The sequence below is a fragment of the Diplotaxodon limnothrissa genome, linkage group LG13, assembly GCF_057381915.1.
Source record: "Diplotaxodon limnothrissa isolate DT_005_m linkage group LG13, D_limnothrissa_male_GT1.1, whole genome shotgun sequence".
Taxonomy (NCBI): domain Eukaryota; kingdom Metazoa; phylum Chordata; class Actinopteri; order Cichliformes; family Cichlidae; genus Diplotaxodon; species Diplotaxodon limnothrissa.
The window spans coordinates 13,177,912-13,466,269 of NC_140608.1; the positions used below are offsets into that span (position 1 = coordinate 13,177,912).

At 41.1% G+C, this 288,358-nt stretch overlaps 11 protein-coding genes and 1 long non-coding RNA gene across 23 annotated transcripts; 4 read left to right on the top strand and 8 right to left on the bottom strand.

Moving 5' to 3' along the window:
- Positions 1 to 4,542: 4,542 nt before the first annotated feature.
- On the bottom strand, positions 4,543 to 45,179 carry tet1 (tet methylcytosine dioxygenase 1). 2 transcript variants are annotated; one of them, XM_085369875.1, is made up of 12 exons: positions 44,940 to 45,179; positions 42,029 to 44,373; positions 11,096 to 13,292; positions 10,073 to 10,163; positions 8,249 to 8,342; positions 7,371 to 7,579; positions 7,138 to 7,288; positions 6,843 to 6,932; positions 6,494 to 6,631; positions 6,168 to 6,344; positions 5,935 to 6,079; positions 4,543 to 5,841 (listed from the first exon to the last, which is right to left on the bottom strand). In XM_085369875.1, the coding sequence occupies exons 2-12, from the start codon at positions 44,204 to 44,206 to the stop codon at positions 4,823 to 4,825; spliced, it is 6,489 nt and encodes a 2,162-aa protein (XP_085226001.1). In that variant the 5' UTR covers positions 44,207 to 44,373; positions 44,940 to 45,179; the 3' UTR covers positions 4,543 to 4,822. The 2 variants fall into 2 exon arrangements, with proteins under 2 accessions (XP_085226001.1, XP_085225999.1); XM_085369873.1 differs by having other exon boundaries at positions 44,858 to 45,179.
- Positions 43,951 to 50,865, top strand: slc25a16 (solute carrier family 25 member 16). 2 transcript variants are annotated; one of them, XM_085369877.1, is made up of 10 exons: positions 43,951 to 44,255; positions 46,089 to 46,236; positions 47,134 to 47,226; positions 47,316 to 47,449; positions 47,646 to 47,709; positions 47,831 to 47,952; positions 48,087 to 48,153; positions 48,264 to 48,426; positions 48,526 to 48,594; positions 50,294 to 50,865. In XM_085369877.1, the coding sequence occupies exons 2-10, from the start codon at positions 46,143 to 46,145 to the stop codon at positions 50,448 to 50,450; spliced, it is 963 nt and encodes a 320-aa protein (XP_085226003.1). In that variant the 5' UTR covers positions 43,951 to 44,255; positions 46,089 to 46,142; the 3' UTR covers positions 50,451 to 50,865. The 2 variants fall into 2 exon arrangements, with proteins under 2 accessions (XP_085226003.1, XP_085226002.1); XM_085369876.1 differs by lacking the exon at positions 43,951 to 44,255 and adding an exon at positions 45,636 to 45,860.
- A 4,089-nt stretch (positions 50,866 to 54,954) lies between these two features.
- On the top strand, positions 54,955 to 64,750 carry alox5a (arachidonate 5-lipoxygenase a). The gene is made up of 14 exons (XM_085369256.1): positions 54,955 to 55,104; positions 56,016 to 56,214; positions 56,325 to 56,406; positions 56,496 to 56,618; positions 57,217 to 57,323; positions 57,420 to 57,592; positions 58,575 to 58,721; positions 58,850 to 59,053; positions 59,129 to 59,215; positions 61,159 to 61,337; positions 61,526 to 61,647; positions 62,057 to 62,157; positions 64,191 to 64,361; positions 64,571 to 64,750. Exons 1-14 carry the CDS (start codon positions 54,955 to 54,957, stop codon positions 64,748 to 64,750), a joined length of 2,025 nt encoding a protein of 674 aa, XP_085225382.1.
- A 1,663-nt stretch (positions 64,751 to 66,413) lies between these two features.
- marchf8 (membrane-associated ring finger (C3HC4) 8) lies at positions 66,414 to 160,580 on the bottom strand. 3 transcript variants are annotated; one of them, XM_085369893.1, is made up of 8 exons: positions 160,512 to 160,580; positions 131,262 to 131,462; positions 93,749 to 93,799; positions 83,714 to 83,793; positions 82,393 to 83,322; positions 75,833 to 76,013; positions 73,677 to 73,812; positions 66,414 to 69,673 (listed from the first exon to the last, which is right to left on the bottom strand). In XM_085369893.1, the coding sequence occupies exons 2-8, from the start codon at positions 131,355 to 131,357 to the stop codon at positions 69,369 to 69,371; spliced, it is 1,779 nt and encodes a 592-aa protein (XP_085226019.1). In that variant the 5' UTR covers positions 131,358 to 131,462; positions 160,512 to 160,580; the 3' UTR covers positions 66,414 to 69,368. The 3 variants fall into 3 exon arrangements, with proteins under 3 accessions (XP_085226019.1, XP_085226017.1, XP_085226018.1); XM_085369891.1 differs by lacking the exon at positions 82,393 to 83,322; XM_085369892.1 differs by lacking the exons at positions 82,393 to 83,322; positions 160,512 to 160,580 and adding an exon at positions 160,196 to 160,244.
- A 4,703-nt stretch (positions 160,581 to 165,283) lies between these two features.
- On the bottom strand, positions 165,284 to 181,504 carry zfand4 (zinc finger, AN1-type domain 4). Of its 3 annotated transcripts, none has more exons than XM_085369894.1 (10): positions 181,188 to 181,504; positions 177,173 to 177,478; positions 175,603 to 175,678; positions 174,842 to 174,909; positions 174,526 to 174,712; positions 174,008 to 174,149; positions 172,218 to 173,453; positions 171,916 to 171,970; positions 166,977 to 167,094; positions 165,284 to 166,321 (listed from the first exon to the last, which is right to left on the bottom strand). In XM_085369894.1, exons 2-10 carry the CDS (start codon positions 177,354 to 177,356, stop codon positions 166,186 to 166,188), a joined length of 2,202 nt encoding a protein of 733 aa, XP_085226020.1. In that variant the 5' UTR covers positions 177,357 to 177,478; positions 181,188 to 181,504; the 3' UTR covers positions 165,284 to 166,185. The 3 variants fall into 3 exon arrangements, with proteins under 3 accessions (XP_085226020.1, XP_085226021.1, XP_085226022.1); XM_085369895.1 differs by lacking the exon at positions 181,188 to 181,504 and adding an exon at positions 177,992 to 178,242; XM_085369896.1 differs by lacking the exons at positions 175,603 to 175,678; positions 177,173 to 177,478; positions 181,188 to 181,504 and having other exon boundaries at positions 174,526 to 174,739; positions 174,842 to 174,880.
- Positions 181,505 to 182,164: 660 nt separating this feature from the next.
- On the bottom strand, positions 182,165 to 192,900 carry washc2c (WASH complex subunit 2C). 4 transcript variants are annotated; one of them, XM_085369899.1, is made up of 31 exons: positions 192,773 to 192,900; positions 191,005 to 191,148; positions 190,705 to 190,869; positions 190,456 to 190,524; positions 190,201 to 190,374; positions 189,983 to 190,076; positions 189,837 to 189,895; positions 189,688 to 189,741; positions 189,479 to 189,574; positions 189,288 to 189,372; positions 189,054 to 189,113; positions 188,790 to 188,935; positions 188,600 to 188,690; positions 188,459 to 188,512; positions 188,167 to 188,373; positions 187,914 to 188,062; positions 187,714 to 187,824; positions 187,101 to 187,196; positions 186,914 to 187,015; positions 186,717 to 186,824; positions 186,462 to 186,631; positions 186,202 to 186,322; positions 185,568 to 185,960; positions 185,347 to 185,475; positions 185,142 to 185,243; positions 184,942 to 185,016; positions 184,685 to 184,744; positions 183,987 to 184,208; positions 183,120 to 183,854; positions 182,854 to 183,025; positions 182,165 to 182,736 (listed from the first exon to the last, which is right to left on the bottom strand). In XM_085369899.1, exons 2-31 carry the CDS (start codon positions 191,146 to 191,148, stop codon positions 182,588 to 182,590), a joined length of 4,392 nt encoding a protein of 1,463 aa, XP_085226025.1. In that variant the 5' UTR covers positions 192,773 to 192,900; the 3' UTR covers positions 182,165 to 182,587. The 4 variants fall into 4 exon arrangements, with proteins under 4 accessions (XP_085226025.1, XP_085226024.1, XP_085226023.1 ...); XM_085369898.1 differs by having other exon boundaries at positions 185,574 to 185,999; XM_085369897.1 differs by having other exon boundaries at positions 185,568 to 185,999.
- Positions 192,901 to 195,355: 2,455 nt separating this feature from the next.
- slf2 (SMC5/6 complex localization factor 2) lies at positions 195,356 to 212,680 on the bottom strand. The gene is made up of 21 exons (XM_085369261.1): positions 212,543 to 212,680; positions 211,828 to 211,862; positions 210,817 to 211,346; positions 210,447 to 210,695; positions 207,791 to 207,836; positions 203,854 to 205,277; positions 203,649 to 203,731; positions 203,454 to 203,567; positions 203,183 to 203,350; positions 199,969 to 200,074; positions 199,801 to 199,888; positions 199,574 to 199,715; positions 199,353 to 199,440; positions 199,082 to 199,258; positions 198,631 to 198,725; positions 198,108 to 198,195; positions 197,789 to 197,911; positions 197,582 to 197,659; positions 197,399 to 197,485; positions 196,410 to 196,478; positions 195,356 to 196,295 (listed from the first exon to the last, which is right to left on the bottom strand). The coding sequence occupies exons 3-21, from the start codon at positions 211,282 to 211,284 to the stop codon at positions 195,726 to 195,728; spliced, it is 4,263 nt and encodes a 1,420-aa protein (XP_085225387.1). The 5' UTR covers positions 211,285 to 211,346; positions 211,828 to 211,862; positions 212,543 to 212,680; the 3' UTR covers positions 195,356 to 195,725.
- Positions 212,681 to 221,745: 9,065 nt separating this feature from the next.
- Positions 221,746 to 226,785, bottom strand: LOC146619970 (phosphoglycerate mutase 1-like). Its single transcript, XM_085369902.1, has 4 exons — positions 226,504 to 226,785; positions 225,565 to 225,839; positions 224,310 to 224,490; positions 221,746 to 222,933 (listed from the first exon to the last, which is right to left on the bottom strand). The coding sequence occupies exons 1-4, from the start codon at positions 226,640 to 226,642 to the stop codon at positions 222,764 to 222,766; spliced, it is 765 nt and encodes a 254-aa protein (XP_085226028.1). The 5' UTR covers positions 226,643 to 226,785; the 3' UTR covers positions 221,746 to 222,763.
- A 5,739-nt stretch (positions 226,786 to 232,524) lies between these two features.
- Positions 232,525 to 234,709, bottom strand: marveld1 (MARVEL domain containing 1). The gene has a single exon (XM_085369903.1). The coding sequence runs from the start codon at positions 234,022 to 234,024 to the stop codon at positions 233,539 to 233,541; it is 486 nt and encodes a 161-aa protein (XP_085226029.1). The 5' UTR covers positions 234,025 to 234,709; the 3' UTR covers positions 232,525 to 233,538.
- Positions 234,710 to 234,927: 218 nt separating this feature from the next.
- LOC146619972 (uncharacterized) lies at positions 234,928 to 238,256 on the top strand. Of its 3 annotated transcripts, none has more exons than XM_085369904.1 (3): positions 234,928 to 236,112; positions 236,247 to 236,610; positions 236,694 to 238,256. In XM_085369904.1, the coding sequence occupies exons 2-3, from the start codon at positions 236,261 to 236,263 to the stop codon at positions 236,944 to 236,946; spliced, it is 603 nt and encodes a 200-aa protein (XP_085226030.1). In that variant the 5' UTR covers positions 234,928 to 236,112; positions 236,247 to 236,260; the 3' UTR covers positions 236,947 to 238,256. The 3 variants fall into 3 exon arrangements, with proteins under 3 accessions (XP_085226030.1, XP_085226031.1, XP_085226032.1); XM_085369905.1 differs by having other exon boundaries at positions 234,928 to 235,150; positions 235,596 to 236,610; positions 236,694 to 238,255; XM_085369906.1 differs by having other exon boundaries at positions 234,928 to 235,150; positions 236,694 to 238,255.
- A 20,782-nt stretch (positions 238,257 to 259,038) lies between these two features.
- LOC146619973 (uncharacterized) lies at positions 259,039 to 261,198 on the top strand. Its single transcript, XR_014906672.1, has 3 exons — positions 259,039 to 259,242; positions 260,361 to 260,579; positions 260,654 to 261,198. It is a non-coding gene; the product is annotated as an uncharacterized LOC146619973 (long non-coding RNA).
- Positions 261,199 to 261,516: 318 nt separating this feature from the next.
- LOC146619974 (G2/M phase-specific E3 ubiquitin-protein ligase-like) lies at positions 261,517 to 266,246 on the bottom strand. The gene is made up of 10 exons (XM_085369263.1): positions 266,145 to 266,246; positions 265,757 to 266,063; positions 265,599 to 265,678; positions 265,340 to 265,373; positions 265,032 to 265,038; positions 262,975 to 263,288; positions 262,564 to 262,742; positions 262,236 to 262,408; positions 261,852 to 262,066; positions 261,517 to 261,753 (listed from the first exon to the last, which is right to left on the bottom strand). The coding sequence occupies exons 1-10, from the start codon at positions 266,232 to 266,234 to the stop codon at positions 261,518 to 261,520; spliced, it is 1,635 nt and encodes a 544-aa protein (XP_085225389.1). The 5' UTR covers positions 266,235 to 266,246; the 3' UTR covers position 261,517.
- Between the last annotated feature and the right edge of the window lie 22,112 nt (positions 266,247 to 288,358).

Consider the following 288,358-nt stretch of genomic DNA (forward strand, 5'->3'; position numbering starts at 1 on the left):
ATAGAATAAGACAACATTAAAGCAAATAGGTTTCAGGGATTAAAGATTTGTAAAATTTATCTCGTTCTGTCTTGTGTAATTAAATTACACACATGTTAAGGACACATTTGTGTGTCTGTATTTTTTCTTTGGCAAACTACCCTCAGCCTCCCCCCTCCCACGCCTCTACTGAAACTATTATTCATGAGCCCAAAGAGAGGTTAATTTAATTACAGTTAACTGTTCATGCTGACCGGGGGAGTTTTCCCCACTTTCCCAGCTTCCATAGAGGCGAGAATGCAGTGAGAAAAAGACAACGCTCCAGGGGTGTGTACTGATTCACCTTTACTAAAGTTGTGAATTTACAGTTTGAAACTTCAGTTAACTTACTTGTGACTGAAGCGATTTGAAACGATTGTTAACAATTAAACTTGCACTCAATTTTAGTAAGGAAATGTGTGTTCTTTGTTGTAATGATGCGTCTTGGCAATAAATCTTTTATCATTGGACAGCTAGTTTATGTCCACTTAAATGGTGCCATTTATAAAGAAAATGCATTTGTGGGTTGAGCAGAAGAGTTGAGTATGTAGCTGAAGAATCACATTTTCTTTTATATAACATGGATGGCCGGGTGCATGTTCAACACTTACCCGGGGAACACCTCCACCAGGATGCACTTATGGACCGAGTTTATGGAGGCAGTGTGATGGTTTGGGCAATGTACTGCTGAAAAACTTTGGGTCCTGCCATTCATGCGGGTGTTACTTTGACACGTACCACCTACCTAAGCATTGTTGCAGACCATATACACCCTTTCATGGAAAATGCTTTATCCCTGATGGCTGTGGGCATCAACAACAAGTTTGAGGTGTTGACATGGCCTCCAAATTTCCCAGATCTCAATCTAATCAAGCATCTGTGCGATGTGCAGGACAAACGAGTCCGATCCATGGCGACGCCCCTCACAACTTACGGGACTTAAAGGATCTGTTGCAAACATGTTGGTGCTAGATACCACAGCACAACTTCAGGGGTCTAATGGAGTTCATGTTTCGAAGGGTCATGGCTGTTTTGGCAGCAAAAGGGAGATCAAGTGCATGTGTCTGATCGCTGTATATATATGTATATTATATTAATGAAACATGTTACGGTGAAGGGTTTGTTCCTATTACTTCTATATCAATCAAAGTGTGACATGTACTGGAGAGACAGATGTACTCCAGTTGACTTTGGAGTCCTGGAAAAACCATATTTTCTGTATGAATCTATCAGATACAGAAAACATGGAGGACATGACAGCAGTTTGCAGGCATGCATTTATGCACAGCTCTTAAGGTCCCACCACAGCATTTCAGGTAGGTTGAGGTCTGCACTTTGACTGGGCCACTAGAGCATCTGGATTTTTATCTTTTCAGCCAATCTCTTGATCAACCTACAGAAGACACTAAATCATACAAATGTACTGTAAAATGAATAAGAGGGACGTGTTGGATGAAATGCCTGAGCTCACACTAATGTTAAATCATGCACTCATAGTTCCCGACTCCTGACCATGCAGCTGTGGTCACATGTGGTCAGCTGAGTGAACGCATTCACACAATAATGACAACTTACAAAACTTACGGGGATTTAACACTGTGGCCTTTATAAATCATGCTGTTTTTCACACTTGATATGTGACTTTTTAGTTTATGGATTGTCTTTTTGCTTTTTTCCCCTTCTTTGCTACTCCAACTGAGCAGTCAAAATAATTTAAAATAATTAATTTTTCCACACATTTAGTCCTTTCTGGAATCACACACAGGCTCACACTCTGATGGTAGGATCAGAATCATTCGTCCAATCATAGTTGAGGTTGTGATGAGGCTGCAGCCTATCCTAGCTTTCATAGGACAAAAGGTAGAGCACACCCTCGACAAGTTACCAGTCTGTTGTAGGGCTAACACAGAGAGGCAACCATTCACATTCACACCTGCAATTAAGTTAGGATCATCAATTAAAAGCTGGTAACTCCATACATGCTTTTGAAATGTGGGAGAAAGCTGGAGTTACACAGAGAGTTCTTGCTGTGAGTAAACGGTGCCAACCACCACATTGAAAAGACTGTCCTTATATTTAAAATTATGTTAGTTTCTCCTGTTACTTTTGAGCCTAAACAGTTAATCCAACTTAATTCTTAAACCCCTTAATTAAAGCTAAACAAGTTTGTGCTTTCATCAAATCGTAATGTTTTGATCTAAAATGCACTGTGGCATTATACAGAGACAAAACTCCCCAAATTGTGTCTTTGTCCGAGAGATTAGGGATCTAACTGTCGGTTGTGCTCTGAAGGTTCACTGTTGTGCTGAAATCACATTACACTTAATTTATTCAGGAGAAAATCACTGTCATACATCTACAAGCTAGCTAGAAAATAACGTCATGTTTTTACTTCAGGAGGCAAAGTGTACAAAAACAAGTAATGTTTCATCTTTAGGGGACAAAGTCTGAGTGACTTCATTGGAATACCAGATCAGTGAGTCATACAGCCAGTATAGGAAAATCAGATGGAGAAAAAAAAAAGAGGAGATCATAATCGGGTCCAAAATATAAATATGACTTTATTTCACAATCCCGAAAGAGATCAGCCATCCATAAAAGGAATGCGAAATTTATTCTCTTCTCAAGTCTAAACTGGATATACTTTAAGCGACGTACAGTAATTCAGTTTCAAAGTAAGCAAGATCACCCATTGTCTAAACACCGGTAACAATACAGTAAAAACAATATGGTTCACATACATATTTACACATTTTCTACTAAGAATTTTCCCCATTTTTTTTAATGCTGGTGCTCGTTGTTAGTTCTTTGTTGATTAAAGAAATGGACTAAAACCGTCCCCCACAGTAAGTCGAGAGAAACATTTAGAACTGTAATTTCATCACGTGATGTTCAAAAAATATTCTTTCTAAATTGAACTCATTTAAAAAACAGTTTTACATTCATCTTTATTTGTGTGACTTTTGATAACTGCTGCAGAGTTGGGTTTAACTGTGGAAGACATTTGAACTCTATGTGGACATCTGCCCATAGTGCGCTGTTTTACTTGTACTTGACAAATTAAGGTATGTCATGATGTTGCCAGCCGGTAACGACCAGAAGAAATGAACTGAACTGAATCAAATACAGGATCAGTGAGTGCTGAGTTTCAAAAAGCACCGTGCCATCACTGTTATACAGTACATAAGCAGGTTGCGTCAATGCATGTACCTTGACATCTTGTCCTATTAGCACCAAAAGGAAGTCAAAGTGTTTAAAAGACCCAAATGCGTCTACAGGAAATGTTATGCCATCAGTTTTAGTGTGAATATTATGTCTCCATCTCTTGAGTCATTCTTAAAATTAAGAGCTTTGCTTGTATGGGTAACAGAAAAATAACAAGGAAGAAATCCTGATTAATCAGGAGTTGACACCAACCCCCCTTTTTTTAGACCCTGTAAAAAAGCGTTCTGTAAACAAAGTTTTCGTAAAGGTCAAGCACCCGAAATCGTCTTAGGCAGCTGGCTAAGTGGGATCTGGTGTTTGAGTGGTTTCACAACAAAAGACAAGGGAAAAGAAACAGATTGATTATTCAGCAGTGGCTAATGCAGCTTTATGCTCAAACTTAAGAGTATGGACATAAAAGCCGAGCATGATCTGTTGACATATCTGACACTTTGTGGTTTCTGGAAAGAAAAAAAAAAAGGTCTTCTTAGCACCAATATCATGTACAGTAGGTGTTTTAATTCCTATAATCACTCTTGTTCCCTATAAAAAACTGAATTCCTTTTCCAGAAGCTGAACGTAAGTAAAGTGCAAATGATGATAAGCACTTTACTGATGTAGCATTTCACTATTCCTCGCTAGGTGTTTAGTTTCATTAGATATGTATGTCATCTTCAATCAAATGAGTGAAACGCAATTAAGTGCAGAAATACTGTAAAAAAAGAAAGAAAAAAGGATTAATGCTAAAAATGTCATATATTTCTCTGTCTGTACATACATATTCAGGCCTATGGACTGGGACCCTTTTCAAGTTAGGTTTTTAAAAAAAAAAAAGTGCTTTTTAATATGCCATACATATCTGTGAATAAAAGACAAACTATCCAGATGTGGATATAACGAATAAACAAACAACAGACCGAGGAAGTACATTTCTTTCATCAACCGCTGACAGAAGTCAGAGGCAGCAGAAAGAAATGTGTAATGCTACATGTGACAATCTGTAGTAAAAATATGCAGAATATTAGTCTTGTTTTCTACATAATGTGATGTAATGAGTTTGCTTAATAAAGATTACAGTGAGAATGGCACCAATGTAAAAAAAAAAAAAAAAAGCCAATGAGATTCATCTTCTGAAAAGAGAATTACTGGCTGAAATAAAAAGTAAATTTCTACTGTACAACATAAAATCTGAACACATAATGCAGGTCATCGTAGAAATCTTGCAGTAAACAGGCTTACACCAGAAATTAAATATAAATCGTTATGATCAGAATAAATAATCACATCTTTTTTTTCTGTTTGTTCTGTATATAAAACCAGTTTAAAAATGTATTTTAAATGCTTCAAAGCACCATCTCTTTACAATAAAAACCGACACCGAAACTCACAGTTAAAAGCCGACAACCTTTGGTCTTCTTCATCGCTCTGAAGGAAGAGACGAAGAAGGGCAAAGTGAACAGGTATAAGAAAAGCTCGATGAAAAAAAAAAAGAATAAAAATGAGAGTAGCAGTTTAAAATTGTCTGAGGTAAGGCAGAAGCACAGGGTGTAGGAGTTTTCTGTGTGTGTGTGTGTGAATGTCAAGGTTTAAAACACGTTGACTAAGACCAGCGATTGTATGGACCCGTCACTTGGGTAAGAGCATACGGGGACGCGGTGATGACCCCGTCCCTTGGGAGAGTCCATGCCTTACGTGTGGGGACATTCATAATCCTCGCCTCCTCTGTCTCCTCACCCTTTTCCTCCTCTCCCTCCACCCCTCCAGCAACTTTACTAAGGCTGCCCTCCAGCCTCAATCTCTCAGCCTCCTCCTCTCTGTCCCGTTCCCGCTTGGCCATTTTGGCATCCCACATAGCCATCCCGTGGCCCGGCTCATTTAGAGACTTATGCTGGTAGAAGACTAGAGAGATGCGGGTGGGGTGGCTGCGATTTGGCTTGAGGACTGGAGTAGTGGCGTGGAGCTCCCGCCGCGCGCACTCGATTAGGATGGAGCCGTGCGACGGGGCCACGGCGACTCCGCCTATTTCGCTGTCGAGGAAGTTGTGTTCGCTGTCTGACCACACCTCTTCCTGCTTCACTTCATCTGGTTCAAATGGTGGAGTTTGTACAGGGAAGGAGAGAGGAGACATCGGTGGGAGGCCATGACCCCTAGCCTCTGCTATGACATCTCCCACAGACCCATGGAGCCCATTGAGCCGGCTGAAGAGGCCCTCAGACGTTGGACTGGGGGAGAACGGAGAGGGAGGAGGAGCGCTCCCACTGGGAAGAGGTTTGTGCTGAGGAGAAGAGTGCACCTCTCTGGGCTCAGTTTTAAAAGCACCATCATAGTCAGCAGGTGTGTTACGTGGAGGTATACACTCTGTCGGAGCACACTGGTCACCAGATGCTGGAGAATAACCATTCACTGTATCACTCATTGTCTTGTAACTGAGAACTGAGCCATTCTGTCCAAACTGGAGGCCAGGCAGGCCATGGGTGTTGGGTGAGATGACCTCCCTCTGCGGGTTGACTCCTGGACCCACAGTGGGGTAGCTGCTGATCTGGTTATAAGTGCAGGGTTGATTCTTCTCTGGTAGGTACCTTTCCACACTAGCAGGTCTGTAAGAGCTGTTGTATCCAGCTTTTGTTTTGTTGGAAGAAAATTCATATATTTTAATGTGGTTCTATTAAAACAGCTATAAATCTTAAATGACCAGTGGCGTGAATGTACTACCTTTGTTGGGGCTTTCAACTTTCACTTTTCCAGGAGTGAGAGGAGTCACCCCGAGCTTCTTCTCCAGTCGCTCTGCTTGAGCCTTAAGGCGAGCCTCTTGTCTGATCTTACGGGCTGATTTTACCGGCTCTGCCAGCAGACGAACCTGACATGTACCAAAATTGAATTATTTAAAGCATGTTAACACTGCACACTGACCCACAACAAAACAAGATCCTTTTTGGTTCACTCACCTCTCGAGGAAACGAAGACAGAACTTGAAGAGCACCACTTTGGATCTTTGCCATCTGGCCCTCAGCGTGACCAAACTCATCTGTGTCAGAAATCTTGTAAAGTGGCAGCACGTGGAGCTGCTCATCCTCTGGCATGTTACGAACTGCACGGTTGTCTTCCTTGGTTAAAGTGCAAACCTAAAAAACACCAACCCAAAGCCAAAAAGCTAAATTTTCAGCCAAACAGGATCGGTTTAATACTTCCAAACAAAAAACTGTTGACCTTCAAATTTAGATGCACCATGTAGGAGTAAATTACATGGTATCGCATTCTTAAGCTTGCTTACCACGGTGCTGCCATTATTCATGTTGCTAGTGTCTTTGTGAGCGTGTGCACAGAAATCCACACAAGCTGTAACCCCAGAAAAAGGACGTCCCTCCTTCTTGCCCAGCCGGCATTCACCCCCCGCCGCCTCATATTCCACCTGTGAGACCCGAAAAAACAGGACACTAAGGAAAGATTTCTTAAAACTCTTAAGAGTCCGTAGAATAAACAGGTCCCAGAAGTAGCCTGGAGTGAGACTGTATGGAAATTTAAGGAAAAAGATTAACTGAAAATCACTTCCGCTGAATTAAGTCAAGCCCAGGAGAGCAAAGGATTACCAGAGACGAATGTGGTTGTTTCCCGTTTCATACCTGGTTTTGGAAAGCCTGAGGAGCCAGTTTCTTGTAGAGGGGAGCGACCTCGGTGGCAAGACTCTGAAGGTTGTTTTCTACCTTCAACTCCTGAAAATAAAAGCTAACACTGTTCAAAGGAACCTACTTCTAACTCTTATTGTAATATCCAACATGGTTCATCAGCAGGCAAACCTTCAAAAAACTACTAGCTTGACCTAAATAATAAGAGACGATTTTTCTCTCAGATTTTGCTGTAAGCTGTACTGCTCACTCATTGTTTGCTGCTGTAAATTAAAAAAGCACACTCTCTCACCTCCTCTTGGTAGTCACCTTGCAGGCGAAACTTCCGAGGAACTTTGCTGCGTGCAAATTTGCATCCATTGAAGTACATGCTCCAGGAGCAACCAAAGGAAAATGAAGCTCCGCAGGTGTCCGGATCTAAACCCTGGCACGCACATGTGCGACTGTAAAGAAACGGGAAATAACAAATGAAAAATAAAGAGGGAAAAAGAAGTGTTATGGAGAAATAAAAGAAGGGGTACTCACTCTTCGTTGAGCGCACAACGACGGCTGGTGGGGGAGCCGTACTTAAAGAGGGTCTCTGTCAGCTCCTGGTATAGGTGATCTGCCACCGGCCGAGGAATTCCCTCCCAGGCCAGGATGAGGATCACCAACACTGCCGAGTCGCAGTGGTGCCCTGGCCTGTGGCGGACCAAACACAGCAGCTTCTCCTCTTCACTGCCACGCCGGATCACCTGTCAGAGGACATTTAATTTATAAATACACAAGCGTCAGTCACATTTGAAACTTGAATTGCAACACAGACGAATACACTAAGCTCACTACATAGATCACTATAAGTGACCTGCCATACCACCAGACTAGGCAGAAAATGTTGTGAATAAATTTGCAATTTAATGCCTCTGACACGGAGATGGTTTTTGTTTGTCTGTTTGTTTGTGTTGTTAGAAGAAATTATCAAGAAGTTATGGATGGATTCATGTGAAAATTGTACCGGAGGTGGCTAACTTTTTGACTTGATCCACATTAAGGTCTGGTACTGGGTCCAGGAATACCTGGACGAACATTCTGTGTCATATCTAAACAAATACCAATAAAACTGAAACATGAAAAATTGCTGTTCAAGACAAAGAAAACACAAACTAATCCACATATCCTTCTTGATCTAAAGACTCTAAAGTTCATGCCATGGTTTATGCAGCCATAGCGGAAGTACGCTGTCTCAGACTGCTCGCTATGTTTAAACTTTAGTTACACAGTTGGCGGCAGCTAAGGTTTTGCCATGGTGGTGATAAAAGCATAAATCAGAGGCTGCCTTTCATTTCTTACACTAAATATACTGGCTCACAACAATGTTTACATTTACAGCAGACACATTCAGGACACAGACACCAGCCACATACCCATTTAGCTATTGGACACCCCTGGGAGCTCCTGCCTTCTTTCCCAGTGTAAACAACAACTTCCACCCTTATTGCATTTCCTTTGGCACCATACCTAAAACACACACACACACACACACACACACACACACACACGCACACACACACACACACACAATAAATGATGAGTCTGTGCTCTTCACAAAAGAGCATATAAAAGTCATCGGCATAATTTCTGAAAGTTAGAATAATATTTAAAAAATGTAACAGTTCATACAACTATTTTTTGTTTAAAATATACACCACTCATCACAAAATAAGACAACATCAGTTAAACTTCAGGGTCATTCTGTTCAGTTAGGAAGTATAAACCACTATGAATGCATTTAGTTTGGTGCAAATCGCACTGGTGTTGTTTGACGTTGCCGTCATCACAGCATTTGTTACGGTGTCTTCAGACTCTTTCTCTTCTGTCACATGCACTCTATGTGAAATTCATGTCCCTGCTCTCATCAGCCAAGAGAACAAGATGCCACTGACAGACCTGCCAGTTCTGGTGTTCATGGGTGAACGCCAGTTAAGCTGCACTATGCTGATCTGTGAACGTGGGTCCGGCTAAAGGACGTTGAGCCCTGACGACACCCTTGTGGAGCCTGCTTGTGACAGTTTCCTCAGAAACATGCAAATGATTAGCCCCAGGAGGTGATTTTTGTCGGACTCTGGAAGTGCTCCTCCTGGTTTTCTTGGCAGAAAGGTGCAGACAGCGATCCTGTTGTTGGGTTGATGCCCTTCTACAGCCTTGTCCAGCTGTCTCACTCTTGAGACACAGCAAACCTTCCTGTGACAGCACATTTGGATGCGGCATTCTGAAGAAACTTAGCTGCCTGCAGGTACCATTTCATGGTAGCAGCAATAACAAGGACACAAGCAAAAAGAAAAACAACAGTGTGGAGGGATAAGGAGAGGGTAACGGTAACGGTGCATCTCGAGACCTCCCGTTCATGATCATTTACACTGAAGTAGGTGAAATGGGTTCACAATGGTTCATGCTTCCTAACTGAACCAAACTGTCATCCCTAAAGTTTAACTGACTTGTTGTTAAACTGCAGAGAACAAGTACTCCCTTAATGTTTTTGGGATGCTGTATCTTCCCTCATTTCTAACAAAAATCTGGTAGGATGTAATGCGTTATTACTGCCAGAAGGTGGAGGTAATAAAACTAAAAGCTGTTTACCGACTTACAAGAAAAATAGTAAAATGCGCAACCAACTACCAAGCATTGGATTGAAAAAAGGCGAGATGTGGTTAGAGTATTTGGATGTTGGGCAATAGTATTTCTGCTCAAAAAGCCCATATCTAGCATGTATGGATGGCAATATGCTATATATTACACATGAGGAAGCTTAACCCTTCCTGAGAGCAACTGACAACACAAAAACCTCACAGCATTTCAAAATAAACCCTTTGTGTCTTTTAGTGAATGACAAAGGTTCGTATAATGTAACAGTGAGCAGTGGTATGTGTCCAAAAGAGCTAATTAGACCAGAGACTAAACTATTTCATTTTTACCAGCCAAGCTGAAAATATACGTTAAGTGTAGCTGTCAAATGGACAAGTTGTATTTAAACAAGCTGTCATCCTGCTTTACGGGCCCCTCGTCTGAGCTAGAGGGGTTTCCTGTTTCAGCATGCTGTGTGTGTGTTGAGCTATCTCAGCAGTGCTTCCTTTTAATGACATAGCATGGTTGTGATCCCGCCCCATTCCACCAAGCCTGTGGTTTACTAGTAAGCTGTGGTAGTAAACACACCCCACAGCGTGTAAACAACGCCGCTGTAGTCACTCTACCTGTTCTCCATAAGTTCCCTCACTGCAGCGACGCTGGGTCCTGCCCCAAGATGAGTATAGTAAGGGCCCTCTTCCTTTTCAATGATCTGGTCTGTGAAAGACAACAATGAATATTGGAGCAACTTCTTCAAATAGCATTCCACTGATGCGTTGCTGGCACGTTTAAAGAGAAACACAGACAACCTGTTTGATATTTTTAATAAAAACATCAGGTTAATGTTGAAATACAAACTAAATGTAGCTGGATTTCAGTTTCAGTTTAGGGTTCATCACCTTGGAGGTCTTTTGAAATGCATCATAATAAGTCAACAACCCTCCACAAAACATTCAAAATCCTGCTCCAAATATGGCAGAGAAATGCAGCCTTTTATGCTCGATTTGGCTGTTGAATTAGGACACAGTGTATGTGTGTGTGAGTGTATGTTTGAGTCAGAGTGAGAGAAAAAAGTCAGTTTGAGGTCAAACACCAGCAGTCTCACTAAAAAGAAAACTCTAAAGGGACGGCTCACCCTAAAATCAAATACACATGTTTCCCTCTGGCCTGCAGTGATACTAAGCTTTGGTGTAAGCTGCTCAGTTTAGAAGATATCACCTCTTTCATTCTGATGTCTCACTTTACTTGAATATAATTGAACTAGATGGCTCTCATCTTTTAATGCTCTGTTAGAAAGGAATTTGTCACACAACTTGTTGTCTAGTTGATTAAAAAAATGTTCTAAATTGAGTGACTCACAATAAAGACTTTACTGCTGAGTTTTAAAATGGACTTTTTTAATGCTTTGACCATAGTGTGACTGCAATCTAATTTCATTAGACGTAGAGAAGGCAGTCATTTGTATATTTTCTATCTGTTATCGCCCAATCTGGGCAAATCTCACCAGCAACAGCTACTCAGCTTTATAAACAACTCTGCAGGCCAGAGGAAAACATGTACATTAGTCTGTTTAATTTCAAAGTGGTTCAAATTTAATGTGATGGAAACACATGCACTAAAAAGTTGAAGTGAAGACAGAAGCAACTCACCCACACACTGACAGGATGGAAGATCAGCCAGTTTTTTGGAAGGTGTGTTGAGCAAGTTCTTGGTAGGGGTATCTAGAAAACTTGAGGGAGACTCCAGAAAACTGTTGATGCCGTTCTTGGATGGAGTTGAGTCCGCAGAGTGTCCCTGACTCCCATCAGTGGTTGTAGACAGGACAGTGACAGGTCCTGAACTCTCCAGCTTGTAGTAGCTTTGTTGACTTAGAGGAGGGGACTGGTGAGCCCCTGAGAAGCCATTAGCCAGACCATGATGCCCAGACGTAGGGCTGAGAAAAGCTGATTTGGCTGGGCTGGTGTTAGGATCAGCACCGTGCTGCAGCCCACCACAGGGCTGCGCTACCTGAGATAACAAATGCTTTTCGTACTCTTCTGGTCCTGCAGCGTAACCATTGCATGGATTATGTTGGTGAAGTGGACCTTTGGAAAGGGACCACGGCTGGTTTTCTTGACCAGAAATGTGGTTGAACGTTGTGAGAGTGCTATAGTTCTGAGTCTCATGCCCTAAATGAGATATATTTTGAGTGTTAATCTGATGGATAAATTGCTTCCTCTCCTCCTGTGCCTCAGCCAAGTATCTCTTCAGATCAATTTGAGCCTGAGGCAGAAATAGGTTTTTCTTGTGGTGAAGTCCTGATTTACCCTGCAAGGGATTCTTCTGGTTTCTGCTCCTGTACAGCGTCTCTCTATTTGGCGTGCGCTGATTTAATCCATCAGTTTTCTTCTTTCTGGGCTTGGAAGGCGCAGCTTTTGTTTTCTTCCTGACAGGTGTTTTCTGACTGGGGGGCTGCTGGGATTTGTAGTTGTATTTGATAGCTGAAACAGGCGCTCCTTTCAAAGGATTGTTCTCTGACTGCTGGTTGTGCTGGGACTGGATGATGAAGGCTAAATTTGCCAGCTGAGCTGCCACTTCCTCTTCATCTCTGTTTCTACTCACTTTAGCAACAACCCCACCCTCCATAGACAGACGCTCATGATCCTTACTAAACTTCACATCAGTGGGGGTTTTATAACTGAATTCAGACTTAATGACAAAAGCACCACAATCCTGTTCTGACCTCCTGGAGATTGTTTTATCACTGTGTGAACTCGCCTCCAAGAGACTCTGCAGCTTGTTTATGCTCAACCCGTTGGAGCGCTGGATGACATTCCCTTGTCTGGCCACAGGAGGTCGTATAACTGACATCTGGTGTAGTGGTGAGCTGATGACAGAGACTTTGTTGTAGCCAAAAGCTACTGCGGGTTTGGCTTCTTGCAGGACTGTATTTGTACTCGAGGCTGATGATGGCACAGCAGTAGAAATGGGATGTTCACACTTACTTTCAGTTTTAATGGACCCTGGTGTGCTTTGAGGTATAGCTGCCAGCTGAGTCAAGGCCTCAATAGCGATAGCCTGATCAACACTAAGGTTTCTCCTCTCTGCCAAAGATTGCACGCTTGGTAACAAGACACTTGGAAGAGGCTCACTTTTAATGGGTGGGGGAGTGCTTTGCAGATTAACAGGAGTGCTTTTCAGATACAAGTCCTCTTTTCTCACAAAGTGCAAATCTGGTGCCTCTGTTTTGATGGAGTGAAGTATGGAAGCACGAGAGCTGAAGAGTTTCTCCTCCAGGCCCTTCCTCTCAGTGACAGAAAGACACACAACGGCTGCCAGCGTAGCCAGTGGGTCCTCACATACCTCATCTTCATCACTCAGCTGCGTGGTGGTCTGTTCAGTGATCCACACCCATGGCTCCTCCTGTTTTATCTTCTTTAGTGGAACTGCCAAGTCATCTGGAGGAGTCATGGGTCCATTCTCAGAGTCTTTAGGAACTGCAGCTATGATATTCCTTTGAGGCTCCAATGCCATTGTAGTCCGTTTCAAAGCAGACACAGTGGTCATATTAGCACCAGGTTTAGGTTTTATCAGGTTTGCAGCAGAACCATTCTGAAAAGTCACAGAAGAGCATACTTGTTGGTGAAGTGGTGCAGTGCTGGTCAGCTCCAGCCCGGGCTCTCCTTTAATAAGTATTGGCCGTACACCTTGGTCCAAGACCTGGTCGTGGGTGAGTGAGTGGGTAATGGGGGGAGTCTGTGTATGAGGTATGTGGCCTTCCTCCCCCTCATCCTCCTCTGCTGCCATGTGGGTGTCATCCATCTGTGCTTTGCCTGTGCCATTTACCAACCCACTTTCTGGAACCACCTGAAACACGGAGAGAAACAAGAAGAGAGAGGTGACTCAAGCTCTCACAGTACACAGGGAATCAGCTTGTTCTAAACAGTCACGGCACAGCGCACAGCAGATTGCCTCTCAGCGTGGCACGAGCATCTGCTGCAGCCACTATCAAGGCTGTGGAAAATATTATGGCATTGGGAAAACAAATAATCTCCTTTTTCACAAATCTTGCCAAATCTGACCTCTAAACACAGCTAATAAAAAGTTAAACTAAGATAATTCGCAGTTGAGGCTTCGATAACGACTAAATTAATATCAGAGCTCAGGAGTGTTGAGAGCAATGGACCCAGTAGCTAAGAGCCAACAAGTAAACATTTGGAGTCATCCAGCTGCGCTACTTCCAGTGGGTCACTGAGGGTATGTGTGCAACATGTATGTACGTGTTGTGTTTGTCCTGGGCTTGAATGTGTGCTCCTGGGTATGCATGTGTGTGCATGCACACGTGATTATCCACACAGCTGGCCTGACATTACAGTATAGCCCCTGTGCATTGTTAAGAGGGATTAACCCACTGTGGGTCTTACACACAGTAGCTACGGCACCGCCTGACCTTCATGAACTGTGATCATACAAAGGTCAACCGTGGCGTATGGATTACCCACAAAAACATTATTAAACATGTTCTACTACAACCTGTTTAGTACACAGATAATTATTTCCACAACCTATACTATCTGGAGACGTTTTAAGGCTTTGAGTAAAGTGTGTTTGCTACTGTAGTATTCATGCTGCTTGGAAGCACTTTCTACGAGAACATGCAAAGAGTACTCTGAAATAGGGCTGCCACGATTAGTCAACTAGTCACGATTACGTCGATTATCAAAATCGTCGACGACTGATTTAATAGTCGACGCATCGTTTGAAGCTTTGTAAGATCACAAAAGATGCAGGAATAAGTAGTAGGTTTTACGAGTGTAATAACGGACTGAAACACTGCATGTACAAGGATGCCAGCTGCCGTTAAACCCCGAAGAAGAAGAAGCTGTGTCCCAGAATTCATAGTGCAGCCCAGCTCTTGTGGGCAGCTCTGTTTCCAACAATGGCGGCAGCTAGTTAGTTTTAATATTACTCTTATTATTCTTTCTGGGTCACAAAATAAACGTTTAACATATTTTCAGGGGAGAATGTAGCTGTGTAAACCTCAAATATCTGCTCAGTTTATCAAGACACCACATATTTTCAAAAGCGCTCCGACGTTTTCGCAGACGTCTGTTACCCACTAGCTCGATAGCTAGCCGGGGGCTAGGCTCACTAGAGCCCGTGAGAACACCGGACTCCTGGCAAATCGTTTTCAAACCCACCGCCGTCTCTCGCTACTCAGGTTAAACATATATAAGTCACTTAGATAACTTAAAAATGTTATTGTTTAGTTTTTTTTATAATTTTATTTGTTCCTGAGTAAATCAGTTTGGCTGAGATTAAAGTTATAGTTTTTACACAGCTGAATAAACGTCAAGCAGACAGCTGATTATCAGAAGTGTGAGATGCTCGAGAATATACTCCGGTGTCCTGTTATATTTAGATAGCAAGGAGTTTATTCAACTTCACCGAAACAATCTGCAAATTTCATTGAAATTGAATAAACTATCATCTTGTCTTTATTTTTAGTTAGCACATAACTTAAACACTTAAAGCTGTAAGCTAATGATAGTTATATAAGAGCAGATGCATGCTGGTGCAATAAGCTGTAAATTTTACGTCCAATGGATGCATGATCTGATTAGTCGACTATCAAAATAATTGTTTGTGGCTGCCCTACTCTGAAAAAGTCAGTCATTTTTTTATATTTTGCTTCCACAGAGCCAGACTTTATTGTAACTTTTTAAAGGCATCTTGAGCAGTAGTACTCATGTCTTTCTGAAGGTCTTTCACAGTTTTCTTAGGACAAGGGCGTCTTTTTCATTCTTTCCTAGCCCAGTCCTTGTACCCTGATCACTTTCAGTTCATGTTTTTTGTTTAGTGAACCACTCCCCTGTGAATAATTCAAGCATAAAAAGGCACCTATCTCAAGGGACCAATCGGTGCTGTGTCTACACATACCAGACAACTTTGGAAAAAAAAAAAAAAAAAAAACGCACACAAAAAACCCAAAGCAATTTTATTGTATTTTCAGACATTTTGTTAGTGGGGGCCTGTTGGACAAACATGTCATTTGTTCCCATTTCCTTAGTTTCCTTATATTATCTGAAAAATGGGCATATCTTGGCATGCTCAAGAGTCAGTCCAGCAGACAAGAAGTATCTTAAAGTCATATCCTTATGATAGTGGAAATAAATTTAGCAAAGATCTGACACAGGACCTGAGAGATGCATCAGCTGATCTGTTTACTGCTAATTGAGGCATCATCAGAAATAATCTAACTGGAAGCTGTCAAGAAGCCAATGTTAAGAAAGCAGACTTTACAGAAAATGCTGAGGTATGCCAAATTACACAAGAACTGGCAACTTAACGAGTAATTAATCCAAATATTTGGTTTGGTTAAAACACGGTGGAGGTAATTTCATGGCTCAAACTGATAGGATTTTGTACTGTCAGATTTGATCCAACAATCTTGAAAGCATCTGATTGGCAATGGTTTCATTTTTCCTCATGACAATGATCTCAAACACACTGTCAATGTAGTGAAAGCATACTGGGATGGAAAAAAAACATCAGTCATGGATTGGCCTCCTCCTGACCAAGACCTCAACATTATTGTAGCAGTAGGATCATCTTGGCAGACAATGGCAAAAAGACAGCCAATATCCAAAGAAGAGCTTTGAATATCCTTCAAGAAGCCTGGAGAACTATTCCTGTAGACTACTTAAAAAAGTTAGAAGAAAGCTTGAGAGTTCAGGTTGTGTTGAAGAATAAAGGTGGTCAGAGCAAGTATTGACTTTCAAGGTTATTAGAACTGTAGGAACTTTTACACAGCACTGTACAGCTGGCAACTGAAAATATGAAAGCCATCCTTAGTTTTTAACATCTTGAATAAACATATGATCCACTGAAGACAAGCTGTTCTTTGTTTTAGCTGCATATCAAATCAGAACTAAAGCCTTTAGCTGTGGAAGAAAAATGTTTCAATGTGACAAAGATATATAAAAAAAAAAATCAGTATCATGTGCCAAATCTCAGCTGACAAAAGGATGTTAAACTCACTTGAGTGTGCTGTACATACTACAGTGCAGCTGGATGTATGTTCTTTATGACTGTTTACCTGGCATAAACATCCATTACAGTAAATCACATCAACTGGTTTTAATGTGTTTTACAGCAGGTGATGTGCACTGACAGATCAAGAGTAAGCAGCAGCAGCAGTTTTTTTATTTTTATTTAACCTTTATTTAACCAGGAATGTCCCGTTGAGATCAAAGACCTCTTTTTCAAGGGAGTCCTGGCCAAGAGGCAGCACATTTCAAGACAAATACATACGAACAAACAAAGTTAAAATTACACAAAACAATTACACATTATTGAGGCAGCCTGTAGGCCTTTGAGTTTAGTTTTAAAAACATTTAAAGACAACAATTCAGTTAGTTTCCAGTCTTTCTGTAACATGTTCCATGAAAAAGGCGCAGAGTGGACAAAGGCTTTCTTACCCAGCTCTGTGCGGACAAGGGGAACAGACAACAGCAGCTGATCATTTGAGCACAAGGAGTAAGAACCACTATTTGTCCTTGTGACCCAAGTACAAATATAAGGAGGCAGCAATCAAAGCATAGCTTTGTAAATAAAAGTGTACCAATGCCCCTGTCTTCTAATGGCCAAAGAAGGCCATTTTACTCTTAAGTACAAATCACAGTGATGGGTCAGGTATTTACAATTGGTAATAAACCTCAAGGAAGCATGATACATCGTGTCCAACATTAGAAGACATGAAGAAGAAGCGTTCATATACAGAATGTCACCATAATCTAACACAGATAAAAAGGTTGCAGTGACAAGACGTTTTTTTACTGCAAAAGAAAAGCACTGTTTATTACGGAAGAAAAAACGAAGTTTAAGTCTCAGTTTCTTTACTAGTCTCTCTATATGTGGTTTAAAGGTGAAGGAGTCATCAATCCAGACACCAAGGTATTTATATTCATGAACTATCTCTATGACATTTCCATCAAGGGTGGACACCACTGGAATAGGCTCCGGGACCTTCTTTGACTTGGAAAACAACATTAGCTTAGTCTTGTCAGCATTGAGAACTAATTTTAGCTGAATAAGTGAATGCTGGAAAGCAACAAAGGCTTTCTGTAAAGTTTCAATGGCCTGAGCAAGAGATGATCCATAACAGTAAATAACTGTGTCGTCAGCATAAAAATGCAAATTTGTGTCTGAGACATTTTGACCCAAGTCATTGATATATAAAAGGAACAGAAGGGGACCCAAAACTGAGCCCTGTGGCACCCCCTTGTGGACAGCAACAAATTTAGAACAAAGACCTTCAAGTTTAATGCACTGGGTTCTATTTTTCAGATAATTTGAGAACCACGCTAATGCATGTTCTGACAATCCAAGGCTGAGCAGTCTGTTTTTTAGGACTGCATGATCAACAGTGTCAAAAGCTTTTGAGAGGTCAATAAAGAGTGACGCACAGTACAATTTCTTATCAAGTGCCACAATAATATCATTTATCACTTTCATAGTGGCAGTGTTAGTACTGTGTTTTTTCCTGAAGCCTGACTGAAATTTGGAGACAATATCATTAGAGTACAAAAACTCTTTCAACTGGTCACAAACTAGAGATTCCAGGATTTTGGATAAAACACACAAATTTGATATTGGCCTATAATTAGTCAACACCGATGGATCACCTCCTTTCAATAAAGGCAAAACGAAAGCTGATTTCCAAACCGCTGGAATTTCTTTGGTTTTAATTGAAAAATTAAATAGAATTGAGAGTGGTTCTGCAATAAAATCAGCTGCCAACTTCAAAAAATAAGGTTCCATCAAGTCTGGACCAGGAGATTTTCTGTGATCCAAAGCCTTTAAAGCTTTATGCACTTCATAAACACTAAAAGGTACAAAGTTAAAACGGTCTCCAGAAAACATAGAGAGTTCTGGGCAAGTATTTGTTAAAAAAGTTTCTGCAGAAGCAAACAAGGAACCCACTGATAGAAAGTGTTCATTAAAACAATTCAAAATTTCAGTTTTATCATTAATTGAGACTGAATCTTTTACAACAGATTTAGGAAAGGTTTGAGTCATTTTATTGGCGGAAAAAGACTTGATTACTTTCCAAAATTTCTGTGGATCATTGAGGTTCTCAGTGGTGACAGACAAAAAGTATTCAGATTTGGCCTTTTTAATAAGAGAAGTACATTTATTTCTAAGCTGTTTGAAAACAGACCAATCAGTGGAAGTATCTGTTTGTCTCGCCTTGTCCCATGCTCTATTACGCTTGTGTATGCTATCTGCGAGTGTCTGCGAAAACCAAGGATTTTCTCGACCTTTAATTCTAACTTTCCGTAAGGGGGCATGTTTATTAACAATTCCCATAAAACTTTCCTTAAAATATGTCCAAGCTAGCTCTACATCTGGTAATAGTCCGATTTTTTCCCAATTAACTAATGACAAATCATGATGAAAAGCCTGTTCATTAAATTGTTTAAGATTCCTTTTGCACACTATGCGTGGCTTACATTTTGGAATTTTAGCATTTCTGCAAACAGCAACAACACAGTGATCACTTAGGTCATTACAGAAAACACCAAGTGAAGAGAATTTATGAGGTACATTTGTTAAAACCAAATCAATTAATGTAGACTTTTCAGGGCATTTAAGATTTGGCCTGGTAGGAAGATAGACTAGCTGGGTAAGATTAATTGAATCGCAGAATTCAATTAAGCAGTACATCAATATAAACCAGATCTCCTGTGAACCCACAGACCAAACAAAAAACACTTGTGTTTATCACCTACATGTGCTCTTTGTTCCCTCCGTTTCCACTGGACGTGCACCAGATTTAGATTGGCACACTATTAGTGCACTATTTTTACTGCACTTGACAAACAGAACGATGTATGGGAGAAGGGAGTTTTATAGACTGCACAGGAATACCTGTGGAAAATGAACCATAAACCTTATGTTTATTTTACAAAAAAACCTGCTCGACTAATGGAGCGGTAACACAATACTGACATTTTTTTTAACCGCTTTTCATAAAACACAACAATCCTTCAAGTCTTAAAATGTGCTCAGAATCAGCCTAAATCTGGAGCTGGTACCAGTTCACTTAAAAGATTCTCAGAAATCCCGAACAAAAAGGGAACATTGTTTTCAACCATCAAAAGCATACAGTGACACCTTACATGCAATAAAGTGGCATCTGTAAAGAAGAAGACACTGAAAAATAGGAGATTAGGCATTGTTCCAAAGCTATAGCTGGAAGAATAAAAGGCACACAGAGGTCAGAGAGAATACAGATGCTGAGCTATCTTCTGCAACAGCAGTGTGAAGACAAGAGTTTTAGGTGTGTGAAGTTCTTTCTTACAATCTTACATTTCTGATTTGCATACAAGCACACATCTTCCAACTGGGCCTTATAAATGACCTAAAGGTCTCCTGACTGCATCTTGCCTGTTTGTCCAATTATTTTTTCCATTCTCAGTACTAAAAATACACAGAACAGCTTTTGTCTTTGGCTCAGTTTCTAACTTTGCTGAAGCTGGAGTTTCTCCTTTAAGCACAGGTTAAATGTTATTTGACAACTCAAGAGTAAATTGCAGTGACCACGGAGCTGTTTGTGATTAACATGGGAAAGCTAAATGATCACCAGGTCTTTTCAGTGATGTGGTACTCCTGATCACTCTCTGGTTTGCTGCAGTTACTCCTCAGTCCACTGAACTCCCCATGGCTGTCAGGATTGTGTCTGACTACTAGAAACACGCCGCTGATGCAACAGATAGTTCAAGCTCAGGCTGAGGCAACACCAAAGCTGCCAATGCAAGAATATGAGATAACCGCTCTGCACTGAATGCACAAATGGGCCAATGAAAGAAAAGAGGAGTGAAGAAGATGGGGCACAGTGCAAGAATAAGCAGCATGTCACAATAAACTGCTTTCAATGACAAAGCAGTACTGGCTGCCTTCCAGCACTGCACCAGACACACACGTCGGCATGCATGTGTGTGCGCGTGTGCATCCGTTTGTGCATCCAACTGTTTATGATCCGAAGCAGACATCAAAGTGCAGCCTCTGCTTTTAATTATTTTACATTTATCCTTGTAAAAGCAAAAAGCTTAAAAGCAGGATGCGAATGCAAAGTCATGTGTTCTCATTTAGCCACTGGGTCTCTGGAGGGAGCTCGGACTGTGATGTGCTGGTGCTGCGTCTTTGTGCTTGTTGGGTATATCGCCGGGTTAGTCACTTGCAAACACACTCTTCTTCTTTTGTGTTAGACAAACCGTGACTAACTACGGAGCTTGTCAGAGCTTTCGGAATGAATAAAACATATCCAAGAGTGGCTAAGGGTGAGTTCTTAACACACAAACACCCGTTCAGAGACCTGCGGCAACAGAGTGTCACTACTACATGAATCGTAGCAACCCTGTGTCTCTGTCTCTCCAAAGAGAGCAAATTGGGTCTCCAAGGAGGTTTGAAGTAGTGTGCATCTATTTGTAACGCAAGACCACAGACAAAAACACGCACACATGCACAGAAAACACATTATACATAGACATCGTATGAACTGCTACAACAAAAAAGTGAATACTCCGATTTTCTTTTGCCACATTGTGGGTATGCAGAAATCATACCGTTAAGCCTGCCACCTCACAGCACCCTGACATTAACACACTGAAAAAACACATGCTTCCTTCCTGAGTCAGAGCGTAAGTAGTGGTTTATATGTGTTTCTCTGAACATGTGAGAATTTCCTTCATTCATTGAGTACTTCCTGTCTGCGCTGAGCTCAATATAATGTCGTCTACACACAAAACATACTACCTAAAGAGAAAAGCGGTGAAAAAGAGCACGAGCTTAATCAACTATAAAATTATAGAGATTAAGACGGCGTCATTAACAGCGAGACCCTTTCCTACAAAAACCGCACAGTAATAATACTGTTACTGTAGCCAAACAAGTAAAACCTGCCAAGTTACGACCCAAGGCTTACAAGCACTCCACTTTTCTGCTAAGCAGTCAGAAAACAGCAGGTGCAGAAATATGGCTGTTCAAAACACTGCAAGAAAGAAAAGGGGAAGCAAACGGACTCTTCATACAGCACAGTGGCTTAAATAAAGGCATGCAATAAAAGGAAAGACGAGGGCTTTCTTGTATCCATTTGCTGCTAACTTTGTTGTCCCAGCCCTTAAACCCACCTGGAAAAGACAAGACAAGTGCTCACACACAAAAGGCCAGGTCCTCAGTGAAAGGGACAATAACAAAACAGGCGTCCAAATAAAGCACTCCTGGTCAGCTAAATCCAGGGTGGCGAGGAGAGAGAGACACAACGGCGTATACCTCTAGATGAGCTCCACTGTAGCTGACCTATCTTGCAGTAAGACAAAAGAACTCAGGGTGAAGACTATGGTTGTCTTTACCTTATCTGTCCTCGGAGGAAGCCCCTCCGGTTTAGGCAGCATATCCCTAAAAGGTATTGGTGGCCATCTTGCTTTGCCTGCCTCCAGCCTGCAGAAAACATTGGCTACAGTAGCCGTACGCAGGGCAAGCTCCTGGGTGTCATGACTAGCCGCCGTAGCAAAGCACTGCTACAGCAGGCGCGCACACACTCACCGCACATACACAGACATACAGACACACACACAGATGGGATGCCTTTTGCAGACGCAGACAGAGCCTCATCAGCCAATGGCGTGAGGACCTTAGCGGCTTGTAAATTATCTTCCATGCCTAGACTCTCCTAAACAAAGGATCCCCTATGTGGGCTACTCCAGCCCTACGCACAGGGATTGGAGCAAATTGTGGAATGGATAGTGCTGGATCTGGATCAGTTGGACAGAGCTCACCAACACAGGACTACCTCAGAGTTGATTGTGCAACTACTAAAATGATTAATCCATTATTCAATTAGTCAACTTAACAACAAAATTAAGAACAACATTTGCTGCTCCTGGATTATCAAGCTTCTTATTTCTGCGTTTTCAACTGATCTTGCCAAATAACCAGATCTGAAATTAAGCTTTGGGGATTTTTAATGGTTATTCTCAGAATTTTACAGACAAAGCAGTTCATCAGCTAATCAAAAATATAATTAACAGTAAATAAAGATTACTCACAACTGTCAAACTAATCACAGGTTTAAGTTAGTTGGCACCTTTAACTTACATGGGGCTGAAATACTGCTAAAAGCAAAAATGCTTATAATGATAAGCAAAAACCACCATCACATGACAGTTACACTGGACAGCGAGTGCTTTTGTGCCCCTTGAGGTTTAAGACGTGATTTATCATTGTAAGGAAGTTTTGCATTCTGTCATCATCAGACACAGGATGAAGCAAGACACAGTCTTTGCAAAAGTCTGGAGTGACTCCTCATTCCTTTATATTTTTGCACACAAGAAGTCAGAGTTTCTTGTAATTGTCGTCTTAAGCAATCTCAATAGATCTCCAGGACAAGTTTTTCTTTGGAAACTGACTACTTTTTCACTCATTTTCACTCCAGCCCTTGCACCTGGCCATTTTTAGAAGAATATTTTGTTTTATTTGCTTGTTTTATCATTCACCTAGCATTAAAAAAGCACCTAACTCAAGGGATGAACCAGTTTTTTGGAGTAGCAAACTATATCTTTAGGCACTTTGTTGATAGCAGCCTGGCATAAAAAGCTTCTGTTTTTCCCCCATTTCTTTAGTTGAATGATGAATGCCAAAAATAACAGTTTAATGGGCATCGTATTTTGGCTCCAGCAGGGTGATTCTCAAAGAGCTAAACTTGGCATATCTTAGAAATGTTTTAGGAAAGTGGACAAGTTGAAGATTTAGAAAAGTCATGTCCTAAAGAAACTGGAAAGAAGTCCAGCAAAGATCTGATGGACCTGATGCATCTGGACTTTCAGTTGATCCATCTCTTGTTTGCTGAGGCTTCATCACAAACGGCCTCAGTGGAAGGGAAACACGTAGAAAAGGCTGAGATATGCCAAATTACACAAGAACTGTGCCAGTGCCAACAGATTTTATGGAGTGATTAATTCAAATTGCAAATTTTTGGTTCAAATTGTCATCAGGAGGTCCGGAGAGAGATACAACGGTAAGCGTCTACAGCCATCTCTAAAAAAATACAGTGAGATTTTGATCCACCATGCAATACCATCTGGAAAGCATTTGATTGGCTTTATTTTTCAGCATGACAATGATCCCAAACACACTGCTACTGCAACAAAACTATACCTGGATATAAAACACCCAGTGTAGCATTATCAGTCATGGACTGGCCTCCCCAGAGCCTGGACCTCACCATTACTGAAGCACACTTTGGATGTTAGAGGCAGCTAACATCCAAAGAAGAGCTTTGAATGTCCTTCAAGAAGCCTGCAGAAATATTCCTAGTATTTAAAAAATGTCAAGAAAGCTTTCCTGACAGAGTTAAGGCTGTGTTAAAGAATAAGGGTAGTCATATTAAATATTGACTTTCAAGTTCTTTAGAACTTGAAAGTCAATATTGCAAGATAGGTGAGCTACATACTTTACATTCTGTATTTTTCTAGATGTTTCAATAAATTGCTGCACAGATATTACATTTTCCTAGCAAAATATGAAGAAATGAGTGATGGTTCAAGACTTTTGCACAGTACTGCAAGCATAGGCGAATAATTTGCTGCACCATCTATAATTTCTAAATGACTGTCTTGTTCATCCACCCCTAAATCCTTTCCTAAACAACCCCACTCAGGAAAAGCGTGGTTAGTAACTTTGCCTCTTTTAAAGGTAACCATGTGGCCAAGAAGCTGAGTTCAACCCAGGACAAGGAAACATGAAGGTAGCCAGAGCCAGTGCCTGCTGTTAACAATCTAGCAACCAACCTCAGCCATGGGCTTGATTGTGGGAGCAGATATAGTTCAGCGCAGCCCAGTCAAAACAATAAAAACTATATCAGTGTAGCATCCAGCCTGCAGTAAACATGTTCAACCAAAAAGATAAGACAGCTGCGCAAACATAACCTGTGGCGGAAGATCCGATCATATTGATGGATTTAGCACTAAGTCGTGTCATAATTTCAAACATTACTGAGTAGGATGTTACACCAATGGTTTGTCTTTGAGCCTAAAAGACAAACCATATGGGAAATGACTTGATTATATAAGAGACTTGGGAATTTTTACACTTTTGATGCACTTTTTTGAAACGTGTACTCAAGAATTGCAATCTTAGTCATGGCTCCGAAGGGCTGTTTTTTATCTCACTGCAAAGTTCAACAGTCACTGAGTTTGTCAGTTACACTTATCACAGTCAAACTGCTGCATGGTGTGGCTTCATATATATTAGCCCCTTTCTGCAGCTTGATAAGTTCATCATTTTTGCATTTATCCTCAACATTTCAACACAACATTTACTGAACACTTGCTGTGGTGTACCACTGCAGCCATGAAATACTGCCATGTGCATTTATGCTGCTTGAGTATTTGCATCTAGAAAATGCAAAGAACATCTTACATTTAAATTATGATGAATATCATTTTATGTATTCTCACCTCATATCCCCTCAGGAAAGTTTTCTGATTTAGTCTCAGATTGGGAGTCGTAGCAAACGCTGGAATAATACCAAGGAGTAAATATCTTAAATGTCTTTGAGCAGATAAGTGTGTAAGTGTTATATCTTTAGCTGAAGTAGCTGAAAATTCAGTGTTAATATCTATGAACACGTGACAAAAAAACACGTAAGATTCTAATAAGTTGTCTTCCCCAAACGCTTCCTTACACACTGTAAAACAAGCACAGACGAAGACTACACACTTGAAATATGCACGAGGAGTGAGTGCGGTGTGCTGAAGCAAATTTCGTCCCCACAAAGTAATATCTCCACACTGGCAGTAACTGTGAAAACCCTGTCAACACTACAACAACTTGCATATTGCCAGCTATTTAATCACAATGTGGATTAGTGCTTGCAGCTGCACAATTCATGCTGACAACCAGCGCGGACATGCGGCAGTCTTTCAATCTTTAACATAAGACTGAAAGGACACAGTAAAGTGAGTGCACTGCTCTTGAAAGCTTTGTTTTTAATCAGTTATTCACTGACCCACCTTAAACCTGAACATATGCATGTTAGTGTTTTACTATAAAAGAACCAAAGCATAACATCTGAACCGTGTCTTCATTTAGGGTTGATTAAAGATGTGCAAAAGAAAAAACCAATAGCAAAGTGCATAAAGAGTTATGACTGAGGGAAGTCTTACCTGGGTGATTATCATTGAGAAAAATTCACGTCCCAAATAAAAAAATCTTTAGAATAAATGTTAATAGCTCCTTGGTGTTATTCATTGAGATGGTTGTGGTTGAGCTCTCCTCTGAATGTGACCAGTAGTCTAACAGGTTTAACGCTGCAACAACATCAACAAGCCACACTGCTAAACAGGTTACACCAAACACAACTACGTCTCCTACGCTTGTTTGTGTACAAGACATAGCTGCCAACCGTTATCATGTTACTATCACTTGGCATGTGTTGCTAAGGCCCCTTTAGCAGGTAAAAGCAATGTAACACAGCTGTCCTACATTCCCCAGTGTTCCCTCTGGGTGTAGCAGACATAAAAATGCTCTTATCTGATTATGCAAGCCTTCTGGTTTCAATTCACAAGACAATGTGATGCAATTTAGAAAAAAATTTGCAGATTCCTATAAAAAAATACAGGTCAAAAAATGCAACCAGAAAGTTCATCTCCTTTAAGCGTCTCAGGCTTTTAGACCGCTCCTCCTCCTCCAGCTGCCACTCCACTCGACAAAAAGCTCGACAACTTCTAACGATATTCCACCACGCCCTTAATTTTCAGCTCTTTAAGTGTCCCGTGTGTTTTTTTTTCCTCTTTAACGAGCTGCCCAGCTCTCATTAGGAAAAAGAAGCCTGGACATTAATCACCCCAAGCTACAGTACACATGCACAGCAAGCGACGTAAAGAAAGTCATTCGGCACCGCAGTCGTAAACTGTCTCTGATACATGTGGAGGCTGACCCACTGGAGTCCAGCCCAGTGATGGAGCAGTGCCAAGCATTGCTGCCAACACTTGTCATTACTACCATTACAGCAGACGATAATGTAAACTTGTCTCTCAATTGCATGGAAAAGTTACAGACCATTGATGAAGGGCAAAAGTATGAGGGAGTTTCTTCTCTTTTTGGCTTCTTTACTAAAGTTTTGACTTTCTACTGATCATCTTCATTGTGTCAGGGACAAAAAAAGAGAAAAAAACAACAAAAAAAGACAGCTTTACCATCCCAGAGGTGGTGTTGGATATGCTGAAGTGAGAGGTAACAATTATGGGAAATGGGAAAACATGACTCTACGCTTCAACTTGCCCCTTTGCTTCACATCCAGCCCACATATACACAACCTGTCAAACAATCAGTTAAACACCTCTTTGTGTAGGTCAAAGCCTAAAAGACTAACACATGTCAAACATTAGGATACTCAGAATGAACAGCAGTAACCTTTATGCAAACACCCACTTTAGCATTTGGATCCAAGGCCATATGGAATATTTTCCTTGGAGAAAACCCTGAAACTATAAAGTCTGCATTACCTGAGAGGAGGCGCAGTATGGCTCATAATCAGAAGACCCCTGAGGCTACTCACATATCACTCTGATCCCTTTTCCAAAAGCACATCTGCAAGCTAAACACTGTAACTAAATGCCTGCACAGCGACTTTCCGCGCTCTCTTCTGCGTGCTCTCTCCTTCAAACGCACACAAACAGAAATGCATGTTTACAGCTGTCACGCTTCCTTTGTGGACAGTTAAGAGCCCATGGGTGAGGCTATTTTAAGGACACAATGAATTCTCATTCAAAGTTCATTTCACACACATGCCGAGTTATGTAACATCTACAATCTCAATCCTGGAAGGAAATGTGCACTATTCGACACCACACCCATAAACCCACATGGACTCAATTTACAAGCTAGCAGTGGTTGGTCAGCATGAGGGGACACGGGGTCATTCCCTCTTTCACCCCTTTCGCTCATCCAAGGAAGGAGGGCAAATCTTCAAATCTCTATTCAGCAACTAAAGTGTCCCCTGCAGCCTTGCAGCTTCTTTCATGGATTTAACCTGTTCCTGGACCTTCTGAGTTTGGTCAGTAGATATAGGACAAAGATTTGCACAAACACACAATCATATATTAAGTCCTACACGTCTGTTTTTCAGGTTTTAGAAGCTGGTATGTATAAATCTGTAAATAATTTTCGCCCTGGGAAGGGTTAGAAGGGAAAGGCAAGCAGGTCCTTTGTTTTATGTACACAGTGATACAAATGCAAACACAAACACTAGGCAGGCACAGCAGCATGAGGGCCTCAGATCCTCTAACAATGACACAGGAAAAGCCTTACTTAAGTTGTTGCTAGTGCGACATGCTGAGTAGGCATGGTTGCCATATGATTGTGTGTACACACAATGGTGCACACACACACACACTTACACATGCATACGTGTTTATAGAGAGGTACACACAAATTCCATTGGTGCATTAAAAGAATTACATTATTGCGTGGCAACAGAGAGAGATGAGAGGATAATGAATGAACAAAGGGAAAACAGCCAAAAGAACAGACAAAGCCATGAATTCATTATAATGATTACCCTTGGTAGATGCCATTTGGAAGAGGTCCTTCAGAACCAATGACAGGAGGGAGCAAGCAGATGAGTTTTTATCCTCTTCAGGTGTATTAGTGATATTCTAAATTAGGCAGGTTAAATTAATGCATGAATGAGCTCTGGTTTCTCCAGGAGGCCATTGTGTGCCCTTGGTAGGATTTGATTGGCATTGCTTTCAACAGGGGGGGGGGCAAAGTCAGCATTTCTTTTCACCCAGAGAAACCAAGTGGCACGACTTCAAAGCTTGTCCAGGGACTTAGGTTCTCACAACAGTCAGGACACGCCACAAACTCACAGATTCAAAGGACCTAAGAGGGCTAAGCAGTGAAGCATTACTGGCATCAAATTATGCATATTGTACAAAACAAATCAAACTGCAATGTGTTTTAACTGCAAACAACAGCTGAATGTGCACTGAAGTATCAGCATCCCCTGTCAATAATTCACCATCTCCTGTTATATGTAACCGCTGGAGATTTCTGTGGTTCTGGGGCACAGTCGCCTCACAGCAAGAAGGTTCCTGGCTCAAATCCCAGCTGGGCTTTGCATGTTCTCCCTGCTCCTGCCAGGATTTCCAATGAGTTCCTTCCTCACACAGATTAAAAACATGCACATTAGGTTAATTGGTGATTCTAAATTTATGTACCTCATGGGTGTCTATGAGGTGCCTAAAGTGCTTGTAGTGTATAGATAAAGCACTGTATAAATGTGTGGTTACATGTGGCTGTTATTATAAAGTACTTTGAGTGATCAGTAAGAGTGGTGTAGACATGGCAGTTAATTTCTGCCTAATTATGTAAATCAGGCATTAGTAAATGGTTTGAGTTCTGGGGCTATTGGTTCTAGGGCTGCCACGATTAGTCGACTAGTCACGATTACGTCGACTATCAAAAACGTCGACAACTGATTTAATAGTCGATGCGTCGTTTGAAGCTTTGTAAGATCCCAAAAGACGCAGGAATAAGTAGTAGGATTTAAGAGTGTAATAACGGACTGAAACAGAAGATGGCAGCACTGCACGTACAAGGATACCAGCTGCCGTTAAACCCCTGAAGAAGAAGCTGTGTCCGGTATCGTATCTGTGTCCAAATTCAAGAACCGCATCCTCCTGTGCCCACATTTCTAGGCAGATTACGTTACAGCGACACGACGAATGCTGTCCAAATTCGAAGACTCCGACAAATGCGTCCGACAAACGCACCCTTCATTTCCCCAGATTTGAAGGATGGGTCGGGTGTATACTTCGTGGCCCAACCTATCCCAGAATTCATAGTGTGGCTGCTAGTTAGTTTTAATATTACTCTTATTATTCTTTCTGGGTCACAAAATAAACGTTTAACATATTTTCAGGCGAGAATGTAACTGTGTAACTTTATCAAGACACCACATATTTTCAAAAGCGCTCCGACGTTTTCGGAGACGTCTGTTACCCACCAGCTCGATAGCTAGCCGGGGTTCAAGGCTCACTAAATGGCCTGTATTTATATAGCGCTTTTTACTAGTCCCTAAGGACCCCAAAGCGCTTTACATATCCAGTCATCCACCCAGTCACACACTGGTGATGGCAAGCTACATTGTAGCCACAGCCACCCTGGGGCGCACTGACAGAGGCGAGGCTGCCGGACACTGGCGCCACCGGGCCCTCTGACCACCACCAGTAGGCAACGGGTGAAGTGTCTTGCCCAAGGACACAACGACCGAGACTGTCCGAGCCAGGGCTCGAACCGGCAACCTTCTGATTACAAGGCGAACTCCCAACTCTTGAGCCACGATCGCCACTAGAGCCCGTGAGAACACCGGACTCCCGGCAAATCGCTTTCAAACCCACCGCCGTCTCTCGCTACTCAGGTTAAACATATATAAGTCACTTAGATAACTTAAAACTGTTATTGTTTGGCTTTTTTCAGTATTTTATTAGTTCCTGCGTATATCGGTTTGGCTGAGATTAAAGTTATAGTTTTTACAAAGCTGAATAAACGTCAAGCAAACAACTGATTATCAGAAGTGTGAGATGCTCGAGAACATACTCCGGTGTCCCGTTATATTTTAGATAGCAAGGAGCAGACAGCTGAGTTTATTAATATTAAACTTCCCCGAAACAATCTGCAAATTTCATTTAAAATTGAATAAACTATCATCTTGTCTTTATTTTTAGTTAGCACAGACCTTAAACACTTAAAGCTGTAAGCTAATGATAGTTATATAAGAGCAGATGCATGCTGATGCAATAAGCTGTACGTTTTACGTCCAATGGATGCACGATCTGATTAATCGCAAAAATAATTGGTGACTAGTCGACTATCAAAATAATCGTTTGTAGCAGCCCTAATTGGTTCCCATTAAGTGTGTCTCACGCAAAACACATAATGCTCAGTCTCTCATCGAGAATCCACTGCTTTGCATTGCATGTGAGCACTCAGTGTGAAAAAACTAAATGATACAGTGTATTAGTCCTGAGTGGCTAATATGGACCGTTGATATTTAACCTTGTTTCCATTTTTAAAAAAAAATATTTTCATGTTGCAAGGTATGAACTGATCATCTAACCACATAATGCCAAATGTATCATATCTGATACGTGAGTTGCAGCACAACTAAGGGGTGGTTCAGGCTCCCCTGATCCAGCCCCACCTTTATCAAAAAGTAAAGTTTTGAATCCAATCTTAAAGCTGGAGAGGGTGTCTCTCTCCTGAATCCAAACTGGGAGCTGGTTCCAGAGGACAGGGGGCTGAAAGCTGAAGGATCTGCCTCCCATTCTACTTTTAAATACCCTAAGAACCACAAGTAAGCCAGCAGTCTGAGAGCACTTTGCTCTCTCACTGCAGGAAATACAAAACCGTAGTAAGACTTCCTAATGATTTGTAATGATTTGTAACATATTGCAACAACTAGCAAGGAGACTATACTTGGGGTATAGCAAGTGGTTATACAAAGTAGCAAACATTTGTTTCAAATGATGTTTGATCCTAAGAGTTTTTATGTGATGTTCTTGGGAATGTCTTTTATCCTTTCAAAATTCCACATTTGCGGCATGTGTAATTACTCTAAACTATCAAATAAGCACAGTTACAGACTGATTGACTGAGTGTCGTTACTGTGGACCTTTGTTTTTCCCCATACCATACAATCAAACACGACTTGGTGTCTGATGACTCAAGTCGAGTACTTTAGGAGCAGCCATACTGTATAACCCCAAAGCTGGCACCATCTGGTCCTTGCATCAGCCCAGATGCATAGGAGACTCTGGCCAAATGATCAAACCACAAATAAAATAAAACAGACATTTCTCCTGGTTCGCTGAGTCTATTTTGGGTCGCTACCAAAGCTCTGCAGCTATTAATGATAACTACCTCACAAGGTAGTTATAAATTTAATTGACTTGGACCAGTTTAACAGAAAATACACAGCAGCTTTGATCACAGGGGAGCTCATGTAATAAAATCCATGTCTCTGCCAGGGAAGAGAAGTCAGAGTGGAGAGAGTACGCTAAAGCGCAATTCACCCTGCTCTGTCATAATGAGTTGGCTGTATTTAATCACTGACAGTGTTTCTGACATTTCACGAATCTTCCTCCCTACCTCAGCCCCCTTCTGTCCCACACGTTTACGTAATGAAGGGGAAAAAGAAAGCTGTCCTTCAGCTCACTGCCAGAGTGCCCACGTGTGCCCACGTGTGCATGTGGAGGAACCTGTATTCATTTATTTTACAAAAAGTGTTTATTTCTCTCTCATTGACAACCAAAATACAGAGTCACATGGAAAAAAACTGTTGTGGTTTTGAAAAGCAGTTCACATTAATTTTGAGTCATTTGACTTTTTCTGTTGTTGTTTTTTTTTGTTAATATCAACAATCAGGGATAAGCACAAGTGACTTCCTGTCAACTTCAACTACTGGCCAAGCATTATAGCCAGCAGGGGGCGACTCCTTCAAACTGTGCAAAAAAAACCCAACAACTTACTGATGCCACATTTTACGTACAGTTTCTCACAACGCTAAGACTTACTTCTTTAAACCTTACATCTTTTTCTAAAACAGTTTTCCAGCTGAAGTCCCAATATGTCACATCAGACTTTTAAGAAAACAACACATCTTAAAATATTAACACTACTGAGCAATCATTACACGCTCCAATAAAGGTACTGGAAAAACAGCTTTAAGGATATTTAACTCTCATCTTTCTAATCTGAAAAAAGTAAAACCAAAGTTGACTATGTCATGGTCCCCGTGCCTGACCGGCTGGTCTTCCATCTGTTTTCTTTTCCTCTCTCATTTCCCTCTCGCGTTCTACGCACTACCTGGGCGGAGTTCATTGCAGGCTCCCGCCTCTGGTCCTCGCACCTGCAAACAATCATCTGCGATTCATCCCTCACTCAAGTTCGCTACTTAAGGCAGCAGCTGAGGATACCTCGTCGCTGGATTATTGTGTAACCCTCGTCAGTGTTACTTCAGTTCTACAGCCTTTTTTGAGTTCCCTTCGAGTTTTTTCCTGACATGGATTCTCCTGTCCGTATGCTAGATTCTGCATGCCCCACCTGAGGATCTGTTGCCATGACCCTTTTGTGAGTGTGGTGAGTCAGTGCGGCGTAAACGTGGAGAGGATTCCCTGAGAGGAGAAAGCTAACTGTGTGAAGAAGTCTACCTGTGTTTTCCTGATCCCTTCATGAACCTTGGTGACCTCGGACCCCCCTTCCCTCACTTGTATATATCGCACGTGGAGAGTAAAATAAACAAACTAATCTTTGTGATTTCAGTCTGCGTCTGAGTCCCTCCTGTGACTCTCCTCACCTTCCCTTATATTTAGAAAAGTCACACACAGAAACATCAGTGGATTTAAGCAATGATTCAAGCTCATGATGGCAATAGAAGCTCTGCTTAGATGGAGATTCACTTTGACTTCCTCCAATCATGTGCAGCACAAACATCCAAGGACAAGGTGTGCCAGTCAGAAATACTGCATTAAACCCAAGTGCTACATCTCAGACTCTACATGCCTTAGTTAGCATGTTAAACATTGAAGTTCATGACAGCACAATTTAAAAACAAACAAACAAACAAACAAAAAACAACTGAAGAAGTATGGCTTGTTTGGTTTTGCAAACATAGAAGCAAATTCACAACAGAATGGCTGGAAAAAAAAAAATCAAGGTGCTGCAATGGTCCAGTCAAAGTTTAGACCGCAATGTGACTGAAATGCTGTGGCAGAACATTAAGAGAACTGTGCATAAACAAATGCCTAAATCAATGAAATGAAGCAACCTTTCACAGAAGACTGGGTGAGAATTCCTCCACAACAATGTGAGAGACTTATAAAGTCACACAGAAAACAAATACTTGAAGAATTAAGAATCATAGGGTGTAGTTAGTTGTCACAAGTCTACCTCGAGTCCTATGACAATCTTTCTTTGTCACATCATTGCATGTATTGCATATCTGGCGACACTTGCGCCTTATGCTATACTATACATGAGAAAGTGCCCAGTTTCCCTTCCTCGTCGGCTTTCCCATTCATGTCCCGGCTTACTATGAACCCGGAACTGGCTTTTGCTGGTATAAGCAATTTTGAGACGCTGAGATGTCTGCCTCCTGTGGTTATTGTTAGTCATCACAAGTGCACATCACTGTGCAAGAAGTGTCTGAGGGAGTGAGAATGTGTTTAGAGTTTTGCAACAAGGTTAAAATGAGATCTGCCAACTGTGTCTAACTAGGCGAAAACTGTTACAGTCTCTGATACTATAAATTGGTGGAGACAATAGGCGTTATTGTTTTAGTAATTCAGAAATGTGTTATTATGATCTCACTGAGCATAAAACAGATGATAAAGCAGGATTGCTAGACTGTGCACCGTGGTCAAATCAAATTTGGGGAAAAAAAGAAAAGGAAAAACAAGATGGCAATGGCAAAAATGCCAACTTAAGACTTCAATACGAGACTTCACAATGCAGGGCGGGATCCTACTATGACACGGTTGCTATGTCCATCTTTTATTCTAGCTGTGACTCCAAAAAGTTTAGATACAATTTTCTTTCCCCTTTCTGCTTTTCACCCAGGCTGGTTTGCAAATACTAATAAAGCTGGATTAGAAAGTGGGGGAATTTGACATAAATTTGTATGCATAGTTTGAAACTCTTAAAATAAAAAGCTCTGAAACGCAAGTCTAGATGTAGATCTAACTTACTAACCTGTGTAGTTTAACCTAATCACCTGAATGTAGGTTACTGAACTAAAAGTCTGACACTCAGTGGTGCTTGTGGTTATCTCCACTAATCCTCATCGTGACCCTTAGAATGCCATCACACAATCGTGGCAGGTTAAAGGTCAGCAGACAGACAAAGAGGTCACCATGGCAACCATAAGTGCTGAGCATCTCCACTGTTGTCTGTGAAAAGAGGGGGATGCTGGCTTCAGACATAATGGGAGAATCGCTCTTACTTTGTGTCGTGCTAGTTAAATTTGGGAACAGTGAGGGCGTTGCTGCACACAGCTTTGAATATCTGCAGCCATCGCTGCTGGACGCTGCTGCCTGGACTGCCAAGTCTTTAATGACACGTGTTACTCTTCTGACAAAGTGTGCACAAAGGAGGAGTAGGAAAGGTGCAGGAGATAAATGAGTTTGCATTTGAAGCTGGGCCAAGCTGGATGTAAGCAAGCAAGCTAGTTACTATTTGCACAATGTAGTGCCCAGCTGCAGCTCTATTGTCCTGAACTGAAAGCTGCCATTATAGGTTACCCCAGACTTACCTAAAGTGTGCCTCACCAGGTGCATGGACTTGATAAACACAGTTACAGACAAAGACACCAATAGTCACACGTGATAACTTACAGTATGTATGAACAAAATAAAGCTGTGCTTTCTGTTTTTTGTTATTTAAATTGAACTCATTTGATCTCATATATTTTATGAGACAACTTGGGGCAATGTAAAAGTACAAATAGGTTGCAGTGTAATTATGTGAACAGTGGTCAAATGAGAGCAAGATACATGCTGATATTAAACAGTTAAAGCAGATGAAAATTCTTGAAAATTCTTAATCTTTTGATTTTGGCGGATATTGAAGGTTTTTCCTGTCAAATTAAGAGAGAGCACAACTACCTGTGAGGGATATCTTTAAAATGGTGGAAAAGGCTGTGAGTCGCAGTGTTTTTAATTTCATTTAATGGTACTGACATATAAACGTTAATAACTTTATCCCTGACAGCTAGCTTCTCCAGTGGATAAACACTGAGTCAGCATAGCTGGCTTGAAACATGTTAGGACTGTTTCAGTCAAATATATGCTCTACAAATAAAGAAGGTCTGTTCTCATTAACTCCACTATTTTATTTCTGGCAACTACGTGCTGACATGTGGATTTGTGTTTAGGACCAGGTGTCCTCACAACCCAGTACGAGACAAAGCCACGAGGGGACCCTCAAACCTGAGCCAAAGCAGACAAATTCAACTGGAAAGCTTCGCTCTTACTGACCACTTCTCCTTCTTGCACGAACCATGGAAGCTCACAGATGTACTTTTTTCAAACATTATTTATTTTTCTTCTACTTTTCACTATGTGTTCTCAAAATGTTTTGTTTTGGGGGGGGGGTTTTAAGCAGTTTTGGCATATTTTTCTGTTTTGTGGCAGAGCAGAGTTTTTCCTGGCTCACAATGGGCCTTTGGGGGTAACAGGACAGTAAACACAACTGAGCAGTGAAGGCAATGAGTCTGTTTTACCTTATTTGACCTATTTTTTTGTCACTTTTGACCATTTGATAAACAAGAATGTGAATTATGCAAATGAAGACTCAATTTAAAAAAACATTCAGAAAACAATTTTAAGACAATCCTGATTATTTTTATTTGGTTTTTGCCCCACCCTCTAAAATTTCTTAGAGGGTGGGGCAAAATTTGCAAGGAAAAAACACCCTGAAGAGTAAAACTCAACCAAACCCTAGACAGGCAGCTCCATGTAATACAACCACGCACAGAATCCGCATGCCCCTACATGAACTCCTCTTTGGCCTCTGCACCTTCTTTTCCACACACTCAGAGTTAGAAACGTTTGCTGGAAGGGTGTGTGAGCTTGATTAGCAAGACTGGCCAGTGAGTGTGTCAATGTATTACTCATACTAAAGCACATATAAAGCACACAAATAGCAGTTATAACAGAAGACAAGCGATAAACTTGCTCAACCAGTTCAGCATTTAGAATAAGGCATAGGATGAAGTTCAGGACTTCACCTACATTTCACCAGGATGACAGCATTCACCCAACGCTTCGCTTGCAACGCTTGGTGCAGGCTCCATGACAGTAGTCATTTTCAATTTAAAAACCTGTTTTCAAGCCACAAACACAAGCACTGCTGTATGGGAGGCAGCAGGCCAATGTGATGTCAGTTAAGAGCAAAACAACTGGGCTCTGTTGTTTGAATAAGGGTGGGTCAGCAGTTCTACGTCACTCTGTACACTGTCATCCAGCAATGACATTGTACATGCAAGCCCTCATAAAAACATGCACAACATCAAGAGTCACCACCAGATATGCTGTAAGTGTGTCACTGAGTCGCTCAGCAACTCAGCACACCCTCCACCCACACACACACACACACACACACACACACACACACACACACACACACACACACACACACACACTCTGACCTACAATTCAGGGTAATCCCAATAGCATGGCTGCAAATCTCTCCCTGGCCTGATCTGTCCTTCCTCACCCACTCTCATACTGGAAATAGAAGTCTCTACTACTAAGAATGCAGGTGTTATATAATCAGCCCTAATCTGTTTCTGTCAATGCTACCGCTCTAAGGGTTCTGCTAGGACATGCATGCACGCTTGCACACACATGGACCCTCACACACAGTTGTTCACTCACTCCTCACTACAACAGTTTGACTAGAAAAGTGGTTGAGAAAGGTAAAACTTCACAACAGAGTATACTGTATATGTGAGAAACTGAAATAATAAAGTGGGCGGAGGTCTTGGTGAATCTGCAAAGTAACGATGGCCAAAAAATATGCACCATGGTACTAGTTAACTTTCTGTTGTCTCACTGTATCTCACTGTACTATTACTGTTATCTAGAGCTGGGCGATAGAACGATAACGATATGTATCGCGATATAACTTTTACTCGATAGAGAAATTAAGCTATCGCGATAGACTTCGCCGCTCTTGTCCTCTTAAAATAAAAAATAAAAATAAAAAAAGGTCAGCCAATCCAAACTAAGTAGCGCAGAGCCGAACCAATCACAGCCGCAGCGTCACGTCGCGTGACTTGTTACATACAGCACAAGTGCCAAGCCGCACGTGTGTTTGTTTGGGAAGCAGGCAGTGGGTAATAATAATAATAATAATAATAATAATAATAATGGATTGGATTTATATAGCGCTTTTCAAGGCACCCAAAGCGCTTTACAATGCCACTATTCATTCACACTCACATTCATACACTGGTGGAGGCAAGCTACGGTTGTAGCCACAGCTGCCCTGGGTAATGGAGCCAGCGCGTAATGGAGGAAATGAGTGTGCCGACTAGAAAAATCTACCGAGCGTGACCGAAGAGAAAACAGATGACGGTTCCAATGCCGGAGAGATTGTCGAACGGAAGAGCCATAGAAGTTCCGTAGTGTGAAGGTATTTCGGCTATTTCAAGTCTGACAAAAAACAGAGTAGCGTGCACTGTAAATTGTGCCGAAAGCAAGTCTGGAAATACAATAAACTGGTGCATGCGTCACACTGTGCGCCACGTTATTGTTTCGGTTAAATGAATTTCTACAATACTGTTAATTCTACTCTGCAGTGTTTAAATGCTTACATATACACACAGTTACTGTCCGTCCACACATACGACTCGGGTCTGCTTCTATGCCCCAGCTTTGTTTACTTTTTCCCACCGAGGCTTCTAGACTTCTGATTGGCCAACATTTCTGCACGGTTAGGAATCTAGCGCCACCTGCTGCTTTGGCATGTTCATAGCAGCGTTTTCCTTCATTTCTGCCTTTATGTGTGAACGGGATTATTTTTTAAAACGAAAACGGAAAATCTCCATTTTCAAAAATACCCGTGTACGTAGCCTCAGTCTCTGACTGGAAGCGCTAATTCGTCATTCGGCTTTTGTCAGACTAAAGTAACTGTTAAAACTGTTTGAAAAGCTAAGCTATACAACAAGGAGAGATTGAGAATTTCCTTTTAGTTCTCAGTTTATTTGATACTGACAAAAGTTAGTTTTGTCTGTTCTTCTGTAAAACAAACTAAGATTTATTTTTAGAATTAATATTTTGTTTCTAAGTGGAATTGACAATTTAGTCTGTTTTTGTTTGTTCTGTTTTGAAACTTAAACGCTTTAGCGGCTGCCTTTTGTGTAGTTTGCAATATTTGCCTTTATTTATCTGAAAAAGTCTCATGTTCCTTAAGTACATCTACCCTGTTGAACTTATTATGGGAAATAAATATTTAAATAAAAACAAGCTGCTGATTATTTCACATTTTACTTGTGAGCAACGGCACATTTAAATCTTACAAATATAGTTATTTGGCTTATATCGTGATAGATATCGTTATCGCCTGAAATGAAAAAAACATATCGTGATATGAAAAAATCTCATATCGCCCAGCTCTACTGTTATCAATAATATTTCTGAATAACTAACCCTTGGCTCATAACTCCTTCTTCAGTCAGAAGCAAATACATCATTTTAATGTTATTATTACAAAGAAATATGATCCACAGTGCTCCTTGGGCCAGGGAAAATGAATCATTAAGTCAGCGAACTGTCACAGAACTTCAGCTCATTGCTTAGTGACACTGGAGTAAAAATAGGACAGCTGGTGTTTGCACGATAATAGTTGAATCATTTGGCATTCAGTGACCACTGTAACTAGTTGCAGCAATTAACTGGTAACAAAAAAGGTTGAGTGCGCAACATGCTATGGGCGACAGCTTGGGTTGCAAGGCAATTGCACAAGTTCTAAGGTGGATGGCACCCTGTCCTTTTTGTGGTTGGATTTAAACTGATTGCAATCAGTCTCAGGCAGATTAGCGAAGCTCTGCAAACAACTATTCTAATTCATAAATGCAGACAGACTGACGACACATTGCAATCAATCAGTCTGCATCAATGTGTCCCCTTTGGGGTTATGTCAGGAAGGCCATGGGGCGAAAAACTGCCAAATCAAACATGCGGCGCTACCCGCTAGGGCTGGGCGATATGACCCAAAATTCATATCTCGATATTTTTTAGCTGGATGGCGATATAAGATATATATCTCGATTTTTTTTTTTTAAGCCATAAAGTAAGAACAAAAAGAGAGTTCTTAGTCAAAGCTGTGTCCCAGATGTCACACAGGCACTTTTATTAACATACAGCACAGATGTACATGAAAAATTACTCAAAATTAAATTATGAGCATTCATTAAATAATCATGCTCCATAAATAAAAGAAAACAAGGTTGTTTTTGTGCTAAACAAAGAGCTCACAATTGTGCAGTCAAAATATAAACTAAAAGACGCTGAGCGTAATAACAAAGACAGATTTCACAGCTGCTCTGTTCCCAAGTTTTGCTGTGTGACTGACAGCCTGGAGTTTGAAATCCGCTTCATAACCACGTCTCTTACAGGTGCCATTTATGGTCCTTATACACACACAGTACGGTAATATTACGTTGATGCACAGTACGTATCACTCCGCGAAGCTCCTCGGTAGCCGTAATGCGCCGACAATCTATCAAGCGGTGCAGCTCCGTAGCTGACCAAAGTCGTACTCAAACATTTTGACAGATTGCTGAGCGCCGTGTACCACATAAAATCGGTTCGCGGCCATCAAGCACAACCAGAATTCATACATAAGGCGCGCTATCAACTTTTGAGAGAATGAAAGGATTTTAGGGTTAGCGCTGTTAGCTCGTTAGCGCGGTTAGCTCGTTAGCATGTTTAGCTCGTTAGCACGTTGACGCCGTCCAGCCCCACGCATGGGGCGATGCGCAGTAACTCGTTAACGGAGATTTGCCGTGTCCGTCTTGTCGCTGCCTGCACGTGAAGCGATGGGGGAGGAGGGAGAGTTGTCTTCAGTGAAGGCGAGGCGGAGTAACGTTGCGTAGAGACAAAAGTGGACGAAAGAGAGGCAAACTTGCGGCTCCACAACTATAATTATAACGTAACATAGACTATATCGATATAAAGGATATTGTCACATCTTATATCTCGTATAAAAATATATCGATATGTTTTAAAAACTCGATATATCGCCCAGCTCTACTACCCGCTGTGGTGAACCCTCGTGACAAGGCCAGTGAGTGTAACTTGTGTGGACTGAACTGGTTGTCAACTGGTTGTCGACTGGTTGTATTCTGGTTATTTTCCTATATAAAAGCAAGGTTGTCATTTTGCAATTAAATCAATGTCCTGAGCAATTATTTGTGCAGGTATTTCAGAATTTCTGTTTCAAATCTATGAGGTTCTAGTTCGACCCTGAATGCAGTGAATTTGAATTTCTGTTTAGTGTCCTTTTCTGTGTATGCAGACAGGAACAGATTTAAAATTTTTACCAATTTATTACAGTTAATCTCTGTATTACCACAAACAGATTGCATTTAAATGCCAACTTGACCCCATTCACATACAAACTGAAAGCAGTCTTGCGTTCTATCATCCTCTTAACACGGCAAAGTTGGTTTGAAGACAGCAACTGATTGCGAGTGGTTTACACAGGGGCTTCCATTTCTAAATCAACCATTTCAAATGCAACAAGATGACAAGTTCATTGCACACAGTTGCAGTCGTGTATTCTCTCGATTGACTTTGGTACATGTTAGAACTAATTTTAGGTTTTAATGGTCACGTTCAAAGCAGGTATAGATCAGGTATGGAGCCAGTTTGCAACCTTACATGCTCCTGTCCTCAAGTCTGAGTTTTTGCCATCAGATGTGACCTCCTCCACTTATTAAAGCACATTTTGTATTTGCTTTCATGTGATTCCATTACTCTGTTTATTACCCACATTGCCTGTTTTTAGTCTTTTCATTGATATATAATTAAGTATCTGGCTTTCATCTTTCTGTCAAAAGCAATTCATAAACCCTGTTTTTGCTCTTTATTAAAGTTTATTATTATAATATTATTATTATATATATAAATACATTACATAATTTCAAGGCATCCTTATTCGATTCACTGTTTTATCATAAAATATGTCCTTTGGTAACTTGGAGAAAAAAAACATGAAATCTCTGTAACTACTTACCCCTTCAGAAACACTTGTAGGCATCACATGCAATCCATAAAATAGTTATAGTCTGGATTGCGCCATAGATTGCATACACACACAAATACAAACACACATGCATTCGCACACAAAAGACCAATCCTCCAACCACGTGCTGAACGGCTGCCAGTCATGTGACAGCTTCTTCCCCTCTCTCAACACAGGGTATTTTCTCTGTTCTCAAAAAGTGGCCTTAACAACTATTCGCCAACCCCTAACCCTGACCTAACCGTAAAACATGCCTTCAGCACGCTGGACTTTTTTGTGGCCCCCATAATGGGGACATGCGCCCAAAATGTGACATGCTAAACAGATTTTGGTCCCCATGGCGTGAGTAATACCTGGGCCACACACAAATATGCTCACTTCCCCTTTCACCCTGTGCATTTCCCTACAAATAACAGGAAGACGGTGTGAAGTTCAGCAAGTGGCATCTGTTGAGACCCACAGAGAGAATTCACAATAGGAAAGTGAAACTTTTTGTTTCAACTGTCTGGTTTAAGTCAACTCACGATCACTACTATTTGCTAGCTGGCGGCTGGGAAACCTCAGAGATCAAAAGCAATGCACTCAGACAACAGCAACCACAGTTTTCTCAGCTGATTCAAATCAGCTGTATATTCAAACTCAAATCATTCTCTAAATTTACCTTACATGCTGAGCAATGTCTGAGTTGCTATCAAATGTAGTAAAAAAGAGGCAGTAGGCCTCACCTGTGCAGCAGAGTGAGTGTGTGGAGATGAAGGTCTTCTCCTCTTCAGTTCCACGCATTTCCTCAGTTTACAGATTTGGTGACCGGTCCTGCGGTTGAGGCAGCAGCTGCACTGGCCGCAGTTGATCTTCCTGAGGCACGGTTCGCATTCCCCACACCTGCGCCGCTTTTTCCCCTCCTTCCTCAGCAGTTTTGAAGCGGCCCAGGCGAGCGAGCAGGCCCCCTCTTGCGCCCAGGATCCGGGTTGAACAGATAAGCTGGGGTCTCCGTAGCCGGCCTCTGATTCAGTCTCAAAAGAAAAAGAGGATCGAGTGCTCTCTGAGCTGCAGGAGAAGGTGGAGCTGCTGTCCAGAGAGGGAGTCGAGATCTTTGGCACCAAATCCTGCTCTGGCACTGCTACCTGAACCTTGCTGAGGTTTAGTTCTAACTCGGTTGAAGGGGCAGCCAGCTGGGAAAGTAGTGCTGAGGACCCCAAAGGTACAGCCTTCTGGCTCTTGTGCTCCAGTGGCTCTTGAATGAATTCACTATCTTTGGTTTGTGACTCTGCTGGTGTGCAAGCTAGACTTTCTCCTTGATTAGGAAGCACCTCTTGGCTCTGTGGCTGGTGTGGTCCCCCGTGGCAGGAATCCCTCATATTGCTAGGTTTGAGGGAATCTGTACGGATAATAACTGGCATATTTCTTTTCACTACAACCGCCTGCACCATCAGGGCTGCTTCAGTCACAACTGAGCACCCTGGAATTTGAGGTTTAGCACCATGAGTGGCAGGTTGAATATCTATCTTACTCAGAACTTTGCCAAGTGACTCTGAGGTGGAAGGGGCTTTGGTGGGATTTGAGGTAGCTGTGTTGGAGACCGGTAGCACACAAGCAGGTAATTCTGACTGTGCTGTCAGTCCCTTGTTAGAATGAGGTGGATCTGGGGTTTGACAGGCTGGAGTGCCAGTTTGGGGGTGCGCAGGAATGATGGAAACATCATTCTCCTTCTGTTTCCTTCCTCCATCTTTATTCTCACAATTACCCAACCTCCAAGTGATGTCCTCAATCTCTTCCACTGTCTCTTTTTGCCTCTGAACTGGCTTTGTTGCTTCTATTCTCTCTTTCCTCTCATGATTTATCTCCTCTCTTCTCTCATCATCAGGTGTGACTCTTTCACCTGTTGTTTTATCTTGCAATATCAGGATGTTGTTTTGCTCTTGCTGTGCAGTACACACATTATCTTCCTTACCATCGCTGGCAGGATGATCAAACTTTTTTCCAAGGATAGCTGAAGTGTCATTTCCCTCACAGTTGCCCTGCACCTCCAGTGAGCCTGTAGTGGTTGACTCTGAGGACTCAGGAGGTGCTTCTTTACTCCTTTCACTGCAGAGTTTTATTTGTCCATCAGCATCATCAACCTCTGGGGCTCCAGAGACACTCTTCAGATCACCTTTACTGTTATGGCTGTCAGTAATTTTCTCTTGCTGGGTTATAGGACCATCACAGCTGTTCTGCACACAGTCTTCCAGTGTGTTATTACACAGTGGTGAATCAGCTTTAAAAACGCTGTCCTCTTTAGCACCTTTGACTCCGAGACCCTGGTCTTTGACATTTTCAGGAGTCTCAACCTCCGTTTTTGGACCAACTTCCTCGTCATCACAATTTTCCAGTTTCTCTGCTTCTTCATCAGGAGTTGAATCGTTGATTCTGGTACTCGGTCGCTGGTTTCTTTTGTTTCCGTGCTGGGGTGCTGATCTTCTCCTAGTGCTCCCCCTGCTGTACTTCCCTCTACTGCAAGGTTTAGGAGGCTGGCAGGAAGTAACAGACACTTGTGTACCCCGCTGGGACTTCCTTCGCCCCAGGGGGTCTTGTAACTTGCCACAGTGGTCAGGCGGATTGCTCGCCCGTCTAAGCCTTGCAGATCCTGTTACATTTAGCGAATGGTTCACTCTGCTGGGGGACCTCCTGGGACCTTGAGCAGCAGGTCTGCTAAACTCTCTTCCATGGGGACTTTGGCTTGACTGTGCTTGGGCCCTGGTTTTTGAACTTCTGGGTTCTCTGGATGTTTTCTGGGTCCTCTGTGCAGCTCTTCCTCTGGTTTTATTTGAACTGCAAGTTTGCCTCTTGGTGCGGATCGCTTTCTGGGTGTTCTTCCTCTGAGTAGATGTCTGTATCCTGGTGGGTCTGGTAGTAGCAGGCATGGCTGAGGGTATGAAAGGGAGGATTTCTGGCAGCCAGCATGGGAGCCAGGTGAATGTTTATCTTTTGCTTAGCACACAATTTTTCTTTCTTAAAAAAAAATCCTCCTCTTCTGTATTTTGAATGCAAACTACGATGCTACCCTGATTTTGCTATTGCAGTGCATGACCTAAAAAAGGGAAAACAAATGTCACAATTGTGCGTTTTCAGTGTAATAATGACAAACTGTTCATGCACTCAAACACCACATGACTATAACAGTGTAATAACTACAGGAAACGACAGCTTTTCCAAGCATTGTGTACAAAGACGAGTCAGATAGGTTGACGTTAATATAATAAAATATTTTGAGTATCATAAAAACAAACCAGCTTTAAATAAAAACTATAGCTTCCACAGTGCCTTAACAGTTTAAAGGGCAGACACGTTGAAGAGCACAGGGCTCTGGCCGGAGGTCGGATCCTGTTTTCGTCTTTCTGACTGACGGAAGAGGGGGTTATTACCGTGGAAGAAAAAAAAGCGCCTTCAGCGTCGCTTTCAATTACTGTTTTGCACTTGACCGCTGTCAGTAAAATCACAGAGGTGATAAGAAAACCTGTTCTGTCCCCGGTGTTGTTGTATTTACACGTTTACAGCTGAAATGCTCTACATACCACAGAAAGAGAGAGAGAGCGAGAGAGACAGTTGCACTGTCTGAACTGCTAATAATACCCCGCTCCAGCGAGACAGCGAGACCTTGTATTGGTTTCCCTCCTCGGCAAATATAGAGCGCTGGTAAGTTCAATCCTCTTCACACGATGACACATGGACATGATACGGGAAGGAGCACCGACGGCGTGAATACGCAGCGACGGGGAATGGCTGGTTTTCGGCGTGCTTCGTGTAGCCTTTGGGAGCACGACACCCGTTAAAATGTAAATCCCTCTTATGTCTATCCATTCAGGGCAGCCCCGCTCACACTCCCTCCACCAGACGCAAGCAGGCTACAGTCACTCCGCTGGCTAAAAAACTCTCGTCTGGTTGAAGGGAGCGGGGGGAAAACCTGGAGTGGAACACACTCCGTTTCGCTTCAACCAGCCGCCTGTATTTCAGTATTACAGTCACGGTGTTAGCATGCGGCGTGGTCGCTAATGGGTACTTAGCTAAATATTAATTAGTTAATTAATTAAGCGAGTTTTCTTCTTTTTCCTTCGTTAATAATTAAAGAAAGACGCTGGGTAATATTTTAGAATATTTCTAATAATTTTAAGGAAAATTTCGTCTCACCGGTGACGTTTTACTTTGCGATATAAATTTCACGTCGATATCAAAGATATTCATAAAGCTATATTAAAAAAACACAACCATCCTCTTACGTCATAGTTGCGACGTCGTTCGCCGTCATTATCGCGCGACTTTTTTTCTGCTGAAGCCGTCAGTCTGTGGGCGAAGGGCATGAGCGTGCTCACCCTTGTCAAAGCCTCATATCGATCTGCATTTGCGGCATTTAAACGTGACTTTCAGCCTTTCGGCTGACTGACGAAGTGTGGGCTCCGTAAAAACCAGGAGTATCTAGAGGAATGAGAGAAACGAGAGAAGGAGGCGACTCAGCGAAGGAACAAAATATTTGTTGACTTTAATTCCTTGTTCGGACTTATTAATAGTTCTGATTATACTGTGAGTATGGTTTTTAAGACGTCCATGGGTGCTGTCGTCTCTTAGCTCCCTGCTACATGTGACTACTAACCTTCACAGTGGTGCAATTTCTCAGTGACTAACCTTACACAACCTCCATTTGGCCATTCAAAAAGGACAGCTGGCTTTGCTTATGGGCCCAATTTTGTATATTTTAAGCAATACCTTAAAACGACACCCACATGCTCACAATCTCATTTTCCTTTGCAGTGTTTTTACCGAACCCGTAAAGTCATGGATTTGGCAGATCACTGAGCAGGGACGATGACATCGGAGGCTGCGGTCTCCACACGCCCCACCATGAGCAGCACCCCTTCCAAGGGGGACTACCACTGGGTCCGCTCCTTTGTGGCTGGAGGTAGGGTCTGACACATCGGCTTACAAGCAGTGATGTCTCCAGTCACACAGTTTCTTTGCCTTAATTTATTTTTTATGAATGAAGCCAGATTCATTCATCGTTATTACTGATAATAGTGGTGGTGGTTATCACTGTTATCTCACAGCAAGGTCTTGGGTTTGAATCCCATTTGCATGAAGCTTGCATGGGTCTCCACTTCCTCCCACAGTCCAAAAACATGCATGGTTTTAGGTTAAGTGGCAATTCTAATAAGATGACGATCAATGTGAGTGCCTCTGCCTGTTTGTTTTTGCTAGCACCAAAGTACAAAGCGTTGCATGTGACCAACAAAATAAAATGAACTTTGTAGACCAATAAACTAATAAAGCTACATAAATTGTAAGGGGGGGAAAGTTAAACATTCTCATCTGACCTGCTCTTCAGCTAAAATGAGGGTGTGTCTCTGGCAGGTGTATTAGTCAACAAGAAAATACTCTATATTTCTCCTTTAACTAAAAGTTAGATTTTCACTTCACAGTTCAAAATTTACACCTGATATATGAATAATAAGAAAAACATTAACATCACATAGTATAACAGCTTTGTAAAAGTACCAATTAAAGTGCACTCCAGCACTGTTTGATTAAAGAACACGAGCACTTTCCTGCTAAATTAATCATTATTTGCACATTTCATCTCTGTAGCTTTAGTGCAACTCACAAGTAACACCGATGTTGGCTCAGATTGGCCGATCTTGTTTGGACAGGTTACCTGTGTGTCTGACTTGCCACAAAATGTTAAATGTTTGACATTGTTGTGCAAGAAAAGGGCAATTACTTTTGCTTGTTAGTTGTAGATAAATAAAAAGAAAATACCAATCATTCATCTGTTTCTGAATGGCATTTTCTTTGTTTTTAGGTGTAGCAGGATGCTGTGCCAAGACTACCATCGCTCCTCTGGACAGGGTCAAGATTCTTCTTCAAGCCCAGAACCCCCATTATAAACATCTGGGTAAAATAATAATAGTAATAATATTGAGCTAACAAGTGTTTGCTTCCACACGTCTGTATAGGAGTGAAACTTTAGGACTTTCTTCGCAGGAGTAATTTCCACTCTCAGAGCTGTGCCAAAAAAAGAAGGCATCCTTGGCTTGTACAAGGGTAATGGGGCTATGATGGTCAGGATATTTCCTTACGGAGCCATCCAGTTCATGGCCTTTGACAAATATAAAAAGGTACAGTATGCATTTTATTGTGGAGTGCTGCTGTCAAAGGTCAAAGCTATAAAAATGATTAAACCTCATGCTGTGTGCTTTAATGTCCGTGTATTTTGTGCTGTATTGGCATCACAGCATTCGTTTCATCTTTGCATTGTTTTATTGGTTCGTTGATTTTCTACCCAAGCTGATGTTGCCAATATTCCCTTTACAGCTGCTAAGTAAACAGATAGGCATCTCTGGACACATCCACCGCCTCATGGCAGGATCTATGGCAGGTACTGATAATACCTGGTCTGTGACAGTTGGGTGTCATGCACTCCTCTGACGTAGATAATGTGCCTTCCTCTAAGCTAACCATCATTGCTATTTGTTCCTCTTTAATTACTAACTTTTCAGGGATGACTGCAGTGATATGCACTTACCCTCTGGATGTAATCCGAGCCAGGCTGGCCTTCCAGGTGAAGGGAGATCATCGCTACACTGGAATTGCTAATGCTTTCCACACCATCTACCTTAAGGTGATCTGCTAGTGATCAAATAAGCGTCTAATAAACTAAATGCTCTTCACACAAGATTGTAGCCTTTGATTTAAGATCAGCTCAATTTGCCTGCAATACCCGTTTTTACATTTGCTTCTTCTTTTTTTGTGAAGGAGGGAGGCGTCTTGGGCTTCTACAGGGGACTTACTCCAACACTTATTGGAATGGCGCCTTATGCAGGTGATTTTTGGAAATATTTTTGATGCTAGTATGTGAAGGACAACATAAAATGCATTTTTCCCTCCCACATATATAACCAGTGTGGGTTCTGTTGCATTGTATGCTCCTAGGTCTGTCTTTCTTCACCTTCGGGACCCTGAAAAGCCTGGGTTTGAAACATTTCCCAGAGCTGCTTGGACGGCCTTCCTCAGACAACCCCAATGTGCTCATTTTGAAAACCCATGTCAATCTTCTCTGTGGAGGGGTTGCGGGGGCTATTGCTCAGACGGCATCGTAAGTGACTGGTTAATTTGCGATGCCCAGCAGGGCTTTGCTGTTGATTAGACTGATTGACTGATGGTTCATGTGTCACGCTGTATGCTGTCTCACTAGGTACCCTTTGGATGTGGCTAGAAGAAGAATGCAGTTAGGCGCTGTGCTTCCTGACTCAGAGAAATGTGTGTAAGTATCACTGTTGTTCGCTACATTCGCCTCATTTATATGTTACAAATAGTTAAATATTTATTTTCCTAGTATAAAGACATAAAGACAAGATGTTTTAATTTTAAAGTGGAAAGAAAACAAACAAAGAAAAAAAATAGGTGTTTTTTTTTTTTTTTATGTGGTCTGACATGATTTTACATTCACTGGTCACTTTATTGCTTGCCCTGGGTTTGAGGCCTTCAGAGCTGCCCTAATTATTCATGGCATAGATTCACCAAGTTGCTGGAAACACTCTGCAAAGAATGCCATGTTTAATGATGGCATCACACAGCTACTGCAGATTCATCACCTGCACACTGATGATGCAAACAACCTCTTCCACTGCATCCCAGTTGGATTGAGATCAAGTGCCTATAGAAGCCGTTTCATTCATGTCATGTTCAAGAAAGCAGTTTGAGCGGATCTGAGCTTTAGAAAACTATCATTCACTGGATAATTTTCCCTTTTTTGGGAGCATTCACTGTAAACCTTAGAGATGGTTGTGTGAGGAAAGTCCCAGTAGATCAGAAAGATTCAGACCAACCCGTCTGGCACCAACAACGATGCCACTTTCAAAATCACTTAAAACATGTTTTTTCTGATGCTCAGATTGAACTTTGGCAGGTTGTCTCGGCCATGTCTGCATACCTAAATGTATTAATTTGCTGCCATCTGATTGGCTTACTAGAGATTTGCGTTAAACAGTTAAACAGTTAAGCTTGACAAAGTGGCCAGTGAGTGTATGCAACACATTCAGAGAGAAATGAAGGGGTAATTGGTTCTTAGGTGTAATGTCGTACTGAGGGGAATAATAGAAAAACACCTCACACAACACAGCGCTGATGAAGTTAACCTTTTTTTTTCATAAGTCGCTCATCAAGCTGAATAAATATTTGATTCTTGTATCTTTGCTTTTAAAAGCACATCTGATTATAATAGTCTCAGTTTTTATGCATTCTGTAACAAGAGCTCCATAATAAATAACATTTGTCTCCCATTTACGTCTTTCACTTCCTTGGTAGTGTTTGTACATTGACTGCTTAAAAAGGTTGATTTCACATTTGGTTTTGTGTGGTTAACTTAATGATTAAAAAGGAGAAAATTCCTGAGGTTTTGTGCTTGTTTAGTCTAGATATGGTACTATTGATTAAAAAGGGAAAAAAAGGGCCAACATTTTTAGTACTGTAGTAGTAACTGAGTTATAAAGCTACAGCTACATACCATTCATAGCTGTAAAGTTCACAGATGCCAGTATAAACACTTCTCACCCTTCTTGTGTTCTGCTTACAATGTTATGTAAAAAAAAATTTGGATGTTTTCACAAGTACAGTTCATCGGTCACTACCAAAGACAAGTTTTTGTGTGATTACAGCTGATTTATGCAACCTCAAAGGTCACGAATAAAAATGGCAAATTTTTCGTTTCAAAAAACAAACATTATTTAAGGTAGTTTGGAGATTAAATCATTTAAATCTGTTCCCCATAAAGACAACCTCAGTATATATCAATAAAAACGTGGTTTGATGACTGTTAGAATAGTTCAAGGATACCCTGAGCACCTGAAATATGAAGGAAACCGCTCAGTTTGTTTTCAAGGGATAAAGAGTTAAAAAATACTGTTTTTCTTTTCTCTTCTAAAAGGTGTATTTATTTATGTATTCTGTCTTTACCTAAACAGATCACTGATCAAGACACTAAAGTACGTGTATAATACGTTTGGGGTGAAGAAAGGATTGTACCGAGGCCTTTCTCTCAACTACATCCGCTGTGTCCCCTCCCAGGCCGTGGCCTTTACCACCTATGAGTTCATGAAGCAGGTCCTCCACCTGAACTAGTGGCTGTTTTTTGTACCTCCCAGGCTGCACCCAGGCCTTTGTGCTCCTAGACTTAATGCCAGCCGACTTCAACGCTTCCTTCATCTGAAGGTTGCTCACTATGTCTTAAACTCCTGAGTGCAGGAACTGCCTTTTCCTCACCGAAAAAGGGATTTGAATATGAAATGAAAAAGCAACTCCATGTCTGTCCTGTTTCATTCCTTCTTACTTTTTGCTTTTGTAATTCAACAACTCATAATTTTAATTTCTTCCTTCATGCTCATAAATGGGTGTAACCTGCCCCACAGTAACCCTAACATTATTTCTTTTTAAAGCTGCATCATTCACAGCGCGCAGTGATCTGAGAAATGCATTTTTATAGTGGTGTTTTCTATGTTCTGACCTGGTGAAGAGATTTTAAGATGCATAAAATGATCCAACTAAGCTCTCTAAAGAAATATATATATATATATATATATATATATATATATATATATATATATATATATACATATACACATACATACATACATACATACATACATACATACATATTAGGGGTGCAACGATACACAAAATTCACGGTTCGGTTCAATATTTTTTTCGATACAAAAAAAGTTCATGCTTTTTTAATTTGTCATTTATTAAAATTATAAATATATATTTTAACTCAAACATACGGTTTTTAAATTTAATGTTGCTGAAACAACAAGGGGATAAAATAATAATTCTATCTGATCGAGAAATCACTCAACTTTGGAAAATCGAGTTTTTTACAGAGAAATGGCTCTTTCCAAAATAAAAGCTATACTATACGCTTCTTCTGGGCTATATTCTCAGCAGCATATTAAACATATCAGGTCCCCATGAGGAGAATCCTGTGCTAACGGCTGTCTAAATGACTCGGGTAAAGTTTGTAGCATGGGTGCTTGTTGTTTTTGTCTGCTTCCACTTGTCTTTGCACTAGGGTGATGTCGTAAATGTGCAGTCATATTCATTTTGTTCCCACTAGTGCTGTCAGCATTAATCTGAAATGACGTTAACGCCACAACACAGCAAATCTCCATTAACGAGCTACCGCAGATCGCCCTGTGTGTGGGGCTGGACAACGTTAACACCTTAACGAGCTAACTGCGCTAATGCACTAGTTCCCACCCATGTAATTGAGCATTGCGTGGCACATCCGACATACTGTTTTACTTTTGTCCATGACGCGCTTACCTTCAGGGTCATACGTCATATGAAAACCAAGATAGTTCCAAAGGCCAGATCTGAATGAGGGTGGGGGAGGTTCAATTTGCCATGTTGCAACGAGCTTAGCTTCTGTCTTGCTAGCTTGCGCTGCGCTCAGTGGATCTGCGCTTGACAGTGCAGCCTAGGCGGAGTAGTCGAACGCAGATCCACTGAGCGCTCAACACAGACAGCATCGTCAGAAGAAAAGTTGATAAAATAAATAAAAATTTTGTATTGTTCGATACATATGCGTACCAAACCGAAAGCATTGTATCGAACGGTTCAATATCGATACGAGTATCGTTGCACCCCTTATATATAATTTTTTTTTTTTGTACAGAGAATAGGAATGTGTTGACGTCTTTATTATATGTCATATCTTTATTTTATTTCAATGTGGTAAAACGTAGCTTTGGCTGAAATTTGAGAGTAATTGTAAAATAAGTTAAAGTATTTTGCAGATTTAAAGCTTAGTGTTTAATTATAAACTGCACAACTTAAGGAAATTGCATATTTTTTAGAGATGCTGTGACATGTGTGGTACATGACTTTTATTTTGAAACAATCCCTTATTTTACTGCCAGAATACTTAATTAGAGCAGTTACTGTGTACATGTTCAAATGCTGAAAGACCCTTGCTCTTCTGTTTAACGTGCTCTTAGATGTCTGAATGATATAGTCTGTGTCTTTGATTAGACTGAATCGTGTCCACCGTCGATCACTGGTGTTCACACAGATCTTTTGAGATGCTGAGATTTTGATATAATGTGGATTCTGGGCTGATATCGTGGAGGGACACGATTGCCAGATGGGACTCAGGAGTAATTTGCACTTAATGACTCTAGCTGTATTTATTGATTTAGCGACCTGTTGCCACTGGGTGGCAGCACTGATATGTTTTGTTTACTGTTGGCAACATTCATATGAAATCAACAACTTCTTGACAGATTAAGGAACTTGGGTTTGCTTTTAACCACAAGAAGTCATTCAGATAGTAATAATCATACATGCTGTGTTTCACTGGAGTTTCACTGTGACTGTTTACATTTATTGTCCAAGAGGAGAGAAAAAAAGCGAATTAATTACTGAAGAAAAAATTATGTTTGGATCTTTTTCATCACATGCCTTCAAGTCACCAATAATAAGGATCCTTAATTGTTGATCAGGCATCCTAGTTTTATTTAGCCTCTTGCCTTTCTCTGCATTCAATATCTCACTTCTTCAGAGTGATTAGTATGTTTTATTAAACATTTGTCTGCGTGAGTCAGCTGATGCCTCAGCTTTAACATGTGTACGTGCATGTGTGTAGGTATATATGAATGGGGCGGGGAAGTGCAAAAGGCAGATTCTTAAAACGGTGCTTTCCACCATTATGGGTTTGTGAGTCTTTCAAATGAAGCCGTGTCTACATACTCTTTATCACAGTTTGCTCATGCCCATCACAGAGGGATTTTCCCCTAATATACACCTCTGTCTCATTTGAATATCTCCTAGAGAGGTGCGCTGTTTTACGTCGACAGCTCAGCTGCAAATTTGTACAGAAGATAGCTTTTTTTTTTTTTTTCTTCTGATCTGCTGTCCGTTCATAGAGTAATTTATTGCTTAATCCACTGAAGTCCCAGAAGATCCAGTTTAAAGTGTGGACAGGTTCAAACTGGTCTTTAATCATTCTGTTGGAAAGCACACTTGAGGGGTCAGAAAGCACTGTTGTAGCATATTGAAATGTGCTGACATTTTGGGCAGCTTACACGCTCTAAAGACTCGGTGTTAGACACAGACTTGTGACTAAAGGTGTTGGAAAAAAGTCAAAAAATGTAGGAAAGCAGACTTCTTCCATATCAAAAGTTTCAAATGTAAAAGTGCAGGTGACGAAGTCTGTGTGTGACTTCAATAAACAAATACAGTACACCTACATTGTTGGACTTACTGACATACTAATACCAAGTTGCAGCTACTTTCAGGAAACAGACCTTTCAGCAGTCATTCGTCCAGAGTGCACAAATGCTTTCATCATTGTTTTTCATACCGTTCCTCTTATTTCCATATTGGGTTTTTTAAAAACAGCTTTCCCCTCACTCGATGCTCCTACTGCCCACTGCCACTGGTAATGGATTGTTATTGTTCGGGTGTTTATGTGGAGAAGCACTGCCGGGCTAGATGGGGCTGAAAGAATATCTTTTTTTGTTTTAGAAATGAACAATGAAAATGCCTTGTTTTCTTTGTTTGTGAGCTTTATTTTCTGACTTTGTACTTGTTCAGTTTTAGTTGCCATGCTTTTTAAAAGCAGTGTCTGAATGATATAATTACATGCCATCTTCTTAAAACAGTACGAGGTCTGGTATCTTTATTTTTGTCTTTGATTTCACGTTTCTTCTGAAGATGCTGTCCCTTACTACTCCAAGTATGAGGAGCAGGAGTTTCTTTCTCCTTGCTTTTATCATTTACGAGAGGAAAAACACTTTTGAATCCAGTCAGTGACGAAGCAACAACTTCATTCCTTTTCCCACTCTGAGTTTGGCACGTATAGCTCCTTTTTCATGTTGACGTTATATTTTCCCCCCCTTTAAAACCACACAGGGGGACTCGCTGATGCATTTGCATTTATTTTACTAAAACTACCATCCACTGTTGTCCCATGGCACCTAGTGATTTGATTTGTAAATGAGACACAGATGCAAAAGATACACCTAATAGAGACTCATATGTTTTTTGATACAGTTTCACATCAAATTAGTTAAAGTCTGTTAGTGTTTTAATGTAGGTTGTCGTGCTCGTCTCTGTTTTCCTAAAGGAATTCCAAAATCAGGGATGCTGTCCCTTATATACATATTAAAAAAAACTCCTTTGTCTGCAGACAAAGGAAGGTTTAAAAGAAAGAAAGTTTAATTTGATACCTGTTTCTGGAATAAGACACCTTTTCTTGTGTCCACATTTATGTCTGTAGGCCTTAAAACACCTACAATAACAGAGGAAGGACGGCTATATTATATTTTGACCTCATTTCAAGTCAAAGCGTGGCAGTCAGTCACATCACAGGGAGGTCAGTTAGTTCTCGTCATGCACCTCCCCCTGTCACATGATTATACAATATCTTGATGCTTGAGTTGTAGCAACAAGTGCGAAGTTTACATCACCGAAGAAAAGCTTTTAGGCAAGAAGGGGAACCAACGGCTGCTAAACATCTCAGATTCAACCTCTCGTAGGTGATAATAGAAGAGATTTACTGCAGATTTCTTCACCTTCAGACGTTGTTGGGACATTGCTGGAGTTCTTTACGTCCTGTGTGGTCGTCATGCCTTCTTATACAGTTACAATTGCCACAGGGAACCAGTGGTTTGCGGGGACTGATGATTACATCTATATTACACTTGTGGGCACGGAGGGGTGCAGCGAGAGAACGCTCCTGGACAAACCTCTTTACAATGACTTTGAGAGAGGAGCGGTAAGTGATGAAAAACTGCTGCGAAGATGACTGTTTTATTTTTATTTTATATTCATGGATGATGATCACAAACAGCTGATAACTGTATGGTTGATTTTCTAACACTGGAAAATAACTCAAAATGTTAGAAATATTCCAGTGTTAGAAAATCAGCACTGCTCAGTGTTAGTCATTGTTAATCTTCAAAACTAACTGGGTTGCTTTTAAACATATAACACTGTCAAAAGTGTTCATTTAACACCCAACAGTGTTGTATTTAACACTCAGAGTGGACCCATATAGACACTCTCTAGTGTTAATTTAACACTGGAGATTTTGCTGTGTGCAGTGACGGAAACGGAGCCACTTTTATAACCCGATGAGATGATCAGTAGGTTATTAAAGTAGCACCTTTCAAAATTAGAATTACTTTCAGTACAAAACAAAAGGCCCCACAGGACTGAGGTCACCTTCTGCCAACACCTCTGTGCCAAACAGCCATTTTAAGAGCTCAGAGGCCCTGTGCGCTTTGATTAATCTGACCTGTTTTGGCAGCAGTAGGGGGGCATTATGCACTATCAGGGGGGTGGTTTTAATGTTACAGTTGATTGTGGTAAATCTATGGGTATAAATTAAACAATGGGAAATTACAGAAAGTGAATTTTATATTATAAATGTTAAATTTACTCATTTCTAATTTCTTAGATTGCTTAGATTTAATTTTCAGTTCAAATAATATATTAAAAAGGTTTTTCTATTTTGTTTACAGATTATAGATTCAACCCACTTACAAACATGCATATGCTTCTATTTTGTTTTTTACTTAAAAATGTCCCATATTATATGCTTAGAAATTTCTTTTTCCCCCATTTAATAATAAACTGGCAGTTTTCAGCATTCACTTTTGACGGTAGATGTTGACCACGTTTCAGGTGGACTCCTATGAGGTGAGAGTTGGGGAGAACCTGGGTGATATCGTCTTGGTGAAGATTGAGAAGAAGAAGTACTGGGTGCAAGACGACTGGTACTGCAGGTACATCACTGTCAAGACCCCATCTGGAGACTACTTGGAGTTCCCCTGCTTTTGTTGGCTGGTGAATGACAAGGAAGTGGTGCTCCGAGATGGACGAGGTAGTCATCTCTTGTTTTGTTTGTTTGCCACACAAATCACATGTTTTGTCTTGTTCATCTGTCAACCTGCAGTGGAAAAACGAGTTCCACACTTTTTCTTTCTCTTGTAGCACATCTGCCTCAGGATGATAAGACCAGTCTGGTCAAGCAGCACAGACAGAAAGAGCTGGACGGGAGGAGAAAAACCTACAGGCAAGTTTGCGCTGCATCTCCAGCTTGTTATTGTGAGGTACAGGCAGGCTGATGAGGATGTTTTCTAACAACACTGCTGCATTTTACAGATGGAGAGAGTGGCAGCCAGGCTTTCCTATGAGTATAGATGCTAACAGACACAAGGATTTGCCCCGGGACATCCAGTTTGACAGTGAGAAAGGAGTGGACTTCATACTGAACTACAGCAAGGCGTAAGTGACCCCACTTACAACTGCCTGCAAAGGTGAACGAGTCCCTCAGTATACAGCACAGAGGGAGTCAGTGGAGTTTTAACCCCTGTTTAATGCAAAGCATTCAGAATCAAACGATGGGCTGATGCCTGATGATATGCTCTTTATTTTCTGTACTCAGGGCTAACCAGGAAAAAACCCCAAAACATAAACAGTGGTGTCATTGTCTGTTTATCACCGGAGACATTTGCATTGTGCTTGTAGGCAGACGTGTGAGCTTGCGAGTAGATGCAAACACAAAACAGATCCAAAACACAACTGTTTGCGTCACGAGCAGGGTGAACAAAAATACTCATGCTAATATTATAATCGAATGGCTAAACCAGTTATCCATTTTGAGCTCCAGTTGTTTCTTCAGAAATGCTGCAGCTTTGTGGACAGAAGTAACGTCAAAAAGTGAGCATTGCTGCATCATCAGACGTCGTTTTCTTTTCCTGAAATTATTTTAACAGCAGTGTTTCTTTGATTCTTTGCTCCAAAATACATCCAATTTCAGATTCTTTGGTTTTCTTGAATGTTGTGCATAACGGTGATTGTGATTACGATGATGATTTTCCAGAATAGAGAACCTGTTTGTGAACCAGTTCATGCACATGTTCCAGTCCTCCTGGAGTGACTTCTCTGACTTTGAGAAAATCTTTGTGAGAATCAAAAACACCATTTCAGGTCAGCTTCATCTACACTACATTATACAAACATACTTATATCACATTAAATATTTTAGATATTTCCTCTGAGATTCTGACATGATATAATATTCAGAGTATGTGATGCAACACTGGAAAGAGGATTTCATGTTTGGATACCAGTTTCTGAATGGTTGCAACCCTGTACTGATCCGGAAGTGCAAGAAGCTCCCTGACAAGTTTCCCGTCACTCATGAGATGGTTGCTGTCAGCCTGGAGAGGGAGCTCACCCTGGAGGAGGAAATAGAGGTACACATGGCTATGTTTGTTTCTCTGAATGTAGTGGATTTATCAGTGTGAAAAATTTGTCAGGTTTATGTTGACAGCAGCTACAGCTCTCTTTAAATCTCCCGCTAATGCAGTGGTTCCCAAACTTTTTTTTTGCCAGCCCCCCCTTTATTTTACAAGAAATAATAAAATAAACCACTACCCCCTTTTGAATAACAGAAAAACGAACCGTCTTTATTGTGTTATTATTTTATGTCTATTTTTTTTGACTGTGTAAGAATATTCAACGCTGATGTCAATACATTTTTCAAAAAATGTCTCTCTGTGCAAAATGGGTTTAAAAACATAAACAACTATGTTTTAGTTTTGTGAAAAAGTGAAAAGTGAGTGTCGTTACATTACCATTCAGTTTGAGGGCTACAACAGAAAATTATATGTTTATTCACGTGGTATCGGATGGGATTGTTTTAACAAACGAAGGACATTTTTCCTGATAATTATTTTTATCCTCCTGTAACTTTACTGTATAAAGAGCTAAAACCTCCAAAGTTTCAGGAATAGTTAGTCGTTATAAGAAGCGTTCGTGAACTAAAAATCAAGAATGTGGGATACTGTTTGTCCCTGATTTGGAGAGCCCAACGTGTGTTCCTGACGCAGGGGAAACTAATTCTGTCGGGGATACCTACCTTGGCACGACAGCTGCTGTTCTAGTCTTGGGTTTGGAAGCATATCTGGCGATGCTTCAGCCTCTGGTTTGCGTTTGTGTGGGAGCCCCATCAAAAAACCTGTCCATTATGCTAGCAGTGTCCAAGGAGGCGCGCCCCACACTTTGGGAACTAATGCATAATATAAACTGGTGTTCTCCAAAAGCTGATTCTGTTCATCTGGACGTTTTTAGTGGGAGAAACATTTCGTCACTCATCCAAGTGACTTCTTTAGTCTCAGCTGACTGCAGGTTTGCCCAATCTTATAACCAAAAAATAAACTGGTGTTCTCACTCCAGGCAGGTAACATCTACATAGTAGACTACGAGGTGCTAGACGGCATCACTCCAAACTCCACAGACCCCTGCACACTGCAGTACCTGGCAGCTCCGATCTGTTTGCTATACAAGAATGCTCAGAACAAGATCATGCCCATAGCCATACAGGTAAAAAGATGCTCAACAGCAGCAGTTGTGTGTTACGTTGTTTTTAACAGGCGACCATTTCTTCATGCAGCTGAAATTTCAGTTTGACTGAAACTCTTGCTTTTTCATTCCACGCTGGTCTTTTTCAGCTTGGCCAGGTTCCGGGTGAAGACAACCCCATCTTCCTGCCAACTGACGGTCAGTACGACTGGCTGCTGGCTAAGATCTGGGTCCGCTCCAGTGACTTCCACCACCACCAGACAATCACACACCTGCTCCGGACACATCTGATGACAGAGGTGTTTGGTATTGCCATGTTCAGGCAGCTTCCTGCTGTTCACCCTGCATTTAAGGTAAAACTCCAGCTTATTATTAAATGTTATGACTTATTGATTCCTTGGTTTACTGGTTGTCCATCCTTCTCCCAGCTACTCATCCCACACATTCGTTTTACCATCGCAATCAATACCAAGGCTCGAGAGCAGCTCATCTGTGAGTGCGGCATCTTCGACAAGGCGAGTTTGTGGATAATCATTCCTTTAACCTTAATGAATAATGAATTCATTCATTTCTTCACAAATTAAATTTTAACCATTAGAGGAAAAAAATACTCATAACCTTCTCTCAGACACATCATTACGTACAGCTGCTTAACATATTATTGATATTTATTTAGACTCATTCTCTCTGATTGATCTTTCTGAGTTAACTTCAATAATTACCTTCTCCAAACCATCGGCGTGTCTATTAGATCCAATTCATACAAGAATGCTCAAAGAAGCCCTACCATCATTTAATGCTTCAATCTCAAATATGATCAATTGATCTTTATTAATGGGCTGTGTACTACAGCCCTTTAAGGTTGTAGTAATTAAGCCATTACTTACAAAGCTGTGATTTGTCACTTGATCCAGCTGTCTTGGATAATTATGGGCCAGCAGCTAACTGGGCTATTACAACTAACTAATCGTCTGCAGAGTAATTTTTGTGCTCATCACAGCACAGAAATGGCTTTAGTGAAGATTAAAGCCGATCTTTTTATGGTCTCTGACAGTGGACTCCTCTCTGTGCTTGTACAGCTAGACTTCAGTGCAGCGTTTGATACTGCTGACCATAATATTGTATTCCCTTATGCAGTATCATTCAAAGGCATAGCATGCATAGCACGCAACTCTATTCGTGAAGCCAGATAACACACTAATTAGGTAAACTGGAGGAATGTCTTTCTCACGGCGATATTCGCCGGTGTATTAATGGAATGGACCCAAATGCAGAACACAGGAGGAGACAGTACTGAGGAGGGAAAATAAACAGACGACCTGACAAAGACAGAATGACAATAGACAGACTAAATACACACAGGAGGTGATCAGGGGAAGTGGAAATACATGAGGATACACCTGACACAGATGAACATCGTGACACCACAGGGGAAGTAAAACAAAATACATGGAACATGGACACAAGACTTTCAAAATAAACAGTAAACATGACAAGACGTAGACCTGACAACTAACACAGAAGACAAGAACAGACTCACAGAAGGGGGCATAGAAACCTAAACTAGAATAAAACTCAGCTAAATCCTAACTAATAATGACAACACAAGAACTAAGCATATATTCAATACAATATAAGAATATAAATCACACAGGTGACTCAAAATGCTGGGTCACAGCCCCAGCCCCTGACAGTCTTAAAGATTTAAAGACCTGGATGACCTCTAAATTACTGCCTCTATATTCAGATAAAACAGGGGTCATTGTAATTGGCCCTAATACCCTTTACTTAATCTGGATGACATTATTTTGGCCTCCAGTGAGGAATCTTGGTGTCATTTCTGTCCACCAGTGCACATATTATACAAATATTTAGGACTGCTTTCTTGTGCACAACATCTCTAAAATAAAAAAACATCCTGTTTTGGAGTGATGCTGAAAAACTAGTTCATGCATTTATTACTTCCAGCCTGCACTATTGTAACTGATTCCTATCATGATGTCCTAAAAACTCCCAGAAAAGCCAACAAAGGCTAGAAAGAGATAGCATATTTCCCACATATTGGCTTCTCTTCATTGGCTCCCTGGTAAATCCAGAACTCAATTTAATGTCCTTGCCTTCACATAAAAGGTCTTGAATAATCAGGCGTCATCTTATCTCAGAGATCTCGTAGTACTGTATAGACCACTTTGCTCTCAGACTGCTGGTCTATTTGTGGTTCCTATGGTATTTAAAGGCTTTCAAGCCCCTCTGAAAGCAAACCCAGTCTCTCAACAAACAAACTTAACTGGATCTTCCTTTATTCGCAAAACACTGAGGCTTAGCTTAGCAAACAAAAATCTAACTAACATAGTGAAATAATGAAGTAGGGAATTTAGCAAAAGTGCATTCCTATTGAAGACTGAAAGTTAAATTTGCTTCAGTTTAAATAAGGATGATGTTCTGCATCCTCATAAAGGCGAATGCAACAGGCGGAGGTGGTCACGTCCAGATGGTTCAGAGGGCTGTGAAGACTTTGACCTTCAGGTCTCTGTGCTTCCCTGATTTGATCAAGTCCCGTGGTGTGGACAGTAAGGAGGAACTGCCCACCTACTTCTACAGGGATGATGGCTACAAGGTGTGGGAGGCTACCAAGAGGTGAGGAATGACTTTTTAAAGTTTTAGCACAGAGCACTGAGAAAGGAGTGAGGGCAGTTGTAAGAAAGAACAAACAGCGAGAGGTGTAGGAAGATTTCTACCCTTGTGTGTGTGTGTGCTTCAAATAAGAGAAGTTACAGCATTTTTTCCCTCTGTACGTGACATGACATCCGTTTTCTTCCCCACAGGTTTGTGTCTGATGTTGTGAATATTTATTACACAAGCGATGAGAGCGTGCAGGGAGATGAAGAAATCCAGGCCTTTGTTAAAGATGTGTGCAGCTTCGGTATGCAGGACCTGGATTACTGCGGTAGGTAGAGGAGTTGTTTTGCGTGAGGTTTCTTTTGCTAATGCAGCATCGAGCAAAATACACCACCCAACCATCCATTCAGACTTTTTCTCAAGGAGAAAAGATGCTTGCTCTCCTACTCTGGTGTTTTCTGGAAGACAGGTATGACAGGAAACAGACAGCATTATAAATTCAAATCTGCTCTCTTATGGATGAATAGTTTAAGGGTGAAGGAGGGAAGCCACAGCAGTCTGATTGTGTCACTCCCTGAGTCCTGATGTTGTAATGCTTCTGCATTTCACCACGCTTGTCTATTCTGAGTGCAATGTGCAGAGATAGACTTGCAAAAGAAAAAAGCGGTGGAAAAAAAAAGAAAGAAAAAAGCTTGGAGCTCATTTTGTCGATTCTATGTTCCCACTTTCGTGCATAGAGTTTCCCAAGTCCGTGAAGACACGCGAGGAACTGATAGAGTACCTGACCGTTATTATCTTCACTGCCTCAGCCCAGCATGCAGCTGTCAACTTCGGACAGGTAAATGGAGGCGTGTCTAGAAGTGGAAATTCATTGATTTTTAAGTCAAAAAGTACCTACTTAAAGTAAAAAATGTCAGAAATATTAGAAAAAAACACTTGCTACTGCAGAAGTTTCATTAATACAGAAAAACGTTTTTGTACACTGTTCCTACTGAAGCATCAGTGTGTGCATTTAAAACCCGCAGCAAAGTTTTCCTGCTGCAGCCGATTGAGGTGAAACTAGTGGTGACTACGTTTCCTACAGCAGTGGTTGTTACTCTTTTTGGTAAAAAATAACGCCCAATAAACACAACAACATTAACAAGCACACACATTTCGAGCACACACATTCTGTAGACATAGATATAGACATGAAAACTTGATGATTTTTTTTTTGAAGTTTTGTTTTTTATTTCTCTTGTTATTTCAGTTATATTTGCATGTTCGAAATAATTCTATCTATCAATAATATTTAAGCTTAAGCTATCCTAAGAGAGTGGCAGCCAAGAGAACTAAAGGTCACATAAGGTCGGCAGTTCGATCCCTGGCTTCTGCTAATCATTTGGCATGATACTGCATCCACTGTGTGTGTGTGTGTGTGTGTGTGTGTATTTAGTATTTTAGTATTTATTTATTTATTGTCATTGTCAAGAACAATGAAATTGCGTTTGGGGCTTCCATACAACCCAAAAAAAAGAAGAAAATAATAAATACCCCTTAAAACCCAAGTGTACATATTTAACCCAGTGTGACTCCAATGCAATAAGACAATCCTTAGCAATAATGTTCGTAGAAATTCAGACAAAGACCTGAGAAACATGACAAAATACAACAATGCAACCCATTCAATATTATTGTACTGTGAGATATGATATCAGATATGATAGTTATCTATTTAAGAAAGAGGGGGGGCAGGAGGGGGAAGAGAATAAAGATATGATGCACCAATGCAGACCAGTTCATTGCTATTAAGAAGTTGGATATGGTTATTGTCCGTGAGAGGGGGGCAGAGAGTTCAGGAGCCTCACAGCCTGTGGATACAGGCTGTTGGCCAGTCTGGATGTTCTGGCCTGTATAGACCTGTACCTTCTCCCTGAGGGCAGCAGATGGAAAAGGTGGCGCGCAGGGTGATGTTGGTCCCGCAGGATACTGTGCACCCTCCTCAGACAGCGAGTGGGGAAGATATTACTGATCTCTGGCAGACTTGTTCCAATAATTCTGCCAGCTTCTTTCACCACCCGCTGGAGTGCTTGCTGATCGGCCTTGGTGCAGCTGGGGAACCACACTAGAAATCCATACGTCAGAACGCTGCTGATGGCACAGTTGTAGAAGTTCAACATCAGAGATCTGGGAATGTGTGCGCTCCGCAGTCTCCTCAGGTAGTAGAGGCGCTGTTGGGCCTTCCGTACAACTGAGGTGATATGGTTGCCCCAGGACAGGTCCTCGGTCACAGTTACCCCAGTCACAGTGTGTGTGTGTGTGTGTGTGTGTGTGTGTGTGTGTGTGTGTGTGTGTGTGTGTGATAGATACAGTAAAGCTATGAATCTGTGAGTGAATGTGGCTTTTGTCAGGGGACATGTGGCAGTAACTTCACCCTGAGAGAATTATGTTTTACATGGTAATTGAACCTATAACTCCCTTTATTCTCTGGTCATCCATGTGTTTTCAGTATTTTATATATGTATATTTATATTTGTATGGGGTCTGCCTACAAAAAGTCTGTTTAATATAAAATCTTAAACCTTTTATGCAGCTATTAATTCCACATGTAATATGCGGTGCAGTATTTTCTTATGAAATCTAAAAGTAAAATTAGAAAGCAGAAGAAGATGAAAGATTTTGCTCGGTATTAAATCTGGTTCTTTATATTCTTCAAAGCTGGCCCTGCTTTATACAGGCCTTTATTATTAAAGTACATAAAACAATATAATCAGAAAATAAGTACTAAGAATATATATTTATTCTTTAATATTTATTCTTTAACATCAGACTTGTACTGTTGTACAGCACTTGGGTAAATGCACACACTGTATCTTTGTGTACATTGTGTAGTATGACTGGTGTTCCTGGATCCCCAATGCTCCATCTACCATGCGGAAACCCCCACCCAACAAGAAAGGTCTGGCCAATGTGAATTTGATCGTTGAGAGCCTTCCTGATCGCGGGCGCTCCAGCTGGCACCTGGGGGCCGTCTGGGCCCTCAGCCAATACCAAGAGAATGAAGTAGGAAAAGCACACAGACAACCGTTCGAACACTTTCAAATCTCAGCACAGACACACCTCCAAAACAATCAAAAGTTTGATACATTTGGTACATTTCTCATTTCCCAAGATGCTCTCCTCTGCTTCAGAATGTACTTCTTTTTTCCTTCCTTTTTCCTTGTGGCCTTCCTCCAGGCTAAAAAACCTATCACGTCTCACTCTTTCTGCAGTTGTACCTGGGAATGTATCCTGATGAGCACTTCACAGAGAAACCGGTGAAGGATGCCATGGCAAAGTTCAGGAAGGAGCTGGCAGAGATAACCAGCTCCATCAAGAAGAGGAATGAGGGAAAGAAGCTACCATACTACAACATGTCTCCTGACAAAATCCCAAACAGTGTTGCAGTTTGAGAATTCAAACAAGACTAATTTAGTGGAGAGGCTCATACTTATACATACAGATTGAAGATTGATGATGTTACCGAGCTGTCCAGATATGCTCTATGTTACCTATGATTGGGATATTTCTGTGGAAGCGGTTTCTTTTTAATCTTGTGCATCTTGAAAAATCGGAATATTTTGAAGGTTTTTATTGTAATAATTCAAGAAGATAAACTTTCATATAATCTACATTCATTATACGTAAAGTGAACATTAAAAAAACGCTTTAATTATGCTGGTTATGGTCAAAAATCCAGGGTCCCAAATTATTTGAATATTTCCTGAAATGAATCAAAATTGCTGAGGTGTTTTTGACAGCAGCTTTTAGCTTGTGTTCCTTTTTGAGTCCGGTGTTTCTCATCTAACTGTGACTATATACCCCACACATTCTCTCTGTAGTCCAGGTCAGGTGAGCTGGTTGGCCAATCAAACACAATAATAATAATAATATGGTCAGAAAAAACATCTGGTAATTATTTTGGCACTGTGGGCAGATGCTAAGCTTCATGCCGGAAAATGAAATCAGTATCTCCATAAAGCCTCTCAGCAAAAGGAAACGTGAAGCTCTAAAATATCCTGGTAGATGCCTGTGTTGACTTTGGACTTGATGAATCTCAGTGGACCAACCACCAGTAACAACCAGCACCTCGCATCATCACAGATTCCAGAAAGTTCACACTAGAATTCAAACACCTGTGCCTCTCCAGTCTCGTACTTTGATAGAAAATGTACTTCATCTGAAATAAGCAGCAGTTCACTTCCTTCTCTCCTTAGCTCATGTAAGATGCTTCTGACAGGAATGACCTGATGTTACGGATGTGGGTCCTTTCCTAAGGATGTCTCTCCTGCAGTCCTTGTGAAGTTCTCCCAAATTCTTGAATCGACTTCTCCTGATAATCCTCTCAAGGCTGCTGCTTGTGCACCTTTTCCCTGTCCAGTCAACTTCCTGCTGTTATGCTTTGATACAGCGTCTGTGAGCAGCCAGCCTTTTCAGCAGTGTGGCTCTCCTTTAGGAGGGTGTTGGCAATCTTCATCTGGACAACTGACCAATCAGCAGTAGAACTACACCGCCGAAGATATGTTGTTTAATCATTATGTTTGAATAGTAATTTATGCAAGCAATATTCTAATTTGTGAGAATTAGTGTGTGATTAATATAGAATATGTGAAAGTTTACCTTTTTCAATCACAAAAAAAAAAAGTTTTTGAGAGTTATTTTTTAAAGATCCACGGGTACATATTGTGTTGCCTTCATTCACTCAAACGATGGTGTCTTTCCTCATCTTGCCCTTGCATAACAATTACTTAAGAGGTTGAGAGAAGGTGACAAACCGTGTTTTCTGCTATATGCTGAATGTGAAGTTTGTATTTCTGTCATAGAAAAGTTTTAGGGCAAGATCACTGAGCGGCGAGCTGAACGTTTCTGTCGCTGGCATTACAGCTTCTGGCTAAAGAGCTGATTTCAAAATGATTTGCAGCTTATTTGGGTGAAAATAAATTAAAGTGCTACAGCGCAACGCCCTTTGAAATGTTTTTAATTATCCATTAAGACTGTATTTGTCCCTGCTTGTTTTTTTTTTAAAAGTCACAAAGTTTTAAAAGTCACTTAATTTTTTATTTGGTTGTTCTTTTAATTACTACATATTTTGTTCAAACGTGGGAAATTAACTGAAAGCACATCAACATTTTTCATAAAAACAAAAAAGTACATTTTACCAAATTCTTTACAGTTACTATTTCAAAGCAAATTCACAGACAGACTTGCGGAATGGTATAAGACAGGGGAACAGTCATATATGTTCAAGTCCAGTCAGTAGTAAACAAATGTAGCTTTTATGCAAGTTACACTAGTCCCAGACATGATCAAATTTTAGTCACCAGGTAATCAACAGACAGCCTAAAATAGTGAGGCTGAGAAGAGTCTCAGTTGATGTTCTGCTCCGTGGGATTATGGACGTAAAGGGTGAGTGACGCAAAGACGGTAAAGAGGATAAGATGTTCAGAGAGGAAACAATCCAAAGCCATCACACTAGAACAAAACTCCTCTCATATTTCATTGAAGGAGCCAGCTCCTATGGGTAGAAAGTAAAAAGACACCACAATCAATTTAAAAACTAAAAAAGGACTGAAGCTTTGAGCAACTCTATTATCTGAATGACTACATGCAAAACAAGGGCTGAAAATAATTTTCTTCTATTAGTGTCTGGGAAGAAAAATTAAGTGTAAGTTGCATAAAATTCACTAATGAAAGGGTCTTTTTTGTGTGTAAATGAACAAAAATGTGCTGTTTTCAGTTAAAAATAAATACAACACAATATAAAGAAAGTAATTTTCTATCCAGAGGACATCCTGGACTTTAAACACCGGTACATAATTGCAGAACAGAACATCAACAAAAGGGTAATTGCACTTTTTAAAAAATAAAATCTGTCTAATTGCACTGAGCCTCCCGGGTACTGAAGAATCTGAGATGGTTCTCATTACTAGGTCTTAATCCAACTTGACACACAACAAGTCCCTCGGCTCATTTATGTATTAAAATTATATTAAACTCCAGATCTCAAATCTCCGTGGGGCATATACATAAATACAGTATGCAAATAACACAAAACAAAAAAACCCCCAAAGCGCTTTATTGCTGCTGCTGAGCAGTAATTGTCAGGTACGTTGTTGGACCATCATTGTTCACAGACAGTATACTGGTATCAAATACAGTTTTTGAAAAATGTGTGTGTTGCTGGAATGGCTGTAAGGCTCAACATGAGCCTGGGCATTGCTGTGCTCTCACATAGACAAACGCACTTACAATGACTGTGAGCCCCCCCCAGAAAAAACACCCACTTCGACCTGAGAAATCAACCGCTGCCCATCTCAGGCTGCACCTTCACTTTAACACCAGCAGATGGCGGTACAGTCAGCTCCTCAAAAAGCAATGATGCACATCGACTCTGTCACAGCCATAAATAAGCAGCTGTATTGCATTGATTTTATTAAAAGAAACTGAGTTTTTCTGAACGTAATGAGCAGCAGTGAAATGTTACACTGACTTCAAAGTCATTCTTAATGCTTAACTGTGGAGTAAACGTGGCAAAAAAAGGTGTTTTTTAAGCCAGAAATCAGTTGGCTGTCTTGTGATCGAATACTAAAGTAGACCAACATGTAAGAGAGCGAAAACAAATAAAATACACTTACACCGAGTACTCATCTGAAATGCTCACTAAGAATCCTTTCACACTTCCACCTTAATCTTGCTTAATTAAGTGAAAAGATTAAGTGTGGCTGGATTGTAACCATGCAAAAAAACAGGGTAGGAGCTAAAGCATGTTTCTTTTTTGTAGTTAAAACCTTTGGTTAAAGTTCAGTGGACAAACTGAAAGTAGGCAGCTGTGGATTCCTCGAGGCTTGTCCCATGGCTAAGCAAGCGAGTTAACATGTTAAAAACTGTAAATACCTATTAAAAAAAAACAAACAAAGAAAACAAAACACAAGCGCGACGTTGTTTATGCCCGAAGGGCCTCATTATGATCGAGACAAAGCGCAATTTCCCAGTAAAAAAATGATTTTTTTTTTCATTTTATAAATTTTTTGAAATCATTTTTAAAAAGATTACATTCTCAAAGCCTTCAGAAAGTTCACCATGGGGTACAGAAGTCAAGTGGCTAGATTTTCCATCATCTGAATCAAAGTTATGCAACTGACGTCGTTCAAATGACTCATTTTTTTTAACCCCAAATCCTTTTAGTCATCCACAGAAGGATTAATCTTTAAGCATATGTTGCACTTGAAGAAAAGTTTGTTTGCTCTCCCCCATTTACAACGTACAAGATACAAGAAAAAAAAAAAAAGAGGGGGCAATGAGAAGAAGGGGTGGGATGTGCTTTGGGGACTAAAAAATAAAAAGTGCTTTGATGCATCTTCGGATCCAGGTCTCGCTGGATCCAGACCGCGTGGAGCTGACAGACCGCAGAGATGGCAGTATCTGGAATGTTCCAGAGATCTTGATGCATGGCGCTACATACTGATCCATGGCAGGTTAGCCCGACACTCACAGGAGGTAAAAAAAAGAACAGATTGATCAAAACCCACAAACAAACCACACATCGGGGACCTGTAGACCTCCAGAGCCTTTTGCAAGTCCATTCTTTTCAGTCCAGCTCTCCCAGAGGTGTACATTAAAGAGTCTCTGTGTGTGTGTGTGTGTGTGTGTGTGTGTGTGTGTGTGTGTGTGTGTGTGTGTGTGTGTGTGTGTGTGTGTGTGTGTGTGTATACAGAGTGGTTTGCACCAGGCCTCTTCCAACATTTACAGAAGTCAGTGTAAAGAGTCTGTTCCTGGGAAAGGAAAAGATGCAGGTGGAGGGAGGAATACAGTGTGATAGGAGGAATGTAGGCAGAGGGAAGCTCATGGCCTCTCTGTCTTTGTGGATGGAGTTTAGGGAGTATAAGGTGATAGTGGAGGACGTGGGTCATTCTGGCTTCAGGGAAAAGGGTACGGTTGTTCCTCAGTGACCGATCACGACTGTTCCTCTCCTCTGCGGGCCTGTTTGGGTGTGGAGTATGTGCACGACAACCAATGGCACAGACTCTGTTGTCAGACATGAAGCACCTCCATACTGTAGTCCTCTGTTTCCGTGTACTGGGAGGAGTTTGTGTCTGACAGATTGGGGGCCAGAGCCTCTTTGTTCTCCAGACTCGGCTCCATTAGGGGGGGCTTCTCCAGTGGATACTTTTTATATGTCTCTGGACGGTTCTGCACATATATGACCCGGTTATACGCCTTGAGTCTCCTCCATAGATGGATGTAGACTTTGCACTGGACGTACATGAAAACCAGTCCACCTGTAAATCCGATGGCCACCACCACAAGCTTGGTCCAGAAAGGCCATTCCAGGATTCCTGAGGAACAGAGAACAGACAAAAAATAAATAAATACATAAATATCAACAAGTGGACAAGTCAAACACAGAGAAGACTGTTTATAAGCTGCTGCAAATTCATCACATTTCAGTGAATTGTTCAACAGATCATCCTTTAACTAGAATATGCATTAGCAGTGAGGATATCCGCTGCAGGAAACTGTGTCTCCCATTCCTCTATACTGCAAATAGACACTATTATTACAAATTGCCCAGTGTGCTCTACTTTTTCAAACAAGATCTTAACAATTTACTGATAGAGATTTGCCTTTTTTTAAAAGTCAAATTTGTACAGGATTAAAGTCAAAGTCCTGAGCATGGAGAGACGCATGAGATAGCGAGCATCCTGTCATATTTCTATGGTAATGCAATGTGGGTGGGGCCAGTCAATGGGATAAAAGTCAATTATTAAGTTATCTTTTCAGATATGCTATATTGTTTGCATTGTGGCAGCTGACACTAACATTTAGTTTATTGTGTGCATTAATTTACACACTGCTCAAAAATGTGAAGGAAATTAAGGAAGCAGAAACCACTGTGATTTCACCTATTCTGGCATAAATGAAACTAACAGGTGCAATGGAGAGGCAACAACAAACAAGTCAACCCCCCAAAAAAGGGGAAGCATGAGTAGCCACAATAGTTGTTGCTCCTCAGAAAAAGGTGCAGGTACCAGGTGTGCTCCTGGGTTGAAGCCCTTATACGGCCCTCTCCAGCTCTCCGTGTGCAATGGCTCATCTCCTCCACACTGTTGAGACTTCAGATATTTAAGTAACTAAATGATCTGAAATTCTTATCTGGTTCTACAACCTATACACATCTCTCAGCTGACTGCTTTTTAGAAACTCTCTTATATTATTATATCCATATTACCCATCCATACTGCAGTGCAGACTTTTCACAATTTACAGACATGGTGTTCAAAATTGAATTGCCCAATTAGACGAACAGAAACAAAGAAACAGGGGGATAAATGGTGGCACCCTGCTGCAACATTTCTACTTCATGATAGGCTGGGAGCCTTTGGTACAAAAAAATGAACAAACAAATGACTCTTTTAAAAGTGGAAACACTGCCAAAAAAGGTGCATCTGTCTATGCAAAACGCTTAGCATTAATGTGATATGCAGTTAATTAGGCAAAGTACATTTCTGTAACTCCAGGGGTAATTATAACACCCTTGCAAAAAGCAGAAATCAAAGAAGAGGATATAAATTAGCAATTTCTGGGACATATAAATATTTGTAATAAGCCTCAGTGCTCTCTAAAACAAATAATAAGAGGCAGCGAAAGTACTCAAAAATGCCCGAAACCCATCCGTTTCTTCATATTGGCTACCATAACAGCTAGTTTAAGATATAAAAGTGCCTCATATGAGGAATGCCAATTCAAAGAAGGCAAACATAATATAACCAGTGTGGTATTAACTATGCTGGACAGAGATGTCAGGGGCTTTCTATCTAGCATTATGAGAAGCGATTAATGTGTCATTTGTTGTGTGAGAATATGTCAGCGAGGTTCATTTTAATCAAAGCCTTCAGCCACAAAGTATAACACAGAAAATAAATCACAGCATGTTCCTCAGCTGTGTTCATTAGGCGGAAACATTCAGGGAGGTGGTGTGAATATAACCAGCCTTAAAGGATGAAGTACGATTATTTCTACTCGGATATCAAAGAAGAAAAGGGAATGAAAAGGACGTAAAGAGTGGCTGAAAAAAGGACTTGGTACAGAAGGGAGGGAGAAGACACAATGTGAAAGTCAAAAGGTCAAAGTTGAAATGTTTACCTGGGACTCTTCCGGCTGCATGGGTAAAGAGTGTAAGTATCATGTATTACAAAAGACGTACAAACAGATTGAAAGAAAAGGCAGAAATTAAAAACGATGTCAGATATTACATTTACACAATTTCATCATGCAATCAACATCAGCTCTGTTCCACAATCATACATGGAGAAGAAACGTCAAGATGTTTACATCCATCTTTCCTTTTATTTTGAGAGCGAATCTAGAAGAAAAATAAATGGCTGTGGTTCTGTGAGGCAGCAGACAAGCAGGACTATTTGGCATCACCATGGTGACTGGACCTGACAGCCCTCAGGGACTGTAGCAAGTCTGAATCATCAGGTTGGGCTTAACAGGCACAGCCTGCTCTTCCATCTGTACACAGTTTTGAAAGTGCCAAATATGCCAGGGAGGGATGAGTAGCAGCAGAGGTAGTGCTGATGCTACAACAAGTCACCATTACAGGAGCATTCTCCATTTTTATCCCTGATGATGGGAGCCCAAAGTGGATGCCCACTTTTTATGGCTGTAAGAAGCAGCTCAGGGAGCCCAGTGTTATTTTCCTCTTATTCTGAGATTTGAATGAAAAACCATAAAGCCCTGCTTGTTGGACATTTTTACTATAGCCAGCAGCAGGTACCAGTTTGGCACACGCATAAAACTGGAAAAAGCTAGAGGCAAAATCTGAAATATTGCGATGGAAGAAAGCAGTCACCCTTTTCAATAAATATAAAAATGTAAACATAAATGCTGTGCTCAGAAAACTGCACACCTTGAAGGAATTGTATTTCAGATCAATACCACTCATGTTTGTAAGCTACATAAAGCATGAGTGGCCAGTTAGCTTTCCTCAAAAGTAACAAAATCACGCTATAAGCACCACAAAATCACTTATTTGTCATTTTGATGTGTTCAGATCAACGGTCCCTTTTTAGCCTTCCTGAGAGTCCCCAAAATATGCTGTGCCCTTTCATGAACAGTCCAGCACTCATTACATATTTTCTACACTTTGATGTGCTCGTCAAACACAAGAGTAAAAACCAGGAACATTTTGTTTACATTTGGATATAGCTGTGCTAGCCGTTTCCAGTCTAAAATATCAGAATAATAAGTTATCTAAGTCCATAGACTGTATATAAAAGAAGGCTGTAGCTACCAGGTCTGAAGCGGAAGCCCTTTGAATATGTAAATAACCTGCAATAAAGACTGAATTCAGCAAATATAGACAGACAGATGTGCTTCATAATGATAAATAAGCAGGCCTCCAAATCCTCCTACACACAGCCTAAAGGTTTTTATCTATTTCAAATATTATGATGTCATCATGTTGTCAGGCACCTCCTAGCAACAGGCTAAAGTCACTTGTTTATGTACCTATGACACCTCAAGAAAATATCTTGTCGTTTTCATTTTACATCAATTGAAAAATTATACTCCTAAAAGTCGACTTATATATGGCAAATTACAACGTCATCATGTTGCCAAGCAACCACCCACCAATGGGATAAAATCAGCCATTTAAAGTGTCACGTTATTCTAATTTTACCAACAACAATATGGACAGGCCAAACAATAGTGTAGCGTGGGTCTATACTAGTATTTAAAGAAAAATTTGTATGAGCTATGAAAAATAAGGGCAACGCACAAGTACCGTCTTTCTAGTGGCCGACAGTGGTCGACTCCTGTGCTTGCAAAAAGAAGTTCATAAGAAAAATCACCCTACGGTAAATCATTTCCATATCCTTGTCACTTCAGTGACGTAAAGCATTGCGTGTGATGTGTAGTCAGCTGTTGCATCCAATTTTTTGCCACAAACACGCATGTGCCAAACTCATACTAGCTGCTGCTGTCACACAGCTGTCATACCACTCACATCACACATATATGCTAAAAAAATTCCAGACTTTGCACACTATTCCTGTCTGGTTATTTTGCTGAGTACAGTTTTTCTTTTACAGTCAGATTAACCACAAACTAACCTTCGACACACAAAAACAGCATCACTTAAAAAAAAATTGCCTCACTTAAACTAAAACAATCTCTAAAAGTGTCAAAGAATGAGATGAATATTTTTGAGTGCTAGTCACAACTTGGAGACAATTGTGGATGAATAGATAACATCCAAAACAAACATGTACCACAGACGATGTTGTATTAATGTTTTAGTGTTTGTTTGTGTGCGTGAGAGTCAGTGCTGACCTGATTTGATTTCCTCTGCTGTTCTGTCGATGAGAACGTAGAGGGACCACACCACACAGGTGATGGCGATGATGTGGAAGGTGACTGAACACATGATCTTTCTTCTCTCGCTCGCCGTCATCTGTAGTTTCTCCCACTGCCAAAGATGGAAGACTTTTGAGCATATTCACACACATTTAAAAAAAAATAAAAATAAAAAAAGAAACATGCTTTCAAACTAAGCAGAGCCTCTATGGCTGAAAACTAAAGCCAAAGATCAAATTCCTCTAATGGCCAGTCGAAACTGGCTCCAAAGTGAGCCAATCCCCTAAAACTCCTACACTGAAATGCCAATTTTCAGTCATAAAAACATGTTTCCATTCTGCTACAAAAACTGTTTTCATCTCTACAGACAGTCTGTCTGAAATGTTCATGTTCCAGCTTTGGTTAGTGAAATTCTATTTCCTTTGATTAGTCTGTTAGTTAGCACCAATTAGCAGATATATACGTCTCTGTATTGCACCTCCACAACTGATGAATGCAGCCTGCTAAAAAGGCTTGCTAGCATAAGATGACAGCACTCTACCCTTTGATCTAAATATGGCTACTTATGCAAGGCCATTCAAAACAAAACAAAACAAATAAACAACCACAAAAAACAGGACGGCAGCCTTGATGGCAAAGTTAAGGGAGGTGAAGGTGGCATCATCCATCTTTTATATACAGTTTTTGTTTGAAACACTAAAATCAGGGTGGTAGCCTCCTTGTGGTTAGAAACAAGTGGTTGCCCAGAGGTTTATCAAGTAACACCTTTAACTTCTGGGCGAAGAACTGTTGACAAGGCAACTCGTCTCCCAACAATCATGATCTGACTCAGGCTGACTGCAATCACAGGCTGGTGAAGGTTTGCAAATCACTGCTGTATTATTTATAATCTGAGTCGGTCTGCATGGATGAGCGCAACTCGCCTGAATCTGATCACTTAGCAGCGGACTCGACTGGTTGCATTCTGGCTATACTCCTGTATAACATCGAGACGCTGTTTGTGGAGGAATTTCTGTTTCAGATCTAAGCAATTTCGTGTTTGAATTTCTGTGTATGTAGACAGCAGCAGATTTGGTTAATTGCCGTATTAATACATATAGATTGCATGCAATAGGCAGCTTGATCCCATGCTTATTGGAGTTTTATCACTTCGAAGATGGCAACTGATTGCAACTGGTTGCGGACCTGGTCCCCGTCTTCAGAGCAGCCATTTCGACAGCCACAAGATTGCAAGTTCATTGCACACAATCGCAATAAATTTTGGTTGTGCTGCAGTCTTCACCTACTGTTTTTCCCAGATGTGAAAGTACCATAAAGGCCTTTTTTATTCAGCTCTTGTCAGCAAAATCCAGTGTTACACAATGCTTCCTGGCAGGGTTAATGAGATAGAGAAGAGCATGGCATGCAGCATCCAGGTGATATACCCTGCTACCTGCCAGGAAGCTCAGATAACTGTGGAGCACCTGGTCAATCATTGGCTGCACTAAAATAAATGCCAGAAATCTGCCCAGCACTAAAAAGAAATCACATGATATCTGTACTGTCAGATAGCTTTGTGTAGCTTTCCCAAACATCCAAATCCATAATAATGAATTCAGTGATGAATAATTGCAGGGTCACTTTAATAAGACGCGGGTGTTGCCGAACAACATGACATCAAGCACTCTTTAATAAAAACTTTCATACTGACAACAACATCCGCCTCTCATCTCAAATTTCCTTGTGCACTCACACATGAACAACTTCAATATTCACCCATGGGATTCGGAAGCTATTAACAGCAGAGCATTTGTTTAAGGCCTTTTGTGCAGCTAATGAAGGGTGGAGGAATTTTAATTAGAGTGTCCTGCTATCTTCAGGCCACAGTGATTGATAAGAGCCTTTCAGGAACGTGGACTGCCTCTAAACCACTGAAAGGGATCACAACCACCCGGACAAGTGGTTTGCTTATGAAAATGGCTTATTGTGCTCTTGTGTCTGCACGACAAGACTGGAGATAGTTTTTTGGTATTTTTCGCTTCACAACAAAGGAGTGATGTGAGCTAAGTTAGGACGCAGAGACAAGACTGTGACTTTAATAACTGAGGCTGAACTGCTTAACAGCCAAATATGCACACACCTAACCAGCTTACCTTGCGCAGTGGTTTGAGTTTAGTCTCCATGATGAACTCGTATTTACACAGCTCACAGCAACGAGTGTCAGAGCTCTTGATCCACTGCTGTAGACAGGACTGGTGGACAAAGCGCAAGCTCCCTGTGCAGTGGCATGGTGTGATCAGAGGGCTCTCGTCATCCCCTTCGCAGTGACAAATCCTGCGGGAGGCAGAGAATACAGTCAACACTAAGCTACAGGCTAGACAGCTAGTAACAGGAGCAAGATGGGAGAGAGGGGAAAGATCAAAACGGGAAAAGTTGGCAGGCGAAGGCGACACACTGAGAAAACTTGGGAGTTGTGTAATATAAGACTGCACGTCAGCAAAGCTGGAGTAGCATCGCCAAGAGCACAATATGCAACTGATTTTTCCACACCTACAACAGCTTTAGGTAAACAGGTGAGAATATGATTTCACAAACAGAGAAAACAAAATTAACACCCTTGTCACAGCAGAGAATTCATGTCCCACATGAGTAAACCCAGTAAAGACAAACTAAATAGATTCATTTGCAAGTCCAAACAACATTTTGAGAAACTCATCTCCTGCGTTTTTTGTGTTTCCGTGCAAAACTGAACACTTTTAATGTCATTTCGCTCTGTAGCTGTACAGCACTGAGTTTCATTGTCAGACAAGAGGTAATAAATGTTATAAATATGTGAGTTTTTTAATTACTGTAATACAGTCCATGACAAATACGTCTGTTTGTGTATCGCTGCAATGCTGCAATGCACTGCTACGAACGCTGATGAAGGCTGACGTGCCTTGGAGTTGTTGCACTTTTAACACCTAACAAATGTTGGCCAAAAAATAACCACATGAACACGATATTCGTTAAAAATACTACAGGAAGCAGCTATATTCTCTTTAACAGGTGTTTGTGATGCTGTGTCCAGTCCCCGTAGATGCCTGGAAAGCCTCGAGTACAGACACCGACAGCTGGAACATTCGATTAGGCGTCTGTTGCCTCTAATGACTGCTGGACAGTCTGTTGTCAGTGAGAGGAACCAATCACTTTTCCAATAGACTGACTTGAAGGAGTCCACCACTCCAACATCACACACATCAGATGCTGTCTGATAGGATGGAGGATGTATGGAGGAGTATGTTTGTCCGAATCTTTCCACTCAGTGAAAGGCAGATTGATGGGCAGTCTGAGCAAATCCAGACTATGTGGACACTTTCACCTGCACGATAGTCAGGATCTGTCAGTTTTAGTGGTGAGAGGAGGTTACATCACACGCCATGCCTTACTTGAGAAAGTAGAAAATTATTATGATCTTAGACTTCAATGTCAGGACATCGACTTTGTTGTGGTTTTTCAGATTACAGTCCTCAGTGAATAACCAATAAGCACCAAAATCAGGCTGCTTGTTAGACCACAACATGACATTGATTAAAAGCCGGACTGATGTCTTTCTCTAGACTACCAGGGTGCCTGATAAAGGGGTTAAAGGTGTTGTAGCTTAAAAAGCAAATAATACCTTAAATGGGTACAGAATACACAAAGCAGGGCACATGTTCTATTAATCTATTTTTCAAATACATTTTGTTCCCTACAGATTTCACAGGCAGTAAGATCAATAATCCAGGAACGTCTTCTGTGATGCTTTCTTCTCCTGAGTGGGTAGCGAGGAGCAATGGCATGTCTTTATGGGCTGGAAGATGCAAGCAAGCAAAGCGTGGCGAAGACGAGGTGGAGGAGGAGGAGGCGGAGAGAGCCGGGTGTTCAGATGGGATTGTCTTTATCCTGGTTCATGGAAGGATAACAACATGAAGGAACACATGCACGCCCACGTATGCGTTCACACATGTTAGAAAAGGGAGCACACGAGATGACGTCTATGTCAAGACTTTGCTGAACTGGCCAGTGTTACAAGATTAAAAGACAAAGTGAACAAAGGTGGATAAAAATAGGTCATATCCAAAGGTTCTTAAGCAGAGGAGGTGGAAGAAGTGGAATAAGGCCTGGGGGATTAAAGGAAAGGCGAGACACAATCGACATCACTAGAATAAGTTTTTTGTTGTTGTTGTTTTTGATTATGGATAGACTGCTTTGTTTGTGTTCATTTGCATGCATAACGAGATGATGAACTGCAGATTCTCATCCCACACATACTGTATTTCTATTTCAATTTAAAAAAAGAAAAGCCAGAGGAAGTAGATCATTTGGTGCTTATATCAACGATTTCTGCCTGCTGAAATAAACAGATCTGACAAATTATTCTTCTTATGTGGGAGGAGATAACCACAGAAAAATCCCAACACCTCCGCATGGAGTTGCGGTGGAAATGCAGCGATCGGTAAACAACACGAGCGGATGAGGGCGGAGGAATCTTTCACTGAGACATTCAGGGAACGTTCACCTGATTCCACAACAGGCTGAACCGCCTCGGCGGGACGCAAGAAATCTCACAAATAAAGCACGCAACATTCACCTTCGTCATTTAACACGAGGCGCATCCATATATTCCAACAGATTAACATAATAACCCAGGCGTGGAAATTCACAGGTAAATTAACTTTTTGTCAGCAGCGGCACATTCCGTGCACTCTTAGGACGTTAAAATTAAATTTGCATCACTTGCGTCCACAACACACCCTGTTTGACGGTAGTTTTAAGATGGCAGAGGCGCCGTACGAGTATGACAACATTAAAATGTGAGAAGCAAACAGAGTCAGGAAATCACAAGCCCCAGAAGCTGAGAAGGAAACAAGCTCAAATGCCTGCCGAAGCGTTCGCTTTCTTCCTGTTCCTCTTTTTTTTTTTTGCTTCCTTATAATTTTCTCTGGTGGCATGAAGCCAGTCTTTTGCACTCCACACTCCCTCGATGTGTTGCTTAAACACTGCCCTCCCTCCATTTATTCCTCATTCTGCCCTCATCCAAGTATGTGTATGAGAAGACACCACTAATCTGTCTTCTCTTGCTTTTCTGCTGAATAGATTTTCCTGTGGAAGATATGTGCGGCATCTGAAGTATTTGCCTCTCAGACTCTTTTCAGTCTGCGCAGTTTAAGCGCTGCCAGAGACATGCTGATCAATTCAGTGGCTTTAGTAGCTAAGCAATCTCTCTCTGTCTCCTTTTATTTTTCTTTCTCCTTTCTTGTCTCTGATCATTTAAGCGGGTACTCGTTTGTCTTTGCATGAGCACGCTTGCCTTCAAAGAGAATATTAAATTTGCTGAGGAGACATTTAACTGTTGGAGGAAGGTTAAGGAATTACACAGACCCTAGCTGTTTTATGCTGTCAGATTTAAAAGCTTAAAAGCTACCCTGTAATGCTGTTTTTTTTAACATTAGAGCCACTGCGGCTCAATGTTATTTGAATTTCCTGCAAATTAAAAACTGAGTCATTAAATCCTACATTTAGTTGATTATGGAATAACTAAAACTTTTGATAATTTTTTTTTAAAATCGATGCCAACTATTTGAAAATCATTGCATGTTCTTGCCTAATCCACAAATATGCATTCAGTAATGCATATGTATCAAAGTAAAGAAACAAAAACTGGAGAAAATATAAACTTGAGTACAATTGCTGTGATTTAGTTAGGAGGTTGTTCATGGTTAAGGAAAAAAAAAAAGGGGGGGGGGGGGGGTTCAGGCCCATCTGAAAAGGTCACTGTGCTCCCTCGGCTGAATTCTGCCAACACACTTTCAAAGCTGTAAGTGAAATTAAATCCTACAATTTGGTAATGAAAAGGTTGTACACCCACATCACAGATATCGCAGTAACAACCAAGCGCTGGGAGCTTAGTGCACCTGCAGCAAACGCCGCAGCGACCGAGAAGGACTGAATTTGGAGTACACACCCCTCATTTAAAGCCTGATCAAAAACTGCACACAAACAGAAACGTGTTGACAAGATTTTGTGCTCACACTCTGTGACTCCCTACTGTTCTGATGTGTGTGTCTTTATGTCTCTTATTTTGTAAACTATGCTACCAAAAACAGATATTTTTGCACTTCTGTATCTGAATGAGAATCAGATTTATTGACCAAGTACTCGTACACATACAAGGAATTGGGCTCCAGCTGTTTCTTTGCTCTCAGTGCACGCAACAACAGACAACACTGAAAACAACATAGCATAGAAAATAACAACACATGAAGCTTATTTATGGTGCAGAGTGTGAGTATACTGGAAAAAAGTTTGGATTAAATAAGGGACGGATAACTAGTTACTACATGTATGACCTCTTTACCTGCAATACATTTAAAACTCATCTCAAACGATGGCTAAAAGGGGATCAGATTAGTGATCGTTAATTTTACAAATAACATCAATCATCTTTAATGTTGTAAGTTTTTATATTTACTTGTTCTGTTTTTTTGCTATGAGATGTTATGCTGTAATTTGATGTATTTGTTGTCTGGACTACATTGTTTGACATTGTCTGACGGTCTGCTTAATTCCTTGTTTACTGTTTTTTGTCTGACCTGCCAGCGACTACAGATGAAAAGCAGCCTTTTGGATAAATCTGGCATATTTACACTGATATGCTCATTAATATGCACGGCCCCTTTCAAATAAACAAATTCAAATGAAAAAAATATGCATATGATTGCACACGGGTTCACAATGTGGTTCAAAGTAGTTTGTTAATGCTTTTATGAATTTGTGTACCTGTAAAGGTGAACCATGCGGTTACGACTATACAGGATAGCCTCCTGTTGTGCTTGCATGCTTAAGCAAGTTATTATTAATTTGAAAAACCACACATCTTTCTTTGATTAGAATTTTGTGAACACATGTGACAACATCTGGCCAGAACCTTTCGAAGTGGAGTTTGCGTGTTGTCCGCGTGTCTGTGTGGATTTTCTCTGGGAACTTCCGACTTCCTCCCACAGTCCAAAGACACGTGCTTACCTGGTTAAAGTGTAATTCTAAATTGCCCATAGATATGTCTTTCTCTTGTACTAGCGCTGAGACAGATGCAACCTGTCCATCCAACTCTTGCCCTACAGGACAGGCTCCAGACCACAAGATGTATTTATTTATTTATTTATTTATTTATTTATATATATCTGGAATAAAAATAGTTTTCAAGTGAGAAAGGTGAATTTTCAAGTCAAATGCTTCCTTGTCAAGCTTGGTTCCCTGAGCCAGCAAACATACAAATGCAATCAATAGGAATGTTTGAATTCTTTGAAGGAATAAGCTTTTTATGACAAAGCAAATCCGGCCATTTTGTAATGCGTCTAGATGAGAAACACTTATCTGCTTGGTGACATTTCTAATGAGGAAGTGAAGCAACTCCCTTCACACAGCTGACTTTCAGCCACTACTCTCTGAACTGCTGACAATAAAGGAGTTTGATAATAATTAACCAACTAGTCACCTGTGAAACAAACAACCTCCCACACATACTTTTCATAGGTGAGGTCAGCATTAGAGCTGCGCTCACGTTTTAAGCCACCTGACAGAGAACTGGAATAACGTGTTTGTGTGTGCGCGTGTGTGCGTGTGTGTGTGTGTGTGTGCAGTCAGACTATCCAGGCTATTTGAAGCCAATAATCTGCCTTTTGATCTCTGGCCTTCACTTTGCCACTTCTAAGCTGGTGTTTCTCCATCGGCCCACAGCTGACATGTAAATCTGGAAAGCAGTAGATGCACACACCAGAGCCAAAGTGACAACAAACAGAGTCATATATAATTCAAAATCCTTTAGATCTCATTAATCCAGTGAAGTGCTGCCACGCTTCGTATCGACAGCAGGAGTTAAGGCTCAAAATTCCCGTTCTTGGCAACCAGCAAGATCTACTCATCTGCAGAGACCTCGCAGCCATGACCTGGTCTGTAAGAAAGTTACGCACAATGTGTCTTTATAATAAGAACTGGCTCTGGCAGTAAGACAGCATCCAATTGGTCATGTGACAAAGACTGATGGTGGACCCAGACACGGGCTATTTATTGTTCTCTGTTCCACTAGTTCTCAGACATATACTCTGTTCCTCTGTGCTATTAAATTTTCTATGCTAACCTCTGCCCTTCTATCAATTCCATAATAGTCCTATTGCCCTCTATTCCTACTGCAAAGCCTCAGGCTTATGAGCCAAAATCAATCAGATTTTTTTTTTTTTGCAGCCTATATACGACACTTTACTGCCTCATCGATCTAACAAATGAAAAAATATTTTAAAAACACAGCTTGGCAGCACAATGAAAAACACAGCAGAACATTGAGATAACAGTGAAGTGAAATTAGATGGTATGAAATTACTTTACGGCACATTTGTGTCACACACAAAAGGGTTGAATTGGAACAGCTGAGGAGGAGGTGGACAGTGTTGTGGTGTGTGGAAATTAAAGCATCTACGTGTCAGGTTCTTCTGAGTAACTGCTCGACTCTGAGCAGGGATTTAGACTACAAATACCACAACGAGATATTTTCTGGGTATACAGGCTATGGGATGAGAAGCTCTCCACTACTCCACAGGGCTCTGGGATTCACTGCCATGTCACGGTACAGGGGTGGTCTGGGCTTTACGTCACAGGAAGGGTGGGTGTGGATTACGCCGTCCAGACAGTCACCCACCTGCAGCAGTCCCCGGATAGAGAATAAGGTGACAGTGGCCCCGTTTTCTCTGACAAAGGGGATGGACAGCAGTCCAGATCGCTGTCTCCTTCCATATAGCACACTGGAGCTAGAAGTCCAACTGACGCAGCCACTCTCACCAATTTTGGAGATGCTGGTTGACCCGTTTCTTTTGAAGTAGGACTGGGCTGGTCTTCCTCAAACACATCGTCATCTCCCACTAAATCCTCAGAGGGCAAGCCTGACTCGCTATCTTCCAGCAGGGCACTGGAGGACTTGATGTGGAGGTGGGAGGCGTAGCTGCCCAGGTCTGAGCATTGCAGGCTGGCTGATGTAGAGGATCGAGAGAAGGGAAGGAGGAGACGAAGAAAATTGGAGCTTGGGGAGTTATGGGGGTGGTGGTGGGTGTTGGAATGAGGAGCGGTGAGGACACCGTGATCAGTTGGGAGACAACTGGCGGGCGCTATGCCCAACATGTACTTGTAGTTGTTGGTGAAGGAGGGAACGAGGTGGGGCTGGGCGCACGTTGAGAAGCCAGGATTTGGGATCTGTTGTGTGGGCGTTGCAGCCAGCTTGCAGTTGAGTTTGTGAGCCCTTCGATCCAAGTCAGGAGGCTGAGCGGGCTCGAGCTTCAGCTCCAACTCTCCCTCAGAGCACGTGCGATCTATAAACTGCAGACCTCGGCAAAGACTGTCCACACGCTGGCCGACGTCATTCAGAGACACCGAAAACCTGAGCGAGTTGTTGGAACGGATGCTGACGGAGGACGGACGCAGCAGAGAGAGCCAGTCTCGCTGTTTGGCGTGTTTGGAAGCAGGTAGGACGTCTGTGCAGAGGGTGGTCACTGAAACATCTCCTGAACCCTGACAAGTTTTACCCTTAGAACTCAAAAGAACCACTGCTGTCTGCTTCTGAGTGTCCTGATCCTGACTGATGATGTGATTGTGCGTGTTTGTGTGTGAAAAAGGAGCACGCAACAGACAACAGCGGTAGAGGACAACAGGAAAAGGTAGGGGGAAAGACAAAAAAGAGAAATGGAAGAGACATCATGCATTTAAAAATAAAGGAGTTTGAAAAATAGGATATATAAACACCAGATGATTAATGTTACTGTTAACTCCATTTAGCAGCAGCTTGCAACTAAGGCTGCTCCCAGCAGTGACATTGTGCCACTCAGGGGTAAAAGTTAAGCCAACATCACCCACTGATAAGCAACTTCATCACTGATAGACTGATAAATAAAGTTCATTTACTGCACGCAGGTGTTCATATCAACCTGGACAAATATAATTTCTTGGCATGAATTCAGACTGAAAGGTACCTGCAGATGTCCTGGCTAGACGGGGAAACTGACGTCCTCGAGAAACTGCACGGAGCGTTGACTGAAGTCGGGCTTCCAGCCTGAGAAACAAAGCACACGCAGAACAAAAGGCAGTTTAGGACAGAGAGTACAGGCACGTGAACATGAAACCCTACAGTTAAATAAATACTGCATCAATCAACAGGCGATTGTATTTTCCGTGGTGGCGGCCGTGGCTCCGCGTGGTGAGGAATTATCAGCGCCAGCGCCCATCAGCACATTTGTGTGATCTTTACACAAAGAGAGAAAGCATGTTGTGTACTGATGCACAAGATGATAGAGAGGGGAAAAACAATGCTGCCAGTTAATCTGTCTAGTTTAAGGTGAAATCTGCAAAAAAAGAAAAATAATATCAACAGGCGGCTGCGAAGAGAGAAGTGCTGATGAGACCGATCGAGAGTTAAGAAGAACGAGGCGGCGAGCGAGGCACGGCTGGGGGACGTGAGGCTGCAGATTAATGCTCAGCTTCTACAGAGAATAATTTTTAAACACGTGCACTGCAGGTGCAAGGCTGTTAGAATGAAAACACCTTCAGCATCATCAAGGCTTTCACCAATATTTATTTTACAAACATATGAAGATTACTTTTTCCTCAGATTTTTTTTTATGACAACTTGGGTTTTACTTGCAAAATATTCTCTTATGTCTCACAGGATAATAAATCTAATTGATCAGATGATCATCCTGGTAGATCATTCAACTATTTTAGTGCACTTAACCAATTCAGGTGTATGAGACGGGTTGAAGCCTTTCCCAGGAGTCATAGGGGGACACCAAGGACAGGTCGCCGGCTTGGCTAATTCACAAATCACTCATAATTCACACCCAGGGTCAATTTAGAATCACAAATTATTTACTACATCATATTTTATTATTATGTAGCGTCACTTGGGTGTTCCAAAAACGTTCACTTAGATGAGTTCATCTGTGAGACGAGACACAAACTGTGTGGCTCCTTTTAAATAAGTAGAACTGCTCTCAATCATTTCGTTGTATCAGACCACACTGAAGCCTTTGAAACCCTCTTTTTCACCTCTGTTGTTTTTAAGCTTCACATTCAACATAAATGTGATCTTTTCATCCCACTTTCAACCAGAACAGGATTGAGTATATTCCCTCAAATACAGATAATATTCCCTAAAGTCTCCCATATTGACAGGTTCAGACCGGATACATAACAAATGAGATCAGACAGTGTTTGGGTTGCTAACATAAAAACATGGGGGGGAGGGCCTGGTAATTTCAGCAAGAAACTAATTACCTATTGATTTAATTTCTAACTAAAGGAAAGTTTATAGCTCACGGCCGGACACCAATCAATAGAAAATTCAATTTCCAGCCATGCCCTTTCATCCTGTTTATCTGTCTGTGCATGAGCAGCACCGCTTCTTTTTCCCCACTTGCACACAAAAGCACTTAAACACGCTGTCCTCCTGTTTCACGTCACTGTTCTTCCACTGCTTACTCAGGGATGTAATTTACTTAAATCTTTTATTTCTTCTGTTTCTTGTTTAATTTGACTCTTATTTTAAACAGCTCATGTTCAAGGTCACCGTTTGGTGCTCTGGCAGCAGTCTGGCCAATAAATGTAAAATGAATAGACAGAAGTGGATGAGAGACAACAATTAAAGCGTTATTATTTAGCAGACAGTACCACAATAAACTACAAAAACCGAAAGCTACTCAAATGAAACTCAAGAAACGCCGAGTTTACCTGAAGCATCGTGGGAAATACGAATATGGGCTGACCAATGAAGCAGATAGGGATCTTTATTAGTTACGTTCTGTGCAACTCGGCAAATAGATAACTCACTGCGTCTTTGAGCGTTCAGACAATAACGTAGTTGAGGTAATAATGATTAACTTCCCGTTAAAACCCTGCATGACTCCATAGTCCTATTAAACAGCTGCTCTTTCTTAACAGCTCTCTCTTGTGAGGACCTGCTTTGATGAGTAAATAACTGCCTCCGTTTAACATATAACAAAAAACGCTGGAGGCAATGATACTTCAATAACTGCTGAAAACTGGTTTTTGGCACCACCGACAGTTGTCGCACTTTGAAACCTCTAAACTGTGAAAGGAAGCAGATTCGCGCTTAAACGTATCCATTCAGTTATGGTTCTCTGACTCTGATGTGCTAATTAGATATAATCCAGCCTCACTTCACATTCACCCTAATGAACACCTGTTTATTTTATTGTGAGTGCTGAAAAAAACTCATATTATTATAATAACCACTACTTTAACCTCTCTCCTCAAGCACCACCGCCCTCCACGCACTCTCACGCCACGCATAAATTATTCACTTTTGTATTTGTTGCACTCTCTCTTATCCCTGAAACACCTTATTACTCGCATGTCATTACCTCTGCCTCCTTCCTTCTTCGATAGCCTTAACCTGCACAGACGTAGCCATTGGGGCCTTTTCAAGTAGAACCTTTAAAATCTAACAGGAGCAATGAATCACTGGCTCCCATTGAGAAACTCCTAACGAAGCTGGCAAGAATCAAAAGTTCACTGTTGACCTTTAAAACTGTACAAACCTAACCCGAGTCTAATCTAATCTGAAGCTTAACAATTATTAACATATCAATTTGATCATGAGTGAGGTTTTTTTTATTGTGACGCACAATATGCAGTTCAGACCAGTTAAACTTGAAATGTTTTGTCAAACTTTGATTTCCCAGGACAAAAATGAACTTTACCGAAAGTGTTTGACATTTTGGAAAATAAGTTTATTATCTTTTTTGCCCGTGGTTCAGATGAGAAGATCGATACAATTATAAAAGGTCTGCGCGTTATACGTGAAGCTGCAGCCAGCAGGTGATTAACTCGGCCTCGGCTTTTGTTTATAACCTTCGTGGAGGTTAATCATAAAACTGATGAATATTACAGCTGAGATACGTTCTCATGCAGCCCTGCGCAAACATTTGATAAAATCTATTTTTAATCAAGAGCTTCTTTAATCCATCTACAACGACCGCAGTTTATACTTCTATAGTTTTCTCTGGCTCACTCACTCGCTTCTTCGTGGCTGTTGCAAGGTCATGCTGCTAATATAAAGTGGGGCCTCCAGCTGTGCAATTTATATCCCAGCAATATACAATACACTTATGTGTCATTACATGCAGTGCGCTGATACCCACAAAGCTGAATACGCTGATGGGTTTGTGCTGTGCCGCAAATGCTTGCGTATCCAACCACCACCATCAGATATAAGAAACCTCAAACACGAGATGAGTAGCCTAGTTACATTAATCATACACACGCATACTAAATAATCACCAAAGTATGACGCCAAAGCAATCCTCCCTAAAATCTAATGCTGTCAGATTTGGTGTTATTTTTATTTTTTTGAGAAGCTACAAACTCATTAGAGCTTTAATAAGGGTGATTTGGTAGCAGCAGGTTATGCAGGAGGCAGCAGGAAAGCTGATGGACTTGATTGGCCAATCATTTTTCTGGCACTCGAGACTATCTTAAATCTTGCCTATCCATCTGTTTCAATGGACCCTCATGTGAGCTTGCAAAAAAATGGCAATCAGTGCAGTTTATTCAAGTCTTGGACAGGCTTCAAAGTGGCAGCACCAAGCTCTGAAAACGAGAGAATACACTCCGTTTTAAATTGAATATCACCATCCCTGCCTTTGTTTACTATAAATGACTTGTGATGAAGGAGAAACTACCCACTCACTCACACCACAGTTATCATCTCGTGCCGTATTAATGCTGTACCAGTTGAAAGTAGATTTACTGCAGTGAGCAACAGAAGCATCCTCAGTGATCTAACCTGGGATGATGAGGCGTTTACTGTCAACATCAGACACCATCTCCCCGGCAACCCAGTCCCGGTTGATCAGACCCCAGTAGCAATTATCCAGGGATCTGCCTTCTTAATCCAAAGCCACCTTGTTTCTTTCTCTGAGGCTTCAGTAGCTCATCTAATTGACTTCCTCTAATCCTGTCCGACGATGCTCAGCAATGCAAAAGCTTTGCAGAGCAAATCCTACCTCCTTCAGCAGCTTTGCCTTTAGGATGGCTCACTTCTGGTACTCGGCACACGGCCTCTCTGCCAGTTCCAGCCTGCTCAATACCACATGCCAGTCACTGGCAGTGCTGAAGAGGCCAAATAAAACTTCAAACTGTAGATGAGGTTTCTCTCCAGCCCTTTGGTCTTTGGCTAATGGTGGCCCATGAGGGCTATGGGTACACTATTAGTGGTCATGATGAACAATAGTGTCCATCTCCAAAGGCAAGGTGTCCAGGAAGGAGTTCTTTCCAAAGCAAAGGGGACTGGAAGGTGTCTCACTCCTGCTGCAGACATGGAGGTTTGCTGGACTGACTAGGACATCATACACAGCTTGAACCAAGAACCTCAACCAGTCGCACTCTTGTTTCCACGTTAGACCATCAGGCAGACCTCACATCGATGCTAGTTTAATTTATGACACTAAGAAGTCAAATACTTCTGTTTCAAGCCATAATTGTGACCTAAATGTCAAAATAATTATGCTAACTAATACTGATAAATTCTGCTAACGCAGCTGTCTAATGACTTTTGAGACCAATTTTCCCTAAATAATGTTTTTGACTAATAAACCTGCACTTTGGGCTCCTTAGTGTGTACTTCTTTAGTGTGGCTGTGTGAAAGTACCTGCCAAAACGTTTTCACAACCGTGCCATGTCTAGATGACAACGTAAACATGTTTTTTAAACAAAACTGCTCAACATTTTTTTGTTCCAGCTTCTGAAGCACAAGGAACTCTAAGAGCGCCGGGTTTTCCATGCAGACTAAAGCTTCCTGACGTGGTTTGTGGCAGTGAAGCACATGTAACGTGACATCTACACAGTGTGTGGAAATATGTAGATCAACTAGTAATGCAGCTTCATGTTTGTGCATCGGCTTTCTGTCAGACGAAAACTTCTGTTGTTTTTTTCCTTCTCATCTGTGCGTTTTTTTTTTTTAAATCTTGATGGATGTTTTTTTAAGCATATCCCATCTCGCTGATAAATTCTCTTTGAGCATTCGACCTACGCATGCCTCCATCACTGCCGTTCGACACGCTGTTGGTTTTTTGGACTGTATGCAAGTGCATTTCCATAGCTTCTGTTTTGGTTGAGTTCCTATAATCCTTCTCTGTACGTAGCCTGAGAGCTAACAGATATAAATTATCATCATCAAACAGTCTTTGCATTAATTTATATTTATTTTTCAGGCCAAAAACACCCAAACCAAAAACAAGCAAGATTCAGTTAACTAGAAAGAAAAAAAGCTGAAGACTAAACCATCATAGAAATTATGATAGCAGATCTAAACAGCAGACAACATGAGCCACTTCTGTGACAGCCTCTCAGATAAAGTTCATTTCCATTGCTGTTTATATTATTTGTGCCCACCCTCCACAGGTGTCATTTTACAGCATTCAGTCATTTTTCAGGGACCAGGCCCTGCTTCAGCAGAAACGCTCAGAAATAAGTAATGTGCCAGATTGAACACAAAAACTATGTGCTCATTTTTATCAAAATAGTAGCTTGGCTCAGTGCCTTGTTTTGACTTTGTGGTCTGCCAAGCTGAACAGACCAACAGAGAGGCTCTTCTAGTGATCAGAGGTGCAGATTCAGGTTGGATGTTGCAGCTGCAGAGCCTAAAACTCAAAAACTGCAGCAGCTTGAATTCTAGAGCACCACCAGATGTTTGGCCGACTATAAGCGGCAGCCCACTGAGCTGTGAGTCGCTGCTTTGTGTCTTTATGAGGACTGTAATACTATAATTCCTTCCCAAACAGTGTAGGAGGCATCACACAGCACCCTGGCACTGTGCTAAAGAGAGAAAGGGCTACAGCTAAGCCTCCTGACCTCACTGAGTGGAAAAATCAACTCACGCCAAATCAGGAGGCAATCCTCAGCCTACATCAGAAAACCCCGTGTTTTTTCAGACAAGTTTATCACCGATAATGGTTAAATTTAACAAAGAAATGTTGATTATCTCCCCTCAACACTGCCTTTCTTTCACGATTCTCAGGCTCGGCTTGATGGAAGAAAGGACTCAATGAACAAACAAGCACCGGGGACAAGTGAGATGATGAGTTTATGGTCGTGGATACGCGTATACCTTCATATCCACGACCACACAGCTCAGCGCCCCTCAATGACAAGTTCACTGATGGAGGCAATATCACCTTTATGAAACAAATGAGCCCCCGGCCATATTTGGCTGCTTGTTTTCCTGTCATCGTATAAATCTCTCTCTCCCGGTGTGTGTATTCCTTGTGACAGGTATTCCAGGGGGAGCAACAGGATAGCTAGAAATAAGATTTATTTCTGAGTCATCTTCAGAAAAGCTGTTCGATTAAAGAAAACAGCAATAAATAAATAAATAAATAAATAAATAAATACTGGGAAAGCCAAAAAGGCCAAACGCATCCCTGCCAGGTTATCCGTGTAAAACGAGAGCAGGTGCTTTAAAAAAATGAACGAATGCTTTAGATGTTGTAGCATTCGGATTATTCTGGCTGTATGACTGTGTCGAGCTGGGGATGTTATGAAATATTCCTCTCAGGCCGATGCTGCGGTTATTTATACAGAGAGAAATCTTTTAAGTAGGTCAACAATCGAATACGAGCGCATTCATTTTTGATTTGGTCTGACTGGAGCTGATGCGATTCGGCTTGAATCCATGCCACGCGAAGCCGTTCAACATTTGTTTTGGCGTCCTTATTCTGAATGTGGCCGGAGCTCATGTGCAAATGAATGAAAACAATCAAGTGTCAGTGAAGACCCCCCCCAAAAACCCCCAAAACAAAACAAAGACCCCTTCAGCAGTAAATAAGGTGACTCTTATCAGATGTACATTTCACCAAGATTCAGCTTTACAAACATAAATTAACTTGACCTACATTTGATATTTTTTCTGCAAAGAGGAACATTCGAGTCACTGCTGCAAATATGAACATCTTTCATCTCATGCTGTCATAACTGCAAAGCGTGGAAACTTGTAAATACACTGCATATATGCATAAAATCATCGTCTTCAAGCAGCTTCTAGGGAAAGTGGTCTCAGGGAGATGCCGTCTTAGTGAAAACACATTACCCACCTACAATAATCCACTGCTAAATCTTCTCACTTGGAGTCTCTGTCAAAAGATTATTGCACCATTTCTTTGTCTGCGATTCTCAAAACGATCCACCGACTCAACCGGGCAACCTTTACAGTCATAATCTGACTCGCTCTCCAACTCTGAAGACTCCCAGCAGGCTTTTCCATCCAGAGAACAATTTATACCAACTTAATACCTGCCAGTCAAATGCATTTCCCTTTAGGAGCGAGTAGGAAACACCAGCTGCCAGACAGACCGGTGATTATTAATTAAATCTGTCAAAGTTAAGAGCTTTATTCAGACTTTATGTCTATCATTTCATTACAAACACATTTGTCAGAGGAATGGGGATCTATATAGGACATTCAATGACAATGGACTGCGTCTGCAACCTGATGAAATCCACCCCTCCATTTATGAATGAGATTTGTGTAGAACGCGAGTGACACTGCTCTCTCTTCACCCTGTACACCTCTGACTTCTGCTACAACTCTGAATTATGCCATATTCAGAAGTTTGCAGATGACACGGCCATCATGGGGTGTATCTGGGATGATCAGGAAGAGGAGTACAGAAGTCTGGTGAGGAACTTTGTCGCATGGAGTCACACAAACCACCTGCAACTCAACACCTCAAAGACTAAGGAACTGGTTGTGGACTTCGGGAGGTCCAGAGAAGGTCCACTGCCGGTTCAGATAGAGGGGGAGGAGGTGGAGGTGGTCAACAAGTACAAGTACCTCGGGCTGTGGGTGGACAATAAACTGGACTGGTCATGCAACACAGAGCACCTGTATAAAAAAGCCCAAAGCCGACTGTACTTCCTCAGGAGGCTGAGGTCTTTTAACATCTGCAGGAAGCTCCTGAGGATGTTTTACCAGTCGGTGGTTGCTGGAGTACTTTTCTATGCTGTGGTGTGCTGGGGGAGCAGCACAGCAAAGAAGGACTCATCCAGGCTGGAGAAACTGATCAGGAGGGCTAGCTCTGTGGTCGGCATGAAGCTGGACACTCTGGTGACAGTGGCAGAGAAAAGGACATTAAAGAAACTGATGGACATTATGAACAATGCTGGGCATCCTCTGCACACGGCCATAAACAATCAGAAGAGTCTGTTCAGTGACAGGTTGCTTCTCCCCAAGACAAGAACTAACAGACTTAAAAACTCCTTTGTCCCACACGCCATCAGACTGTTTAACTCCTCTCTGGAGGGGAGAGGGAGGGGAAACAGGAAACAGGAGGACAAAGGAGGGGGGAACAACTAAGCTGTAGTGCCTCTTCACCTCACTGTACAATACCTTGTGCAATACTTTTTGTAAATAGTCAACGGTGCAATAGACTCAATACTTGAAATGTGCAATTCACTTGTATTTTTATTTTTTATTCCTATTTATTCTATTTATCCCCTTTGTATATTTTATTTATATTTGTCTCTGTATTTATATATATGTGTGTGTGTGTGTGTGTGTGTGTGTGTGTGTGTGTGTGTGTGTATATATATATATATATATATATAACAATTCTGTAACTGTAACTTCGGTCGTTGCTGTGCTTTTTGGAAGTCGAATTTCCCAGAGGAACCCACCCGAGGGATTAATAAAGTTCTATCTTATCTTATCTTATCTCTTATCTCTCTCCACAGACACTGAATAAAATAATTACACTCCATTGAAGAAATAACCTGTTTCTCAAGTGTAAGATGAGATGAACACCACTCAGGTTGTTTCCTAACAGCTGGCTGGAGCGACATATTTAAAGAGCAGACAGGAGAGTGGTGTAACCCTGTCCTCCTAGAGTAATTAAGTGCATTTCCCATTTACTGCTTGTTTCTAGGCAAAGTGGTGCCAGTCTTAGTATCGTAACTTAGAAGCTATGAAAAGTCATGGGAAGATTAAAAACTTATCACACATGAAAACACCCAGATCAAAATTATTATATGATTATATAACTTTATAGTTTTTGCTTTGAGGATTGCAAAAAGTTTTGTTTGCACGTACTCTAGGTACAACGTTCACAGACTTTGTACTCACTGCCGCTGCACTGATATAACAATCAACTGTAGCGCGCTATAAAGTCTGGACCTCCCGGATTTAACTAGAGAGCAAGAAGTCATTGTAACTAAGGCTAGGGTGCAAATTGGCTTCTTGGTGTAAAAATACATTTCCCTTTACACGGATTATCAATGGTCTGTTGTACTGCTAAAAAACGTGGCATTAATATATATTTTATATCAAGTTACACATGATATGTTGAATGTCTACAAGGTATGGCACATATAACAGATTTATTTGCCATCAAATGGGCATATTTTTGTAAATGTCAGCCAGTTGTTCCCCTGCAGACATGGAGTGGCACACTGCCTTAGAAAAACTGTATTTTTGTTACTATAATCGTTATCCTGCAAACGATCAGTGCATTTGTCTCTCGGGTGCAATACCTCTCATCTTGCTCATGTTTAAAGAGCGAGCAGCTCATGGATCAAATGTTATTGCTGGAGCCTTCCCATGGTGACAGAATGACCCAGACATCTATTAGCACAAGTAAAGGTTTTATCCTCTAAGAGGCTCATGAGGGGACAAAAAGACATTTTCAATGCAGGCTGTAGCTTTACCTATGGGAGCCATGAAGCATAAAAGGAAAGAGAGAAAACGTAGAAAGACAGAAGTCTCAGAGGTTGATCAGAAAGGTGGCTCTGATTATGGCGATGTGATGAGAACGAGGCCGGTCATCTATCAGCTGCTTACACTCCTGTGCATGTCTACCTACTCTGTCAATCTCCACCTTCAAATACAGCTCACCTCACTGTCATCTTCTTGTCTACAAGTGTGCTCCCTTTTCTCTGTGATGGACCCAGGCTGTACATCTTCTATTCAAATTTTTCTCATTTGTATGTGCTTTGCTCACCTTTGATATATTGCTGGACCGGCTTGCTGAAGGTCCCAGAGGCTTTTCATTCTGTAAAAGATAGAACGACAGCTCCAGTAAGTGAAAAACATTCAGAAACACAAAAATGCCATCCAGTCCATGCATGCACTCTGCATACTAAAATCAGACAACAAAGTGAAAAGCTGCCTGACAGAAATATGTGAAATGATAGCATTATCATGGTAATGTTAGCATTAGCAATATTTACACTGCTCACTGGGTTAGCTTAGTATGCTAACCTTTGACAATTTGTACTAAGCACGTCGTTCAGCATAAAACCTGAAGGTATCCGAATATTGTTAACTAAAAAGTTTTCAAAGGATACATAGGGCTGAAATGCTAAGTCCATCATTACTGCTTCCATAGGAATTAAGAGGGTATGTAGCAGCTAGGTGCTGCTAACTAACTGCATGTGATAATCAGTTCTGAATTCCTCCAAAAGTGCAGAAGTTCAGAAGTTTCCTAGTGAACATTCCAGCAAATTCTCCCAATTGTCAGACTACACAGCATTAAGAGAAATCGCAAAAATCCCAAAGAGCAAAATGTTAAATGTTATGTTCATGACAGTACAATAAGAAAAAAAATCAAAGTATAACTTGTTTGGAAGGTTTTGCATGTTTAAAGCCTCTTCTCTCTAAAAAGAACATAGCAGCATGGTGTAGGTTTGCAAAACTGCACCTGAACAAACCACAAGATTTCTGGAACAATGTCCTTTGGACAAAAACCAAAACCAAAGTAGAAATATTTAGGCGTAATGCACAGCACCATGACCAAAGACATCATAGCAACATGTTGAATGTGACCTGGGGACTGGAAGGCCCCCGGGTCACCATGAACTTCTCTATAAACCAAACTATTCTAGAGTCAAATGTGAGGCCATCTGTCCGGCAGCTAAACTTGGCCAAAATTGGGTCAAACAGGAAAGCAGCAGCAAATCTACTACAGCACGACTGAAAAATAAAAGAAGCAGTGCTGCACAGATCCAGTAAGTCCAGATCAAAGTCAAAGTCAACTTTATTTGTCGATTCTTCCACATGTACAGGACATACGGAGAATAGAAATTGCGTTACTCTTCAATCCCTAGATAAATAGCAAATGAACATTTAAATATATTTAAATATAAAAGTGATTTAAAAAAATGCAAGTAAAATAATTAAAAAGTAACCTCATTAAAATATTGTGGTGGGACCTTAAGAGAGCTCTAAAGAGAGAGAGCTGTACCTGCAAATCTTAAGGAGCTGAACCAACATGGAACAGAACAGTGAGCCAGAAGCCAGAAGATTATTGTTATTATTATTATTGGTAAAGGTGGTTGCACAGGCCACTGAATCATGGGGTGTACTTGTTTTTTCAGATGACTACATAAAGAAAATTTTCAAAAAGCTCTGTAACATGACTGTTGCTCAATCTGGGTGAACGCAGCAGACCAACAGAACAACACTACCGTTTCTACAGGCATGCTGCTGCTAGGGCGTCTTGAAAATAACCCCCCCCCAAATGTATGATAAAATAAATGAAAAAACTCAAATACGGAAGGCTCAACTAGGCCCGATTCTTGGTCCTTCTCAGTGTAATGCACTACATTTCTTAGTATCTCAAGGGCCTGCAAGCATGTGCTGTTTGGCATTTTAAGTTGGTAAATCTAGTTTCTCTGGCACAAGACAAAAGGAGGACAAGCCGATTGTATAACGCACCCATCCAAACTCCAAATCAAATTCAGTCACAATATTTGTATCATTACCCAGCGAGCAAAAACAGGCAAATATTTCCAGCGTTCAGCATAGTCAAGTTTTATAATGATCCTCGAGTCGCACTAAGTGTTCTCGGCTTGCATCAGAGACCGAGACAAACAGCCGCTGGGGCGCTGTGCTGCATTCAGTGCTGTTATTAAGGCTGGGCATGGTTCCTTAATGAGTAATCAATCATAGTTACATAACATCCAAGTTCACACCAGGTCTGACAGGGCTGTGTATGAGTTGGACACAAACAAATCTTTGCAAAGAGAAACCAGCTCTGTGGGGAGAGTTTTTCAAATTTATGAAGACATGAAAGTACGGCCCGATTAAACTGTTGAGGCGTAAAAATTGGCTATATTAGCCCCCGCTGAATTCTGCCTCCTCTTCCTGCACGCTGTAGACCACACATTGGAGGTGAGCTTCCCTCCCTCCAAGACATCTACAGGAAGCGGTGCCTGAGGAAAGCGGGGAGGATCATCAAGGACTCCAGTCACCCCAGCCATAAACTGTTCAGACTGCTTCCATCAGGAAGGAGGTTCTGCAGCATCCGGTCCCGTACCAGCAGACTGAGAGACAGCTTTTTCCATCAGGCCATCAGACTGCTGAACACGTCATAGACACCTCAGCTTCACTACTGGAACTTCAACATTATGCACTCCACACTGTATATATATGCCACTTGTTTTGCACATATTCAACTCTGTATATTTTATATATTTTATTATTATTATTTTATTTTTTTACTATTTAATTTGTAAAAATGTGTATACACACACACACACACACACACACACACACACACACACACACACACACACACACACACGTAGGAAAATATTTAGTATACACATCCAGAAATGCATACACTATTATATATTGTACATATATTTATTAGTTTCAGGTTGGCCATTCTTGTATTTTGCTCGTTTGTGTTGTTGTGTTTGCACATCTCTGTTGCTTGTGGGGCTCGCACACAAGAATTTCACTCGCATGTGCTGTGCCAGTGTGCCTGCACATGTGATGTGACAATAAAAAGTGATTTGATTTGATTTGAGCGCTCAGAGACCCTTAAACAAGCCGATCCCCAGTGCAACGTGACCAAAATGTAATGTGTCAATGAGTTAATTAGATAAACTGTTAACTCTTAACTCTCCTGCACTTATAGAACACATTTTAAAATGTGTTGCTTTACAGATGACTTCAGAGAGCTTTTCTCATTAATCTATTTATAGGATTCGGATTCGCTCAAAGACACTTCGGCATGTGGAGACAACATGAATCAAACCACCATATCTGCGGTTAGCTGACAATCCACTCACTCTCCTGTGAGTACCAATCATCCCTGACATTTAATACTGCTTTATTCACCTTCTTACCAAGTATGTTTTGTGCTTATGTTTGCTTAAGTGAAAAAATTTCTACTTGTTTCAAGTCGATTTTCTTCTCAGTAGCACTCTTGTTCAATTCTTTAAGAGTTTGTTTTAAGAACAAAAGTTAAGTTTGGAGGATTTTCTTTGAGAGAGAGGGAGATCCAAAGAAAAAAAAAAGCCAGAAAGTAATCACATCAAATAATTTACAACAACCACTTTCTTGCTGTTTAAGGCATTAAACAGCAAGGTAGCATCAGTCAGGGGACCCTTAAAATTAGAGTGACAAGAGAAAAGCGCTACACCTAAAATTTAATTTTTACTATTCATTTGGTGGATTTTTCTCCCACTAATTTAACCTCATAGGACCTGGCGTCCACATATGTGGACATCACATTTTGGGTTATTTAGACTAAAATACTCAATTTTGCTCTACATGGGCCTGATATCCACTTACGAGGACATTATACTGCTACTGTTCTATCAACATTTTAAACGAATGTCTTCATATGTAGCTCTCATTTTTCTTAAAAACAAAAATAAGGTAAAAAATTATTTGTTTTTACATTCATCGGGCCCCAATCAGCCCAAATATCAAAGAGAAATTAAAAATGCATGCTGTGGAAGAGTTCGGGTCTTAGGAGGTTAAAGAACATGGTGTATTTTTGAGTGTATTTAGGCCCCAGGGCCTTTTGGGAGTGCCTTCCCATTTTCCTACACACAGAAAAGCAGTATTTGTTTTTGGAGATATAAACACTGGGAACTTTTATTTTGCTAATAAGTATCAGCAGCCGAAGTGTTATCTCCACCATTTTTTGCCAAAACAAGCCTACACCCACACCGCACCACTAACAGACTCTACAATATGTTACAGTTTCTAATTACTTAAGTGCTTGACGTGTCCTAGCTGTGACTAGTTGCCATAGTGACTGAGGACCGTTGTATGTCCCGAGTCTCAATCACTTGCTGCATCTCCCCGCCTCCTTATATTTCCGTTCATGTAAACATAAGATAAAACACGAAGGATACTTGCAACACACCCACCACCTAACGCAGACCTTCCTTTCCTTCTCCCGTATTTTCCATGTTTATGTGGCAACTTGGATATCGTTTCTTAGCTAAAACTATGTGATTAAAATCTCTTAACTAGTAGAGTTTGGACAATGCACTCATATGCAGGTGTAAAAATTCCTGACCTTTAAAGTATTGTCCTACTGTCTTGTGGTCTTTTGTGGAGCAAAGTGCTGCAGCAGCAGTGAACGCAACTGAAGAGGAGGCAGCGTTGACATCTCATGTCATTGTTTGTTGACTCAAGCGTCAAAGTTGCGGTGATTATCTCCAATCTCAAAATGCTTTTATCTCAAGTTTAAATGGGAACTCCTCCAGTATGATGCACTTCCTGATTTATATTGCCACATAACTTGAAGCACTTGACACACAACAAAAAGTGCAGCGATTACATGAAAACATGGTGAAAAATGAAAAAACATCTAATTACAAAAATGTACTTTTGCAGATCTAAATGCATGAAGAACCAAGATGGTCTCTTGCTGTGCTAGTGGATTAAGGTGAAGCAGTTCCTCCCCATTTCCATGTCATTACTTCTTCAGTGCATTCAACACAATGGCACAAAATGGCAAATACAGCTCTCAATGGGCGCAATTTGTTCAGCAAATCAATTGTCAAATAGTCGAGGAGCATAAAAATTCATTTTTTCCTTCCAGGAGATGACAGCGAGGGATAAAGGGAACAGCAGACTAAAAGAACAAATTGATGATCCTTGCCCTTAATCCTTCCTTCTTGGTTAAAAAGAAGCAGGAGAAAGCGATAACAAGAGCACATCCCCAGACTGAGGGGTTCTGGAAATAACAAGGCCACAAATGGACTCATGGCTTTTATAGACAGCAGTGATTAGAGCAGACAAGCTGAATACAGATGACAAAAGAAGAGACGGGAAATACATCTTCATTTGTCGTCTCGTTTAAGCACAGGTTACAGTTAAAACCCCGCACTGCCTAACTGTCTTTCCTACAGTACAAGGTCTGCGAGTCACCTTCACTGCCACGTCTGTAGACTATAAAGGGTCTGCTTCTCTAAGCTCATGCATAATTCTGATAAAGGAGAGCTCAGGTTTCACAGTCCACTGTGCCTGTCCTTCTCCACCTCCTCTGTGGGTCTGTTAGCAGCTCCAGTCTTTGATAACACAACTTTCATACTGGACTCTGAAGACTCTGGCTTGTAATAGAAGAAGCTTAAGAGAGTACAGAGGAGGAGAGGTCATATTCGGGGGGATCACTGTGTTTTTCAAGGGTCTGTTCTTAGCCCACAGAGAGAAGGGCTCAGCTCACTTTTATGGAAGAATCTCAAGATGATAAGACTTGTGAATTTAACCCAGACTCTCTCTAAGTTCCTTTCATCACCAGAAGCCATTTGAACTTGTCAAAGATTGTTTCTTTGTTCAGTTTTCCACCAATAAAAAAAAAAAAAAAAAAAAAATCACTCATCAACAATTTGTTTAGATCATCATTATATACCTCTATTTTTTAGTAGGGCAAACAAACGTAATATGAAACATTTAGCCTCGTTAATCACATTACAGGTTTTGAAACTGAAATTGCGATCTATACTTAAAACCTAGAAATGAACCAAATTGTCGATTAGAAACATCAGCAACAACTTGCAGCCAGTTTTTACAAAAGTCAGTTTTTGAGAGCCTGCAGCTAACTCATTTTCAAGCATCTATCCCAGTTTTTCCAAATTCAAGATGATGCCTTTTAATGTCTTGTTTAACCCAAACTTTCATTACTGATGCACAACCAGAGAATAATTAAATGTGGATGGAATAAATGTAAAAAGCTTTGAATCGTGTGCTGTTGGAGGACGGATAGTGGTAAGAGCAAAACTGTCCAAACTGCCCTCCAGTAAATGTCTGATTTTCTACTGAAATGCTGTTTTAGAGAAGTTAATCTTGCTAACAGCTGCTTCCGTCCGCTTTCCGCATCATTTCTCGCCATTGTCGCACCAGAATAAAGATAGGTCTTGTGTTTGAGGTCAACAGCTTCTCAGAATACTAACCTGAGACTTACAGTCAGCAGGACTGTTTAAAGCACCATCTGCTCTTTGCCTGAACCAGCAGCTGCATCGCATCAGTCTCAGTATCGACATGAAGCAGGGTTTAACACACGAGGTCACCAGTGAGAGCTGCTTGTCAAGTTTGCCATCCCACACTTTTGCACATTTTAAAATACTTCGAAAATAAATAAATAAAATAAGGTACTTTTTTAAGTGCTGAAAAAATGCTGCTTCTTTTATTTAGGATGATTTTTAACACTTTTTCACTGCAAATCAATGTGAAAGTACAATTCACTCTTCTCAGTCTGTGTGTATTATTTGTTGTTGCCCTCTCAAACGTTTGACTTCACCCACTTAAGATTCTTTCAACGGTTCACAGAGGACATGCCTGGACATGCTGCATCTCTGATCCATGGAAAGCACGATAGTAATGACGGCTCACGTTTGGCAAAGGCACTAGAATTTATTTTACGTCTTTCTTCAGAAAAAGGAAACACTGGTGTTGCTTACTCACAGTAAGTCATTCAACTTCTATTATCAGAGCAAAATAAACCGTTCATCATCATTACCAGCAACATCTCCTGCCTGGAATAGTTTAATCATTTCCAGCTTTCAACGCTTTCAACTTCCTTAGAGACAAAAACAGAACAACAAAGACGACTATAATGACAAATGATCAGGTTCAACAACAGAATCACAATGGGGGGTTTTCAGGGAGGGGGGAATAAACACCTTCATTAGGGTGTCAGTTGAAGGATAATTGGGAAGAGTAAAAATGGATGTGGGGCATTTTAATAGTCACCTTGAGAAATGGGCCCAGTCAAAAAAACCCACCTTTGTTCAAAAATGACTTGTAAATACAAAACATCTCAAACAAAGAAGGGTTAGCTCTCTCTGCCCTGTGCAAATAAAGCAGCTTTCTTTTTGCCAACGTAACAATAAAGAGTTGTAGTACCTCTTTATCATCTCCTGCTACAAATTGCTGACATTGTAACAAGATGAGGGGGGAGGAGGAGGAAAAGACATAAAAAGTAAGAAGCAGAGGAGGCAAATGAATGATTGCTATCAGACAGTGGTAATAAGGTGACTGTCGAAGGAATTAAATCAGCAAAATTAATGGACAGATGTACGTGTGTGTGTGCATGTGTGGCGTTTTTTTTCTTCCTCTCTCGTTCATTCTCTGTAAATTCATTACAACTCTACACGACCTCTGCAGGCTGCTGAACTCTTCGATTCAATAGAAGATGTATCATTCGCTAATCACCACAGCTGAATGACCCACAACTCAGCTACGCCTCTGAAAGCTTAAACAACCACAGCGCTGCAAGCCATAGCTTTGACTTTTCCCTGTGCATGCTGTGTGTTCCCCCCTCTGCAGCAAACAAACAATACCTACAACCAACTGGAAACCTATTGATTTGCCCCAAACTGCAGTTACTTTAAAGCCCATTTGAGTCTGTCTCCAAAAGCTAAATCCCAATTTGTCTTTTTGTTAGTACCATTGTCTCCATGCTACATCATAACAGGTCTCACTGGTAATAGGACTACTGCTAATCTTGTAGACCTTCCCTCTCACCCTTGCTGGGATGCTTCTGTCACAAATAACCCCTGACACTCATTTCGACCCACTCCACCCTGACTGCACTTTCTTCTTCACCTGTCCGCTGCTTTGGATGGCTGACCCCAGGTATTTAAACTCATCTGCTTTCACTACCTCTACTCACTGTTACACCTGTCTCCCTCTCATTCATGCACCTGTTTTCTGTCTTGCTTCTACCGACTTTCGTTCCTCTTCTCTCCAGACTCTCTTCCACCTGCTCCCTACTCTCACTATAGATCACAACGTCATCTGCAAACATCATAATCCACAGAGAGTCCTGGCTGACCTCATCTGTCAACTTGTCCACCATCACTCCAAACAGGAAGCGGCTCTGATGTAATCCCACCCCTCCCTCAGACCCTTCCACCTGTCACTTCTCCTGCACAGCCCTCACACACATCCACTCCAGACTTCCTCATAAAGTGACACGGTTCCTCTCTTGGCTCTCCTATCAAACGCTTTCGTTAATTCCACAAAGACACAGTGACCTTTTTTATACTTCTCCATCAGCACTCTACAGCCTTCAGAGAGTTCCATTAGTACAAAAAGGTGCATGAATATAAATTCCTTTAAAGTAATTCAACACATGGCAGAACATACTCCATTCAGAATCCAATCCATTACAATGTTGCCTTCCTACAACCACATTATTTGACCAGTTCAATACTGTAAATAATCCTTAAAGTCTTTAATCTCAAGGGTCAAAATCTGAAATGGTGTATTTGTTTGTGTTTTAGCAGATAAACCCTGGTGGGTGTTATGGATTTAAGAAGGCAAAAAAAGAATTAGCATAAACAGACGAAATTAAATAAAAGCTGTGTGCATGCACACTTACATTACCCACACAATTCACACAAAATGTGTTACTATTCAATTTTCACATTTAAGTCTTCTGTACGTTGCATACTTGCAGAGAAGGCTGAAAACATGACCAGGCTGTTAAAGCTCCTGCAGCGTACACCCACACATGTACTCTGATCACCCAGAACAACTGAAAACAGCACTTTATATTTCATCTGCAGAAAAAACCCTAATTTTACACATTTACTGCACTAGAATTCCGAATCTTAAATTTTTATCATGGAAAGTTGTGCTTCCATGACACTTTCATGGACTTTCAGGTTTGTTTGCTGTTCTTGTTACAGTTTTCACTTTGCCTTTAACAATGTGATATCCCATTGCTGATTATAATTATCTTTTAAAATACAATTATTGACATAATGATAATATTACATATTAGCACGACAGCACTTTGGGATACAGCCGCTCTACCTCCTTTCATTCCTACTTTGAGTGTGCATTTGAGTGTGCACACACACAAACAAAACCCCAACACAATAAAGTTAAACATCAACATGAGTGACAGTAATATTATATGTTATTTTTATATATTTTTTGTACTACTTGTAGCATTTTTTGTGTTCTGGTTTTAAGCAAAACAGGATTCAATCACATGAACATCTGCATCGTAGGTTCCTCCTTCAATGAAGACTAAGGTTTAAAAAATAGGTTATGAAAGTGACTTCTGAGGAAGTAAAGTTTTGCAGACTAAAGGCACAAATGCACACACGCGCACACGCATGTACACACATGAGCACACACACAGTTTTTAGTTGAATCATGGTGGTGCTTTCTTCTTTTGTTTTTGAACGCACAAGCTGCAGACAAAAAGGCACAAGATCTTCTTTCCGAACGCAAATAATAAAACGAGATCACATAAAAATCACATAAATCAAATGCCATCAATGTCAAAGATTCCATTATCAAGACACTCGTAGCCTGGAAGTACAGCTGGGGCGCACAAGTGTGCGCACAGGACAGACTGGAGATAAAGGGATATCCGAGTAAACACCGCTCTCATTCGCTCCTCTGTTGTTGAGATTGTAGTCACACGTCATCACAATATCAAGTATCCACAAGAAAGAGTGCCATCGAGGGAGGAAGCTGGCTTTCATATGGTTTCCTGTCCTGTCAGAGTCCAGTGGCCACTTAAAAGGGAAATACAGGCTGACTCTGAGGGGGCAGCTGTGCAGGAGAGCAGAACCAGATGAGCGAACACAACTATGCGCAGTACCAACCATTAATGGAGAGCTCGGCTGACCACAGAAGTTCCAGCAAACCTACAATAACTGTGTCCAGGAGGGGGAAAGAGGCATGATATACAAAGGAGGTCATGCACTTTAGAAAAATAGGTGGCAAATTGAACAAATTACAGATTTTTAGGTGCAGCTTTCTCCAAGATCTATCCTTAAATTGGATGCTGCAGTCTTTTCTGTAGAGAGGAGGAAATGATTAATCAAATGGCAGCCCTAAAGTGTCGTTGCTCAGCATCAGTGTGTGTCTCTATGCACTCGTGTAGGCGTTTAAAAAAAACAAAACACTGTGGAGACGTCATGAGAAGGAGACAAACCCCCCACTCCACAGACTGTATCTGTGCATTAATCGACAGCTTTCACGCCTCTGTGTGCGTTATGTCTGAGCTCTCATCAGACGTACGTGAGCTTGTGGTTTTCCCTTCTTCCGCCTCTTTTGTTCTGTCTGTCCCCCACCTTCTTTCATCTTAAGCATAATTATATCAATATGTCCAAGCATGAGAGACAGTGACCATCACATGCAATGCAGTACTGCATGGACGGTGGCCTATTCTATAGTCAATATAAAATTCACCAACAATGAAGCACCACAAGTTGGTTCTATAGTAGCTGCATGACAAAGTGAAAGCGATGTATGACCCGGGCCCGACTGCTCTGAGAAAGCATCAAAAGGTCCAAAGATACGGTGAAATATTTTTGTCACTCTACATGAAAGCCACATTTCCTCATTAGCTGCACTTGGGCGTGCACTCTCCTACATGACACAAGTCATTATTTATAACTTGCGTGAAAAAGTCAAGCTACAGATAATTAGTTCAGCGGAGTGCCTCCTAACTAGCTGCATTATTAGTGTTTGAACCCTTGGTCCCCTTGTGATAAAATCATTACACTGGCAGGCTCACAGAGACAAGCAGGAGAGGAAGGAGAGAAATGCTGACCGTGAGTCATCACATCAGTGAACTTTCAGTTTCAAAAGGGAACTCGCAGACTCTATTACTGGCACTCAGTTTAAAAAAAAACAACAAACAACAACCAAAAACCGGAAAGAGAGGCTAACATGAAGTTCAAACACGTCTTTTCTTTATAGCTGGCAGCATTTAGCAGCTGCTCAGAGAAGCTTTAGCACCCCCTTTTTTTTGGGAAAATCTTTTAGTATGTAGCGTGAAGAGTAACAATGGCATAAACGCGCAGCTCTCAGTTCTGCCGAATATTAAAACCGCACTTGTGGGTTTTCAAAAAGGAGACTTTTTTAAGGGGAAACAAGAAGCAGAAGTGGAAAAGAAAGCAGCAAACACAGGTCCTGGTGCAAAATACTTCGCAAAATAAATTGTCAAAAGAGCACTGGGAAGGTACCCTGAAACTCCTGCAGCCTGTGCATCACTATCCTCTCCTTTCTCGGCCTCATCACCTTCTTGGCTCCTCTTCCTGATTTCTCCCTTCATCTCCCCTCTAGAGCAGGTTTTAAGCCCTGCCATGACATGTGACTGCACTAATCTCCCCATCACCCCCGTTACCAGCTGGCGATTTGACACAAAGCTTTGCGATTTGGTGCATCAGTCGATGATGTGATATGCCAAGCCACTGACTAACAGGGAAAATACATATTTAGATGTCAGACTTCTCTGCCGCTGAGACCTTGTGCGTTTATCTGGAGCAACTGTGTTTAACTATTAGCAAACACTCACAACAGCACAGGCTATTTTTTGCACTTACAGTTAAATGACAGAGCACATGACCAAAGACAGGGCTTAGTTTACAGTGTCCTGTACTTTGGCCGCCTGTTATCAAACACGATGACAGCACTCAAACTGAAAACAGTTTGAGGGAAGTTATATACAGTATGTCTGCGCACCCCTACTCATCCTGAACAAAAGGTCACCGGTACAAGAGAATGTGGGTCAACCGTTCACGCAGAGGAGATGGCGGAGGCTCCCCTATAAAGACAAAAAAAACCCAAAACAAAAAGATGCATGTGGGTACATGCACCGAATACAAACGTGCAAACAGGATCCCTCAGCGAGAGAGAACAAAGTAAACAAAAGACACAAAAGGAGGGCAAAACAAATGTAATGTACTCTCTCACACACACACAGCCATAACAACCACCATCACAGTGATAGATGGCTGTCTCTGTTCATTTTAGTCTTCATTCCTTTCTCTGACACAGACGCATGCACGTAAAGAGACACATTCCTGGCAACTCTTTCATCACTCGGCGACTGCAGTGGAAAGAAGGCCTCAGCATAGCAAGCAGTGATATGGAGACCACAGTGAGCCTCACTTCCTGTTTATTATCACGATCTTTTCTCTGAATGAAGCCTCATACAGGATCATTTACTGTATAGACGTACACACGATGAAAGCAACGTTTCTGACAGGATCTATCTGCATTCGTCCCCGAGCGGGAGCAGCAGCAGTGTAAATAAACAAGAACAACAATGACATCAGTACAACTCACAAACAAAAGCAACACAAATACACACGGCAGCAACATCACCAAGAGGAAGAATCTGTACCTGAATCTTCATCTTCCAACAGGAATTCATGTCTGGATCCTGGAGTCACCTCACCCTTAGTCACACACACATAAGCTCATCCACCCACACACACACACGCGCGCGCACACACTCACCCTCTCACACTGACAATGGCCGTTCAGGGAGGTTGCATGCCCCCTCTATAAATCCCTGAGGTGAGCTGAGACCGAGAGAGAGAGACACCGAGAAGGAGAGACAGCCGAGCCAATGCGGAAGTAACAATGTCAGCCGTCGCCGTGGCGACTGGAGCTACCTCAGCAGAGTGCAGAAACAAAGACAGACACAGGAAAAGATAGAGAGAGAGACGTCAGAGGGAGGGAGAATAAGTGGCTGCCCTACATTTCTTTAAACAGACACACACACAAGCACACACATGCATATACAAACACAGAGGCTGAGCTGCTACCGACGCTGCTGCTGCTGCTGCTGGCTTGTCCAGGCTTGCTCGCCCTCTCCCACACACACAAACACACACACAGAGTCAATCTGATACTGTAATCCCATTGGCTGAGCCACTTCCTCCAGCTGATCTTGATGAGCAACGGGGGGAGGGGCAAATGTTGTTCAATCATTCAAGAGAGGGAGGGTGGTGCCCTTTAAATAGACTCCCTCTGCTCGGTACACTGAGCTTAACCTAAAAGCACCTCCCTCTAACCCTACTTAAGCTTGTCCTACACCAACAAACACACACACACACACACATACAGAGCCTCCTCCTTCTCAGTCCATTACTGTTTTAAGACAAAGAGTTAGCCACCAAACCTGTTTTAAGCCACTGTCACTGTCCACCAATCCGAGAGGGCCTTACTGCCGTCTCTCCACCAATCCCCGGCTGGCAGCAAGGGATGCAAGGTGGAGCAGAAATGACAGAGGGTAATTTATTACACACATCCTCACAGCTACATTCAAGGACAAAGCTACAGTATAGCAGAATCACCCAAATAAATACTAGGACAAAGGGGATGAAACATAATAATAAACACACCTATTAAACCTTAAATACAGCCACGACTGACAACAGAACTGGTGGTTGTGGTGGTGTTGGGGGGTGCAAGCAATTGAAGCATGCAAACATCCCGTGTCTGCCACCAGCAGATCACATCCTGCATGTACAGCAAAAAGTCCCACAGGGCCCATAAAATTTGACTGTGGGTCCCTCTGGAGTATAAATCCCTGCTTCATATAACATTAACTTAACCTGCCTTAACAGTCTCACCTTCCCTCAGGGGATCAATATTGATTAAAGTGTTGCTAAATCGACCTTTTCTGGACTTGTACCTTGCAGGCTCAACAACCTCAGAGCCCACTTAATGAGAATGAATGATTTTAAAGCTGCGTTATAAGTTATCTGCTGTGTACAGAGACATGTAGATAATGTATTATTTGACTTGTCTTATAGCTTTTGTTGAGCTCTATCGTTCAACTCATTTAATATTCTAAAACTGTGTTGTAACAAAGTACAAATACTTCATTACTGTACTTAGAATTTTCAGGTATATGTAACGTTTTAACACAAATGTCTGTACTTTCCATTCCTCACATTTTCAAAACAGGCTCGTTACTTTAGGTTTAATGCATTTGAGTGTAGTTCTGGTTTTCCAGCACTACACGCTTCGAACATCAAACCAATTATAGTCTAAATGGAGGAAAGAATAACATTCAAAAAATGATCTTACGGGTGTATTCATCACTGGTGCTTGAAAGTTTCCAGTTTTCTGTTTTCTGGAAACTTGAAACTTAAATGTCGTCTTTAAAGCCTTTTGGTTTCACTTCTGTTCTTTAAACATTGATGAGCCACTTCAACCAGTCTTAGGGTTCCGCCACCTGCTGAATCCCACTTTAATAATTAAACAGTTTTTTAAATAAAAATAAAAAAATGAAAATTTTGCCCATGTAATAGTTTTTAATACATTAATATAAGGTTCAGTTAGCGCTGCACAAAGCTATAAGAAAGGTCCTTTTCTCAGTCACCACGGATGACGCACTAGACTTATTGTACTATGTAAAGAAAGGCCAGGTCCTTTGGATTGCATAACAAGCTAAGCGGCACTTTACCTTATTTGAGTAACACTGCTTAAACAGCTTTGGCGTCGCAATAGTCTTAGAGCAGAGTTGCTGGTCCCACTCATGAACTTTGCCCAGTCAACGCAACAGAGATTTTAACAACTGAACAACAACAGCCACATCGCAGCCATGCATCACACTTTGAGTGGAAAATAAATTTACTCAAGAATAGATCAGTTTACCTGAACTTTAATAATTTGCTTCTACCGTCATTAATATTAATTTTAGATATTAGACATTAGAATAATTACACTTCTTAATCCTCTACAGGGATTAGCAGGTTAAGACGTTTTTGAACACTCTGAGATTTGAATATTAAACAAGAAATAAAATACAATTAGTAATAAAATATAATTTTCTATGTATTCCTTAGTTATTTGTTTACTTGTTTATGCCCTCTGTGGCATTCAAAAAACAAAAAACTAGCGTTACCAACAGCACCCTCTGGTGGACAAAATATGCAACAACATTGATAACATAGGTAAAGGGTGTTTCTTCTATCTCTTCTTTACTGTTTAAATTTTCATTTATCTTTCATTATAAATGCCAATACATATACATATAATATAATTTATCTAATAACAGCCCACCGATAAATTAGTCAGGCTCTAGTCAATATTAAAAGACTAAATAAGCAGTACATAAATTACTATGTAGTATTGCTAGATATTCTGAAAGGTAAACTTTCTGAGAAGTGATTTTCAGTATATTATTAACATCTATTATTCTTCTGAAAGTAGGACTTTTACTTAAATCTGTAAGCAGTACTTACTAAGTTTAACTTCCTCTATAACTGCTGATGTTTTCTTGAGGTCTGCTGACACAGATTTCCGAGACAAAAAGACAAATACTCCGTATCCCTCAGGTTTACAATAAATAATGATTCCACATCATGTGGCACCTATTAGATCATTTTCTTGTGAAATACCACGAGGCCAAAAATTGTACAAAATAATGCAACTATAGTCAAAATAATGAGGAAAACTATGATGTGGTTTAAACGCGTATATCAAATGAGCATTCCCACTTTACCAAATCTTTTAAGTTTTCCACTGAAAGTGAGATTTGATCATGCCACATTCTCTCGAGTACATCAAAGCAGAATAAAAAGTACAAACCAGCAAAACAGGAGCAAGCACAAACCACCGCAGTCTCTAAACGAACACTACGAAATTGGATTTCCCCAAGTGAGGAGGTTTGTATAATGAACTCCTGAATCCATTCAGCGGGGCACAGTTTCTAAAGGTAAAGACGATGCATCGAATTTACAGCACATTATCACAATGTCGCCAGCAACGGTAATCTTTGCAAGTTTCACGACAAGCTCATATTATTTAATCTTGGAGGGGAAAAAAAAGCAAGACAAAGATGAAAAGATCAGAAAGCCAATACAAGAACCATCAGCTGTCAGATGATGCAAGTGCAGCTTTTTCTGGTCAGTCAGCCAGCAGCTCTACGCATTAACATAACATGATGAGGTGAAGATCTCTCAGCACAGGTGTCAATAAATATCGATCGCAAATTGCTGATAATTACACTTTAATAGCAGTTCAGGGCATTCGACCCCACTGTTGCGCTCCACAACGTCATTTACCTCTATATCACCAAAGCCTCTTCAAATGTGATTGGTCAATAGAATTTATGGTAGAAACAACTGCATCATAAACCCTTTCACAGAGGCTACAGGTTGGATGGAGAGGGCATACAAAAGTGAGAGACACAAGGCAAATATTCGAGAGTTGGATGAGGGGGTGAGGTTTAAGGGAAAATGTGAAGGGACGGAGAGAGACGGAAAGCGGAAAGAGAACTTTTGACAGGCTGATTTCTACAGAGGGAGAAACATGTCAGATATCCCGCTGGGTGTGAAATTGAGCTGTAATAGCCTTTTCACTTCATATTCAAATACAGTCATGCACACTGATAACTACAACTCTACAGCTTGTATGTCTGCAGCATCAATCAAATCTACCTCAAATTAAGAGAACGGGACGAGGGGAAGAGAGGGGGGAAGAAAACGAGAGGTCCGTAAGGAAAGTCTCTTTAGAACTTCAGTTTTTCGGGGTTTTTTGGGTTTTTTTTAATATTCTGTAAAACGTTGAATAACCGCAGTGGGATCCCTTGCTACTTATCTGGTGTAACCATATGCAATTCTTTGATCTGGGGCTTTGCTTTTCATTTACATATCTCGGTATAATGCAGCAGAGGGTTGTTTCTGCGCATGGTGTATTCATGGGACAATCTCCAGATTCGAATACACAAGCCCAAACATTAAGTGGGCCGTCACCAGCGGCAGCACAGCCAGAGCACAAAGCCATCAATTCACCATCCCAAAAATAACAAGAGGCTGACAGTAGCAGTTTCATTGATTTGCAGCTCTCCCCACTACCCACTGTCCTCTTGCCCCCCTATCTTGTCATCTTTTCAATTTTGTCACCCAATGGCGCACATCTATCCCGACGTGTGAACGCCGATGGAGAGCGGCTGAAAGGGACGGCTGCTGCGAGGGCACGTGACTGTCAGCGGGGCCGATGGAACAAAACTTCAAAATGACCTCCTTCTGCGAGCCACACTTTCAAAAGCTATTTCTGTCCAGGCTGTGTGGCAGAGATCGGACTGTGGAGTGTTGCCAGTATGTGCCCGATTACAGTGTTAAACAATGACAAAACAGCACGCAACACTCATGCTGGTGCCGGTGTGACACACACGCGAACGGTATTTAAAGTCAGCGGAGAAGCCCACATGGAAAGTTTACCTCAATTAAACTGCACTAATTCAAAGGCAGTTCATCAACTTAAATTTGAGAAAGACTTCAGTACGATTTCAGAAAGAAAGGCACTGATATGCTCTGAGCCTGTAAGCTTGAGGACAGTAAGCAAACAAAACAACATAAACTTTTGAAATATATTCAAAGCTACATTGAAATACAGTATATACAGAGAACACAGAGGTTTCTACAATTCTAACCAGCTGAAAGTCAATATTTGGCAATGACCACCTTTATTCTTCAACACATCCTGAACTCTGTTAGGAAGCTTTCTTGTAATTTATTTAAGTAGTCTTCAGGAACAGTCCTCCAGCCTACTTGAAGCACATTCAAAGCTCTCCTTTGGATGTTGGCTGTCCTTTTGTTGTGTTCTCTGTCAAAATGATCCTACACTGCTTCAGGCCAGGCTCTCCATTTCTCTTCCTTATGAATGGCTTCTTGACAGCCATCCTTGGCTGTTATCATTGTTATCATTTGTGATGAGGCTTCTGCAAACAGTAGATGGATCACTTGAAGAGTCAGATGCATCTCTCAGGTCCCATGTCAGGTCTTTGCTGGATTTGTTCCCCTCTGTTTCTCAAGGACCTGACTTTCACCTACTGTTCATCTGTTATACTTTTTTGTCCTTTTTCTTTTTTAGGCCTGACATGTCTTCTTTTGACTCCCCTTGTCCATTTTCTTCAAACTGTTTGAGAGCACGCTGCACACCATGCCAAGATATGCCAAGCTTTCAGCTACAAGCTCTTTGGGAGTCAATTTTTATCTTTGGCATTTTTCATTTAAAGAAATATGAACAAATGATGTGTTTTTGTGAGAGGCTGACAGTAACAAAGTGCCTAAAGATACAATTTAAAGTTGGTTGTCTCTCTAACTTGTCTGTTATGTGCAGACATAGCAGTGGTTCAACAGTTGAATGATCAGCTGAGGTCAGTGAAGAAAACAACACACACACGCACACAGAGGTATAAGGACTGGACTGAAAATGAGTGAAGAAGCTCTCACTGTTAGAAGTAAAAACAGTGAAAACCTGCTTGAGACCACTTTTCAAAACTACAATTACGTCTGGCTCCTTGGAAGAAAAACAAAGAAAGAGGTGGCTCGAGGCTTCTCAAGATTCAAACGTTGTCATCATGTTTAAAAGCAGGAACATCTCGTTAGCAGTTTTAGCCTTTTGTACATTCAGTCAAAATAATGGACATGTGTAAAGATAATGAGTAACTTATGTATGTGCTGATGTACATATAATATTTATTCCAAGCCTTGTCTGTCTTTGAAGAGTTGGAACTAACTGATCTAGGTAGCGGTGTTCCAGACACACAGGGGGCCTGAGCTGGGAAAAATGATTTATGAATTTATAAACTCATGCACTTTCTGTGATTCAAAAGCCAATTTTGCCACCGTGTCTTGTCTTCAAGTCTTTTATTATTCATCTTTTTTATTTACATGGCACTACATGATGCACAATCCTATTAAAGCTGCACAGTTTTTAATCAATTTACCTCAGTTTCACACAAATTGTTTTTCTTCACAGCAGCGTAGGAATTGGAGGAGCTGGAAGTGACAGACACGTTTGAAGATTCTCAAAATTCAGCCAACTGGTTTTCTCCTGGGCTCTGAGCTGCTACGTTTACGACAGACACGTTAAATTTTGTTCAGCCTGTTTCTCAACTAATCTGTCCCCAGTGGAGAAATCTGAACACATTGTTCTCCTCTGTGAGCAGCATCCAGAAACGTCAGTCGTGATGCCAATCCTTTTTGTCTCCTAGCATCCCCCTGCTGCGGACATCAGTACAGATCAGAAAAAGCTAAATATCACTAATGAGTGAGTCACTATCGTGGTGAGGAGCAGAACAGGCTGTACTTATTATTATGGCGACAGAGGAGTAGCTGCAGTACTGTTGACAATAAGCAGAGACTTCATTTAAGTGAACTGTACTATGCATGTTGATGAAAACTGAAGACAATCACAAACTACCTGATTTAAGTCCACAGTGCTGGTAAATGTGTGCTTTTGCTAAAGTGTTTTCATTTACCAAATGCTTCATGTAGGGAAAAAAACCCAACTAATTTTCTGCAAAAGACCATCTCAATTCAGGGCGGTATCGTTCTTATCCAGCTTTGGATGACAGTTTTAAATTCTTCCCATTGCAACGCTCAAAGAAACAGCTGTGCTCTTTTCTTCATCAGCGATTGGAAAGTTCCCCAGATGTGCTTTGGCTAAAGTAACCAGTTGTTCGTCATGCTTTAAATCCTTTCCTCCGATTTGTGTTTGAAAATACTTCCAGCTAACTATAAACTACACCTCCGCGCCTCTCGCACATTTTAGCTTTCAAGCCAGCGTCTCCTTTAACCCCTCTGTAGGTCGACGCCTGGCGAATCCACTTAAAAAAAGACGGATTTTCTTTTGTTTGAAGTCGTTCTGTTCGAGATTTGCTTTGATGTTTAGCGTCATTATCCAACCACATCATCCAGCTTGTACCGGAGCTTCAGCTGCCGGATATCAGACCTGATATCCCGCTGTAAGATGTGTCGATAAAATTAGGAATTTCCCCTCAATAATGGTGGAGCTGTCCGTGCCCTGAGGCAGGAAAGCAGCCTTAAATGATGATGCTCACACTGATGCACTTCAGTATTGGTGAAGTGCATCAGTGTGCTGCGTTCTTTGTAGGGCCTGCTGAATGTTCTCGGTAGCATGAAGTTGCTTGTTAGCAATCAAGATATTTTTTTATTGAAACCATCCCAACACAACGCTGCATTTTACCTAGGTCCTACGCTAACACCGAGCTCTGGGGTTCTTTCATCTCACTGATGATTCCTTAATGCACCTCGATGTAAAATAGCTGCATTAATAAATTATATCCACATAGTTTCTTGAACTTTGGAATGACAAAATTAATGGGATATACTGATTAAAAGTCTTCTGATGTCTTTGCAAGGCACAGATCATCAAGCTAAAACACTTGGTGTAGTAACCATCGCACACTTTCATCATGATTCATTGATTGCACAGCAGGTTTGATAACTCCTGGAGAGATACTCATCTTGTGTGTTAAACAACACTCTCCATCAGCATCGTTAAAACTCCAAATGAAGGAATATTCTTTAGAAAAGCTGAGTTGAACCTTTGAGACAAGATGCATTAAAGCTGGTTTCAATTTTTTTTTAAGCGCGCAGGTGCTCAAAAGCTTAACAAGACATTTTATCATGACTTTTGCCTTTAATTTGCCATTCATCTTCATTAGCATTAGCCAAGGCAATTACATACTTCTATGAAGATAATTTGAAAGGACTTATTGTTTCTCACCTCTCCACTGAAGACACGCAGGCCTCTTTTCTAAAGTCTGCCAGTGTCTGTGTTTATCAGTGTTTGGGAATAAAAAGACAAAAAGCACCTCTGCAGACGCAAACATCAGCTCTATCTGTATCCACATCAGAACCTGGGGCTTGTGATAACCTTCTAAATGAGACAAGTATTTCAGCAGTGCATTGCGGTCTATAAAGAGCGGAGGACAAAAGGCCGGAGTTGGCAACGGTCGTAAATCCTGCTCAAATGTGGATCAATCATTTCAAAATGCCTCTCAAGTTGCAGCAAAGTGATTCCAAGCTTGACCAAAATTGCACTCAGTTAAACTCCCACTGCGTGCATGCGCGAGTGCATGCCTGATGAAACTAGTCATTAAAAGCTATTGGAATGCGGACAGCGGCTCAGACCTACGATGGCGGAGTTCTCTGTGATTTTTAACTCTTGACCCGGCTGACCTGATATCGCTAGCAACAGACAATTAGCGTGCTCAGGAGTCGGGGGGGGATGCACAGAGATGCAACTAAACAGTGTACAATGGTGGTTATTCTGTTTTAACAGACTCTCTGGGAGAGACATAACTATGCTAGCTGTATATATTCTTTGAAGTAAAATCAATAGGCAGGCCGACTCTGACTTACAAAGATGGCAGACTGAGAAGAAAAACTAAGGATGCTATCATATCTTTTTTCTTGAATGAGAAAGTAGAGTTTGAAGACTTTTATTAGGCCCAGCTTTTCATTTTTATTTACCCAGCCATTTCCAGGCTTTGCAGGGAGAAGGGAGGGTTTTTATTTTTTAAAGGCTCTGTGAACACAATTGATGCACTCCATCCAGCTCCTTTAAATCCATCATCTGTGCTGGACTATACATGCATCAGTGCAGCAATGACCTCAGTATACAAACATATCCCACCTCAGTGCCCACTTCACTCCCTTTTGGGCTTTCTCCACCACCATCTATGACATCATTAATCTTCACCTGCTGTTAAACAGATGGCGCCCTATTTCTGACCCTGGACAGACGGAGAAGTCTGCTTTGCAAATATACGAGTACAGATTTTTTAATATATTTTTTTTAAGTAGGTTCCTTTTCAACCCAGTTGTGATTTTATTTTTCCAGCCTTCACAGATCTGATCAGAATTTCTGGGCTATAAGCAGCTTTCCCCTTCAGGACGTGAACCCTCAGCAGGTGATTCCTGCCATGCAAACACACCTGACGTTACAAAAATGCTTCTCCTACACCTGAACCTTTCATTTCTCTTTTCACCTGCGGGCGACGGGTTAAAACGAAACGCGTTAGCCAATAGACTGTGTTTAATATCGTTACACAGAAGCAACAGTGATATAATGCTAAAATGGCACAAAGCAGCACTGCTTCACTTGTGATCTTAACAGAAAGCTGCATGCATTTCTTCACACAAAAGCAAACAGCACGCAGAGGAAGTATAAATAATTCCTCTTAAGTCTTCCCATCACAGCACAGCGTCTTCAGAGATCTGTTATTTTGCCAATGAACAAAAGACTACAGCAAACAGAAACTCCTCAGACAGTTTCAAATCTCTCCAACTCTGCTCGTTTGTAGCGTTAGATTCTTTGATGTATTTTACACCAGTGAGATGCATCTCAATTTATTTTTTTACACCACATCTACCTAAGGCGTGCAACCTTGGATCTACACATCTTCTTGCTCTCCCACTTCTGTGCGCTGATGATGGACAAAGGAGAGATCTGTCCTCTGCCCACCTACAACAATCCCCATTTTAAGGTCCAACCTCATTTGGCTCCCGGACAAATACAGTCCACAGCAGTGGAAGGCGATTTGCATTTAAAGGCTGTTCATCTTACACGCCTCCTTCCTGCAGTTCACTGAAATGAACATTTGCATTTTGAATGCCTTAAAAATGTTCAAACTTGAAAGCTGGAAATCTAAACCACAAGGCAAAACTAGGAAATTAAGCTATTTTAAAAATTAGAAGCTATAACAGCCTGTAATGACAAAGAAAAAGACCAGAATTGTTCGTGGTTAGAGTCAAGCTCAGTGCTAAAGAGGAAAATGAAGTCATTAGGTCCAAAACTCCACAAAGTGTGAACGATGAGTAGAAGAAGCGAATCAAACATCTCCTAGTTTTACGTAAAAACTGCTACAGGCGTTGCATCAGGAAGCATTTTCAGGTTCAAATGGCCTGGTCTTTCAAGGGCAGGAGGATAATACACTGTTTGCTCTACTGCCCCCTGCTGACCATACCTTTACAGCACTTCTCTTGGGGTCTGATTGGTAACACCAGTCATGGTAAAAATGACACTTTCTTGGAAAGATCCGTGTTAATTGGCACAAATTATTGGGGTTCGAAAGACATTGGAGACAAACATCAGTCGGTTTAGTTTAAAGTAGACTGAAATTTCTTTGGCAGAACTGCTCAATTAAAACACGACAACAACAATCACCAACATCCATCCAAACATAGCCTCGCTAAATTATTTCTCTTTTTAAAGCTCACAGTTCTGGAAATATTTAAATTCAGTTACATATTATTACTTCAGCCATGATTAAAGGGGTTACTGAATTTGACTACAACATTTTTGGGCCTAACCATTCACTGTGGCTCAGGAGGATGAGCAGGTCATCTACTAATTGGAAGGTTGGTGGTTCAGTCCCTAACTGCTCCAGTCTGCAGTGTGAACCCCGACTAGCTCACAGGGCGTTCATCTGTGTGTGAATTTTTGATAGAAAGCACTTAGATTCTTAGATGAATGAGAAAAAGAGCTGGGAAGACTCAAGTAGAGCAAAAAAGCACTGTATAAGAACCAGTCCATTTACCATGTACAATGGCAGTTTATTGGAAACACCAATGACTTTGATCTCAGTGCCAGTACACAGACTTTTCGGCCTCTTCACTAAGCTTTACTGACAACCAGCCAGGTGCTTTTTGCATTATCTTGTCATGGAAGACAAATTATTGTAATGGCCAGCAAGTGTGCTTTGTACTAGAGTGAATATTATTATTATTCAAGTGAATCTTTCATTTTAATTTGACCTGTTGTGTGGCTACTTCAAAAGCAGCACATTATATCGCCGTGTTTGTTTGGATTCAATTAATTGAAAGTGTAGCAACCAAACATTGTTACTAATTTCCCTACAATTGTTGGCAAATTAAGTCATTTGTGGAGCAAAACTAACAGGAAAATTACACATAACCTCACCATAATAGGACCAGTATGCGCAGTGCAAAGCAAAGCCAATCAGATATTTCAACATAATTACAGAACTGGTGCCAACTTCCCTACAAGACATATGAGATGTGACAGTCCAATTTTCACACTGACTGCTGCTACAATGTAAGAAGGCCAAACTTATTATGCTCCTCTGTTGAAATCTAAAACATCCCCAACCCAACCCTGGCTGACGCCTCAGCTGTCTCGACTGAGGCTAAACACAGCCTTCACATCTGTCTACCTCATCGTCGTGTCCGACGCATCTGTCACGGTCCTTGATTGACAGCGAAGCGCTGGCTTCGCATTCCAACTAGCCCGCTGCTCATCTACGCATTGCTCGGTTTCGGCTCCATATGGGCCAATCTCCTTACGGTATCGCTCAGGATTGTTCACGTTCTCGTGACACATCTGTAAGGATGTCACGACGGGTTTCAGATCATTTTTATGACAGTACGAGACAGCACAAGGATGACAAAAACGGCTGAGAGGAGTATCATTGCACGAAAGAAAGCGCAGCCGTATTTTAAAAACAACAGTGTTGTGTTTACATAGCACAGATCTGAGCGGCTCAACCTCCCCCCCCCCCCCCCCTCCCCTCCTTTCACCCCCCGGGGGGCTGCTTGAACTGTTAAAGTAACAATGTCACACTCCAAAAATGTTGCACTCCGTGACCGCTGCTGCTCACATTAAGTAGGAGAGTGTAGAGCCGAGGCTTACACGAGCCACTGAATGAGCAGCCTCCCCAGGACAGAGGTTGTCTCAGAGAATGAAAACTGCACAGCAAATCAAACCATAACTATTAGGCCAGAAATGATCCACTTCACCTCGGGTTAGGAGGAGAGAGACACAGAGAAAGATGGAGCGAGGCTTGCAGAGGAGCAGACTGCCTTTTACAGGCTGTCTTTTGAAGTGATAAGCATGAAGTCAAAATCCCATCGCTCCCAGCCGGCCCACACTCCAACCTTCGCTTTTTCTGCATTTCCATCTCCCACGGCTGGCATCTGAAACACATTTCGCCGTTCCCCATCCTCTTCTATGTTTTTTTTCTTTCTGCATTTTTCCAGCAGCTCTCCGTTTACTCAAACCTCCTTTCAATCACTTCTCCCGTCCCACTCCGCCCTATCAATATTTGTCTGGTCAGCTCTCTGCCTGTGCAAAGACAAGTGCAAGCAAATATTTTGTGGGAAAAAGCAGCATTTCCACCTGAAATGATTACACGCTTTCTTCCTGATGACATGCTTTGGCTTTTAAAGCATCTCTCCTTGGCTTGTTCCATCATAAGCTTGCCTTTAATTGCAGACCTGACCTCAGGAGTGTTACACAGTGACATCACAAAATGACTTTTAGTGTGGTTTGCAGTCAATCGGTGAGCAATAATCCTTACTTTATGCTTAAATGCACTTGTTTTCCAGATTTCAGGTATGTAAAATTTTATAATGGATTTATGTGAAACTCCAGGGAGAAGCAGTGATAAATTTTTTATAAAAACACCATTTATATTCTTTGCATTCAGCATTCCTGCTGTTTGTTCACCAGTTATTTACCTCTCCCGGGTGATTGGCAGCTGGCTTTACCTTTTTTTTGGAACTCAGTGTATTTTGAGTGGTCAACAGGAGCAATCCAGCAGATCCCCATCCATCAGCTAATAACACACCATTGTCCTTGCTGTACTGAGATCTCTTTGTACATGACGGCGCATGGGCTTCAAATTTCACTTTTGTAGTTGGGCTTTGTGCAAGTCACATAGCACAGATGACCAAAGATAATATTTCCAGGACGAGCTCAACAGGTTTTTTGCCAATCCAAGAGGAAAAAACATTTAGCCGTGCCCAGATCAGCTCACTTCCTGGATACACCGTGCACAGCCTGAAATGCAGCAGAATCTGTTCGATGGTTTCTGACAAATCCAACAACAACAACAAAACCCCCGTTAAAAACAAGCAAACAAAAATGAAAAGTCGCACACTCAAGACTTTTGCCGTCTCGTAATTTAGTCATATTGCAAGACATTGCTGCATAACAAAACTGCAGATTTTCTCTTTACTTCTGGGTGTCTGTGGTTGCGCGAGAAGCATATAAATGACTGAATAATATAAATAAACAACAAGCTGTGGCTTCAGTGGGTACTGCCTGTTAGTTTGGGCTCTGCACAGACACCTCACCTTACAAATATCACTGATGTCCTGTAGATGCGGCAGAGCCTTTTATTCTTTGGCTGTACACATCCCATATGAGTTTCCCCCATTACATTACTTACCATTGCCCCTCCTCATCAAAGCTGACTGTCAGTTTGCTTGTTGAACATCACTCACTCACATAAGGATCCCTGTACTGCTGCTGCCAGGGACTAGCAGTCAACAAAGAAGTAAGCAGTGATTGCCTAAAGTACACAAGTCTTTACAAAAACTTTCCCGCACATTACTGTTCCAGTGCATGTGCAGCAGCAGAGCTTTTATGTGTCATTTAAGAGCGCCAACTATAAATTGGATAAAAGCAGCTTAGAGAAAGTTCAACGCGATGCAAGATAAAAAGACAAAACCAAAGAGTTTCAGGTAGCAGCTCGCCAATGTCCTTGCCAGGTTGTTTCTATGGTGATGACATATTCTCTTCCCCCATGTTTGTCTTGTCTCTGTACCCTGAGATTTTCGTGTTTCACATACAGCACCATTGTAATCTATTAGCGAGCCTGAGGGAGGCCACGGCCCTGAAAGAGATAGGATGGAAGGAGAGGAAAGAAATGCGTTCGTTCATGCAAGGATTGAAAAGACGCCACCTGATTGCTGTCAGCCCTGGCAGCGTGACCCCAGGCGAGGGAGCAGCCACCTGGCCTGTGCGGAAGGTGCCGTGAGTTGAAATAAACGCATCAACCACAGTGACAGAGGACTGACAGCAACTATCCACAGCTCCTGCTCTTACAAATAGGCTTCACCTCGATTTCACGGGAAAGACATTCTTTCTGGTTTTGGCTGCTCTTCAGATCGGCAACAGGGGACACTAGTATAGAGGGTGGATGTATCGGGTGCGCTGCCTGAATACTCATTGAAGTAAGTGGGAAAGCACGGCGCTCTCCTAGCACACACGGCTTTTGACAGCTCCGACAGAAGCAGAGCTGAGGCATGTCTGTGGCAAACGGCAAACTATTTCTCCACGTTCTGCCCGTGCTGCTTCACTCCTGCTGATACTACTCTTATTCAGTCTTTGCTCCGTTTCTACGGCAACGACAGGCTCTCGCTTCCTTCACGCTGTTTACAACAGACCAAAATTGTGCTCTTTTTCACCTTATCTCTTTATACTCTCACCTGGCCCCTCTCACCGTGATTGCGCGGCGCACTCTACCTTTACTAATTTCTCCTCTCGGTAGATGGAGGTGAATGTTAATGTGAGGCCGCAGTCCTCTGCACTCTGCAGTACTCACTGAAAACCTCATCTGGACACCGGGTGCTAGTGCATTCATGCAGCAGCACCATCCAAAGGCTAAGGAGAGAGAAGAGGAGCACTGTGCACACAATTTCATGGGATCAAGAGTAGCATACGACCCGTGCTACATGTCATTACGTCTCGCACTGCCCGTTATCTTCATCGGTTACTCTCTTGTCTTGAAGTAGTCTAGCGGCGCACAAGCATATTCGCTTCACAGGGTCAAAGAATAACATTCGTCTCAAACTATACATAATTTACATAAAATCGTCTACAAGTAAAACACTTGTAGACAGAGTTCCTCTCTCGAAACAAGCCGTGTGACATGTTGAGATATTTTGTGCTTGGCTGCTGAAAATGAAAGAAAATGTGCTGTTGAGACTTCTAAGCAACAAACATCTGGTTTCCACTCCACCTAAGGGAAGTGTTTGCGGATGTTTTCTCCCTCGCTTTTTTGTAGCATAATAGCACAGCCCCCTGCAGTAAAACATAATAGGGAAACTCAGCAGATGATTTAAATGCCCATGGTGAAAAAGCCTGACAAACTTCCACTCATCTGTTCATCATGAGACTCAAAGATATGGTTTTCTTTGGAAATTATATGGCAACGTAACATAAATGACTTCACAGATTTATAAAATGTAACAAACAGGTTCTATTGAGTTGTTTTTCTATCCTACTCGTGTTATGTGAAACTAGAATGAGAGCACCTTAGTTGCCCAGCCCTAAACTCAATATGTTAAAATGCGCTATATGTTTGTGCTGTTGTGGGTTTTAAAAATATTTCATCAGCCTAAAAAGAGACTGTACCAGCTTCCTCTAAAACGACTTTCTTACCTCACAGCTGGTCCAACATATGGTAAAGCTTAAAGCTACTTGATGTTCAGTATGGCTAAGCTTTCAGTCCAAACTACTATAGATACAAATGATTGCTGTCACATGTTGTGCTAGATAATATTCTAGAGAAACCAGGCTTGCAAGGCTCCTTGCTGCCGTTAGCGTCCTGGATAGTGAGTCCGACTTCACCCACCCACCACAACACCCCTGAACATCAATAAATTTACACATTACACAACTGTACTGTGTCCACTTGCAGGAGCCTGTGCAGGATTTAGTGGCAACTTGCGTGAGGCTGCTGCTACCACCAGCTGAAGTCATCCAGCAGCACCCCTCCCATTCTTATGTTGTTGAAGAATATGCAGTTTTCTGTCACGCCACTATAAAAAACCTCGCATTTTAAAAACCTGGTGGAGCGGGCCAGCTTCTATGATGGGGACAGAATCCTTATGGAGATATAAAGGGTTCATTCAAAGCCAATAAGAACACAATGATTTTAGTTATAGGTGATTGTTTCACTAATACACAGTGAGTCGTTAAAAGGGGGAGAAATCTGCTTCCAATGTAACTTAAAAAAAATTAAATAAACTACAAACTTCTTTCATATAAACGCGCTGAGCAAAAGCACAGAACCTGGATAGACTTGTTACTCTCCGAGCTCCGTCGGGCATGTCAGAAAAAGGAAACAAACCTGTGATTTTGCTTCAGTAATCGGTACAGACTTAATATAGTCTTTGTTTTCTTCCTCCGCGCCTTTTCAATTCACTTTTAATGAAAACAGCTGTGAACCACCACCCTGCATGTTGCAGTACAAAAGTAGCTGTTGTTCTATTAAGTTACAGCCTGCACAGATTTCAGATGCACTGTTTGCCGACATGCTGCAATGTGCTTATTTTCTGAAATGACTCCCAGTCAACTGTGGATGATATCATTAAATTAAAAGGTGTCTAAATCCGGCTCTCGAACTGACTCCAAACATACCAATTAGAGTCTCCAGTCTTTGGATGGCTCTCGTGTCTAAAGTATAAACAACCATATTTAAGCGGTCTTATTTTGTTCCATCCTCAAACTTGTCATCAAAGTGACCATTGAATGTGCCATTTAAGGCTCTCAGTAAAGTGGAGACAAACAAAGTCCTGTCAGTCTGCAGGCACAGTGTACCAGTATTAAACATGTTAAAGGGCGTAACTCTGGTTTCTGCAACTTTGGAGACACTTTAATGGTTATGAGCATCAGTCCTATTAATAAAATGACATTATATTAAATTTAAGTGTAACAAAATGGAGACAAAATAAATCACTCAGGGGAAACGACTGTCTGCTTCAGCTCAGCTATGAGGGATTATTACATATACACTAGATTCAGATGGCGATGCCCAATGAGAGGACAAGTTACTCCATTCATACTAAAGTGCACATAAATGTCTGTATCATATTTAATGTCAATCCACCCAATGGTCAGCAATTTCACTCAAAAACAAAGGCAATGACCTCATGGTTGGGGTAAAAAAAACAGTTCTTTCTCCAATAACAGATGCTTTTCATGACATACACAGACAAAAAAAACAAATACACTGGCAGGTGGCTGACGGAGGTGGTGAACCTGTGGGTCAGGCTCCCCTGGAGTGCTGCTACCGCAAGCGTGGAGCGGTGTGGATGAGAAAAATAAAGAGCTTTCGATGGGGAAAAATAGATCAGTGATGCCCTTTAGCTGAGCTTTAATTCAAATAAAAATTAAATAAAATTATATTGCACTGGAAGTGAACTGCATTATGTGTACACTATGGCTAAATATAGTTCATAACTGTGGCTCCCTAGACAACAACAGGAAAGAGTTCACAGTGTGGTCATGGATAAAACCTTGAGATGATTGAAAAAGAGATGGAAGGAGACAGGACGCAGAGGGGAAGTGTTGAGAAGTACAGATGAAGGCATTTAGGGACTCGGGTACTGAAAGAAAATGAAGCCTTGGTAGTACGAGTCTATTGTGCATTCGTGCCTACGGGAGTTCATGAAATAAACCTCCCCTCTGACGGACCGACCACTGGGAATCCGATTACCATCTTACCAAGAAAAGAAAGTATTTCTGCCCACTATATCTTTCTTTCTGCTCACAAGAGACTTATTATACACCTGTGTGTCCACCACATTGTGACAGAACTGAGAGTCCTGTGAGACTTTCATTACACACCTGGGGTACGACGCCCCACATGAATAGCATACATCAGGAAGCGATTGCGTGCCAGACGTCACGCTGCAGCGATAGAAACATCTGCAGTGTCTCCCAAAGAAGATGAATTTGTTTACTGTGGGAGAGCTCAGAGAGCTTCCACCATTGATCTGGCTGGCGGTGTTGGCTGAGTGTTTGGGGGCTGTTCGAGTCAGGAGAGTCAAGTCAGCATGTCACAGACAATTAACGGCGTCCTCAGACAACCCCACGGAGAGGCTTTCCAGGGAACACAGGAGCAACAGAAGGGCCCGGATGGGAAACAGAGCACAGGCCGAGGAGGCAGCAGCATCTCAAAGGGGGAAGGGGGACCAGCGGATTGAGCCTTTCATGTGGTGATTTCATGACTCCCTCCTGGAAATAATTTTATCTGTGTTTTGTTTTTTTATTCATCTTTGTCTGTCTCTGCTTATCTGCTGGCTCTTCAGTTGTGCTGCTCTGCACTGCAAACCACAGTCATTTCTTCAACAGAGATATTGAAAAATCTAAGGGGGGGGGGGGGGGAAGCACCTTTGTATCAAGGTGCAAAAATTAAATTGGTTCCCTAAAATTTATTCCAGCAAAGTGTCTAATTTGCAGCTGAGAGTTTTTTCCCCTCCCCTTCGGACTAGGTGGATTTTCTGTCCCTGCGGTGAGTGACGGGCTGAACAAATTTCCACAGGTGACTAGGTTAATAGCTATACATCTGTCCACTTAGGATAGAGAACATCCCACAGAATATGCAAATTACGATATCATGAAATTATGTTGTTCCTAAGAGGACTCCCAGTGTAAGTGCAGCTTAATGTATACATACATTTACTGACTGATTGCCCCTTTTTTGTAGCAAAGTGTTAATTTCGAGCTTTGAAACCGTGCCTATATGGGGTGTGTGAGAGACTACGGGTGGTGGAAGGCAATGAGGCATGGGATAATTAGAAGAGATTGTGTCCCCTTAACCACTTTTTCCTCTAATAGCTGCCCTTCTGAAACGCTCACCCTAACACCGGAGACAAAGAAAAATCTCTTCTGTTTTAGTGGTGCATATTATGCCATGTCTACTAGCACACACAGCAGCTCGGGGGACTGTAATTATTTCCTGCCATTTCTCTTGAAGTCTATTTTCTTCTGCTACGGGTCGGCTGTATAAAACTTAATATAGCACAGACTGTTGAGGCTACCAAAAGAGAGCAAAATCACCCAGGAGCCATCATAGGGGCTAATGAAATTAAATCTTTAACAAGGTGAAGCAAAGTCCTTTCTCACAGCAGTCAAGGCCCTCAAAGGCGCTGCCGTCATGTCGACTCTTCCACATTTAATTACGTTTTTTAACACTTCGGCCTCAAGTGGCTCCGTGCAGCCGGGGGCCTTTGGGAGACCCCTGCAAGACCTGCACAGACTGGAGAGAACAACAACACCAGCTGCCGCCGCGTGTACCTGCATCCGGAGCGCACGTCCTCAAAAGCGCTTCTAGTAAGACCGAATCAAATATAGAGAGAAGAGCTTTACAGAAAACTGCAAATACAGCGTGGATAGGAAATCCTCCAAGTTTGTCCTGAAAAGTCTTTATTTTTTAATATAAAAGTGCTAAATGACAAAGTTAATTACAGCCTTATGGGTGTAACACTTCCTAGTCTTACTCACACCTTTCAGTTTCCATCAGTCACATTTTGTATGAGGCTAAAGGTAGGATGCAGAGTTTCTTGAATTCCTCCAGCGTTATATGTAAAGTAGGTTAGTTTGCTGACACATAACATTCATACCTTTATGAAAACTGCTGCCAGAATAGAGAGAATGCCATTTGCCTGTGTGTTATCTTCTCTCCCCAGATCCTGCTTTATGCACAGGCAAGGGCACCAGTTTGGCCTCAGAACATCTACACCAGGATGATGTGCGCAAGTAAGATAGGCAAGCAGAGAAATGATGTGCACACGTTTGTATTTGTGTTACATATGCAGAGTGTAGGTGCACATGGTTGGTTAGAGATACATCAAAGATAAAACACAATTACGGTAAATTACATTAATTTTAAAAATGTGCCTTTGCCCTTGAAATGCTCATTTAAGCAGTCACACTCTCCTACTTGACCAAAGCTGTGTCCAACTAGATGTGACCGCATCGGCTTTACTCCTAACAGTCGAGTCACACAACATGTAAACATTTCCTTTTCCTGATAATGCAGCATTTCACGCCGAGTTTTCCCAGCCCAAAGGCTTTACGGGCAAATATCATGGTATTTCCATTTGTAAGCCCCGGGGCACGGCAATCTGGAGGGGACTGATTTGGACAGTCGGATCTACCAAATGTTTGGAATATGTTTCTCTGCCTCTGGGTTGAAAAACACATTTTCACCGCAAATGGAGGAAGCACCACAAACCAAAAGTAGGGTTATAATGAAAAGCAGACAGTGTCTGTATTGGACACTTTGTTTCACTTCAGCTCTTTGTAGGTTTGCTTTTCGCGGTGGCTGACTGATGGACTAACAATAGTGCAAGAAGAGTAGCCACAGACTCGTATACGGGTTCTGCACAAGACCAGCATACATGCATTAAAAAGCCATTATGTGTTCATCAGCAGATGGACAGATGTCTGTCTATTTGCTCTGCTCTTTTTGAAAATGTAAGCATTACATTTGACCCGCATCTATCTGACTGTTGATATAAGCATCTTGACACTAACATTTTCGCTCTAGAGGCAAGCCCCAAACAAACTGGCAGATGGCAGAAATCTACACCACTTGTAGATAATTTTCCTTAGAGTGAAATGATTTAAATCCCCTGCCAGACTGAAACACACCCTCAACCTTTTTTTCCCTTGAAGCCTTTAAAGAAGCCTTTAAAGAAGCCTTTAGATCGTGCCACGATAGCAGCCCCCCCCCCCACACACACACACACACACACACTTCATTAGCAAAGAGATATACAGAAACTCAGTTTTAGATATTTAAATAAGACAAGTTGCTCCTATCATTCTCTGTGGCATCAAATCTGCACATGAAAGTGTGATAAATGTAGGGATGTGCTTCATTTTTGTCATGCTAGTGATCTTTTTTCTTTATTTAAAATACTGTGGAACACATCCAAAATAATGTATGAACCAGCGGACAAATGGCATTAAACCTGAGGAACAAAACCAATTTCTGCTACAGCAACAACAACAACAACTGCTTCATTATGACAGCAAAGACAGACACATTAAATGGTCCCAGTCTATCCCGGAGGCTTTGTTCAAATTCAAATTCAAATTTTATTTGTCACACACACACACAACCATACACAGTATGACATGGGGGTGAAATGCTTGTAGCTGTACAATGCCCGACCATTAAATGACAGAAGAAAAGTTTTACAATATTTACAATTTACTACAAAAATTTACAAATTAACTTAGGAATTTACAGTAAAGAATGTGCAAATAGCAGAAGAGATTATAAAGATAAGGATTATAAATTATAGGAATTATAGGATTATAGGAAATGTGTGGTGGTGCGTGTGGTGACGTGTGTGAGAATCCAGTCTTATAGCGACGTGTTTGGGAGAGTCCAGTCCTACACCTGGTTCAGGGCCCGAATAGCCTGGGGGAAGAAGCTCCTCCTCATTCTCTCTGTTTTGGCCTTAAGGGAGCGGAAGCGCTTCCCAGACCTCAACAGTGAGAAGAGTCCATTGTTGGGATGGGAGAGGTCCATCATAATCTTCCTAGCTTTGGACTTGCACCGCTTGGTGTAGATGGACAGCAGGTCAGGGAGCTCTGATTGAATGATGCGTTCTGCCGAGCGCACCACCCTTTGCAGATCTCGTCTGTCCTGCTTGGTGCTGTTCCCAAACCAGGTGCAGATGTTTGACGTCTGAGTGTTAAGTTTTTGCCGCGGTGGTCAGTGTTTGATCTTGGTCTACAAAGCCCGACAAGGCTCCATCAGTGCCCAGGAGCGCCACGGCGGCAGCTGTTATCAAACCGCCAAACATCAGAGGAGAAACAGTCCCCTCTGTCCTTGACTCCGGCACACACTTATTGAAGGAAAAAGCCTCCAGCGCTCTCTGTGCTTTCATAAAAAATAAATGCGGCATCAAAAAGGGCAGGTATCGGGTATCACAGTGTTCGGTGTATGCACAGTCACAGAAGCCACTGAATATAATACTAGTGTTATTGAGATCCCATATGTCTGCATTATTATCAAGTATGACAATTAGAGACACAGCTGCACCTCCTGAGGCTTTCCTTCTCTGTTCATGCGGCATGATGTTGTGATTTACTATACAATATAAACAGGCAGCAAGTCACCCTGCAGATGGAGCCACGATAATTAGCAAGCAAACACAGATAGCTAAGTATACATTCCCCACATCACAAATAGCCGAGTCGGTTTGCTTTTCTCCATCCTTACCTGGCAACATATTCCAGAGCTTTACTTTATTGTCATCTCATGAATAATCCATTTGCTGCGGAGCTTATCAAAAACCCCAGACTCAAACAAATCTGACCGTTTTTTTTGCAAAGGCTGAGAACTTTCTTTCACCCACCCCTCCAAGTAATAAAACTTCCGTAAGTCGTTTGATGCTCTTATTAAAATATTTTTAAACCTCAAATTATCTTCCCAAACATGAATTCTCAAGTGAAGGACTCGAGCGCGTAGACAAAGCGCCCGCGAGCACACCGCCAAAGAGAATTTCGAAGAAGACGAGCTTGAGCGGAGCTGGAGGAACGAGGCCGAAGAGGGGCCAGCAACAGTTACTAGATGTGTTGCTCTCCGAAGGAGCAGCTGACTAACTCTGAATCCTAAGCAGAGGAAAGTTGTGCGTTTTCTTTTTCCTCGAGGCACTAAAAGACCAGTTGTGTTGTCTGAGAGGGCCAGATGGGTCTGCGCTCTGTGACTAAAGTCTGGGCACACGCACACACCTCCAGGACCCTCAAGCTCATCAGCATTCACAGTAAACGCTTGCTGTTTCCCCCCTTTTCTCTTGTCCTACACTCATTTTCTCCTTTTTCCTCTCTGCTGATGGCTCCATGGGGAGGACTGGAATCGTTACTGTTTATCCAGTTATTCCTCAAGGAGGTAAAAAAAGGAAAAAAAAAGAAAAGAAAGAAAGACAAGGAAGCTCAGCCAGCAGGACACAGACACTCAGAGACTGATAGAGAGAAACAGAGTGAGAGGCTAAGCAGACAAAGCTTGGACCTTTACACTGTTAGCAAACATTGCGGTAGGGAAACCAAACACCGCCACCCAGACAGCATAAAGCTTAAGGTTTCACTTTTATTCCCAACAGACTGAAGCAACCTTCCTACAACTGCTCTCAGATTTAAACCCTTCAATCCTGTTTCACATGGATCCTGCAAAAAAGGTTTCCAAGCTCCAAAACACGTTTCCTGCCTAAACAACAGGATGATGTCAAATAGTCTCAGTTAATTTCAGTTCACTTTCACTTCTGCAATGACTCTTAAGTTTCATAACCAATACAGACCGGACGCATCACTGGATCAGTCAGTAATATGTGTGTGCATGCAGGGAAAAAAATACAGGAAACCTGTTGGGAACACCTGCGCTGCTGCAGTTGGTGAAGCTCTAAAAGAGGGTGAGGAGAAAGAGAGGGTCACCCACATATCGTCGTAGCGCCTCGCTTTGTTCTCGTGCTGAGAGCACTTCAGTGTGCTGTTTGATAAATGCTGAAGTACGCGGAGAGAAAGTAGCAGAAGAAAGATAAAGTCCGTGCAAGACTGAATGTGGCCACAGCTGTACTGCTGGTTTTCTTTTTTATTACTGATAAACACGATGAAAAGCCTAATTTAAAAAGAACCCCGATGCTTCAAAAAGCACAAAGACTAATATTTAGTCAGAACCTTAAAATCAGGCAGACACTAATCGTCGTCTCTGAAGCTCATATTTTCACAAATCTTTGCGTTTTCAGATTAGAAATCTGTGGTTAAAATCTCCTTGACTATTAAAAATTCAGATTAAAAGCAGCAAAATATAAAAAGATAAAAGTGTTCAGAGTTGGTGATTCGACTCAATTATTTTGCAAAAAAACCAAACGGCGAACAATTCGCAAACACAAAGAATAAAGAATAAATCCTGCATGTGCTGCAGCACCTTAAACTGCAAAACCGGATGGCCTAAAGGTGGTTTCAGGCACAAATGGAAAAAAGCAGCCCGCGCTTTGACATCAGATGACAAATCTCAGTTCAACCCACAGGCAGCAGAAATAATTTGTTTGTGAGGGAAATGTAATGAAGAATTTACGTTTCTGTGCTTAGATTGCCGCCCCGCCATTAAAAAAAAAATTAACTTTCTGATTGTTCTCTGACAGGACACCTGGGATAACGTTCTCTACTTCCCACCTTCGCACATTTTATCTTCCGCTCTCGTCACACAGAATTAAAACCGTTTTGCTTTTGTCTGGGCTCAAGCTGACATTTCTACCAATCTTCCTCCGAGGCATTTCACTAAGTTGTTTTACAACATTTCCACCCTGTCGAGCCCAGTTTGAAGCAATGACGCAGTAAAAATGGGGGGGAAAAGGAAAAGAGGTTAGAATAATTACGTTTTAAGCCATCTGGAGAATTTTCTTCCTGTGGGTGTTTGAGTGACAGTAAATACAGTATAACTTAAAGTGGCATTAAACAGAAACACTCGACTCAGGCTTTGGGAACGACTACAAAACAAAAGCTGCAACAATATAACCGAGGCTTTGTTTGCTCTGGGAAAATGTGAGGGAACTATTTTTTTCCCCCACAGTGTAAAAAAATAAAAAGCAGACTTTTTGAAGAGATGTGTGGCTCTCAGAGGCTGAGGAGTAATGAACCTACGAAACAGCACTGCACATTAAGACGTTTATGACGACAGTGCCGATGCTGAGGTTTGGTGATATTTAACAAAGTTTTGAGAAAATGGTTTGAGTCATAAAAATTTAAGGGCTAGGCTTGGGTTTGTAACAAGGGGGGGAGATGTGACTGTCAACGGGAAACTGAAAACAAACAGCACCGTTACTTCCTCTATCACTCCAGACTGACTCATAACTCCTAACAGCCACTTTAGAGTTTTGTCTCCTGATCATAAAAAAGGAAAGTTTGGCTTTCTGGTGAAACAAGTCATTCCCCCCCCCACCCACTTACAGGCCTTGTTAGGGACTTGTCCAGATTTTGGGCAGCAAATATCAAAGGTGTGTTGAATTAGATCTTTCTGCATTCGTCCAGGGAACAAAAACTACAGATAACAACCGTCCCATATCTGTCAGCTGTGTCCCTGCCCCTCATATTTATGACCCGGTTTATCCCATAAACTCTTCACATACCTGCTTGTCCTTGTCTTTAGCTTTCCCGCTGCCCGACACCCGCGACGAGGTGACATCACGGGGGATGACAGACATTTGGTGCAGTGGCATGTTCATCCCAGCAGAGCCAACCGGGGGGGACGCTCACACACACACTTCCTGTCCCGCTGCCAGAGCAAAGGGCATGTTGGTTTGAACTACGAGACCTTGCCAGCACCGCCCCTGCGGAGGACACACATTACATCAAAATTAAACATGAGCATCGTTTTCTGTCGGAGCAGCTGGAGAGATGAAATGCAAATGTGGAGTAAGAAGCAAGAAATGACAGCCCTGAAGTGGTACAGCTGCATTTTAAACACTCAAGTGTGTTTTCACCTGGTTTGCTCATTACTCGATTGACTTCTTTAGGGATTCTTCAGGGTTTTTTTTAAGTCTAAGTTGATTAAATTCAAATGCTGACGAGTGTGAGTCTTCGCATTAGAGAGCCAACCTCTAGAGTCTGGCTATTCATGTGTAAATATACCTAGCTCTTTTTATTTATGGTAATGTGGCTTCAGTTACATATGATGTAAGGGAAGAAGGAAGGAAAAAAAGGATACAACAGATATCTGCATATGAATGTGCAGCATTTGCTGGCAGATATTTGACACGGGAGGCTCTCTGTTGGTTTAGTTTAGTTAAAGTAGTCGTTTATGATAGTTTTGTATTTTCTAATTAGCTTTTTTCCCATTTTACTTTGACTTTTGCATGTTTCAGTTTAGTTTAGTCAACTGTAAGAATCTTGGTTGTAGGCACCAATCACATTTGAGCACTGCTGAGTTGCAAGCAGATAAAAGGCCCGTGTGGAGACCCTATTGTTAGCTGAGACCTGAGAAAACCTAAAATACTAAGTGCTGATGATGTGTTGATCATAAAATTTAGACTTGGGTTTTGTTTTGTAGATTTATGCTGCATTTATGTGCAAAACTGAGTATGCATAAGTGTATTCTTAGTGATTATTATGAGGCATCTGTGTATTTTAAAGACATCTATGTTGCTGTATTTGGTGTTTTATTATCAAACTTATTTTACTAGTTTACGATTTTAAATCAGAACAAAACGAAAGCATTCCCCATAATCACCTCTGCCCTTCTGACCCGGAGTACAGTGTTAAAGGACCTTCAGACTTTCCTCAAATCCCAAAAGCACAGTCAGCTACGACTTTCCAAAAGAGAGCCGTCTCTGAACAGCACGAGCGCCGAGTGAGATATATTACCACAGGGGTGATTTCCAAAGTGTAAACCATATCACTGCGGGGGCGTGCATGAATTCACTTTTGTTTTTCCAGAAACCTGGATTCAGACTTTCTGCAGCAGTGACTGGTGGCGAGTCGGTTTCTCTTTCAATCTGATTGAGTCAGAGTCATGAAAGCAGCAGCGGCAGCAGCGTGGGACTGTCCTGTGGAGTTACACAAGAGGTTTTACACATGGGTCGTATTAACTTCAGTTAATGCAGCCATCTGTACTCCCACTGACAGCAATTAAGCTGTAGCTCCTTCTCACCACTAGGCTGTATATGTGACTGTGTGTGTGTTTGCACGCAGCCCAGCCTGCCAAACAAACCCTCAAGCTCCACAGTATGAAAATGACTGGATTAAGACACCAAAAAGCAAGCGGGACAGATGGGAGGTCAGTAAAATGGCAGTAATCAGAAACCAGTGCAGGAGGGGGAAAAGCGGGGAGGTTGGTGGCGGCACTCATTCAGGGCTTCGGACTGAGAATGCCACACAGTCTCACTGAGGAGACGATCAGACCATCGCAGCCAGAGCTGTCACTTCAGCTCATCACCGCACCGTATCTGATAAGTACTCAACAAGATGGAGAGGTGATTACGCACCATCAGCAGACGCATCAGCTTCTTGTGCAACACAGCTGGCAGTCTCAGCTTGATGTCAGTACACAGTGTGGGGGAGGGCGGTGTAATAAAGAGGCAGCAGAAAGCACCTCGGCACCCAAAAACAAACAAAAAAAACAAAAACCTACTCTTAAGTGAACGAACAAACAAACTGCAGGCTTGTCTCAGACCCAGTGGGAGAATCAGGGATGCAGTAGAGAGTGCAGAAGTATCACAAACCAGGATGAACACCCTAATGCACAATCGGTCCAGAGTGTAGCCACTCTTTGCCTTTAGACTGTTATAACATCATAGATGAATATCACACAGCACTGATATGGCAATAAAGTGTGCATCATGTCTGCTTTCCTCTTGCTATAACACAGCATTTTGATTTAAACATGCAGGCAGTAATGGTTAATACACCAAATTACCAGAAAATAGCAATGCACACTAATTCAACATGCAGAGAATACATGCATATTCATTGCTTCTTCTCCCCTCTTATGTAGGCGGTTTATATCGAAGATGATCATCTTGCACCATATTTAGAATCTCAGAATCACTGATGCCGTCATTACTGTGGGAAACGTGCTGCGACAGTATTATGAGATACTCCTTCTTTCTCCACACGTAATCACTTGTGTAATTGTTTATCCTTGCAGATGCTCTAGAAAAAATACATAAATACATTGATTTTTATAAGCAGAGGCACTGAAAACAATAACTGTATCAGTGGAAACCTCCTTTCGTTTAAAACATCCAAGGCTGTTCCTAATGATCAGTGCAACTGTTTGCAAATTATGCACATTACTAAACGCTTAAATAATACAGCCTTAAATTTGTTTACAGCTTCATAATGGTGCATAATAAACTGTTTATTTTTAACATTTCTGTTGGGTTAAATATACATTTTGGCCCGTCTGTTTTTGAAATCAGTGAAGTAACAACAAATGCAGATATTTCACCAATGGCACAAAGAGGCCCTGAGCGATTAGGCGATTACACTCTCATGATTATTAGGACCTGAACCCAGCTGAATACTTAGCTAACTCTTTGAGGTCCACACCAAGAAAAAAGCAATGGAAACATTTTTTGTTTGCATTTCTTATTGACTTGGGTGAGTAATAACCACAATCACTTTTGTTTTTCAATAGACCCTGTAGTTTTTAAAATATTGATCTCTACCAAATGGTTGAGCTGTCACTTCATGGTAAAAGTATGAAATGCAAATACAAGTACAGTAGATAATACAGTCGAAAAAAAATCAAATAAAGGGCCAAATTATAATCAAATTAATGACAAAAACTATTCAGGGCATTGGATACAGTTTATTTCTAGTAGCATACCAGTGATCATTGCTGGTTTTCATTCCATCACAGGAAACTATTATATCAAACAACAAAATACATATTTTTTTAATCTGCAAATGAGAAAAATATTCATATTCAGGCCACGTCTGATTGAATGCTACTGTGCAAAATCATTTTTCGTTTAAAAAAATAAAATAAAATAAAAACAGTGGAAATCAAGCACATCTGGTTGTGGTTTTGGTCGTGGGGGTCTTAGGGTGTAGCATTTATTCTGTGGTCTTGGAGAGCTGAATCATGGTTGTCCAACTCTAGATGCTGGCTTGTTAACTTGGTTCAGACACAACCAGGTGGAATCCTTTTGAGAGCCATCGGTTTCTGGTCCAGTAGGGCACAGTCCCTCTTGTAGACCAGGTATTCAAGTCAAGGATGTATCCGAACAGTGGAATATGCCATCTCCTTAACTTGTAACTTATAACTTGTCTTATACAGGTGTAATATAATATCAGAAAGCTTAATTCCTCCCATATGCTAATTATATACAGGATGAGTGATTGGCATGGAATGGTGATCTTTGCATTGGACTCTTTGCTCCACCGTTTGACCGATGAAAGAGGCATGAACCCACAGGCATTGTTTAGGTTGACACATTTGGTGTCAAACGATTTTATTGCAATCAGAGCTTCATCAGACCTGTAATCAAAGGCTCCATGGCCCTTCTTCATCAGGTCTTTGTCTGCCATCAGGGAAGCTCCACCAGTGCAGTTTGGTCATACAGTACCAATGCCCCTGACACCCAAGGAGGTGTGCAAGTTCTGGCCCAAGCTGAAACTTGTGAAGAGCTGAGGTTCTTTTATGGGTTTGCATACTGTTTTTTACAACTTTGGCCCCTTAGCGGTAGCTTCTGTTCCTTTTCACTGAGGGGAGCATTGAAGAATGTAGATCCCCCTTGATACAGCAGCAAGTCGTGGATGATGCCAGATGAACTTGGCCGAACAATTTAAAACCCCACTCATCTGGTGGAGAGTGCCAGCCCTGTTGGCTTCATATGAAACCATGACCTCAAACACACTGTGGTTGAAGGTGGATGGTATCATGCCACAGGACCATGTGATTTTTAGCCATATAATTGTTTAGCATCCATATAGTACTTGTTAAACATGAAATTATAATTTTAACAACTTAGTAATATTCATTTACCAGTAATTTGATTAAAAGGTAATCAATTGTGATATTTGTGATTTCCACGTGTTATTCTTGATTTTTACAATATTTACTAATATTAACTCAGAAAGTTACAAAAATTACTTACTGAGGAAATTGTTTCAGCATATTCTTAACACTTAATGTGATTTATCAACAGCAATGGATAAACAAAATGGGTCTAGTGGTCTGATTTTATGGCAAATAATCAATTTTAAAAACATTTAGGTTATGCTAGCATTAGCACCAAAGTGACAAATCAACAGTTTGGTTGACCACTTTAAATTATTAAACATTTAATTCACTTTTTTAATGTTGTCACGTGACATAAATCTGTTTAGTAAGTCCTCTAACACTATCATATATCAAAAAATTATATCTTCCTACCTTAGTTTAATCAAAAACACTCAAAATATGTTGGATGGTTTTTTGTTTCTGACTTCCTGTTTGGGAGAGGGATAAGAAGAGCTAATAGTTTACATTCACAGTGCCTTCTGGTGGATTTTTTTGGGCATTACGGATGTAAACCAATTGGTAGAAAAGACTCAATAAGGTAGGTCTAGTTCAGTGAAAGCCTCAGTTAGATATAGGGCCTGAAAATGTGCTCTACCAATTGGTTGAGCAGAACGCTAAAGGGCTAGTCTGGGTTTGCTTTAGACAGCAGCCCGCCCACTCTCACCATCATCAATACACAACAGCAGAGTTTCAAAAACTTTGAGAAACTATGCCAAGGAACGCTGAAGCTCTTCTGTAAGTTTGTCCCAGTTTTTCCTTTTATGTAACATCCATCTCTACACAACCCTGCAGAGGTTGCTCATTGTGGTGCGTTTATACAGTAGCAAGGTCAACTCAATACCACAACGGGGGAGGGGAGGGGAGTGGGGTGCAGAGAAGAAACGGTGCCATACAAAGATGTTCATCTTTGTCGCGAACTGCTGATTCACATACCACTGAAAATAAAAGAGTCTGTTTTGTTGTGAAACACAAAAGCGCAGCCGAGTCTCCCAGAAGAAGAAGAAAACAAAACAAAGCGCATTTATATTCGACAATTCAGTGCACCATTTACCAAGCTATTGCAGAAAGCCGTGTGTCCTTAACCATATTTAGATGTCAGGGTGGTTTTTCGGCCGCCGAGTCTACGTGGACGTAATTTGTTCAACTGATGGCATTTTTTTACAGAGCTGCTACGCTACCGCAGTTGTTAAATGTTAAAGGTTTTATTAACCAAACTTCAGCTCTTGAGTCCTTTCCCTTCCCTCACCATCAATCTTGATTACATTAAAGACAACGGACTCGGATGCAAAAACAGTAAATAATTTATTCCCTAGTGTGAGCGAAGAATCAAAGGTCACTTTGATGGGCACAAAGCCCTTAGAGTCATATTGCACCTGTGTGCATGAGGCTAATGAGTTGCAGTAAATGAGTGTGGGTCAGGGACCGAGTAAAGCCCATAGAGAATTATCACAGGGAAGAATCATTAAAGCTCACGCTGTAGCTCATCCACGAAGGTTTGCCTTAATTTAAAAAAAGCCATTTTGTGAACTATGATGTGAAGTAAACAAGAAGGAGGAATGAGATAAATCAGGATGGTCCGTGTCACTCGCTCAAATGTTTCCGAGGCGCAGTCCGATGACCCAACACCAATGTTCGCCGCTGTCTCCACAACACATAGTGCTGCTGCACCAGCGAGCTCATTACTATACATCCCAAAAATAACAACTGCAGTAAGCCCAACAGCACTCTTTGCTTTTAATTGGCATTGTGTTTCAAACCTAAGGTCTTTGTTGGACAGAGAGGTTGCACTAATGGGGTGAGAGATGTGTTGGAAAGACAGCTGGGAAAACACGTTTGCGATATAACAATGTCTAAACATTCAGTTCAGAGCTCTAAGTGTGAATATTTTAGGATTAATAAAGCTAAACTGATTCTGTCAATCAAGCTGTCATAAAGTCCTTTGGATGTGATGTCACATCATGCCATTTCCTGTTGTGTGTGTGTGTGTGTGTGTGTGTGTGTGTCCCCTCCAGGCTGGCTACTAGTCAAAGAGTTCACTGTAACACCATTAAAATGCTAGCAACTTTCCAACCAATCTCAGACCTCCTATGGTTTCAATTCAAAGTTAACCTGTTGCTATGGCAGCAGCCTCAAGGGTCAGCTTAATCTCTAAGGGGGACAATAGTTTCTTATAATGCACTTCTAAATGGTTACATAATGTCAGTAAAAAAAATTTCAAAACACATTTCTGTGTGAGGGCAGTTTTCAAGCAAACACCAGCCATTCATAAAACCAATATGTAGGAAAAACAGAGTGCATTTAAATTTGATTTTAGAAGGCTTTAATCCCACAGCCTGTAACCAGACAGAGGGGATTCGTGAGTTTCACATGGCTGCTGGTAGGTAGAATAACAGTAGCAGTGCCTGCACTGAATCCAGACATGCTTACAAAACTATGGGACAAATCTGACTACTGTATGGACATATGCTGTGTGCCATGGTACAAAACAATAAAATAAAAAATACTGCATCCATGACGTCAGTGGCTGATGCTGATCTATTGAGTTCCTTTAATTAATTAATTTTCTTTCACTGGCAAAAATGCAGAAAAACTAGAAAAAAACATCTCTTCTTTGAGGCCTGTATTCAAATTTTCAAAATCTAGCCTGTGATGAAAGAATTGAGGCATAGTGCCACACACAGAGTGTAAAAGTCCAAGTAGGGTGGTTTAATAACAGAAGACCTCAAATCCTCTGTGAAAGCTCGGTGCATTAAAACTGAACCTGATGAGTAAGAGGCACTGTGACGACTAGTGAATCATCACGTCCTACTTTGTAGTGTATCTAATAATGCCTGATTGTGACCATATTTTACAAAACAATAATCATATTTTACTGAGACTTACTTTAAGCTGCTGTCACATATCAAAGGAGCAGGTCATTTTCTCATAATTTTCTGTACCAATTATTTGAACAGGAAGTCATTGTGGTGTTACGGGCAAGCAATCTTTAGCATGTCTGTTTTGGAGGAACTTTATTTTCCATGTAATCACTTCTACTCTTAATATTCTTTCAGATTATGAAGGAAAACAAAACAAACTTCAAACAAAGTTCACTCTTAAATTTCAGAGGGAATTTAAAAAGAGTAAAATTCAGGATATTCTGTTTTTGCATGTGTCACAACACATCTTGATATTTCCGAGATGGCAAAACTGCCCCCCCGGTAGATAAGACTCCTGGCCACAGATGATCCACCCAGAGACAAAGCCATCAAAATATTAGCTCCTATTACCCAATGAAGTCTATTGATTTGAAAAACAACTCAGCCCTTCTCACCATCTCTGGCCCTCTCTGCTCCTGAGCCAGGTAAATCACAGCCCTGCTCTCCGTTCTGCTCAGATGAGCTCTGCTGTTACTCCGTTTGCCAAGGGGCTCCTCTGTGTCCCTGCTGTCAGATCAGACCCGAGATATGGTCGAGAGCGCGTTCTTCAGTTCTGATGTGCAACCAGGCAGAAAAACTCAGCTGTGTATCAATCAATCCAAACATCACTGTAGTATAGCTATAGTCTATATTTAAAGAGGTGTCTTCCCAAAGGATTAGTGGGTTAGGGCAGATACCAACAGAGCATATCAGATAGATACAGAGTCTGAAAGATGTTGGACGTGGAAGAATTTCAGCCATATGTTGCATCCTAATGAAGAGACTGTTCTGCATTTTAATGAGTGATAAAATGCTCAAATGTGACTGTAGTAGCCACAGTAAGCTCCCAACTGCATGGTGTGTCTCATTAAGATGCTCCATACAGCTCTCAGAATTATTATTTTTTTGTCTCATAGAAATGTATTCAGTGTTCATTTGGCAGGTACAGTATGACGCTTGGAAATGCAATTTCTCCCTCTGGGGGATGTGCGACTGTCACTGAATTCTTTCACGAGAGGAAAGGAAAAAAAAGGGAAAGGCTACAAATATGGTTGCATGTTGTACTGGTGGCTCCACTAAAAGATACAAGTCAGGGGAGAGAAGGCGGGCACAATTTTACCATGGCGCAGATGCTATAGCTGTGTTGGCAGCGACAACTAGACTTGATGCTCTGCCAGAAATCAGAGACTCTCCAGTCTCTGCTCAGATTAACAGAGCATCAGTTAGACCTGATGGACTCTTCTGATAAGGCCTCGTACACTTGCACAAATAGGCACTGCTGTTTTTCATAGCTTTGAATAAAATGTTAAACAAATTTAGCTGTCAAACTTAAACTGTTGGATAATTTAACAGCCACAGACAGCACACACACACACAAAAACACAAACACACAAGGATGTGCCGCACCGAGCTCCAAGACTGCTGATTACTTTTTCATAAAGTACTGGGAATAAATTACCATAATGTTTGTAGCCTATTGTCATTTCAGCTGTAGCTGCATCATTTGCACAACCGTGGCTTATATTTCACTCTCTTTTCTGACTACCAAATTGCTATTTATCCTAAAAGCAAGATTAATAATATAGATGTTTTTGATTAAAGTTCATTGTATCCCTAATGTCTGTTAGCTGTCCCGTTTTATTATATGCAAATGAGTCCCAGTTTGGAGGTGATTAATTGTGTAGGAGGAGGAACGAGCTCTTTTGACATCTGGGATAAGCAGGCATGTTGACTAGAAAAATGCACGAGTTAGTGCCTTCCTTGTTTAATGCATCTATAAACACAAAAAAACTTCACCCACATTTAGTAAAATGACCTTGACTCTCTTCTTGTGACGGGAAGGCGCGACTCATGCGATGCCAGAGCAGATAGACCGAGAGAAGCAAAAATTACGACATAAATAGAAGCGTGCATACTCATAAAGACCTTCTGAAACTCCCCCTCAGCTTAATGATTAAATGCAGGACAGAGGATGTGTTAATTCACAGTATACATTTTTTTTCTCTCACCACCATTACCAGAATAGATGCAGTGCTCTCTGCCCTGAGTACAGGGAAATTCTGTTTCAAGTGAAACTGGGATGAAATGACTCATCCTGCAGCAAAATTCATATTTTTACATAAAAATCTTATTTTACACACCGATGATAATTATAGTAGTCTTCAGTTACCCCTCATTTCTCTAGATTTCTAGGGAAATGGGAAATGCGCTGGTGTATTTACAGGTAAATAACTTACATTGAAATACAATATATGACTCCAGAGAGCTAGAAAGTCAGTATTTTACATGACCTTCAAACATAGCCTGAACTGTCTTGTAATTTCTTCAAGTAGTCTTCTGAATTAATTCTCCAGGCTTCTTAAAGAACATTTAAATCTCTTTTTTGGAAGTTTGCTGCTTTTTGTTTATTTTCTGCTAAATTGATGCTGAGATTCTAGCTCTGGGGCCCGATCCAAGACTGACAGTGTCCCATTTTGTGTTTTTTTTCCATCCAGGTATGCTTTTATTGCATTAGTAGTGCATTTGGGATCATTGTCATGCTGAAAAATGAAACCATTGGCAATCAGATGATTCCCAGATAGTATTTCATGGTGGATCAAAATCAAATTTTTAGAATTCCACCAAACCACAGATCCCTGTTGTGCCCCTTTTCCTGAACTCCTCTGTACATATTGATGATGATTTCAACAAAAGTCTCAAATTTGGATTCACCACTCCACAAGATCCATTTTTAGCCAAGCTCTTGTATAATTCCACATACCTCAGCTTTTTTCTCCCAGTTTCCTGTGTTTGTTTGTTTTGTTCCTGTTTCTTAAGGACATGACTTTCAGTGTAAATGTGTTTTTGTGGCAGACTGCTAGAAACAACACTATTTAAAGTTGGTTCTTTCCAATTATGTGTAGATACAACACTGACTCATCCCTTGGGTTGGGGTGCCCTTTTCATGCCTGAATGATTTATTTAAAAAAAAAAAACAACAACAACAAAAAAACTTTTCCCTGAAAATGTTTTCTCTGCAAATGGGCTAAAAATGAATGAAAAAGCAGCCAATGTCCAAAGAAAACCTTTGAAAGCCGGGAAAGCTATTGCTCAAGACCACTTTACACAATTACAAGCAAGTGTGGCTCCTCGGAAGCAAAATATGAAGAAATTAGTTACTCAATACTTAGCACTATAATTTCCACAGAACCCCGTATTTTTTTCTATTGCGCATTTCTTGTATAGCTACTTGCGCCACCTGTTGTGTTATTAACTTTTGTGTCATTGAAAAGGCCATTCAGGGCGGAGCACGGCACCTTAGCTAAGGCTATTTCCTCATGGTTTACACTTATCCTTTATGAAAACTCCGGAATTAGGTGACGCTTCTTTGTGTCATAACTTCTGAAAAGCACATTTGTTTTTCCCCAGGACTACACAGAGAACCTCTTGGGATCTAGCATTGCTTTCAAAGACTCAGACTAAAGTTTAATAAGCTGCGGCAGCTCGTTAGGCGTCAGGCACTTTGAGGACTTGGAGGATGGTTCCTCCCACTCCTTCAGAGCAATTGTTCACAGCAACTTCCTGAGGTGTTGGTGTCACAATGAGTCTGCCGGGCAACCAGCAGAAATTTGTGGGAATTTTTTTTTTTATGTCATGCTAATAGTTGTACAAGGATCAAAGCATAAGGAACAAGTTTAAAAAAAGAGAAGACACTGCATACCATAATAATTAGTATGACGGGCTGACAGGTGACAGGATTTCTTCTTTTTTTTGGTTTGTTTGTTTTATTATTTACACAGACAGACAGGCTAGCTATTTCTAGCACTAACCACTGAGAGCTGTTTCAATCTCTTTACCCAAGTCTTGACATGAAAGCAAGCAGGCCTCTGTCACTGTGGCATTTGGACCCCAACTGGAAAGCAGCATCTTAAAGTGTTTATTCTGTTGTGTTTAAAAATATACTTCTCTGTCTGTAAGCAGCGCAACAAAAAAAAAAGCAACTAAATTCAGAACGAAAATATGAAGAAATCTCTGGTCCCATCTTTTGATAAACATTGTGCAACGACCACAATATTCAGATAGAAGGGCGTACATTTTTATGCAGCTCTGACATTGCCAGGAGCAGATTATCAGTTTCAGCCTGCAGTTAATAAATGTTTACTCCCACAGCTACCTTGACAAGAGGCCAAACTGAAATTTCGGTGATCGTCTATTGTTCTAAAACCTCAGGCTAACCCTCAAAGCTGAAGTGTTTATGCCTTTTAATCCAACAAGAGGTGATTTATGTTTTGTAAAAGGTTTCGCTTGGAAGTGATCTGAAAGGGTTCAGTTTTCAGATAAATAACAGGGACACTGACAGAGGGCTTCGCAGCAGTATCGCTGTTTTTAATGCAGCAATTTTCTTCTGTATGGAGACTTCATAAACTGCTGTGACGAGGCACCAAAAAACTAAATGCCAGTAAGTAAAGAGGAAACACGGCTGACTCAAAGGGAACTTGATAAGAGTTTTTGACAAGAAGCTGTTCAATTTTTTGGTGGGTGTGTGATGTGATAAGGGGGAAGAAAAGTTACCAGCCAGTTTATCGTACAATTGGAATGAATAAGGATTTAGCTGGAAAAGCAGACTTAAATATCTGTGGGGTAAACGCAGGGAGAAAAGCACAATCATCAAAAATCTACTGTATGGAGATGGGAACTGAAATTGCCAAGATAGGCAAACAGCCACACTCCACAAAACACCAGACTCGAGTATGCAGCTTCTGTAATCTCTCTGCAACAGTAAATACTATGAAGGGAAAGGAGAACATAGAATACAGGAAGCAAGAGCCATCTCTGCTGTGTGCAGGCAGATTTGAATATTACACTCACACAGGATAGATTTTAAAAACGCAGTTTCTTGTCAATTTACAGTCGTATCGAACCCCGTCTGCGGGTGCAGTCAGAGCGCTGCGATCAAGTTCAGTGACTTATTAGCACAACTGCACACAGGCACAGCTACAGATGCAAAGTCAAAACCACAAGTACAGATTCCCATTTGCATTTTGGGAACATAGCCAAAGGTGATACCCAGATATTGAGTTATAGTTAGCGGACAGGTGCAGCTTCTAGATGTCAATGAACAGATAGAAGGCTTTAAAAAAATATCTGATTTTCTATCTTGGTAACGATAAATAAACGCTTATCTAAAATAATTTTTTTTTTCAAACAAGTATGTGTTGTTAATTACTGATCTATTCACTGCAGAGTCCCTTCTTTCCTCATTTGGATGTGCTCTTTGGGGCCACTAGTGATGAGGCTGTTCAATAAAGTTTAGTGAAAGCCTGTTAATTTTAATGAGATGCGGACAAAAAAATGTGGAGACACTGCAGTGTGTAAAGCATCACGCTCTTCAGCTGATGTTGTGGATTTCTGTGTGCTGAAGTGCCATTGTGGGTTACATAAATCCCTCCGCTGTGTTAGGGATATATGCATTTCAAACAGAGCAGGCACAAGCAAATCAAGAGCCTATTAGATCAATCAAATAGCCTGTAGAACAAAAAAAAAAAAAGGGGTAAACAAAGCAATCACATGTAATCAGATGTCCTATTTTGTAAAAGCATACCCAAACATGTTGAATATGCTGTCATTGTAAGCAGAAAATGTTCATGTCGCAGGCTGGAAGCGCCAAATGTTGAGAATGGTGCTTCAAAATAAAACTTGGATATGCAACAGCTTAGATCATTAATAGGAAGCGAGAAGAAGGGCTAACTATAAACACACATTATGCTATTACTTTATTTTTAAGCAAAAAGATTTGATTAAAAATGATGCTTGTGTATCTGAGGTAGTATCCGCTTCCTCAACTGCACTCACCACTACATTTTAAATGGCTGAGTTGTCTGCAGTGTTCTCTATTATAGATAAAAGCCAGCAGCCACTATGTGCTATTTCTATAAAATACTCAAATCTGGTTCCATACACCAGAACTCGGATCTTCTATAACAGTACTAAAAAAAAAAAACAGTCCATAGGACATTTAATCATAAGCTGGATGGTCAAATGGAGGACAAATATATAGTGTTACTGAGCCTCAGTTTGAATACTTCGGTTAGTGTAACTGGAGCATTTAACCATTATTGCTGTTGTGATGGCATGCCACACATGGTAAGCTCCACACCACCAGTTGATTCACTTTAGTTAATTTACAGTCACTACTTTAATATATTCTGGTTATTGTTCAATATTGTTTCTTTATTAAATGTATTTATTTTTCCATCACACCTTCCAACGTTTATATGGCGTGCACACATATTAACACTAGTGATGTGACGTTCTGTATCGAGGCTTCGGAGCGTGTGTCGAGTAATGGAGGGGGCGTTTCCGCGATGCGCGTATCGAGGCTTGCTTCATTTATGGGAGGAGCTGAAAATGATGACGTCCGAAGCCTCGCTGCCCGGCTGTACCACGTGACTGGTTCATGAAGTGGTTCGAACTTTGCCGCGAGATATGACAGCGATATAAACCCCTCAGATTTCATTCAAAAATGTGGGTGTTTGATGGAGAGTTGCGGTTAGTGAGAGTTAGAGACAGTTTGGAGGTTTATGAGAGTGAGGAGAGAAAGTCAGGAGAGAATGGAGCCAGCTAAGAAGAGGAGGATGTCCTCCCCTGTGTGGGAACATTTTGATTTTATTCCTCCCAACAAGGTATGGAAATTTCTACAGAAGATGTATTTTCACAATACTGATGGTGCAATACAATTTATGTTAAGCTGTCTGTACTTTTGTACAAGGTGAAGTGTTTGCTATGTGCCAGGGAGCTGGGATATAACAACAACATCTCATCCATGCTTAGGCACTACAGAGCTTTGCATGAGAATAAGGGGAACACCGATTGTGGAGCAAGACCAGGTGAGCCATCAAATGCCATGATAATATAGCATGCAGTAATGTTACTAAATGATATAACAATATTATACAACTGTTATAAGTTACGTGTGTGATATTTATATTTGTGCTTTGTCTTTATTGTCTTTCCTCAGGAGAACAATCTCAAATAGATGAAGACCTGGTCAGCATGGTGATTGAGGACTCCCAGCCATTTAGCATTGTGGAGGACAAAGGATTCAAAAGATTTGTTAAATCATTAAATCCTAGCTATGTTCTCCCCACTAAAATGTCATAAAAGCAGTGAAAATTTAGTTTTTACAGAATAAAATGTGAACAGGCAGGACTGAGGCTCAAAGCCTCAGTGTGTAGCTGTCCATACCTCAACGTTACAAAAGCACAACCACTGTCCACACCCCAACCACACCTCACCTCACAGTAAATGATCATTTCCATTTTAAGCATTTCCAAATAATCATTTTCCATACTGCCACTATAAATATACACAGTATACTGCCATCAATACAATATAGATGTTTTACACACTCCTTTTGTTGTTGATATTTACAGGCTGTGTGCAAAATGCCACACTCTTCAAATTCATGCCAACTAATATTTTTACGTCCAGTAGGTGTCCTCCTAGAGCAAATGAAGCTTCAAGAAGCTTTGCGCTGGGGTGAACCAATTGGATGAAAAGCTTCAGTGCTTCATGAAGCTTCATCTGCCCATCACTAATTAACACTGCAAGTTCAAAGTTTTGTTTTGTTATATTACATCTTTCTTTGTTTGAGTTACCTGGGGTTTGGCTTCTCCTCCTGTCTGGCAAAAGGTGTAGCAAAGGGCTGGGAGAGCTGAAGTACCACTGACAGCCTAATTGGATGGAACCACATGCTTCATTGCCTGGGGGGTGTTTCATGTTTGTTTAATTGTTTTGTATTAGTTGGTTATATGGCAGCCATTTAGTTTTTCCCCTTGTGTGTCATTTGGTTTCAACAGGTCAGTTTATCATATGTTTGTTTGAGATTTTGTTAATTGTTATCTTGAGTTTAGTCTATTTAGTTGACCTCTTTTATTGGCCTGCCTGTTTAAGTTTTGGCTTTGTTAAATCTATTTTCATATTTTTGGGTCAATAAAACCCCTTTTTTGAATTAAACACCTGTGTCCTTTATGCTTTACTGCTTGGTCCCTGACAGCTGTGCTAGCTGTTGTATTCTGTGGCTATTTACAGCTTTTCGTCTGACCTCAAATCTAACTTCTGAAAGCTTCACACCCACAACACAACCCCAGCCCTCACCCTAACCCTACTCCTATTGGATAATTGGTCATGTGGCCAAGACATGACTAGACTTATTCTGAAGCAGCCATTTTGACAGGAAATAGTAGCCAAACACAGTTACTGTTAATCATATTGACGCAGCTTCTGTTCTATTTAGAGACAGAGCCAAAATTTTCAGTAACACGTGTTTCGAAACTGGTCCGCTAAGGGTGAGAAGTGTACTTTCCAAACTCAACTTTTTGACCGTCAGAAACATCTAAACCAACCAGTTCCTGAAAGTCTATTTAAAACAGCAATCTGAAGGCTGTATGTTCCCTGCGATGGGCCAAACCGGAAAAGAAAAATTGTGACTCATTGCTTTTATTCATGCTAACAAGGTTTTACTTGCGTGTTTGCCTGTCAAAGACCACATGGTCTGTTTGAACAGTGAAACAGACACATGTGAAGTGCACTGCAGCCACCACGAGGTCACTTTCACAAAAAACTGACAAAAACTTTTTGATTGCTTTGCAACAACTTAGAGACCTTCTCACTTATTTTCAATGTTTTTCCTCCATTTCATTTCTCATTCAGGCACCTTAATCACTCGTCAGTTGAAAAGGAGTAGTTAGCTCATGTGCAACAGGAGAAAACACGGATTATTCTTCAGTACATTTCATTTATCAGTAAGGAATACCATGACATCCACAATGGGTATGAATACAAACTAAGATAACTCCCCCCAAAAATGCAATATCATGCAAGATTTTATCCATGCTGTGCAAACAAGTACTGCAACATGGTTTAAAATACTAAAATATAATTTCATTTTATCATCACTGGCCTTACTACAGGATAAACATCTAGTGCAATTCCTCAAATATAATGACAGTATTCCATATTGTTCTTTTAAATTAAGAGTGGAAAATTACTAACATAGGTGGGAATTTTAGAATATCATTCATATCAAGCGTATTAAGCTCCAAAATCCTCATACATGATGTTTTCAAGCCTGCCTATAACTCGAGGGAAGCTGACACTTGTTCTTACTTAGTTCAACAGTTGATGATTTTACTCCGTTTTACAGTAATCAATATCACTAAGATGAATTTCACAAAAAAAAACAAAATTACACAACACTGGATACTCAGCTGTGACGGCCAAACAGGATGCAGTCTGCATTTCTCTGGGAAACTGTAGCTGTTTGTGTGTGCGTTCAAGGTTATGCAAATCCACTACTGACATTGTGCACACAATATGAAACACACTGACCTGGACTCGTAGATTTATTTGTATTATAGCCACTAATGTTCAAAACACAATTCAGGGAAAGGTGGTCTCATCAGTGAAGAATGAGGAAATGAAAAACTAACTCACCACCCAAGTAGAAACTGAAAGCATGTTCCTTTTAACCACTTTTCTGGCCATACCGGTAAACAAAGCCTTTTTACTGGTAAGCGTGTGCTTCGGCACACAGACAACTCTGTCCCTCGGGCTAGTGTTTGTCCTCCTGCTGCCTCGCAGAATAACCCGACTGTGTGGAGGAGTTATGGACCAGCAGGCAGTTTCAGCCCACCACAACGCTCCGTGAAACAGCAGACGTGTAATATGCGAGTGCATGTGGGGTTCACCAGTGTGTGTAGTAAGTGCGTGGACACAGGAAATCACACACTGAGAGGCAGCTTTAGAGGCTGCTGGTCTGGCTGCAGGTCGACTCAGTGGCTAGCAGCAGCAAAAAGAAGCTAAATGACTTCATAACTGCATGGTGGACAGTTGGAGAACACGCCTCCAGCAGTTATACAGCATTTAACCAGCAAAAAAAAAAAAGTCGCTCTTCTATATAACACACGCACTGAATCTGAATTAGAAAAACCTAATACTGCAACTGCTATAGAAGAATCTGTCTTAATCTTAAGACTTGCTTTAAAACGGAAATGTTGGATTTTTTTTATTTTTTATTTTTAGTAAAAGGAAACAAAAGGTGGTTTCCAAAAGATTTTCTGAGGTTTGTCTGTTACTCATTTTATATCCTAAGAGCAAAAAGATAAAACATTTAAGTCAACATTTTAACCATGCTCCCTATGATATTTTTGTTTTAGGTTTTCAAGATGCTACTGAGACCAGCTATGATGTATGGTTTTGAGAAAAAAGACAGAAGGCTGAGCTGGAGTTGCAGAGTTGAGCATGCTCAGATTTTCATTGGGAGGGACCAGAAAGGTCAGAGGGACAACTCATGTTGAGATGTTTGGAGACGCCGTTAGAGAGACCAGACTGAGATGGTTTGGACATAAGTAGTGGATTTATTGGAGAAAGAATGCTGAAGATGGAGCTGTCAAGCAGGAGGAAAAGAGGAAGACAACAGAAGGTTCAAATGTGGTAAAAGGAGGACAAGCAGAGGGTTAGTGTAAAAGAGAGGGATGCTAAGTCAAGTCAAGTCAAGTCAAGTCAACTTTATTTGTCAATTCTGCCACATGTACTAAGGATAGACTGTGGTGCTGTTACAGCCCCTGTAGCGGTAGCAGCTAGTAATAGCAGCTAGTAATAGCAGCTAATAGTAGAAGCTGCTAGAAGAAGATTTTACAGAAGAAATGAGCAACATGCAAGGAGTTTGAGTACCAACTTTTACCAAGAAAAACAAAGAAATTTTAAAGCTTTATAAATAATCAGACTCCTCAGGCTGTATCATCATTGGGCCACCTAGATATTACACCTAGAGGAGCTGCTAAACCATGAAACCCTGCCATGAAGCTCCCAGCATGTAGATTTTGTGCTGATGTTAATGTGAGAGGAGGTTTGGAGCTGTGCTGTTGTTGAATGAGCAGAGTGCTGAGACACTTTGCACCCCAGCCCTCAGCAACCTCCCTCTCCAACTTCATAAGATAAGATAAGATAAGATAACTCTTTATTGTCATTGCACAGTCATACATAGTACAGTAGTACAATGAAATTGGAAAAACTGTCCTACGTCGGCACTACATATAACACAACACGACACGATATGACACATCACAACGTAACAAACAACACAACACAGTATATTAACTTAGTATAAAAAAGAAGAATAAGTGTATGTGTATTGCACACTGTTATTATTGCACATTAATTATTATTGCACCTTGTTATAAATATAAATATTATTGTTATCGTTTTAAACATTGTTACCTCATGTGGTCTGATACTTAATGTGGGTGATTTGTTGTGGTTCCTGAATGCTTTCATTTTGCAATAATATAACTTACCTAGGAGAGAAGAAATTTAATGAGCTGATTTGTTGCAGCAGTATTATGCTATTACAGTACAGTGAACTCTGCTTTTTGGAACGGCCCAGGCAAACCGAATGGCTACAGGTACTAGAGTTTATACACCTGCACTAACAGCTGAATTCAAAGATTCAGAGGTATGGCCCAATACATTTGTCCATATAGTGTAGCTGCCCAAAAGCAGACAATTATGGATCTGCATCTTCAAATGTTCCAACAAAAGATGCCTGAAGCATTTTAAATACAAAGTCCTGTGAAAAAAAAGGGAAAAGAAGAAGAAAGACGTTTAAAGGGAAAGGGCTGAGAATGTGTTAAGCACTAGTTGGATCAATCATGTTTTGGGTTTGTTATGTAGCAAGTGGCACGGGGAAACATTTTATTGGTGAGTGGAAAGATTTACTCAATTAAATAAAAGCAAGCTGCACACTATAACAGCAAATGGGCCAACTCAAGAGGCTTGTGTTGAAGGTTTGCCATCGCCCTCACAGCCCTGAACCTAATCATCATCATCATAGAAAAACCTTTGAATACACTTCAAAAGAGCAGTCCGTGCACGAAGGCCAAAAATGTCACAAAACTACAAGCAATTTGCAGGAAGAATGGATGAAAGTCCTTAAAATAGACAAACAACAACAACAAGAAAAACTTCGAATGAAAAAACTTGTTACTTTATACTGAACAAACCTTTGCTTTGAAGCCTTTTTTCTTTTATCCCGTAAAGGTCATCGTTTGGCAAATTCAAATTCGCAAAAAGAATTCAATGTCATTCTATGTGATAAAAACTAAAAGACAACACCTTTTCACATTTTTCAAAACAGACTTCACAACTATTTGTGTGGAGACAGGAACATCTGGAAACATTGAAAAGTAAAAAACTGTTTCTGCTGGGTTAGATACCTTTCTTTTTTTTTTTAAAGGAAAGAAAATCATACATTTTTGTGGCAGTGAGACATCGTCCACACATAGAGAACGGCTTATTTATCAGAAAACCTTTTAAAACATGTCCTCATGCAGTCAAAGCTCATCTTCCTAGTTTTCCATTTCAGTAAAAAAAAAAAAAAAAAAAAAAAAAAGAACAAATGAAAATGTCAGGACAGTTTGACAAAACAACCTGCACCATCCACCCATCATCCTTCTGTAATTGGGGTAATCAGGGCTGCAAAATAACCCAACCTTGGCTTCTTAGTTTGACCCATGTGACACTATCAACAAAACCATAACAGCTCCTCTGGGGTGGTTAACAAAGCTACGAAAAGCACATTCCTGGGAATATCAGCAGCTGAGCTCTGACAAAACAACATCTTAAGAACACATTATGCTTTTCAAGAAAAAAGAAGCTTATTGCTGCAAGAAACGGTTAAACGATGTCACAGATCATGCCCGTATCAACATCTGCATTCGTTCAGCTGAATTCTATTTGTTTAATAAACTCTTCTGTTGCTTGAACACCTAATTTGAACATAATACATCTCACAATATCTAGCAAAGCTCATTTATACAAGCTATAGCAGGCTGAATTCATTATTTAAATCACTATTAATAACTGCAACACAGTCAGGATTGAATTATCGTGATCAAATAAATGTGGGGTGCTCTTAAGCAGGGAGGGGATTTGGGCTGGAATTATTTCTGCTGCTGTAACCGGAGAACGTCTCTAACATGGATGTATTGTAATGAGATGTAAGTCTGAATATGCTTAATGAAAAATGCAATGCAAACACCACCAGCAACGGCAAACAGTTGAAAAGTCATTAGTGAGAAAACCTCATTGATATTCATGATGAAATGACGGCTCTGGCTCATTCCACCTCGATATTAAAAGCAGCTGAGGATATATCCGTGCTGTTTACAGTCAGGTTAATTGTACAGGAAAACCCAAAATTCCGCACATCATTTCCCAGACATTACATCACAGTCGGAGTTCTTAAATACAGGGAGTGCAGAATTATTAGGCAAATGAGTATTTTGTCCACATCCTCTTCATGCATGTTGTCTTACTCCAAGCTGTATAGGCTCGAAAGCCAACTACCAATTAAGCATATTAGGTGATGTGCATCCCTGTAATGAGAAGGGGTGTGGTCTAATGACATCAACACCCTATATCAGGTGTGCATAATTATTAGGCAACGTCCTTTCCTTTGGCAAAATGGGTCAAAAGAAGGACTTGACAGGCTCAGAAAAGTCAAAAATAGTGAGATATCTTGCAGAGGGATGCAGCAGTCTCAAAATTGCAAAGCTTCTGAAGCGTGATCATCGAACAATCAAGCGTTTCATTCAAAATAGTCAACAGGGTCGCAAGAAGCGTGTGGAAAAACCAAGGCGCAAAATAACTGCCCATGAACTGAGAAAAGTCAAGCGTGCAGCTGCCAAGATGCCACTTGCCACCAGTTTGGCCATATTTCAGAGCTGCAACATCACTGGAGTGCCCAAAAGCACAAGGTGTGCAATACTCAGAGACATGGCCAAGGTAAGAAAGGCTGAAAGACGACCACCACTGAACAAGACACACAAGCTGAAACGTCAAGACTGGGCCAAGAAATATCTCAAGACTGGTTTTTCTAAGGTTTTATGGACTGATGAAATGAGAGTGAGTCTTGATGGGCCAGATGGATGGGCCCGTGGCTGGATTGGTAAAGGGCAGAGAGCTCCAGTCCAACTCAGACGCCAGCAAGGTGGAGGTGGAGTACTGGTTTGGGCTGGTATCATCAAAGATGAGCTTGTGGGGCCTTTTCGGGTTGAGGATGGAGTCAAGCTCAACTCCCAGTCCTACTGCCAGTTTCTGGAAGACACCTTCTTCAAGCAGTGGTACAGGAAGAAGTCTGCATCCTTCAAGAAAAACATGATTTTCATGCAGGACAATGCTCCATCACACGCGTCCAAGTACTCCACAGCGTGGCTGGCAAGAAAGGGTATAAAAGAAGAAAAACTAATGACATGGCCTCCTTGTTCACCTGATCTGAACCCCATTGAGAACCTGTGGTCCATCATCAAATGTGAGATTTACAAGGAGGGAAAACAGTACACCTCTCTGAACAGTGTCTGGGAGGCTGTGGTTGCTGCTGCACACAATGTTGATGGTGAGCAGATCAAAACACTGACAGAATCCATGGATGGCAGGCTTTTGAGTGTCCTTGCAAAGAAAGGTGGCTATATTGGTCGCTGATTTGTTTTTGTTTTGTTTTTGAATGTCAGAAATGCATATTTGTGAATGTGGAGATGTTATATTGGTTTCACTGGTAAAAATAAATAATTGAAATGGGTATATATTTGTTTTTTGTTAAGTTGCCCAATAATTATGCACAGTAATAGTCACCTGCACACACAGATATCCCCCTAAAATAGCTAAAACTAAAAACAAACTAAAAACTACTTCCAAAAACATTCAGCTTTGATATTAATGAGTTTTTTGGGTTCATTGAGAACATGGTTGTTGTTCAATAATTACCAATTACCTTGTTTCCCCCAAAGTAAGTCCAGAAACAAACAAATATAGAAACTGTGATGAGATGCCTACAGGTCATACCGCTACTGCATAATGCCAGTAAGTCTGACAGAAAGAGCAACATTTTTCTTAAAAGGTCACACATAATTTAGCATATCATGTTTTTCCTTTTTTTTTCTTAAATGCCAGTTCTTTCTGTATATTTTATGGTTTGAAAACATAACTGCCAGCTAGAAAGTTTTGTTAAGTAACATGAACATTTGGGATAAACCAGTTCATGTAAAATTACAGACAGCCATATGCAATATTTCCCAGTGTTGGCCTATCACAGGTAGACTATATCGTACACTGTGGATGGGCAAACTGTGGTTTGGCTTAAGCGGTGTCATCATGTTGTTGTGTGCTAGATTTTAAAATGCACTGCCGGAAAGTTAAAGGAGAACCTTATTTTGTACCACATTTATAGAGTTGCAATTTTGGGTGCTTGTGTTTTCAATAATTTGATTAGCGCATATGTGAAAGTAATCCCTGTGACCCAAAAGCTCTAACCACTCAGTTTCAGCCGATTCTTTTCCAGTCTTAGCTCTGTAGGAGAGTGACCATCCTTAATATGGTCACCTCAGGCACACGGCTTTAACTGCGAGTGCACCTGCTGTTTGCAAAGGAGAGCCAATAAAAAGGAATTTGGCCTAAAGGAAGAGGACCTATAAGGGCTCATTTCAGACAGGTGAATAAACTAAGGGGCTACACCAAAGCCCAACATAAAATAAATGTGGATTATTCTGAACTGTAAAATCATGCAAAGCTACTTTAATACAGTCCAAGAATTAAACTATGACGTTAGAAAAGAGAATTCCAGGCCCACTTTATCCAGCCTATTTAGACACCAAGAGACGATTAGAACTTTTGGTGTTACTAAAATAGTTTTTATTTGAATTTATTTATTTATTATTCATGTCAAGGACAAACAACTCAAACTTATTTTGACCCCTGCACCCCTAATGTGGACATCAAATCTGTCAGGCTATCATCACCACATGAGTGGGCTAGAAGACAAACACTTCTGAAATCAGCATGTGCATGACCAAAGCTGAAGTTTTGACAAAAATTAATCTGGAAAGCACGGTCGCTATGATGAATCACCCATCAAACAAGTTTCTGCAAGTGGACTTTTTACTACAGCAAAACTAATTGAAATGGACGGCTGAGTGGCTTTCAGGAATCTAATTAAATACAATATGGAGGAAAGATTTACTGCTCACTAAATTAAAAGGGTTTCACAATACAATGTTAGCACTTAAAGACAGCTGGTACTAACTAATGAAACTGTGGTAAACAAACCAATTGACAAATCGAATGTTATTTTACTTTAAATGATTCTGTTAAAGTAAAGAGCTGCGACACATCTAAGTGGGCTGTATTAAATTATGCCATTAAACTCATTTTACCATGTAAAAATGTTGGGCTGCATGTGGCCCACGATGTAAAATGAGTTTAACATCACCTGATGTCATTATAAAAGCTGCTTATAGGTCAGACCCTTTATTGCTCGTCTCATCATTTCCTGGTTTTTGTGTGGACAAACACTGGCGTTTGCTTTTTTTTAACCTTTGAATCTGAACACAGTGTAGACAGAGAGTAGGGAAAAGGGTTTGCTTGTGACCCAGATGTGAAAAAATGCTCCAACGACAAGTTTGATGTGACAGTTTTGCAATTTTTAACTGAAACGAAAAAACACTGACAGAGCAGGTTGAAGAGATTTAATGAGTCAAGGCTACAAGCAGTTAGCAAATCAAGACAACCTCGCTTTGCGGCGTCATTTTAAAAGCAAAGTCAATTAAATATGACAGCTGACATAACTGCATCATAAATTATTTTGTTATAGCCCAACCAAAGCTTTATTTTATTATCTCAGGTGTAACAGCGTTCATGTAATTTTTTTTTTTAATTTAGGAACACTTCTAATTAAATTCCTGTCATGGTACAGTGTGACAGGATATTATACCATAGAAACCGTGAAGGGTGGCAAGTTTTATCATTGTGAATAACTAAAATGTATGGATAAAAACAACGGCAGGTGTACTGCTCCCACCATCATTTGTCTGGGAGCCTGCTGTCCTTGCTGGCTTTCAGAAGCACTTTAAGAATTGAAAAATTCTTTAACATAGTCTAACGAGGCTGTTATCTGGTTTATGGGCAGGAGATGCAAATTAGAGGCACAAATTAGAGAAATAAAAACAGCCTTAGGCCTAAACTTCCTTGTGTGTGTGTGTGTGTTTACACTAAATGAAGTTGGCTCCAAAGTGGCCGTCACCACGTCAAAGAAGCCATCATAACAGCTGTGTTGTGTTATAGCAGACATAAAAAAACAACTTACAATCTTATCTACAGCAACATGTTCTGCAAGCTTTTGTGTTTAAAAATCTGCTGTCATCAAACAAACATTGTGATGGTGACTTTATCATTACAGCTCAGGACATATAGGTTATTGAGCTGATATAGCTCTTTTATTTGGTGGGGGACTCGTGATTATTTGGTTATCTCTGAGAGCACGGTTATCATTTCAGCATAAATTAATAAGATGTTAAATGTGTGTCTGTTAGGCTGACAGGATAGCAGGTATCATGTTTACACTGTGGCAGATTAGTCAATCTACAATGGGGGGAGAAAACAATCAGTCTCCTTCCCCTTTCCTTATTCTTGGTTGGCTGCCACCAGCAGACAGACACCTTGGGAGTCTGTGAAAGCCCTAATGACATCATCAACCATAGCCCACTAACTGCAGCAGTGCCATCCCACGGTCCGTTCAGCTGAGCCAGCACCTCTCCTCGGCTGATGTATAGCAGCTGTCGAACACTACCCCGTTTCATCAGAGGCATTACAACTTCATTGCGCCTGGTCAACACACACAAAGTCAGAGTGAAGAAGGCCACTTAAAATCTGACCAATATATCATTACAAATGCCGATGTTGCTGTATTACCTATGCCGCCATAAGCATTACCCCAGTGTGGTCTGATTCACATAGGTGCATGACATCATCCCAAGAAAGGAAGTCATTAGACTAAATCAATGCTTTTATTCCCTGCAGACGAAGTCCGACCTCAGGGAAACAATAACCCAATCCTGGCCAGCATAATGTGATACCTTTATTATGTTATTATGTTACAATTCAGCCATACAAGACGACTAGCGAGGGACATATACCTATAATTGTATATCCAGAATCAGATAACAGAAGCAGCATGAACCAGCCATACAAATTACACTGGAAACCTCGCAGTACAGTTCCAGCTGCCATATGGCCATAATACTGTTAGGATAATTTTAATTTGTTCACAGTCTACGGCCAATTAAGAAAAGTAAAACTTGCTAAACTGAAAGTCTCTCAAAGGGAGGTTAATCACGGACACAATCACAGCTTCCTAGCAAGCACCAGAGTCCAGGAAAAACCCACATCCTGAATAACACACGCACATTCTCCTGCAAAACCGGAAGACAAATATGTACCAAGACTTTTTTTTTGTTGGCTGGATCCATTTCCTGTCTCTTAGCACATTTCAATCAATATTATTTTACAGATTAAGCACGCAGAGAGTGAGGAGACTGGGAGCAGCTAACATAGAGATGCAAAGCATGTATGCAGATGCCATTTTACAACAAGACATAAAAACAGGAATTCAGCACATTAAAAAAAAACGTAAAAGAGAAATTATTTGGATATTTGGGGTTTAAAATTACTAATAAAGCAGTGTGGTTCTCCATTAGCACAAAGTTAATGTAGGGCAACAAAACAGGAAGTGCGCCGACTGCTTTCTTGTTAGTATAAAAATAGCATTTTTTTTTGAATAAATTCAGAATAGTAATCGATTACTTTATAGACCAATTACTGAAAATATGACAGGTCAATTGATTATGTGAATTTTTTGTAGTTTATGGAAGACAGAAAAAGCAATAAATAACAACCAAAAACAATTTTTTTTCTATATCTGTTCTTAGGCTAAATTATGCGCAAACACGCTCTATGTTTTTAGTAAGAAGAGACATCTGCTCCTGTTCCCGTAAAGTAATTTGTCAAAACAAAGATGTGAACTAGCGGATGAATCAAAAGTAAAACCTTTTTTTTTTCCCTTTCTTTTTTTTCAGCTGAAACTCTTCTGCGAGTCAAAATGTTTTTGCCTGTTGTTAAATTGAATTTGATTGAAACTGCTGCACAACGCCACAATGGAGCCTGTCAAACGGATCCTCTGTTCCATATTGTAAAATACCGTGGGAGGCACATTTCTCCATCGCAACCAATTGTATCAAACAATGACGGCAGTGAACTGGCAGAAAGCTACTATCGAAGCCTTCAGATACTTTTGATTGCAATTCTTTCCGCCCTCCAATTACTTTCCTCAGAGCCCATCTCTGAAGACGTAAAGTACAAGCTAATTTGCAAGCACACAATGGCACAGTCCATTAAGACTGCAGGCTCCTTCCCTCGCAGTTTAGCAGCTTAACAGACAGTGTTCCAGTACCTATACTCGTGCTATTTAGTATGCCATCTCCCAAGACATGCAAAACGCAATATCAGGAAGTCCTTCCATTATTAATTAACTCACGCCAGCACGGCTCTGTGGTCATTCTGACCCACGGGCCCCTGCACAGAAGATGCATCGCGCAAGTGTTCCCTTCAGCTCAACAGATGGCCGCCCATCCTGAGCCTGTTCTGCGGAAGGTTTCTTCCTGTTAACATTCTCATAGGAAGTCTGTGGTCTTCCCTTTACAACATATTAAAGGCATAAGCTCTTCATGCTCCAAAGTGAAGCGCTCTATGATTAAGATTTGTTGGAAATTGGCACTACACAAATAAAAATGAACTGAATTAGTAAAGGCAGCTGCACTAACTACTTTAAGTTGAAAAATAAAAAAGTTAAATTATGGGATTTGGAAGGCAGCGACAGCCTCAGATGCCCTCTTCCTCCTCCTGTTCGGAATCATAATTACGGCCTTACTTTCTCATTTCCATCAGCACTCGGTTCTAGCGGGACGACAGAGTCTGCTGACAGCTTCGTGCAGCGCCAGCTCTCGAATAGATCAAATTTCATGACTGCAGAATGATTGTTCAGTCGTCATTGTGGAGGACACACAGTCAGCCGGTCGCGAAAGAAGTCAAGAAATGGAAAGTAGACGGAGAGGGGAAGGCCGTCTTTCTGCGTAATGTGGCCATAATGTAGACTTCATGTGGAAAATAATATGCTGGAACAAGTGTAGACAACACACTGGGTATCAAACGTCTGGACAAGAAAAAGATAAGAGAAAGTAGGCATAAAATGATATGATTTCCTTGTTGTAAGGCATACGTACTCAGTAGGAAAACTCATGGGAGGAAAAAAAAAAATCACCTTTTTAGCTACAGAAAATTCCCATATTCCCAATTTCCTTTTTCTAATTTCAGATTTTTCTGTTGAGCATAAATTAAAAACTAAATTAAACTCAGACTGCTTGCCTACAAAGATCACCATCTGTCGCTTCTCTTCAAACACTCCCTGTCAAAAATCACAAGAAAAAACACAATACAATGTGAAGAATAGGATTACAGACAAAATTAGCATTTAGTTATCAGAACGTTTATGTATGCATACTACACATACCAGCAGCACGACGAGGCTCGTCATCACAACAAGCTCTCAGCAAAGAAATAACCCAAGCCTACAATAATGTATGACACAGACACCCAGCCGGTTCTTCCCCTTTCTCCAGCATTAACCTAACAATAACCCCAAACCACAGAAAAATCCAACACCGCAGCACAGATGGCATCAAAAGAACCGGTCTTTGACATGAAGCTGAGATGTGTTACCTCAAATTGAACATGAGTGAAGGGCTTGCCCTCCCATTTGGCAAAGCACACACCACGAGGATGAAGGGAGAACAGAAGGCTTTAAAGTACACTAGAGTGCTTTACTGCATGTTTAAAAGCTCTGAACAAACTGTAACACACAAGCAGGAACTGTACAGCAGAGCAGCACTCGTCATGACGGGGGTGATGATGGAAACAACTGGAGAAAGCTGATCCTGCAGCCAATGAGAGGACAGAGTGTAATGTGAGAGCCACTGTGGCAATAAAGTGATCAGTGGGTTTGATGTCAACATTAAAGCCTTACCATTTAAGAAATAAATAAATAAAGTTCAATTCATATTTTCCACGTTACTGCGCAGATGTATTGTTGTTGACGTCAAGCTGAAGGCAAGAAACCAGAATCACTGGTGACACTGATCTGAAAAGCGCGCAGCGATGCAGGGCGCTGCTTCTGGCTTTATTATGGTTCATAAGGCGACACCCGGCTGGGCAGTGCGCCTCGTAGGACCTACAGAGAATACGAGATGCTCTCCGAGCCACAGCGAGCTGCTAAGATCACACCACGCCGATTTTTGAACATTAACATCCAAATCAGCATTGATCCGGTAAAGTCAGGACAGGACTCCGCTGCTTTCTGAGTAATCCAGAAGGCACAGCACTGACAGCAAAACCCTAAGATGGGTTTTTAGCGGTATCGAACACCGATAAATTCTTTCTTCATCATCCGGAGTCTCATCGCATTCCAGCAGCAAATTGTGGAATTGTGGGAGCGCGTTGAGGGATCCGGGAAAACTAACAAAAGGCTTGCTCGGGCAACATTACGTCTTCCTACATCGAGTCACACACACACATCTACATGGACACACACACGCTGAATGCACAAAACAACGAGACAATAATTAATAACAGGCATCTGAGCTGACACAAACACTCTGCCGCTGTTTTCCCTTTCTCTCTCTCTCACCCTCTTTTTGCTGCAGAGCGCACTCGCTCACATTAAACTGGATTTTCATACCTTAATCACAGCAGGCTACGAGTGACCGTCGTGAGGAACAGAGTGTCGGCTTCAACAGCAGTCAATATAAAAAAAAAAAAACAAAAGAAAAGAAAAGGGAAAAAAAAGAAAAAGCAGCAAATTCTCACGCTATCATCCCAGCACAGTTCAGAGGCACGTCCGAGCGACCCCCTCCAGCCGCCTCAGGTCGGATTTAATAAAGCGAGAGGCGCAGCGGACACGCTGGAGCCTCCTCAGCGTGGACGTACACATAACTGCATCGCAGCGAACGTTGCTCGTTGAACGTCGTAAAGACACACGCGAAGAAAACACTCACCGAATGTCGACGCGTTGTTTATTTCATTGCCCCCGCTGAGCAGCTGTTTGTAGTGGTGCGTCACCGACTTCCGCGTTAAGATGGAGTGGAAACAAAATGCAAGAAATAATTAATTTAAAGGACAGGCGGCGCACGCGGGCGAACTGACTGAGGGCTGTGCACTGCCGAGGAGAGGAGGATGGCGATGATGATGATGATGTGGTGATGAAGGTGACCATGATAGCTTTTGATGATCGTGATGGCAGTGAGGTGGAAAATGACCCCACCGTAGTGATTATAGTGATAGTGAATAACAATAAGTGATAATTAAAAGGTGCCATAATCAGTATTTTATGCGACAAATGGTTCCCTGTGTAATTTTAAGGGTGTTACTCACAGTGAGAAGCCCACAAATATTCAAATTATGGCCTTTAACATTTTGCTTTAGTGTCGAGCAGCAGTTTTAAAGAAAATCTGCAGCAGCCCATAAAATGACAGAAAGTAGCAGGTGAAAAGTATACCTCTGCATTTCTATGCATTTTCACTATAAAAGCTACCCTGCCAGTGCCAAAAGGGCGATACCAGCACTGCTGTGTCTAAAGTTTGAACCACTGAATTGAGTGGCTTTGGGAGGGGCTTCCGAGAAATTTATCAGTGAGTGACAGATGCTCTGTAAAAAACGGTTGTCAAAGGGCACAAAAGGCAGAAGTGGCTCAAGAATGGTGCTTGGAACATCACAGGGTCATGAAAAAGTCTAACAAAGGCTCAACAGCCAAGGAGCCAAAATAATAATAATTTCCTTCTGGAGTCTGTGGTTCATCAGCTGATGCACACATGACCACAACAGCTGTTCTCTCAAGTGGCCAAAAACTAAATTTAAGTTGCATTATCATAGAAGTTGAAGCACCATCAGCTTATATCGTTCCTGTTTGCCTCGTACAAAACAATGAGGTTAAAAAAATACATCCATTTTATTGGAGTCATCATGAAGATCTGTAATATATTCTTGACTCGTGCAACCAACTCTGGGAAATTACATATCGTGACTAAGAAAGGGGCAGTCAAGGACACATATTTGTACCAATTTACCAGGCAACATGCCACATGTTAATTACAGATGTGCTGCTAGGTGGATTTTGTTCGCTTTAGACAGAGTTAGGCTCCCTGTTTCCCCCCATCTGTAGCTACACCAAACTACACACATCTTACTTAACACTCTATCAGAAAGAAACGATTAGACATTTCTTATTTTAAATGACATCACATAAAGTGATGACTACAACTTTTTTAATTAAAAATGCTCTAGTTTGTCACAGTTCTAATATACTCAAGTAAAGAAGTTTTCAGATTATAAATGTCTGGTTGTGTATCATGACACTTCCAGCTCAAGTAAATCCCTGCTTGTGCTGTAACTCCACGCCAAGAGAGCCCCTCACTCCCAGTGCAGTATGTTGGGAGAGACTCAGTTGTTAAAGAAGGGAACGTATCCTCTGTTGACTCAAAGCCTGAGCTCTATCTCTGTGAAGCCTTTCATTGTATTCAGCCTTATTACTGATGCGCAGTCTGCCGCTCTGTCCTTGGGGTGGGACAACAGCGCTTCTGTGCTCTGTCTGGACAAAGTGGGCACCTCAGAAACGAGTCTGCCAAACCATCATGCGTGTGTCTCTGCGTCAGAGAGATACAGGCCGTCTTGCAGTGTGGTAGGGAGGATTGGGCCATGGCTTTTGTATTAAGTGGGCAGAGAAGCAGGCGAGTGAAGCACAGCTGTCCTGTTGATACAAAAAAGAAAGAAACACATTTACAGGATGAAAACAGAGCTCTTTAACAAAAGGGCGAACAGAGCCAGAGAGAGAATTGTATACCCAGCCCTAACAGTCTTTTTTGGAAGCAGCTAGAATTTCTTTCGAAAGAGATTAGAACAGGGTGTGTGTGTGCTTAAGTGGAAGGAACGGGTGGTGTAAGAGCAGGGGGTTAACATAACAAGTCTCACTGAGTTAAAGATAAGCAGAAAGTAAGCAGAAAGAAAAAGAGAGGGGAAGAAAAAGGGCAGAGGAGGACAGAGAAAAGGTGGAGTTGGTACCCGAGTAGAACAATGTAGGATTAATTCTTCCCAGGAGGTCAGTGGTTCTGTCAGTAGGTGGGACCAAAACTGGGAGTTGGTGTAAAAGACAGACGTGTGGTTTCAGTGTTAAGATTTCCTTGGCGGGTGTCTTTCGAGCTCTCTTACCCGCACATGAAACCCGTCAGACTAGCAGAGCTTGATCGCCCCAGTGTGCGAGTACATGACTCAGCAGTGTTGAGCCATGTGCATATTCTGAACACTTGGTGGAAAATGATCATGCTCGTTTGTGTTAAAACAAGCCTTTGTACTCTACGCACTTTTCCGTTTGTTGGTTTCAACATGTGATCGGTGTTCCTCATTGTGCCGGCACAAGCTAAGATCAGTTCTTTATTCTTTTCAAATTTTTGTAGCCAACAGAACCCAAAGCATGGCTGAATACAGCATTTAAGAGTTCTAATGACAAAAAGCGCACACACATTTTCAGGAACATTGTGCACTTTGATTGTCTTAATGGACTGTTTTTAAATGGACAATTAGTAACCTAAGATAGAATGATTTCTTCTTCTAAAAGCATGTTTGGAAAAAGAGAAAAAAAACATTGTTTTCCACTCGGTGGAAAATATAGACTTGCAGCACTTGGCAGAGTTGCAAACAGCAAGCTGAGCAATCCCAAAACAGAACAGTAGAAAATAAGCATTTGCTGGATGTGTTTATGTGATACACTGCAAAGAAGCAGCTGAAGGAAACCGAATCAAATACTCAGACAAAACCTCTATATATCCCGAAAGGTGCTCTATCATGTGGGAATGAAAAGAATCCCCTATTGGAAAAACTACTGCACTGACTTAGTGTTGCACTTTCATAATCCACAAAAAAAAAAATCGAAATCTTTCATGCTCAGCAATACAGTTTGTGTTGCAGGCTCTCCTAAAAAATGTATTGTCTCCAAAACTAAGCCAAAATAATGTGCCTTAAATCCAAGTAAGTTCTGTAAAGTTCATTTCGTAAGCTTGTACCTTTAGGTCAGTGGCTGTTTAAAAGTGTGTTGGCTGCTTTCTAAAAGTTTCTGGGAAACTTCCTTACCTTTGCAGCGCTCCCAATGGAACACCAGAACCAGCTGAGGCCAGTTTGTTTTCTCTTTATCTGCATGCTACAGCACAACAGGCTATGAAAGTCAACCACTATTTCAGGTCAGGACACTACCAGCAATTTTACAGAGTAGGGTTTATATATAGTCATCAACTGATAAAACTTTGTGTATACCAAAATAATGAAAAGGAAAAAACCACAACATGTTTGCAATTGACACGCTGATGCTATTATGTGTACACACACACACACACACACACACACCATACTCACTGTACTTGTAGGTTCATAAGACTGTGATGAGCTTTGCACATATTTGGTCATAAATCAGAGAATTGGAGAAGCGATGAAAGGCATTGATGAGACGGCACACGCAGTAGCCAGACTTTAGCCTACGGCAGCCATCACCACCACTTGAATCCACCTGACTACTCAGCCAGTAGCTTGCAAATTTCTGTTTAATGTTCTAAAAACTACATTTTCATGTATTAGTTTCACCACTTTCACCAATCTACTGCCTCCTGTTGCTGCACTGATGAGTCTGAAATGAAATCAGCCTGATGCATTATTAGGTTATAAACTTCATCCTTTTTACTTTTTTAAAGTACCTGCCCATCTCCAGGTTTAGGTGCATTTATCTGCCAAGAGAGAATCAGCAGTATATGCTGCACAGCCCAATTATAGCAGATCAAAGCCAGGCAACACGAAGGAGGAAAGTGGGGATGAAAACAGCGAGACGTGATTCAGGACAGGGTTTGTTTGCTTCACAGGAACAGCACCCAAAGTGGGAGTAAAGTGAATAATAAATAGAGCCCCCCTACTTTTCATTCATTTCATCAGAGTGAATCACAAGGAAACAAAGACAACATATTTCTGTTCTGAGCAACATAAGAGTGTTCTCATATTTACTGACTGCTGAACTAACCCCACTTCACAGGATTAACCTGTGTTTCAGATGTGTGCGTGTAAAATTACAGCTTTCTCTCTGAGCATTGATAATGGGTGGACATTTAAATATGTGATCAGAAGGCTTTTAAGGAATTTGCTTTAATGTCTCAACCAGATCAGAAAGCTTCAAGCATGTGATGAAAATAAAAACTGTGTAGCAACGTGTTTGTCTTTCAAAGTTTACATATACTCATCATGGGCATGGATGTCATGCTAATTCTGGGCTTTTAATGATTTATAGATATTCAGGAACCACCAAGGTTCAAGCTTGCCATGAACCGGTAACTTAGCTCATGAAGGCAAGCTTATACTTTTACTGAGGTTTAAAAATGTTCAACTTGTCACTAAGGAGCTAGCTGAGGGTCTGACTCGGCAGGAGGGGTTATTTAATGACAAGAAACAGAAACCATTTCCCCTCATACTTCACAGCACCGTGATGAGGACTATTACTGGGAGAGAAAGGTCAAATATTCAATCTGCAAATCTTGAGGAACTGAAACAGTGAAGCTTGAAGACACTGCGTGGAAATGACAAGAGGAGCACCGGTAAGAGGGTGAAATAAGCATTTCCCTCAAGAAAACAAAGTCTTCTATCAGAATGATAATTTTAGACCAGCTGTTGGATTTCAACCAAACAAAAATGACGCACAGAAAGAAACTTTCTGGAAAGAAACTTTATTAGATCAAACCCCTGTAGATACTTTACGAGCATTTAAAGTTTTTGAAACAGCTGAGCAATAAAAAAAGACTTACAAAAGATTTTTTTTTTTTTTTTTTTTTAAATGGCAACCACCTCACTGTAGACACAAATACCATAACCAACACCCACTCCTAATACAGTTTACTCAATAGGCAAACAGATTACTGACATCCACACCTACACACACTGCATACTTAACCCTATTTTTAAAAACCAACCTGTAATTTAAATAAATCATTAATAAATATTACGTATTTTATCATTAGGTGGGTGTACGGTTCTCTTTTTAGGAAGATTTCATTAGTGATGCCGGTATGTATGTGCCCATGTAAGAAAGATATTTAAATGTGCAGAATACAAAAAAAGTAATATTGAAGAGGACAACTAACAATAAGACAAACACAGAAACGTACGCCACCTTTCCCTCACAAGGAAAGTCAAATATATAAATATCATAGTTCTAAAGTGCATCTCTCAAAGACTTGTCAAATGAAGTCGCCCCGATTAAAAACAAACAACAAAAAAACCCAACAAAAGCCTAAAATAGGTATGTCTGAACATGCAGCAGATATATTTAGCAAAAACTACCTACGTACATGCACAGATTTTTTTTAATGCAATGAAAAAAAAAAAAGGCAACAGATAAAAAAGGGGGGTATACACTTTCACATTATCAAGAGGTGATAATTCTGTGCCGTTTCAGTCCACTGGTTTGTTCACACTTGGCTTTACAGAATATTTTATTTAAATTTTAGCAAACTTGGCTGATTAAAAAGAGCACACAGTGGTGTAAAAGTTCATTCTTTCCTTTACAAATTCATTTGCAGAATCGCTTCCATCCTGCAAGTTTTAAACGTCTTCACTCCTCATCCGCACGTCTGAGACAAGGTTGCAAGTTTAGATCTTAGGCAGCTTGGGAGCATTGATAAGGGGGTTGGTCTCTTGCAGAAAGCGCCGTCCGGCACCCTTGTAATCATAAGTGCAGTCATGTGTCTCTGCGTAGCGGTGAACTGCACAGAAGTTCTGACCGCACCTGTAAGATTTAAATAAACATTCAAGTTTGTATGCAAAATATATATTTTTATAGTACATTCCTCTTGAGACTTGATAGTCAGTAAATTAAAAAACAAATAACAAAATCCCCCTTCAGCAGGCTGTTTGCGGCATAAATGTGTAAATGCAAAGTCTAGATTTTCTTTCCTTACTAAACACCTCTTCTGGTTACACCTGGTGGTTACACCTCTTCTGCCCTCCAATTTGATTAATTTATTAGCACTAACAGAGTAAATTACATTACTCGTTTAATCACAAAGGCTTACAGTTTGACTAAAGCAGTAGTTGGGAACATAACCACTTCAAGTGTTAAATGTTAAGAGATTACACAGTGTTGCATCAGATTCAGTGTGTACGCCATGGACAAGGCCCGAGAGGGACAAGTAATCCATATTAATGTGGTGAGGAGAAACTTTGATAAAGCTAATAACTTGTGACAGAACAAGCAGCGCACAGAGATGTGTTATCATTGGGGATATGGCAGTAGGACAAAACGACGAACAACGAAAAGACCGCTTTGTACAAAAAGGCTCGCTTCAAGGACGAGACTGACAAAACCGGGGGTGAGATGTGATTTAGAGGCAGACAGCAACTGTGTGAGTGAGCGCAGCTGGAAATGCGGCTGGTACTTGTACCTGCACTCATAGCTGGTGGCCAGGCCAGTCTTCTTGCCACAGAGGAAGCAGTGCTTTGAGCTCTTCTTCTTAGTGCCTGTGGGAGCCTTGACTGGAGGTAGGTGGTATGTTGGAGTGCCTGAGAGAAGAGGAAAGACTATTTATTTATAAGACAGTTGCCAAAGACGAGCGGCTGATCAGACAAAACAGTGCAAGCCAAAAGCGTATGGACCCATATTCATAAAGCTACATTTGGCTGTTTGCTCGTCACAGTGGGTAACTCCACGTTTGATTTGGCAACTCCCAAAAGAGAATTTGTGTCTCCCGCTAGAATCAAACTACCAACCTTTTGCTTGCCAAGCAAATGCATTAACCACTAAACTACAGAGCCGTTATGCACCTGTAATCATGTATGTTTAGCAAAAAAAACCATCAACAATAAAAAGCAACAGTCAGTCTTCTTACATTGAACACATCAGCCTAACACAGACAGATCATTAACCCTAAAAGCCGTTCACATCTTCCATCCAGCTGAAGCCTCAAAACCGGTAGTGTTCCGAAATCTTATCAATAATCATCCCTTTCTCCACGACTTGTATTTTCTTAGGTGACAGCTCATCTGCGCTTGTGGTTAATTATTGTTTGCAGAAGAAATTTCTAATCCTCCTTGCTGTCAATCTGGGTCTTAGATGTTTCATGCTCATATCTCCCATCATCCAGCAACAGCACTAAGAAACTGAGGTTCTCTTTGATGCTTACAAATCACTATCTTTTAAAAGGGAATATAATATACCCCTGTACTAAGAAACGAGTGCATACAAAGATTATTCCAATATGTATTTCAATTTAATGTACAGGTATCACAAAAATCAAACAACAGGGCACATCATGATGGTATGTTTCCCAGCTTTTTTGTTTTAAAATGTGTGCACAAAGCGCAACTGAATAGCTTAGGCACATTTTTCACTTTTTGAGAAATCACTTCCCTGTAATTTAGACCCTTTTAACCTTCCCTATACCTCAAATTTGCTCAGGTTAGATCCATCACAGCAGTCACAGAGGAATAAAAATGCTAGATCAAAACAGGAGTCACAAAAAAAAGGAAAAGAGCACTTCTTATCATTTAATGCTCTGGGGAATGTTGTACTTCTCACTAAACTGCATCAGGCACATCAAGCAGCTGTTTTCACCAGCTGTCAAAAGGCAAAACACCTGTTGTGACATCACGAACTGGAGGGTGACCAAAAACGCAATATGTTTTTCAGTCCCAGAAAGCTCAGCCATCGGGCTTTTCTCTGAGTTATTTTCATATCGTGTATTATTTCAGCAATGTCAACCGGTAAAAACAAAAATCACAATGGTGTTATTTTAACAAGAGTTTCTAAGCAAGTCTTCACAGTTATTTTAAGGTTGGTTTTAATAAAGTTTGCATTGTAAAAATTGTTAATGAGGGAAACCAGATGTGTTGTTGTAATTATAGTTTTGGGCAATAAAAACAAACAAACAAAAAAAGCAAACAGTCTGCGTTTTTGCATCAAATATCTTTCTATGAAGAAACCCAGCATAAAATACATGATTCATTTCTTTAGTCAGGAAACACTATTTTGTCAGCGTGTACCCGTGATAATCCTGTCTGTGGAAGCATTCAGCTCTGTGAGCCAAAGGGGATGTGGGAACATACAGATAAAACTGACGGCTCTGTGATCAAAGTACAGCAAGCTTGCAGGTTGGGGTATGGGATTGGATTTTTATTTGTTTTGTACGCTTTCTTTTGTATGCCATCATGTGTCTGCTACCAGACAGTGTTCAGCTACAGCCAGTAGGGCTGCACGATTTTGCATAAAATGAGAATCACGATTTTTTGGCTTAGAATTGAGATCACGATTCTCTCACGATTTTCTTTTCCAGTGTAAATATTTATTGCACTTATTAACTGCACATCAACTTCGTAACAGTTGAGACTGAACATAAAAACAATAAATAAATAAACATAAAAACAACAAATGTCTCACGTTTTGTTGTTGCCGCAAAATGTTGTACTGCTTGAAATTCCGTCTCCACCGTTGCTCGACGCTGTGTGTATAGAGCAGGTAGTGCAACAATAGAAAAATAGTTGCGGGACGGCACTGTGTAGCGTTTGTCTAGGGTGTTGATCATTTTCCTAAATCCCTCGTTTTGCACAGTGTTGATGGGAGCCATATCTTTTGTCAGGTGATAAGTGATAGCCTCCGTAATTTCTTTGTGCCTGCGGGAGTTCGACGTGTATAGGGAAGCGCTGTATAAGGTTCCCGTTATTGATGTTTGGGTGGAGACCGGAACGGATTTTCTCCTGTCACTTTCTCGTCATCCCTGACGTGCTCTCCGTTGTTTTTTCCCTGCTAATTTTAGCATTACACGGCACAGCTTCTGTATCACGTGGTATAAGGCTCCGCCCTTGACATTTGTTCAGCAGGAAGAGTGAGCGCTTGTTTTCATGCAGAGTACGTCCCGGATCATAATGCGGTACAATGGTCGTCTTTTTTATTTATTTATTTTTTAAATCGTTGTCATTTGGAAACGAGATCGCACATAAGTATGAAACGAGATCGCGATTTTCTAACGATTAATCGTGCAGCCCTAACAGCCAGTGTCACTCGCATTATCCACATTGGGTTTTTGTAGTAAGCCGAACTTCATATTGTTTACATTTAATTAAGTGTGTTCCCAATTCATTTTTCTAATCTTTATAGTGCTCACTTAATTCAGGGGAGCTGATATGTAAATTTGTGTGTACACAGCAGAGGGAGCCTAGCATTTCTGATGTTCTGCCATAGATCAGTCACTGGTGTCAGTATAAAGGTTCCAGTGATTTAATGGAGCACCGTAAGAGGTTTGTGGAAGTTGGTTTATCTGATACCTTCATAAATCAGAAGCGCATGCAAGTGGAAATGAGTTTTAATACACAGGCCCTATGTATTTTCTATATAATTATTTATAATTGGACAGTTGAGGCTCTACAACCAGATCAGTGATGTTCAGTAGCTTATCTAGCTCACAATCATTAGTAGATCATGATCCAATTTATAGGTTACCGTAGTATGTGAAGTATAGAAATTAATGACAATTAAAATTGCAGGAACAACAAATGTGACCTTGAGCATAACTCGGGTGCTCAAGGAAAACTGTCCCATTAGCTGATCTTTGTGTTCAAGTTTGATTAAATTCTGACCAATATTAAAGGAAGCAGAGTGATTCTTGTGAATTGTGTAGGGAGGGACAGATAGTAAAAGCCTCATGCACTCATTTAGCTAAGGAGTAACACATTAAAAACTTAATTTATTACTGGGAAATAATAGCATCATAAGAGAAAGTGTTGCCATAACTTTACCAGCCTTGTTCTAAGGAAGACTCTGAAAAGCAGTTCAGGACACACACAACCTAAAGTGCACCTCTATAGTTACCTTGACTGACCAACTGCATATAACAAAATCTAGAGACTTTGCCGCAGGGGCTTGAGCTTGAGTATTGCTTAAACCAATTCCAGCCTGTCATTCAGTCCACTCTGTCTCTGCTTTCCTGCCTACTCTCTGCTATGTCCTGTCAAAGCTAAAATGACAAAAAAACAACAACAAAAAAACTAAATTAACACCATAAAATCAAAAAGCTTTTCAATAATTACATCTTTTTTCGAAACAAACCCAAAATTTAATAAATAAATAAATAAATAAATTTGATTTCTCAGTTTAAGCATAAACAACTGACTGAACTTTTTGCCATAGGGGGAAAAAAAAATCTCAAAGTGAGTTTAGGTTTTTTCTTAAAAATCCCTGAATGATGTAAAGAACTTTGGTGAGAAAACAAGAGAACCCCTGAGCTGAATGCAAAGTACTATACTGTTTATAATGTGAGAATATCCTCCATTAGTACTGAGGTAGATGGTACAGGACTCCTCTTTTTACACTGAAGTGGAAGATAAATTTGCTTTTAAAGAAACCATGAAGGAGGCACTTGATAACTTTGAGGCAACACTTTAGGTGATAATATACACAAACTATCCCTACTTTTTCAGATCCTGATTGAAGACATCAACATGGAAGGGTCAAACCCCAAAAAGATACAAAAACCCTACCCTATCCCTGGTAGAAACACACACAATTTTGTGCGCAGTACTATACAAAAGTCTTGAGCTGCCCCTCATTTCTTTAGCTAGGAAAATGGAAAAGAGACACAGCAGACATATAGTATGTCAGGCAAAAACAGATTGTCCAGTTCTAACACAGCCTGAACTCTCTTAAGAAAGCTTTCTTGTAATTTATTTACATAGTCATCAGGACTCCAGGCTTCTTGAAGTACATTCAAAGCTCTGCTTTCCAGATGGTACTGCGTGGTGAATCAGAATCTGACAGTACTCTGTGTTCATAATTCCATTAATTATGACAAGATCCCCACCATTTAGGCCCAAACTATGCCTATGCTGCTAGTAATAAAGTGTCCAAAGATACAAATTAAAGTTGCCTTTTTGCGAAATTGTCAGCTGTAAGTAGGCACAATACTGGTTCCTCATTAGGTGTCTTTTTTATGCTTCAATTATTCATTGGTTCAATCCCCCACCTGTGATAATCATGTCCTTGTTATTCAGTGTATTGGTCAGCATGTATTAATTCATATTTTTTAACAGACCAAAGTAGCAACTTACAAATAAGTCAGCATTTTGCTTGGAGAATTAAAATTCTTGTAGCACTGACAAAGTACACACTAAGGTCTTCTACTCAGCTACACTGTCTGTATGTGACTGCGCCTATAAAAGGACAACATGTTAACTCACAACTGTTCATTTACAATCTATACCACCAGAGCATAGCAAATGATGTTGCACTTTGCTTCAAAATTCACAACTCAGATGTCCATTCAAACCACAACAATGCAAAAATTTCTTAAGCTAGTACTTTATAAACGCTAATGTCGTTTGCGTGTCCCTTACCTATAGTCCCAAATGAATTCATGACTCCTCCAGCTGATGCAAGAGTGCTGGTGGTCTGAGAAAAGAGCAGAAATATTAAATGTTTTTACAGGGTGTAAAACTAAAACAACTGCAGCCTTCAACTTAAAAAAAAAAAAAGAAAGAAAGAAAAAAGTGATTTTCTAAAAATTGTTTTGAATGACTTCAATGAGACTGGCTGACCACACAAATACTAAAAAAACAAACAAACAAAAACTTTTTAGGGTAACTCAATTTCACAAATTCAATCTTAGCAGCTAATGCTGACACTTATCTGTGCTCACCATGTAAGAAGCTGATGCTGGGGGTAATGGTGACATTTGCCTTATGTGATCATCCCGCAGAAGTCTGTCAGCAGGGATGGATGGCAGCCTGGAGCCACGGCTGCCCTGTCCTGAGGCAGTTGCAGGAGACAAAGCCAGTGCAAGTCCCAGACTCTCTCCAATACGGTCCCTGCTGCTGCCGCCGCTGATGTCTAGAGCCCTTGTGGAAAGAGAAGCCAAGAGCTCCGAGCTATTGAGAGACCCCACTGGCTCCTTATACGCTTGGTTTGCCACCTTAGTGATGTTTCTTGCTTCCCTCTTAGAGATGAGCTCTAGCCTTTTGCCAGGTGACTCTACTTTAACACCACGAATGCGTGGTGGATGAGTTGACAAGGTGGTTGAAGGGTGAGGAGATGTGCTGCCTTGTTTTGCTGAGGATTGTGCTTGAAGATTAGGCTGTAAACAGGAAAGTGTGGACTCAAAAGGCTGAGACAACAGTCTAGCTGAAGGTGACAGTGAGGTGGAGGCAGGTAATGGTGAGGGAGGGCTGATATGAAAGGATGCGCTAAGCTGTGTCCCATTAGCTCTGCTGGTGAGAGTTTCATTTGTCCCACGTGTCCAGGGACTAACGGGGGAGGGGGAATGTGGCAGTTGGTGCTGAGCCTCAACCTCGCGGGTCTGACAACCTTCCTCTGGCTGGGTGGACACATCCAGACTCAGAGGATCTGACAAGTCACCAAATGGAGATCCAGGTTGAGTTGGTGCTACAAGCCCAACAGTTTCGTCCAATACACCCAGCCCAAATGATTCCCCTACAGGTTCAACTGGGTCAAATGTGGCATCAGGTGGCCCCCTGGTACACAATGGAGGGAGCTGAGGGTATACACAGTCCCTCATCAACCTAGTGCTGCCAATGTCCAACCGGGACACTTTAGGAGGTGGGCGGATCTTGGCAAAAGGTGGGCATGTCTCCCATGGCTCCTCCTCCTGAAGCATATAACAAGACGGGGAGGAGAAAGAGGGAGGGGGTCGTCTAGGGATGGGCAGATGGGCAGAGGTCGCAGCAGGAGAGGCCAGAGAGGGGTCTACGGATTCATGGTCTACAATTGGAGGTAGAGGGGCATTTGACTGCCAAGGCTGGTTGATCTGAGGAAGTGAGCGCAAGAGGCGATGATGGTGTCGAGTGTTGGAAGGTCCGAAAGAGCTGCCACAGGGATGAGGGCTGACAGGGGCCCGTGGTTTTACCTTTGCAGACTTCTACAGGACAGAGACATGGACAGAAATTAATAGACGGAGTTATATCAGATGATTATCTTAAGTGTATATTTACCCATGTTGGAAAAAACCCATCATACTACTGTCTAGATTTAAGATTATTGCGTAAATTTGATGAGTGCTAAAGAAAACGTAGGGCCAGCACAGCTGAATCTAACACAGCTCTACCCTCTTACTAACGAAGGGAAATTAGTGTTTGGTGCTTCATATTGGCTCCATGCAAAAATATCATTATCACTCTTTAAAATAATCAGAACTAATCAAAAGTGACTAGACTATTAGATGTAATTTGATTTTATTCCTTTCCTGATTAAAAAAAAGATCAAAACATTACAACACAAAATATTAAGCAGCAAAGACTGAAAGAGCATTACATCGTAATACAGAAAGCTCTCTACGCACAAGGCAAACACATATAATGGATCCAAGGTTTATATATTCACTTCCGCATACACGGTATCATGCCTCAGCCTGATAAAATATGTCAGACAAATGACAAAATGTCATTGATTTTCTTTGATCTCAAAGGTTCCTACCTTCTTGTTGAGGTTCATGTCCTCCATCTTGGCTTTGAGCAGCTTCATTTTGGTCATAGTGATGGAGTTCTCAAGGCTCTGCTGTGCAGCTGTAGAACTCTCTCCATCTTCTTCGGCATACACATTGAACACAGAGCCACCACTGGAAAACACAACGAGGGAAGAGAAATAAAAAACAAAACAAAAAAACAACGACAACAAAAACAAAAATACATTAGCAATTCAGTGTCACAACATTTAATTGACACAAAAACAAGGAAAAATAAGACCATAAATTCAGCTGTAACGATCTACAGCTAAAACTAAATATCCTACAAAGTCTGTATAATTATACTTCACACATTGACACATTGAATTGTACTTTAAAAAGAAACGGAAACATTTCTGTTGTGGTTATTATCATGCATGATCATGTGACCATGAAGAGTACAAATTTCTAATCACAATCCAAATTGTGTGCATATTTACAGTATGTGGAAAGATCATATAAAATCAAAAATAAAACAAACTATGACAACCTCAGAGATTCAGATACGGGGGTCAGGGTACCATCTCCCCTGTCGACCACACGGAAGACATTTAGTTGGTCCCCCTCACGATAGACCACAAACGTGACCTGTTTGTTAGCCAGGTTTTTCTCCCAGCCTTCCTCCTTTGTGCTGTCCATCAGGTCAGCCACTTCTTTAACTGGATCCTCCATGGTTACTGACAAAAGAAGAGAGGGGGTTTAAACTGCAAAAAAACAAGACACTTTATGTAATTTAATAAAAAACAAGGAAGCAGATTAAAACCAAAAGCATAAAAACACTGACTACAGTTTGTCAGTCTTCTTACCTCTCCTGGTGTTAATTGGGCCTCCTCTCATAGCTAAGACCAGTTTCAAAGTGCAGCCCTCTGCAATGCTGCAAACACAAATCAAATGATAATACATAAACGCCATACCAGTAATATCAGTGCAAATATTATGAAAGAAAAGGAAATAATGCATGTACTTGGAGGGTAAAATGATTTACTTCTGAAGCAGAGGCCCTGATTTAAAGTAAACAGCACTTCAAGGGACAGGATGTTTTCCAGATGAACTTAAGTACAGGAACGGGAATCCCACTGGAACATTTGGCGCATATGGGCAGATGTTTCATCGCCTACTCTACCCCTCTGCTTCACAAACTTAAAAAGCATGCTGCAGAGTGTGATAGGGGAGCCGAACGAGATCTCACCAGAGACTGTTCATGTGGAAAATTAAGTGACAAACATTCATAACAATACCACCATCTGCAGCCAGCAGAGCACTGAAGGATGAGTTCTGCATCTCATAAACTGACAAGAGTGGATAGGGCAAATTCTCCAAATATGCTGTTTGTCTCACCCAATGCCACATATCTGGCTCATCTACAGCATGCTGAAGTGAATTATAAGTGAGTCACCACCACAGCAGGAAGGCTTTTAATGTGCACCTCCAAATGACACTAAATTTTCACAGAAAATTTTTAAATGCTTCCTGTCTGTAACTGCTCTAACAAGCTCCCCTGTATTTGTGATTTTGCCTTGACAGCAGTGCTCTGAAGGACACAAAGGGTCAGGAAGAACAGTTTTACCCGTAGTCATGTAGGCAATGTTCATCGTCCAGCTCCAAATTGTTCCAGATAAGGTGTTGCTGGGCAACAGGGATACCTTTACAGTCAGAGAGAAGGCAGGAGAGAAAACAACCAAAGTTGACAAGGACCTGTTCATATTTGATAGACAAAGTTCAATTACCTGACAGACATGCTCCAATTACAAGCAATTGCACATGACTAAAGATGATTAATGTCTGCCCCCTAAAGACAAAACTAAGCAATCACAGAAGCAATGACGACTTAAACATGGAGGCAAATAAAAATAAACTATTTATGAGCTAGAATGTCAGCTAATGCTGTATCTAAAACTATTGGATACGTGTCTAAATTGAAACATTATTCCAAGTGGGACCAAAATAACAAAACTCCAGTAAAAGACTGACAGGCTACTGAATACAAAGGCTCTCTAGAGGTAATGATTGGAATAAGAAGTAGTGTATGAGTAGGAAGCTCTCAGGAAGCTCTTTGTGCCCACAATCAGTGAACTCACTGCCCCGGTGCTGGAGGTGAGCCAGCGTTAGTGAGCAAGCAGTGGTCTCTTCATTGCAGAGTGATATGCTCATATGCTCACAAACACGCAGGCCTGGCTGACAGACCTCATCACACGCAGAGGGCTTTCTGACCACAAATGAAGAATAGCGGGGAGGAATGCAGATACTCAAGGTCAGCTTGATGCTTTACTAAGCAACCTTAAATTTTTGGGGGGAGTTTAAAAAAAAGATTTCTATGTATTTGTATAAATGGAAACAAACAATTATTTCCTAATGTGGCCAAATTCTTTCTAACACAGAACAGATTTTCTGTCCATTTTTGGTGCCTCTGCCATTTCTCTTGAGACAAGCCAGCAGATTTGTTGTGGTAATGATAATATAAGGAAAATTCAGCAAACACACTGACCTTTTCGCATAGTTTTTAATGTCACAGGAAAGTGTATCTACAAACTGTAGATTAGTTTGGCGATGTGACTCAGCAAGCTCATCGCTTTTGCTCTCATTTTGTACAAACAACTGGAACAATAGCAATGCTCTGGGTCAGAGCGACCGTAAGTTTAACCAGTACCCAATGCTGGATCATGAGGCATGGGATTTAAATGAGGACAGATCGTTCCAAATTCCCCCCCCCCCCAATTTCATCCAATGGGGATAATTCAGATTTCAAATTAAACCATACAACCCCAATCAAGATTAATCAGGTCATACAGTAATAAATATTGCACAAACGCAGTGTAAACGTGAGTTTGATTCTTTTCCCCCCCACTTATTTTTAAGCTTCATTACACTCGATAATAATCTGTAATTTAAGTCAACAATACAAATAACTAGAAAATTATAGTATCCAGAATTGTGTAACTCTGTCTCTACAGAGCAATGCAGAACACCTCAGAAAAACCTGACTAATACGATGGCAAAATGTATGTCAAAGGTTTTACAATAATCTGTGCATCCATTTTTTTTCCAAACAGTACAATAATATGTGTTGTAAGATAACAAACCTACCCTGAAGTGCAAACTACCGCAACATACAAACTAAATATTAGTGAGCTCCGTACCTTCCAATCTCTGGATCTTCGCTTTGACTGAAATGACAGCCTCAAAGGGCAACACGCGCAGCTCAAAACAGGTCCCTGTCAGTGTCTCTATGAAGAGCTCCATAGTGTCATAGAAAGGGAGCTTATATTGAAATGCTCCCACGCTATCGTCATTGAAGAAGGGAGGCTCCTTCCTGTCGGTCATCTTGGCAGAGTGGGAGAATGACTTTAGGAAGGTGGTGAAATGGTGGGGCTGCCCCCAGATGAGGGAGAGAGAGATTGCTCAGTGGCCTCACAACTGTCGCACATCATGCAAGATGACCACATCTGTGAGGAAAGAAACAATAAGTTAACATCACAATGTAAAATAGAATAGCATAGCCTTTTATTGCCATTGTATATGTACAACAAAAGTGTGGAAAAACCTTCATTTAATCAACACCAACTTAGAAGTAGAAGCACTGGCACTTACTATTGGGTTGAGCATTCACAGTCAAGCATCAAGGTCATTTTTGTCTACACGTGCATGTTGTACCATTTTTTTTTTCTTGCTTTAATGATTGGGACGTATATCTAACGATGGACAACTGGTAGTATACAAATTTACATCAGTCATTACTGCACGTGTAATGAAAAACTGTCCTAAAAAGCAAAACTGCATTGTTGTGTTTGTAATTATTTAGCAACTATTTTAAGATAAAGGATTTTATTAGTATCAGGAGACACATGGAACCTTCTCATAAAATATTGAGGACATCATTAAAAGGGCCTGGCCAAAATTCAAGAAGATCAGATGTGTTACATAAGCCTATTATTGGTATGAGGTGTCCTGTGACTGACCACAGCCTTTGACAGCACAGCTCTTCGGTCACATGACTCAAAGAGCATCATCCAGGATAGAACCTGTGTGAGATGAGTTTTATTAAGAGAGACAGACAAAGGGGGGAGAAGGGACAAAGACCAGCAATATATGTATATTTGTCATTTTCGTTTCGATTGAACTGATTCAAAATGATAATTTTCTAGATATTTTTACTATGTGGTACAATAAACATTGTCCTGTAAACGAACACATGACAAAGAAAAAAAAGATAAAAAGTCCTTGGCTCACAAAAGGAATTATTAATGCTTGCAAAAAGAAAAACAATCTGTATAAACAGTTTATCAAAGTAAAAACAAAAGAAGTGGAACAAAGATATAAAGCATATAGAAATAAATTGACTGATATTATAAGAACGAGCAAACAACTTTATTATAGAAGAAGATTATATGAAAATAAAAACAATATAAAAGGAACTTGGGATGTGTTAAACAACTTAATTAAACAAGGATCTTCTGGAACATCATATCCTGAATATTTTACTGATGCAAATGGTGAAAATCACAACATGAGTAATATTGTCGATGGGTTCAATAAATTCTTCATAAATGTTGGCCCTGAACTAGCAGCAGACATCCCGTGTCATAAAAATGAAAATATCAGTAATATAAAATCAAATCCCTTTTCACTGTTCCTCTCAGCTACAAATGAGCAAGAAGTAATAAATATCACATTAAAATGTAAAAGTAAGTCTTCAATGGATTATCATGACATAAATATGTCTGTAGTTAAACAGGTTATTCTGAATATTGCTAGTCCCTTAACATATATCTGTAATTTATCATTTCAGTCCGGTTGTTTTCCAAAAAAAATGAAAATTGCGAAAGTAATACCACTATATAAAAGTAATGACAAACACAGTTTTACCAATTATAGGCCTATTTCTCTACTGCCTCAATTCTCAAAAATTCTAGAAAAACTTTTTAATTCAAGATTAGAAAAATTCCTTGAAAAACATCAAATAATAAATGTTGGTCAGTATGGTTTCAGAACGCAAAGAACCACTTCAATGGCGATAATTGAGGCAGTAGAAGAAATTACTGATACACTGGATAAAAATAAATATGCAGTTGGTATTTTTGTTGACCTCAAAAAGGCCTTCGACACAATCAATCACTCAATTTTACTGGATAAATTGGAAAGATATGGTATTCGAGGGAAAGCTGGTAACTGGTTAAAAAGTTACCTAACAGGTCGGGAACAATATGTTAGCATAGGGCATTACCATTCAGAGAAACTTGGTATTACATGTGGTGTTCCCCAAGGGTCAGTGTTGGGACCAAAACTTTTCAATGTATACATAAATGATATTTTTGATGTTTCTCAAGTACTTAAACTCATACTGTTTGCAGATGACACCAACATATTTTTCAGTAGCGATGATTATACTGATCTTGTAATGACTGTAAACAGGGAGCTAAAATTAATAAAAAAATGGATGGACATAAATAAATTATCATTAAATATAAATAAAACTAAAGCAATGTTTTTTGGTAATTTAAAATATAATATAGAATTACCAATTATCATTGAAGGTGTACCAATTGATAATGTGAGTGAAAACAAATTTTTGGGAGTTATAATTGATAACAAAATTTCATGGAAACCCCACGTCAGACACATAAAAACCAAAATTTCTAGAAGCCTCGCAGTTTTGAACAAAGTGAAACAATTCCTTGATAAAGATGCACTTCGTACTCTGTACTGTACCCTGGTTCTTCCATATCTTACATATTGTGTGGAAGTGTGGGGAAATACATATAAAAATACAACTAATCCATTAGTCACAGTACAGAAACGAGCACTGCGTATTATTCACAAGGCTGGTTATCTAGATCATACTCACAAATTCTTTCTTCAGGCAAAGTTACTTAAATTCCAGGATCTGGTTAATTACAATACATCCATAATTTTGTATAAAGCTTTTACTAAACTTTTACCGGCAAATTTACAAACTAGATTTGAAATTCGAGAAAAGGTTTATAATGTGAGAGGCTTTGGAGAATTCAAATTACCCAGAACTCGAACAACCCGTAAAGGCTTTTGTGTGTCTGTATGTGGTGTGAAAATCTGGAACAGTCTGAGTTTACAATTGAAACAATGCAAAAATATTCATAGATTTAAATTTCTCTACAAACAGTTGGTCTGGTCACAGTATACTCAATGATGGGTTTTAGTGTGCTCTGTAATGTCTGTCCTCTTACCATTGCTGGTATGGATTCCAAAATAAAAATAAAAAAATAAAGTGTGCGTATGTATGTACATATATGTACTTGTGTGTGTAGATATATATGTATGTATATGTATGTGTGTTTGTTACTTGTAGTTATTACTGCCTGTTACCTGTGGTAATGCAATTTATAATTTATATATTCTGTATTCAGTTATGAAGGCTCTAATTGTTGGTTGCGAGCTGCCGCTTAGATGCTTGTATCTGCCCGGGGCTGTTGATGGGTCTGTATGCAATGATGGGCGTAGCTGCGGGAAGTTTATTGTTTTTTTTTTGTTGATGAGTGAGTATAGGGGTGGGATTTAATAAGTTTTCTTCGTCCCACTCCTTTTTCAGGCAAGTTTTGTTTTTTGTTTTGTGTATTTTATGTTCAATATAGGTATTTGTTGTGCCTGAAAATGAATAAATAAATGAAATGAAATGAAAACGTACTATAACCAGATTGCTATTTGAACGCAACACGTCATCTTCACTTCAGACCCTACAAGCGTCTATCTACTGGTAACCAGTGGAGCCCAAATATATGGCATAAAAACTGAATATGAATAGTCTTGTCTAAGAAATTTCGGTAAACGAGGCCTCTGGTGTACTCTTTCAGACATTAGGGAGTTTCTAAAAACAACCCATTCGCTAAAGGAACCTGTTAGGGTGCAGTTTTAAAGACAAAGATATCTACACATCGCCTTCGGCCATATCCAACTGTATACAAAAGACCACAAACCCACAGAAGCAGCCACGGGCCATGTAGGAAGACATGAACTCGGTTAGCTAGCTGCCTGACAACGGAGATTGATGGTTTTAGTACAATTCCAGAAGCTAACATTAACAAGCAAAGGTCATACGGGCCGTTTTAACGCCCCGCAGCTTTTTCCCCCAATACGGCGTAAACATGAATGACGTTCGCAGTACTGATCAAACCCACTTACCAGTATCTGCTGCAATAACACGATGGGAAGCCCGTCTAGCCGACGCTGCTAACGGTAGCTTTCGTTGCCATGTTAGCCAACAACTCAAACAATGGCTTTCTCAACCGCTGGCTAGCAGACTGCTAGGCTACTTTCACGGGCTTCAGTTCTGTCCGTCCATCGTCGAGGCCACCGTTACATTCAAAATTAAGCAGCACCTCATCGTGTTAGACCATGAAAACGACACATGGAACAAACCGTCGACCCGTATCTGTCGCCGAGGCCCTCGGTTGGCGACATACCTGTCAAAGACGGAGAACAACACCTTTCCGACTTCCCTTGACTGACACACAAAGGGACCAATTGACGAACGACGAGGTGGGCGGGACAACGAATCGTTGCGAACAACACCAAATTCTTTCACTTTACACAGCATGAAGCCCTTAAACAAAGCATACAGTTTATGTAGAGCAGTCGGTTTATCCATCAGACCTGACTTAAAACCTTTAAAATATTTATTTAGATCACTAGTATTGTTTTTCAAGTTTCTAAATAAATAAGTGCATTTAAAATCATTCATCTTATGTATGCGTTTATCTAAACGTATACCAATTTGTATATTTCTATGTCACCAAGCACTTCTTATACAACAGAAAAGGCTGCTATGTCAAGCACAGAATTTGGTATCACGAGTTGAAGCTTAATTTTTTCAATTTAATCAAGAAATGTAACTAAATTAAAATCCCCCCTTTACCTTTAATTTTGGTGACTTCAACCAAAGAATACAAATAAATAAATAAAAATAAAGTAAATAAAATCACAGAATCTTAATCGTAACGTAAAATCACAACTGCCTATACCTAAAGACAGACAACATACATGAAATTCACAGACTCTGAAATAATCACAGACAATAAGGATCCTTAAAATATGTTTCTTTTTAGTTATTAAAAATGAATTTTCTTTTTAATCACAACCAAAGTTAAGAAATGGGTGAATTTCCTTAATAAAAACATTGTCAAAAATGCCTAAGATAGTAAGTAAACACAATGATTTCTCATAAACATGATATGGCACAAACCTAAAGAGATGAAATCTCACATGGCAAAGCCCATGGATGCAAACAAAACAGTTGCCGTTTAAGTTCTGGAGACTTCGAGGCTAAGCATATGGTATGCTTATAAAGTGCTATTATGTATAGGAAAGACTAACAGTATAAAATAACAATGACAACAGGATGATTTTGAAAAAGCTGGAATTATTTTCATTTGACTTTGATTGCCAAAAATAAGCCACATTATTTATATGAATTTATATGAATAAATACTCTATTAACAGCAAATCTGATATCTTTCAATGATCCAAATGACAAAAGAATGAATGCACAAATTGTACAAATCTGGCTACGTGGAAACGACAGTTCAATTCCCGCCCAGAGCATTAAGTGGATCATCAAAAATGTTGCTTGAATCCGTTGCGGTACTGCTGTTCTCCTTGGATGGTGTTGTTTTCTTTGTTTTAGGAGGAGCCTTTGCCACTGGCTTTATTGTGCTTGTTGAGAAAATGTCATCTTTAAAGAACAGAGAGGCATACATAATATTTAGTCAAACAAGCCAGGCAGACAAGAGAAAAGGCAAAATTGAACATTTCCATTAAAAATAACCACGTGCATTTTATTGTTGCTTACCCATGTCGTCATCAAATATCGATTTGGTATCTCCCTTTGCCTTGGACTTCTCTTTTGTTTTTAAAGTGTCCGTCAGGTCAGCAAAGATGTCTATGTTATCATCAAACAAGCTGGCATCGATGGTCTTCTCTTTGTGCTTCTTGTTAACTTTAGGCACAGCGGCTACTTCGTCCTGAGAACAGACAAATGTTTGAGGAAATAAACCTCATTAGGAGTACGACACAGACAATCTCATTTACATAAAAATAAAATAAGAAGAAAGGTACCTGAAAGAGGTCCTGCTTTGAAAAACTACTGCTGTTCTTGATTTCTTTACTGCTTGTAGATGAGGGAGTGGAGCTGTTGCTCAGCCCAAAGATGTCATCATCGTCATCATCATCATCTTCTCCCAAAAAGGATGCTGCCTTGGCTTTTTTAGTAGTTGGTCTTGGCTTAACCTTCTGAAAAAGGTCATCAGTGTTGCCATCAAAAATGGATGGGAGTGTGGTTTTATCTTTATCCTTCTTCATTCCCGTCCCGCTATTGGCCTGAGGGGGCACCGCCTTAGAAGTTTGCCTGGTGGAGGATTTGTTAGAGATTGAGGTTCCCCCAAACACACTGTCAGAGCCAAAAAGGTCATCCTCATCAGGAGACAGCAGCAGCTTGTTACTGTCCTTTACAGAGTCTTTCTTTTCAGCCTTCGAGGACACTGGTAGTTTTAGTTTGGATGGTCTAGGGGAAGCTTGGGAGGGTAAAGGTTGAGCAGTTGTGGAAATGGGTAAAGGTTGAGAAGGTGTAGAGGAAGGCAGGGCTGTATGTGCAGTTAAGCTTGGTAGTGTTGGATCGACATGCAAATGGTCAGACTTGTCCGATGTAGGTGAGACTAAACCAGACACGGTGGGGTTTGGCCCAAGAACATTTCTACCTAGGGTCTCTTCTGTATCCTCCACAGATCTTTGGGCCGCTTGCTGCCTCGCTGCTCTGGACTGGGGTCTCCGAAGTGCAGAACCTTTGGTGCGACTCTGCATGACAGAAGATTCACACTAACAATGTCAACCCAGAAATCCGAAAAATAAGAAAGACAATAATAAGCCTCAATCAAATCAATCAAAAAAACAAAAACAAACAAAAAAAACAAAAAACAAAAACCACACCTTGTGTGCGCTCTGCAATGTTGTGACCTGGACCGGGGTGTCAAAGCTGACGCCTCCCTCTCTGTCTGGTCCAGCTCTTGCAGGAGTTGTGGCAGGGCTTGGGCTCAAGCTGGATACACCAGAGGAGGAACTGGGTGCCATGCCAGGGAATAAACTTGCATCTCCTGGCATAGTGGGTACTGCACCAGGGAGCAACGCAGCAGGGTTGATCATCAGACTGGCCTGAATGCAAACAAAATAGGGTCAAAGTGAAAAATATAAATATGATACTAACCTTTTTAAAACAGACTAATTATGTGACTCAAAAAAAAAAAAAAATAGACATTTCTGGCTATTATCTATTCATGAAGTTTCTCATCATAGTTCCAAACAGCAGATCATTCAGAGAGAAATGAGAAACCAGAACTGTTGATGGAAGTGAAGGAAGAACAAGATGGGTAAGTGCCAACAAGTGAAACTGCAAAGTAGCAGGTGCAAACTTTGTTCCCTGTTTAATACATACAAATCAAAGCAGACAATATGCTTCATTTTGAAGATCTGAAGGTGGAATTTTTTTTTAAATTTTTTTTTTAAAAGCCCAGACAGAAGGAAACCTTAAAAAGAAAGACATGTAAGTGGGAACAAGCTTTCCTCAGAAGGAATCAAGAGTGAAATGTCAGGAATGAGGACGTTTGATTCAATGAAAACAAAAATATTACTTGAAGCTTCCCAATCTTCGATGAGGAATCTTTTGGTTTTACAGGGCTCGGTGCGGGTTTCTGTGTGGTCAAATTACAGGTAATTACAGGTCAGAATTTAATCCAAAAGTGTTCAGCTAGAAAGAGCACTGTATTTCAATAAGGGAAACTATGAAATAAGTGCGTCTATCACAACATACTGAAAACCATTTAAAAAAAATACATAAAAAGTAAAAACTTAGAAGGAAGAAAGCATGATATGGGCAATTCAGTCTAACCTCAGTCTCTGATACAGGGTCTGGACTTGCGAGTGGTGTTTTGTCAACAGGCTTACTGGGCTTCTCTGCTACTTTCTAAGAATGAAAAGGAGGGATTGGATTTCTGGGTTTTGAGTTTACTTGACATTAACACAACTGATATTTTTTCCTACCACAACAGAAGCCCAAAATCTAATTGCTAAAAATAATCATACTGGTACCGGAGGAGGAGCTTTTGGCTTGATGGAGCTGAAGAGGTCATCTTCAATATCATCTGCAAACAGACTCTGTGCTGCTGGCTTCACTGAGCTAGGCTTGGAACTCTAGTAAAAGAACATATCTGCTTTTAGAGACACTATGTAGCTAAGTGAAATATGTTATCTACAGGGACAAGATAGACGTAAAAATCATATCAAATATACTGACTGTAGTTTTTGGTGAAGTGGCAAATAGGTCAACATCTGGGTCGTTGTCCTTCTGCTGTGTGTGACTGAACAGCAGCTCTTCATCCTGGAACACCCCGGTGCTCGTTGCCTGCGGTCGCTCCTCTATAGACTATAAAATAATATCCAGACAGACTTTTTTAACAGTTACTACAAGAGAAATAAAATCATGCAATTCAATCAATTCTTCTGAAGCAGACAAACCTTTACAGTGTTTTTTGTTGTGGGTTTACTGGGCGTAAATATTGGATTATTCCAATCCCGTTCATCTTCCTCCTCATCATCAAACAGACTAACGGTCTTTGTTTTCACTTTCTCTTCCTTCTTTTCCTCCTTTTTGACATTTGTTGGTGGGCTGTCTTTAGACAGGAAGATGTCATCTTGATCGTCTTCGTCCAACGGGCTCTTAGTCGGCTTGTTCGGGAGAACATTAATGCCTCCAAAAAGACTCACAGCTCCAGCAGGCTTCTTTTTACTTTCGCTGCTCTCTGACGATGATGGTGGTGTTACTGGCTCAGTGTTCTTTGTTGCAGGTTTCTCCTGCACTGATGGCTTGTCCTTTGATGCTGTCACAGAAACTGCAACCTCCTCAGACTTCTGTAAGACCGAGGACGACTGAGAGGTCACATCAGGTCTCTAAAGAAAAGAGTTATTTATAGAATTTGGTCTGAATACAACAAAAGGGTGTAATATATTACACAGAATCTCAGTTTAAATATCACTACTGTTTGCTGATGCTTTTTCAAATGAAAGACCCCTTTAAAGATCACTGGAGCGAAGCATCAAAGCAAATGTTAAATACAAAAAAACCCCCAAAACGAATCATGAGTGCACTCACTTTCGCTGGGGTTGCTGCGTTTGTGTTAGCAGCATGTTTGATGCCAAAGAGGGAACCTTTATCTTCATCATCATCACCCTCATCTTCAAACAAGAGAGCAACCCTCTGCGGCTTTGTCTTACTATAAAGAGTGGCAAAACAAGAGGATATTTAAGAAATCCTGTCAAAGAGCGTTGCAAAAGTTGCAAAAGACTAAGATCAAAGTCATTCTACAATGAGTAGAAATATTCTGCATGGAGGAAGAGAAAGTCTGTAAATACCTTGATTCTTTTGTTGGAGCAAACAAATCATCCTCATCGTCATTAAAGAGGGTGCTCTTCTGAGCTGGTTTGGCACTGGGGAGACTGGATGGGGCACTTGCACTGGATTTCATACCTCCGGTCTTGGTCTCTGGTTTTGTTGCACTACTTTTTGAACTTAGCCATTGGTCCTGTCATTTGAGAAAATAATCCATCATTTAATAAAGTGCTGGCAGGAAGAATTGGAATGTTTGGTTTTTTTGTATATATTCATACCTCATCATCACTGAAGAGTGAACTGGACACAGGCTTAGTGGGCTGTGGTGTGGAGGCTTTAGCTTGAGGTGGTTTTGGTTTAGATTTAGCTACAGAGGCAAACAGATCCTGCAAGCAGAAGATTCATCAGATTATAGTGATGCAGTCTCACCAAAATAAGACTAACTTCATTTAAGTTTGTGAAGAAATATTTTCACCTCTTCATCCTCATCATCAAATAAAGACAAAGGAGCCATGGCGGGTTTGCTCTGGCCTGTAGTTTCAGGCTTAGACTGACTCTTAATGTTGGTTGAAAATACCTGTGGAAGGCAAAACACATTTATAGTGTAATAAAATGTACCAGTGCTGTTTTTAATTTTACCCACTGATGTCTGAGAGCCTTACTTGTGTATCTTCATCATCATCAGAGAACAGGCCTCTGGTCTGGGGTTTCTGAGGCTGCTTGACAGCAGCACTTCCAACATCTGGAGGCAGACCATTCTGAAATCCATAACATGATGATGTGAAACCGAATACAAATACCTTTCTGACTTTAAAGCGGCAGAATAAGGTTTTTAATCTTATGAGAAAAACAGTGATAAACAGTAAAGAGAAGTGAACTCTGTCAACAGGAGAAAAAGCCAGCAGTGTTTTCCAGACTAAATTGAATTTGGCCTATTTTCAGAAAGCACTGGAGTTTCTGCCCTTGTTTGCGCATTTAATATGATCTGTGCCTGACAAATGACTTATTCCACAGGCAGGAACAACCACAAAACAAATTGCACACCCAGACCTTCATGGAATAAGGTAAAATTCAATATACAGCCAAGTCTCCAAATAGTTGATGGCGTATTATGAAACACTGCAAAAAAATTTTAAAATGCTAGATGGCCTTCGCATTCAAGTTAATGAAGCCAAATTGAGAGCTTTTTGCCCAAAGTCCTGCCATTTTGCAAGTGAAAACACAGTAAATTTGATTTTGTCAGGAGAATATTGTTAGACAATGTTCCATTCAGACCTCCTCTGCTTTCTCAGACTCCTCACTGGTAGATGGCTGCCGTTTCTTTAGGCCCTCACTGAGCAAGCTTTTAGTCCCAGGACCAAACATGGAGATGGCCCCTGCAGGCATCTAAACATAAAAATTAATGAATGTATGAAACTCATCTTATACACTTAGTCATCATGTTTCGCAGCAGCGATAAATGTGTGCGATTATACCTTTTTCTCAGGTGGATTTTCCTTATCTGCTACTACCTCCTTGTTTTGAGGTGGAGGTGCTGCACTGAACTTGTCACTGAATATGTCCCCATCATCATCATCATCATCATTACTGAAAAGGTCAACAGCTTTCTTGGGTTTGGATTTTTCTGAAAAGTAAAAAAGGAAGTACAATCACTACATAGTCAGTTCAGAGTGTGGAACTTATTTCAACTTTCACTGTAGCGCTTAGGTTCCCATTTTCATTTCTTACCTGAGTCAGCTTTTTTCAGGCTTTTACCACTGAAGAAGTCGTCGTCGTCGTCGTCGTCGTCTTCCTCATCATCAAACAGCCCACCCCCTCCTCTGACAGCTCCTACTGGAACCTGTTTGGAAGGGGCAGTGGTCTTAGGAGCTGGAGTCCCATTCTGTTTGCTTTCCTCTGACTCGGAGTTGTTCCCTGAACTGAAGAGGCTGCTTTCTGTTGGCAGAAAGTGACTGACTTTATTTAAGGATGATGACACACACTCACAAGGTTATTTAGCCATCATAAAACTAATTCCTACCTGGGAATATTGATACAGCACCGACTGGAATCTTCTTTATAGATTTGGTAGGTTCTTGGGTGTTAATGAAAAGATATGCGTTAAGTTATAGGTCCACTTTTTAAAACATCTGTAAATATTTTATGTATATTGTTCTCTCACCTGCACTTTCTTCTGTGCTTTTCACACTTTCATTCACAGCTTTCTTCTCTTGAGACACAGCAGGTTTTGGTGCCTCAGAGAAAAGATCACCCTGCATGATGATACAACAATACAAGACAACACAGTTCAAACAGTCTCTACAATGTGGAAATCAGGTGAAACAGAGCAACCGACAAAATAACTTTATCACCTCGTCATCATCATCATCGAATAAGCCTTTCCCTCCACTGAAGAGGCCACTTTTCCCCCCAAATGGTGAAAACTCATCATCCTCTTCATCATCATCATCCTCCATCTTTGGTGGCTTGAACATGTCATCACTGTCTTCCTCAGCAGCTGTTACAATGTCAATTAACAAAACTGAGAATAATGGAATCCCTGCTTTGGAAATAAGTGATGGGAAAAGCACTAATGCAAAAATCATCATGTACTGATGAATGAATGAGTATCCTACCCTGTGGCTTTGCAGGCTTTGGCTCTTTTCTGCTTTTACTTTTCTTCTTAGATGCCAATGCTTCAAATGTATAACACAGTAGAAAAAAACAAAATATCTGAGCATGCAGTGATGAGCTGTAATGCTTTCTGGGAAATCTTAAAAGTAAACTTGGATGCACTCATTTTCAATCAAATGGAATACAATGAGCGGAAAAGATGAATATTTAAAAAGTTTCGTAATAACAGGACTCACATGCACGATCTCCCTCGGGTTTGTTGAACGGTTCACCTTTGATTCGGGCAGCTAGCTCATCAGCAAATGACGATGGACCTGTATTCTGAACGTGACAAAAACAAACAGAGCAGATTAGAAAGCAGAGAAGAAAAAAGGAATCAGACATTTCCATAACACTGTTGTTAGTCCTTTATATGGGCGTAGCATACTTGTGTGTCTTTGTCATCCTCCTTGTCTGATTCCCCAAAGATGTCAGAATCTTCATCGTCCTCTTCATCATCTTCATAACTCACCATGGAGGACTTCTAGGCAAGCGTAGGAGAAAACCCCCCCCAAAAATACCAAAAATGTTAGTTATATTTTATTTTAGCATGTATTGTAGTTGTTAATGTGTTGGACAAATAGGGAAACAGGTTACCTTCTTAATACTATTGTGAACTTCCTCCTCCTGATTAAAATCATCGTCTGAATGCTGTTAAAGTATTAGAAACACGAATAAATGTAAGGATTTAAAAAAAAGAAAAAAAAGAAATATATATATGTGAAAAAATGTGAAAATGATATTACTTCTTCTTTGTCATCTTCACTTTCAATCACACTGTCCCTGTCACTGTCAACTGACATTTCTGAAATGACAGAAACACTGTTAGAAATATACGTTACTTTATGCGAGTGCCTACATAAGCTATCGTCAGTAATAATGAGTACTTTACCATCACTTGATAGGTCACCAAGTCCAACATCATCCTGTTCCATGAAGGCCTGGGAACCAATCAGATACGGCAGTGGTCTGTCCACATAAAGATCCTAAAGGTTCAGGAAACAGGAAGTAAACAGAAAATAAATTAAATTAATGTAAAGAAACATTATTAATAGGTTTTCTATAGTTATTACAATAATCCCCTTTAATGCTTCAAAGATGAAAGCACACCTTGGGTTCTAGGATTGCATCTGCTCTGTCTGACACCTCCTCATCCTCCGAGTCAGAGTTTCCTGCTTTAATGTCCAGATGCTCAAAGGCCGACTCCAACACTTTCAGACCATAATTCACAGCTTCCTGCATCTTAGGTATCAATTCTGCTTCTTTCTGCTCTCGAGACTTCTCCTTAAGGAAAACCACACATAATCACAGTTATGGGAATAGTTCAAGAAATACGAGTAACAGGTGCTGAATTTCTTAACGTACCTGCTGAGGCTTCTTTTCTGAAGCCTCAGCCTTGGGTACAGTCTCTTCTACTTCTTCATCATACACTCTCTGAAACAGGACATAAAGTTAAAAGACAGATTACATCGTGTAAACTTCACCAAAAGAGACCTTGGATCACTCATGGCTCCAATAGTGCATCAATAAGTTGTGTGAGTTATCATAATGTACAGACACAGCTAAGCTATAAAGAAGGAATTGCAGTGTAAATGTTTAAAAGCTATGCATTACATTTTCTATAAACTGTGTGTTGGACAGCATCAAAAAGTCATTAAAGACAGAGTGCAAGCAGCTGTCTGTGGTCTTGGTGTCACGGATCAGACTGTCCAGTTGCTTTTCAATCTCGTGTGTCTTTGACAGCATTCTCTGTGAGAAATCTTGAAGAAAGAGGAAGAGCTGTAAAGAAAAGGAAATTGTTAGACATTATTAAGACAGGATAGCTTGCAGGATGACTTTCAATTCACCAAACAGAACATACATCTTCTGTTTCTTTGCTCCATTTCAGAGCTGGGGAGGATCTTCCTGACTTACCCCTGAGTCAGCTGCTAAGGACCAGTTGGCGCCGTTTTGTCGCATCTCTTCAAGAGTCCAGGGTCTCTCCCAAATCTGAGCATCTTTCTCTAAGTGTTCACTCCTGCTTGGGCCATTTGCCATTCCCTCCGGCAACCCACTCATCTGCAACCAGATCACGTGCTTCTGTTAATGGATTTAATAATTCATACGAGCCCTTAAATGCCTCTGAAACCCCAATGGTAAAAAAATAAATAAATAAAACCTCAAATAAAATGAAGGTTTGCCTACAATGATTCAATTTTTATTTGAGCTTGTTTTGAACAAATGCATTGAATGTCAAAGCTTGGTGATGAAAATAGCTTTTAAATATTTTAGGGTTTTTTTTTGTAGTTTTTGTAAGTGCATCATCCAGAAACAACTTTCCCCTTACCAACAAGTCTTCAGACACTGAAAAAACTATTCATATCACAGAGATAAAGTAGGAACTGAGGACCAGTTTGTCATATTCTCTACATTTAAGGTGACCCAATAAGCTTGGAACATTGTATCAAACAGACAAATCTGTTAATAATTAACCTATAAATTTTGAGTGCAAAACTGTACAATATCAGTAATTAATCTCACTGCTCTGAGATCAAAAGAAATTACAACAGTTAACACAAACAATGCGGTCTTTGGCAGGACTGTGGCACTCCAGATCAGAGTCAAGGACATCGGCATGGCCAAATAAAAAACCCACATGATGCCTCCCACAGCTAAACAGCCAGCATGAACTCTGGTCAAAGGTTTAAAACTCTCCACTGAAAACAACTGTGGGTATGTCACTACTACTACTACAGTGTCATGTGCCTATTCTCCAGAGGTCAGCTACTTTCCTCCTGTGGTGTGACGCTTGTATATTGTGGATACAAACACCACTTTTCCGCTGCGGGAAGAGCCCAATGTTGGTTGGCCACAGTTCGCTGGTAATAGAAGTGCATAGCTGATGCTAGAGATCCATTCCAAGTGCTGCTGTATGCACGTATGTGTGTTTTTTTTTTTTTTTTAACTTAAACAGTAATTGGAAAAAAATGCGCATGAAATGAAATTATCACAGAGCGTCGCAAGTCCTTATAATACAACTCCATGTTTAATAGCTCTGTATGCAGCAGGTGCTTATACAGCATTTGTACTAACATAGCTAGACTAGCCTAGCCAGAAAAAACATTTAATTGTAACGAGATAGTCACCGCTACTCGCTTTAGCTACGAGTGGTTTGAATGTGATGCAAGTACCTATTCTAATCCAAGACCTTTGAGCCAATTAAGCCACAACAAAGCAAACCAAAAACTTACAGCGGTCATTACGTCTGAGTAAATCGGAACAGATTACTTTTCTGGAGACCTTATCCAAATATAGATTTAAAAGTTTTCATGGGAGGACTGTCTGTGCATGTGCGTGTGCATACAGATACTGACTGCTTTAAATATGCGCCTGAAATGCAACACGATGAATGCAATTCTAACTTATAACTTCCTCTTTTAACTTTTATCATTCTACTAATATCCTTCGACACAACATGTTCTGCAATAGTGTTACAAGTTTCCGGAAGGAAGCTTGAGGAATCCACAGAGTTGCCTAAATGTCATTTCTTGTAACTAGAATTTCTTTCTTGGTAGAGAAAGCGCAGACTGTTTGGCTAACAGCTAGCTTAACTTAGCTAGCCAACACCAACGGTGGTTGCTGCTGTTCCGAGCTAACGAGAGTGACACACACACAGACAAAAACCACGCACTCCCGAGCTTACCTTGACGACCTCTGGATAAATGCTTTCTAAGACGGTCAAGTGTTGTCAGAAACGACGAGGAAAATAAGATCGATTATGCAAAATTTGGCCTTTCCCTCATTGGTCTTCTGACAGGTCAGCCATATTATGTCTGCAGACAGTCACCTGACTGTCGTTGCCCAGCAACATAGTGAAAGTGGGGCGGAGTGGAACAGACCAAACGGCTGGCTTTCCGCGTTGGGTGACTGGTGTGGTTGTCGCTGCATCTCATTCATGTTAGTGTTGCGTTTTATTTAAAATACATAGGTTATTGAATGCCAGAAGAAATCCGATATATATAAACGAGAGCGAGAGAGAACAATAAAGTAACGGCAAAGCAAAACTCTTCATTCACGTGTCAGCTGTTAACAAAAAACGAAAGCAAAACCGAATACATTTATCTGTTATTGAAATTACAACAAGACCAAATACCCCCCCCCCCCCCAAAAAAAAACCAACCAACCAACCAACCAACCAAACAAACAAACAAACAAACAAACAAACAAACAAACAAAACAAAACAAAAAAACATGGCTAAAGCCTTTCCAAACACCAACTGTGCATGTCATGGACAGGGGGGTGGCGCACAAGATTAGATCACATTTTATGAGTAATCGGTTCGTTTCAGACTTTTTCTTCGTCTTAAACAACTAAAGAAGGCCTATTTTGTAAAATCTTACCAACCTCATATGAGTATCATGTTGCAAAGGCAAATAATTTACTTTTTTCTTATTAGTTTTATTTGCTATAGCAAATAAAAGTGCTCAGACCGCTGATATTCTTGACCCATTGATGAAAAGATTGAGGTACGCATGAAATGCTTGGTAATGTGGCTGCGTGAGTTACGTGGCACTTCTTGACACCAGCTGTGATCAGCTATAACAGATTAAAAAAAAAACTAACTAAAAACAAGGGCTCATTTGGTCTCACTCTGCTGCTTCATCTCTTGTTTGCCATGTATGTGGGTGCTTAGTCTTTTTTTATAGCATTTCCGGGACAGATAATATTACAAGGAGCTCCCGTTCTCCTGTGTTTATTTGAGAACCATGAGTCTAGATGGAGGACAGTGCCCTCTAAAGGTCAGTAACAAAGCATGTACAGTTTACTAATATGAATATCTTTTCTATAAACACCATGCAGAAAAGACTGTTATCTTTTGTGGTAATTTGCAGCTAAACCAATTACTAAAACTGACATTTTTCAAAGCAAATGTCTTCAGAGTTTTACTGATGCATGTACCTAATCTAAAGCACACCTTAAAATTAACCCACTGATTTACACCTTTACACAAGTTCTATATTTGATTAGATTAATATTTGACCATGATAATTCTGACAATAAAAGAAATTTGTGAATACTGCTTATATAAAATTAAACTAAAATGCTGTACAAAAGTCTTTTAATTTTATTTCACTGTGAAAATGGGATATACATGTAATTTATTTAAACATAGGCGAACATACATGGAACTACGTTACACAAGGTAAAAACAGTTTATACAAAAGCCAAAGATGAAGGTCAATATTTAGTACAACCACCTTCATTCTTCAGCACAGCCTGAACTCTCATAGGCAAGCTTTGTAGTAATTTCTTTGAGTAGTCCTCAAGAATAACTATCCGGGCTTCTTGAAGGACATTCAAAGCTCTTCTTTAGATGTTGACTGACTTTTCTTCCATTATCTGTCAAAATGATCCAACACTGCTTCAATGTTAAGGTCCGGGCTCTGGGGAGGCCAATCTATGATCGTTCTTTTGTGCATTTTTCCATCCATCTGTGCTTTTACTGCACTGTTTGGGATTATTGTCATGCTGAAAAATGATGCAACTACCAATCTGATGCTTTGTAGATAGTATTGCATGGAGTTTCTGACTGTACCTTTCTGTGTTATTAATTAGACCAATTTGGACAAGACCATCTCTGATGAGAGCTCACTCTGATGAGTAAATGGATCAACTGAGGGGCCAGATACATCTCTCGTTGAATGTTTTCCTTTTTCTTAAGAACATGACTTTAAGATTTTGTTTATGTGGAATACACTTTCTTCCTAACATTTTTTTTGTCCAACATTTGTCCAGAATTTTAAAGGACAGTGCATACCATTTGGCAGCACTTTAATGGTGCCAAATAGCACTCTTTTATGCCTGTGAAAATGTGTTTATTTTTGGCATTTTTCATGGTTCCAACTAAATAATTGTGAAAAAAGGATGTGTTTTTGTAATATGCTGCTGGTAACAAAGTGATATTAAAAAAAATTCCAAGAAAGTGGTTCCGTGGAAGCAAAACAAAAATGCATACATGGGTGACACTTAATACAATAAACATTACTTGAGACCAAAAAATAAATAAATAAATGTGTGAACCAATCTACTTCCTTGGTACTTCACAAGCTGCCTAACGTTTAGCCAAAATATGAAAAAATGTCATTAATCTGTTGCTACAATAGCAAGTCATGGATATTTCCACAAATCCTCTCACTGTTACTTTTCTGCATATTAGAAAGATTATCACTAACACAATAGTACTGTAAACACTGGTGGGTGGACATTTTGTCTGGCGCTGCTTATGGAGACAAGAAATTAATTTAACTTAAAGTTTATTTTCCATATTTGGCCACTTAATAAAACAACAATGTGCACACATGCAGCAGTCAAAAAAAACAACAAAACGATGAATTTTTTAATATACCAATGCTCCATCTTTCCACAAACTTTCATAAAAATATATCAGCCTGGAAGCTTGTGCCTAAATGTGCCAACAGACAAAAAAAGCGACAAAAACATAACCTCACTGACTGAGGTAAATACACAGTTTGCCTTAAAATCACTGTGAAAGTCTCAAACCTTTTGGAATTAGGAAAAGAGGTCTGGTAAATAGTGCAAATTCAGCATGACATAAGGCAATGGCTGTTAAAGCCTTGAAAACTGATCATCTCTATCAGAATAAACCAGCTGTTGGTGCCAGGTGTGTTCCTTTTCTTTCTTCAATCTCAGTGTCCTCATCAACATGCCCTATGTTGGGAGCAGCCACTTGCTCATCCACTCCCTCAGACTCCAAGGGTGCTTGAGGATCCGTCTCAGGCACTACTTGGTTTAAATTCCCAGGTACCGTTTCTTTTTCCTCTTCTGTTTTGCTTATGTCACTTGGGATACCATCTTCCTCCATTAGCACCTCATCAATATTCATGTCTTCCTCCGTCTCTGCAGTGTTCATATCTTCTTGTTCACCAAATGTCATGCCTTCTTCTGCTGCAATAACATTTGTGTCTTTTTCTGTCTCACCAAGTTTCGTGTCTTCTTCTGGCTCCACCCTGGCATCTTTTTTTCCCTCAGCAACCATGACAGCTTCATTCTGTTCAGTTAAAGTTGTTTCTCCATCTTCCTCTTCATCCCCCTCTACTTCTTCTTCCACCACAGTCTCCTCTTCTGCAGTGTCATCTTCATCCTCCTGCTCCTCCTGGCTGTACCCCAAAGTATCCCCAGGCTGCCAATAATCATACAGTTTATCCTAGAGAAGGGAAAAGACCAGCATAGCCAATAAGATTATAAAATTATCTTTTAAGACACAAAGTAAACACATCCTGTAAAGAAATTATTTAAATAATGTGTGTGAATACTGTACATCGAGAGGCCTTGTCCTCTGAAGGAGCATCTGCCACTTGGTGTAGATCCTCGCCACCAGATCCTTCACCTGGAGAAAGAAGAGGAAGGCAAGAGTTCTCATACAGGTTTATGTAGCACACTAAAAATGTCATTTATCAGAACCTCTGAAAAGAAACTTGCAATGATTTGTTGATATTTCTGATGATTCATATGAATATATTTAATATAAATATAAAGTAGTACAGATGTCTCTGGCATAGAGTTTCAGCAAGTTAAACGGGTTCCTAATCTGGAAATATATTACAACTGTCTATTAGGTCTAGCCTCATCTATACTGTTTGCTAATCTGTGAAATGCTATTAAGCAGTTTTGATATCTTGACTAACAGATCTGTGTACAGTGTTATCTATGAACTGAACTTGAAACATTTAATTTTGGAGAAAAGGCTGCCATTAGGAGGAAAGAGAAAACTCCTAACGCATTAACTGTGGGGTAAGTTTTTCAAATTAGGAACTTAAATACATGGGGGGAAAAGCACCAGATTTACTTGTGATCTCAGGTCAATCTAAAACAAGTTGAATCTGATGACAAAGATGCAAAAATGCTGGCAACCACCAGTGCTTCCCTTCTATGTCCTAGTAGACACACCTATTGTATCAATTTCTAAATCCGATGTCACCTTGTTCTCTGGTATCAATTTGAAGCTTCTATGTTGCCCCGTTTTTGAGTTATCGCATTTAAAAAGTTAAGTGTCTACCCACCTGCTCATAATGTCGATTAAAAAAGCCTTTTACAGCTGAGAGGTAATAACTGATATTCTGTCTGCTTAGTGTTACTGCTAACAAGCTACTGGCGAATGACTAGTCAAGTCATTAACATTCAAAATAGTTTTGAGCAGCATAGGCCTGGACCAGCGGCTCCCATATTTGGTTAAAAGTATTGTAGATTTTATTTTGTGAATTGCAGAAAAACACACACACAAACACACACTTGTTAAATCATGCTTACCTTGCTGCGATAAAGACATTTTTCACTCTCCCTGATGTCACATTTAACATGCGTTTCCAGCTCAGTTGACAAAAACAGCAGCTGCTTCTGAGGGACAGAAAAAAAAGGAAAGGGTTTAAACATTCAATCAAAATCAGGCCAATAACATCTAAAAATCAGATAAGACTGGAAAAAAGAATTTACCTTTTGGTGAGCGGGAAAAAACTGAAAGTTGGATGCTTCATTTGCTAATGTCAGAAGGCTATAGCACAGGTAGTAGGACTGGAAGAAATGATAAAAGGATCTTGGGTCAGAAAAATCATTTTCAAAATGATGTCCAGGTGTTATTATGGATGTAAAACAAGTCAAGGTTGGAACATTTTGCAATTCAGACTGTAACAAAATGATCACCTGCTGGTCTAGTGTGCCCAGGTCTTCTTCTTTATCTTTCTGGTTCATTCCAGAAGAGCTCGTCATGTGTCGGAAAAGGGAGGAAGGTTGCATGCGAGGAAGGTATGGCCTCAGTTCAGAGAGCTAAATACCAAACAAAAACCAAACTCTATTAATTAAATTGATTTACATATTTATTGTGCATATAGGCTTCAAATTCCCCACGACCCTGAGGATGAGTGGATTAATGTACCGGTACATAATTTAAAATTACATGTGAGAAGTGTTTCAAGCGCTGGGTTTAAAGGAAACTGCCAAGGTTACAAGTTAACCCAATTACCTGAAATTCTCTTTCCACAGGTTTGTATTTGCAATTTCCATCCAACAACTTAGAAATCATGCACAGGCTTAGATGTCGGCGCAACTCTCTGTCCAAATAAAACAAACATAAAAAGAACATTTTTCTTTTTAATGGTATGGTATTGTGAAAAAAAAAAATCAAAAAAATTAATAAATCACAAAATGCTGAAAGTATTTGTTTTCATACTGGCTTTATTTCACTTTTACATGTCTTCATGCTATTCTGTAGCTCAGAGCATAGTAGGTTATAGTGCTGTATTATGGGATGGTAAATCTTGTGAATATCACAAGCAAAACAAGACATGCTGATACATGAAGTATCTAAGCCCTTTCATTTTCACTTCCATCAACTGCTGGCTGACAAATTTCTTAGATTCAGCTGTGTATATAAATGCATAAATAAATCAGAATCAGATAAACACAATAATCAGAAAATCAGTATATCTAGAAATTAAGTATATATGAGTAGATAGTGAAAAAAGAAGAAGGATAAAAAGACTCACTTTCCACGAATGTTGTCAGGCAGGAGATGAACTAATAGGCACATGTTGTGGTGATCATCTGTCAAATCAGTGAGAGCCAGGCAGATTTTTGGCAGCTAAAGACATAAAGCAAGTAAATAAAGTTTTTAAAGCCATACAAGCCAAGAAGCTGAGATTAATAATCTGGAGCTTGGTCGTTTAGTACTTTGTATTTAATGCAAGAATTATGAAACAAATCCTAAAATCTGTTGTTAGTCAATGTAAAGAGTATAAAATGAGAAAACTGAGCTAATTGTTAGAACGTGTTAATATTCTAAAGCAGATTAATTACATGTCTTCATAAGGAACAACCATACTATACACCACTTAGGGGATGATTAAACACAACAGCTACAAGAAAACTGTTTGCTTTAATGTGCCAAACTGAAATGTGAGGAAATAAAGTGCCAGACAATGACATTTATGCACTGACCAGAGCGTCCCAATCCCTGATGTTGTTGACAATTTTACACAGCAGAGGCTCCAGTGCCACACTCGACTCGAGGATGAGACGCGTTTCCAGGCCGATGTGACTCATTACAGTAAGGATCAACAGCAGCTCATTGTCGCTGTATGCACGTGGGCACAGACCCATGCAGTAAGACAGGTACTATAAACAAGATTAAAAAACAAAACAATGAGTGGTGGAGTTGTACTCAATCTGCTAAGCTCTCAAACGTCATCAGCCATTTATTGTCTACTACCTTTAAAACATTACTGCAGTTGTGTTCAGGGAAAGTGGTCTCTTCCTTGTTGTGGGTAGGACTATCACTTTTGATGTAGACGTCCTCCCTGCAGAAACACAGAAAAATTCAACTCCTTTAAATTAAAAAGTGACCAAATAAACAACTTTCAGCTCACGTGTTATAGTTTTATATAGAAGGTAACAAAAGGAATGAGCGAGTCATATGGTGATGACACTCACAGCAGATCTCCTTCTGTGAATGGAGGTTGCAGATTCTCATAAGGGAAGAGTTTAACAAACGGCACTCCCATGTTCATCAGGACCAGCGTCACGTCAGATAAACTGGGAACCCACACTTTAAACTGCTGGTTTCCATATTTCACTGTGGAAGTATTCACACCAAGAACTTCAACACTATGTACATTTTAAAGACAAACTACCAAAAGCTTAGGAAGGACAGCACTGACCTATTTGATAAGCAGCAGTCAATGCAATATCACAGAGGGCCTGTAGCAACTTCTCAGATATCATCCTCTCACTATGGACTGACATCATCTGATGAGATCGACAAAGAATTACTGCCCAAGCTTAAACATTTGTACAACAAACACAGTGCGGGTGTGTGTCAGACCTACCTTGAAAAGGAAACGGGTAACCTGAGCTGGACAGGGTGAGCTAGAGTCATAAGCTTCCTGAAACAATCCGATATTCACATGCAATCGCAGCTGAGCTGGGCTGGACCTGATGTAAAGCAGGAGAGTGTAAGTGGAGAGAAAGATCAAAGTTATTCATTATTTAGGAAAACTAAGAGTTGAAAATGAGTGTGCAAACTTAAATACATCCCTGAGTGCAGTGTGTTGGATAGGACTAACTGTGCTAATTTACCTTTTTACTAAGTGCCTTCAGGTCAAACTGTAGTTTCTCCTGACAAGACCTAACTTGTTGTTCATTACCCTGAGAGTAAAATGTCCTCAGTGAAGTTTATCAGAAGGCTCCATATTAGATTATGAAAAAGGTACGTTGAGGCCTTAGGATATGTACAAAAAAAGCCTTTCGTTCAAAGGTAGTCACGCCACTCTGAAGTACAGTGCACACTATTGACAAATCTAATAAACATCAAGCACAGAGTAAAGCTGCTGTAAAAAATATAATAAGCTAAGACCAATGTTCCAGGTCTTAATTTAAACTTGTGTATTTTTTTAATGCTATTGGTATACAAGACAGATTCCTTTCTGTATGTTATTGTCAAAATTTGTTATCAGATTCTTGGTGTTTATGCAGGAAAAGGAAGTATTTGGTTTGGAGTTCCCCCAGACTAATGAGTAATTTATGCAAATAATTTGGTGTTTAAAATTTAAAAAGCCAACACAGAGGGACTCAGAAGAACTTGACACTTCCAAAAATGGCCCTCTACCTGACCTTATTCAAGTTGCTAACTTAGTGCATACTTCAAAAATATCTCCCATGCTTCTGAAGATTCCTCATATCTTTGTTTTTTGGGGGAACAAACAGCATGCACTAGAGTTATCCTACAGTCAAACCGGCTGATAATAAAAGCATCCGTGATGTCCACTGGAGGTCAAAAGCAGTGTTTGAAAAATGTCATTAATATATAAAACTAAAATTAGCACAGAGCCCAGTAATAGTCACACTGAACGAATGCCCATAGCTGCAGTGTTATTGGATGTTTACTTCTTACAAAAAGCTGAACTATCAATAGGGATGCACCAATACAACTTTTTCTGAATTCCATAACCATATCATGGGTTTGGGTATCTGTGATACAGTACTGATTCAATATTCAGTATTAAATTAATAAGCCATATTCCTCACTCTCAGGAAGAGACTGTGAACACATATTAATACTAATAATAATATTATAAATTATCAAAAGTAGCAAGATTAATAAGCGTACCTGAAACCCAAAAAACAACATCATACATAAAGAAAACACACTCTATAAATCTCAGTAAATTACACACGAGCTCACTGCTAACTATATTTTATATAGTTCAACAGACAGACTGTAACACTCCTCCCAACAGTTACACACCGAAGAGTCTCTTGCTCAGCTACAATAAGCACACACAAGCTCTCAAAGGGCCATAAATGATCTTTGAGTGATTCTTAAGGCTACACTTCACTCTCCAGCCAAGAAACAACGAGTCTCATAGAAGCTTCTTATTGATGAGAGCTCTCACTATCTGCTCTGTGTAGCTGTCCTACAATGACCAGTGGTTAGGCTTCCACATGTTCCCTAACCCTCCACATCATACCCTACCATCATCATTCCCACATGCCTACTCCTCCTACCATTATTAACTTCAGTGTTGCTAACTTTGTGCGTTTTTGTTATTGTTTTTTGCAAATAGATCTGGTGACTTTTGGGACCCACTTAACAGTTTATTTTCAAGAGACTGTGAATCCTCTGTTCATGATACACTATGCAGGACTCATAAAACCTCTGTTTAAGTAGAGGTAGATTTACATGGTTGTTGACATAAAATTTCAGTCAGTCAGTCAGAAAATCAACCAGTCTACATGCATTCGACTGGGTCCCTGAGGATGTTCTGTGGGAGGTACTGCAGGAGTATAGGGGTGTCTGACCAGTTGCTACGAGCCATTCAATCCTTAAATAACCATTTCAGGAGCTTGGTCCGTATAGCCGGCAACAAGTCGGACTCATTCTTGGTGGGTTTTGGATCGATTCTGTTTATAATTTTTATGGACAGAATTTCTAGGTGTAATCAAATGGTAGAAGGCTTCCACTTGGGTGGTCTCAAAACCCTGTCTCTGCTTTTCATGACACGGTTCTGTTGGCTTCATCAGGTGGTGGCACTGGAGCAGTATGTAGCCAAGTGTGATGCGGTGGGAATGCAAGTCAGCACAATCAGGCCAATGTCCTCACCCCAAAAAGGGTGGAGTGCTCCCTCCGGGACAGGGACGAGTTACTGCCCCAAGTGGAGGAGTTTAAGTATCTAGTTGGATTATTATAGTTGGATGAGCAGGCGACCATATACCACATGGCTGAGAGCGGCCGGCCCGGGTTCGAGTCCGACCCGTGGCCCTTTGCCGCATGTCTCCCCCTCTCTCTTTCCCTCCGATTTCCTGTCAGCCTTCACTGCATCTATCCAATAAAGAAAAATAAAGTATCTTGGGGTCTTTTTCACGAGTGAGGGGAGTAGGCGATCAACAGACTGGTGCTGCAGCTTTGGATAGTGATGGAAAGAATGAGATCACGGATACAAGCAGCAGAAATGAGCTTTCTCTGAAGGGTGGCTAACCTCTCCCTTAGAGATAAGGTGAGGTGGTCAGCCATCTGAGAGGACCTCAGAATACAGCTGCTTCTCCTCCACATCGAAAGGAGCCAGTTAAGGCAGTTTGGGCATCTGACAAGGACACCTCCTGGGTGAGGTGTTCCAGGCATGTCCAACCAGGAGGAGGCCACGGGGCAGACCCAGGACATGCTGAAGGGCTTATATCTCTTGGCTGGCTTGAGAATACCTCTGTGTTACCCTGGAAAAGCTGAAGGAGGTGGCCAGGGAGAGGGAAGTCTGGGCTTCTCTGCTAAGTTTCTAGCTGAATTGGAAGACCAGTTTACCCTTTAAAGCTGAGGCAACAAAAATGCCCCCAGAGGTTAATTCAATGTAATTTGTCCAATTAGTATTCAAGACAACTTTAAAGAAATTATAGATGAACAATTGTTGCTAATGCAGTATTTGGGCAAAGGTTTAAAATCATCAAAAAATCATGCACTCCAAACAATAATTACTTACATATATCTAATTTTTAGTACAAAAGTACAACAAATGTTGCCCTTTCATTTTTACACACAGAAATTCAGCTCACCACAGAAGAGTTTTTTGTGCTGTTCCCTGTGGATTGACCAGGCACTGCCTGAGCTGTAATGTATCCTGGTCAAAGATCTGACCAAACTTCTCCAGGTTGAACACTTCTTCTCCTGGAGGGACTTCTTTGATTGCAGCAGACATCAATGAATACCGCTGCAAGAATTCCCTGGTAAACAAATTCGAGCAGTTCACAATTTAGCTAACTACAGTGAAAACACGGTTCCCCAGAGACAAAATATAAAGTGGCAGCATGTCTTTGTGTGCCTTACTGTTGTTCGGAAGAAATGCCCTCCTCTCGGTTCTCCTCTGCTTCTTCATATTCAGCTATCTTCAACAGGTCCTCTTCACATGCAGTTAGCAGTTGTCTCTCAATCTCTTTTGATCTAGTGAATAATGCAGAGAGTTTCGTGAAGATGCTGTAGCTCTTGAAATGAAACGGCAGTGAAACTTTATGAACAACTCACTTTTTATTGTTATTTATTTCCTTCAGTATTTGGTCAAGATTGTTCTTGTAATTGCCTGACTTTGTTGTGGATTGAAATGGTTGCTGTGGAAAACAACATGTGATAGTTAACATCCAAATAAAGTTTTACTGTCCTTTAGCTCAGCAAGCTTATTTTTATACAGTAACAACTTTGCGTACAACAAAGACCAAGACATTTTACTTACATTTTTTGACTGAGAGCTCAGACGTCTAGGTGGACTAGGATCTGAGAATGTTCCCTTCTCAGGTGTATCTGGAGGTTTAGTAGCACGCTCCATCATCTCTTCCAAGGAAAGTAGCTGCTCATCATCACTGCTATGGGAGCTTTGGGTTAGATCCACATCTACTGCAAAACTCAGCCCCAAGTCCAGCTCCACATCTATGGGATCCTCTTCATTTATCTGCTTGTTATCACCTTTACTTTCCTGCCCCTTCAGTGGTAGAGACTGACAATAACTGGAGGTAGAAGTCTGTTCAGCAGCAGCACTGTCAGTCTCTACAGCACCTGTACTCACTTTTTTGCAGAGGAGAGATGGATTTTGGTCACCCTTAAGCTGCCTGTGTGAAGAAGGGATGGGGCTGTTTTTGGTGTCCTTATCTCGAGGAGGTGGTATTAAGTTTTCCAGTTTTACCCGTGTTAACGTTACAGTTGGAAAACTGCCTAGTGGATTAGGTAAAGTGGACGATGCTTCAAGAAGAGGACCGGTTATTTTGCAGTTTTGATGTTTCTCACAAGAGGACTCAGTAATTGAGTTGCTGGAGCTTCCTGCGATGCTGGATGAACCTTTCTCTGTTGTTTTGCTTGTTTCCCCATCTATCTTGGGTTTTACAGTCTTATTTGAGGAGCTAACAATGTAAGTCACAGGATCAGGAGTGAAAAGATCATTGGCGTCATAAGAAGCTACAGGTCTTCGTGAACGAGAAGCTTTATTCCGCTCTCCTGTCCGACCAGTCAAAGAGCTCGAATTTGGTTTCGAGGTTGATTTGTGAGGGCTACTGCTGAGTTTTCTGTTTTCTCCTCTGGGATTACTTCTTTTCGGGGTCTTGACAGAGCTACTACTGGAAGAAAAACCAGAGTGGTGACTGCCTAACTCAGCAGGTGAAGAGCTAGTAGTGTCCTTCTGAGGAACATCAGAGTTGAACAAAGTGCTTGATTTATCCCTTTTATTTTTTTGCTCGCTTGTCTTTTTCACACTTCCCTCATTTGGCTTTACATGTGATCTCATTTCCTTTAACTGTGGTACATGACTCTGAGAATAATTTATAAATGATTCCTTTGCACCTGTTGATGTTATTTTCTCTGTACATTCTTTATGCAATGATGACTTGCAGCATGACTGAGAAGATCCAACAGTAGATGACAGCTCTGAGCATGCTGACTGTCCACGTGCCTGTTCTGTAAGTAGATAGCCATCTGTGGTTTTGTGTTGGTTTGCTGACTCTGAAGAATGCATCACTGACGGCTGAGGCGCAAGTGCAGTGGGAACAGTGGGTTTTGTTGTCTCCGTTTTGTTTGAGTTTGCCCCTTGAGTACATGGTTTCTTGGCATTCTCTGAACCATATTCATACTCGCTGCGCCTCTTGTGTGATGAGAAGTTCAAGTCCACTGCTGGAGAAAGGAAAAAAAAAAAGATGATATTTTCTTTTGAACAATATTGAGGGTTCATTAATGTCTACAAAATGACCAGAATTTGATAGTTTTAACTTTGTCTTAAAAAGGGTTTTACTATCCACATCAGATAAATGTACCTCAATCTGTTCACAAAAGAATGATAGTCTGCAACTGCAGAAATTTACTGGCAGCTATTCGGATAATAAACTCATCATTTCTTTTAAAGGATAAGGTTATACATTTTATGATTCCAGGCTTTCAAATTTACTATTTTTTTTAGAGTCACAAATAGCAATCAGACAAAACCACATATGCAATGGACACCCCCCCACCCAGGTATTATATTTTACAGCTCAGATGAAAAAGTCTTTTTTTTTTTTTTTAAATTTAAATCAACCAACAAATCAATCATGAAAATATCTACTGCAGCTCTATATGTCACATGAAAATAAAGAAGAGTAGGTGATATTTTTTGTTTTAAGCATGAAGAAATTCCTAAAGGGACATCTGAAGCACAAATTATAGTGACAACAGATCAGGATTAGGGGATTTTTTAAAAGCCATACTTCTTAAACTTTGAATTCAGGTTTTCAATCCCTGCCACAGGTGTAAAAACTTAAGCACCAAGCCATGCAGTCTACCTTGACAAACATTTGCGAAGGAATGAGTCAACCTAAAGACCTCACTGAATTCAAGCATCTGTTGTAATGGGATGCCACCACTGCAACAAGTCAGGTGGGGATATTTCTTCCCTCCTAGATATTGTATGATCAACTGTAAGTAGGACTATTGCAAAGTGTAGGCGTTTACAAACCAGAGCAACTCAACCACAAAGTGACAGACCACATAAAGTTAGAGAGTGGGTGCTGAGGCACATAGTGCATTAAAGTTGCCAACTCTCAGTAACTTCACAGTTTTAAAAACCTCATCTGACATGAACATCAGGACAAGTACTGTGTGTTTGGAGTGTGATAGTATGGCATAGGTTTTAATGACATGAAAGCATTATGTCATCAAGCAAACTGCCAATAATCAGAGTGATGTAAAGCATGCACCACTGGACCGTGAAACAGTGGAAATATGTTCTTTGGAATAACAAATAACATTTCTCTATCTGGCCGTTGACCAGTTGACCCATTAGACAAGTTTGGATTTGGTGAATGCCAGGTGAAAATTACCTGCCTAACTGCTTTATGCCAAGTGTACATTTTAGAGGACGGGGATAATACTTTATGGGTTGTACAAATGATAATAATAATAACGTTGTTGCAGCATGCCAACCATACAGTCCGCCTAGTACAATTTGTTTTCATCACTTAAGACAGTGGTTCGGAAACTTTTTTTGCTAGGCTCCCCTTTGTTTTACAAGAAAAATGTTCGGACCCCCCGCACAAACACATTGTGGTTTATTTCACACCTCAAACATTTAGTAAACAATTAAGCAAATGCAAGCAATCTGCAAAAAATTACAGGTAGTAATAAAATAAACTACTAACTCTTTTATGCTACGTTCACACCTACACGGGTATTTTTGAAAACGCACCCGTTTCGTCCACACGTAAACGGTGTTTCGAATCACTGAAAACTGAGATTTTTTTAAAACTCCTTTTTTGTATTTACGTGTGGACGAGGAATACAGAGTTCGTCATGCAACGTCAAAGGTATGTGCCTTTTTTCACGTCACGCTGTGCGCCACGTTGTTTACATGAGATGAATTGCAGAATGACAGATAGAGACAAAATACTGTTAATCTGACTATCTTCAGTTTTTAAACGCTTACATACACACACGCAGTTACTGTCCCTCCATTTACAAAGGCAGAGGCGTCGCGATGTAATTATTTTACGTGTAGTTGTTTTTTTTCTGTGTAATAATGTTCAACATTGCTATCAATACATTTTTCAAAAAATGCCTCTGTGCAAAATGAGTTCAAAAACATAAACAACTGTGAGATACTGTTTGTCCGAGATTTGAACCCAGGGAACAAATCGTGGCAGGATCAGCCTGATATTATTTGTATCCCATTGTAACTTTACTGTATAAAGAGCTAACATCTCCAAAATGTCAGGAGTAGTTAGTTATTATCAGAAGTGTTTGTGAACCAAAAATCAAGAATGTGGGATACTGTTTGTCCGTAATTTGAACAGCCCAGCGCGTGCTCCCCACAATTGGAAAACCAATTCTGCAGGGGAGACCTACCTCGGCACTTGTGCAGGTGAAACCAAAGGGAAGATATGCTTCACCATATTTTCTAGTCTTTGGCTTAGAATGAAGTTGGTTTGGAAACATATTCAGCTATGCTTCATCTTCTGTTTTGCGTTTGTGTGGGCGCCCTGTGCTAGCAGTGTCCAAGCATTTTGCTTTGTTTTTTTCCCCCTTTTCATACCCCCCCCACATTACCTGCAGGTCAGTGATATTTTCAGTGTATTGAAGCTACAGGACTTAACAAGCAATACTGCCAAACATAACCTATCTGAAAGTTTAGAATTTACTTTAAATTACAATATTACCTGAAATTAACTTTTCACTTGAAGGTGTTTGCTCCTGTTGCTGGCTCTGCAAAAAAAAGACAAAAAAAGTTAGTGACCTACTTAAGTGATATTTGAACAGCAATAACATTGTGGCTATGCAATTTATCTTATAAAAAACAAAACAAGTGACAACCAGTTCAGAAATTATTTCTTTAAATAAACAGACTTAATAAATAGCTAGTAAATGCACTTTAACTTATTTAAAGCTGTTTTCTGCATGCCCTCTGGTAGGGCTGAACGATATATCGCATTTGCGATAATATCGCGACATGATCAAGTGCAATTTTCTAACCGCAAAGGCTGCGATTATACTGCGATTATATTATACAATTCATGGGCTGCATCCTCCTGAGGCCGCATTTGTAGACCGATTACGTCACAGCGACGCGCCGAAGGCTGTCCAAATTACTACCATATCCCAGAATTCATAGCGTGGCCCAGCCAAACTCCAGTTTCCAGCAATGGCGGCCGCTACTAAGTTTTAAAATTACTCATACTAATCTTTCTGGGTCACAAAATAAACTTTTAACATATTTTCAGGCGAGAAAGTAGTTGTGTAAACATCAAATATCTGCTCGGTTTATCAAGATATCCCATATTTGCAAAAGTGCTTCGACGTTTTCAGAGGCGTCTGCTACCCACCAGCTCGACAGCTAGCCGGGAGCTCGAGGGTTACTGATGCGGCCGAGAACGGCACAACTCCCGGCACATCATTTTCAGATCACCGCGGAGTTTCGCTGCTCGGGTTAAACGTAATATATAAGTCACTTAGACAACCTAAAAATGTTATTGTTGGGCTTTTTTCAGTGTTTTGTTTGTTCGTGAGTAAATCGGTTTGGCTGAGATTAAAGTTATTAGATTAGATAAAATAAAACTTTATTAATCCCCCGGGTGGGTTCCTCCTTGGTTTTCACACAGCTGACTAAACGTCAAACAGAAAACTTATTAAACAGAAGTATGAGACAGTCGAGAATTTACACCAGTGTCTGGTTATATTTTAGATAGCAAGAAGCAGACGGCCGAGTTTATTAAACTCCACCGAGACAGCGGTGACGCTAATCAGAACTAGCCTTCTGATTAGCTAATCAGAAGGCTAGACCGTCCAATTTCACGCCTTTAAACTTTAAAGGCGTGTTTGTGTGTGTGTTTATACAATTGCTATTATGTTTGCACTTTATGTGTAATGTTACTGACTGCAGAGATCAGTAAGATGTGTGTATTTTTTATTTATTAGTTTTATTTATTTAATATTATTTTTTAATTGAATGACTGTCTAGTAGTTCACAGATGTCGAAAAACTGAGTGTGGTAAAGCCACTGATTTTTTTTATGTATATTTCTGCAATCTGCACATTGTACTGACTTTCATTTTAATGTTTACACCAGGGTTCCTTGTCAGCACTTTATGCTCAGATGTTTGTAAGCTAAAAATAAACTATTGTGTATGTTCAAATATACTGTTGTGATTGAAGAAGTTAAATAAAAATGTCAGTCATCAATTCATGCATCACCTCATGTCATCATAACAGAGGTCTGTCTTCCAGGAAAGAACAGTTTAAAATTAATGTAATATAGTATTGGCCATACTATATGATGTATTGCTTGTCTTTGTTTAATAATAACAGAAGACAAATACCTTAAAAAATAATCGCATATCGCATCGCAATCGCAATATTGGGGCAAAAAATCGCAATTAGATTATTTTCCATAATCGTTCAGCCCTACCCTCTGGTGCTAAACTTTTCTAGACAATACCCAATTAACTTGTATGAGAAAGAAACAAATAATCAAACCAGCTGAATCAGGAAAAAAAACAACTGTCTTTAACCTGCCAGCTCCATTTTATAAAGTCAATTATAAAATTATAATAATAGCCAGTTTGTCTTATGGAAACTGAGTGCTCAGTTTTCTTTCCATGCTCTGCCACCCCTCGCCTAAACCAAATGTAATATTTATATACGTAATATAAATATATAATATTTACAGTAATAAGAACCAAAGAGATGCAGACAATCTCCTGTTGTGTGCTACATGTGAGATTGGGTTACACCAGCCCATATAAAAAAATCTAATCTCTTGACAATGTCCACAGTTCATGTGTGAAAACAGCTAAATACCTTCCAACTATTGCCAGTTTCATAAATTTTAATCATAGTTAGTCTCAGTATTGATTTTGTTCACAAATATTTTAATATCTGATTCAGGTTTAAAAAAATAGATATTATGGTGGTGTTGCAAACTCAAAAGGTGGCAACAAATTCTCCCTGTTTGTAAGTCAACAGGTGCTCTTAAATTGCCTTACTTCTGTGTTAAATAACATACAGTAACATGTTAATAAGACATGTCTTCCTACTGTCTTCCTTAAAAACCATTTTAAATTTAGAAATTGCTAAATAGTAAGATGAAAAAAGGGCAATTAAGTCTGTTTATAATGCTAAATCATTGATTTAAAAAAAAAAAAAAAAAAAAATCATGTTGCCGAGGCTGGCTATGTCATCTTCTATCCTCAATCCAACCAAGTAATGAAAAGCTCTTAGCCTGACCAGCCTGGCATAAGACTGGAAAGGTAGAAAGCATTCATCATGATTTCAAAACTCGAAATAAACTTTGTGTTATTAAATATATAAAAACTTTACCTGGGAAGAGGCTACAGAGATATGCATGATGGGTAAACGACTACTGTCGGATGAGTGGGGTTTTGGATGGAGATGGTAGCCCTGCGAGGGCCAATGGCTGATATTAGGATACCAGCCTTTTGAGTATGAAGGGGACTGTGGGTGAACTTCATTGGGTGCTCTGTAGTTGAATGATGGGGTTGTAACACTCACAGATGGTCTGTGCAGCTGGACCGTAGGTATAGAATATTCCACATCACTGGACTGAGCCTAACAAAACGTTAAGAACCACATCAACTCAGCATAACTAATCATATTTATCATAAAAACACTCAACCAGAACAAAATCTGAGTTTCTCCTAAAACCGTATGAAAAAAGATGAAACAATACCTTATCTGATTCTTGTCTTTGTGTTGTTACAGTTTTACTTTCTGAGCTGGATGAAGAAGCCTTGAATTCAGTCGCTTGATCTCGGCCTATGTGGGAAGATGGCGATTGGTTGATAGCCACTGGAAGCAAAAATGTGTCAAAAGATCCTGGCTGATGGCCTCCTGGTATTGGGGGATTTAATGACATCCTAATGGTACCTGGATTGTTTGGCACAAGCCCTGGAGGTTGACCAAAGTGTTCTGGAGGACCCAACCTTTCCTTTGGCATAAAATAAGGTCTTTCCACGGGGGAACCAAGATTAAGTGAATTGCTTGAATTAAATCCTGATGAATGGATTAGTCCTGGGGGATGATGATTTTGCCAGTGTGGACCAATTCTGTCCCTGTAGCACACCTCAGGTGCCTGAATTGGCAACATTCTCCTCGGTGGTGGATTAGAAAGCCGGTTAGGGACCCGAGAAGGCTTCATTGGAGTCTCCTGGTGAAAAGATGTGTTGGATAGGGAGCGCTGCTCAACAACAAGGTCCTTTACTAAGGTAAAAAGGAAATATGATGCATGCATTATGGTCTTTTGAAGAACCTGTTACATTACACCTTACCCATTTACTGTACTTACTAAGGATTATCCATCTGTTTTTTGGGGGTTTTTTTAATTACAGGTCTGAATTTGTTTTAAGAGAAAAGTAATGACTAGCTTACCCTCTTGTGTTAAGCTTTTACAAGAGTGCCAAAAAGATCTCCCTCTGACAAACTTATTTTTCTCAATTCTGACTCTTTGGTTGGCTCAGTTGTTGATTTAACTGCTCATTGACAGTCCCACAGCATGAAACTGCACAATAAGTGAGACTATATAATAAAACAAACAAACAAAAACTTACATCATAAACATTACAGTCGAGTGCTTTATTGCACAGTAAGTAAAAGCATACACATGAGAGGCAAAGTCTCAAGGAGCAGGTAAAAGTAAAAATTTTTAATGAAAATTAACACTCGACCTGTCACTTCGACTCACCTTTACTTCTCGGTGAGAAGCAAGCTCCAAGTGGGCTGCAAAAAAGACAGAGAAATGGGAACTCAACATGTTTCTATTAACGTTTGAAGTTAGCCCGGTCACCAAGCCGACGACAATGACGCAACTTCAGTTTTTGTTTTATTTTTCTCCCCACACACAAAAAAATGAGAAAAAGAAGACGTCCAACAAAGCACGAGTTAACCTTCCACAGACAAAACGAGGGAGACACTTGCTAGAGAATTTCTGTTTGGCTAATGGCTACCAATCACGGCATGCTATTTGAGGTGACAACATGAGATCAAATAGTTTCACGCTTTGACATGTCGTGATGTTGTTTTGACATAAAAATGTCTTATCGCCTGAAATTAACATAACCTAGCAGTGTCGCTTGAGAACCTCAGTCCCAAACAGACGTCAACAAACTGGCTAGCCGTTAAATATTATTACCTGTCAATATGCTAGGAGCTAGAGAAAAAGAAAGCTAAATATGACAGCGTTATTCATTAGCATCAGTTCCTTGCGTCGTGTTGGACTCGCTTTAAGAAGAAACAAAGCCATCTATGAACGTTTTATTTTAGAACCTACATAAACGTCTTTCTGTAGCTAGCTAGCGAATAATAAAATGCATAATAAATACTAGCATGTCGTTTGAGGAAGTAATGTTTAGCTAGCTGGCTAACGCGCGTGCAAATGACCAGTTAGCAGTTATTCATACCGAGTGTCTCCTTAGTTTTCTGTTGCTTTCCTCATTTTGAGGACTGGGAAGTCTGTTTGCAACTACATACGGCGGCAATAACACGTTACTGGTGATTCCCGGTGCCACAAACATCCTCTCCCGCTTGCAACCGCTTAGACGACACGAACTAGTGATGGGTCGTTCGCGAACGAAATGGCTCTTAGAGCCGACTCTTTGACGTGAACGACGCGAGCCGGCTCCTTATCGCGAGCCGGCTCCTTATCGCGAGCCGTCACGTGGGTTTTTTTTTTTTTTTCTTTCTCTCAGCCTCTCTCTCGCACTTTTTTTCCGCTTCACTCTGCACGCGAGCCTTGTGCTTTACGCTGGGCAGAGGGGGGAGGGGCGGTAGTTACACTCAGTAGCACAGGAACAGAGCCAGAGAGAGAGAAAGAGAGGCAGGGACAACAACATTAGAAAGGTATAGTAATCATCCACAACTATTTTCGGTTGCAGATGATAAAGGATTGAGAAAGTTTATTCATGCAGGTCCATATGACAGAGAACATGCATGTTCTTTTAGTTTTCATATTATAATTTATATTTAATTGTGTTGTGGTTTGCAGTGTTTTGTATTCTTTTCACTTTAAATTTGTGAAAGGAAAAAGCTGAAAATTTAAATAGTTAAAACTTGAAATGTGAATAGTTGATTTTTGTATTATATGATTTATTTATTACATTTTATGTGGAGTGAATAAATAAAAGTATATTTATGGTGGCCCCTAGAGACAAAGCACATACAAACTTCAAATCACGTACGAACTCTGAAGCATGTACAAACTCCAAAACACGTAAAAACACGTACAAACTCCAAAACACGTAAAAACTCCAAAACACGTAAAAACACGTACAAACTCCGAAGCACGTAAAAACTCAGAAGCATATAAAAACTCAAAACACGTACAAAAGACAACAGAAGTGCTCCAGGATGCTGGGCGCAGTGTTGAGCCTTTGTTATCCTGTGGCTACACAAGCCAGCAAGTACCAACGACCGGATTTGGTGTGTGGTAATAACAGGTAAATGAACTTTTTTTTAAATTATTTGAATATATATATGAGTGCCTGTGTATAAATACACAAACAATACACACATGCTTTCAATTGTGTAATTTAAGTGATCTAGTAGCTCTGCTTTGGAAGTTCAGTTCATGCTAGAAATGTGTTTTGGAGTTTGTACGTGTTTTGTCTCTAGGGGCCACCGCATATATTTATATATAAACATATATAAATAAAACCACTTTTTACGTTAGTAATTCCTTTTGTGCATAATTTTATATTATTGTTAATAATAAATTAATTAAAGCAACAAAACAACCTGAAGAGCCGGTTCGGAGCCGAAAGAGTCGGCTCTTTTTAGTGAGCCGAACCGAAAGAGCCGGATCTCTAAAAAGAGCCGGAAATCCCATCACTAACACGAACTGCATCATGGAACTTGGAGTTCAAAAGTATTTCACTTTAAAGGAATTCTTTCTGTAGATGTTCAAACTATTTCCCCAAGTCTTTTTCCAGTGCTTCCGAAATAAGATAAGATAAGATAAGATAAGATAGAACTTTATTAATCCCTCGGGTGGGTTCCTCTGGGAAATTCGACTTCCAAAAAAAAAGCACAGCAACGACCGAAGTTACAGTTACAGAATTGTTATATATATATATATATATATATGTATATGTATATATATATAAAAAAAAAACACCCAGCACGCCCATGCGGGCGGTTTTATCCTTCAAGCTCGGGTCCTCTACCAGAGGCCTGGGAGCTTGAGGGTCCTGCGCAGTATCTTAGCTGTTCCCAGGACTGCGCTCTTCTGGACAGAGATCTCCGATGTTGTTCCCGGGATCTGCTGGAGCCACTCGCCTAGCTTGGGAGTCACCGCACCTAGTGCTCCGATTACCACGGGGACCACCGTTACCTTCACCCTCCACATCCTCTCGAGCTCTTCTCTGAGCCCTTGGTATTTCTCCAGCTTCTCGTGTTCCTTCTTCCTGATATTGCTGTCATTCGGAACTGCTACATCGATCACTACGGCCGTCTTCTTCTGTTTGTCTACCACCACTATGTCCGGTTGGTTAGCCACCACCATTTTGTCCGTCTGTATCTGGAAGTCCCACAGGATCTTAGCTCGGTCATTCTCCACCACCCTTGGGGGCATCTCCCATTTTGACCTCGGGACTTCCAGGTTATACTCGGCACAGATGTTCCTGTACACTATGCCGGCCACTTGGTTATGGCGTTGCATGTATGCCTTGCCTGCTAGCATCTTGCACCCTGCTGTTATGTGCTGGATTGTCTCTGGGGCATCTTTACACAGCCTGCACCTGGGGTCTTGCCTGGTGTGATAGACCCCAGCCTCTATGGATCTTGTGCTCAGAGCTTGTTCTTGTGCTGCCATGATTAGTGCCTCTGTGCTGTCTTTCAGTCCAGCTTTGTCCAGCCACTGGTAGGATTTCTGGATATCAGCCACCTCCTCTATCTGCCGGTGGTACATACCGTGCAAGGGCCTGTCCTTCCATGATGGTTCCTCGTCTCCCTCCTCTTTCTTGGGTTTCTGTTGCCTGAGGTATTCACTGAGCACTCGGTCAGTTGGGGCCATCTTCCCAATGTATTCTTGGATGTTCCTTGTCTCATCCTGGACTGTGGTGCTGACACTCACCAGTCCCCGGCCCCCTTCCTTCCGCTTAGCGTACAGCCTCAGGGTGCTGGACTTGGGGTGAAACCCTCCATGCATGGTAAGGAGCTTTCTTGTCTTTATGTCAGTGGCTTCTATCTCCTCCTTTGGCCAGCCTATTACCCCAGCAGGGTACCTGATCACGGGCAGGGCGTACGTGTTGATGGCCCGGATCTTGTTCTTACCATTCAGCTGACTCCTCAGGACTTGCCTGACCCTCTGCAGGTACTTGGTGGTTGCAGCTTTTCTAGCGGCCTCTTCATGGTTCCCATTCGCCTGCGGGATCCCCAGGTACTTGTAACTGTCCTCTATGTCTGCAATGTTGCCTTCTGGTAGTTCAATCCCCTCAGTTCTGACTACCTTCCCTCTCTTTGATACCATCCGACTACACTTCTCCAGTCCGAACGACATTCCAATGTCATTGCTGTATAGCCTGGTAGTGTGGATCAGTGAATCGATGTCTCGTTCACTCTTGGCATACAGCTTGATGTCATCCATGTACAGGAGGTGGCTGACAACTGCTCCGTTCCGTAGTCGGTATCCGTAGCCAGTCTTGTTAATGATCTCACTGAGGGGGTTCAGGCCTATGCAGAACAGCAGTGGGGACAGAGCATCTCCCTGGTAGATCCCGCACTTGATGGTGACTTGTGCTATGGGCTTGGAGTTGGCCTCTAGTGTTGTATGCCACATCCCCATTGAGTTCCTGATGAAGGTTCTTAGGGTCCCATTGATCTTGTACAATTCTAGGCATTCCAGTATCCAGCTGTGGGGCATTGAGTCATAGGCCTTCTTGTAATCAATCCAGGCAGTGCACAGGTTGGTCAGTCTGGTCTTGCAGTCTCGGCTGATTGTTCTGTCTACCAGTAGCTGGTGTTTTGCGCCTCTGGTATTCTTGCCAATTCCTTTCTGTATCCCGCTCATGTATTGACCCATGTGCCTGTTCAACTTAGCCGATATGATGCCTGACAGGAGCTTCCATGTAGTACTGAGGCAGGTTATTGGTCGGTAGTTGGAGGGGACCGGTCCCTTCTTGGGGTCCTTGGGGATCAGGACCGTCCGGCCTTCAGTTAGCCATTCCGGGTGTCTCTCGTTAACTAGCAGTTGGTTCATTTGTGCTGCCAGACGCTCGTGGAGTGCAGTCAGCTTCTTCAGCCAGTAGGCGTGAACCATGTCGGGCCCTGGTGCTGTCCAACTCTTCATACTGGAGACCCTTTCTTGGATATCTGCCACTGTGATGGTTACTGGACCCTGTTCAGGGAGGTCGCTGTGGTCTGCCCTCAGATCCTCCAGCCACTGAGCATTGCCGTTATGGGTTGCGTCCTTCTCCCATATGCTCTTCCAGTATTGCTCCGTCTCCAGCCTTGGTGGTGCTGTTCTCTTATTGTTCCCTTGCCACTGAGAGTACACCTTTGCTGGTTCTGTGGAGAACAGCTGGTTTATTCTCCTGCCTTCGATCTCTCTGGTGTACCTCCTCAAGCGGCTGGCCAAGGCTGTGAGTCTTTGCTTGGCAGTTTCCAAGGCCTCAGGTATGGACAGCTTGCTGTATTTCTTAGGCACCTTATTTGTCGCACCTTTCTGCAACTCCGTTAGTTGGCTAACCTCCCTCCGTGCTACTTTGATCTTGCCCTCTAGCCTCCTTCTCCATGGAGGGTACTGCCCCTTGTCGCTGTTCAACTTGTAGCCAAGCATCTCACTGATCACTGCTGCCGTATTGTAGATCAGCTTGTTAGTGTCGGTAATCGTGGTTGTAGGTATTGCCCGTAGTGCTGCATTAACATCATCTAGCAGACCTTCTGAGGGTACTTCACGTAATCTTGGTAACCGGCTACGGGGGATCCAGGTTTCAAGCTTGGCCATGATCCTATTTTTCAGGTCAGTTCCTCTCGCACTCAACGATCCTTCTCCTATCGCACTTGGGGCTATGTACCCAATCTCGGGTGGGGGTGATGATATCTCCCCCCTGACCTGGCGTCCTGACTCCTCCTTGCCGTAGCATTTGTGTTGTACCTCGTCAATCTCTAGCTGTGAGAGCAGTCCCTTCTTTCGAATGTTGGAACACTGAGCTACTAGTTGTTTCGCCGTCATTGTGGATGTTGGGTATCGAAGAATCCATAGGTCCCTCATCCTATTCATGTAGCCCCTTCCGCTGGGGTTACTTGCGTAGTAGCATTCCAACAACGCCCTGTTTTCGTCCCTTGCCCACCGATGCCTTCTTGTTCCAGTAGCCCACTTTTCGTCAGGGTGCCCTGGTTCCTCAACACCTGACGCGGACCTTGTTGATCCGGGCGACGTCCGAGCCGGCATGCCTTCATATTTATCTGTCTCGCTCATGTCTGCGGTAGGCTCGCTTAGCATAGGGGGTCTAGCCTTAGGACCCTTACTGGATACAGACGCCCCCAGGCAGGAATCGAACTTGCGATCCTCTGTTCCAAAGGCGTGTAGTCTAACCACTACGCTATCCAGCTATATATATATATATATATATATATATATATATATATAGAAAAGCTGCAACCACCAAGTACCTGCAGAGGGTCAGGCAAGTCCTGAGGAGTCAGCTGAATGGTAAGAACAAGATCCGGGCCATCAACACGTACGCCCTGCCCGTGATCAGGTACCCTGCTGGGGTAATAGGCTGGCCAAAGGAGGAGATAGAAGCCACTGACATAAAGACAAGAAAGCTCCTTACCATGCATGGAGGGTTTCACCCCAAATCCAGCACCCTGAGGCTGTACGCTAAGCGGAAGGAAGGGGGCCGGGGACTGGTGAGTGTCAGCACCACAGTCCAGGATGAGACAACGAACATCCAAGAATACATTAGGAAGATGGCCCCAACTGACCGAGTGCTCAGTGAATACCTCAGGCAGCAGAAACCCAAGAAAGAGGAGGGAGACGAGGAACCATCATGGAAGGACAGGCCCCTGCACGGTATGTACCACCGGCAGATAGAGGAGGTGGCTGATATCCAGAAATCCTACCAGTGGCTGGACAAAGCTGGACTGAAAGACAGCACAGAGGCACTAATCATGGCAGCACAAGAACAAGCTCTGAGCACAAGATCCATAGAGGCTGGGGTCTATCACACCAGGCAAGACCCCAGGTGCAGGCTGTGTAAAGATGCCCCAGAGACAATCCAGCACATAACAGCAGGGTGCAAGATGCTAGCAGGCAAGGCATACATGGAACGCCATAACCAAGTGGCCGGCATAGTGTACAGGAACATCTGTGCCGAGTATAACCTGGAAGTCCCGAGGTCAAAATGGGAGATGCCCCCAAGGGTGGTGGAGAATGACCGAGCTAAGATCCTGTGGGACTTCCAGATACAGACGGACAAAATGGTGGTGGCTAACCAACCGGACATAGTGGTGGTAGACAAACAGAAGAAGATGGCCGTAGTGATCGATGTAGCGGTTCCGAATGACAGCAATATCAGGAAGAAGGAACACGAGAAGCTGGAGAAATACCAAGGGCTCAGAGAAGAGCTCGAGAGGATGTGGAGGGTGAAGGTAACGGTGGTCCCCGTGGTAATCGGAGCACTAGGTGCGGTGACTCCCAAGCTAGGCGAGTGGCTCCAGCAGATCCCAGGAACAACATCGGAGATCTCTATCCAGAAGAGCGCAGTCCTGGGAACAGCTAAGATACTGCGCAGGACCCTCAAGCTCCCAGGCCTCTGGTAGAGGACCCGAGCTTGAAGGATAAACCGCCCGCAGGGGCGTGCTGGGTGTTTTTTTTTTTTTTAACTAGCTTACCCTCTTGTGTTAAGCCAAGAGTGCCAAAAAGATCTCCCTCTGACAAACTTACTTTTTCTCATTGTGTCTGATATATATATATATATATACATATACAGTGGGGCAAAAAAGTATTTAGTCAGCCACCGATTGTGCAAGTTCCCCCACTTAAAATGATGACAGAGGTCAGTAATTTGCACCAGAGGTACACTTCAACTGTGAGAGACAGAATGTGAAAAAAAAATCCATGAATTCACATGGTAGGATTTGTAAAGAATTTATTCGTAAATTAGGGTGGAAAATAAGTATTTGGTCACCTCAAACAAGGAAAATCTCTGGCTCTCACAGACCTGTAACGTCTTCTGTAAGAAGCTTTTCTGTCCCCCACTCGTTACCTGTATGAATGGCACCTGTTTGAACTCATCATCTGTATAAAAGACACCTGTCCACAGCCTCAAACAGTCAGACTCCAAACTCCGCCATGGCCAAGACCAAAGAGCTTTCGAAGGACACCAGGAAAAGTATTGTAGACCTGCACCAGACTGGGAAGAGTGAATCTACAATAGGCAAGCAGCTTGGTGTGAAAAAATCAACTGTGGGAGCAATCATCAGAAAATGGAAGACATACAAGACCACTGATAATCTCCCTCGATCTGGGGCTCCACGCAAGATCTCATCCCGTGGGGTCAAAATGATCATGAGAACGGTGAGCAAAGATCCCAGAACCACACCGGGGGACCTGGTGAATGACCTGCAGAGAGCTGGGACCAAAGTAACAAAGGTCACCATCAATAACACACTACAACGGCAGGGAATCAAATCCCGCAGTGCCAGACGTGTTCCGCTGCTGAAGCCAGTGCATGTCCAGGCCCGTCTGAAGTTTGCCAGAGAGCACATGGATGATACAGCAGAGGATTGGGAGAATGTCATGTGGTCAGATGAAACCAAAGTAGAACTTTTTGGTATAAACTCAACTCGTCGTGTTTGGAGGAACAAGAATACTGAGTTGCATCCCAAGAACACCATACCTACTGTGAAGCATGGGGGTGGAAACATCATGCTATGGGGCTGTTTTTCTGCCAAGGGGACAGGACGACTGATCCGCGTTAAGAGCAGAATGAATGGGGCCATGTATCGTGAGATTTTGAGCCAAAACCTCCTTCCATCAGTGAGAACTTTGAAGATGAAACGAGGCTGGGTCTTCCAACATGACAATGATCCAAAACACAGCGCCCGGGCAACAAAGGAGTGGCTCCGTAAGAAGCATTTGAAAGTCCTGGAGTGGCCTAGCCAGTCTCCAGACCTCAACCCCATAGAAAATCTGTGGCGGGAGTTGAAAGTCCGTGTTGCTCGGCGACAGCCCCAAAACATCACTGCTCTCGAGAAGATCTGCATGGAGGAATGGGCCAAAATACCAGCTACTGTGTGTGCAAACCTGGTAAAGACCTACAGTAAACGTTTGACCTCTGTTATTGCCAACAAAGGTTATGTTACAAAGTATTGAGTTGTATTTTTGTTATTGACCAAATACTTATTTTCCACCCTGATTTACGAATAAATTCTTTACAAATCCTATCATGTGAATTCATGGATTTTTTTTTTCACATTCTGTCTCTCACAGTTGAAGTGTACCTCTGGTGCAAATTACTGACCTCTGTCATCATTTTAAGTGGGGGAACTTGCACAATCGGTGGCTGACTAAATACTTTTTTGCCCCACTGTATGTATATATATATATATATACATACATACATACATACATATACACACACACACACACACACACACACACACACACACACACACACACACATATAAATACAGAGACAAATATAAATAAAATATACAAAGGGGATAAATAGAATAAATAGGAATAAAAAATAAAAATACAAGTGAATTGCACATTTCAAGTATTGAGTCTATTGCACTGTTGACTATTTACAAAAAGTATTGCACAAGGTATTGTACAGTGAGGTGAAGAGGCACTACAGCTTAGTTGTTCCCCCCTCCTTTGTCCTCCTGTTTCCTGTTTCCCCTCCCTCTCCCCTCCAGAGAGGAGTTAAACAGTCTGATGGCGTGTGGGACAAAGGAGTTTTTAAGTCTGTTAGTTCTTGTCTTGGGGAGAAGCAACCTGTCACTGAACAGACTCTTCTGGTTGTTAATGGCCGTGTGCAGAGGATGCCCAGCATTGTTCATAATGTCCAGCAGTTTCTTTAATGTCCTTTTCTCTGCCACTGTCACCAGAGTGTCCAGCTTCATGCCGACCACAGAGCCAGCCTTCCTGATCAGTTTCTCCAAAAATAGAGCTGAATCCATCTATTAGAACCCACATTGTAATTTTTCATTTTTTTCGAGGTCGTCATGAGAAATGGTTAATTCTGGAAAATGTCTTGCAAATACAATATGCCCCTGGGACAAAAAAAAATACCCTCTCCTTCATGAATTTAGTCAAAACTGTGGTTTGACCACCACCAAGATTTCATGCTTCATTCATTTTACTTTTGGATATTTGTTACATTTACATACCAAACACATAATTAAACACATTTTAATATTAGACAAAGATAACCCAAGTAAATACAAAACGCAGATCTAAATTCAATTATTAAGGGGAAAAAGCCACCCAGACCTACCTGTCACTGTGTGAAAAAGTAATTCCCCCCAAAAACTAATAACTGCTTGTACCACTTCACATATTTTTAGCTGGTCTAAAATCAGCTGCAAGGTCAGCTGATGGAATAGGATGAGGAGAAAGAAACACATTAACAAGTGCAATGATAAATGTAGACCTTTTATCTTTATTCCTATGATTCATTTGTCACAATATCATTGTCTAAACAGTGGATTGATCACATGTACGGTGCAAAACACACAGCATAGCACCATTCAAAATGTCAACAAATAACACAGACAGCAACAACATAGGAGACAGCATATATTTCAATCATAGACAAGCAAAATAAGAGAAAAGGACTGTTAGCCTTTCCTTATCATCCCATCCTGCTCTCAAGAGATTGTAACATTACATCCTGTTATTAGTGAAAAGCATGAAATTAATGACTTAGAAAATAACTTCTGTACACTTTGGTGGTACTATTTATGTAAAAAATCTATATTTTAAATTAATTTATAATACCCCACAATATCCCAGTATCCTAGGTCACCCAGAGAAATAACAATGCCATCTAAACAGGTATAATTTCTTAACCGCTGCTAGTCTCTCACCAAAATAAAGTAGCAGTATTGTATGTGAGGCAAACCGAGACCTCATCTCTTCATGTAAATAGTATTGCTAACCTTGGAATTGCCTGCAGCATAAAATGGATACGTGGATTTTAGTCTTTCCTCTGCTTTTTTACTATTTAAAGGCATTCAGATATCACAGCCATTTGCTTAACGATGTCACAACCAAAGACCTGTTTCATGTAACAACAAAAACAAAGTGTTATAATTCTGTCATTAGTGAAAAAGGACATAAATTACATATTCTAGTTATTGTCTTTTTTGACGGCATTGCTAATTCTCTTTCAATACTTGCACTGTAAAGGTTAGAATATAAGATTATAATGTAATAATTAGGCAAAAATATTTACAATCTCTTGAAAGTCATGCGCTCCATGGCTCTAATGTTTATCAGTCATTTACTGTCTACTGCTCCCCTGTACTGTACAAACAGACAGCAAACTACAGTATATTCATCACATATTACAACTAAAAATAAATCAGAATTTAGAGGAAACACTAATCTAAAGCCAGCTGTTAGGGACAACCTGTTCCATCGAACACAAAGGGAGCTTTCATGGTGTTTTTCACTTCTTGGCCTTTCCCTGAGCAGCAACGGCCTCCATGGCTTTGCGTACAGTCTCCTCGTCTCCAAGGAATTGCATTGGCTTCACTGGCTTCAGGTTTTTGTCGAGCTCATAAAGGATAGGGATCCCTGTTGGCAGGTTCAGCTCCATGATGTCTTCATCTGACATTCCTACAAAAAGAACAGACAAAATGTCATTTTGTACAGAATTACTGCAATTGCTGACAGAGTGATTGACTACAGGGTACTCCCCAGTTCTCTGTATAACCATATCCTGTTTTGTTTTGTTTTTTTCCTCTAGCCTAGGCTTTTAGCTATAGCTATATTCCCTCATTAATGTCTGTTTATTTTATCTTTCGGTCCTTAGGAGCTTATAATAACCAACTAGCCAAGTGGAACACCCTTTTGTTTGGAAGGGGGGCCTTAACTTCTTCACCCTTGATGCCTAGGGGGGACCCTTAATTTGCTTTTCTTTTCTTTCATATTTAAAGCCATCCTACAGAACAAAATAGAATAGGTTCGTGAGGGTGCTCTCTACCGATATGGCCTACCAGGGCTGGAAAAAACCCTAACCTATTGTAAAGATTGTCAAAGCACATCTTAACTGATATATAGTGAAGTGTCAACACTCATCATCAAAGGTACATGGGGAGGAAAGGAGCTAAAATGAAGTGCAGAGACAGTCTAAATAACAGGGATGGCGTCTGTGCTGAAAATGTAAAGCTAATGCAGAAGTACCTTAACTTTAAAATGACTGTAACTGCATAACTGTTTATGCTAAAGACAAAATTCAAATGATTGTGGAAAGAAGAAAAGACAAGCTTTACGGGGATATTTATGGTATCATAATGGATTCACAAGGCTATGCTGTCTGAGCACAAACAAACAAAAAAGAAGAAACAGCTCCACCTGGAGTTTACCATGTGAACTTCACATCACCTTTCCTCTCAAGCAGTTGGGCTAGATAGAGAATTCAACTGTTCCTAAGAAACATTTTGTATGAATCTTGGTCAATAAAGGGTTAAACGTGCATTCTTCTGAAGGATGAGGAGGGGGGGGGGTGCCCCTATGCTTACAAAAAAGACTTATGTTTACTTATGTTTCAGTAAACACTTTCTTGATGTGTTTCTGGGCTCAGTCGCTAGTTTCAAGCAAATACATAAACATAACATATAAAGTAGAGGTGATTAAGCAGTGAACAGTATGAGAAAATAATGTGTTTTTTGAACATTAAAGCATGAATATATATTTGTGAACCTACCAAGTCAAATTCTGAATTTTAAAACATTTCCATGTGACTCATACTTTTGCATCAGATTTCCGCCGTAACTTACACTATAACCAGAACCTGATTTTAACACTGCGCTGCAACCTTCTACATGACCTCCTGAGAAATGTAACTACAATGTAACTGCAAGCATACTACGATTGCTTGAAAGGTTGTGGTGTAGGGATAAAAGGAGTTTCTGGTTACATCACCAGTTAGGATGTAACCAGAGAATGTAGATTTCTCGCAGAAGTCTAAGTGAAGCTTTAGTGTTACTCACCCTCCAAGTGCTTGACGATCCCTCTCAGACTGTTACCATGGGCGGCGATCAGCACCCGCTTTCCCTGCTTGATCTGAGGGGCGATCTCCTCGTTCCAGAAGGGCAGCGCCCGTGCAATGGTGTCCTTAAGGCTCTCACAGGAAGGAAGCTGGTCGTCAGTCAGGTCTGCATAACGACGATCCTGCAAACATAACAACTTCATTGTACAAACTAAATAACAGAACAAAAAACTGAGATAGCATCTTAAGCTTTATTTTACCCCCCACCCAAAAAACCCACGTTTTTTTTTTTATATTACATTTGTAACAGCCACTATGGTGTGGTGTCCCTTTGAGACACCCAAGTCGAGGGTTGATGGTGTCATCAGTGTGTGCCACTGGTCTCTCTGCTCTCTCTCTCTGTGATGGTGTGGACATGTGCTTGCACGCTAGTACATGAGGAGGGACGGATTTTATGTTTTACCTCTCCAGACACCTTTGTTTGCAACGTTATGGGTTGTACGAACACTGTGCGCTATGTTTGTTAAGCTGCAGCCGTTCAACCGGGCTTATATGGTTGATGAAGAGAAGGTATATTAAAGAACACACTGTGGAATCCCCAACGCCAGCGTGAGTGTGTATTCTTTTGGCTACCCTGCTAGGTGTTTTGCCGCCTCCTCTCAACCACTAAACGCAACCCGACGTTACACATTTCAAAAATAGAAAGGAAGACATGAGAAATTTGTTTCTACCTTGACTTGAACTTTGAACCTGAATGCAGAAGAACTCTTTCAGTCATACATTAACTCACACTGAACTTAGTATTAGGCAATAGCATTAAGGCTCCTACTGGCAAATAGTAACCTACTACGTCTCTGTGGTGGCCATGCTTGATTTATGCACTGTTGTGGTATTTAACCCTCACGTCATACTGGGCTCTTTTTGTGCCACTTTTTTCATTCGTATGAACGCCATTTCCGCTGTGTTGGGTGTAGCATAGCCAAACTTGCCAGCCGGTATGCTGGAGATAAAAAGATTGAGACACATGATGTTAAATCCACTATTTTCTCTCTAAACACTCGTGCCATTTCTGCTGATTTCTCTCATAAAGCTGGTTAGGCCTGGATTCAGAGATATGTTCAAGTCGTGGCTCATTTTTGTTACGTTTGTTTGGAGATACTTGATTAAGAAAGTCAATATGTACAAAACCATTGTTTCTCTCGGACGTCAGCAAAGTTCATTGATTGTGTTCATGCACTGCCAATATGATATCTTACCTTGCTGATGATAGTATAGTAGTCGTGGTCTGGACCCATGGGAGGAGGTGGGATATCAAATGAGCGCCTCCAGACCTTCACCTGAGCCTCTCCGTGCTTGGCAGCAGTCTCTGCCTTATTTAGCCCCGTCAGGCCTCCGTAGTGACGCTCGTTGAGCCGCCATGTCCGATGAACAGGCACCCACATCTGGTCAATGCTGTCCAAAACCAGCCACAGTGTCCTGATGGCTCGCTTCAGCACGGAGGTGTAGCAAATGTCAAACTCAAAGCTAGCATCTGTGAGATTCATAGAGTGTGAGACACTGCAGGGTTTTTTTGTCTGGTAAAATATATATTTCTTGCATAGTTGTGTAGTTATTACATTTCTTCACTCTGCTGTTTATGAATAACACCTGGAATAATGCCAATGATGGTATAGAGAGAGATAAGCCTGTATCTCAGGCCTTGCAGAAATTACATTTAGGATTGCTCAGAGCTCAAGATGATGTCGCCAATATGCCTCTGCAGTCAAAAACCTCAACCTTATAATAGAAGGTATGGTGCATATAACAATGAAAAGCATCTAATTATAACACAATGACCGCTGTTTGGTATGACTGCACGGAAAAATGACTTGACTATTTTGGTTGGGGCTCAGAAGTCTAGCTATTATTGAGCCGTAAAAAATTAGGTCTTCTGATTGAAGCTGGGTGAAAGAGCCAGCTGCATGAACATTTAACTAAATACATTACTTTGAAGGTTTTTTTCCCCTCTCTGCTCTGCAGGCCTTTATTTCTGTTGCAATGCAGCCACATAAAAGCATCGCCTCAGCACGTCTGCACACGGTCAGGGGGCGGTATATGACCCGATGCGCTCAGAGTATGCGGTTATGCAATTGCTAGTTGCCGAGAGCGCGATACCATACGGAATGAAGGAAGACTTCACATCGGTTCGTCCTCACCTTTTAGGGCCTGTCCTCCCCTCTTCGCCTCCTTTTCACCTGTTTCGCTCAGATCTGCATCAAACCACCCACAGAAGCGATTCTCCTGGTTCCAGTTGCTCTCTCCGTGACGAATCAGCACTAATTTGTAGGCTGCCATGAGTGATACAGATATGTCTCAGCCGATTGCTTCAGTCAATGAAAACTAGTTAGTTTAAGTATTTTTTTGAAGGATGCTGAGGATGCCGAATCTATACCCCCCAACTCCAGAGACATAGACGACTCCACTTGCTGCTGTCAAACCGTTTTATCCCTTGGATTGGCTACTCCCCCACTTCCTGGTTTTCAGAACCAATGAGGCTCAGCAGAATGATGTTTATCAACCAATGGGCGAGGTGGGAGTGAACGGTGGAGAATCTCCGACCTTCATGTTGTACATTGTACTCTATTGATTTTCTTTAGGCTGTTTGTCTTTTCAATAGTATCTATCTATCTATCTATCTATCTATCTATCTATCTATCTATCTATCTATCTATCTATCTATCTATCTATCTATCTGGCGATTAGTTAATACTTTACAAAACATATTTTATATTTGAAATATGAATATATTTATATTATATTTTATGGGTATAGTGTAAGAAAGCAGCATGTAAGAAAGGCAAAGAAGTTAATTCTCTAATGGACATTTGCATTTGCAATAATCTGGTTGCATCTCTATTTTACCTGTTTGTGCTTTGCCTATAAAACATTTAACTGTTGCTACTGCTTACTGAAATGGCTATACATTTAAAATCTATTGCTATCAATACCCGTTTCATATTTACTCTATTAGAAGTATTGCATAATTTGTTGAGCTGTCTTCTCATTGGTTGCATTTCACAAACAGAAAGTTTGAACAGCAGTTGGATAGAGATGCTATGCTTCTGAGTGCCTGGCAACCAAATTATTAACAGCCCCTCTTATTTTCCAGCAGAGATTACAGAGATTATTTGTATATATGATGACTTTATTATTTGTTCATCTGTAATATGAACACCCACTTCAGTAATTGGTATAATTTTTCATGATAGGAAATAAAGAAATGGTAAATGGCCTGTATTTATATAGTGCTTTACTAGTCCCTAAGGACCCCAAAGCGCTTCACACATCCAGTCATCCACCCATTCACACACTGGTGATGGCAAGCTACATTGTAGCCACAGCCACCATAAAGAAAAGCTTAACAGTTCCCTTTAATGGGGAAATGACCAGGATCACCCCCGTGACACTGAAATGTAGCAGTTGTGTATTTATAGAGAGATTCTTAAGAACTAAAAGGTTAAGTAACCGCGTTTGTAAGAAAAGAGCAAAATAAAACAACAAAAAGGAGCTGATATGAGAGACGGGTTGTGTGACATACTGAATAAAATCTCATGAATAACAAATAAAATCAGAATCTAAGTAATGTCTGACTTATCTGGCAAGCCTAAACGTCCAGTGAAGAAACTTCACTTTTGTCCAGCTTCAGATTTAATATCAAATGTTTCACTGCAAACCTGACGAAACACAGTATATTTATAGTCGTATACTCCGCTTTTGTGCAAATCCTGATAACCAGCCATTTGTGATGGTGTTTCAAAGAGTTCCTTATCATGTCTGGAGTCTTGGGTGCCAAGAGTTGGATGTTGAGCCAAGTTGAGAAATCAGTGACACTCAGCAGTCACTGGTTCTTTCAAGTTTTATTTAACACATTGCTGCATCAATGTTTCTCCTCTTCATTTCATTACAACCATATGTTACAACTAGAATTGTTAGACTTGAATCAGTAAATGGGACCTTTCCCCTTCATCCACTGTTACATCCTACTTTTGACAGATATTTTGCTACATTTTTAAAGCAAAGTCTTTATGAGTGATAAACATATGTTGGTATTTTGGTTGTCTTGTCACTTTTAATCTTGTGGTCATGCTCTAGATCTAAACTAATCCAAAATGGCCTTTGCATTACTTCTTAGAAATTTCCAGTGAAGCTAGTCAGCCCCAAGAATGGTCCTCTTTGCTAAATATGGACTTGTGTGTTCTGATGTTATCTTTTACAATACTGCAATACTACTAAGTATTCAGTGGGCAAATTGAGGAACAGCATTTTTTGTGCATGTGAACAGTGTCTGAAAGCTGATTTACTGGAACAAGCCTCTGATGAGTCAATGAAAACCACATGGATATCATCAAAAACCTTCAGTGTAAAGAGAACTCAAGAAAACGGATCTTTTGTAGAAGAATAAGTAGTTCAACTGATGAACAAGAAATAGTACATATCTGTAATATTTCTCTTAATGTCTCTTAATAGTCTTGAAAAGGACAAATGAGAGTAATACACTGACTCGCCACTTCATTAATTACACCTTGCTACTGCAGGGCTGGACCCCCTTTGCCATTGACAACAGTCAAACAATCCATTGTCCCACTGCAACCCTCTCATGACTCTCAGTGGCTGTGGATGGGACAGCTATGAGAAATACTCATTTGAATGCTTTGTCCCAATTGTGCCTCCTTGTGGGTAAAATTAGTCCTTGCTTGCAGTCGCAGAGGATGCCTGGATCATAGCAAGAATTTGTAACAGTGTGTGAAAAGTTGTGCGTTACACATAGATTTTAGACATGTAGAGATTTGTGGTGCAGTTGAATCTATCAGAAACAAGTCAATGTGTGACAATCTAAAGTTTAAAATTAAAACAAATATTTCTTTTTTTCTTGTGTCATGTCCTCAGGCACATTTGTTTTAAACACATTGAGGGGATATGGGTTGAAAGAGCTATTTGCTGTTTTTCCTTACAACAGCAGTGTGATGTAACTAAAAGTGTTTGGATCTCTTTGTGTGAAGACTGTGCTTGGGTAAACTTGAGCTGGGAAACAGTTCAGAGCCATGTGAGCTATTAACAAGGACTCCATGATCCACGCTTGGAAGGAATGTTTGTTTTACATCCCAGAGTGCGTCTGTGTACACAGCACATAAAGAGTTTTGGGGCACAGGAAAAATAATCATCTTTGACATTAAGATTTAATGACGAACGAATGAAGGGTGAATAATGTAAGTTGGAAATAAGAATCATTAAATGTCAGACAGAAAATTTGCCATTTTATCCACCCAGTGACGCAAAAAACTTCACCACACCCTCCCCTTTTTCCTGACACATTCACTCTGTAACACACTCAACATCTTGACTAAGGACTGGCAGACTGAGGAGGGAAGCTGTGGTATTTTCAAGGCTATAAATAGCAATTATCCTTTCCCACCACTCGCTGACATTCCCTTCGCACAACACATGAACACTGCGAACATTCAGAAATTGTCTGGGTAAAAAATGCTGTAACAGATATAAGAATAAGAAATCCCAGTTACCATAGGAAACCAGAAACTGAAACATCACTGGCAAACAAACCTTCCATGCCCAGAACACTGTGCTGATTCATGCCTTACACAGACAGGAAATGTCAATCTCAGATTCTTGCTGGGAACTCGAAGTTTTTGCACATCTCTCCCCCCCTGCTCATTCACTTGTTCAGTTGGCCTCCATTTGGTTTGTCAGCCCCTCTTTCCCTCTCTGCAGTGGTGGAATGTACGTCTCAGCACTTGCCGATTAAAATGTGCTTAACAGGGCACGGCTGTGTGCTTTTGTCAGTGTTTTCATGTTTCATCTGAGTACACGTAACCTCCCCAAGTGAGACACGATGTCTGCCAACAGGAAATAAAGAGCCAAACAAACTGATAGGACACACGGGTAGGACAGAACACTTCCAGTGGGAGTTACCCACCAAGAATTTGGGTGTCTAGGAACACGGAGGACCTCTTCCAGTCTTGGAGTTGGCTCTTACTGCTAAAAAATACAATGTCATAGGCCACCAGGTCTGGTTGGTGAGAATGCTTTGCCAAATCATCTACTGGGATGAAGATCAGGACTAGGCTCAGTAAAAAGAGAAGGATGTGGTTTTAAAGTGAATGTTTCTTAAATGTGAACATTTCCATTTGAATAATGCTGAGCATGTATAAATCCCAAAATGTTCAAAAGATGGATGCATGTTTATTTCAAGTCTGTCTTAAAATTATACAGAAGGTATTTCGATCACTTCTTATGTTCTCGGTTCCTCTTGTCCATAATCATCCTGACCAGATGTCAATGTAAGGCATCAGGGACAGAATTTCAATCAATTTTTTAAAATCACTCATCATATGATTATATGTTTCCTCCCATATTAGAGGAAACAGCTCTACTCACCGCTTTTGTGGACAGGAAGCAACAAAACTGCTTCCACTGCACGTGTGGAATTTTCAAAATAAGAAAATGTCTCCAAATGAAAATCAAAGAGAGGTGATACAGTTCCAAACGGTGTGCTGTTCCTTTTAAATTTAGCCAGACTGAGCCTCCTGTTCATCTAACCTGTTAAATACTGTACGTCTGGCAGTATAAAGTTTTGTTTTTAAACAAAAAAACAAGACAGTCTTGGATTTGGTTTTCTTACCAGTGATTTAATTACAACCATAAGACATAGTCATGTCATTGTTATCCATTTTTGGCCTCATTGTTAGATCAATAAAGTTTTTCTGTGACATCAGTCCACGGCTGCAGTTTGTAACAGGGTGCTATGCTTCCAAGGAGAGGCAGAGTAACTCTTTATAACTTGGTTGCTTGCAAAAGGGTGGGAGAGTGCATGCAGGCATACAGGAAACGTCTCTTTGGTCGACTTGCCAGAAAAAATATCACACAGTTGGCACTCCAGGGTATGGTCTGACTCTATATGTACTATGTGTCTGGGTTTTCTTTTCGCCCCTTGTAGCAAACAAAAAAAACAACCCAAAACAACAACCTCGCCCTTGTTGCACCAACACCAGTAAATTTCCAGTCTCGCTACCTGTGATTAAATGGGTTCATTGTTTGCACAATCGATGTAATGTTTATGAAATAAACTCACAATGAACTCATTCACAAAACACAAGATCTTTAAACTGCGGTCAGTGAATTACGAGGGGCCTGTAAATGTGGTCAAATTTAAAGGTTTAAATGTGGAGACTCCTTTTGTGGCCTTAACTGTGAGCGTCCACCGTCACCGTGAGTCATCCAAAACTTGAACTGACTCTCCGTGGGTACTTTCAGTATCAAACCGAAACCATGGCTTCGGTTTGATACTGCTTTGTTTAAAGTGGGCTGTTATGTGCCGTCTCCATTTGGTTGTATACAACAGTGCTTTCCCACAGGCGCCGACACGTGGACAGGACGACACTCCTGATCTCAGAGGGGGAAGGGAGGGGTGCATGTGTGCGTGTGTGGAAGGGGGGCTCCTTCCCTCCTTTAGAAGCACTAGATTTATATCCTGATGCTCCAGCTGGTTAATGTTAACTCTTTCACTCCGGAAATTCTGGCCACAGATGTTTCCCAAAATCAAAAGCATTTTTTTCAGCTCTTTTTCAGATAATAATTCAATTGTACTGCTGATCTATAATCCATTAACTGCATGGCTGTTGCCTTTATTCTGGCACTTGATGCTAAAATTTGGAGCGGTAATAATACAACATTTCATCCTTGCGCTCCTCTCCAAGAAAAACTCATCATGGTTTGTTGCCAGTATGCAAGGCAAAAAAAAGTAAAGTCCAAAAAAGGAAAAGTGTGTGTTTGTGTTTTTTTAACTACATATCAGCAATGAGGATGCAGCATATCAGTACAAATCAGCCTCTTTTGAATAAAGGTGGTCAAAAAGTTGCCAGAATGTAGTTTTAGGTGCTGTTCAAGCAACTTGTCTGCAGCATGTTTTTAGGAACTGTATGCTGACTGGAATATATGAGACATCAAATCATCTTCTAACTCACTGGGCTTTATTTTCATTGGCTGAATGTTAGCCCACCTCCAGAACCCCAACAGACTGTTCCGGTAAGAACAAGCCTCTTCCCAGATTATTGTTCACGCGAGACTAAACACACGCACTCAGACATCTTTTGCAAAGTAGGATAACTCCCAGACAACTCTATCCTACAGCGCATGAGGAATGAGTCATTTTACTTCAAGAAGCACATAGGTCTAAGGTTTGATGTCTTTCATGTGGTTTTGTGGCATAGCATGTAAATGATCCCTGCTGATTGGCCGACGCTTTAATCTCCTGAAAGGAAGTTCCATTGCTGTTCAGCTCTAATTATGTGTTTCATTTAAAAAGAAAAAAAAAGACCACAAAAGGCTTGGTGCTGTGTGTGCTCTTCGTCCGGTTTTGTCTCCAGATTTAATTAAAACAATGTCCTGAAGCAACTTATCTGAAAGCACTGATACACGATCACAATGAAAGAAAGAGCTCACTGACTGACTAGTCTTTATTATAAAAGCCTATTTTTTGCTCTTTGGATTTTTACACAATGAACTGTTGATAAAGGTTTTTGTTCAGCATACACACTGTAGCACCAGTCACATCTGTGTTGTGGAGTTGTTGTTATCACCTTGTTGTTGAGTATACAGCATTCGGACAGAAGGCACTGATTTAAACAAACAAACAAACAAACAAACAAACAAACAAACAAACACACGGATTTTTCAGTCCAACCTTTTAGTAAAAAATAAGTACACATAAAAATATATTTAAAAAGGTAATGAAAATAAACACCTGTTAAAAAAACTGTAGCAATTCTATTTAAAAAAAAGTTCAAGGTGGACTGTTAACCAGTATCAATAGTAATCTGCAAAATGTAGGCTATGTTAAGGCCATTTCACTGTTACCACTAAATATACTGCTAGGCCACAATAACAAGTCCATACATTAATATTATAAGAGTCTTCATAACTACATAGGCTATTGTTGAGCTTAACAAGGAGACAATACACGGCACTTAGCCACTTAGCCAACAGGTCTCTTTCATGTTAGTAACCATTAAACACACACCGAGAAAACGGTGGCCGATCCTGTTTAACCACCACCGTGGATTGTTAAGAGACAGGAGAAAACAGAGATTAGAGTAACCGCTGAGTGAAATTACAGTGACGTTAACTATTCCTCATCTTGCCATGACCACCCTTAAGCTTCCACGCTGCTCAACAGTTCACCCTCTTTGACACTTTCTGCACGCTCCAAAAATAACGGACAGGAGGTAAGCCAGCCAGCAGAAGCAGGCGAACACAGCGGCTGTCAGGTAGACTTTGTACAGACATGGATGCATGTACTGAGGCAAGTTGCAGAATGAGTTTCGATTGGTATTGTGGATCATGACGCCAATGGCCGGCAGGTAGAGCACCGCGGCGACCACGTCGTGCGCCAGGTTGGTGCACGACCAGCGATCCCCTCCCAGCAAAGGCACGAGGTCCTGCTTGTCCAGCAGGGTGAGGAAGAAAAGGGCCAGGGTGAGGAGCCAAAAGAAGACAGCGACGAACAGCACGAAGTGGATAGACCCCCCGTATTTGTTGGCGGCGATGGTTACCCACAGGCAGGCTCCGAACACGATCTGCAGGATCCGCGTAATTCCCATAAAACTCCTGAGGAACTTCGGGATGTTCCCCCTCACCTGCGGCTGGGGAGGTTCGGGTGGCATCGTTCTCTCTCCTCCTCCGGTCACTCTCGGTCCACTTTTTCCCGAACAGGGCGGGTGCTTTTTTGCCAGCTGCAAACAGCTGGGGAAAAGATGGGCAAAGTGTGAAAATAAAAGGCCTGGAGGGCCGGGCTTCTGGTGGGACAAAAGCGGGTGAGTGTGGGGTTAAAAGGAACTCTCTGTTCTTTCCACAGCTCCGGAGTTTTGAAATGATAAACCTTCTTGTGTGTTTCGTCTTTTCCGTTTTTCCTCCGTTGAATGTTGCATCTGTGTAGGGGGGCTGGGAGATGGATAGGGGGTGGCCTGTAATTCAAAGCCTGCTCCTCCTCTGCTGGACTGAACGAACACTTCACCCATCCGCTGCTAGATTCCTCGTGTAGTTCCCCTTTTTATATACCAGTGTGACGGAATGTATAACATGCATGTACAAACATCAAACCTCGACGCTTCAACTTTAGAGCCAAGAAACTTTAGTTTCTTTCGGCTGAAAAATCCATGCCTCGATTCCAGGAGGAGACACACATCCCTTTGGGATTGCGTCAGGAAGGGCATCCGGTCTAAAATCTGCCAGATCAAAATATAGGCTACCCGTTGTGCCAAGCCCTTGTTTAATAGGTAACCAGCGGGAAGCGCTTATTTTTCTTCTTTATTATCAAGATGTGGCATGCCATGATAATACACCGTCTGTTCGTACAGCACCAGTGTTTATGAGCCCCCTGCGTCACTGTGTTTACGTGTGTAAGGCGCAGGATTATCACATGTTGCTTCTTTCTCGCATAATTGACAGATGCTTCTCGTGCCAGCCAGGCTCATTGACGTCAATGGATTTCAGTGCGCACGCCCTACGTGGCCAATAGGCGGGACCAATGACATGTCCCACCCAGTTAAAGCGGGTATTGGTGGAGCGAAAACGTTGACCAAGCCCAGACAGGCTGGAGTAGAATATACTTCAGATCTTATTTGTGATTGACAGCCAGACCGAGGACACTTAATGATCGCGGAGGCTGGGCAAACCCGGTCCTGCAGCGGCTGGAGTAGTTTTGAGTGGAATAGGCACACCGATGAATACAAAGCAGAGAAAGAGAGAGATGCGATAGAAGAAAAGTGAACATTTCGGTGTCATCTCCGGGTAAGCAGAAGCTTTTTTATTGTCCACATGACTCTCATGAGATTCTTGTTTGCTGCCTTTTGCCCACAGGGCAGCGAACACAGCGCGGATTAGGGCTATTACTTTTTATTCTCTGCATGCATGTTGCTTTATTTTATTTTATTTTATTTTTTTTTAAAACAAGGTTATTTCAAGGATCAACTGAACTTTTTCTAGAAGCGTTCATTTTGAAAGCGACCCGGTAGGTTGTCTGCACCAGTGATCCGCAGCTGTTTGTTATGCAAACAGTAAACGCAGCTAGGGGAATGAAAGGAGAAGTCAGTGACGTTTGGGTTGGTGTAACCTACTTTTAAAGCGAACGCTAAACAGCTCTGTAGATGTGCGACATTGCGTTAAAGCCGCACACCGCAGCGTCAGTGTTTGGATGTCATGCAAAGTAGCTTACAATGTGAATTCTTGTTTATAGTTTGGCTGTGATGACACACACTCACAGAGCACAGGAAACTGTCCGAGGCTTCTACGGTTATGAAACATGTGGAACAAAATAGTTAATGTGTAACAGGGAAAGCAGACGTGGACCTTTGCAGAATGAAACTTGGTTCATAGAGTGTGGGGAATTTCCTTCCTGGCCAGGAGCTGATACATCTGAGACATTAATGTACATAAATAATGCTGGACTTAAACAGAACAAATGCAGGCTGGATTAAACAAGTAATTCTATTAGATGGATTACAGATGAAAGCTGTGCAGGAAGGCGGTAAGTACACCTTTATTGAGGTCACTGAAGTGAGTGCTCTGACCCATGATCAGTCATGACCTTGATGACTTATCTATCTGGTAGTATCCCACTCAGAAGCTCACTGTATGTGAAAGCAAGACAAGGTTACCATCTGCAGTCTAATGGGCTTTGACGTGCAGCCTGTCACTCACTTCCTAAAGAAGGATTATAGAATCAAACTTCAAGACTCACAGCTGACTGCCAGGTGCTTTGACAGCTGTAGATTTCCACATGGCATGACCATTGTGTTGTTGTTGTTGTTGTTTTAAATCAAATCTGAATTTAAGAACCTAAGCACCCTTCATGTCAGAGCTGAAACTCTCCGTTCCTTCTCCACAGCATAGACCCCGTGTATGCCACCTTTGCCTGTGTTTCTCTGGATGGATAGTGGACCCGCCTCACCTTCTTCCTCCATGTTGGCGGGCCGTTCCACATTGTGGCGTCTGTCTGAGAGGAGGAGCAGAAAGGCTGGGTCAGCGAACATTTTCAGCAATGTGAATCTGTGGCAGCTCCAGAGGCTCTTCAGGGCAGCAGGGGACCAGGATGCGGAGCAGAGGGCCCAGTTAATTTGGGGCCACGGAGATGAGGCTGAACTTGCTAAGGCCTTAATAGGACTGAGGGCCCGAAGCCACCACAAAGGGCTAAGGACTAATGGAAGGGATGCGTTGGGCACACACTGGCTGCGAGCCTTCAGCCACCTCAGGTAGAAACACTGCTAACCTAACACATATTCAAAAAACTCAACCTTTCAGTTACGTGAACCTGAAAGGAATTTTTGTCTCTCAGGATTGGGGAGAGCTCACCAAGCAGCCAGGGGAAAGATCCCAGCGAGGAGAGTGATTCTGAGGCAGGAGCACAGAGCAGTCCAGAGCCCCGAAGACACACCTCAGTAGGAACAGGAAGAGTAGGGTCCTCAGTGGTACTAAATGAGAGCCAGGACCCTGCAATGACACCCGAGAAACCAGTCAGATCCAATTCAGTACTGAGAAGAGGAGGGGAGAACAAACCAGAGAGATACCTACACCGAATACTCCACTGACTTCACAGTCAAAACTGGAACGGGGTTGAAATATAACACAGGCACAGGCAGTGGCAGTTTTAGGTGGAACTAATAACGGAAAAGTTTCTCATAATACCAAAGTGTCTTATTGGCAGGATCTGCCCTGTGGCACACCACACATCCACTTGAACATTTCAGCACAAACCTGTGAGTGGTTGAAGGTATCTCACACCTTTTTTACAGTGAATGGCTCTCCATAACTGCCTTGTGTTTTCTTAAATGCATCCTACCAGCCACACTAACCAGGCACACTGACAATTTGTTATTGCTGATATAAGTTTAAGTGGTTTCCCTTTAGAAATCAGTATCCGGACAACCCGTTATAAAACGATTTAACTATATTGCAAAGTCACACTTTCGGTACCAACAGAAGGCTTATATGTATTTCTATATTATATACTTTATGTATGCACACGTGTTTATATGTTTGTAATTTAGCTTGAAAATATGTTAATGTTCAAATTTTGTATTTACACTAACCAATGCTGAAAAAGGAAAATGTCACACAACCAAGATCAGGTGCATTTTACCCCCCATGTTCCGGAGTCACGAGTGTGGTACGTTACACTACATTATAAATATTATGAAAAGTAGGAATAACACTGGACTCACGTCATTGTACAGAGTGAATGAGTCAAATGTTACATTGACTGAACTGCTCCACCAGTTTATCTTGTCCTTGGTTTGTGCTTCAATAAGCAGAGATAAGTACAGAATGCATAAGATGTTTATTAAGTCTGACAACACAGAAATTAGGTAAATAGAAAGAGGAAGGATGCTTGAGTGTCTAGATGGTGGAATAAAAGAGATTTAGAGATGCAGGCTGGATAATCAAAGGCTTAAAAGAGTGAATGAAGCATATACATTAAAAAGTAGCCACGCAGACTGATTAGCTCACATATAGCGCCACCAGAAACAAATCAAGAGGCACATTCTGGAGGGAGTGGTTAAGCAGATCAAAGCATAAATAATAGAATAAAGAGGAGGGATGCCCAGTGTATTGAATAGAATTTTCACCAAAGCTTCATTTGTTTAAAGTGTCAGGTAGTCAAACATAATACATTTTGAGTGCAATGCTCGCTGCGCAGGGAAAGGCAAACTTGAAAAAGCAGTGTTTAAGCTCACAGTGTGAAATCCCACTGTGCCGATGAATATAAAACCTCGTCAGATGGCTGGAAACTGAAATTGTCATTTTTGATTTTTAGTAATAAAGTCTTTGTATTTTCTCTCTGGTGTATTTGTGTATTTGTGAAAGCAGCGTTCACGACCTTCAGTCACTAGATGGCGCCAAAGGGTTTACTTTGTAGTTAAAGCGCTGTATTGAGCATGGTTATGTCGCTCATACTTTCACTGCATATTAAAATTTTCATGAACTTAAAGGTCAGACTAATTTTATTAGACAAACAGACAATCCTGCTTCTCCAGTCTTTAATAAGGAGTATCCAAGTGTTAGGGTAGCAGTCCTGGTGTGTACGTCTGTCTATGCTTCAGTTTATTTAAAAAAAATCTACGTCATTCATTTTCTCAACAATTTAAAAGAAGAAAGAAAAATTGACATGTGCCCATGAGACTTTGTTTTTTTAATCCATCCCACCACCCAGTGTCTTTGTGCTCACACAGATACCACAGAGTAGTACAGGAAGGACTTTATCTTCCAGATTGTGTGAAGGATCACATTTACTCTGTATCCACCAGATGTCCTCTTCGCCTCCATTTCCCCCCTAACTCCTACTGAGGCAAAACTGAGGCATCCATGGGGCTGCTTCATAGGAGCTGAAACCTCAGCTGACTCCTCAGTACAGAGAAAGCAGGAGTCTGGCTCAGAGTTAATCCTCTCTTCGGTGAACTTCTCACCTTGTTGTACTAAAATGAGCTTATTGCACGGAAAATTTTAGTGCCCATACAAGTTTTCTTAGCTTTTCATTTAGTACCTAAATCTTATGACTGTATAGGGAAGGTGGAATGATGATCCAGCATACAGCTGCCGTTAGATTTAGTGTTTATGGTCACATCTATAATTTCTCTGCAGAATGAGCACTTCTGTATTCTTACTTAGGTATGATTAAAAGCAGAGCCCTAGCGTGGCATTTGAACACAGTGGAAACCCTGAGACTGAATTAAATATCAAAACCGGTCTTAGGTATGGCGGGTTGGCTAAATAGGGTCTAGTGAAAACTAGAATTGCAACCATTTTTAATATGTGCACCAGGATCCAGTCTTTGATGCTAAAGAGGTAGCAGCGTAAAAAATAATGGATCAGAACCCCAGAAATCACTTCACTGCTTAGAGAAATGAATTAAATTGTGCATCGAGATGTTTGAATTTGGTATATTTAGGATCTAGATCTAGGTTAAATTTTAAAAGAGTTGCAGAACACAATTAATCATGCTGACATCTCTATTTCTGTGCTAGTTATTGCAATTCTGTACACAATAGCAATGTGGTGGCAAAGTCAGATTCCTTTGTGGTATTGTTTCCTTTTAGGCAACATGCACAACGAGCGGTTTTCTAAGTTATGTGCATATAAATGAAACATCTTTAAGCTCCCTAAATTCTGAGTCAAATTCAACAGCTAATGAAAAATAACAGAGAAAAGGCTTTTCTGTGCAATGTTTCAGGGCATTTGCAAATGGCATGTATTTTTGGCCCTCATTCCAAAACCGTACACAGCGTGTTGAGGTTTATATTATGCATTCAGCTGACTTATCTCCAATGTTTGTACAGTCAGGTATTCTCATATTTAGCAGTCCACCCAAAAGCTGTTCAGTCCACAAACATTTTTATGTGCACTCTGATCCTTCTCGGTATTTATGAGAACTCTCTGTTGCTCCATTTCAGTTACAAATTGCGCATAACTGGGTGCACACTTGAGAGTTTCCCCTTTAAAGCTGGACTTCCATCACTGATATTGCATCTCGATGCAATCCTGTTTTGTGATGATCATGAGGCGGATTTACCTGCAACCTGTCTTCTATATCCCCTAAACACCTTTCTGATGCTTCTCCAGGAGAAACCCAGATTTCAAATCTGTTGCCCGTTTTTCTGCATTGCTTTCCAGACATTTTAGTGAAGAAGAATCAACTCAAAGCTGACGACAGATGAAGAAAGAGAAGAGTGACAGCTGCATGGAGAGCGCGAGGAGCAGGTCTGATTTTCAAAAGGAGGAAAACAAGCTTTTTTTCTCTCTATTTTTGTGTGTCTACGTGTGTGTGTGATTGACAATGGAAATGGTATGGAGGTTTAGCAAAGGCATAGATCTGAGAGTTGAATGTGTCCCTGCTGCATTATAATTAGAGCACGGAACAGTAATTAATGAAATGATATATACAGTACATGCTCCTTGTGCTCTGATAATAATCCCTAACACACACACGCGTGTGCATGCGCGCGCGCACACACACACACACACACACACACACACACAACACCTCTGTGCTGCACTTCGTCTTTGTTCACAGAAGAATCACACAACACTGCGGCACGACGTTCATTGTTATTCCTTCCTCTGTGTCAGTGTGCGCCTTTTATCTTATGCTCGATACTGTACCGCCAAACGCTCTCGTTGGCTTCTGCAGTTTCTAAACACAGACATGGCACTGTCTCCCTGCTCCCTTTGAGCTGAACACAAAACATCACACATGATTCAACAAAAGTGTCAGCTAGCACCTTTTCAGTTTGCTTAATTTAAAGGGACTCGAGTAACAAAAACCCTTTCTGTAACCTTTAGAAATGAAAGCTGCTTTATTGAAGTGGAAGACAGATCATTTTCCTGAAACCACGAAAAGAAAACTCGATGTTCGAGCCGAAGCGCTGGTTGTGAATTGAGAGTTCAACCTTCCTCTCTGGTCACTTATATAAAATGGACTTCAGCCTCAATGCCTTCATTTCATTTGCTCAAGGTCAAACTGCTTTCCACATCTGAGACCTTTTGATCTGTCTTCATGCTTTGCTGCCTGCAGGGCTGTTCTCAACTGTGGTGAAACGTGCAAAGTCAACTTCACATCACATCATATAATGTTGCATTGCCCATACTGGCAGCCTGAACAGTTCAGAGCAGCAGGGCATAGAATAGATTTTCAAAGCATCCTCATACCTGAGTAGCTAAGGTCACATATCAGGTGACTGTGCTGCTCCTTTGTTCTCTGTCCTTCTTCTGAACCCTCATTACACGCAATAATATTATTTTGTTTATAGTACAGCTTGTTTATATATCTCCAAAAGCACAAATCTGGAAGAGTTTCTGTTATAGTTGTCTGTTTTAGGTTCGAATTAATATGCAAACAAGCATTATCAGGAAGCAAATAAGTGATTCAATGAAATTTTAATGAGGTATTCTCTATATTGGTTCAGTAGTGTATGAAATGAAAACAATATTTCTCATGTATCTCCCATTTTAAAAGTATTTCTCACTCACTGTTTTCCCAGGATTTTGGTGCTGTGTAAACACGTCTGCCTAAGTGTGTCATTGTTGGTTGGAGATTTAGTGTGACATCCAGTGCGACGGTGAGATAGAATGAGTGAGAAAAATGCATTACATACCTGTAAAACCTATCCCGTTTGTGTATCTTGCTAGTGAGGCCTGCTGTATTTGCAATCTCTGCATCTAAAAATGAAATTTTAAGCTTACGTAAGAGACCGAGCACCTCACATAAGTGACTGAAATGACAGAACTTGGAAAAATTCTAAGAGGATAATAATGGTGCAGATAATGGCAGCACAGAGGAGTCTTCATATAAGCAGAGTATATGATTTACGGCTGGGATGGTGCTACTCGAGCTAGAAAATGGCAGAATACACTTTAAATCACTTAGTGCCTGAGCCGTACCACTTTTAGTTCAGGAGGCTTGCAGGAAATTTGCCTTTGTAGTTCCAAGAGCTGGTCACAACACAAATAGCAGTGCAGCGTGATTTTAGTTAAATGCAAACTTCATCACTTGGTGTTTTAGTGGTAATTAAAACCATTAAATGTTAAATAGTTAATACTCTATGTGCATGCAAACATTGCCAGTGGATTCAGTACAACCTGTGTGAGAGAACACAGGAGAAAACTCTCACGTCCCCGCGACTTGACAATCACGCAACCTTAATTTATTCGGAGATCTGGTTGCAGGAGATCTGGTTGCAGGAGATCTGGCTTATTGTGATTTGTAATAACAGCATGTGCAAATAAAGATCAGACGATTAAAGTGGGACTAATTTTATATTAGCATGTATCACTGAGTTGGAACTAAGAGGGAAGGCACATCGGAATAATTGAGTTTAAAAGAGACCTCTGAGCCAGTGACACACTATATACACAGCAACTTTGCTTACTGCTTTCTTCTGTAACTCAGACTTACTCACGTATCACGTATGGAAACCCTGTGCTTTTGCTCTCACACGTGCACCGACATGCATGGGTGCTCAAACTTAAAATTATGCATCTAAGGCCCTGAAGAGAGTTTGGTCTTCCTCAAGCTGGGTGATATGTGTTACACATGTGACAGAACACAGCATAGGGCAGGACAGCAGTTTGTTCAGTGACCTTTTTTCAAATTTCACAGAGTCTGTCACAGCTCAACACAACCTCAGGGACGGAGATACTATCTAGCATTAAATGCACAGACGTAAACACACATATGTGGCCGTGTCCTCACAGACCAAGCCAAAGAAACAAACAAACAAATAAAAAACCCCAGAAAGACACAAATTCAACAACATAAAGAGGAATACTAAAACACCTCTGCAGGGCTTCATTGTGTGTGATAATATGAGTTTAAAGGGGGAAGTGGTGCTGAATAGCTGAAATAAAAAGTGCTTCACAGGCTGACAAAACTGATTTAGTGGCATGGCTCGATTTCATTGCTTCTTTTTCCCTCAGTATATTTTTATTGGAAAAGAATAAAGTACAAAAAGAGCAATTCCTGTGAGAATTTCAGCTTTTATTGATCCCTGTTCTCCATTTCCATTCCCAGCCAGCACACCAGCAGGCAGTACATGGAACCAATACAGTGGATATTTCTGTGTAGCCGAAACTAAACATAGAACCATCATGCACATTACACTAAGACAAGGATGCAGAACATTTTTGCAAACAGGAAATCCCTGAAAACATAAGGCTTTGATGTCAGGAATTGATGGTTCAGTGGATTTATTATGGTCAATTTCTGCTGTGTTGCAGCTATAGTTTTTAGAGAAAACTCTGTAACCCTTCTGCTGGTGTTAAAAGAAAATAACAAGATCAGCCTCTATTTAGTCTGCTTCAGTCATGCTCGATTAAGCTACTTTTTACATTTCAACATCTGGATCCTTTAATTGGCGTCTAGTTGTGAAAGTAAAATGCAATTCCACTACTTTTAGCTGTAGCTTTGTCATGGTCCTGGGTCGTTGACCCAGCGTTTTGTGACTATTTCCCTCTGTTCTAGTTATTCTGTGTCCTCCCCCCTTGTGTCCGGTTCGGGTTCTAGATTTCCTGTTTTACTTTGTAGGTCTGTGTCTCGTTATGCCCATTAAGTTCCAGCTGTGTCCCCTCCTGTGTGCCATTTCCTCATTACCTGGTGTGTGTATTTATAGTTGGTGTCTGCCTGCGCTCCTCGTCGGGTCGTCTGCACTCATCCGTGTATTTCTGCGTATCTCTGCTATCACTTCTACCTCTTCTTAAAGTCAATAAAGAGTTCTTTTACTGATGGCATGAAGTTGGCTTTAATGTTAGTTGTAAGATCTTGGGGTTGTTACAGCTTCACCTTGATCACAAACTACGCCACCGTCGAACTAAAACATAACATAAAATCCAATGAGATAGTAAGACGAGTGAATTAAAGACATAAAATGATCTATATAACATACAAACATACCTCGCTGGCTGACCCATGCTTTGAGGCAGAAATGAGCACTTTACAGATACTTTTAAGAAACAACTTTCTCTGAATTAAATTGGCTTCTCTTGCTTCAACTTGCCATGCTCACACATCAACATGGGCGTGCATCTCCCTCAGGTGCACCAGTGGAACCAAAATGCAGTACAATAGTTCCTACATGAGAATTTTCACAATAAATGACCTAATGGCATATAAAATATGCATAGTGCAAAACAAAATACATTAACTGAAAGTAAGGCAGTAAAACTCCCACCAAATCACAAAACTATTGTGATTTCTACTTAAACATTATAATAGGAACATGTTTACGATTTAGCATTTATTCTGCTTCTAGCAATAACACAGTTTTGTGTACTGGCCTATCAAGGTACACTGGTTTGACAGTCCTTTTGCCATCCTTATCCAAGGTTGAATCACTGAGCAAAAGCTTAACCTTTCTAATTCTTCCATCTGCACTTGGATATATCTCTGTTACTCTTGCCAATTTCCACTTGTTCCTTGGAGAATTGTCCTCTTGGAGAATAACAATGTCATTCACCTTTGCATTCCTTTTATCTCTTTGCCAGATTTGTCTCTGTTGAAGATTGAGAAGGTATTCCTTTTTCCACCTAGTCCAGAATTCATTGGCCAAAAACTGAACTTGGCGCCATCTCCTTCTTAGGTACAGGTCCTGGCTCACAAACTCACCAGGAGGAGGTAGAATAACACTGGACTTCATCATGAGAATATGATTCGGTGTAAGAGGCTCTAAATTTGGATCATTTAGGTTCTCTACTGTTAATGGCCTGCTATTCACAATAGCCATGACTTCATAAAGAAATGTTCTGAGTGAGGAATTGTCAAGTCTCTTAGAAGTGTGATCCAAAATAGAAGTTAAAACACTTCTAATAGTTCTAATTTGCCTCTCCCAAACACCTCCCATGTGACTTGAAGAGGGGGTGTTCAGAACAAACTCACATCCATATTGTTTCAACTGTTCTTTGTCAAAATCCTTTAGTGCATTCAAAAACTCTCCCTTAGCACCAACAAAATTAGTACCTTGGTCACACCTAATTTGTCTTACATGTCCACGAATAGAAATAAAACAACGTAATGCATTCATAAAGGCATCAGTGGTAAGGTCATCCAGCATTTCAATATGTATTGCCCTAGAACACATACATGTAAAAAGAAGACCATACCTTTTAAGTTCTTTTCTACCCTCTTTTACATAAAAAGGTCCAAAACAGTCAATGCCACAGTAGGAGAATGGGGGTGTTGCTTCCATTCTATCCTCTGGCAGATCGGACATCCGTTGATCTTGAGTATGTCTCCTGTACTTTCTGCAGGTTGTGCACTTGTAGATGTGAGAAGCAACTGCATTGCTGCATCCTGTGATCCATAGTCCATTGGAGCGCAGCTCGTTGACAGTTATTCCTCTTCCTTGATGTTGCACCTTTTCGTGGTAGTGTTTAATAAGTAAAGACGACACATGACTTGATTTGGGAATAATGGCAGGATGTTTGATATATGGGTGCAGAGTTGCTCTTGTTAAACGTCCTCCCACCCTGAGCACTCCCTGCTCATCAACAAATGGACTTAGGCTGTACAGCTTGTGTGTCTTATCCTTCAGTTGAATGTCCTTTCCTCTAGTTAAGTCCTTGATTTCTTTGCTGAATGTGTTTTCTTGTGCAAGTTTTATTATGAACAGTTCTGCCCTTTGTCTGTCCTCAACACTTGTGTTTTCACCCTTTGTTTGGGTGAGTCCTTTAAAATCCTTCACAAATTTCTGTAGACGAGCAATAGCTTTAACCGCTCTTCTCCAGTCTGAGAATTTGGTGAGACGGTCTAGTATTGTTCTCCTTTCTTCTACTTTGGTGTTGAACACATGTACTGTTTTTAGCTCTGGATCATTGGGCTTGACTTCCGTAAACTTGCCATTTTCAACAGGTAGCTCGCTTTGCCACAAAAACTCTGGACCTTTAAACCAGTTAGAGTTGAGTAGCTGTTGGACACTGAGTCCTCTTGATGCATGGTCTGCAGGATTACTTTCAGATGGTACATGATGCCACTGTCGTGGGTCTGTGAGTGACCGTATCCTTTGAATCCTATTTGCCACAAACACGTGAAATCTCTTTGCATCATTATTCACGTATCCCAACACTACCTTGGAATCTGTCCAGAAGTGTTCTTCAAGATCACTTATCTCCAGTTCATTTCTTAACATTGCACTTGTTCTTGCGGCAACTACTGCAGCCGTTAATTCAAGTCTAGGGACAGTAGTGACCTTGGTTGGGGCTACACGTGCCTTTCCCAGGACTAGGGCACAATGAACATCACCCTTTGATGTTACTGTTCTTAAATAACTACACTCTCCGTAGCCTGTCACACTAGCGTCTGAAAAATGGTGTAATTCACACTGTGCAATGTCTGTGTTTGCAGGTAAGACATGTCTTTGAACTTTCACCTTTGACAGGTTTTGAAGATCTAGGAGCCAGGATTCCCACTGTGTGCTGAGATCATTTGAGAGTGGCTCGTCCCATCCAACTTTCTCTTGACATAACTGTTGCAGGATTTGCTTTCCTCTTAGGATGAACGGTGCCACAAATCCCAGTGGGTCATACACTGATGCTATTGTGCGCAGAATTCCTCTTCTTGTCATTGGGTGCTCTTTTACAGTTATTCTGAACTGAAATTCATCAGCAGAAACGCACCACTGAACACCAAGAGCCCTTTCCATTAATGGCTCTCCAAGTGCCAAATCTAAATCCTTAATACTTTCTGCACACTCTTCTCTCGGCAATGACTTTATCACATTTTCAATGTTTGATATGAACTTGTGTAATCTTAGTTTACCTGTGCTACATAGTTCTCTTGCCTCTTGGACTAGTTTTATGGCTTCTGACTCTGACATAACACTAACAAGTCCATCATCTACATAAAAGTTCCTTTGAATGAACCTTACAGTGTTTGGAGTGAACTTTCCCTCACCTTGCGTGGCTAGATGTTTTAACCCAAAGTTGGCACAGCCAGGAGAAGAAGCAGCGCCAAAGAGATGAACCTTCATTCGAAAGACTGAGGGTGGAACGCTTAGGTCACCATGCTCCCACCACAGGAAGCGTAAGTAGTCCTGGTCTTGAGGTGTTACATGAAACTGGTGAAACATGCGTTCCACGTCACACATTACAGCAACGGAGCCCTTCCTGAACCTACAGAGCACTCCCACCAAAGTGTTTGTGAGGTCAGGCCCTGTAAGCAGGTGCATGTTCAGCGAAGTGTCTTGATATTGTGCAGAGCAGTCAAAGACTACACGTATCTTGCCGGGCTTCTGAGGGTGGTATACCCCATGGTGGGGGATATACCAAACAGGTGTATTACAGAGTTCTTTCTCCGGCACTTTCTCTGCGTCACCACATGCTATCATGTTCGCCATAAAATTTGCATAGTCTGTGTAGTACCTTTGGTCCCTTTTGAATCTGCGTTCGAGACTACTTAAACGTTGCATTGCACTTGGCATGTTATTGGGAAGATCTGGCCTGTCGCCCTTGAAAGGCAGTGGCATTTCATAGTGTCCATCTAGCTTTTGCTTTATTCCTTCTTGTAGCTTTGTAATAAAGCGGACATCTTCTTGCGAAATGCTTGTCTCTTCCACTGCTCTCTCTGTAAAGTCTGATTCAAGTGCTTTGATTACATCTGGAAATGTTACTTCCTTTACTTGTGTCTTGCAGATGTAATGAACCTTATTCTTTAGTTTTGTGGGTGACTCAGTCTCTGGTATAACTTGTTTTACAATGATGCGGTGACTTACTCCAATTACATCATTACCTGTATCACATGAATCACAGTAGCTGATGATGCTCCAACCCAAATCTGTTCTCTGAGCGTATGGCTGGTTTTCTTCACCACATACGACCTCTCTGGGCATTAAGGCTTGTGTGCAGTTGTACCCTAAAAGGAGTCCTATATCACAGTCCAAAGGGGGTGCAATATGTTCAGTGAGATGCTCCAAATGTGACCATGCCCTTGCAGTGTCTGGAGTAGGAATATGACTACGATTAGCGGGTATAAAGTCTCGTGTGTAAACAACTGGTACAGTGAGTTTCTTCTTGGAAAACAGTCCTCTTATTTGCAGAGCTTCAAGTTTTGTGCATGGTACAGTAGTTTTCTTGGATGACATTGTAGATAGATTGAGCTTAACTTGAGTTTTGGTTGTGTCCAAGTTATTTGCTACTTCATTAAGAATAAATGAAGAATCACTCTGCGTGTCCAGCAGAGCGTAGATCAGTACTTCTTTACTTGGCTCATTTTGTGTGGATACGTAGACTGGGACTATTGCAGATGTCTGTGTGTTTTTACTTTCATGAGTCACTCTATTAGATGTGGTCTCATTGACTATGTCTTGTGACTGTGTTACCTGATGCTGGGCTTCCTTCAGTTCACTTACTTGTTGCTCTTTAGGTGGTTCTTTCTTTGCCTCTCGTCTTTGTCTTTCTTCATGCAGGCATGTAGGATGCCGTTTTGAGCATGTGTTGCATGTCATCTTGTTGCTGCAGTTCTTGGAGAGATGGCCACTATTTAAACAGCCAAAACATAATTTTTCGCCTTGAATAAATTTGACTCTCTCAGCGACAGGTTTCTCAGTGAACTTACGACACTTGTGTAAGCCGTGTCCTGCTCTTTTACAAAACACACAAGAGACCATGCTTCTTTCAGTAGAGTTAGTTGTGAAGATTTTCACTGTATCTTGTCTCTTAGGAATGGGTGTAGGTTGAGGTTTTGTCTTTGGTTGGTCAAAGTCACTTTGTCTTATGGCTTGGTATGATGTAATGGGATTACATGCGATACTTGCCTCCATTGACAGGAATGTTACAAAGTAACTGAAACGTGGGAATCTTTTGTGCTCCAGCTGGTACTCTGTAGCCTTTCGGTTCCACCTGTTACTTAACCAATCTGGTAGTTTAGCAGCAAGTCTTTGATTCTCAATGCCATCATTGAGAATGTTCAGATTCTCATTATTAGTCATTGCAGATTGGCAGCTTTGTAAAAAGTCCACAAACTTTCTTAGCTCTGCACTATCCTTTCCTGTGACCTTGTGTGTAACTTGTCTCTAAAGGCCTTAGCAATGACAAAAGGCTCTCCATAACGTTCATTGAGCATATTCCATGCTGCCTCATATGAGTCTTCAGAGCCAATCAGAAAATAGCCATCTAAGGCTTCCTTAACACAGCCACCAACATACTTCTGTAGAAAAAATATCTTTTCGGCAGTGGGAATGTTCTTTCTCTCTATTAGAGTCTGAAAGGACGCCTTCCAATGCTTAAACTTAAGTGGATCCCCACTAAATACCGAGGGCTCTGGAATAGGCAGTCTATTAGCTGACATAGCTTCTGCCAAAACCTTTACAAGCTCACCTGTGCTCTCATAAGTGACATTTGACTCTCTTCGTGGTTGTAAGGGTTGATTAGCAGTATTCTTGGACTCTGTTACCTGTAAGTTTGCAGGGTTTAGAGTGACTCTTTCTTGCTTTACTGAAATGTAGTCTTCCTCATAAACTTGTAGTTTTGCCTGTGCTGCCTTGAGTCCTTTCAGATTTTCCAATCTTTCAATTTCTCTTCTTAAGTCCTCAACTGACCTTCTCCTCGCAGCACTTTCCTCTTGTTGTCTCTTTATCACGGCCGCTTTCTCCCTTTCTCTTTGTAACTTGCGCTCAGTTTCCTCCTTTTCCTCTAGGAGACGTTGTGACATTGCAGCAGCTGCTTGCTCTGCGGATATGCGTTTGTCTTCTTCTTCAAGCATTTGCATTCTTTCTCTGTACTTCTCTTGTTCTGTCATTATCTGAAGCACAGCCTTTGTGGCTTCATACTCTGCTGCAGCTTCTTGTCTTTTGGAGGAGGAACCATTAGAAAGAACTGTATTGGCTTTAAATGGACTATGAACTGAGACACTAACAGAGCTAGAGGATGTAAATATAGAGCCTGCATCAGGCCATACAATCTCCTCTTGAGTTTCTCCTTTAATGTGACATTTGATCTTTTGCAAAACTACTGTAGTCACTGATGTGCATTTGTCTAGCTTGGAACGCATATCATGAGGTGGTCCATCCATTGCTCTGTATTCATCATAAATATCATTAAGCTCGGCTGCTTCTCTTTGTACAACGTTCATGTGACCTTCAAGAATGTCAGGTGGATCTCCTTTTATAACAGATTTTTTTGCCACCTTGATTAATGCTTTCCATCTGTCATAAATACTGTCAAAGCGACGTTGCAACCCTTGTAACCTTTGATTATGGAATTCTTTTCCTTTTTCTGTGAGCATGCGAGACCTTTCACTTCTACGTTGCTCTATTTGCACTGTTTGCTCTAAAGAGGTTTCATCCACTTGCCTTGCAGCTTGTTCTGCACTGGGAGCTTCAATTTCTGTCTCATTTGTGTCTGACATTTTGTTTTTCTTGTAATGCATTTATTTGTTGATGCAAAATCTCCCTTTAACTTGACTTGAGTAATGAATTGTGAACTTGGGTGCATTAATTCCCTTCTTGCTAACTTGTGATGCTGTTGTTGTCAGGCTTAACACAGTTCCTTATTGTTTCTCCTTCCTTGTGTCATCTTTCCAAACATAAACTTTAATGTCTGGCTTCTGGACATCTTTATGAAGAAGCAACTGTGAACTTGTGTGTCCATTAACATTTGCAGCAGCTTGGTCCTTGGTGCACTGGCACGATGTTGCCACCAGGGGGCCGGGAATCATGCAGGTCCGAGTTCGACTATCACTTCTACCTCTTCTTAAAGTCAATAAAGAGTTCTTTTACTGATGGCATGAAGTTGGCTTTAATGTTAGTTGTAAGATCTTGGGGTTGTTACAGCTTCACCTTGATCACAAACTACGCCACCGTCGAACTAAAACATAACATAAAATCCAATGAGATAGTAAGACGAGTGAATTAAAGACATAAAATGATCTATATAACATACAAACATACCTCGCTGGCTGACCCATGCTTTGAGGCAGAAATGAGCACTTTACAGATACTTTTAAGAAACAACTTTCTCTGAATTAAATTGGCTTCTCTTGCTTCAACTTGCCATGCTCACACATCAACATGGGCGTGCATCTCCCTCAGGTGCACCAGTGGAACCAAAATGCAGTACAATAGTTCCTACATGAGAATTTTCACAATAAATGACCTAATGGCATATAAAATATGCATAGTGCAAAACAAAATACATTAACTGAAAGTAAGGCAGTAAAATCTGCATTCATCTGCGTTCCATGGTGTCCTGTCTCTGCGTCCCTCTGCCCCGCACCCCCTTTGTACGGTCTCAGGTTTGCTATTTAGTTTCTCCCAGTTTAGGTTTCCGTTTGTAAAGTACTCATACCTCGTTGCCTGTTTTTGTCACCACCACCTTTGTAAATAAAACATCACTCGTATCATCAGTTTGCTGCATCTTGGGTCCTCCTTTTCCTCCACACCACACGGCTCCCTCCGCCAGCCGTGACAGTACGACCCGACCAAACATGGACCCAGCAGCATCCGCACCGTCCCAGGAGTTTCGGGAGGAAGTGATCGACAGCGTCTCCAGGTTGGTCAACCTGTGGCTGGAGCATGAGGAGGAAGAGCTTCACCACGCTGTAGAAGCTAGGCTACAGCAGCTGATGTCTGCTCACTGCTGGCTACTCGACTCTCTTCACCCGCTCGCACAGGACTTCATCCTTAACGAACTTCACCTCCACCCTCCAGCCGCTACCGCTTCCCAACCCAGCCCGGCGGTGAAGATTTTGCCCGGCCCGGCGGTGAAGATTTTGCCCGGCCCGGCGGTGAAGATTTTGCCCGGCCCGCCGGAGGTTTTGCCCGGCCCGCCGGAGGTTTTGCCCGGGAGGAAGCGACGATCGCGCCGTCGGCGCGTCGCCCCACAGCCGGAGGTTGGGACTTCGGAACTGCCGGCTGTGGTGAGTGGAAAAGACACTCCGTCTGTTTCGCCAGCTCGCATGACCGTTTATTCCGGGGCTGTGTTTGTTGAGCCAGCTGCCCAGCCGGTAGCTCGGTTAGCTGCCCTGCAGCCGCTACCTCAGTTAGCCACTCAATCTCCACCTCCATTACAGTCACAGCCAGACCTATTAGACACCTTGTTACAATCCGTGGCTCAGTCAATAGCTCAGTTGGCAAGAGACTCATCAGCGTTATTACCAGCTCAGCCACCATCTTCACCAGCTCCGCCTGTACTACAAGTCCAGTCCATCCAACCGGAAAAGCACTGTTTTTCACCTGTTCATGTCAAGCAGAGAGACACACCACATAACGCAGTAGTCAGTCCGCAACAGCTGGCCAGCCCAGAGACTGTGACGCACTCCAGGGCCTCCCCAGAGGCTGGGTCCCATCCCCTGGCCGACTCTGGACCCCTGGAGGTTAAGAAGCCAGCTGAGGACTGCATCCGGCTGTCGCTGCCTGAGCTGAGTCGATGCTCTGTGCAGCTGCAGTCTGCTTTGTGTTTGCCAGAGGCCCGTGCGCTTGCTGGTTCTGTTCTGTGCCTGCCAGAGGCCCGTGCGCTTGCTGGTTCTGTTCTGTGCCTGCCAGAGGCCCGTGCGCCTGCTGGTTCTGTTCTGTGCCTGCCAGAGGCCCGTGCGCTTGCTGGTTCTGTTCTGTGCCTGCCAGAGGCCCGTGCGCCTGCTGGTTCTGTTCTGTGCCTGCCAGAGGCCCGTGCGCCTGCTGGTTCTGAACTGTGCCTGCCAGAGGCCCGTGCGCCTACTGGTTCTGACCTGTGTGTTCCAGGGGCCCCGGTGCCCACTGGTCCAGAGACTGTTTTCGCTGGGGGGCCCGAGGAGCCCGTCCAGCCTCCTGCCTCGCCTGCTGGGGGGCCCGAGGAGCCCGTCCAGCCTCCTGTCTCGCCTGCTGGGGGGCCCGAGGAGCCCGTCCAGCCCCAAGACCCATCATCGCCACCAGCTGCAGCCTCTGTGTCTCCATCCTCGCCAGCTGCGGCCTCTGTGTCTTCACCCACGCCGTCGCCTGGTCCAGCCACTGCTTCACCCACGCCTGGCCCAGCTTCAGCTTCTGCTTCACGCACGCCTGGCCCGGCTTCAGCTTCTGCTTCACCCACGCCTGGCCCGGCTTCAGCTTCTGCTTCACCCACGCCTGGCCCTGCTTCTGCTTCACCCACGCCTGGTCCGGCCTCTGCTTCTGCTTCATCCTCGCCTGGTCCGGCTCCAGCATCCTCGTCAGCATCGCCTGGTCTGGTCCAGCCTCTGCTTCGGTCTCGTCTGGTGCTGCGACGGCCACGCCACCTTCGGGTCCCAAACTGCCGCCTCGACATCGGCGGTCATCTGCCAGGCCGCTGGTGGAGCGTCATCGTCAACATGGACGACCTCCTAGACGCCGCCGCTGCCTTCCGTGCGGTCGGCCTCCAGACTTCTGTTATCGCCGCCGTTGCTGTCCGCACGGTCGGCCGCCTGAACGGTTTCCCTGTTGCTGCCGTGTGCACGGGCGGCCCCCTGAACTGCCCCACTCCGCCACCGCTGCCTTCCGCTCGGTCGGCTTATGGATCTGCGTCGCCGACGTGGCCGGCCTCAGAAGATAAACTGTCCTGGACTTCTGAGCTGTGAGCCTCTGGGCCGGCCTCCTGAACTGTGTTTTGTCCTAGTACTCCAGCATGTGTGTTTTTGTTTTGGACAATTCCCTCGGTCCGCTGGAGCTTGTTTTGTTCGGTGTTGGTCCCTCCGTCCTGGGCCCCCGCCGCCCGCCCTGGGTTGGTCGTCTGTTTGTTTTGGGCTGTCTGGTGCCAGCCCTTGGAGGGGGGGTACTGTCATGGTCCTGGGTCGTTGACCCAGCGTTTTGTGTTTTGTGACTATTTCCCTCTGTTCTAGTTATTCTGTGTCCGGTTTGGGTTCTAGATTTCCTGTTTTACTTTGTAGGTCTGTGTCTCGTTATGCCCATTAAGTTCCAGCTGTGTCCCCTCCTGTGTGCCATTTCCTCATTACCTGGTGTGTGTATTTATAGTTGGTGTCTGCCTGTGCTCCTCGTCGGGTCGTCTGCACTCATCCGTGTATTTCTGCGTATCTCTGCGTTCCATGGTGTCCTGTCTCTGCGTCCCTCTGCCCCGCACCCCCTTTGTACGGTCTCAGGTTTGCTATTTAGTTTCTCCCAGTTTAGGTTTCCGTTTGTAAAGTACTCATACCTCGTTGCCTGTTTTTGTCACCACCACCTTTGTAAATAAAACATCACTCGTATCATCAGTTTGCTGCATCTTGGGTCCTCCTTTTCCTCCACACCACACGGCTCCCTCCGCCAGCCGTGACAAGCTTACAGTAATACAATTTTTTTGGGGGGGAAAAACTAAGACTAAAGAATCATTTTGACCACAAATAACCTGTGTCATGGGTTATCTGTACTGACAAGGGATTGTCATCAACCAAGTAATCCACTGCACTCATGGTGTCACAGCTTTCCTTATCTAAAGATCATGCATCGCATTTTAACTAATGTTAACAAGCTTTGCTACTACAAACAAATGATCTACCCCGACAAGCGCTCTTAGGGTGCTACAATATTAATGCACAGCTGCAGATTAAAGGAAGCACACAGGTGTTTTCATTATGCATTTATTCAAGAGACTCACTTCATTAAAGCTCAGTAACAATGTGGTGGTTTTTCAAAAGTAAAATTCCAAATATTTTGGATCTCTTTCTCTTTACAGATTGCAGTTATATTAATACTGAGTAAATAAATAAATGCTGGCTCAAGGAAATCTCCTGAGATGGAATAAATACATTCGGTTAATGGAAAAATGCACTTACTTTGCTTTAACCCTTAGACTATGTTCCTGTTTCATGCCCTTACAGTGTGCTCCAGATCAAAATTGAGCAGGGCCTAGAATTCCCTCAAGATATGTCTATACCAAATTCTGAACTACAGCCATATTTAAACTGTCTAACTAGCCTATTTGGCATTAATAAATTGGTGGTTAATACTTAATTAATGCTTCAGAGAACAGGGAGAATGTTTTTTTTTTTTTTTTATGTTTTACAACACTTATTTTAGAGAAACACATCTATAGTGTCAAAGTGAAACAGATACCTGAATTTGAAATATCTATTGCGATGATATAAAATATATCCTGTCTACTTTGCTTTGTAAATTTCCCATCTCTGGGACTAATAAAGCTTATCTCATCTTATCTTATTATAAAATACATCATATCAATCACTAAATAACCGTGATTATTTTGGTGGCTTCAAATCTTTTTTTGTGGTGTAGGACACATGCATCAACCTGTCAATAAAATCCACTCAACTCCACTGTTAGGATTCAAAACCGGTACTAAACAAGGTTTTGTTTGCTGCTCGCTGCCTTAAATTTGTCATGTGATTAGTTTGAGTCGGTGTGTGTTTGACTCCAGAGAGTCAATTAATACTTAAAACACGGAACATAAAAAAATACTTATTGTTTAGTGTGTTCAAAGCAGTGGCAGAAACCTTGCTTGTGTGCGACTAGCATGTGTTTCCCCACACTGACTGAAATGGCAGCTCAGGTGCATTTATGACTCCCTGGCCCATCTTTTGATTGTTGTTTGAGTCTCGGTTAGCTCACAATGAATGAATTCTAATTTGTTTAATTTTAGATTATTTTGTTACATTGCAAATGCAGATACACTTAAATAACACTTCTTTAGTTTAATTTCATTGCACACCATTCCCCCTCTATTATCTACTTTACAATATTGGCTCATTTAGAATCACCAGGTAAACTAACATGCACGTCTTCAGAATATGGGAGGAAACCAGGAGTACCTGGAGAAAACCCACCCACCCATGCAAAGTCCACTTATAAAACCTATTGATTTGTAGGAGGAACCATGTACTACTATTACAGAACTTGCCTATGTCATGGCACTCTCTGGCCTCTGCTCCTTTTGCTCACCATACATGACCACTCTTGTGCTGTTTTACTACCAGTTTTGAAATTTCACCATCATCCTTCAACAGTCAGCTGGTGCCTGTCTCTGCGGTAATTTGGGTAAATTTGATGATCATCAAATTTCCGGCTTAAGAAGAACATTAAGAATATTTGTACTTCCTTCAAATATCAAAATAGGTTAAAGAATTCAATTCAAAAGTAGATAAATACAGGTAACAATGTAGAAAACTTGATTTTTTTATTCTTAATATTACATTTTGTTTCATGTTTTTCTTCAGTGCCCGAACTTGTATGGTGACTAAATATTTGAAAATATGTTTTTTGCCCTAATTTAGCACATGGACATGCTAACCCACTAAACTAGTGTCCTATAGACTTTCAGTCATGTTGTATCCCCACAACTAAATTCCTCACATGTAGGTAGCTACATTATAAAGGATGATCTGGTTATTACATGCAAACTTTACACTAATTTCCCAAATTAGAAGAAGAGAAAAAGTATTCTGTGTGCATTCTGCATGACATGCTAATAAAGCACTCCAGAGGATGGAGGCCGAAGAAAAGGAGCATTTTAAAGGGTTTCCACCAACACCTTTGAAGTTAGTCTGTAGCTCCCAGGGAGGACGCGACAGAGGGCTAAACGAATGATATCCTTAATGGAAAAAGACCCCTGAAGCCCTCTAAACCTCCTTGATCCGATGAGAGGACACAAAGAACGTGCGTGGCAGATAAAACCCTGCACCTTTATAGACGTCTCCCTCCCCATCACTTTGCATTCAGATTAGTCTCTTCAAAGGGGCTAATTCAAACACTACTAACGCAAATATGTCTGAACACAGCTCCCCGCAGGCATTGTCACTTTCAGAGGGAGAACTTATTTGAGGTGCAGTGTGGAAGACAAGTGGAGACAAGTAAAACAACAGTAAAGGGCCTAGGTTGGCAAAATGTCGCATATTAAATTGAAGATATAATTGCTTGTGAGCGCTCTGATGTGTTATGAGGGGGGGAAAAAAGTGGTCAGTATAATAAATGACTGACAGACAAGGGCTGACAGTCTGCTGTCAGTTGTTGTTATTATTTATCAGGATTCAGAGCTGCGGGAGTTTGTTAAAAATCAGCTGAAAATCCGGGGAGTAGTGACCCAGTTCAACCCGCCTCACCTTCCATGCACCTGGTTTAATGCATCAGATCTCTGACCTGTCATGATGTGTTATGATAGGTTTAAGATGGCTCTAATGGGTTCTTGCATTAATTATGAAAATTACTCTATCATTCTGCACCTCTCAGTGAAGAGCAGCTACTCAGATATCAGGGCATTAGCAGGAGGATGTACAGTGTGAGATGAGGACTAAAGAGGTGGGGGTGGGGGTGAAAGCACTGTGCGATGTGAAAGCACATCGCACAGTGCTTTCAGTGTTGGTAGATTTTCACCATAAGTGGCTATCATCTTCTCTCACCTCTCGCTCCTTTAGCCCTGAAGAGGTTTGCAGGATTTATTTCAGTTCATTATGAAAATGTCTATTTATTGGCTTCAGACCAACTCAAGCGATAACTCTGTTGCTGCCTCGCTTCAAACAACACTGGAATTTCTTTTGCTTCTGAAAAGTAATCAGATTCCCCTATTTCAGAGACATTCTGAAACCAATCACGTTTAATTCAGCCTGTCTAACCTACAAAGTGAACCTTTTGTGATGGTTATTGAATGTTTTTGAATTGCCCTGTGAAACACAATAGTGTTCAACTAATGGCTTCTTTCACACAGTAATAAGTAGGCAGCTGATGAGCAGAACACAATTACCGAAACGACAAGTTGCATTGATTAGTTAATAGCAAGTTTACTTAGGGCTTCATAATTGATGATTTTCACACATCACAAAAATGAAAAAGGAATGAAGTGAGAAGCCTTTGTGTGCTATGCCTGAAAGTGAATATAAAACATGATTGAAATGAAAAATGTGATTATAAGCAGAATTCAGAGTTGATTGATTTGGTGGCTTTGTGTTCAGAAATCCTAATTTAAATGTCAGGGGTTGAATACTACTTGGCAGTTTAGTGTCATCTCAAAAAAGTATCCTTGGGCACGAGAGACAATCAGAATGCTCACTCACTGACTGTACATCTGCATGCTAGAAATACACCCTGTCAACATTGTTAAGGACAAAGCGTAAAATTTAAAGCATTGATCATTTTGTCATATTTATGCATATATACACGAATCAGGCACAACATTATGACAAGCTGCCTAATATTGTGTTGGTGATGCTCGATTGGATTGAGATCTGGGGAATTTTGGAGGCCAAGTCGACACCTCAAACTTTTTTGTTGTGCTCCTCAAACCATTCCTGAACCATTTTCTACGGTGGCTGGGAAGTGCAAATCGCAACAAATTAAAAAACCGCAACAAATTACAAAAACCCCACAACAAATTACAAAAACCCCACAACAAATTACAAAAAGCCCACAACAAAATACAAAAAGCCCACAACAAATTACAAAAACCCCACAACAAAATACAAAAACCCCACAACAAATTACAAAAAGCCCACAACAAAATACAAAAAGCCCACAACAAATTACAAAAAGCCCACAACAAAATACAAAAAGCCCACAACAAATTACAAAAAGCCCACAACAAAATACAAAAAGCCCACAACAAATTACAAAAAGCCCACAACAAAATACAAAAAGCCCACAACAAATTACAAAAAGCCCACAACAAAATACAAAAAGCCCACAACAAATTACAAAAACCCACAACAAATTAAAATAAACCCGCAACAAATTAAAAATCCTTGACGGAAAGGGATTGTCTGAAATACCGGAAGTGACACAACGATTAGGCTTACTCCATATTTGTAGCTCAGAAAAGTGATTCGGGATGTAAACAAACGTCGAGAAACGCACTCCTCACAGCGCTTCCTCATTACCCTGACCGTGCTCGCTGCACTAAAAATAGATGGAAAATGTTTTGTCCGTTTTGTGGCGTTAGCTTCTGCCTCTTCACCCCTTTTTGTGCTTCCTGTGGACGGTCTCTGGAGCTTTTGCGGGACACAGACCAGGCCGAAGGATCAGACAAGCTACAGTGCTGCATTAAATATTTCAACGAAGGTCACTCATATAGTGTTATCATGGACATGATATTAACTTTGCATGGTGTAAAGATGAGTTTAAGGAGTCTTAAAAGTAAACTCAATAATGCTGGACTTTACCGAAGAAAACATTTTCACTCCAGAACAACAATCATCATGCATTGATGGATTTTCACGCAAGGTTTTGTGGCTAGAATGTGGACCAACCAAATAATCCAGTGGTCATAGCTTACTATTACTTGTCATGTGTTGGGAGCCTTGGTGTTGTACCGATGAGACTGAGAACTGACTGTGGGACAGAAAACGGCATTATGGCTGCAGTTCAGTGCGCACTACGTCACCATCATGATGACCACTTCAGCGGAGAGTCCAGTCACATGTTTGGTTCATCAACGAATAACCAGCGAATTGAGTCCTGGTGGTCCATATATCGAAAAGGAAGGTAAATATAACATTTAAGTTTGCCTGATATTTAAAGGTGTAACAAATTTGAATGTTGTGCAAAAGTTGATTTATAGTCAGTCTGCCCCAGGGCAGCTGTGGCTACAACTGTAGCTGCCTCCACCAGTGTATGAATGTGAGAGTGAATGAATACTGGAATTGTAAAGTGCTTTGAGGGCCTCGAAAAGTGCTATATAAATGCAATCCATTATTATTATTATTATTATTATTATTTCAGTAATTCAACTTAAAAAGTAAAACCGATATTAAATACTCATTATTTGCCAAACTAGACATTTTTAGCCCATTTAGTAATTATGATGATTATGATTTTGAACTTAAGAAAACCCAACTTCAAAACCAGAATATTGTGAAAAGGTTAAATATTTTAGACTTAAAGTGCCACTCTACTATGAGCTAATTAATTCAAATCATCTGCAAAGGGTTCCTGAGCCTCTAAATGGTCTTTCTAATTTAGGACGACTCACAGGATGGACATGACTGCTGTCCTGACAGCTGTGGGGAAAAAAACACATAATTGACACCCTCCATAAAGAACACCTTAAAAGACGTTGGCTGTTCCCAGAGACTATCAAAGCACATTAATAGAAAGTTTTGTCCAATGTAAGTGTGGATGAAAGGGGTGTCACATAGTGTAGTGGCTAAGACCGCAAGGCTGCTACTGAAGCATCCTGGTCTTCCATAACACCTCAACACATCCACAGACTGATAGCATCCATACCACGCTGCATGGAGGCAGTAATTTATGCAAAAAGGACCCAAACAAATAGAACATGTTTTTCATAAGTTCTACGTCTTAATTATTAACATTATAACAAATACTTGAAATGCCTCACTTTGTATGTAATGAGTCAATATTGGTAATTTCACATTTAATTTGAATTACTAAAATAAATGAACTTTTGCACATTACTCAAATGTTTTCGATTTTTGCCTGTATGCAATCCCTTTCAATAGAAAACATTTAAACTGACTGGAGTCTATATATGATTCAGTTAAAATGAACTGTAAAGTGCCATGCGATGACATGTTGTGAAACGATGCCATGTAAACAAACTAAACTATTTCTAAACAATTTTTTTTTAACAATTTCTGTAGGGCTCAGTTTTGGTTGGAGCTGTTTGCGGATCTTCGAGACGCTGGATACTTCAATGGAAGTCATGAGCATCAGTGCCTTTTGAGATTTTGCTTCACTGACATTGTTCAGAAGGATCTTGATGAATGTGTGAAGTTGTGGAACACTCATCGGATTCGTCCTTCAAGAACAGCTTCATGTCCAGGAGGCGTGCCAAATGAACTGTACTACCTACCCCACAGGTAATGGATAATAATGATCAAATAATTACTTTGTGTAAACCTATATTAATGCAATTGTCTTCCATTGACCACAGATACGGCTCCAGGGACTGTGGATTCCTGATTCAACAATCTGAACTGGACACTTTTCCTGAGTCTAGGTTGTCAGTAGTTGTATGTGGGGACTCAAACATACAGGAGTATCTGGATTTTGTAATGGAGCAAAATCATTTTCAAAAGCCAGTCTGCTGGGAGTCTGCCACTGAACTCTACATGAAGTTATTAGAAATTGCAAATTTCTAAAAAAAAAACCAAAAAAACCAACCTTTTTTTTTTTTGGTTTTTTACCAAAACCTATAGCATATGCTGTATTTTTGGACTAGGCTACATGAGTTGGCTGAAGATGCCAAAAGTTTAAGTTAGTGTTTGTAAAAGCACATTCTTACTGCAATGTCTTGCAAATTGTGATGCTTGTTTAGCTGATGGAAGTTGAGATACAGTCCTGAACATTTCGATAAATAATAAAATCAAATCTTGCACTGTATTGTGGGTTTATTACAACTTTTAAGAGTAGAACACGGTGCACTTTTAAATGCCTTTACTTTTAGCGGCACTGTCAAACCTTTGAACAAATCAAGTCAAGCCATTGTATTTTCAATCTCCTTTGAACATATGTACCTACATTTTAGAATAAAAAAAAACACGCTCAAATACATAACTGATTTCTGGATAAGTCCTGTATCAAAAAAACCTACAGAATTTACAATGTAATGCCAAGAAGAAGCAGCTGTAAGTGACTGGGTTATCTAATAAAATTACACCTGGTAAACCAAAATGGATTTGTGCTGTACCACTAGTATGTCCCACCTTCTCCTATTCATAACATATTTTAAAAAAATCTTGACTTAAAAACTAGAGAAACAAATCAACAGCAGGTTTGAAATACAAGGCCAGACATCCTAGAAACATCCAAATCCTGGGGAGTTTTGAATTCCAAAATCCATGTTGGATTTAAACACAGAATATGAGGTTGTCATGGGTAGTTTCAATAAGTTTAAGCATGTATTTGCCATCGGGAATAAAGAGTCATCCAGGAACTGTAGGCTTGGTAGTGGATCTAATCCAGAAGGTGGCAGTGATGTTAGCCCAGTTGCAAACATCAGAACATCGCCCACCGACACAGCAGTTTGTGATTCTGCAAAGAATTAAAAAAAAATAAAAAAAATTATATATGTATATGTGAATTCAACACATTGTCTTGTAATGAGTACTAAAAGAAATACTGGTATAAACCTTCACAGTCCAGCAGATAGTCTGACCAGTAGCCCACAGTTTGACTTTCCAGATGTCTCCTGTTACTTCCAGATGGGCTGAAGTCAGGTTTGAAAAGTCTCTCAAGTTCAAGAGCTGTGAGTTTCTTTTCCATGTGACACAGGACCGGGGAAAGCAAAGTAGGGTGTTGCTGGAGCGCACTCAGGAAATTAAGTGCTGAAAGACCCTCTTTAAATCTAAAGAATGAGGAGAACTTTGTGTCATTTACCAGTTCATAATACATGCATAAACTATGGACACACTTTGAACTTTGGAAACCTTGGAGAATGTAAAACATTTCAGTTGGAAATTATAGAATTATTGTTATGACGGTGTTGTGCATAGTCTCTTCTATAATAGTCTTACCTGTCAATTACAGATGAGTTTCGAGCAATTATATACCACCGGAGATAGTCAGACACAATGTCTTTCTTTTCCTCAACTGTGGAAACATGCCTTAGACAACCAGCCACCTGTAGCATAGTACTGTGTTTTATGACACAGTCACGCAGGACATCCACTGAACCAGCACTGTCGATCTGAAAAACCCATAAAAATGGACATACACAATGTAAGCTTACGTGTCTGATTTTCATTCCTGTTTTTTTCCCTACACAAAGAAAGAAGATTTTAATTTCATACAGATGAAGAAACTATAGTTCTATCCTGCATTCAAATCCTGCGCTGTCCTCACCTCTAGTAAAGCTTTCCCTATGTCGTCATCTGTGACTGAGGCAACTGTTGCTTTTACTGAAGTCTGGCCTGCAAGATAATGTACCAGCTCTTCTGACAGGAAATGGGGCCCTGGACCACCATGCACAACTGACACAGCTATCATCTTTCCTGCTAGGTAGTAGTCATCCTCTCTTACAGCTGTGAATGAATACAGTAAATGATAAACTCTCTCACACACACACACCTCTCTCTATCAATCGATCAGAGCCGATCGATGTCAGATCAATCGACCAGATAGACATACTAATGCTGTGTTGAAATAATCCAAAAAAAAAATGAGTTGCTTCTGATAATAATTAAAAACAAATTGATTTACAAGTCCCAAAAATGTTTTTAAATTAAGTTTATCAAAGATCTGATCATTGCATACCCTTTGCATTGTAGACGAGGAATCGATGTCCTTCTGGTCCATCAAAAATGGGACGATCTTTCATGTGTTTCATTAGCAGACTCAAAAACTCTCGTTTTGGGCCACCTGCATCAAGTCCTCCTTCTAGAATGCCAGCATCATCAGTAAATTTAACCAACATGTCATTGGTTTCAGAGTATGACAACCGCCTGAAACCCCTGACTGCTCCATCCCAGACATTTGCTCTTGAGATGTTGAATCTGCTGACACTTCCATGATGAATAGCACTGGATAAGTTTGCAATGATGTCAGGTAGAGTAATGTTAACGTCTTCCCTGTAATCACAAAAATGAAAGACAGAATGCAAGACTATACAATTTAGCGTTGTTATTTGAAGTATTATTTGATATTTTACAGTGTTTTGGAATCCATCGGTGAAGCAACTTCAACCAGCTCTTCATCCTCGTCCTCAATGCAGGGGGCACACAGGTCTGCATATTTACTGTTGAGAAATTATAATTCCAACATTAGAAAAACTTGTGTTGACCCTATAACTATCTTTACCCATTTCACAAACCCAAACGTGTACTGTAGTTACAGGTTTAAAATTACGTATAAGACACAATTTTATTTACCTATAGGGACTCATGACTGGATTTGTTTCGTTTTGGTGATCAAGATCCTCTGTATCAGATATTACAATCTGAAAAACAAGAACAACAAAGATTGCATACTGTACATAAACATACATAGCATTGTATTATTTCAACAATAGCAAAAAACCTCATGCTGACATAAATTGCCCAAATACCTGACATGGCTGTATGGTAGATGAAGGTCCTGGAGCATGTCTGAAACAGAATTGGAATTAAAATGTCCAGATAAGAAGCTCATACAGTTTTATATTTTTTATGATACCAACATTATAAAAATGCTATGAAACCAATAAATATTTGTATTAGGGCGGGGCAATAAAATAACAATATGTATTGCACTATACTTTTTTCTCAATGGAAATATGAGACTATTGCAATAGAGCTATCCATCCATTTTACATGCTGCTTATTCCTCTAATCCCTCTTTTTTTTCATTGACATAAGAATAGTCAATCCTTATCAAGTTGCGCAGCAACCAATTGCTATGGGAACAGCGTCATGTCCAGTTAGGGTGACTTGTTACCTGCAGCACAGTGAAGTAGCAACACCACCCGTGGAGATGTTTGGGCACCATTTACATCTAAACAAACCATTAAAATAAATATACAAGGAGAGATTAGGAGAATTTGCTTTTATTTCTGTCATGGTCCTGGGTCGTTGACCCAGCGTTTTGTGTTTATTCTGATTTTGTATTAGTTTAGGGTTGAACCTGAAGTTTGGTGTATATTCAGCCCTACCTGTGTCTGTCCTTGGTGCTCTGTTCATGTCCCCGTGTTGTGTTGTAAATCAGTCTGTGTGTTTCCTGCTTTACTTTGAAGGCTCGTGTTCTGGATTTCCTGTTCTATTCTGACGGTCTGTGTCTGTTATTGTGTTCAGCTTGTGTCCTCCAGTCATCATGTGTATTCAGATCAGCTGTTCTTCCCTCCTGTGTGCGATTACCCGATTACCTTGTGTATGTGTGTGTGTATATAGTGGGTGTCGGTCTGTGTTCGTTGTCGGCTCGTCTGCGTTCTATGGTGTTCCGTTCCTGTCTCTCTGCCCCGCACCCCTTTTGCATGGTCTCAGGTTTGTCATTTAGTTCTCCCAGTTTAGGTTTCTGCAGTTGTTTTGTCATGCCTCACTGCCTGTTTTTGCCACTCCACCACTTGTAAATAAACACTCGAATCATCAGTCACTGCCGCATTTTGGGTCCTCCTTTTCCCCCACACCACACGGCTCACCCCGCCAGCCGTGACAATTTCTTAGCTTATTCATATGATATTGACAAAAACTGTCAATTTTATGTCTGTTCTCCTGTAAAACTTACTGTAAACTAAGATTTATTTTTAGAATCATTCTTTTTGGTTTTTAAATGTAATTGACCAAGCAATTGAGTGATATGGTGTTTGTTGTCTTTTGAAACTGGAAATCTTTATCCCTGACTTTTTATCTAGTTTTTAACATGTACCTTTTTTTAGTTATCTGAAAGGAATGTAATATGGTAATACATCTGTCTGTCTGAACGTATGACAGGAAATAAATATTTAAATCAAAACAAGCTTCTGAGGATTTCACATCTTACTTATGAGCAACGGCACATTTAATATGTACAAATCTAGCTGTTTATATTGTGATGTATATCAATATTCCCTGAAATAAAACAAAGAAATATTGTGACATATTGTATTGCCCAACTCTAATATATAGCAGAACAAGCTCTGAAATAACTTACTCCTTCTCTGCATGTTTACCATTAGGGGTACTCTGGTCTTGTGGTTTGAAAACCTAAGATGAAAAATATGCACTTTTCAAAGCTTTCAACAACTTCGTATTGCATTTAGTTCATCAAAATAATAATAATAATTTTTTTAAAGAACATACAATCACACAATGAAAATAATCCACCCATGGATGTTACAGAATTATGATCATTATAGAGAAAAAAATAGAGCACTCAGCCTGGGCCACTCACAGGCCTCTGGCATGGTGGAGGGGGAAAAAGGTACACACCAATGTGTCTGCCTGGTTGAACTCAGCTGTGCTTCTTGATGTAATCACAATCTCAGGGTCTGAGTCTGAGGTACCATCCTCTGCAATCAGAGCTGAGAAAATAAACACATTATTAGTTGTTGTATATGTAAATACATCAAAATATAAAATTAACAAACCTTGTTTGAAGTGGCTCTCTGGGCAAATGAAAAGAGAAATCCTGTTGTAGTTCTTTCCTATTTCATCTTTGTAGTCTGCCAATCGGAATGGCCTTTCTGTCCCAGGCACATTTATCACCTCTGTGCAGTCGGGATACAAAAGGACATATGGTCCCTCCACCAAGTCCTTGTTGAATGTTATCATTTTTTCTACAGCCTGCTTCAGGAGGTCAGGGGCTGTAATTTCGGGGCTAATAAATAAGGGCAGTGTTTTCCCTCTTAGCGGTTTTAAGTCCGTTTGTTGTTTCGCCATTATTCCTATATTGATCTAGAAACAAATAATAAAAGCAAGATCACTTTAAGAATAATTGCCAAATCCTCGTTTATAAATTTACCTGTGATGGCTTACCTTGACAGGTTTACTCTGTTGCTTGAGTTTTAATTTTGCTCCACAGTTGAAGGCTTGACGCTCTTTGGATTTTGATTTTTTGTACTCCATGAACTGCTTGTATGACGGACATGTTTGTTCTGGTTGAATGAAAAACGTTTAACATCAAAACGGGGTTATAAGCACTCTCCATTACTAAACGTAGACGAGAATACAGTATAAGGAAACATAAAAAGAAACAAAAGCCAAAATGGTAAATAAACGTGCTATTTAACTGAAATAGTATAGACTGAAGAGAAAAAAAGTGAGTAATATATCAAAATTACTTTGTTCAGAATTTTTTGTATGTTTTGATGTCCCTGGGGAGTCTGATCCTTCGGCCTGGTCTGTGTCCCGCAAAAGCTCCAGAGACCGTCCACAGGAAGCACAAAAAGGGGTGAAGAGGCAGAAGCTAACGCCACAAAACGGACAAAACATTTTCCATCTATTTTTAGTGCAGCGAGCACGGTCAGGGTAATGAGGAAGCGCTGTGAGGAGTGCGTTTCTCGACGTTTGTTTACATCCCGAATCACTTTTCTGAGCTACAAATATGGAGTAAGCCTAATCGTTGTGTCACTTCCGGTATTTCAGACAATCCCTTTCCGTCAAGGATTTTTATTTTTATTTTTATTTTTATTTATTTATTTTTTTTTCTTTTTAAATGACATCAGAAACAGCAGTATGCGACATTACGTGATGGCAGAGCTTCAGTTCATCCTTTGTCATTTTTTTTTTTTTTTTTTTTTTTTTTTAATAAATAGGACAGGGGGAATGAATGAGAGAGAGAGGGGGAGAGAAAGAAAGAAAACCCAAGGGGAGAAGAGACGGTGAGAAGGGGGGGGGAAGAGAGACAAAAAAAAAAAAAACAAAAAAAAAAACTCCTGGGTCACCTGTATGGAGAAAAAACAAACAAACAAACAAACAAACAGAGGAGACAGCAAACAACAAAGAGCAACATAATAATAGAGAAAACAAAGCACCATCACAATAAACTAGCTAGTCATAGATATCAGTATTTACTAAGTAATAAACGATATTGTGCAGCACGCAAGATAGACAGCGCACAGTGTGCTTTGAGGCAGCAGCCAAGAAAGCTTTAGTCCGCGTCTGTGAATACCCATGTGTGCATACCTGTGTGGATCAGCATGCTTGCATTCCAAAGGTTTCTCCATGTAATGATCTGCTAGGGAGTGTGGGGGGGCCACAGCCCCGTCCTCCAGGGTGTGAAGCGGGTATGGAGGAGATCAAAACTCCAGACATCCAGAGGCCCCCAGAACACAAGAGACCATGGAAGACCAACAGAGGGGCAGCCGCGCCACTGTTCCAGTAAGAGCTGAGGAGAGTCCCAGATGAGGGCTCACTCAGCAGCCGCGGAGCAGAAGCCAGGGGGGGTTGCAGTGACGCGCCCGTGAGCTCCGCCGGCCCCCAGCTGCGCCTGAGTGACCGAGCCCCAGGCCGAGAGGCCGGGGGCACCCCACCTCCAAAGGGGCCCGAGCGAGCCCCAGGCCCCAGGCCCCGACAAGCGGCCGCCAAGGAGTGAGCCGGTGTGTACCCGGACGCCCACCCCCAGACACAAAGAACCACCAACACACCGACACCTGAGGGAGTCCGCCACCGGCAGGGGAAGTGGTGGTGGGTGGAGATAGGCCTCCAAACCTTGGAGGGCCTGAGGTGTCCCCAGAGAGGTGGCGTCTGATACCCAACCTGACATATAGACACAGACATACAGGCACACACAGACACAAACATCCATTCCCACCCTCATGCTCTCATATGCACTCACTCCACACTCAACCAACGTGGAGACAGACATAAAGAGACGCTGTACACACAATCACACTCCCCAAGCGTACTCTACAAACCGGGTCTAGGTACCCTTGCCCCTGGAGGGGGGAATTGCACCCAGACCCAGGTGGTGTTACCCTTTTCCCTGCGGTGGGGAGAGGCAGACCACCCCGACTCCGCAGCAGCAGGGAGGCCCCACACCCCAGACCGCAGTCGGACGGCCAACTCCTCCTACTAGCCCTCCCGCTCCAGCAGGCCGCAGAGAATGGGGGTGGGAGAAGACTCCAAACCTCCCTCCACCCGCTCATTGTAGTGTTGATGCATATGTGTTCTAAGGTGCAATTAAAACCCAGGAGGGCATGGAGCTACCTGCCAAGGAGCAGCAGGTAAGCGCATAGTCCCTCCTGCTAACCCTCAATGACTAAGTGTATTTAAAATTGAGAGGTGGGCAATGACGTCAGGGGTGAGGTATACACCCTGATGGTGATTTGGACTCCGTGATTGTGCCCACCCCCAAGATCCTATATGTATGTGTAATGAGAGTGTGAATAATGTGAATGTCTAAGTTGTGGGATAAAATTGAGGCAGAGGCAGCCAGAAGGGGACAGGGGGGGGGGGTAGCCTCCTCTGCACCCTGGTGACATACCCCCACTCCAAGGCCCTGCATGTGTGGGTGGTTGTGGAGGAGCGGGAAGAGGGAGGCAGCTGGAGATGGGGAGGGAAGGAAGGGAGGGGCAGGTAACCCCTCCCTGGGGCCAGCTCCCCCGCTGACCCCAGTAGGCACTCCCACCCTCCGCGACCCGCCAGGGAAGGGGGGCCCAGGCCCATCAGACCGGGGCCCAGTGCAGTAGCGCCCCCCGGCTCCACAGAGCCCTGGACAGTCCACCCAACCCCACCGCAGAGAAAACTGCACCCACCCCACCAACCACACATCTTCCAGACTACATAAGACGGTAAACGCCCAGGCTGAGATCTTCCTCCACCTCTCCTGTATCTCCCCCTCCTGCAGAGAGTTCCTGAGAGAAGAAAGCTCCTGCCAGATGTGACCATCCCCCCCACCAGTTGAAGAGCCCCCCAGGCGGCTCGATGCACCGGCGGCACCCTGCTCCAGGGCCGGGCCCCCATGCACCCACCCGCCCACAACCCCGGCAACACACCAACCAGGACCCGAGCCCCCGAGGCCCGGCCCGGGCCCCCGCCCAGAGACGGAGCACCCCCAGAACCTCACGCCCATCCCGGACCCACCCAGGGGCAGCCAGGTTGCCAGGTCAGTAACCCACGTCCGTCAGCACAGACCCTCCCCTAGCCCCGCTGCACGCAGCTGCGAGGAAACAGTCACCTGAGAGCCAACAGAGCCCTCAACCGGACGTGACCGCTACCCCGGGTTGAGCCCCCCAAGGAAGATGCCTCCGGGTAACCCCCCGACGCCCTAAGCCTGTCCCTACCCCCTCACCAATCACAACAGTGAAGGCGGGACCAAACTATGACCCCCCACCCCCACTAGGTGATGGAGCTGATAAAAGGGGCCCAGAGCAATTGATCTGATGTGGTGGCAGAGGCTGTGTCAAGACTAATGTAATCTAATAGATAATTTCTATATTGGTTAGAATTAAGATTATTTTTATTTTTCCAGTTCATGAGGACTGTTTTCTTGGCTATGCATAGGGCAGTGAAGATCATATGGGCTATATTCTTTTCTGAAGTGACATTATCTAAGCTGCCCAACAAACACACTAAGGGGGAGGTTGGAATGTTACATTTCAGACATTTTGATAAATCTTCACATATCTCGCGCCAAAACTTTTGCACTGGTGGACAGAACCAAAGAGCGTGGATGTAATTGTCTGGTGTATTGCCTTGACAGTGTGAGCAGTTGTTGGAAGATGTAAAGCCCATCTTGAACATCCGATGACCTGTATAGTGCACTCTATGAAGTATTTTGTATTGTATTAATTGCAGACTGGGATTTTTAATTAATTTAAAAGTTTTTAAGCAAATCTGAGACCAGAAGTTTTGGTCTAGGTTGACTGATAAATCTGCTTCCCACTTTGCAGTAGGAAGGGATATTGATTCATCTAATTTAGAAAGTGTTCTGTATATTTTAGATAATAATTTGGGGGATTTAAGAGTAAGAAAATGTGCCGCACTTAGTGGTATTTGTAATTCAACTTGACTGAGGTTAAATTTCTTTTTTACTATGGATTTAATTTGTTGATATTCTAAAAACCTTGTCTTGTTGATCCCATATTGTTTAACTAGTCTGTCAAATGGAATAAATTCTGTTCCCTCTAATATATGTTCTAAGTATTTAATTCCTTTGCAACTCCATTCTGGGAAATTAATCATATTATTGTTTTGTAATATGTCAGGGTTATTCCAGATAGGTGTACGTTTGCATGGGATTAATGAAGACTCCGTTATTTTTAGAAACTCCCACCATGCTGTTAGAGAAAAGCTGATGTTGATACTTTTAAAGCATTCATGTCTTTTGATGTTTGAGCTAATAAATGGTAGGTCTGAAATCTCTAGATCCTTGCATAGTGCCTGTTCAACATCTAGCCAGGGCTCAACTAAGAAGGTATGTTTTAACCATTCTGAGATGAACTGAAGCCTGTTGGCTAAGAAGTATTGGTGAAAATTAGGCAGATCTAATCCTCCTCTATCCTTGGTTCTTTGTAGCGTTTTTAAGCTAATACGCGGGGGTTTATCTTTCCAAAGGAATTTGGAAATATATGAATCCAGAGATCTGAACCAATCTTGTGATGGTTTGTTAGGGATCATCAAAAATAAGTAATTTATTTTTGGCAAGATCATCATTTTTATAGTGGCGACCCTTCCCATGAGTGATATGGGTAAAGATTTCCATCTAGTCAGATCGCCTTCTACTTTCTTTAGAAGTGGGATGTGGTTTAGTTTAGTTAAGTCTGAAAGCTTAGGAGAGATATTAATACCTAAATATTTAATATTTCCGGATTGCAGTGGGGCAGAGGAAGAATTATGGAAGGAGCAGTTAATGGGGAGAACTGTAGATTTTGGCCAGTTAATTGAATAATCTGAAACTCTTGAAAACCAGTTTATTAAAGTAATTACCTCAGAGAGGTTGGTTTGTGTGTTTTGCAGAAAAAGCAACACATCATCCGCATAGAGACTGATTTTATGTTCTATGTTCTTACATTTTATGCCCTTAATTGTTGTAGCCTGTCTAAATGCTGCTGCTAGAGGTTCGATAAAAATTGCAAAAAGTGAAGGGGAGAGTGGGCATCCCTGTCTGGTGCCCCTCAGGAGACAGAAGCTGGAGGATGTCTGGTCATTTGTTCTGATACGAGCCGTTGGGGAATTGTATAATATTCTTATCCAGTTTATGAAAGAGTTTCCAAAACCAAATTTGTGTAAAGTTGCGAATAAAAATTTCCAATTAACTCTGTCAAATGCTTTTTCTGCATCTAGAGATAATATTATGGCTTCGATGTTTTTATCGTATGAGTAGTCTATTAAATTAAGTAATCTACGAGTGTTTGTTGAGGAGTGCCGACCTTTTATGAAACCAGTTTGGTCAGGATGAATTAAGAGGGGGGTCATTTTCTCTAATCTCTTTGAGAGAGCTTTGCAGATTATTTTAAGGTCTACATTTAAAAGAGAAATTGGACGATAGCTTGAGGGAAATAAAGGGTCATTGCCTGGTTTTAGCAGGAGACTAATGTTGGCAGAATTCATATTTGGTGGTAGTCTGCCCTTTTCCTCGATTTCCTGCAACATGCTGTGGAATACTGGTGCCAAAATTGTCCAGAATTCTTTGTAGAATTCTGCAGGGAAGCCGTCTGGACCTGGAGCCTTATTATTGGGCATACTTATCAGGGCTTCCTGGAGTTCACTTGGCGTCAGTGGCGAATCCAATTCCATTGCTTGACTGTCTAGTAATTTTGGAAGAGTTACGTTGTCAAGAAACAGATCAATTTCATTTTTAGATGGGTTTATTTGTGGTGAGTATAAAGTTTCATAGAAATCCCTAAAAATGTTGTTTATTCTTCCAGGATCATATATTGTGTTCCCCGATAAATCTTTAGCAGCACATATAGTTGTTTTTTCTTTATTTATTTTTAGCTGGTTAGCTAGAAATCGACCTGATTTGTTACTGTGTTCAAAATTCTGCAAGCGAAGTCTTTGTATAAGGAATTGTGTTTTTTTATTAATAGTTTCATTTAATTCTAGTTTTGTTTTGCATATTTTGTTCAATGTTTCCTGATCTTGGTGGGACGCGTAGGCTTCTTCTAGTGATTTGATGTTTTTTTCTAATTCCTGAATATTTTTGTTTTCTTCTTTCTTTTTGTGTGATGAGAAAGAAATTATTTTACCTCTCATCACAGCTTTCCCTGCTTCCCATAGAACAGAAGCAGATATTCCGGGAGTGTCATTAAAGTCTAAATATGAAGTCCATTCCTTTTTAAAGTATTTAATAAAGTCTTCATCTTTAAGTAGTGATATATTAAATCTCCAGTTTTTACTTGGCGTAGTATTATTCTTGTGCATTAGTGTTAAAGATACAGGAGCATGATCGCTGACAGCTATAGGATGAATCTCAGTGTCTGAAATGTCACACAGCAGTGAGCTGCTGACCAAAAAATAATCCAGACGAGAGTAAGAGTGATGAACATGCGAGAAAAAAGTATATTCCTTACTGGTGGGGTGAAGAGAGCGCCATGCATCGCAAAGACCAAAGTCGTTCATATACTGTTTGATTATATTTGTGGACTGCCAATTACGCTGAGTTCCTGTTGTGTTGAGCCTATCCATTTCTTCATTTAGTCCAAGGTTGAGGTCACCGCCAAGAATGAGTGTGCAATCAAGGTGTTCAGAGAGTGCACTAAAAAAACCGTGGAAGAATGAGGGTTCATCAACATTTGGACCATATATACTAACAATACATAGTTTTTTGTTCAATATTGATAGTTTAATAATTAGAAATCTACCCTCTGGATCTATAACTGTATCGAGTACTGTAAAATTAACATTTTTATGTATTAAAATTGCTACTCCCCGTTGTCTAGAATTATAACCGGCTGCAAACACGTTAGGAAACTCAGGTGTTTTAAGTTCATTTAAACCTGTAACAGGTTTGTGAGTTTCTTGTAATAAAACAACATCTGCCTGTAGTTTTTTAAGCTGGTTAAATATTTTTAACCTCTTTCCTCTGGTGCCAGCTCCATTTACATTCCATGTGACAAACCTCAGCATGCCCTTAATTGTGCGTGTATGTTTAATGATGTATGCTGGGTGTTTCGTTTAGACAGGTGGAGAGAATATGGAAACATCCCTTGTTTGTAAATAGAAAGAGAAAAAGAAGTGTGGTGAGAGACTCCATAAGTCTGACTATGTGTGTGAATATTCACTAATATGAACAAGCGTGGCTTGCTTATGTGTCCTGCAAGTCTGTGCGTGCTGTGAGGCTGTTGTGAATGTGCTGCCGTTGAGCTGATGTGTTTGCGTGATCGTGTTGTGAAAATATGGAGAAATAGAGGGTGTTGTTTGTAGGTGAGTGGGGAAGTAGGTGACCACAGCAGTGAAAGACAAGAGAAAGAAAGAAACCACATGAACTGTGAGCGACAACAAAAAAAAAAAAGAAACGAAACGGAAACATTCCAATTAAAGCAATGACGGAGGGTGACGGTGTTATATCTGCTATGACATCATATTGATATTACTAGCTTAAACACATTTTAAAGGAGAAAGTGTGAATGAATAAGAAAAGAGTGTAGCGGGTTCTTATCTGGAGTGCAGTCAGTATAACCACGGTGTGGTGCCGGGGTCGCGGTACAGCTGTCCGTCCACGTAGAGCCGGTCCACAGCGATGACAGCACGGGAGCCTTTCTGGATAAAGCTACGTCGAACTGGGAACAGGACCTTGCGTCGTTCCAGGATCTCTTTGGGGAACTGGTCGTTCACGCTGAAGTCCGTTCCTTTCAGCTCTCTGCCGCGACTCTTCACCTGTTCCTTTTGTTTGAATTGGCTGAATTTGGCCACAATAGGCCGTGGTCTCCCGGTCCGCGACCGCGCGCCCCCCAAGCGATGTACTCTATCGAAGTCGATGTTCTTTACGGTGTCCTCCGGCAGCTTCAGGTGGATTTTAATGAAGCTTTTCACCGTTGCCTCTGCGTCCTCTCCGGCAGTTTCTGGAATACCAGAAAACACAAGATTATCTCTCATGCTACGGGCTTGTAAATCGATAACGGACTCTTTTATTTTTTTATTTTCAATGTTTAGCTGGGTCACGTTATCGGTGAGAGATTTAACCGACTCCCGTAGCGTGGCATTTTCAGCGGCAAGCGTTTCCACCTGCCGCTGGCTGAATTCCAGGGATTCTCTCAGAGATTTAAATTCCCGGTGTAAGATCTCCACCAGGGACAGCCTCGCATCGAAACTGGACAATCGCTTGTCGATGGACTCCAGGATTTCTGCGATGTCTTTGCCGGCAGGCGATGTTGTACCGGGGGAGTCTGCCTGGCGACTTCTCTTCGATGACGGCGTCTCGATTTTGGCCGGGGAAGATGCACTCTGGGCCTTATGCATTACTAAATCTTGAAAACAGCGGTCGATGTAATCTTGGAGAGCGTCTAAACTCTCCCCGTTGTCCTCCAGGGTGTTAGAGATGATAAAACAGATGTTGTTAGTTATATGACAATTGATTAGTATATTTGGTAATACTGAAGCTTGGAAAACCTTTGTTAAACTCTATGCTACCATTTGCTTTTTCTCCGCCAAAATCTCCGGCGTCTGACGTCACCTACAACATCACTTCCGTCACTTACCTCTCACTTCCGTCACTTACCTCCTCACTTCCGTCACCTCGCTGTATCGAGGTAGAGTAGACCTGGAAATTGTTAAAAAAAAATTGTTTAGAAATAGTTTAGTTAGTTTACATGGCATCGTTTCACAACATGTCATCGCATGGCACTTTACAGTTCATTTTAACTGAATCATATATAGACTCCAGTCAGTTTAAATGTTTTCTATTGAAAGGGATTGCATACAGGCAAAAATCGAAAACATTTGAGTAATGTGCAAAAGTTCATTTATTTTAGTAATTCAAATTAAATGTGAAATTACCAATATTGACTCATTACATACAAAGTGAGGCATTTCAAGTATTTGTTATAATGTTAATAATTAAGACGTAGAACTTATGAAAAACATGTTCTATTTGTTTGGGTCCTTTTTGCATAAATTACTGCCTCCATGCAGCGTGGTATGGATGCTATCAGTCTGTGGATGTGTTGAGGTGTTATGGAAGACCAGGATGCTTCAGTAGCAGCCTTGCGGTCTTAGCCACTACACTATGTGACACCCCTTTCATCCACACTTACATTGGACAAAACTTTCTATTAATGTGCTTTGATAGTCTCTGGGAACAGCCAACGTCTTTTAAGGTGTTCTTTATGGAGGGTGTCAATTATGTGTTTTTTTCCCCACAGCTGTCAGGACAGCAGTCATGTCCATCCTGTGAGTCGTCCTAAATTAGAAAGACCATTTAGAGGCTCAGGAACCCTTTGCAGATGATTTGAATTAATTAGCTCATAGTAGAGTGGCACTTTAAGTCTAAAATATTTAACCTTTTCACAATATTCTGGTTTTGAAGTTGGGTTTTCTTAAGTTCAAAATCATAATCATCATAATTACTAAATGGGCTAAAAATGTCTAGTTTGGCAAATAATGAGTATTTAATATCGGTTTTACTTTTTAAGTTGAATTACTGAAATAATAATAATAATAATAATAATAATGGATTGCATTTATATAGCACTTTTCGAGGCCCTCAAAGCACTTTACAATTCCAGTATTCATTCACTCTCACATTCATACACTGGTGGAGGCAGCTACAGTTGTAGCCACAGCTGCCCTGGGGCAGACTGACTATAAATCAACTTTTGCACAACATTCAAATTTGTTACACCTTTAAATATCAGGCAAACTTAAATGTTATATTTACCTTCCTTTTCGATATATGGACCACCAGGACTCAATTCGCTGGTTATTCGTTGATGAACCAAACATGTGACTGGACTCTCCGCTGAAGTGGTCATCATGATGGTGACGTAGTGCGCACTGAACTGCAGCCATAATGCCGTTTTCTGTCCCACAGTCAGTTCTCAGTCTCATCGGTACAACACCAAGGCTCCCAACACATGACAAGTAATAGTAAGCTATGACCACTGGATTATTATTGGTTGGTCCACATTCTAGCCACAAAACCTTGCGTGAAAATCCATCAATGCATGATGATTGTTGTTCTGGAGTGAAAATGTTTTCTTCGGTAAAGTCCAGCATTATTGAGTTTACTTTTAAGACTCCTTAAACTCATCTTTACACCATGCAAAGTTAATATCATGTCCATGATAACACTATATGAGTGACCTTCGTTGAAATATTTAATGCAGCACTGTAGCTTGTCTGATCCTTCGGCCTGGTCTGTGTCCCGCAAAAGCTCCAGAGACCGTCCACAGGAAGCACAAAAAGGGGTGAAGAGGCAGAAGCTAACGCCACAAAACGGACAAAACATTTTCCATCTATTTTTAGTGCAGCGAGCACGGTCAGGGTAATGAGGAAGCGCTGTGAGGAGTGCGTTTCTCGACGTTTGTTTACATCCCGAATCACTTTTCTGAGCTACAAATATGGAGTAAGCCTAATCGTTGTGTCACTTCCGGTATTTCAGACAATCCCTTTCCGTCAAGGATTTTTAATTTGTTGCGGGTTTATTTTAATTTGTTGTGGGTTTTTGTAATTTGTTGTGGGCTTTTTGTATTTTGTTGTGGGGTTTTTGTAATTTGTTGTGGGCTTTTTGTATTTTGTTGCGGGGTTTTTGTAATTTGTTGCGGTTTTTTAATTTGTTGCGATTTGCACTTCCCAGCCACCGTAATTTTCGCTTTGTGGCAGGGCACGTTATCCTGCTGAAAGAGGCCCCCGCTATCAGGAAGTACATTGTTTCAATGAAAGGGTGTACACAGTCTGTAACAATGCTTAGGCAGGTGGTAAGTGTCAAAGTAAGATCCACATAGACGACAGGACCCAGGGAGAAGAAAGAAACGGTCGGCTCATGACCTGAAGCATATCACATTATCTGTCAAATATGATGATATGATTAGAAATAATCCCTATATTTAAAAATATGTTCGTTTGTCCTGTTACGTTCTTAGTCTAGGTGTGTATTGAACGCAACAAGAAATTGGCCCCACTCACCCAAGAAAGAACACAAACAGTAGTATCTTTGTGCTAAGTAGCCATTTATTTGCTTCAGCAGTGAGCAGTGCCAAAAATAACAAACAAAACTCCCTAATGGGTAAAACCAACCAAAAGACAATTCACTTACCTAACTTTCTAAACGAAAAACAGGAGAAAACTTAATCAACAAAAATGGCTTCTCACGCCTACTAGGCAGCTGGAGTGAACAATATATACAAGGTGAACAAAATACACAAGTGCTACTTTACAAATCTATTTACAGCTATTTACAAGATTATGGTACTAACACCAGACACACACACATGAGGTGATACTTGCAAATCAATTGGCAAAGACACTCTACACAGCAACGAATCAAAAACACAGGTTCTTTGTTGGATGGTGGAGGTTAGGAGAGAGGGGGCCAGGTGGCTGTCATCTGGTGGTTAAATACTGGAGGTGATCAACCAATTATCCAATCCGAGGATAGGCAGAGACTCTACCTAACTACTCAGCAGGCACGCCCAGGTGTCCACCTCCTAAGAAAGAAAAGGGGAAAACCCCACAGCCATCCTCTGGTGGGAGGAGTCACACATAAAACAAACGCTGACAACATTGGATCATAACAGTCCCCTTCTGAAAAAGGGGGACTACCTGTGGTACATTCGACTTCCACTGGATATAAATGGGACATGGGGTGTTCAGAGGTCAGGTAAACACCCTAGGCTCTTTCCCTTTTGCTCAAAACGTTCCTGAGCATTGCACTGTGACAGAGTGGACTGTCCTGCCTTGGGGGCACAAGCACTGCACTGTGACAGCATGCACTGGCTTGCCCTGTGCCCCTCAAGGCAACATAGCGAACCCTGTATTGCCCCAAGGGGGACTTGGTCATCAGCAATATATTGATGGCAAGTAAACATTTGCAAGAATACCAAGACTCAAGGTATTCAGTAACAGAACATTGCACTGCAACAGGTTAATCATTGTAAATCACTTCACCTGTCAGTGGTTTAACTGTGGCTTGAGTATCTTTAGTCCATGTAGAATCACTGGTTGAAATTCCTACATGAATTCTGTGGTTGTGAATCCAGTCTTCACTGTTATGGGCTTTTAATGCCAGGCTATGAATGATGAATTAATGCAGTCTCATGCATAAGACAGTTTTTGAGTATGTTTTATGTCACAAACCTTTGAAGAAATCTTTACGCACTGTTAGCGAGCAGGCTTGATAAGTAATGGTAAATGGCCTGTATTTATATAGCGCTTTACTAGTCCCTAAGGACCCCAAAGCGCTTTACATATCCAGTCATCCACCCATTCACACACACATTCTCAGTAGTAGTGACTCTGTCTAGGTGGCTTCACACTTTCACATTCAAAGCCAGGATATCAAATAACTGTGTCACCACTCCCACTTCTCTCACCGTCTGTCAGTGTCTGTCTCTCCATGACTCGCTCCTTCGCTTAAATCTCTTTCATGGCACCTTCTGTCCTTTTACTGTGGAACTGCTCAGCAGATCTGTTCTAATTACACTGAACGATCGAGCTATACCACATATTAGTGTGTGTATATGTGTTTGTGTGTATGAGTGAATTAAGGTTTTGACTGTGGTTCATTAAATCCTGTGAATCTTCAGAAGAGGATCAGGTTATCATGCTGTGTGTGTGTGTTTGTGTGGCTCATCCTGTCCATGTGTGGCTGTGGATTAGACTCAGGGGGTCGAACTTTGATCATGGGGTTCAGAGCAGTGCAGAGTGGCACACACATAGAGGGGAGGAGAGAAGAGGGGTGAAGGAGGAGAACAGAGTCGACAAAAATATCTTCAAGTGTGTGGCACAGTGCTTGCCCTCTCTCTCGTTACACGCTATCCCTTCTTCTTCATTTTCGTCTCTCTTCAAATTGATTGATTATTTGCATTTGAAGCAACAAATACAGAACCAGAGACAGGAAGGTCAGACTGGTGAACAGCTGAGAGCATCCTCGCTTACAATACAAGGCTGGCCACAGACTTTTATTATCAAAACACATCAGCTTCCCCTGTAAAGACTTGTATTTATCCAACACTCATCTGGTCCTACACCTTAGCTTGTTAAATGAGCAATTAAAGAAACATTCAGCAGGCAAAAGTTCACTGCTCAAGTCGGTCTGAAGGTTCATTTGCTAATTAGCTACTCACCTCCAGCACATTTAACAGCATACCTGTATTGCTGGTGTGGTTCTTGGTGTTCCTTCGCACTGTTAACAACTCACCATCTGCACACAGTTGGGGTATTTGGTGTGAGCTACAAAGCTGGTTTGTTTACTTCTTTCGCACCTTTTCCCTGCTGGAGCTCAACTAGCCATCTGCTGTCAGTCGTGGTGGATATCTTACTATAACACAACATCTTCGTCTGTGCGCTTGTTTGTCTGCAAACTTGTCCTAGACCACCACAAGTTGAGCAGCCAAACTTAGCACACAGGTACATCTAAGGCCCCTGAAGCTTTTTATCTGTATCGGCTATTAGGACATCAGCATGTTGCCTAGTAACAACCCACCAAGAGGAACCAAAATGACACATAAGAAACATATAATTATTATTTTCTCAATTATACAAGCTCACCAGCACCATTAATAGTAATATGTACTTACATTACATATATTATATTAACATATTATTACTATGTACTGTATTACTATAGGGTTTTTACCATATAATTAGTGTTGCTGTAATTTAGTGCCATAAAAATAAAATTGAAATGAACTGAATTGAATAATTAAGCAATAGAAATTCCAGATAGCAAGCTGATAAGGTCTAACTATTATTTTTTAAATCTATTTCTTTTATTAAAATTTAAGCATATCTATAATACACACATTATCAGGTTCCTGTCAGTTCAGGTTCCCATCCTATTGTACTTGGACAGCTCTTATCAATATTTCTGTTTAAGTGACAAGAAGAGGACAATAGAAATTGTAAGGTGTGCTCATCTAAAGCTTCATATTATTCCGTTTAAGGAAGTCCACAAACCTCTAAGTTTATACTGACTAGAATAGTGAAACTGTTGTTAAAGCATTATTTCATGCAGTCGTCAATGATCTGCTCTCTTGTTTTTTGTTTTTTTTAAATCATACAACTCTTTACATTTTGTGCAATGGTTTATTTACAAAATTGTATTCTACAAACAGTTTTGTTGAGTTGTGCCTTTTGTGATTTACTGTGTGTATATGTTGTCAGGATACCTTTCTTATTTTGCTGTTATGTACTTTAAAGACATTTCTAGGTAGAGCTTCTCCAAAACAGCTTCAAAATGCCCCAAGGAAGGCTGTAGTATGTGGCTTCAATTCATGCTGGTCAAATAAAGGCAAATAAATCAAATACAGTGTTCCTGTGGAGAAAAAGGCAATTCTGATATTTTGTCACACTTGTAACTGATAGATTTACCTAGAAAGCAAAAATAAGGGGATGTTCCCTGGGCTACATGCAGTTTTGGGCTTTTATGGCTCTTATTCGACAAGACAGTACAGAGAGGAAGACAGAGAAAGGAATTAGGGAGAGAGAGGATGAATGACACGCAGTGAACTGCTGCATGCAAAAAGGACGTCGGCTGCAGTACATTGCGGGGCATGCTTTACCAGATGAACTGCAGGGGTAGCCCATTTAATAAGACTGTTTTTTATATGGATGCATAAAGCCAACTCACTGTTTTACACTCAGATACAACACTCCATGTTAGGATGCCTGGGTCGTCGACCCAGGGTTTTTGAGTTTTTGATATTATTTATACTTCCTAGTTTTTGGTTTCTTTGAGTTCCGTCTTATGGTTTATGTCTCTGTCTTCTTTAGTTGCTCTGTCTCCCCTATCACCTGTATCCCCTTGTCTAGTTCGCGTCTCTATGTATCCTTAGTTCCTATATCCCCGTGTTCAGTCAGTGTTTGTGTCTGCCCTGGTCCCACGTCTCTGTTCCCTCTGTAGTGCCTGCATGTGAGCCTGTGTTATGTGTTTCCTGTTTTACTTTGAAGGTCTGTGTCTTATCTCAGTGTGTTCAGTTTACGCTTCCTTTTGTCTCGTCAGTTCTGATTTGCCCCAGCTGTGTTTCCCTCCTGTTATTCATTCCCTGATTGCTCCCTCTGTGTATTTAAGCCCTGTGTTTCTCTGTGTCCGTGTCGCGATCTACCGTTTTCCTAGCTGTGTGTTCTGTCATTCCTCCTGGTGTAAGTTTATTTTGATTTTTCCAGTTATGTTATATTTGAGTTTAACATTAAAGTTGTTTTTGAGTTCACATCTGTCTCCGGAGTCTGCACCGTGGGTCCTATTCCTGCCTGCACACAGCCACACCTAACACTCCAGGCTATACTCTCCAGACTGCCTAGCTCAAATGCAGTCTTAATTCTTTACCAATAAAAAAAGGCTAGATTTCACCCCATTTTGCATGATTTTACCATTTTTTATCCATTCTTCTGGAGTTTGTTGGTGCTTTTTGTTATTTCAAGTATATCAAACAACTGAAAGCCACTTGCACTGATAAGACACCCATAATTTACACATTTATACAGCTGTTTGTATGCAGCTGGATATTTGACGAAACTTTTTGCAAATATATGTATCAGTATTTTTAGTTAGTTCAGAGACTTACAGCCAGCTAACAGATCTCACTAAATAATAGAGGCAAGTGTATATGAGTTTATTACTAAATGTAGTTATTAATGCAGTTTTTTGTTATCTGAGCTCAGCGTCTTACAAAGAGAGAGTGACATGTGCTCTAGAAACTGTACAGCCCCTTGAGGAAAAGAGTTTTATTTACTTGAGTTTAGCAAATAAAAATAAATGGTCTTGACTTTTCTGGGTCTAATGCTGCATATGCCTTCTTTATTTTTAGTGACAAACCTTTGTACTCCAAAGCTGCTGTTTCGTTGATCATACACATAACATAATTTAACAGACAGGTTAAAAAAACTGTGTCATTCGAGTTTCATTCATTACCGTCACTGTTACTATGATTGTTTCTGTGGTTTCCTCCATCTGCACAGTAGTGGCCCACTGTTAGCATCAAAAGAGCAGTTTTTGGCTAGAAGTGGGAAAAAAATACTTCCCCGCACCAAAGCAACCATGGCTTTGCTTTTAAAAACTTTGGATCACCTCCACATTCGTACTTGAATCGAAGCGTTCAGCTCCTTCCCTCCCCCAGCGTACAGAGATGTGATGAGACAGTAAATATGGATGAGCTTCTTGCTTTCTCTCACAGTTTCTGGGGATTTTTGTTGAGCATTGGGCCCCTGGAGCGCTCTGGCAGCCAATCTTTTCGTGAATCTTCTGTTCGCTGTTCAATTATTCAGTCGGGTTCCATGCTGGAGACAGAAACAACAGGCCGAGAGGCTGGAGACAGGGATGCTGGGGTGAAGCCACCAGCTCTCTGTAAATCACTTGATGTGGCTTATTTGGGTTTTTCAAGTAGCGGTGAAATTGCAGGTGAACGTTCAAGGAAGCATTGCAATATTTAGGTTGGAGTTTCATGTGGCAGGGAAAAGTGCCCTCTCTGGCTTCTTTCTCTTTCTCTATGCTTCTCCTTAAAGGCAATGTGATGGGAAACACGGGGGCCCTGTGAGCTTCATGCATAGTAATGTTGTGACTAAACGCAGCACTCATATGACAGGTGCTATTTATGTTAGCAAGGACTAATAACTTCTTCACAGGCTTAGTTTCTCTGCTGTTCCGAGCACACAAAGTCCTCCCGTTCTTGAATTGCATCCAGGATCGTAATTCTGCCAGAGAAGTGGGTCTATATTTCTCCTTCACACTCATGGCTCATGTTCACAACGCTGGTGATGTGATTCCACCCATTTGCTCATGCATACACGCAGGCTGGTTCTTTTTTACGCAAACACGCACAATGTGTCAGCCTCACTCAGCAGGAAGTTTTTTCACATGAGGTTTCATTTCAGGGAGGGAGAGAGGTGATGTTGCAGAGAGAGATGAGGCCACGGCACAAAGCAGCAGGAGGGAAATGAAGATTAATTAAATCTCCGGGGTTTCCAGGAAGTTTTTTGGGCACAGACGGAAATCTGAACGCACCCCCCATCTGGGAAGTGACTCTGATGTCAGGAAAAGATGGACGAGGCCACTACCACGGGTTTTTAAACCTACATGAATGCATACAGTTTTTCCTCATTAGATGTCTTGCAGCAGACGACTTTATTCAATCACGTTTGTATATGATTTAACTATAGACAGGGAGGCACAGAAAGGTAGCTATAAGGACACCTACTAGATAAAGGTTATTTAATAATGCCAGTATGATGAGAAATAGAATGGCTACACATTTTCAGGCTTTTACCCTCTGTCAAGCACTCTGTTTGTCAGTACGTTTTAATGTCATGATTTTTTTCAAGCCCTCAAAGCCTGATCAATGACACCAGCAGAGCCGTACCGGTGGTTTCCTTACACCACACATGATTGCATTACAGCCAGGTCTATTGCCTCATTGCAGAGCCTCACATTTGATTACTTTCTTCTAAACATTTCTGAATAGTAAGCAGAAGAACTGATGGTCTTTCCAGCCCAGTCACCCTCCATCCTCATTCTCTTCCACCTCCTTCTTTGATCTGTTCCTCTCCATCTTTCTGTCTTTCTCTCCAACTCCAGCTGAGTCTCCCTCTCGCTCTATCAAATATGAGATTGACAGCTGTGAGCTTTCACATAATTGCGTCATAATTTTCCGCCTTCACGCCTTTGATTGCTAAGCCTATAAATACTATAGATGCGCTTTTGTCTATCCGCTGGCTTGTTTCACTCAGTCTCTCAATCTGTGGCTTAAACGAGCTGTGTCTGACTTCTCTGTGCACTGTTATCATCTCACTTGGATGTTTGACCAACACAGTGCAGGAAGATGTGGGTTTAAAGCTTACTTTTACATTTCACATTTATCATCAGAGGGATTCCTGTGTTCAGCAGTTAAATATTTGATATATAACTTAATTGCATATGTATGAGTCTTGGATTTTTCAGCTCAGAAGAAAGAGTAAATGTACTTTTAATGTGGATTTTTTTGTGGCAATAACACTGATTTAAAAAATTGGAGCAAATTTAAATGTAACAATGTTAAATTAGTCATTTTAAAAATGAAATCAAGCCTTTATCTGTACATGAATATTTTAAATTAATCTCCATTTAAATCAGATAACTCACATTTGAAATGATTCAACAAAGCAGCAGGATGCAGTTTGAGCTTGGAGTCTAATCTCGGAGCTCATCACAAATATAATTAGGTCCATAAATTCTTGGACATTGAAACTGGAAAAAAATAGTAATGTTTCTGTACACCACCACAGCGGATTTTAAATAAAACAGTCAAGATGTGATTAAAGTGCTTTAATTCAACAAGTTTAACAAAAGTATTTAGGTAACTCATTTTATATGTAAATCCCCCATTTTTAGAAGTTCAAAATTAATTGGACAAACCAGAATAATTTTACATAGGACTGTTTTTAATACCGGGATGAAAATACTTTGCAGTTAATCACTGTCTGAAGTCTAGAACTGATGGATATTTCTGTTTATGAAAGAGTCTACAGCTCCTCCGTGAGAGTATGCTTGACTGCGTTAGCTGTTTTTCTTCAAGAAGGAAATAATTCTGTGATCATTCCCTTTAGTTGTCGTGTTTCCTTTTTTTAAATTACATTTGTTTTTTTGATTTGTTCACTCCCAAAGGTTGTGCTATCCCATTTAAGATTTACGCATTTATATTTTCATTATCTTTTACTCCTCCTCTTCTTCATCTACCTCCTTCATCTGCTCCTTCTACCACTCCACCTCCTCCTCCTGCGACCTTAAACCTGATCTGATGAATAAACACATAAAAACATGCATAAACATGCTTATTTATTTTCTAAATATTGTCACAATTACTTACTGTCAGCAGATCAGACCCTAAGAGCCACAACAGCTGGTTAAGATTTGGACATGTCACCAATTTTCTAAGTAATTTGTAGCAGATGTTGATAACAGCCCATCCAATCCACACATGCAAAGAAATCAAACCATCAAACCACAAGCTTACTGAAATGTATGTAATACTTCATACAAAAGCCTTTCTTGGTGATGAGAGCTTCAAGACACCTCCTGTATAGACACATGCACATGCATTACCCAGGTGTGATTTTGCAGAATTCTTCCACACAAACAATCTTTAAATCCTGAAGGTTTTGTCCATAGCTTGTCAGTTGGTTACAGGTCAGGTGATTGGCTGGGCCATTCTAGCAGCTTTATTTTTTTCTCTGAAACCAACTGAGAGTTTCCTTGGCTGTGTGTTTGGGATCGTTTTCTTCCTGAAACCTCCACTCTAGTTTTATCTTCAACATCCTGGTAGATAACAGCAGCTTTTAGCAATTATGTGAAGTATGTCAGTGGCGTACGCTGAAAACTAGCCCGACGCCATGATGTTCCCGACTCCAACCTTCACTGTTGGAGGGTGTTTTTGGGGTGATATGCAATGCCTTTTGATCTCCAAACATGGAATGTATTATGGCATCCAAAGAGTTCAGTTTTGGTCTCATCTGACCAGACTATAATCTCTCAGTATTTCACAGGCTTGTCTATTTGTGCATACAGGCCACTGAATTGTTTTAATTGAAACAACTGTACCTTTCTGATTTTCTGATCTGAGCTGTCCGAGATGATATTTTATTTGAAAAGGTGATTGTTTACAGCACTAATGACAGTAGTGAGATTACTTTTAACACTAGATCTCAGGAAAGTTTTACAAATTGAGTATGTTTCAAGTAGATTAAACACTTAAATTTGTCAGTAATAAGCAAATCACACACCCTGGAAATGACTTGAAATATGCTAAAACTAATTTGATTTACATGCAAATTTTTGAAAAACAATGATTTTGACTTTGTCCTTGTGAACGCTGTGTAGGTGACCTTGCAGCATGTTCTGGTCATTGCCTCCGGCTTGTCCCAGTGGACAGAGCTGCCATGCTGCTGGACTTTTTCTTTCTTTTTGTTTTTGCTTTTGGATTCATCCTCCACTCATCATCAGCAGGACAGAGAGGCTGTTAAATGTGATGGCCCCGCTGTTTCCCCTTTAACTCAGTGCCATCAGATCCAATGTGACATGCACAGTGCTACGCAAGATCTGAACTGGCTTCTCACTTCACAACAATCTGCAGTGCCTCGTCACAGGGCAAATGCTGCTATCTCCTCTAGCACTGCCACGACACACGCATAAACTCATAAAGACCCAGATAACCTCCTCACCCAACACACATGAGGAGCAATTCATTCTTAGCGCAAGTGTGATTCATCCTTTGGTGTCTGTCAGTTTGTCCCGTGGACTCATCTATTGTCTCGCTGTCTCCTGAACCACCCTTGACACTCCTATGTTCGCCGTCCCCTCTCTCTGGATTCTCTGATTTTAAATCTGTCAGACTGAATTAATACTAAAATGCGTCATGTGTCAAAACTGTCACATCTGGATTGGAGATTTGAATTTGGCTTTCAAAATAAGATTATTCATGAGCGTGTTGGAGTATTATATTTATTTTTTCCCTCTATCTTATTTTGTTTTCCAGTCTTTAACATTTTTTCCTTTCAACATGAGGCAGAGGTTTCTACATTGTAGATTCATTCAGCTACATCCATTAAAATAATATAACCTGTATGCTTAGAGAGACATTAGCAGTTGAAACCAATGAAAACAAATAATTGAGCCAGTTTGCTTCTGACAGGCCTATACAGTATACCTCTGGTAATGAAAAGACATTAAGTACAAGACCTGTTTTGGGAGTTTTAGCGCCTACAGAAATCCACTCAAACTAACCAGCACATATTTTACGAATCATATGTACATTTATTGCACTGGTCACAGCTAATGAGGTATTTAAAACATTTTTGCATTAACTTTTAATGCATATTAGTGTTTTACTTAAGCAAATAAGCCATAATTAACATTGCAATGCGCCTTTTGCTATTAAACTTGTGTAGGCTAATAGTGAAGCACTGTCAATATGACACATAAGAAAAAGCACAGGTGTTAGAGCAATAATAGGAATCCAGTCTATTTAAACGCCTGACTAAAAGCCATTGTGGCGATGGAGCAAGAAAAATACCACAGTTCTGAACAGGACAAATACAGCGTTTATTTATGTCAGTAATTACATGAATCCTCCATCCTTGCTGTGAATATTTAGTACGTGGTTTGCAGGTCAAGTTTCCTGTTGTGAAAAAGGTTCCGTATGGCTGCAATGTCATAATTAAAGTTTAATACACTGTGGAACTCTTTAGACCTCACAAGCCGTTGCCCATAATAGAAGTAATATTGCAAGATAATTAAAATCACTGTGCACTGTATTCGCTTCTTTAGAAACCACACACACTATTACACCCACAAGTTGTTGGACAAAAGCCTCTTCTTCTTGCCTCTGTACGCCACCACAGTGGATTCTAAATGAAACAATAAATGTGTGATTGAATTGCAGAATTTATTTTCAAGGGGTTTTATAAAAATAAAAAAATTGGATTTACTGTTTTGTTTGTTTTTCAGCGCTCAAAATAAGCTTCAACTAGTAATCAGCTTCCGCCTGCAACAGTACTTTGTTTCAGGTGTGACTGTTATGTTCCCAAGTAGTCCAGGTGATATGTGGAGGTAACAAGTAGCCTAAGACCGAAAAGACAACGAACCATGGCCACCAGGGCCATAACTACTGAAACTTGTGAGTCAAAAATTTGTGTTATTTATATAATTAAGAAGAGACAAAAACCCCTGGAAATTTTTGAGTTATTAGGTCAAAAGTTTGAGATAAAACAGGACAGTTAAAAATAAATAAAATAATGGGACACTTCCATAAACTTGTCATGGAGAACCACTGCAGTGTTACGCATGCCACAATACACTTTCCATTTGAAAAACTGTAATCTCACGAGGTGTCAAAGTTAAAAAACAAACAAACAAACTACTAATTATACCGTCTACGTTATTTATAGAGGCTTTGGGCTAATCCCTAAAGATCTTATTCTCATTTAATCCAATCAGAATAGGCCCTCAGATCAATGAGCAGCCTCTCTTGAGACCTTGAGTTGTTGAATTCATAAAAAGAAATAATTTTTATTGATTGATTTTTATTAAAATCTTGTATGGTTAATCCAGAAATGCGTGTACGTTTCTCAAGTGAATGCATTATGCTTGTGAAATATTTAGCCACCACCTACTACATGGATTT

Coding starts and splice junctions, on each gene's coding strand:
- LOC146619974 (XM_085369263.1), bottom strand. CDS start 266,234: ATGGAGTACAAAAAATCAAAATCCAAAGAGCGTCAAGCCTTCAACTGT. Junction 262,743..262,974: donor CCTCGTCTACAATGCAAAGG/GTATGCAATGAT, acceptor ATTCATTCACAG/CTGTAAGAGAGGATGACTAC. Junction 262,067..262,235: donor AACTCATCTGTAATTGACAG/GTAAGACTATTA, acceptor CTCATTCTTTAG/ATTTAAAGAGGGTCTTTCAG.
- marchf8 (XM_085369893.1), bottom strand. CDS start 131,357: ATGAACATGCCACTGCACCAAATGTCTGTCATCCCCCGTGATGTCACC. Junction 83,794..93,748: donor GGTCCAGCAATATATCAAAG/GTGAGCAAAGCA, acceptor TTTGTTTCTCAG/GCTGGAAGCCCGACTTCAGT. Junction 69,674..73,676: donor AGCAGAGGAAATCAAATCAG/GTCAGCACTGAC, acceptor TCTGTTCCTCAG/GAATCCTGGAATGGCCTTTC.
- LOC146619972 (XM_085369904.1), top strand. CDS start 236,261: ATGCCACCTTTGCCTGTGTTTCTCTGGATGGATAGTGGACCCGCCTCA. Junction 236,611..236,693: donor CGAGCCTTCAGCCACCTCAG/GTAGAAACACTG, acceptor TTTGTCTCTCAG/GATTGGGGAGAGCTCACCAA.
- slf2 (XM_085369261.1), bottom strand. CDS start 211,284: ATGAAGCCTTCTCGGGTCCCTAACCGGCTTTCTAATCCACCACCGAGG. Junction 199,889..199,968: donor TTACCCGTTTCCTTTTCAAG/GTAGGTCTGACA, acceptor CGATCTCATCAG/ATGATGTCAGTCCATAGTGA. Junction 199,716..199,800: donor GACTGCTGCTTATCAAATAG/GTCAGTGCTGTC, acceptor ATACTTCCACAG/TGAAATATGGAAACCAGCAG.
- washc2c (XM_085369897.1), bottom strand. CDS start 191,148: ATGAGTGGGTTGCCGGAGGGAATGGCAAATGGCCCAAGCAGGAGTGAA. Junction 189,896..189,982: donor TGGTGACCTATCAAGTGATG/GTAAAGTACTCA, acceptor CTGTCATTTCAG/AAATGTCAGTTGACAGTGAC. Junction 188,063..188,166: donor CCTGAAAAAAGCTGACTCAG/GTAAGAAATGAA, acceptor TTTACTTTTCAG/AAAAATCCAAACCCAAGAAA.
- zfand4 (XM_085369894.1), bottom strand. CDS start 177,356: ATGACCGACAGGAAGGAGCCTCCCTTCTTCAATGACGATAGCGTGGGA. Junction 175,679..177,172: donor GAAGATCCAGAGATTGGAAG/GTACGGAGCTCA, acceptor CTGACTGTAAAG/GTATCCCTGTTGCCCAGCAA. Junction 174,910..175,602: donor CATTGCCTACATGACTACGG/GTAAAACTGTTC, acceptor TTGTGTTTGCAG/CATTGCAGAGGGCTGCACTT.
- marveld1 (XM_085369903.1), bottom strand. CDS start 234,024: ATGCCACCCGAACCTCCCCAGCCGCAGGTGAGGGGGAACATCCCGAAG.
- LOC146619970 (XM_085369902.1), bottom strand. CDS start 226,642: ATGGCAGCCTACAAATTAGTGCTGATTCGTCACGGAGAGAGCAACTGG. Junction 224,491..225,564: donor ACTATACTATCATCAGCAAG/GTAAGATATCAT, acceptor TTATGTTTGCAG/GATCGTCGTTATGCAGACCT. Junction 222,934..224,309: donor GATCGTCAAGCACTTGGAGG/GTGAGTAACACT, acceptor TTCTTTTTGTAG/GAATGTCAGATGAAGACATC.
- alox5a (XM_085369256.1), top strand. CDS start 54,955: ATGCCTTCTTATACAGTTACAATTGCCACAGGGAACCAGTGGTTTGCG. Junction 56,619..57,216: donor ATACTGAACTACAGCAAGGC/GTAAGTGACCCC, acceptor ATGATTTTCCAG/AATAGAGAACCTGTTTGTGA. Junction 59,216..61,158: donor AGTGCGGCATCTTCGACAAG/GCGAGTTTGTGG, acceptor ATCCTCATAAAG/GCGAATGCAACAGGCGGAGG.
- slc25a16 (XM_085369877.1), top strand. CDS start 46,143: ATGACATCGGAGGCTGCGGTCTCCACACGCCCCACCATGAGCAGCACC. Junction 46,237..47,133: donor CCGCTCCTTTGTGGCTGGAG/GTAGGGTCTGAC, acceptor CTTTGTTTTTAG/GTGTAGCAGGATGCTGTGCC. Junction 47,710..47,830: donor CATGGCAGGATCTATGGCAG/GTACTGATAATA, acceptor CTAACTTTTCAG/GGATGACTGCAGTGATATGC.
- tet1 (XM_085369875.1), bottom strand. CDS start 44,206: ATGCCTGCTACTACCAGACCCACCAGGATACAGACATCTACTCAGAGG. Junction 8,343..10,072: donor AGGGAACTTATGGAGAACAG/GTAGAGTGACTA, acceptor TGTGTGTTTTAG/GTATGGTGCCAAAGGAAATG. Junction 6,080..6,167: donor TGTCTTCGTTTCCTCGAGAG/GTGAGTGAACCA, acceptor GGTACATGTCAG/GTTCGTCTGCTGGCAGAGCC.